We start from the raw sequence: 288,358 nt of genomic DNA on the forward strand, positions 1-288,358 counted from the left end.
GCCCGCCGATCGTGGCTGTCCACCGACCCAAAAATCCTGCCCAAGGGTCCAGTTTTGAAGTGTTTTGCAAAAGAAACAAATGTGAGGTGAGAAAAAACTTTCACACTGCCTGGAAGTGTGGTGGACTCAGGGTCAATTGAGGCATTCAAGAGGGCATTAGATGATTACTTAAATAGAAACAATGTGCAGGATTACGGGGAAATGGCAGGAGATTGGCATTAAGTTAAAGTGCTCAGAGAACCAGTGCAGACACGATGGGCTAAATGGCCGGCTTCTACACCGAAACAACTCCGATTCAACAGGAACGACAGCGCAACCAGCCCCGGTCTAGGCGCCTGCGCAAACTCGGAGTCTGATTGTGACGTACGACCGTGGTCCCGCCCTCCCTGCTGAACATTCTATCGTGCGTGGTGATTATGAGGTCACTCCGTTTTATTCCTCCATTGCCCTCCATAGTCTCCGTACGTCCGATTGTGACGTGTCACTTTGCGTGACGCACCTTTCGCGTTGCGCGGGGAGGGGGGGGAGAGCGGGAGCGGTGGTGGGCAGCGGGCGGTCTGGACTATGGAGAGGAAGCGGAGAGCGGCGGCGGCGGCGGAAGGCCGACAGCGAGATAGCGGCGACAGCTGACTCACTGGCAGCTACAGGTGTGCACGGTACACAGCCGCCTGGCTGGCCACGCCATTGCTACACCGAGCAGCTGACTTTGCCTCAGCGGCCGGCAGCGCTGCGGTTGCTGATGTCGTCGCAGTGGGTGTCGATGGGGAGTCACCTCCGGGGGGTCCTGGACGTGGCCCTGCGGGTCCCCTGTATCTTCGTCATCGACGCCATCTTGAACTCTTACTTTGACGGCGTCGAGACCCTGTCCACGGTGGCTCGACAGGTATCGCAGCGGTTATTGGGTGAGTGATTGCGGGGTCAGGCACGGCGGCCCGGGTCGCTGTAGGGGAGGAGCGGGGTCTGGGATTGGAGAATCGCTGCGGACTCTTTCAGCACAGATGGATCCTCTTACATCAGTCTGGGGGCGGTCCTGTCGGACTAGTTAAACACCTAATCGGGTGAAGCGTGCACAAGCCACTCTGGATTAGTCACTGGGAAGGGTTGACGAGTTCCTGTATAGTCAGTTTGCAGCTCTCATCTACGGAGGAGAGAGGATGAAGGCTAGTCCTTATTTCATGATATTAGAACTTTTTAGCTACAGAAAAATAACCCAAGTTCCAATGGTTGAAGCTGCTGGGAAGGGCTATGCAGGAGAATTCAGGGTTTAATGGAGGAGAGATGTTCCTTCAGATTTGATAGTACTTTGAGAAGAGGTTCGTGTTGGATTATTTGGAACTCCTATCTTTTTAGGTGATCTAGATTGTAGGTTTGAAAGCTGTTGTCAAGGAAGCTATGGTGAGTTTCTGCAGTGTATCTTGTAGGATGTCGCCGTTGAGCATTGGTGGTGAAGGGAGTGAGTGTTTACATTGGTTGAATAGGTGCTGATCAAGCAGGCTGCTTTGTCCTGGATGGTGTCAGACTTCTGGAGTGTTTTGAGTGTTAGAGCTGCACTCATCCAGGCAAGTAGAAAGTATTCCACCACCATATAAAGGGTACCCTTTAAAAATAAGGGAACTCCTATTTAAGGTAGTGATGAGAGGATTTTTTTTCTGAGGGCTGTGAATCTTTGAAACTCTTCCCCACAGAGTGGTGGAGGCAGGGTCAATGCATATTTTTAAGGCAGAGATAGATAATTTTTGACTCCCTTATGCTCAATATTTCAGGGGTAGGCGGAATGTGAAGTTGAGGCCACGATCAGATCAGCCATGATCTTATTGAATGGCAGAGCAGGCTTGAGGGCCTAATGGCCTACTTCTGCTCCTAATTTGTATGTTTATATGTACTCCTGAGGTGTCTTGTAGATGGTAGACATGTTTTCGGAACTCAAGAGGTGAGTCACTCACTCGTGGATATCCAACTTCTTTCCTGCTCTTATAGCCACAGTATTAATATGGCTGGTCCAGTACAGCTTCTGGTATATGGGACCCACCCATATTATGGGGATTTGACAGCAATGTTGTTGAGTGTCAAGTGCTGGTAGTTAGACTGTCTCTTGGAGATGGCCATTATCCAGCAATTGTAGACGTCAATGTTACTTGCCACTTAGCCCAGGCTTGAATGTTGTCCCAGTCTTGCTGCATGCAGTATGGACTATATCATTGTTTGAGCAGTTGCAAATGAATGCTCTACAACTGTCAGTGAGCATCCTCACTTTGGAAAGAGGGAACGTCATTAAAGCAGCTGAAGATGGTTGGATCTAGAATACTGCTCCTGCAGTGATATCCTGGAGTTGAGAATATTGTTCTCTAACAACCACAATTATCTTCCTATAGTGCAGAAAATTGATGGGTGACATGAGATTACAAAGGTGAAGGGGTGTAAAGGAGTGACAGACTGTGTATATAGAGAATTGAAACATTTTAGAAAGATGTAAAAAGTAAACTAGTAAAAGGAAGGCTGACTAGAATGACAAAAGCAACCTTCTGAGGTTGAAGGAGTAGTGAGGCTTCTAAATGACTAGCTTGTTTCGGTATTTCCAAAAGTGAGAGAGCACACTTGTGGTAATGATCATAATCCAGATAGATTTAGCGTAGTAATGGAAAAGGACAGCAGTGAAATAGGACTTAAAGGTTCTAAATGAGGAATGGCAAACTTTACTAAGTTGAGAAGCAATATAGCAAAAGTGGACTGGAAACAACTACTTGGAGGTAAATTGGTGCCAGAGCAATGGGAGATATTCAAGAAGGAGATTCAAGGGGATCCAGGTACGCATATTCCCACAAAGAAAGAGTGGGATGGCCAAATCTAGAGCCCCCAGATGACAAGGTGCATAGGTGGTAAGATAAGCCTAAAAGGGGAAGCTGTCAGAGACCGAGCTTTAATATTGCACAAAACCTAGAAGAGTACGGAAATATAGAGGTGAAGTTAAAAGGGAAATTAGGAAAAACAAAAAGAGGACATAGAAAAGTACTGGCAAGTAAAACCGAGGAAAATCCAAAGATGTTTTATAAGTACATAAAGAGTAAGAGGATAACTAAGGAAAGAGTAGGATCCATTAGAAACCAAAAGGAGGATATGGGTAAGGCCCTGAATGAATACTTTGCGGTTGTCTTCACAAAAGAGGGGGCCGATGATGATGTCGTAGTTAAGACTGTGAAATATTGATGGGATAAACATTGAGAGGAAGGTTTGATGTCTTTGAATGTAGATAAGTGGCCAGACCCAAATGAAATATATCCTGGATTGTTAAAAGAAAAAGGGGAGGAAATTGCAGAGGCCCTGATTATATTTCAATCCTTTCCGGTTACAGGAGTGGTGCCAGAGGATTGGAGGACTGCCAACGTTTTACCATTTAATAAAAAGGAAGGAAGGGATAATTAGGCCTGTTAGCTTAACTTCAGTTGCCGGAAGGAAGGAATAATTCAGATAATTAGGCCTGTTGGCTTAACTTCAGTTACCGGCAAATTATTGGAATCAATTCTGAGGGACAGTTTAAATCTTCGTTTGGAAAGATTAGATTAATCAAAGAAAGTCAGCATGGTTTGTTAAGGGAAGGTTGTGTCTGACGAACCTGAATTTTTTGAGGAGGTGGCAGGTAGGATTGAAGGCACTGTGATGGATGTAATCTACATGGATTTCAGCAAGGCTTTTGAAAAGGTCCCACATGGCAAGCTGGTCAAAAAAGTAAATACTTTGGAATCCAAAGGAGACTGACAAATTAGATCCACATTTAGCTTAGTGGCAGAAAGTAAACGGCTGATGTGGGTATTTGCAACTGACACATAGGTGATGAACCACCTCGTGTGTGAATTTTCTTGATTTCTATAAAGATATAGTGAAAGCGATGGTTGAAGCATACAAGAAGAGGAGTTGGAGCAAAATGATATAACTATATATACAGTAGTAGCACTGGAAAAGGTGGTGGGATACAGAGTGGAAAAGACACCTTTGTGCATCTGGGAATGCTGAGGGAAGTCTGAAAGGAAATAGAAGAGGTTCTGACCACAATCTTTTTCTCATGTTCTTGGGTTTGGAAGCTGTGCCAGAGGACTGAATAATCTTTATTCATTGTGAGAAGGGGGAAAATTAAGTAGACCAATTAAACTAACATAAAGGTAGATAAACCTGATAATATTTAAGGTGTAAAGTTGAATTAAATTCCAATATGCACGTTTATAATGAAAAATGCGTATATAAAAATGCCATGCTGTACTTACACCCTGTGGCACATGATAGCGCTGCAGTAACTATGTAGGAACAGGTGTGAACCTTTGAACCTGCACTGGCATTTAACAAGATCTTGGCTGATCTGCAACCTGTGCTGATCTAGCATCAATTGCCATTTGTGGAAGAGCCCCAACTCCTTTCTGTGGAGACGTATTTTCTAACTTCACCCCTGAAAGGTCTGGCTCAAATAATTAGTCCTAGACTTGCCATCTAGTGGATGTAGTGTGTCTCTATCTACCCCACCTGTACCGCTTAATATCTTGGAAACATTGAGCAAATCGCCCCTTAACCTCCTAAATTCCAGTGAGTACAATCGTAGTTTATGTAATCTCTCTTTGCAATTTAACCCTTGAATTTCCAGTATCATTCTGGTAAATCTGTATTGCACTCCCTCCAAGACCAGTGATGAGTACTTAATTGGAGTACCCATTGTTCCAGGTGGGATCTAACCAGGGTCTACTGTTGCTACATGTCTTCTACCCCCTTGCATTCTGGTCCTCTGGATATAATAGCCAGCATTCCGTTAGCTTTTTTGATTATTTTTGCATCTATTCATCACAATTTAATGATCTTATGTGTCTGGAGCCTTGAGTCTTTTTGAACCTCTACTTGTTGACCAACTCTTGAGGAACAAATTAAGGGACGTTTTGGCATCTGGGGGAGAGGCAGTGCTGGTGCACTTGTGAAAGCGGGATGGGTTGTGAAGCTGTGAGCGGGCTGCCAGGAGGAGAGCGCAGTGCACACGCACAGGTGGGTATTACACGAGCGAAATTTGAAGGTCGCAAATATGGGATAGATGGCGTCCTGGATGCATGCAACCTGGCATAAGTATGCCAAATGTGGGACAGTCCCAGAAAATCCAGGACAGTAGGCCACCCTGCCTTCACTGTTTCTAGCCTTTCACCATTTTTAAAGTACCCTGTTTTATCCCTTTTAGGTCCAAAGTGGATAGCATCGCATTTGATGACATGGGATCCATTTGCCACAATTGTGCTCATTCAATTAATATATCAATATCTCTAATGTTATGCTCTCATTTACATTGCTAACAATGCTGCCTATTTTTATGTCAAAGTTGGATATGTAACTTTCTATCCCATCATCTTAAGTCACCATCAATAGGGTGAGTAGTTGAGGCTCCAATGCAGATCCTTGTGGAATACCATAAGTCACTGTCTGCCATTTAGAATACCTGCCCTACTCTGTCTCCTGCTACTCATCCAATTTCCTAACCAGGTCAGTAATTTGCCTTCCATTTCATGAGCTTCAAATTTTCCTAACCATCCCTTTTTAAGGACTTGTCAGTTGCCTTCTGGAAGTTCATATAGATAACATCCATAGACGTTCCCTTATCCACTATTTTAGTCACCTCTTCAAAAATTTCAATCAGATTTGTCAGGCATAACTTACCCTTTACGGACTCCTTCAGCTGAGAATTTTCAAGATGTTCAGTTACCTTCTGTATAATTATACACTTAATAGTTTTCCTCTGTCACCTTTCTTAAATAGCGCAGTCATGTGCAGCTTTCCAACCTAAAAGAATGGTTCCTGAATTGAGAGAATCTTAGATTATAGTTAGGATATCTATTTCCTTTAAAAGCTTGGGTGGAGCCTGTGTGGTCCAAGGTATTTGTCACACTTTAGTGTCATTTTTTTCTTCTTCCCTGTTATTTTGCTTATATATTGCTGAAAAGGGAGACATGTTTCCAAAGCTTTCATCAGGACAAACACAGAAGTGCCAAATGTCAAACAATCACAACAATTTATCCTACAGGAGAAAAAGGATGCTGATTGGTTGGCAAGATTCTGGTCAAGGTGTTGCCATGGAGAAAGCAATGGGGAGCTTTCGGGTAATTCTGAAAAGGTGCAAGGCTTTTAAACATAATTCTTTCGTTTGCAGAGAATGGGTCTCTGCATATGAATGATGTGGCTTCAAGCAAGCGTAAATGAGTCGTATTGTGAGTTTGACTGATTACCTTATGTTTGTCGTTTGTGTAGCTATTAGCAAACTAAGAATTGTTCCGCAAGTGCTGTCCAACCGGGGAATCACATCCTAGAGTAGATGCTTTGTTTTGGATTTTGCAAGCGTGGACTGGTTGAGTACAGTCTGTACCCTGTTTATTACAAACAACTTGATGTAGTCTCCTTGGACTTCAGCAAAGCTTTTGATAAGGTCACGCATGGGAGACTGATAACTAAGGTAAAAGCCCAAGGGATCCAAGGCAATTTGGCAAATTGGATCCAGAATTGGCTGAGTGGCAGGAAGCAGAGGGTGATTGTCAAGGGGTGTTTTTGTGACTGGATGCCATTGTCCAGTGGGGTTCCACAGGGATCGGTGTTGGGTCCCTTGATGCTTGTGGTATATAGAAACGATTTAGACTTGAATGTAGGAGGGCTGATCAGTAAGTTCGTGGATGACATGAAAACTGATGGGGTGGTAAATAGTGAGGAGGATAGCCTTAGATTACAGGAGGATATAGACAGGCTGGTCAGATGGGAAGATCAGTGGCAAATGGAATTTAATCCGGATAAGTGTGAGGTGATGCACTTGGGCAGGACAAACAAGACACAGGAATACACGATGAATGGTAGGACCCTGGAAAGTGCCGAGGATCAGAGGGACTTTGGTGTGCATGTCCACCGGGCTTGACGATGAAGATAGGCTTGGAATAGATAGTAGTGGTGAAACCGTTAAGTGGATTTCTCAACCAGAATGTTGAGGAAAGAGTGTGTGTTAGACTGCTCCAGCTTAAAAGTGCATTTGAGTGTAGGACATTAAGGTGTGTAAGGAAATCCTTGCTGCTGCAGATTCAAAGATCATGAATTTTTTTCAGTTCATTCATGGGATGTGAGCATTGCTAGCTAGGGCAGCATTCGTTGCCCATCCCTCTTTGCCCTTCAGAAGATGATGAGCTGCAGCCTTGAACCACTGCGGTCCGTGTGGTGTAGGTACACCCACAGTGCTGTTAGGGAGGGTGGTTCAGGATTTTGACCCAGTGACAGTGAAAGCACGCTGATATATTTAAGTCAGGATGGTGAGTGGCTTGTAGGGGAACTTTCAGTTGGTGGTGTTCCCATATGTCTGCTGCCCTTGTCCCTCTAAATGATAGCTGTTGTGGTTTTGGAAGATGCTGTTTAAGGAGCCTTGGTGAGTTGCTGCAGTGCATCTTGTAGATGGTACACAATGTTGCTACTGTGCGCGGTGGTGAAGGGAGTGAATGTTTGTTGATGGAATGCCAATCGAGCAGCTGCTTTGCCCTGGATGGTGTCAAGCTTCTTGAGTTTGTTGGAGCTGCATTCATCCAGGCAAGTGGAGAATATTCCATCACACTCCTGACTTATGTCTTGTAGATTTGGGGGGTGGGGGTGGGGGTGGGGCAGGTTTTGGGAGTTAGGAGGTGAGTTACCTGTTGCAGGACTCCTAGCCTCTGATCTGCTCTTGTAGCCTTGGTGTTTATTTGGCTGGTCTAGTTCAGTTTCAGGTCAATGGTAACCCCCAGGATGTTGATAGTGGGGGATTTGGTGATGATAAGGCCATTGAATGTAAAAGGTTGATGGTTAGGTTCTTTCTTGTTGCAGATGGTCATTGCCTGGCACTTGTGTGGTGCAAATGTTACTTATCACTTGTCAGCCCAAGCCTGGATATAGTCCAGGTCTTGTTGCTTTTGGACATGGGCTGCTTCAGTTTCTGAGGAGTCGCGAATGGCGCTGAACATTTTGCAATTATCAGTGAACATCCCCACTTCTGACCTTATGATGGAAGGAAGGTCATTGATGAAACAGCTGAAGATAGTTGAGCTTAGGACACTACCCTGAGGATCTCTTGCAGTGATGTCCTGGAACTGAGATGATTGACCTCCAACAACCTCAACCATTTCTCTTTGTGCTAGGTATGATTTCAGCCAATGGAGAGTTTTCCCCCTGATTCCCATTGACTCAAATTTTGTTAAGGCTCCTTGATGCTACAGTTGGTCACATGCTCCCTTGCTATCAAGGTCAGTCAATCTCACCTAACCTCTGGAGTTCAGCTCTTTTGTCCACGTTTGAACCAAGGCTGTAATGAGGTCAGGAGCTGAATGTTCCTGGCAGAATCCAAACTGAGCATCAGTGAGCAGGTTATTGCTAAGCAAGTGCCACTTGATAGCACTGTTGATGATACCTTACATCATTTTACTGATGATCGAGAGTAGACTGATGGGCTGGTAATTGGCCATGTTGGATTTGTCCTGCTTTTTGTGTACAGGACCTACCTAGGCAATTTTCCACATAGCCGGGTAGATGCCAATGTTGTAGTTGTACTGGAACAGCTTGGCTAGGAAGAGGCAAGTTCTGGAGCACAAGTCTTCAGTACTATTGTCGGAATATTGTCAGTGTCCAGTGCATTCAGCCATTTCTTGATATCACGTGGAGTGAATTGAATTGGCTGAAGACTGGCATTTGTGATGCTGAGGACCTCAGGGAGGGGCCAAGATGGATCATTCACTTGGCTTGCCAGGCTAAGGATTGTTGTAAATGCTTCAACCTTATCTTCTGCACTGAGCTCCCCCATCAAACATATATACATACATACAAATTAGGAGCAGGAGAGGCCTTTCGGACTCTCGAGCCTGATGGTCATTAAATAAGATCATGGTTGATCTGCTTCACTCCACGTTCTGCTTACACCTGATAACTTTTGACTCCCTTGTTAGTCAAGAATATATCTACCTCCACCTTAAAAATATTGATTACGAGGTGTCAGGTGTGGCTCAGTTCATAGCACCCTCACCTTTGAATCAGAAGGTTGTGGGTTCATGTCCCACTCCCGGAAACCAAGAACTGTGAATGTACTCGAAAGAGTTACAATCTGTGACTGTTGATAACTTGAAAGAGTTAAAAATATTGATTGGCCCTGACCCCACCGCTCTCTGGAGAAGCAAATTCCAAAGATTCGCATCCCTCTGAGAGAATTTTCTTCTCATCTTCGTCTTAAATACACCTCAAATGTACTCCTGATAATCAATTCAATCAATATAGGTGGAAAACAGACGAGAGTAATGAGTTTGTATTACCTGTGCCATTTTTATCCCTTTTTTTAATCTGGGCAACACAATGGCCTGTTTGCAATCAACTGGCATTGCCTCTTGCCTTGTTTCCTTCCTCTTTCTCCCCCCCTCCCCACACCCTAATTCAGAAGCTCCCACATAACAGTCATCATTTACTCTCAAGTTTCCCTCAGTGCTTTGGAATAAATACCATCTGTTCCTGGTAGCTTGTTTTTCTTAAGTTTTTTGAGCCCATCATTGAGGATGGGAGTATTTGTGGAGCCTCCTCCAGCGAGTTATTTAATTGTCCAACATTGTTCATGACTGGATGTGGCAGGACTGCAGAGCTTCGATTTGATCCATTGTTTCTGGAATCCTTAGCTCTGTCTATCATTTGCTGCTTATGATGTCTGATACGCAAGTAGTCCTGTGATGTTGCTTCACCAGGTTGATACCACATTTTTTGGAATGCCTGGTGCTGCTCCTTGCATGCCATTCTGCACTCTTCACTGAGCCAGGGTTGATTCCCTGGCTAGGTGGTAATGGTAAGAGTGGGGGATATGCTGGGTCATGAGGTTGTGGTTGAGTACAATTCTGCTGCTGCTGATGACCACAGTGCCTTATGGATGCCCAGTCTTGAGTTGCTAAACATGTTTGAAATCCATCCCATTTAGCATGGTGGTAATGCCACACAACACAATGGGGGGTATCCTCATTGTGAAGATGGGACTTCATCTCCACAAGGGCAGTGCGGTGGTAACTTCTACTGATACTGTCATGGAGAGATGCATCTGTGGGAGTCAGGTTCGTGAGGATGAGGTCAAGTATGTTTTTTCCTTCTTGGTTCCCTCACCACCTGCCGCAGACCCAGTTTAGCAGCTATATCCTTTAGGACTCGCCCAGCTCGATCTTTGGTGGTGCTACTAAGCCACTCTTGGTGATGGACATTGAAATCCCCACCAAGCATACAATCTGCGTCCTCACCACCCTCAGTGCTTCCTCCAAGTGGTGCTGAACATGGAAGAGTGCTGATTCATCAGCTGAGGAGAGTGTAGTATGTGATAATCAGTAGAAGATTTCCTTGTTTATGTTTGACCTGATGCCATGAGACATGATGGGGTCTGGAGTCGATGTCGAGGACTCCCTCCAGACTGTATACTACTATGTTGCCACCTCTGCTGGGTCTGTCCTGCCAGTGGGACAGCACTTGGTGATGGTGATGTTTGGGGCATAATCTTGAAGGTATGATTCCATGAGTATGGCTGTGTCAGGCTGTTGCTTGACAGATGAATGTATCATCTACATATCAGAAACATGCACAGGGTTGGAAGTTAGGGCAAGTTGCATCAAAATCGTGTTCCTTGGTAAACCGAAAATGAATTTGTGTCGGTGCAATGCCAGGTACGTAGGCCATACGTCCTGCTGCTTGGCTTGATAGAATCAAGCAACATGTTCCTTTGGCTGTTCGTGATAGGCAGAGTATAAACCATACTCAACCAGCCTGCGCTTGCAAAACCCAAAGCAAATCTGCTGTTAGTGATTCCCTGATTGGACAGCACTTGCTGAACAATCCTGAGTTGCCAGTAGCTATACTAATGACCAATTTAGGACAGTCAGTTGAGCCCCTAATGTGGCACATTTGCGCTTGCTAGATGCGCCTTTTATGAATTACTTGGAAGCATGGGGAGCCTGAAGTTTCCCCATGGTTATGCCTTGGCCAATCTGAATTGACTTCCAAACCAAACAGTATCCTTTTACTCCTGTAGTATAAATTGCTCTGATTGAAATTTGGCTTTCTTGTATTTGTCCTAATGAGCACAAGAAGAAAAGCTTTGGTGACTTGTGTCCCTTCCCAGCAATATTCAAATTCTGTGCTACCAAGTGACTATTTGCTTATGTTAATTTGGGTGAGACCTGGCCCTTTGTCAATATTAGTTTTTGTGATATTGGGCATGCTGACCTCTTCCTCTACTGTAAATACTGACAAGTAATTATTCAACAAGTCCACCATTTCCTTATTTTCATTGACAGTATCACTGTCATCAGTTTTTAAGGAGCTCATGTGGCTCCTGATCGTCCTCTTTTTTTCCTAATCTAATTGTAATTGTTTTTGTGTTGATTTTGATATCTTTGCAAGCTTCTTTTCACACTTGCTTTTTGTAGCTCTTACCATCTGTGTTGTCACCCTCTGCTGTTTTTGTATCCTCATCTGCCAGGATCTGTGCTATTTTGTTCACATTTTTTGTGCTTTTCCAAGTTTTATGTTGTTTCTTTTTTAGTTGTAAATTTCTTTGCAAGTTGAGCTCTTGCCTCTTAGAGGGGTGTATATGGGTTCTGTCACAAATGCTCTTTTGAACACCTGATTTTCTGTAGTTTTATCCATTAATGGATTTGCACAGTTTTCTGTGGATAGTTTCTCATGTCCCATTGAAGTCAGCCTTACCTAAGTCTAGAACTTAAATAAAAACTGAAACTGCTGAAAAAACTTAGGTTTAGCAGCATCTGTGGAGAAAGAAACAGAGCTAACGTTGAGTCCAGTATGACTCTTGTTCGGAACTTTAGCTGTTCTGTGTTTTTCCAAGTTGAATTTACAACTGTAATTCATTCAATTTGTTCTCTATATTCTGTATTTTTTTTATAAAGAAATGCCTAACATCCTGACCGGCATTCTGGTTTAATGTTTTACTCTCTCATTTCTTATTTCCCTCTCCAGGTTTTCTCTTTGCCTGTAATGCTTAAAATAGTTTCTGACTGTTGCTCTACTTTTTGTTTGATGTTTGACCCAATACTTAACTGTTTTTTCCATCATTGTCTGCCACTGCCAAACAACCCCCCCCCCCCCCCCCCCCCCCCCCCCCACCCAGTTATCCAGTTACTGCTTTAAAGCTCTTGTGAGCATTCTGTCAATCTTTTCTGCTGGGACCCTAGTACCAGCCCTTCAGGGGATTGGAGACTGTCCTAAACAATATAGTTCCTTCATGTCCCATAAAACGAGTCCCCTCTTCCCCCCTCCCCAATCTGTTTATCCCTACGCTAGTTTTCACATGGCTTGGGTAATAGATTATGACTCCTCAGTTCAGCTCATAATTCCTGGTACTCTCCAAACAGGACTTTTTGCCCTCTCTATGCTGTTGGTCCCATCATGGGTCAAAACAACTGGCTTTCCCCCTCCCTTTCCAGTTGGTTCATACGAGTTAGGATCAGGAATAGGCCACTCGGCCCCTCAAGCCTGCTCCGCCTTTCAGTAAGATCGTGGCTGATATGATTTTAACCACATATTCCTGCCTACCCCTGATAACCTTTCACCCCCTTGCTTATCAAGAATCTTGTGATGTCTCTCACCCAGGCATCAGGAAGGCAGCATACCATATAGGACCTTTGATTCTGCATAGAAAGGATGCTACCTATTCCTCTTATTATTGGATCCGATTCAGTAAAAAGAGAGTAAATAATAAAATTTAAGAAATTAAATGTGCATCTTCCATTATAAATGTGACCAGGGGAACTTATAATGGAAAAAGTTGACAGGAATGCAAGAAAACATGAGACTTTTAATGTTACTTACTAATTGATCATTACAAACTGGGTATGAAGTCGTAAATTTAGCTGTCAAGTTTTGGGAGTTTTTGATCTTTTTCCACAATTGTCAAGAGATGCATTCCTTTGGCAGTGTTAAAGGATCAGATGAAACTTGTATATCAAACAATTACTTAAAGTACAGACAAAATGATTTTGCTATTAATGAAAGATGCACTTTATGAACCAAGATTTAAAATTGTCTAGTATTTATAATTTTGAAGAGTTTTCTACTTGTGTGGATACTTAATATCAAAACGGTTCACTGTATTCCTATAGAACCTTAAATTTGAACATGTGGGGAAAGCACAGTAACAAGGACCACTAAAGCTCATGGGTCAAAATTTTGTGAAAATTTACTCCATTCTTGCCAATTACTAAGTACAGTTTTGGGTTCCCTACTTCAAAAGGTCATTGCATTGTAGAGACGCAAAGGTGATTCAAGGAACTGAAGCTCTTTTAAGTTATGAAGGGAACATCTCAGATCTGAATTTTTTTTGCCATTAAAATGCTGAGGAATAGATAATGTAGATGAGTATCCAAGCTTTTTTTGCAACATTTCTTCAATACTGCACACATTTAGAGGTAAGTAGATTCTTGATTTTGAAACTAAGGATATAGTGAGGAGAGAAAGTATGTGGGATCATATCTTTGCAGTTTGAGGAACAAGAAGTTCAAAAGAACGCTGACAATAGTACTGAAATGGACAAGAAACATTGTTATAGAGAGGTTGAACACTGCAGGCCAGTGAGATTGCATAAACAGTGATCAGCTGTGTTTCCTTCCTAGGAAGGGTTAGAGTTTCAATAACAATGGTTTGCATTTATACATAACCTTTAATGTAGTAAACTGTTCTAAGGTGCTTTCATTAGACATGGGGCTGGATTTGGGTGTTGGATGGTCTTCATTTGTTGAGGGAGAATGTACGACACAACCTGAGCTTCTTGGAGGCAGCTTTAGCAGTCTCTCAAAAAGTGAGAGAGGAGCAAAGCTGCAGGGAAATCACAGAGATATGCAAGAACTGTAAAGTGGCGATCTTGTTGAACCACTAGTCTGCTTTCAATGTTCTTAGTCTTTGTAATGATTTTGATTCAACTGAGTGTCTTGAGTGGGAAGATGAGTCAACCACATTGGAATCTCAGAAGAGTCATAAGGACTCAAAACGTTAACTCTGTTTTTGTTCACTCCACAGATGCCGTAAGACCTGCTGAGTTTTTCCAGCATTTTCTGTTTCTGTTTCAGATTTCCAGCATCCACAGTATTTTGCTTTTGCATTGGAATCAGATTGGTAAAACACAGGTTTCCTTCCCTAAAGGATATTCATGAAACTGCTGAATTTTTACAATAAATCATCTTTGTTAACAACATCTTTGTATTTCACATTTTTAAAATGTGAATTAATAGTCTTAAACTGCCATGGTGAGATCTCTGGATTATTAGTCCGGACGGTTGATTGCTAGTCCTGTAATATTACTTCTGTACTCCTATATCCTGAATATGAGGTGTCAAATAGGTGTCCTATTTCACAAGAGATCCTATATTTTTATTTTTAGTTTGAGGGTTTTCATAGCCTGTTAGGATTGTGCCCACTTTAAATGAATCACCGCATGGTTTGGAGCAGCCATTCTGGAGGGAATGTGCATCTGGGCCAGTACTCCGCATCTGACTCATGTCTCTAAATAGTTTTCCCTGTCCATCTCCAATTACATTTGAGGAAAATAGCATGGCGATACAAGCTATGAAAGTGGATATTATCTTACTGTGTTGAATAAGTGGGAGGTTAGAGACGATTGGGATTGATCACTGAGCTATACATTTACATAGTGGCCCATTGCTCTTACAGTTGCCCTATCAGGGAATCTGAAAGTCTGGCTTATGTCCTGAACAGGTGACCAAGGGTTTGGCTGGCATGTTGTCAGGCTGTCTCTGTCTTTGAAACCTATATGTTAATAGCAAGCATCACGGTTACGTTTTTAATTGCGAAGGACACCTTATTGATTTTACTTTTGCTAAGAGGACTTAAAGAGAGAGGTGTAGCTAAAAGAAAGAAAGGATTGCATTTATATGCCTGGCAGTAATAGTTCTTTAGCGTGTATTTCTATTTTATCAGGCAGCTGATGGGGCAGGGTTATTGGAGGGCTCTTGCATCAAATGTTCATAGCCTGGTACAAACTAGTTGTATTGATCCCAATATCTCTTTGAATTTTGACACACTTATTGTTTGGAATGGGGAATGTAAGTTTAATACTGTCGTCATAAACAATTTGTGCTGGGCATGAAGCACTCTTCCATCTACAAGAAGTGATGGACACGCAGCTAACAATCCATTTAAGTGGGGTGTTTTCATGTGGTGGAGTTTTGTCAATGGCTGTGAAGGCCTGTCATGCTTGCAAGAGTCCTTGAGCGCTGCATTGGTCGTTGGGCTCCGGCTACCACCTCCTACACAAGGCCCTTGAGTATGTGACCGTCTGCCATCCTGTGGCTGTGCCCGATCCACCAAAGCCGCCTCTGATTAGTCCCAGCACACTTAGGAACTCTGCCTTTAAGAGGACTGCCACGTTTTTGATTTTGTCCTGCCAGGATATACCCATAATGTGCCACAGGCAGCGAAGATAGAAATGATTGAACTTCTTTTCCTGGCAGCTGTAAAAATCACCCATGTTTCACAGTCATATCCATCATTTCTCATAGATGGAAGGATGCCAAGGATGCTGGACATGAGGAAAAATATCTGGTTTCAATTCAGGCATACTCCAGTCATGAGTGGGCAGAGATAAAGGTGTGATTTATTATCATTTGTTCATTATCACATTTTTATAGAAGAAAATCTTGTTTGTTGAAAGCTATTTGGAATTTTGAGAAGATGATTGCAAAAGATTTATTTATTTTCTCATTGTAAAAATATACTCTACAAGATAATGCATGTATGATACGTTTCAGAGGAAGTTTCTGTCTTGGTGAGACAGACAGTGATTTGGTTACCTGTGCTTTTCTTCATCTCTAGAAGTCCAGAACAGCGTTATATAATTATTTTTGCATCTTTAGTGGATATAATTTTAGGGTGAAATAATCAGTTGTCATCTGGATGTCAGGAGTTGCCCATCGAAGGAAACCCCTTCACTCATTTTATCCCTTTCTTTCGACCAAATTTGCTTTGAGATGAGGAGAAATTACTTCACCCAGAGTTGTGAATGATTGGAATTCTCTTGGTGGTTGTGAATGCTTCATCATGGAATACATTTAAGGCTGGGATAGACAGATTTTTGGTCTCTCGGGGATTGAGCGGTATGACGAGCAGGCAGGAAAGTGGACTTGAAGCCCTAGATCAGCCATGATTGTATTGAATGGCAGAGCAGACTCAACAGACCATATGACCTACTCCTATTTCTTGTGCTCTTCTCCAGTGAACCCAAACCCCAGGAGCCCTCTGTAGTGCTGCTGTGCACTACCTCAAACTGCTACAACTTGCCTACCATTGTACCATGTATCCTATGCTTCAAGAAAGGTAAAATTTGAATACTTCGTTCAAGTGACATATAATAATCAAAACCATCAGTTTACAATTTTCAGGAAAAATTGACAATTGCAACTCAGATCCTCAAATTCTAGAATACAAGAAATTTCAAAAGCAAAATGCTGTGAATGATGCAAATCTGAAATAAAAACAGAAAATTCTGGAAATATTCAAGCCAAGCAGCATCCATGGAGAGAGAAACCAAGATTGCGTTTCAGGCTGATAAGTTTTTGTTAGAACCGGAGAAAGTTATAGGTTTTAAGTAAGTTTGGGGACATGGAAAGAGGTGGGGAGAAAGAAAAGTAAGGCCTATGATTGGTTGGAAAGCAGGAGGGATTAAATTTCAGTATGATGGTGTGTGCAAGGCAAAAGGAGAGGATAATGGGATAAGTTTTTTAAAAAACTAGACCGGTCTAGAGAAGTGTAAATGGGAAAGACTGAATCATTACCATCAGTTGCTGGTTTTTCAATTTTTACCTTTCTTGAAGTGTAAAATACGTGTAACAATGGTTGGCAAAATGTAGCAGTTTGGACGTAGTACATGGCTGGCCAAAAAAAATGGTGGGCTGAAGTTATGATCTCAAATTGTTAAACTCAGCATTGTGTCCCAAAGCTGTCGAGGGTTTAAACAAAAGATGTAGCGCTGTCCCTTGAGCATTGGGATTGCAGTGGAGAATTGAAATGAATGGAGCTGTTGCACGAAGCGGTGGCCTAACCTGCATTTGATCTCCCCAATATTGAGGAAACGACATTGTGAGCTGCTTCTCTTCCCTCTTTGCTCCCAGCTCCCCACCTCTGCTGAATATTGTTTTCCCTCAAGCTACTCTTGCCCGGCTTAAATTCTGTTTGGTAATCTTCCCTCCCATCACCAACTGCTACTGGCTGCATTTCTTCTTCCTTGATAGTTGGCTATTCCATTGTTCAATATCTTTACCACTGTGATCTGAATGCCTCTTCCTCAACACCTTCCTTCCCCTCCCTCCTCTATCAGCCCTGTTTTCATATTGGTTACAGAATTGAAAGTGGTTCTGAATGCCCATGTGTAACATCACAGGAAGTTGACCATTTATAAAGTAAAAGTGCTGGTTATATCTTAGTGGTGTTGTCATAGTGTTAACTGCCTGTCTTGATAACATTTGGAGCAAAGCTGTTGACAAGTATTGTGTTTTACTTTAAGTTGGCATGCAGCTCCACTGTAAAGACACTGGGTGGCAGTGCTCCAATGTGTAAGCAATTTCTACTGGATTACAATATGTGGCTGAGCAACATTGTGACCCCCTCCTGGATTTTAGATCATCCTGTGAAAGTGAAGTAGTTTTAGAATATCTTTAATCTTGTAAGTAAAATAATTCAGGGTAATTCATTATTCCAAGTAAAAATTGAACTGTAGGCAGCAATTCTCAAAATTGCACTTTTTGCCTGGAATCAATTCCTTGCTTATCACCATTGTCACTTGCTAATTTTTCATTGCTTTGTCCCTTTTAGCTAGAAAGTGATCTCCTTATACAAAACCCCTCGCATATTTCATTGAACAAGCAAAAAGCACTTGTTCTGCAGAGTAACACCAGATATTCATGTCTTAGTGCACCAATAGTTTGTCAATGCATGTTGATATTATGATATTAAACATGGGTGACATTGAAGTCCTTCCCTCCTCCCTACAAGTCCCCGTATATGGTGAGGTGGACTTTGCAGGGTCGACTGAGCTAGATCTGGCTTTGTCATGTCTAATTCCCAAAGCATCTATGCTTTTCAATTCTTTGACCAAGCTGTCAGTCCTCTCTTCTAACTGGCCTGTCTTGCCTTGGTTTCTGTTCCTGTGTTTCCTGGCACATTCAAAATTGTAATTAAAAGACAAATAAAAGAAATGAATTGAACCTTCCCAGTAACGCAAAGGCTATACAACATAGTATTATCTTCCTTACCTTGAGCTTCAGATGAAAACTAGCTCAAATAATTATCAGAAACTAGTTACTGAGGAATTCAACGTGAAGCTACATTACATATTACATTGCTTTTCACTATTAATACACTCCCTAATTGTTCTAAAAAATGCAGCAGCATAACCTCTTTTTAGTGAAGGTTTTATATCATTAGATATACTAAAATGCTTGTTGACTAAGATTACTAATTGAATCATGTAACTCATATTGTTTGGAATCAAGTTTGTAACACTGGACAAACATCCATTTGTCTCCTTTGGTGGGTGTATCCATTCACATACCATCAACTCCTTCCAAACTTGAGAAACACACATTTTCCCAGTCTTTCACATCATAGGACTGAGTTATGAGGAAAAAAAAAACAATGAAATGGCTTTTCCCTTCTTGCAGAATAATTAATACAACTCTGAGCCCTCCAGCCTTCATTGAGTTTTTGTTTTAATATAGTTAAAGAATGCATGACTTGAGTAGAACAGACTTATTTAAGTTCTCCTCTTGTCCCCCTCCTTCATTCTCCCCACTCCCATTCTTCTAGTGTACTTACAATTTCCTCCATTCTGCTGTATGAATACTTGCAGCTAAAGTCAGGCATCATCTGATACACAGAACAGGAAAAGTTATTGTCAAGTGTATTTCCAGGATGTAATGCACCTGAGAACTCTGTTGACATAACTGCAAGGTGTTCCCTCTTGTGCTTTGACATCTTTCCAGGCCAACCTTTAAAACATGAGCCAGAAGAAAAAATATAAATACATTAAGTATCTGGTTTATTTAGAGGTTACTGTATGAGACATTTTGAAACCTAGAGTCAGGTGCTAACTTGAAGTCCTTATTTTTTACAGCTGCAGACATTTATATAGCACATTTAACATAAAATGTTCCAAGGTAGTTCGCAGTTAAACAAAATTTGACACTGAGCTACATAAGGAGGTATTAGGACAGTTGACCAAAACCATGGTCAAAGTGGTAGGTTTTAAGAAGCATCTTAGAGTAGAGAGAAGGAAAGGGGTTTAAGGAGAGAATTCCAGGGTTTTATTATTGGTAGCCATGGTTTCAGCTGCCTATGGTGGGGTGATTTTAAAATCAGTGCTCAAAAGGCCAAGATTGGAGGAGCACAGATCTCGGAAGGCTGTAGAGCTGGAGGAGATTACAGACATAGTGAGGGGTGAGTCCATGGAGGGATATGAAAACAAGTGAGAATCTTAATATCAGACTGCCCAGAATTTAGTTGGAGGAAATTCCTGCTCATTCGGTACTGGATGTCAGACAAGGAACAAATCTGAGTGTGGAGGTCTCAAAAAAGTTAGTGGTGAGGTACAATTTTTTACTCGGCGTTGAATTTGTCATCTTAATGAAACAGCACTGGAAATAGTGGCATAGTGGTTATGTCCACCAGAGGCCCAGGCTAATGGCCTGAGATACGAGTTAAAATCCCACCACAGCAAGTAATAAACCCGGAATATAAAAGGTAGCCTCAGTAATGGTGACCATGACAACTATCATTGATTGTTGTAAAAACCCATCTGGTTCACTAATCTCCTTTTGGAGAAAGAACTCTACCATCCTTAACTGTCTGGCCTACGTGTGATTACAGACCCACAGCAGTATGGTTGACTCTTAGCTGACCTCTGCAATGGCCTAGCAAGTCACTCAGTTCAAGGACAATTAAGGATGGGCAACAAATGCTGGCTTTCCCAGCAATGCCCACATGCCACAAGAATTTTAAAGCACAACAAACACTGTAGGATGCCATGTAGCATCATGAAAGCTACTTGCAAGTGAAACTAGAGCATAGTGCAATGTCAGTCATTTTGCTTCATTAAGATATCTGGCTTGGTTGTGGCCGCTTTCTTGTCAGTTACAAAATGGTTGCCTTGGCAGTGTTGGGACTGATTCCTCTCAATTCATCTACTTGATGAATCCACTTACTTGGTCCTCTTCCTTATTTCTATCAATAATTCCTGATGCTTTTCCAGTCAGCAGCAGGAGTTTAGAATATGCACAGTGGGCATCAATTTCTCGATTTTACTGTGGATTAAAGAAAAACATAATTTGCCAGCAATAAGTTTATCTCTTCCCAATCTATGATGGGATCACAATCTCAGTGGGATTTTTTGTGAGTGCTGCCTCCTTAAGTCAAACCCAGTGTGTTGAGCCTTTGAGCAGGGAGTTCCTACACAACCTGGGTAATTCACCTGGTAGATAATGGACACATAATCCCATTGTCATTGTTTCAAGTCCCACATTGACTAATGAAGTTTTACTTAAATATTTTATTCAAAATTCAGGCTATATGTAGTCTGTACTTATACTACATGCAGGGGAGGTGGTGGTGGTGTAGTGGTATTGTCACTGGACTGGTAATCCAGGGTAATGCTCTGGGGACCCAGGTTCAAATCCTACCACGGCAGATGATAGAATTTGACTTCAATAAAAGTTTGGAATTAAAAGTCTAATGATGAACATGAAACCACTGTCAACTGTTATAAAAACCCATCTGGTTCACCTGGTGGTTGACTCTTAACTGCCCTCTTAACAAGGCCAATTAGGGTTACCTAGCCAGCAACACCCACTGTTTTACCCAAATAGTATCCTTAAACAGGGTATTGCAATCAGTTCTCCAAATTAGGAATTGGGAAACTCGTTTACTGAAATGTCCTGATTATATAACTTCACCTTTTGCTGAATCATCATGTTTTATAAAGGGAACAGTTGATAAATGACAAGTTGTACACTTAGTACAAGAACTTGCAATTGGTTAAGGACTGCATAGGGCTAAAAAAGAGTAACTTGAACTTTATTGTTAGTCTGTGTCAAGCCAACTTGTTCATCTTAATGGATGCAACCGACACTGCATATGTGCAGGAAGTGTTGTGGCTCAAATAAACAGCCTATTCCCATTTGCAGCAGCATTCTTCTTCACAGAAGCAATAATTTGCCTGTTGGTCAGCAATCTAGAAGTCAGGACTTCAGAGCATAAGTGAGAATGGATTCACACCTCATATTTGTTGGTAGTTGTGATTTAAAAAAAACATTTACTCAGATTCACTGCTTCAGATTTGGTTGTCAGTTCCTTATGTGATCCTTGACTCTGTCAGTTGCTCCATCTGGTGGGATGAATTTAGTGCCAAAAGCAATTGCCGGTGGATTCTGGTTTTACACATGAGCTTCAACTGAGCTCCACGATTGTTTACTTACAAGGGGATGATTCAGTCAAAGTGCAGCCATTCCTCCAAGAAGCTCCAGTCCATGCATTTCCTATTGCTTTAGGTAAAGTAACCCACAAAAACATCAGGTTTTTGCAATTTAGCAATTTTTTTCTTCCTCCCTGTCATACTAGTGTAACCCATGATGGTAATATGTTGCTTGACCTCTTTTTCTCCTGAGCATTTTTCATTGAAAGCCAGCATCTTACTTGAGTGCTTCTATAAACAGTTTCATCTGCATTAAAAAAGTATCTTCAAGCTTGCAATGAAATCAAATTTCAGCTGTCCATATTCATAGAAATATTGCTACCATGGACCTACAAATGAATTAGGAGGATTCGGCCATTTGGCCCCTCAAGCCTGCTCCAGTATTTGATAAGATCATAGCTGATCTGATTGTAACCTCAACTCTACTTTCTTGTGTACCCCCTATATCCTTTGACTTCCTTGTCAATCAAAAATCTGTCTAAGTCAGACTTAAAAATATTCATGACCCTGTCTCCACTGTCCTCTGGGAAAGAGAATTACACAGAGCAATGACCCTCTCTTTACCTCCATCTTAAATGGGAGACCCCTTTTTAAATTTTGTCCCTTACTTCGTCTCTCCAAGAAGGAGATCGATCCTCTCACTGAAGAAGCATGACACCATTCAGGACAAAGCAGCCTGCTTGATTGGCACCCCATCAACAAACATTCACACTGTCCACCACTGACGCACAGCAGCAGTGTGTACCATCTACAAGATGCACTGCAGGAATTCACCAAGGCTCCTTGGACAACACCTTCCGAACCCATGACCACTACCATCTAGAAGAACAAGGGCAGCAGACACATGGGAACGCCACCACCTGGAAGTTCCCCTCCAAGCCACTCACCATCCTGACTTGGAAATATATTGCAATTCCTTCACTGTCGCTGGGTCAGAATCCTGGAACTACCTCCCTAACAGCACAGTGGGTGTACCCACATCACATGGACTGCAGTGGCAGCTCACCACCACCTTCTCGAGGGCAGTTAGGGATGGGTATTAAATGCTAGCGTAGCCAGCGATGCCCCCACATCCCATAAATGAATTTTAAAAAAGCATCCACTCAAGCCTCCTTTGGACCTTATATGTTGCAATAACTTGACCTCTCATTCTTCTAGACTGCAATAGATGCAGTTCTGTCCAACATTTCCTCATAAGATAACCCCTTCATCCCAGGAATCAGTTGTGTGAACCTTCTGAATTGCTTCTAATGCTATTATATTGTTTCTCAAGTAAGACCAAAACTGTACATGGTACTTCAGTTGTGGTCTCACCAATGCCCTATACAACTGTAATTAAAGATCCCTACTTTTATATTCCATTTCCCTTGCAATTAACGACACCACTCCATTTGTCTTCCTAATCACTTGCTGGACCTGCATACTAACTTTTTGTGATTCATTTACCAGGCAGCTAGATCCCTCTGTACCGCCAAGCTTTGCGTTCTTCCTGCCAAAATTGACCAGTTCACGTTTTTCTACATTATACTCAAACTGCCAATTTTTTGCCCACTCACTTAATCTGTCTAAATCCCCTTGTCATTCACAAATTTAGCAACCATACATTTGGTCCCATCATCCAAGTCATTTATATAGATTGTAAATATTTGAAGTCCCAACACTGATTCTAGTGGCACTCCACTAGTTACAGCTTGCCAACCTGAAAATGACCTGCTTATCCCTACTCTCTGTTTCCTGTTAGCTGACCAATCCCCTATCTATGCTACTGCATTACCCCCCCTACACCATGTGCTCTTGTGTAGTAACTGTTGATGTGGCACCTTTAGGGCTTGATTGCAAGGCCATTCGTCTGTTTCCAGGCAACATAGTTGACTGCAAATTCTTTGCTGATTTCATTCATCTTTTCTAGCAAACACAATTGTGAGACCCAGGAAGATTAGGTGCTCTGACCTGTTTGAATACAAATTAGTCATCAGATTTTCTTGGTCAGGATCAATTTGGTTGAGAATTCAAATTATCCAATAATTGAATGTAATAAAAGGCCTGGAGTTACCTTGATTGCAGCTTAATCTGGGTGGAATTAAGTGAGTAACACAAAAACTGGCATAATTTTAAGCACAAGTGAGTTGTGCCTGCCACCAATTCACACCAGAGTATCAGTGAACTTTTATGCTGGCTCAAAAATCCCTTCATCCAAAGCAGTTTCCCACTGTCAAAATTGGCTGTGCCCCCAGCTGGGAATGGTGAGTTTCCGCCAATTGTGCCTGTTCTGGGGAGTGATTGGGTCATCAACTTATACACAGATTCTTGGATGTGCAGGCATCCATGTTCATGCGAATCCACAGTATATCACTTTCCCAGCAGTCAATTGAAGCCAATTTAAAAAGCAAGATCAAGAACATCAAATCACTAACTGATCTGCCCTGCTCTCCTACAAATTCATTAGTTTAAAAAGGTTTTGAGTTAATTTACTGCCATTCCGCTCCCTTTTGCTAGAGGATGCTCTGTTATAGTCACATTTATTACATTGCTTGATTGTGCTGATTCATGAAAAATTAAAGCCTAAGCACTGAGGGTGGCAAGGGTGGAGCATGCACTCTGGGTGGGGGACTTCAATGTCCATCACCAAGAGTGACTCGGTAGCACCACTACAGACTGAGCTGGCCGAGTCCTAAAGGATAAAGCTGCTAGACTTGGTTTGCGGCAAGTGGTGAGGGAACCAACAAGAGGGAAAAACATACTTGACCTCATCCTCACCAATCTGCCTGCCACAGATGCATCTTCCCGTGACAGTATGAGGTGCTGTGGACCATCAGCAGCAGCAGAACCATACTCGAACACAATCTGTAACCTCATGGCCTGGCAAATCCCCCACTCTACCAATACCATCAAGCCTGGTTCAATGAAGAGTGCAGGAGCGCATGTCAGGAGCAGCACCAGGCATACCTAAAAATGAAGTGTCAACCTGGTGAAGCTACAACACAGGATTACTTGCATGCTAAACAGCATAAGCTCTGCAGTGTGAATGGTGATGGACAATTAAACAATTTACCGCAGGAGGAGGCTCCACAAATATCTCCATCCTCAATGATGGGGGAGCCCAGCACATCAGTGTAAAAGATAAGGCTGAAGCATTTGCTACAATCTTTAGCCAGAAGTGCCAAGTGGATGATCCAACTCTGCCTCCTCCGGAGGTCCCCAATGTCACAGATGCCAGTCTTCAGCCAATTCAATTCACTCCACGTGATATCAAGAAACAGCTGAAAGCACTGGATAGTGCAAAGGCTATGGGCCCATAGAATATTCCGGCAATAGTAACTGAAGGATTGTGCTCCAGAACTTGTCGTGTCCCTAGCCAAACTGTTCCAGTACAGCTACAACACTGGCATCTACCCGGCTTTGTGAAAATTGCCCAGGTATGTCCTGTACACAAAAAGCAGGACAAACCCAGCATGGCCAATTATAGGCCCATCGGTCTACTCTTGGTCGTTAGTAAAGTATTGGAAGGGGTCATCAACAGTACGGTCAAGTGGCACTTGCTTAGCAATGACCTGCTCGCTGATGCCCAGTTTGGGTTCTGCCAGGGCCACTCAGCTCCTGACCTCATTACAGCCTTGGTTCAAGCATAGACAAAAGAGCTGAACTCCAGAGGTGAAGTGAGAGTGACTTGCCCTTGACACCAAGGCCGCATTTGTCCGAGTGTGGCATCAAGGAGCCCTAACAAAACTGGAGTCAATGGGAATTGGGGAAAACTCCACTGGTTGGAGTAATACCTATCACAAAGGAAGATGGTTGTGGTTGTTGGAGGTCAGTCATCTTGGCTCCAGGACATCACTGCAGGAGTTCGTCAGGTTAGTGTCCTCGGCCCAACCATCTTCAGCTGCTTCATCAGTGACCTTCCATCATAAGGTCAGAAGTGGGGATGTTCGCTGATGATTGTGCAATGTTCAGCACCATTCACGACTCTTCAGATGCTGAAGCAGTCCATGTCCAGATGCAGCAAGACCTGGACAATATCCATGCTTGGGCTGATAAGTGGCAAATAACATTTGTGTGACACAAGTGCCAAGCAATGACTATCTCCAACAAGAGAGAACCTAACCATCACCCCTTGATGTTCAATGGCATTACCACCACTGGATCCCCCCCAGGATCAACATCCTGGGAGTTACCATTGTCCAGAAACTGAACTGGACTAGCCATATAAATACTGTGGCAACAAGAGCAGGTCAGAGACTAGAAATCCTGCTACGAGTAACTTACCTCCTGACTCCCCAAAGCCTGTCCACCATCTACAAGGCACAAGTCAGGAGTGTGATGGAATACTCCCCACTTGCCTGGATGAGTGCAGCTCCCACAATACTCAAGAAGCTTGACACCATCCAGGACAAAGCAACCCGCTTGATTGGCACCACATCCACAAACATTCACTCCCTGCACCACTGACGCACAGGAGCAGCAGTGTGTACCATCTACAAATGCACTTCAGGAATTCACCAAGGCTCCTTAGACAGCACCTTCCAAACCTATGACCACTACTATCTAGAAGGACAAGGGCAGCAGACAGGTGGGAACACCACCACCTGGAAGTTCCCCTCCAAGTCACTCACCACTCTGACTTGGAAATATATCATCGTTCCTTCACTGTTGCTGGGTCAAAATCCTGGAACTCCCTCCCTATAACAGAACTGTGGGTGTACTTACACCACATGGACTGCAGTGGTTCAAGAAGGCAGCTTACCACCACCTTCTCAAGGGCAACTAGGGATGGGCAATAAATGCTGGCCCAGCCAGAGAAGCCCACATCCCGTGAATGAATTAAGAAAAAAATAGTTTCCTGAACTTGTTCCTTCTCCCTCTTAATATAGGAATTACGGCAGGCCCCAGCCCTCTGGCACTTTTTTCTAATGAATTTTTATGAAAATATAATAGTGCCCCTGCTATCTCTTTAATTTTTTTAATAAGCATTCTCTCTGTTTATCAATTTTCTCCCATTTTCTATCTCAAGTGTCTTTATCTTTATTGATCTATTTTAATGTCATGTCCATCAGGTTAGTCTTGCTGGTAAATATTGAAGCAAAGTAATTAATATTTCTGTGATTTTTGCTGTGGGTTTACCTTGTGTATCCCTTGGCCAAATCCCTATCCTGATTTTTATTTAATTGTGCCTGTAGAATACTTTATTTCTTTTTATATTCCTTGATACCTTAATTTTGTAGTTTTGTTGTCTCCCTAGTTTATTTTTTACTTAATCTTTTCTCATTCCCTTTTGCCATCCTTCTCTTTGTCAATGTGTGTGCCGTTTTCATTAGTTTCAGTTTTGTCTTTGTCCATGCTGTGTCATTACTGGCTAGTTTGTTCTTGCTTTCTAGTGGGATAAAATTCTTCAAGACAACTTACCACTGTTTTAGTAGGAAGCAGTACATCTGTTACATACCTTATTGGAAAAAGGACTTATCATAAACTTAAGACCGAAGGCGGTCAGTCATCCAGCTGTTGTGCCTGTGCTGGTTCTTTGAAAGAGCAGCTGTGCTCGGTCTCACACCTCCGCATTTTTTCCATAACCACCTAAGTTGCCTTTCATAATTTAGAAATATTTCCGTGTGCAAGGCCAGAACTAGGGGTCATAAATATGAGTCACCAATAAATCCAATGAAGAATTCAGAAAAAACTTCTTTACCCAGTGTGTGATTAGAATGTGGAACTCATTACTACAAGTAGTTAAAATGAATTGTATGGATGCATTAAAGGGAAATCTAAATAAGCATATGAGGGAGTGTGGAATAGAAGGAACAGTTGATAGGGGTTAGATGAATTGTAGAAGCATGAACACCAGCATAAACCTGTTGGGTTGAATGGCCAGCTTCTGTACTGTTAATTCTTGTAAGAATAATTTCAAGTGTAAAGGTTTGTAGAATTGTAAGTAATATATTTTGAAATTAAATTTAATATTTTTTCCAATCTTTTTCAGGTCTGTTATTGTCATGTGTCATCCTTGTCTTATCCCAAAGGGCACTCTTCAGACTGTACGTGTTTGGCTGTGTTATTCTACTTGCTGCAACTTCTGTCCTAGTAAACTACTACACCACACTCCACATAGATTTCTACAATGCATACTACTCTGCTGTGTTTGGGATGCAGCTTTTACCACGCAATGGCCCAACATTGTGGTTGGCCCTTATTGCAGTTCAGCTCACAATTGGCATTGGATATGCAACATTACTGAGCATTCCATCAGTTTTTTCTGCATTGACCATGGTAAACTTCTTACTGCCTATACTAGGCCTGGCCTTGGAGTTACCAGAAGATATTCAGAATCTGTTAGTTGCCTTTTCAGGTGTGTATATAACAGCACAGACTGTATTTTATGTAACTCTGAATTTAAAATGGTTTTATTATACAATAAGATATGTTTATTTGCTGGTACGGCATATGTATCGTATATATGGATTACAAGTTATTGTGGAGGACACATGGAAGAGGATTCGTTTTCCTGATGTATTAAGGGTTTTTTGGTTGACTCGGCTAATGGCACAAGCCATTATTTTAGTTTATGTTGTTAAAGTAACACAAAGTGATTCAGAGAACAAAAGCTACTTTATTTCTTGGAGTGACAGCTGGGAAGTGCTCTGCAGTCTCATTATAAGTGGGTGTGACTCAACATTGACTGTCCTGGGCATGAGTGCAGTCATCTCATCATTAGCACACTACTTGGGACTTGGAATCTTAGCCTTCATTGGGTCTACTGAAGAGGAAGATAAACGCTTGGGGTTTGTGGCCCCAGTTTTATTTTTCATTTTGGCGCTGCAGACAGGTTTGAGTGGACTGGAACCTGAAGAAAGACTAGTTCGCCTCAGTCGCAACATGTGCCTTCTGTTGACTGCAATCCTGCATTTCATTCATGGAATGACGGACCCTGTGCTGATGTCACTTAGTGCCTCCCATGTTTCTTCGCTCAGAAGACACTTGCCTGTTCTCATGGTTTCCATTAGCCTTTTCATTCTTCCAATTATACTCAGCTGCACCTTGTGGCAGGTCCACACGCTGAACACTTGGCTGTTTGCTGTGACAGCATTCTGTGTTGAATTGTGCTTAAAAGTAATTGTTTCCCTTACTGTGTACACTCTGTTTATAATTGATGGATACTACAATGTGTTATGGGAAAAACTAGATGATTACATTTACTATGTTCGCTCAACTGGCAATGTTATTGAGTTCATTTTTGGAGTGATAATGTTCGGAAATGGAGCTTATACAATGATGTTTGAATCGGGTAGTAAAATTCGTGCCTGTATGATGTGCTTACATGCTTACTTTAACATTTATTTGCAAGCTAAAAATGGATGGAAAACATTTATAAACCGGAGGACTGCAGTTAAGAAAATTAACTCTCTGCCAGAAGTAAGAGGCAACAGGTTGCATGATATTGGTGATGTATGTGCAATTTGTTACCAGGAGTTCACCACTTCAGCACGCATTACACCTTGTAATCATTATTTCCATGCCCTTTGCCTGCGCAAGTGGCTGTACATTCAGGATACATGTCCTATGTGCCATCAGGGAGTGTACATTGAGGATAACCAGAATGAAAGTTCAGTATTTGTCAATAACAATGGAAATGTTCCACAGCATCAACCAGTAGTGGAAAATTTGGTGGTGGCAGCTGCTGCTGTTGATGCTGACAGTGATCTCAATGAAGACAATGACAGCATTGAGTATGATGAAGAAGAGTGGACAACTCAAAACGGCAATGCAGGAGTGGAGGATGAGTACCTCGATGATGATACAGATGCAAGTGATGAGTGAGGCTCATCGAGTGACTGTAGAGATAAGTTGCAACTTTTAAAACAAAGACTGCCAATCAAACATCAGGGAAGGAAGTGATTTTTTTTCTTTGCTTAGGTGATTGTTCAGAAGTTATGTCAGACCAGTGATAAGAAGGGGTTAGGAAATAAACTACATTCCACTTATCACTGGAGTGCAGAATAGACAAAGCACAACAGCTGTGAAAAGACACTGGTTATGGACAAGCAATGGTTTTCAGCCAACTTATTTATTATGACCTGCTGTTGTACTGTTTACCTCTTTAAAAAATGCTGGCCTCTTGTTCAACCCTAAAATTTGTGTATACTGTACATGAAATAAAAGTTTGACTTATATAAAATTCTTTAATAAAGTTGCTGGGTGTGTTTAACATAATTGAAGTTACATGTGATGTAATTAATACCAGCCTCTTCAGGAACCTACTTAAAGAAAGGATCTTGCCATGAGTACTGGTTTTATTTTTTCCTACTTTTTCCAAAGTGAGTGATCCATCATGAGTTACAGCTCCACAAATAGCTGGTACCTCATGCAGGTGGACTTACTTCTGCGTGGACTTAGAGGGCAAGTATTAGTGAGCTATTGAAGAAACTTTATACCAAAAGACATTGGATAAAGCTCAAGAGCAGGAACCCTTGGATTCTGTTTTTAACCTAGTGATGCTGAGATCAATTATAGCAAGCATTACTATCCCAACTGGAATCAACCGAACAGTACAGGCTAGGATTAAATTTATGATTTTATTGCTCCAAAAGGTAGTATGAGACTATCTGTACAGATTATTGGAAATTTCCTCCCCCTTTACTATCTATCTGATCTAAGCCTTTCAGCATACCTTTTATTTCATTTTCTAGCATGTACTCATTGATTTTTCCTTTGAAAGCATCAAAGCTGTTTGCCTCAACTATTTCCTGTGGTGAGTTCCACATTTTAATCTCTCTTCATTATTTGCCTCAAAAACTACAACTCTGCAGCCTCAATTCTTCTCTACATTGCTTCAGTGATCGTCCAGCATTCACTTCCGTATATCAAAATTGGTGTGATGTAGCATTTCAGGATTCTCAGCTTTGTTTTAATGGCTAATTTTGAGTTAATCATCTTTTTCAGTTTTTGAAATGCACCTTTTGGCCATTCCAATCCTTCGCCTTATTTTTTAGTCGCACTTTCTGTCTGATGTTAACAATACTTCCTAGGTAACAAAATTTGTCTACTTGTGTGACCTATTCATTCTTCACTGTGATCTTATATTCTGATATGACTTTACCTTTGGACAATGCCAGACATTTTGTTTTCTTAGTTTAGGCTTAGCCCTTCTCACTTTCACTCACTATCCAAAATCTTTTTTAGTCTCTCTTCAGAGTCTTATTTCCTTATAGGATTTATGAATGGTCCCTAGTTTTGGATTCTCCCACAAATGGAAATATCCTATATCTACCTTGTCCAACCCCTTCATAACTTTAAAGACCTTTATTGGGTTTCAGTAACAGTCCCAACCAGTTCAATCTTTCTGAAGGTGTAATCTCTCAGTGCCAGTTCCATCCTTGTGAATCTTTTCCTGTATCTCTATTTATGGTGATGGGCTTTCCACTATCATCCATTATCAGCCCACTGACTCCCATCTAAATTCCTGTAGACTTCACTACTGTGTCGCCATTGCAGCTGCTCTTATGTCTCTACTTACCACACCAGGGTTTCTGAAATGTCCTCCTTTATCCTCAGCTGAGTCCCTGTCACATGGTCACCAGGATCCTTGACCAGCTCCATGCTATTTCCCATGTTCCAGCTCTTTCTCCTCTCCACTGTGACACGATTCCCTGTTGTTCACATCTTCCACTTCAGAGACCATCAGAATAATTGTGGAAAATGTAAAAACTCTCACTAGTGTTGAATCACATTGCCAGAACACAGATTTTAACTCTGCACATTATCCTTCGTTTGGCCTGGCTTACTTTAGCCTACATTGTTTATTCATGTCTTTGGTGAGTTTTTAATATTATATCCATGTTGTCCTGACTTCAGCTTTTGGACATATCTCACCCATTATCCATCTATAAGCCTTAATAGTGAATGTCAGCAAGCTATTGAATTGCAGAGACATCAGAGTTGAACCAATTTTGTCCTTACCCAACATCCACTTGTACAATTTCTAGCAATTTGCTGCATGGCAAAAAGGAACAAGAACCCTCTTTTTTCTCTTCCCAATCCAATAAATAATATTGGAATCTATTGTTGCATCTCTAACACCATCGTGGTTTTGATCAGTGAACCAGTCAGAGACTGAGTTCTAAAGAAGAGTAGTATGGACTCAAAGTTAACCCTTTTCTCTCTCCACAGATGCTGCCAGACCTGCTGAGTTTTTCCAGCACTTTTGTTTTTAATCAGAGATTGGGTCATCTTTGGCTTATATTGCTCTGCTAATCACGGGATTAATTTGGAAAAACCATCATGGGAAACTATCCTAATATTTTTATTCCAGGACCACATTTTTGAAGCTGTTTATTGAAAAGTTGAAGTTGCCCCATAGTTATTTAATTACCTAGACTGCCATTTAAAGAAATACATAATATTAATTAAGGTACCTGAAAAATGTAGTACAATATTTGTGCAGAAAACACAACCTGCAAATTTGTGAGTGTCTGGTTCAATTGGCATCACACTTGCTTGAGTTGAAAGGCTGTTTTAAAGTCCCATACCAGGACATGGGTTTGTACTTCAATGTGGCACTGAGGTGGTGGTGCTCCATTGTCAGATGTAATTCTTCAAATAAGACAAATCAAGGCATTCTGTTCCTGTGGTTCAAATGGATGTTGAGGAATCCATAATTCAATAAGAGCAGCAGGGAATTATTCTGGTGTTTTTATCACCAAAACCTGGTCATTCAGCTAACTAGGATTAGGACTAAACTATTTGTTTAGCCCCTTGAACCTGTTCCACCATTCCGTGAGACCATGGCTGATCTGTGACCTAACTCAATATACCTTAGTTTCTTTCCATATCCCTTAATACTTTAGGTGGGCAAAAATCTTAGCAATCTCAGATTTAGAAGAAACAATTGTTGACATTTGCTGAAGAGTTCCAAACTTCTTCTACGTTTGTGTGAAAGATCTAGCTCTATTTTTTAGGCTATGTCTCCTAGTCCTGAACTCCCCAACCAGCATAAATAATTTCTCTCTAACTGCCTCATCAGTTCTTCTTAATATCTTGTAAACTTGGTTCAAATCACCCTTAACTTCTGAATTCCAGAGAATACAACCCTAGTTTGTGTAATCTTTCCTTGTAATTTAACCCTTTGAGCTAATGGATAACTCTACTCAATTTATGCTACACTCCCTTCCAAGCCAATATATGCTTCTTAAGGCCTAGTGCCCAGAATGACTCCCACTAGTCCAGGTGTAATCTAATTAGTGTTATGTATAGTTATCATAACTTCTACCCTGTGTGTCCTAGATATAAAGTCCAGCATTCCATTAAGCCAAAGATTAAAGCAAAATACTGTGGATGCTGGAAATCTGAAATAAAAACAGAAAATGCTGGAAAAACTCAGCAGGTCTGACAGCATCTATGGAGAGAGAAACAGCTTTTTTCAGAGCTAAAGAAAAGCCATTAAGCCATCTTGATTATGTTTTGTACCTATCCATGGCATTTAAATGATCTTTGTGCATGGACCCAGCAGTCTGTTTGGGCCTCCACTGTTTGTAGCATTTCACCATGAATTAAGTAGCATGGAGGGCAGCTGGAGCAAGTAGAGCTTCAACAGCTGAACCCAAGTGAGTGAGGGAATTCTAACCGTTTTAAGGCTTGATCTCTTCCTAACATCTAGTCAGGTTTTGCATTTAGCATTTAATGTTAACTAGTTTCTTTTGACCTGAGTCAGTGATAAGCAAGCTGCCTGATAGTGGCAGCTGTACAATGAGTTAATTAGGTGGCTAGTCAGAACTAGTTCCCTAGTCAGTATAGCCTGGATCAGGTCTTTGAAATTCTAGCTAGTATAAAGGAGGTTTCTCCTAACACACAGAATACAGCTCTGATAGAGTACAGATTTGACAGCTTTGACTGAACTTGGGAATTTGGTGAGTGAGGGAAGAGATGTTCTGGTCTTCTACAGAACAAGGATTGGTCTGAAAGGGGGAGCAGGACACAGTGTGACCTGAGAGCTGAAGTCGAGAGGCATTAATTAGGTTAGCAGCTAAGTGATTGGTGAGATTTAAGGTTTATTTTTCTCTCGACTGGGGCAGTATTTCAAAACTGAAGAGATATAAATACTGTATTAGATTCATAGATTAACTAGTTATACTACTTAACATACCTACAAATAATCATTGAATGGTATTTCTAAACTCTAAACCCTAATTTGTTTTAACAAAATACAATAAAAATGGCAGGGTGATGTTTTGCAGCTACAGCATGTGGGAGCTGGTGGACACCACTGTGATCTGCAGTAAGTTCTGCAGAAGTTCAAGGAACTTTGTCTGAGTTGATGAGCTGGAGTCTGAGCTTTGGAAACTGATGCATCAGGGAGGGAGAAAGTTACCTGGATACTTTGTTCCAGGAGGCAGTCATGCCTCTTAGGTTAAGTACTTCAGATTTGGTCTGTGGCCAGGGACAAGAGGATGTAAATACGAGTGAGGCAGGTATGGAGATCCAGGAAGTAACACTGGAGTAGCTTCATCCCTTGCATTTGTCCATACAGACTGCAAGATTCTTGTACCTGTTGGACAAGAGCAGGGACTCCAGGAGCATGAGCAAACTAACTACAGAACTGTGGTACAGGTGGCATTCAAGTTGGAGTAGAAAGGAATGTAGTAGGGGACAGTATAGTTAGGGGATAAATATTGTTTTCTGCAGCTGTGTTAGAGCCCTGAAGGCTGCATTGCCCGCCCCGTACCAGAGTTAAGGACATCTCGGAGCTGGAGAAGAACATTGAGTGGGAAAGGAAGGATCCAGTTGTGGTCTACATGAGTACCAATGGCATAGGTAAGACTAAGGAAGAGGTTTTGCTAAGGGAGTATGAGCAGCTAAGGGCTCAATTTAAAGCAGAACTATAAAGATAATCTCTGGATATTACCTGAGTCATGAGCAAACTGGCATAGGGAAATAAGATCAGAGAGTTAAATGTGTCGCTCAAAGGTTAGTGTGGAAGAATTGGGTATGAATTCATGGGGCACTAGCAGCAGTACTGGGAAAAGAGGGAACTACTGTTGGGACAGGCTTCATCTGAACCACGTTCAAATCTATCCTGGAAAATTGTCTAACTAGGGTTGTAGAGAAGCTTTAAATGAAATAGAGGAGAGGGGAGGGTTCTCATGAGGGGCGATTTAGAAAGTTAATGAGAAAAGACAAAGTAACAGTGTGGAGTAATGATAACCAGAGTGTGACAGGAAGGGGCAGTATGTTCAAACATTAGAATTCACCAGAAAATAGGGTCAGAGTAGGAGAAAAATGATGAAAAGGCAAAATAAAGGGTTCTTTATCTGAATGCATGCAGCATTCATAACAAGATAGATGAATTGATGGATTTGATATGATAGCCACTACTGAGACATGGTTGCAAAGAGACCAAGGCTGGGGACTGAATATTCAAGGATATTTGACATTTCATAAGGAAAGGAAAAGGAGGTGAGGTAGCTCTGTTAATAAAGGATGAGATCAGTGTGTGAAATTATCTTGGCTCAGAAAATCAACATGCAGAATCAGGTTGGATGGAGAAATAGCAAGGGAAAGAAATCACTGGTGGGAGTAGTTTATAAGCCCTATAACAGTAGCCATACAGTAGGACAGAGTATAGATCAAGGAGTATGGGGGATTGTGAGACATATACTTCAAAATACTCACTCTTATGTCCCTCACTTATGATTTTAATCTTCATACAGATTGGACAGATCAAATATCAAAAGTAGCCTTGAGGATGAGTTCATAGTGGGTATGTGAAGCAGTTTCTTAGAAAAATACATTCTAGAACCAACCAGAGAGTTATTTTAGACCTGGCAAAGCACAGTGGGACAGAATTAATGATCTCACAGTAAGGAATCCTCTTGGGAAGAAAGATTATAACATGATTGAATTTCACATACAGTTTGAGGGTGATAAACATGGTGCTAAAACAGGGAACAGAACAGGGATCTTAAACTTAAATAAAGGCAATTACAAAGGTATGAAGTCAGAGTTAACCAAAATGGACTGGGAAAATAAGTTAAAATATAAGATGGTAAATAAGCATTGCAGGCATGTAAGGAGATATTTCATAACTCAACAAAGATATATTCCATTGAGAAAGAAAGACTTGAGAAGGATGCACAATGATGCATAAGGAACTTAAGGATGGAATTGAAGGAAAAGGCATACAATTCTACCAATGATGGCTAAAAATAATAGAGCGAGAAATTAGAATGAGAGTAAACTTGTGTTCGGAACTGCAGGTAATTTAAGTAAGTTATATTTGTATTTATGGATGTTAGGAATGAGTTTTAGCTATAAGTTTAAGTTTAATATGTGTTTCTGTATCGGTATGTTAAGAAAGGAGGAACTTGAGTTTCATTTTCATTTTAAAAGCTGCCTGTAAGTCTGAGGGCTTTGTCGTGTACCTGCATTGTTAATGAGGTTTTATGACTCTTGAAGTAGAAAATTGGGTTGTTGCATAGCAACTGGGGCCCACAGAGACAGGGAGAAACAGAACAGAAGTTTTTTTTTTTAACTCAGTTGAAACCAGGAGAAGTGCAGGAACTGCAGAGAGCTGATTTCCCAAAAGAGCTGAAAGGTCCCAAAGCCAAGGAGTAGGAGAGGGCCCCAAGAAGACCTTCTAGTGAAAGGAACAGAACAGGGATTTGGAAAAAGTCTTGCTAAGTAAAGTTAAGAGTGAGGAGCAGAAGAAGGCTCCAAGTTTAAAGGGAGAAAGCTGCGGGATGCAGACTTAAAGCAAAATAGGCTTGTGAGAAGCCAGAAGATCCGAGGAGACAGCCAAAGGTTGGTGAGTCCTTACTATGAGAATGTGAAGCAGTGGTGTTCTATTGGCATGGCTGAGTATCTGAGAGAGAGCGCATGGAAGGCAAAGCTTCAATGCACATGGTGATCCAAGGGAGAGGAACATCAGGTGGAGAGTTTGAAACCCTGGAGGTGGGCCCTTGTGGAAGGCATCTGAGAGAAAGTGTCATTTGGGAGAAGATTCCAAAACGGGTTCTTCGAGAATGGAGATTGGAAACCCTCATGTGAAAGACAGATTTCAGTGAGACCGGTTGGCTCACGGTATAACAAGTGCCTGGGGGGGAGTTGATGAAGGATCCATAGCATCTGTTTGGGTGGTATCTGTCACTTGGCTTCAAAGTGTGATGTGCCTGACCACAGGTTGTCTATTGGTTTACATGGACTGTGTATCTACTGTGAACATGAGAGTGTGAGATAGCTTTTGTAACTTGTGTCATCCTTGTGAATCTGTGTATATCTGTAAAGGTATAGTTTGTGAAGAAGTGATGTAATATAGTTCTCTTCTTGTTAAATAAATGTTTTATTCTTTTGTTAAAAGTTCATCAGCTGACTCCTGTGACTCTGTTCTGTGGCCACCCTCCACGTTTCTAAACAATAAATAAAAGCTAGGATCTATAAAGCCAGGTTCCACTCTGGGATCTGGCTTGTCCAGTAATAGCATCAGCTGGCATCATAACAATAGCAAGAAATATTTTAAAAAGTAAGCGCTTCTACAAGTATATACAAGGAAGAGAGTAGCTAATGTAAACATTGGGCTCTTAGAGGATGAGATTGGGGAATTAATAATGAGAAATAAGAAAATGACAGAGGCTTTAAACAAGTATTTTGTATCTGTCTTCATGATAGAAGACACAAAAAGCATCCCAAGAATAGAAAATCAAGGAGCAAAAGGGAGGGAGGAACTTAAATCCCTATCACTAGAGAAAAAATACAAGGAAAACTAATGGAACTAAAGGCTGACAAGCCTCCTCGACCTGATGGCCTGCATTCTAGGGTCTTAAAAGATGTGGCTGAATCTTCCAAAACCTGGTAGAAAGAACAAGGAAAGACAATGCAAAATAAATTCTAAAGGGAGATCAGAGCAGAGGCACCTGGGTGTATATGTGCATAAGTCATTGAAGGTGAATAGGTTGAGAGAGCAGTTAATAAAGCATGCAATATCCTGGGCTTTATTAATAGTGGCATGGAGTACAAGAGCAAGGAGGTTATGTTGAACTTGTATAAGACACTTGTTCAGCCTCAGCTGGCGTGTTACATCCAGCTCTGGGCACTGTAATGCATTGGAGAGAGACAGAAAAGATTCACAGGAATGGTTCCAAGGATGAGGAAGTAATTATGAATATAGATTGGAGAAGTTAGGACTGTTTTCCTTGGAGAAAAGAAGACTGAGAGGAGATTTGATAGAGGCATTCAAAATCGTGAGGGGTCTGGATGGAGTAGATAGGGAGAAATTGTTTCCACTCACGAAAGGATTGAGAATGAGAGGGCACAGATTTAAAGTAATTGATAAAAGAAGCAAAAGTGACATGAGAAGAAACTTTTTCCTGCAGTGAGTGGTCAAGGTCTGGAATGCACTGCCTGGGAGTATGGTGGAGGCAGTTTCAATTAAGCATTCAAATGAGAATTAGACTGTTATCTGAAAAGTAAGAATGTGCAGGGTTACGAGCAGAAGGCGGGGAAATGGCACAAAGTGAATTGCTCATTTAAAGAGCCAGTGCAGACATGATAGGCCGAATGGCCTTCTGCACTGCAACAATTCTGTGAAAATTCCCTAGGTTCTGAAAAGGTCCCAGCAGATTGGAAAACCACAAATGTAATACCTCTATTTAATAAAGGAGGGAGACAGAAAGCAGGAAATTATAGACCACTTAGCCTAACATCTGTCATTGGGAAAATGCTAGAATCCATTATTAAGTAGTAATAGGGCATTTAGTAAATCATTTCTTCAATCAAGCAGAGTCAACGTGGTTTTATGAAAGGAAAACCGTGTTTGAAGAAATTCGCTACTTGAAGGTGTAACAAGCAGAGTGGATAAAGGAGAAACAATAAGTGTGTATTTGGATTTCCAAAAGGCCACAAAAAAGTAACAACATAAGAAGAGCTCATGGCGTTGGGGTATTAGCATAGATAGAGGATTGGCTAACCAACAGGAAAGAGTAGGGATATATGGATCATTTTCGGGTTGGCAAAGTATAACTAGTGGAATGCCACAAGGATCAGTCCTTAACTATTTACCATCTATATTAATGACTTGTATGAAGGGACTAAGTGTATTATAGTCAAATTTGCTGAGGACAAAGATAGGTAGGAAAGCATGTCGTGAGGAGGACAGAGTCTGCAAAGGGATATGCATAGATTAAGTGAGTGGGAAAACATTTGGCACACGGAGTATGGTGTGGGAAAATGTGAGGTTGTCCACCTTGGCAGGAAGAATAGAAAAGCAGAATCTGATTTAAATGGAGATACTACAGAATGCTGCAGTACAGAGGGATCTGAATCTCCTTGTACATGAATCACAATAAGTTAGCAGGCAGGCTCTTTTTAATTCATTCACGGAATGTGGGCTTCGCTGGCTGGGCCAGCATTTATTGCCCATACCTAGTTGCCCTTGAGAAGGCGGTGGTGAGCTGCCTTCTTGAACTGCTGCAATGTGGTGTAGGTACACCCACAGTGCTGTTAGGAAGCGAGTTCCAGGATTTTGACCCAGCGACAGTGAAGGAACGACGATATATTTCCAAGTCAGGATGGTGAGGGATTTGGAGGGGAACTTCCAGGTGGTGGTGTTCTCATCTATCTGCTGCCCTTGTCCTTCTAGGTGGTAGTGGTCATGAGTTTGGAAGGCGCTGTCGAAGAAGCCTTGGTGAATTCCTTCAGTGCATCTTGTAGATGGTACACACTGCTGCTACTGTGCATTGGTGGTGGAGGGAGTGAATGCTTGTGGATGTGGTACCAATCAAACGGACTGCTTTGTCCTGGACGGTGTCCAGCTTCTTGAGTGTTGTGGGAGCTGCACTCATCCAGGCAAGTGGGGAGTATTCCATCACACTCCTGACTTGTGCCTTGTAGATGGTGGACAAGGTTTGGGGAATCAGGAGGTGAGTCACACGACCCCTAGCCTCAGACCTGTTCTTGTAGCCACAGGATTTTTCTATTGCTAGTCCAGTTCAGCTTCTGGTCAGTGGTAACCCCTGGGATGTTGATAGTGAGGGATTCAGTGATGGTAATGCCATTGAATATCAAGGGGCAATGGTTGGGTTCTCTCTTGTCGGAGATGGTCATTGCCTGACACTTGTGTGGCGTGAATGTTACTTGCCACTTGTTATGGATATTGTTCAGCAAGTAATTAGGAAGGCAACTGGAAAGTTGGGCTTTATTGCAAAGTGGGGTGGAGTATAAAAGTAGGGAAGTCTTGCATCAACTGTACAGTTTGGTGCAACCAAACCAAGAGTACTGCATACAGTTTTCAACTCCTTATTTAAGGAAGGAATTACTTGCATTGGAGAAAATTCAGAGAAGTTTCACTAGGTTGATTCCAGGGATGAACAGGTTGTGTTATGAGGAAAGATTAATCAATTCGGGACTATACTCATTGGAGTTTAGAAGAATGAGAAGCCACCTTATTGAAAATAAGATTCTGAGGGGGCTTGACAGGGTAGATGCTGAAGGGATGTTTCCCTACTGGGGGAATCTAGAACGAGGGGGCGCAGTTTCAAAATAAGAGGTCTCCCATTTAAGCCAAGCGATGAGGAGGAATTTCTTCTCTCAGGGGGTGGTTAATCTTTGGAATTTTCTACCCCAGAGATCTGTAGAGGCTGGATCATTGAATATATTCAAGGCTGAGTTAGATGGATTTTTGATCTACAAGGGAGTCATAGGTTTTCGGGGTCAGGCAGGAAAGTGGAGTTGAAGCCACAATCTGATTACACATTATCTTATTGCATGATGAGCAGGTTTGAGGGGCCAAATCGCCTACTCCTGTTCCTATTTCTTGCGCTCTTATGTAGAAAGTCCTCTGATCTATCATTTTTTGGTCCAAGGTGAATGACCTCAAACTTGCCTTCAACATTTTGCTTTTCATGTAGTGAAATGTCCCAAGGAGCTTCACAGGAGTTATAAAAGAAAATTTGACACTGAGCCACATAGAATTAGGGAAGCTTAATCAAAGAGGTTGGCTTTAAGGAACACAAAAAATCACAGCAGTAGACCATACAACCCAGCGGTCCTACTCCACCATTCAATATGACCATGCCTGATCTTGGGCTTCAACTCCACTTTCCTGTCCACTCCACATATCGCTTGATTCTCTGAGACCAAAAATCTGTCTATCCCAGCCTTAAATGTATTCAACAAATTAGCATTCACAATCTTCTGGGGTAGAGAATTCCAAAGATTCACAACCCTTTGAGTGAAGTAATTTCTCCTCATTTCAGTCCTAAATGATCAGCCCCTTATCCTGTGACTGTGCCCCCATGTTTTAGATTCCATGGCCATCACAAACAATCTCTCGGTGTCTACCCTATCAAGCCCTTTCAGAATCTTGTATATTTCAATGAGATCACCTCTTATTCTTCTAAGCTCCAGAGAATATAGACCCAATTTACTCAGCCTCTCATCATAGGACAATCCCATCATCCCAGGAACCAATTTAGTGAACCTTTGCTGTACCACCTCCAATACATTATATCTTGCCTTAAATATGGAGACCGAAACTGCATACACATTTATATGCAATACAGTATTCCATATGTGGTCTCACCAAAGTCCTGTACAGCTTTAGCAAGACTTCTTTATTCCTGTACTCTAATCCCCTTGCAATAAATGCCAACATGCCATTTGCTTTCTTAATTGCTTGCTGTACCTGCATGCCAAATTTCTGTATTCCTTGTATGAGTACACCCAAGTCTCTTCGAACATCAACATTTACAAGTTTCACACCATTTAAAAAATGCTCTGCTTTTCTATTCTTACAACCAAGTTCAATAACGTCACACTTCCCCACATTATACTCCTTTTGCCTTCTTGTTGCCTGCTCACTTGTCTATATCTCTTTGCAGCCTCTCTGTGTCCTCCCCACAGCTTACCATTCCACCTAGCTTTGTATCATCAGCAATCTACATACATTACTCTTTGTCTTATCTAAATCAATAATTGGATTGTAAATAGCTGAGGCCCCAGCACTGATCATTGTGGTACTCCATTAGTCACGGCCTGCCAGCTTAAAAATGATGTTTAAACCCACCCTCTACTTCCTGTCCGTTAACCAATCCTCTACCCATGCCAATATATTACCTCAACTCCATGAGCCCTTATCTTGCCATTTAACCTTTTGTGTGGCACCTTATTGAATGCCTTTTGGAAATCCAGGTATACTACATGTACCGGTTTTCCTTTATCTAACTTTCTAGTTACGTCCTCAAAAAACAGATTTCCCTTCTGTGAAACCATGGTGGCTTGTTCTATTCATTGTATAATTTTCTAACTGCATTGTTAAGGCTTCCTTAATAATAAATTCCAGCATTTTCCCAATGACTGATGTTAAGCTAACTGGCCTGTAGTTCCCTGCTTCCTCTCCCTCTCCTTTCTTGAAAAGCGGTGTTACATTTGCCAACTTCCAATTTGATGGGACTGTTCCCGAATCTAAGGAATTTTGGAAAATCATAGTGCAGCCACTATTTCTGTAGCTTTCTCCTTTGGAACCCATGTGTACACCATCAGCTCTGGGGATTTGTCGGATTTTAGTCCTTTAAGTTTCTCCAATACTTTTTCTCTGCTGATATTAATTAATTACCTTATTTTTCTCACTTTTTAGTTCCTAGGTTACCCTCTATTTCTGGTATGTAACTTGTGTCTTCTATTGTGAAATTAAACATGAAATATTTGTTCATACAAGGAGCATCCTAAAGGAAAAAAAAAGAGGCAGAGAGCCTTAGGGTGAGAATTCCAAATCTTAGTGTCTTGACAGCAAAGGCACAACCAACAATGACGCAGCAATTAAAATTAAAAATGTTCAAGAGGATTGCAGACATTTTGGAAGGTAGTGGGGTAGAGATTAGAGAGATATAGAGGGGCAAGTTATAGGAGGGATTTGAAAATAAGTATTTTAAAATCGAAGCATGACTTAACTAGGAGCCAGCTTAGGTCAGTGATCACAGAGGTGATGGGTGAACGGAACTTGGTACAAGTCAGGAGGCAGGCAGCAGAGTTTTGGATAACCAAGTTGAAGGGTCATTGGACTCGAAACGTCAACTCTTTTCTTCTCCACTGATGCTGCCAGACCTGCTGAGTTTTTCCAGGTAATTCTGTTTTTGTTTTTGTTTTGGATTTCCAGCATCCGCAGTAGTTTTTTGTTTTTATCTAGAGAGGGGAGAATGTAGGAGGCCAGCATTGGAATAGTCAAGTCTAGAGGTAACAAAGGCATGAATGAGGGTTTCAGCAGCAGATGAGCTGAGGCAGGGATGAAGTCATGCATTCTTCCAGATGTGGAATCACAGAATCACAGAATCGTTACAGTGCAGAAGGAGGCTATTCGGCCCAGCGGGTCTGCACCGGCTCTCCAAATGAGCATTATGACTTAGTGCCATTCTCCTGTCTTTTCTGTGAACCCTTGCACATTGTTTCTATTCAAATAATCATCCAGTGCCCTCTTGAATGCCTCAATTGAACCTGCCTCCACCACACTTCCAGGCAGTGCATCCCAAACTCGAACCACCCGCTGCGTCAAAAAAATTTTCCCATAGGTATCTGAGTGATGAGATGGATATGTGTTTGGAAGCTCATTTTGGAATCAAATATGACATCATGGTTGTGAATAAACTAGTTTAGCCTCAGACAGTTGCCAGGGAGGGGGTAGTAGCAGTTGCTAAGCAGCGAAGTTTGTGGCAGGGACCAAAGTCAATGGCTTTGGTCTTCCCGATATTTAGTTGAAAGAAATTTTTGTTCATCCGGTACGGGATGTTGGACAAGCAGTCTTGACAATTTAGAGACAGCAAGAGTCAAGAGAGGGAGTGATGAGTTAGAGCTGGGTGTTGTCAACGTACATGAGGAAACTGACAGTATTTTTGGATGATGTCATCCAGAGTAACATGTAGATGAGAAATAGGAGGGGGCCAAGGATAGATCCTTGAGGGACACCAGAGGTAATGGCGCAGGAGTAGGAAGAGCATTGCAGGTGATTCTTTGGCTATTTTTAGAGAGAGAAAAATGGAATCTCCAATGCCTTTATTGAATCAAATAGCCACAGTTTTGCCCATTCATTTCATTTATTAATAACTAATTTTATGATTCCGTCTACACTGCTTATAATACCACCTATCTTTGTGTCAACAGCAAATAGACATATTGCTCTCTATTTCATCATCTAAATCATAATAAATACGACAAATAGTTGAAGCCCCAACTCATCCTTGTGGGATACCACTAGACACATGCTGTCAATTGAAGTAACTGCCCATTACATTTACCTCTATCTCCTGTCACTCAGCCAGTCACTCAGCCAATCTCCTAATCTGCTCAATAATTAGTCTACAATTCCATGAGCTTCAAATTTTGCTAACAAAATCTCATAATAAACTATCAAATCCCTTCTGGAAGTCCATATGAATAACATCCGTTCATACACTCTATCCACTACTATAGTAATTTCATGTACACTTTACAAATCCATGCTGGCTTTCTTTGATCAGCTGAAAAATTTCAAGTTCACTCTGTCCCTAATTATAGAGTTTAGTAATTTCTTGACTACGTGGGCTAACTGGTCTATAATTCCACAGTTTCGCTCTCACCTTTCTTAAATACCAGAGTGACATGCATAATTTTCCAATCTGATGCAACAGCTCCTGAGCCAGAGAACTTTCAAAGTTTATAGTTAGGGTATCTACAATATTTTCATCTTTTTTATTCATTCTACAGGATGTGGGCATCGCTGGCCAGGCTAGCATTTATTGCCCATCCCTAACTGCCCTGGAAAAGATGGTAGTGAGCTACCTTCTTGAACAACTGCAGTCCCTGTGGTGTAGGTACACCCATGGTGCTTTTAGGGAGGGAGTTCTAGGACTTTGACCTAGTGACAGAGAAGGAATGGCGATATATTTCCAAGTTAGGATGGTGAGTGGCTTGGATGCGAACTTCCAGGTGGTGGTGTTCCCATGTGTCTGCTGCCCTTGTCCTTCGAGATAGTAGTGGTTGTGGGTTTGGAAGGTACTGCTTCGGGAGCCTTGGTGAGTTCCTGCAGTGCATCTTATAGATGCTACACACTGCTGCCACTGTGTGTCGGTGGCGGGGGGAGTGAATGTTTATGGATGGGGTGCCAATCAAGCAGGCTGCTTTGTCCTGGATGGTGTCAAGTTGGAACTGCACTTATCCAGGCAAGCGGAGGGTATTCCATCACGCTCCCGACTTGTGCCTTGTAGATGGCGGACAGGCTTTGGGGAGTCAGAAGGTGAGTTATTTGCTGCAGGATTCCTAGCCTCTGACCTGCTTTTGCAGCCACAGTATTTATATGGCTAGTCCAGTTCAGTTTCTGGTCAATGGTAACCTCCAGGATGTTGATAGTGGGGGGATTCAGCAATGGCAATACCACTGAATATCAGGAGGCGATGGGAAGATTCTCTCTTGTTGGCGATGCTCATTGACTGACACTTGTGTGGCATGAATGTTACTTGCCACTTGTCAGCCCAACCCTGGATATTGTCCAGGTCTTGCTGCATTTGGACATGGACTGTTTCAGTACCTGAGGAGTTGTAAATGGTGCTGAACATTGTCCAACCATCAGCAAACATCCCCAGCTCTAACTTTATGATGGAAGGTCATTGATGAAGCAGCTGAAGCTGGTTGAGTCAAGGACATAACCCTGGGGATCTCCTGCGGTGGTGTCCTGGGACTGAGATGATTGACCTCCAACATCCGCAACCATCTTCCTTTGCGCTAGGTATGACTCCAACCAGCAGAGAATTTTTCCCCTGTTTCCCATTGATTCCAGTTTTGCTAGGGCTCCTTGATGCCACACTCTGTCAAATACTGCCTTGAAGTCAAGGGCAAGTCACTCTCACCTCACCTCTGCAGTTCAGCTCTTTTGTCCATGCTTGAACCAGGGTTGTAATGAGGCCAGGAGCTGAGTGGCCCTGGCGGAACCCAGACTGGGCGTCAGCGAGCAGGTTATTGCTAAGCAAGTGCCGCTTAATAACACTGTTGATGACCCCTTCCATCACTTTACTGATGATGGAGAGTGGACTGATGGGGTGGTAATTGGCTGGGTTGGATTAGTCCTGCTTTTTGTGTACAGGACTTACCTGGGCAATTTTCCACATAGCTGGGTAGATGCTTGTGTTGTGGCTGTACTGGAACAGCTTGGCTCGGGGCACGGCAAGTTCTGGAGCACAAGTCTTCAGTACCATTGCCAGAATACTGGCAGGGCCCACAGCCTTTGCAGTATCCAGTGCCTTCAGCTGTTTCTTGATATCACGTGAATGAATCGCATTGCCTGAAGACATCTGTGATGCTGGGGACCTCTGGAGGAGGCCGAGATGGGTCATTCACTCGACACTCCTGGCTGAAGATTGTTGTGAATGCTTCAGCCTTATCTTTTACACTGATCTGCTGGGCTCCCCCATCATTGAGGATGGGGATATTTGTGAGTTGTTAAATTGTCCACCGCCATTCACGACTGGATGTGGCAGGACTGCAGAGCTTAGATCTGATTATTGGTTGTGGAATCGCTTAGCTCTGTCTATCACTTGCTGCTTATACTGTTCGGCACACAAGTAGTTCTGTGTTGTATTTCACCAGGTTGACACCTCATTTTTAGGTGCCTGGTGCTGCTCCTGGCGTGCCCTCCTGCACTCTTGGCGGTAATGGTAGAGTGGGGGATATGCCGGGCCATGAGGTTACAGATTGTGATTGAGTACAATTCTACTGATGGTCCACAGCGCCTCGTGGTTGCCCAATCTAGAGTTGCTAGATCTGTTCGAAATCTACCCCGCTTAGCAGGGTGATAGTACTACATAACACGATGGAGGGTATCCTCAGTGTGAAGGTGGGACTTCGTCTCCACGACAACTGTGCGGTGGTCTCTCCTAACGATACTGTCATGGACAGATGCATCTTTTTTTTAATTTGTTTATTGGGATGTGGACATCACTGGCTAGGCCAACATTTATTGCCCATCCCTAATTGCCCTTGTTCAGAGGTCAGTTAAGAGTCAACCACATTGCTGTGGGTCTGGAGTCACATGTAGGCCAGATAAGGACAGCAGATTTCCTTCCCTAAAGAACATTAATGAACCAGATGGGTTTTTACAACAATCGACAATGGTTTCATGGTCATCATCAGACTTTTAATTCCAGATTTTTATTGAATTCAAATTTCACCATCTGCCATGGTGGGATTTGAACCCAGGTCCCCAGAGCATTACTGTGGGTCTCTGGAATACCAGTCCAGTGACTATGCCACTGCCTTCCCCCATCTGTAGCAGGCACGTTGGTGAGGATGAGGTCAAGTATGTTTTTCCCTCTTGTTAGTTCACTCACCACCTTCTGCAGGCCTGTCTAGCAGCTATATCCTTTAGGACCCAGCCAGCTTGGTCTATGGTGGGGCTACTGAGCCACTCTTCATGTTGGACCCCAGCCAGCGTACATTCTGCACCTTTGCCACCCTCAGAGCTTCCTCCAAGTGTTGTTCAACCTGGAGGAGCATTGATTCATCAGCTGAGTGAGGTGGGGGATGGGGGGGGAGGAGAGGCAGTGAGTGGTAATCAGCGAGAGGTTTCCTTGCCCATGTTTGGATGGAGTCAATGTTGAGGACTCCCAGGGCAACTCCCTCCTGACTGTATACCACTGTGCTGCCTCTACTAGGTCTGTCCTGCCTGTGGGAGAGGACATAAGGATGGTGATGTTGGTGTCTGGGACATTATCTGTAAGGTATGATTTTGTGAGTATGACTATGTCAGGTTGTTGCTTGACTAGCCTGTGGGACAGTTCTCCCAATTTTGGCACAAGCCCCCAGATGTTAGTAAGGAGGACTTTGCAGAGTTTGGCATTGTCATTTCAGGTGCCTAGGTCAATGCTGGGTAGTCCATCCAGTTTCATTCCTTTGTAGCCGTTTGATACAACTGAGTGGCTTGCTAGGGCATTTAATAGTCAACCACATGTCGAGTCACATGTAGGCCAGACCAGGTGAGGATGGCATATTTCCTCCATTAGACTTTTAATTCCAGATTTTTTTTTTTTTTATTATTGAATTCAAATTCCACCATCTGCTGTGGTCTCCAGGGCATTACCAGTCCAGTGACAATACCACGACACCACTGCCTACTTCTTTTAAAATCTTGGATTAAAAACCATGTGGACTTGATAATTTGTCACTGGTGCCATTATTTTCTAAATTACTGTTGTTTTGCTTATGGTAATTTTGGTTCCAGATTCACTATTAGTTTCCTTGGGATGTTCATCATGCTATCCTTTTCATCCACTATAAATATGACACAAAGCATGTCCACTATTTCCTTACTTTTATTGACAATATCATGATCAGTTTTCAAGAGACCCACATAGATTTTTTCCCCTAATATAATTGTAAAAATTTGAGTTCATAGGATAAATTAGTTGCTGTTATTTGTCTAATAAATGACTTCATTGGACTTATTAATGGCTGGATTTTGTTGCAGCTAGCATTGCTCACCATGATTAAAGTTTTAAAATCGCTCAGCAATTGCTGGTGACTGCATGTAGGCACAGAAATCCAGAAGTTGCTGTCCAAATTGCCCTGCTCCTCCAGAAACAGGTATCACACCAGTGAAATACATGGAGTGATATGAAGTTGCTGTATGTGTGAGATATATACCTACTAAACTCATTAAAAGTTAGGTCTTGTTTATCTGATTGTAAGTACCCTTTTAATAGTGTGATAAATCTTAAATACTGTTAAACTTTCTAGCACTGAAAATTAACTTTAACAAATGTGGCATCTTATTCCTTCAGATTTTTATTTAAACTTTTTTAAATCTCCAAAAATTATTTTTCACTTTTGTCTATTTTATCTTTCACTCCTAAAACAATCTGTCCTTCCCTCTTGATTTTGCTTTCTGTACCTGATTGACATTGAATTAGATATTCCAATTGTTACTTCCTGGATTAGACTGCATTGCTCATTAACATCTTCAATCTGATTAGGTAAGGAATTTCTTACTCTGTTCACACAGATCCCAGATCACCAGTAGAGGGTGCTGCATCTTTTCACACTGATTTTATAGTAAGTTCCAGTGCAAAATCTTTTGGCAATTGTAATAAATGGCTGACACTGTTTGTTCACTGCTGAAAATAATATCCAGTCCACTGTATATGTAGCCCATTGGGACATTTGTGAGAAATGTAACAGAACTTTAAACTACATAGTGCTTTTTTATAATGTCAAAAAATATTTTTTTCAAAATATGATTGTAGTTTTCATTGTACATGCAATTTGAGATTTTGAACTCAAAATACTTTTGTTAGGCATGTAAGTGTATATTTTATTTTCAAACAAATATTCTGAACACAAAAGAATGCATCAGTGTGAGGCACAAGAGTTTTATTTTCAAATATATGATTATCATATCAATCTAGTAATAATTTCCCGTACATCAAGATTCCAGAAGTAATTTTGTCCCAATTTTGGGTCATTAACATGGATTTTGTACATGATAACTACATTGCTCCACATCTTGTTCAACCATTTATATTTTTGTCTCAGTGGGCACTAGAACAAAACTGTAAAATAGTATCTTCATCTATATATTCACAATCTTAAATCACAATGGTCTACTCATCATGAGGTTTCACAATACATCTTAAGATCATAATACATATATGTATGTGCTAAAAGTGATCAGATAAAATTGCATAATGCTGTGCAATTTCTTGTTTGTTCTGGACTATACCACCCATCCTGCTCCAAACCAAACAAGCCGACCATAATTTGTCTTTGACCGTTTTATTAATTGCATAAAAAGAGCTAAATATCTAATTAATACTGATCTCTGTGGCAGAGATGTATTATAACAAAGTTGTAAGCAATCAGCAAACATAACAATAATATGCCGATTTGTATCCCAAGGTACTATATAGTTTTAAAAATCCCACTTATGGTATTTTAGTGAATATTATGTCAGTTTAATTATACTTTTGGACATGTTCAGGTAGGTACAGAAGGGAAGCTGCCATCCATGCATCAAAAGGGACAGTCAATTTTTCCCTCATCTAAATTTCTACTTTGGAAAAGGATCCCCCCATGTTACCAAAGTGAGAAAATTTCACTCACTTTGAAGAGAAAATGTATGGCAATGGTGGGGGTAAACTCATATTGACTCTATAGTAGCTCATGCATTGAGTTCAACATCCAATATGAACAACAGAATAAACTAAGTAGTACCACCGCTGGAAATGGGTGTCACTGCCAGCTGCCTGTTAAGTTGTTTAGATTTAAAACAAATTATCAGAATGATATCCTTGTTGATCAACTATTAGGAAAGAACATCTTCACAGTATTATTGTACATGGTGTTGCTCAGTTCACGTGTGTCCTCTTCTCGCACTGCTGCCATTATCTCCAATACTTGACTATTAAAGAAAAATTAATTAGAAGGGGCTAATGTGATTGGTAATCAGAGACTGTTAACATTGGAAAACTAGATATTCTAACCCTACTCAGATTTTATGTTCTTCTATTAGTTTTCCTAACATAATAACGGCATTCTATATGAAACATTGCCAAGTTCTTGCAGCAGTAAGTTTCAGAAAAGCCAATTATGGTGACAGCTGATAGCTATCATAAATCTGAATATTCATGTATATTGAAATTAAGAAATTCAATTCCTGGCTTTAACTAACACAAGCTTCCTCTGCATTATTTTTGTCTCTGTTACTGCAGGCATCTGTTTCTAGTTTTGTTCCCCCATAGGGGGAGCCAGCATGGATTTCTTATGGGAATATCATGTTTAACTAACTTGCTGGAGTTTTTGGAAGAGGTAGCAGAGAGGGTTGTTGAGGGTAATGCTTTTGATGCGATGTACATGGAGTTCCAAAAGGTATTCAATACAGTGCCACACAAAAGACTTGTGAGAAAAGTTATAGCTCATGGAATAAAAGGGGACAGCAGCATTGTGGATACAAAATTGGCTGAGTAATAGGAAACAGCGAGTAATGGTTAATAGGTATTTTTCGGGCTGGAGATAGGTTTGCAGTAGCATTCTCTAGGGATCGGTATTGGGGCTCTTGCTTTTCCTGTTGTATTTTAATGGTCTTGGTGCGCAGGGGATAATTTCAAAGTTTGCAGATGATACAAAACCTGGAAACATTGTAAACTGTGAGGAGGACACTACAGAACTTCAAAAGGACATAGACAAGTTGGTGGGGTACGCAGACAGGTGGCAGATGAAGTTCAATGTGGAGAAACGTGAGGTCATTCACTTTGGTGGGAAGAACATGGAGACATAATATAAAATAAGCAGGACAACTCTGAAGGGTGTGCAGGAGCAGAGGGACCTGGGTGTATATGTGCATAAGTCATTAAAGGTGGCAGGACAGATGGAGAGAGCAGTTTATAAAGTATACAGTGCCCTAGGCATTCTTACAGATAATGTCCCAGACACCACCATCACCATTCCTGGGTATGTTCTGTCCCACCAGCAGCACAGACCCAACAGAGGTGGCGGCACAGTGGTATACAGTCGGGAGGGAGTTGCACTGGGAGTCCTCAACATCGACTCCAGACCCCATGAAGTCTCAAAGCATCAGGTCAAACATGAGCAAGGAAACCTCCTGCTGATTACCACGTACCGCCCTCCCTCAGCTGATAAATCAGTATTCCTCCATGTTGAACACCACTTGGAGGAAGCACTGAGGGTGGCAAGGGTGCAGAATGTACCCTGGGTGGAGGACTTCAATGTCCACCACCAAGAGTGGCTCGGTAGCACCACTGCTGACCGAGCTGGCCGAGTCCTAAAGGACATAGCTGCTAGACTGGGTCTGCGGCAAGTGGTGAGGGAACCAACAAGAGGGAAAAACATACTTGACCTCATCCTCACCAACCTGTCTGCCGCAGATGCATCTGTCCATGACAGGATCGGTAGGAGTGACAACCGCACAGTTGTTGTGGAGATGAGGTCCCGGCTTCACATTGAGGATACCCTCCATCGTGTTGTGTGGCACTGCCACCATGCTAAATGGGATAGATTTTGAACAGATCTAGCAACTCAAGACTAGGCATCCATGAGGCGCTGTGGGCCACCAGCAGAAGCAGAACTGCACTCAAACATAATCTGTAACCCCATGGTCCGGCATATCCCCCACTCTACCATTACCATCAAGCCAGGGGATCAACCCTGGTTCAATGAAGAGTGCAGGAGGGCATGTCAGGAGCAGCACCAGGCATACCTAAAAATGAGGCGTCAACCTGCTGAAACTATAACACAGGACTACTTGCATGCCAAACAGCACAAGCAGCAAGTGATAGACAGGACCATGAGATCCCACAACCAACAGATCAGATCTAAGCTCTGCAGTATTGCCACATCCTGTCGTGAATGGTGGTGGACAATTAAACAACTCACTGGAGGGGGAGGCTCCACAAATATCATCATCCTCAATGATGGAGGAGCCCAGCACATCATTGCAAAAGATACAGCTGAAGAATTTGCAACAATCTTCAGCCAGAAGTGCCGAGTGGATGATCCAACTCGGCCTCCTTCCGAGGACCCCAGATTCACAGATGCCAGTCTTCAGCCAATTCGATTCACTCCATGTGATATCAAGAAACGGCCGAAGGCACTTAGTACTGCGAAGGCTATGGGCCATGACAATATTCCGTCAATAGTACTGAAGACTTGTGCTCCAGAACTTGCTGCACCCCTAGTCAAGCTGTTCCAGTACAGCTACAACACTGGCATCTACCCGGCTATGTGGAAAATTGCCCAGCTATGTCCGGTACACAAAAAGCAGGACAAATCTAACCCGGCCAATTACCGCCCCATCAGTCTACTCTCCATCATGAGTAAAGTAATGGAAGGAGTCATCAACAGTGCTATCGAGTGGCACTTGCTTAGCAATAACCTGCTCACTGACACCCAGTCTGGGAACCGCCAGGGCCACTCAGCTCCTGATCTCATTACAGCCTTGATTCAAACATGGACAAAAGAGCTGAACTCCCGAGGTGAGGTGAGAGTGACTGCCCTTGACATCAAGGCACCATTTCACCGAGTGTGGCATCAAGGAGCCCTAACAAAACTGGAGTCAATGGGAATCAGGGGGAAAACTCTCCGCTGGTTGGAGTCATACCGAGCACAAAGGAAGATGGTAGTGCTTGCTGGAGGTCAGTCTTCTCAGCTCCAGGACATCACTGCTGGAGTTCCTCAGGGTAGTGTCCTAGGCCCAACCATCTTCAGCTGCTTCATCAATGACCTTCCTTCCATCATAAGGTCAGAAGTGGGGATGTTCGCTGATGATTGCACACTGTTCAGCACCATTTGCGACTCCTCAGATACTGAGCAGTCTATGTCCAAATGCACCAAGACCTGAACAATATCCAGGCTTGGGCTGACAAGTGGCAAGTAACATTCGAACCACACGTGTCAGGTAATGACCATCTTCAACAAGAGCGAATCCAACCATCGTCCTTTGATGTTCAATTGCATTGCCATCACTGAGTTCCCCACTATCAACATCCTAGGGGTTGCCATTGACCAGAAACTGAACTGGACTAGCCATATAAATACTGTGGCTACAAGAACAGGTCAGAAGCTAGGAATAGTGCGACGAGTAACCCACCATCTGACTCCCCAAAGCCTGTCCACCATCTACAAGGCACATATCAGGAGTGTGATGGAATACTTCCCACTTGCCTGGATGAGTGCAGCTCCCACAACACTCAAGAAGCTTGACACCATCCAGGACAAAGCAGCCCGCTTGATTGGCACCACAGCCACAAACATTCACTCCCTCCACCACCGATGCACAGTAGCAGCAGTGTGTACCATCTACAAGATGCACTTCAGGAATTCACCAAGGCTCCTATGACAACACCTTCCAAACCCATGACCACTACCATCTAGAAGGACAAGGGCAGCACTGACCATCCTGACTTGGAAATATATTGCCACCCCTTCATTGTTGCTGGGTCAAAATCCTGGAACTCCTTTCCTAACTGCACTGTGGGTGTACTCACACCACATGGACTGAGCGATTCAGGAAGACAATTCACCGTCTTCTCAAGGGCAGCTAGGGATGCGCAACAGATGCTGGCCCAGCCAGTGAAGCCTATGTCTCATGAATGAATAAAAAAAAGAGCACAAGAGCAAGGAGGTTATGCTGAACTTGTATAAGACACTAGTTAGACCTCAGCTGGAGTATTGTGTACAGTTCTGGGCACCACACTTTCAGAAGGATGTGAACGCATTGCAGAGAGTGCAGAAGAAATCCAAAAATGGTTCCAGGGATGAGAAACTTCAGTTGTGAAGATAGATTGGAGATGTTGAGACTGTTCTCCTTGGAGAGGAGAAGGGTAAGAGGAGATTTGATAGAGGTGTTCAAAAATCATGAGGGGACTGGACAGAGTAGATAGGGAGAAGCTGTTCCTGATCATAAAAGGATCAAGAATGAGAGGGCATTGATTTAAAGTGATTTGCAAAAGAAACAAATGTGACGTGAGAAAGATCTTTTTCACACAGCGAGTGGCTCTGCTCTGGAATGCACTGCCTGGAAGTGCGGTGGAGGCAGATTCAATCAAGGCATTCAAGAGGGCATTTGATGATTATTTAAATAGACACAATGTGCGGGGTTACGGGGAAAAGGCAGGAAAATGGCAATGAGTCATAATGCTTATTCTGAAAGCCGGTGCAGACACGATGGGTCAAATGGCCTCTTTCTGTACTGTAACAATTCTGTGATTCTGAGAGTATCTACTCTAGCCTTCAAACTGCACTTGGTTAGATGTCCAGAGACAGAAGAATAATGTCCCCTCTAAGCTGTGCGTGGCTGCGCAGCAACCCAGAACACACTATTAATGGAACAGGCATACAATCAATGTCTCCTTTAAGATGTGCACAAGTACTGCCATGTGGCAAGCTTAAAGGGATCATGCAACGAAGTCATGCACAGCAAAGACAAATTAGAGGAAACACTACGTAAGATGCAAGTCCTGAAAACACTGGTACTCACAGTTATATTCATAATAATCAAACTGCTTGAGGTTTTAAAATGATTGAATTTATCTAAATGAATATTGCTCAATATTCCTTTTTCGACCTTAGCACAGAGTTAATTGAGCCTGGATAAAATGCTTTTCTGCATTTTGTAATGTTGTTGTTCAGTTCACTATTGTGGCTGTCATTTTTAAAGATATGTTTAACAAGAGTAAGCAGTAGGACTAAGCCCACAGTGTTAGTGTCACAATGTGTTCAGTGTTGATTGAAGTTTTAAATATAGAAGAGCATCATGGTTATGATCGTGTTGTCAAAATACCAAGAGTATAATGATATAATCAATGACACAAAGACACTCCACTGACATCCATCTAAACTGTTTCAATATGGTGTCTTAATCTCCAAAAAAGCACAACTTTATTTTTTTAATTAATTTTTGGAATGTGGGCATTTCTGGTTGGGCTGGCATTCATTATCCATCCCTAAATACCCTTGAGAAGATGGTGCTGAGTCACCTTCTTGAACAGCTGCAGTTCCGCTGGTAAAGGTGCTCCCACAATGCTGTTAGGTAGGGAGTTTAAGGATTTTGACCTAGCAACAATGAAAGGACAATAATATATGTTCAAGTCAGGATGGTACAGATGATGTGAAAATGTTTCCATGCATCTGTTGCCCTCGTCCTTCTAGATAGTGGAGGTCATGGGTTACTATAGTACACTGATGGAGGGATTGGATATTTAAGCTGGTGGGCTGTCTTGGTGTGGGAGACCTTGAATGACAGAGCATAGAACATTGGATAAGATAGAAAACTGGGTTCAGAGTATTGTGAGGTGGAATCCCTGAGATTGGGAACAGCGAAAAGCTGTTTGAGGGCTGTGGCCGAGAAGCACATTGACAGGGATTTAGGGGCTGATTAGTAATAATAAGTATGGGGAAAGGCTCAGGTAGGAGTGGCAAGATATATCACGATGGAGAGGGGAGAGCTATCTATAGTCCTCATTTTTTATAGCAGGTGTGCTCACAAAAACACGATTTGCTTATTATTTGCGATGGCCAGCGTATTGGCTTAGATCTTTATAATCAACAAGTCAAATTTGAATTTCAGAAATTAATTACCATCAGCTCTGGGATTTGAGTTCAGATCTTCACCTCTTCTCTTTCTTACTGAGGTGACTCTCTGAAGTAACAGTCAGGAAATGACCACTTGCAGCCAGTCTCTCCACTTCTCTCCTGCTCCCAGTCAGAATTTGCAATTGGTGATCAGAAGAGGATTTGTGAGCTTCTTTATTGTGAATTGTGGAACATATTCCTGGCTATATACAGGCTATGTGAGGTGAAAGCTTGTAGCTTTATTCACCTATGGAGAGTGGTCAGTTTGGCCACTTCAGCAGGTACTGTAAATACAGCTTGAGTTTAAGCAGACTATCACTTGTTTAATGCTTGGGGCTGCCTGAAAGGACTTAATGACAGATAATCTCATTCAAACAGCTGCTTAAACTGCCTGAAATAGCTGAACCAGTAAACACAGTTTAAGTGATGCTTTTGTATTTGACATCTGGTCTAAGGACAAATGGTTAAGCCCCATTTGCCTGATAGAGACGCCGATCCAGGATAAATGGGGACAGTGTAGGTGGTGGGTACATGGTAAGAAGCGAGATGAATAAGGAGAGAAAAATAAGGCCCTTGGGACAGGAGAGTGGGAGCAGCAAGAGATGATAGCCAGGGAAACGTGAAAAAAATAGGTGCCCAGGATAGATGGATAGGGCACTATACAACCAGGAGGAGAAAGACAAGGAAATACCTGGTTAAGTGCTGGGACCACTTGGTGGGGGCTGGAGCTGAGCCAGGTGAGGCAAGAGGCCAAGTACATATCAGGCAGTGTCACCTTCACTGGAAGTGAGAAGGAGCTGAGAAGACTCAAAGGTAGGTTTATATTGGTATAGTTTAGATGAAAGGGGCAATTATGGTAAAAAGGACATAAAAAGAAGTAATAAGGGTGTCTAAAGATCTGTGCATGTTCTTTATAGATAGACAGATTCCCTACATAAATCATGAAAAGCGGCATGCACAGTGCACAGCCAAAAAGTATTTATTTTGATCATTTGTCCAATGTGAAGCTGTGCACCTGATTCCCTGGATCAGAGAATGATACCTTAAGTATTAGAAATCATCATTTTAAGCTACAGAGGCTATAAAGTAAACTTCAGAAACAGCCTTGTTATTTGTAGATTTAGTAACTTATGCCAGTGCATTGCATTCTACCTTGGATGAAGCACAGAGAAGGAAGCTAGATATATCCCCTATCTATATCCCCTATCTAAGTAACAAAGTGATGCTACTGAATGCCAAAATACGGTCTGGCTAATGGAGCATGATGAATAACTTTCTTGTTCGAGTGTATGTGGTGCCTTGGAAATATGTCCCTATTTGTACCTCATTTACAATAATCATTTTCAGAGATAGTCTGGACAAAATACATAGGCACAAAACACGTTGAACATTTGAATCAGCTATGTGGGAACTTTCCTTGGTACTCACATAATATGGCACGGCTCATTCCTATCCTTGAGGCAGTATCCTTCTTCCCACTTCTTCTTTGTTGGAAAGGTTGTTGTCACAAATTTAGCACCTGCATGTGTGTTCTTTACTCCACACCATGGTGCATCTTTTCAAATATAAATAAATAATTGCATGAAAGGTTTTGAAGAGCTACAACAAAACAGACATCTGCTCTGAAGAAGATCCTCTCAGTAAATTTCTAAACCAGACACTTAATTAAAAGAAAAGTTTTAGTGGAAAAATCTTTTTATTTATTGGGTCTGGTTTAAAACCTACTGTAAGCTTTCTCTGCTAGCAATAAAGATAATATATGAAGTGAGTTTGCCTTTAATTCAGCCAGAAGGATGCAGCAGCAGGTGCCTTTTCACGGTTGGAGTTCAGGCTGTTTGTTGGGGCTGTTCTGAAAGAGCTCTGCACTCCATCCAATCCTTAATATACATGACCTAAGAATACTCATAAGAAATAAGAGGAGTAAGCCATACAGCCCATTGACCATGCTCTGCAACTCAAAAAGATCATGGCTAATCTTCTACCTCCACTTTCCCACCTCATCCCCATAACTCTTAATTCCTCTAGTGTCCAAAAATTTATTGATCCCAGTCTCGAATATATTCAAGAGCTGAACATCCATAGCTATTTGGGGTAAAGAATTCCAACCCTCTGAGTGAAGAAATTTCCCCTCTCAGTCCTAAATGGCTTCTCCTTTATCCTGAGATTGTAGCTGTACAACATGGACAGCAGCGGTTTAAGAAGACCGCTCACCACCACCACCTCAAAAGCAGTTAGGGACCGGCAATAAATGCTAGCCTAACCAGTGACGCCCACATCCGGTGAACAGAATAAAAACTATGATCCTCCAATTCTAGACTCCCAGCCTGGGGAAGCAGTCTCTCAGAACCTACCCTGTCAAGCCCTTTTAAGATTTTTACAGATTTCATTGAGATCACCTCTCATTCCTCTAGACTTCAGAGAGTATAGGTTCATTCTACTCAAGCTCTCCTCATAGGCAATTCTCTCATCCCAGGAATCATCCTACTGAACTTTTGTTAAACCCCCTCTTAGGCAAATATATCCTTCCTTAAGTAAGCAGACCAAAACTGTAAAAATACGCCAGGTGTACCCTCACTAAAGCCCAATATAATAGCAACAAGACTTGCTTTTAAGTTCCAACCACCTTGCAATAAAGATCAACATACTGATATCCCGTCTTAATAAGCCCAAAACATTCACCAAACATTTAAAACCCAATCTTTGCCAATAGTTCAGACAATGAGGGAACATGAGCTGTACAATTTAGAAAGCACCCCGAGTCTCTCGCTAATCTGCTTAGTTATCCAATTTCACTCAAGAAACAACAACTGAGCACAAGTGGACTCTGTAATTCTCAATGAGAGAAGAAAAATATAGTCATGGTCTTCAACACTGATCATTTCTAATGATCCTTGCTATAAAGTGCAAGGTAGATAAGAGCAGAGTGTGGTTCAGATGTTGTGACCACCTTATCCCTGTGCCTTCTTTGGAAGGTTCCAGGTTTGATCCCCAACCTTTACTGAGTTATTTCAGCGGTGACAATTCTAGGAAGCTGCAAATAACCTCAATAAGCCAGACAACAAAGAAGTGTCCTAGAGGGGTGGGGAGTGTGGGTGGAAGACTGTAGAAATCACTGGGCTTCTGTTCACACATGTTATCCAACAGTCCCCGTTGGAAGTACAGGTATCTTGGAAGAGGACAGGATTGTAATGCTCCTGTGGTTGAACTGTATGCTGATGCTTATTTTCTCAGCTAACACTTGGGTGAAGTGAAGTTCTAAAGGCTTTATGGCATAGAGCTTCACCCCATTCAAGAATCAAAACATGAGAAGACCGAGAGAAAACAGGCAAGAAAAATGCAAGTGTTATGGTATCGTCCAAGTGACCAAACTGTATGAACACAGGAAATGTACTTTGCAACTATCACCACAGTAAGGATACAGTAACTTTAGTTTAAAACAAAGTAAGCAGCACATGTCAGTCTTCTGCATATCCAGCAGTTAAATGCCATAAAGTAAATGAATATTAGCCACTGTGTTGTGTGACAACTCTGCTGTAGCTATGACTGTAAATAAAAACCATTTATGAACATGATCAGCTTGCCATCAAAATTTTACCTATTTCATTATAAAGTATCAAATACTTTTTACTCAGTTTTATAGACAGACTGCATGCAGTCAAAGCCTGAAGCAAATTACAGGATTATAATATATAAAGTCTAATTTAAAAAGAATGCATGGTCCAGAAGGACCTAGCCTGTTCGCCACTGCAGTCATATAAAATAGCAGACTAGACACTGTCTCACAGAAGAGTGTGTCACCGCAGTGTATCTACATAATCCGCTACATAGTGCTGCTCTGAGCATCTGGAGCCATTTTTATTCATTCAGTCTAGTGGAAGCAGTCAACTTGGATCACGGCAGGTAAACAAATATGTCAGCTAATTTTTGCACTCAGCTCTCTAAATAGAAATTCAGCATTCTACTGCTGGTCTATCCTTTATCCAAACTTTACATCTTGGGTAACTCTAGAAATATAACTTACCAGTCTCTATCATCAGCCTTTCACTCGGGATAGATTTCATGGCTTCAAGATTGGATTCCGTTTTTAAGGAGCTGAAAGAATCAAATTTGCACTTAATACATGTAGTATTAAGAACTGCAAGTCTATTATTCATTTAAGAATATGATAGATTTTAATTTTAACTGGGATAATGTTTCAAATTATTTAATGAATGCTATACATCAATACAATTAACAGTGATGGTCCTTAAACTCCTCCCCTAGCCTTCCTCTATTTTTAGAAATAGCGCATGCTCTCTATCAAATCAACTCAATCAATATTCTGCTTGAATTTTCCCAGTCACTCATTCAGTCAATTATTCACAATAAATATACCTACCAACTTGAGCTACAAAAGGAATTGTCATTTAAGGAACAGAAGCAGTCATGACAATGTATATCTTAGTATTTCAATTGCTTCTCCCATTAAAGAAGTTTTTTTAATTAAAAAGTAAAACTGGAAGAAAATTTGAGCTCCACACAAAGTAAAAGGTTTGTCTTTGTTAATCTGTGATCGACTCAATTTATTCATTAAGTGAAAGATCCTGATTATCTTTGTATTTAAAATTTCTGATCTTTTCACAAGAGAATAAGTTCTGATTATAACAGTCTATTCAGCTGTAAATTACTGTTCCCATCTACATTTATTATACTCGCTGCTGCCAGCAAAATTTAGAATCACCAACTCAGACTTTATTTATTAAATTATATATCTTTTAATGCTTTGCATTTACTGTAATGAAAACTGTATCCAAGTATTAAAGCTGCAAATATTGAACATCTTAAATCTTAAAGGTGTTAACTTAGGACTTTCAGAAATACTGACATCATCATTCTGTCTTAAATCTACCAGTCTGGAGGATGATGAGTTGAAAAATTCACTTTAATTTTGAAACATCAGCTAAGATGGATTAGGTAGGGGGTGAGAAAGTTTTTTCTTTAATCTTCAGAGCCAGAGGAGAAATGGATATAGGTCTGGGATGGCTGCGATGAGAAAAATTGTTGAAAAATGATTCCATTAAACCCTTCAGAACTTGTGATGAACCATTTGAAACAATATAATAAGGCTACTGGCATAATAGCAGATTTTGCAAGACAAAGAGATAATTTCTCTCAGCACAATTCTCATCCTGCCACAAGTAAACAACTTGGTGAAAAAATAGCCAATCAAATGCCTATTACCATTGAAATTTTGTTTGATTTTTCTGCAGAAATGCTGCTACTCCAATCCTCAAACTTTAATCATGCAACAATATTTCCTGTTAAGGATCTACTTGCTTGAAATATTAGTAATTATAAACTGACAAGAGTATTTAGTCATCCTGTAGTTTCTCAGTATTGGTCCCATGACAATGGCAGTTAGTCCAGTTTCTAATTACTGACCTGTTCCAATGTTAATTACCCTCATTCAGAACAATCAGTTAAAAAAAAACCCAAGGGACAAAAGACAGCAAACACACAATAAGGGGTACTTCTAGTAGTTTAATAAAAAATTTAAAACGTAGCAGATCACTTTGATATTACTCATGTAACTCAGTGGATATATTGCTTCAGTCCAATTAAACTGAAAAAAACTAAAGCCATTGTCTTTGGTCCTCGCCATAAACTCCATTCCCTAGCAACCAACACCATCCCTCTCCCTTGTTACAGTCCGAGGCAGAACCAGATCATTCACAACATTGTGTCCTATTGATCCTAGGGTAAGCTTCCAACCACACATTTGTTCCAACACCATGACCGCCTATTTCCGCCCCCATAACATCGCCTGATTCCAACCCTGCTCATCTGCTGCTAAAACGTTCATCCATGCCTTTGTTAACTCCAGACTTGACTATTCCAATGCTCCCACCTTGCAGCCTATCTAAAATTAAGTTAATCCAAAGCTCAGATGTCTGTAGCCTAACTCACACCAAAGCCTGTTTACCCATCAGCCCTGCACTCGCTGACATATACTGGCTTCTGATCTCATCTTCAATTCCTCCATCGTGCTCTAATACCCCTAGTCATCACTGTAACTTCCTCCAGCCCTACAAGCTCTGTGCTCCTCCAATTCTGACCTCTTGTACATCTCAGATTTTAATCGCTCCACTATTGGTAGTCACGTCTTCAGCTGCCTAGGTCCAAAGCTTTGGAATTCCCTCCCTAAATCTCTCAGGCTCTTTTTCCTCCTTTAAGATGCTCCTTAAAACCTACCTCTTTAACCAAGCTTTTGGTCACCTGTCCTAATATCCCCTTACATGGTTTGGTGTCGAATTTTGTTAGGCAACACTCCCGTGAAAAGCCTTGAGACAGGTAACTATGTTAAAGGTGCTATATAAATGTAAGTTGCTGTTATTGATAGCACTCATTATTATAAAGCAGCCTATGAGGAAAATGTGATAAAGTGTTATAGGATGTAAATGCAACATAGGAAACATTAAAAATGTGTAAAACATTAAAAATCTTGCATATAATGCAATCAGATCTCCTGTGATGTTGCTTATGGCATGTCAAAGGATGCAATGTTATAGGACATGGTGGAGCAATAATTTTGTCTGGTGGACACAGCCTGCAACTACAGTGCCACCAGAATCTATTTATAAAGGATTTTTATTTACCCTATGCCAATTTGCTTGTGTGTCAGGTAATAATTCAGAGATTATTACCTTTGAGGTTCTGCTTTTTAGTTTAGTTCCTAGTTACTCATGCTCCCTATGCAGAACCTCTTTCTTAATCCTACCTATGTCATTGGTAACCACCTGGTCCACAACTGGATCCTCCCCCTCCCACTGCAAGTTCCTCTCCAGCCCCGAGCAAATATTCTGAACCCTGGCACTGGGCAGTCAACAGAGCCTTCTGGACTCTCACGCTTGGCTGCAGAGAACTGTCTATCGCCCTGGCTATACTGTCGCCTACTACCACAACATTCAGTAGTAGGGAAAATACTGGAGTCTATTATAAAGGATGGATAACTGGAAAATAAATGATAAGATCGGGCAGAGTCAACATGGATTCATGAAAAGGAAATCATGTTTGACAAATCTGTTACAGGTTTTTGAGGAGGCAACTAGAAGAATAGATAAAGAGAGAATCAGTGGATGTGGTTTATTTGGATTTCAATAAGGCTCCACACAAGACATTAGTAAGCAAAGTGGGATTGGAGGTAATATACTGACGTGGATTGAAGATTGGTTATCAGACACAAAACAGAGTAGGAGTAAACAGGTCATTCTCAGGATGGCAGGCTGTTACTAGTTGTGTACAACAAGGATCAGTGCTTGGGCCCCAGATATTCGCAATCTATATCTATGATTAGGATATGGGGACCAAATGTAATATTTCCAAGTTTGTTGGTGACACAAACCTTAGTAGGAGTGTGGGTTGTGAGGAGGATGCAAAGAGGCTTTAAGGGGATTTAGACAGGCTAAGTGAGAGGGCAAGAACATTGCAAATGGAAATACAATGTAGAAAAATGTGAAGTTATCCACTTTGGTAGGAAAAACAGAAATGTAGAGTATTTCTTAAATGGTGAGAGATTGGGAAGAGTTGTTGTCCAAAGGGACCTGGGATGTCCTTGTTCACAAGTCATTGAAAACGAACATGCAGGTGCAGCAAGCAATTAGAAAGGCAAATGGTATGTTGGTCTTTATTGTAAGAGGATTTGAGTACAGGAGTAAAGAAGTGTTGCTGCAGTTGTACAGAGCCTTGGTGAGACTGCATCTGGAGAAGTGTGTGTAATTTTGGTCTCCTCACCCTAGGAAGGATATATTTGCCTGATAGGGAGTGCACCGAAGGTTCACCAGACTGATTTCTGGGATGGCTGGATTGTCCAGGATTGTGTGAGAACAAAAGCGAGGTCAGTAAGGTGGATGAGCAGGCTAGCCATGGCACCATGGTACAGGAAGCTGTTCAAGCAAGCGGAGCAAACAGGAATGTACTGGTAGTAGGGGACAGTATTGTGAGGGGGATTGACACTGTTCTCTGCAGCAAAGAGCAAGAGTCCAGAAGGCTGTGTTGCCTGCCCGGTGCTAGGGTTCAGGACATCTGCCCAGGGCCGGATAGGAGCTTGCAGTGGGAGGGGGAGGATCCAGTCATCACAGTTCAGGTAGGTACCAATGACATAGGCAGGACAAGGAAGATTGTTCTGCATAGTCAGTAGGAGTCAGTGGAGCTTGGTCCAAATTAAGGAGCAGAACCTCAAAGGTAATAACCTCTGGATTATTACCTGAGCCACATGCAAGTTGGCATAAGGCAAATAAGATTAGAGAGATGAATGCGTTGCTCAAAGACGGGTGTGGGAGAAGTGGGTTCCAATTCATGGGGCACTGGCATCAGTGCTGGGGAAAGTGGGGACTGTACTGTTGGAACAATCTACACCTGTACCTCATTGGGATGAGTGTTCTTATGAATCGCATAACTAGGGAAGTAGAAAGGGCTTCAAACTAAACAAGGGGTTGGGGGGTGAGGGATTAAGCTCGGGTAGATGTGGCAAATCAAAGGGTAGATTCGAGGCAGGAGACCACAACAGTAATATGGGAAATGAGAGTCAGAATAACAGGAAGGGACAGAGAGATAAAACCTAATAATACACCAATAGTCAAGACTACATGTTACAAAGATAACAAAAAGACAAAACTAAAGGCTCTGTATCCCAACGTGTGTAGCATTCATAACAAAGTAAATGAATCGAAAGCGCACATTGAAGTAAATAAATATGATCTGATAGCCATTATGGAGACGTGACTGCAGGATGACAAGGATTGCGTCCTAAATATTGAGGGGTATATTCAAGAAGAATATGAAGCTAGGTAAAGGTGGAGGGGTAGCACTGTTGACCAAGGATGGCGCTGGTGCAATAGTTACATATGACCTTGGTTCAGGGGATAGAATCGATCTGGGTGGAGGTGAGGAATAGTAGGGAAAATATGTCACTAGTGGGAGTGGTCTACAGGCCCCCTAACAGTAAGCACAATGTAGAATAAAGAATACAAGAAGAAATATTGGGTGCTTGTGATAAAGGGATGGCAATAATCATGAGTAATTTTAATCTACATACAAACTGGAAAAAGCAGTAAAAGCCTGGATGAGGAGTTCATGGAATGTTTGAGAGTTTTTTTTAGAGCAGCATGTTCTGGAACCAACCAGAGCAGGTTATATTAGACTTGGTTTTGTGAATTGTGACAGGATTAATTAATGACCTCAGGGTAAAGGCACCCCTCGGTAGTAGTGGGCACAATATGATTGAATTTTACATCCAGTTTGAAAGGGAGAAGAGTACGTCTAGGACTAGTATTTTAAACTCAAATAAAGGCAACTACATGGGCCTGAAAGCTGAGCTAGCTGAAGTGAACTGGGATACTAGGCTAGGTGATAGATCAATAGAGAAGCAGTGAAAGAGATTTAAGGAGATAGTTCAGAATACTCAGAATAAATATATTCCTACTATAAAGAAAAATTCTAAGGGGAGGACCCACCATCCGTGGCTAACTAAAGAAGTTAAGGAAAGCATCAAACTTAAGGAACAAGCATACAACTGCACAAAGATGAGTGGTGGGTCAGATGTTTGATCAGAATATAAAGAACGCAGAGAATGACAAAAAGGTTAATCAGGAGAAAGAAATTAACGTATGAGAGGAAGCTAGCTAGAAAGGTAAAACGAATAGCAAGACTTTCCACAGGTATTTAAAAAGGATAAGAGTAAGTAAAGCGAGTGTTGGTCCTCTAGATCTAGTGTGACAATGGGGAGTTAATAGTAGATAATAAGGAAATGGTGGATGAAATGAACAAATATTTTGTTTGTCTTCACTATTGAGGATACAAAAAACATTCCAGTAATAGCTGTAAATCAGGAGGTGGAAGGGAGAGGGGAACTTGGTGAAATTACAATCACTAGGAAAGTGGTACTGAGCAAACTGATGGAGCCGGGACTGACAAGTCTCCAGTTCCTGACAAACTTCATCCTAGGGTCTTAAAAGAGGTGGCTAATGAGGTAGTAGATGCATTAGTGTTCATTTTCCAAAATTCACTAGATTCTGGAAAGGTTCCATCAGACTGGAAAGTAGCAAATACAACCCCTCTATTCAAGAAGGGAGGGAGGCAGAAAACAGGAAATGATAGGCCAGTTAGCTTGATATCTGTCATGGGGAACGTGTTAGAATAGATCATTAAGCAGATTATAGCTGGGCACTTAGAGAAACTCAACATAATTAGGAAGAATCAGCATGGTTTCGTGAAAGGGAAATTATGTTTAACCAATTTATTGGAACTCTTTGAAGGAGTAATATGTACAGTGGATAAAGGGGAGCCTGTATACGTGCTGTACTTGGATTTCCAGAAGGCATTTGATAAGGTGCCACATCAAAGGCTATTGTGGGAAATAAAATAAAATGTAGGGGGTAATGTATTAGCATGGATAGAAGATTGGCTGGCTGACAGAAAACAGAGTATGCATAAATGGTTCTTTTTCTGATTGGCAGGATGTGATGAGTGCAGTCCTGCAGGAATCTGTTCTGGGACATCAAATTTTACAATTTATATCAATGATTTAGATGAGGGGTGTGAAGGCAGGGTAGCTAAATCTGCAGATGACACAAAGATAAGTAGGAAAGTATGTTGTGAAGAGGACATGAGGTAGCACACGGATGTAGATAGGTTGAGTGGGTGGACAAAAATCTGGCAGAGTATAATGTGGGAAAACGTGAAGTTGTGACATGACAGGAATGGAGTAAGACATAGCCGAAGACAGCTCCAATGATTTCTGTAATTTATCCCTCTAAAAATTACTGACATTGAGTTAAATGGTTCAGCTTTTCTGACGCTCAACATACATTCGAAATGTCTCAACAGAGGTAAACACAATCAGAATGAAACCGGGCCTGGTGCTTTATCGACTGTGGTGTCCGTCACTACAGTTGGTAACAACATGGCGGTTTCCTGTGTTGAATTTAATTCTGCCAGCACACTTGCTGACTTAGAGCATTATTTTCGCTGAATTTGCTGGACCCTGTTCGGAACGGAGTTCCTCTGTTGCTACTCTAAAAGCCTCCATCACCTCCTTCAATCAAAGGCTGCAGGATATTGAACAATCAGCTACTGACTCGAGTGACAGAACTGCGGCTCTGGAGGCCTGCTGCACCCAGCTGGAAGCCCAAAATACTAAATTGCAGACAAAGGTGGATGACTTGGAGAACTGTAGCCAAAAACAAAATTTAAGGATTCTCTTGGTGCCCGAGGGTGCGGAACAGGGAAACCATGCAACTTTTACTGAGGCAATTCTTTTGGAGGTTTTCGGCAAGGAGAGTTTCGATTCACTGCCGGTAGTGGATCGAGCCAATTGCTCTCCAGCGTTGCGGCCGCAGAATGGCGAACCCCCAAGGCTGTTAATACTAAGACTTCATCGCTATGGAGTGAAGGAGCAAATTATGCGTCTGTCTAGAGAAAAGGATCAACTATACTTTTGTGGAAGCAAGATATTCACCTGCCCTGACCTCAGCGTGGATCTAGCCCGGCATCGTGGAGAATACAAATCTGTTAAAGTCCAACTTTGTGAAACTGGACTTAAATATGGCGTTCTCCACCCTGCTCGCCTGTGTGACTTTCAACTGAATGAATAAGATTTTCAACACGCTGCAAGAAGCTTCAGCCTTTTTCAAGGACACAACTATACCTTCTCTTAATAAGTCATATCGTGACTTCATCCAAGACAAAACAGTTCTCAATGCTTAATTAGGTAACTATGCATGATGGTTCTGTTACATGATAAGTTTGTTGGTTATACCAATCTCTTTGTATCTAATGTCCAAACTGCATTAATCGTGGGAAATTTTACATAAACCCTATGGGTGTTTATTTTTTACCTTTTTCCATATGTGTAACTGAATTCTTTGAGAGTTGAACCTCTCTTTATATTCTCCCTTTTGTTGAGTACTGTATTACAAAACTGTTACTTCTGGACAGATTCTGTACCTCGTTTAGCATATGCTGAGGTTTACAATACTTTTGTTAGGGATATTTGATTGTATATTGCTTTAGTGTGGGCTGTCTTTTCAAGACACACTAGTAAGATAGGTATGAATAGTGCACTAGCTGTGAGGGGTAGCATTCACCTCATTTGGGGAGGTGATGCAAGCTTTTCTTCATTTGTTCTCCCCTCTCTTTCCTTTTCTTGTCTTTTCCAAATATACATACATGCTTTCCTCGTGGTCAGTTTTTAGCATTCTTCAGGTGGATGAGCTCTGGTTCAAAAATATTTAATCCTTTATTTGTAATGGTTACCATAAGGGGACCATATACTTTATTACGCTTTTATTATCATAATATCCACTAATATTAAGGCCTCACAGGGTGGTTGTCTGATCCATTTTATCACCTGGAATGTGAAAGGTCCAAATCGCCCAGTTAAAAAAAGTAAAGTTCTCTCATTTGAAGGTGGGCATTGCCTTCCTGCAGGAAGCTCAATCACATACATCTGACCATTTCAAATGTGGAAGAATTGGGTTGGGCAGATGTTTCATCCTAATTTTCATAGTAAAGCAATAGGTGCAGCAATTCTAATCCATAAAGGCATTCCCTTTGTTCAATCACTGGTTATAGCTGACCCTAATGGCCGCTATGTTATAGTACAAGGCAGGCTTTTTAACTGTCCTCTGATCTTAGCGAATGTGTATGCACCCAACTGCATAATCATTTAATTTCAAACTTATTTTCCATACCTAATTCAGACTAATATCACTTATATCACTTATTTCTTCGAAGAGACAAACTGTGTTCTTAACCCAAATTTAGAATGCTCGTCCACAAAATATGTTCCAACATCAAAATCAGCCTAAACCATCAGGTCTTTTCTGGATACACACGGATTGGTAGATTCATGGTGTTTTCTATACCCATCAGAAAAACAATACTCCTTTTTCTCTCCTGTTCACCACACCTACTCTCGTATTGACTATTTTCTTTGACAAGAGCCTGCTCCTGTTTATTCAATCTTGCGTACACAATCGTTTTGTGATCTCTGATCATGTCCTCTTAGTTTTATCAATACAATTCCATGGCCAACCTGTTCCTTTTCTTGATTCTCTTCTTCTAGCGGACCCTGATTTTTACTATATTCATTTCCTTGCAAATAGATACCTTTAAAGAACTTAATACTACTCCAGATATTTCCTTTGTTACTGTCTGGGAGAGTATGAAGGCTTACCTACATAGACAAACGATTTCATATACTGTTCAACTTAACAAACACAATACCTCAAAATTGTCCCAATTGATTGACCAAATTCTCTTAGTGGACCAGCAGTATGCTATTGCACCTATTCCAGTATTGTAGAAACAGCATCTGGCTCTACAGACTGAATTTGATTTTCTTTCTACGAAACACTGTCTTGAACCTGTCCTTCCATCTGTTATCTCTCCTGACCAGACAGGTTTTATATAGGCCAGGCAATCCCTTCTCTAATTTAAGGTATCTTCTCAATATTATTTATACGTATTCAACTACTCTCCCTGAGATTCTTATAACTATGGATGCAGAAAAGGCTTTTGATAGAGTGGAATGGGACTACCTCTTCCTCACTCTTCAAAAATTTGGATTTGGACCCATTTTTATAAAATGGATAAAACAATTGTATTTCTCACTGGTTACTTCAGTACATGCAAATAATATCCACTCTAAACTCTTTGACCTCCATCGAGGTACCAGGCAGGGCTGTCCCCTTTCCCCCCTACCTTTTGCTATTCCTATTGAGCCCCTGCAATTTCACTGCAGACCTGTGGAGATGTACAGCATGTTATATGGGGTGGAGTTGAGCAGAAACTCTCCCTATATGCTGATGACCTGCTTCTTTACGTCTCTGATCCGGTCTCATCTCTCCCACATATTTTCTCTACTCGAGTGATTTAGTCATACTTCAGGTTTTAAAATTAATTTACAAAAGAGAGAAATTTTTCCTATTAACTCAATTGCAAAGAGTTACCTTCTTTCTCTCTCCTCTCTCCACCCCCCCCCCCCACCTCCCCCACCTCTCAAGGTCTCAGTAAACGGTTTTAAATATTTAGGAATTTTAGTTACTTGATCTTTTTAAGCTCAACTTTGACTCTTTGTTGGAAAGTTTGAGAACTTAGCACATTGGTCTAGCTTACCCCCTTCTTTAATTGTTTGTACAAATTCAGTAAAGATTAATATTTTGCCAAAATTTCTATACTTATTTCAGTGCATTCTATTGTTTATCCCCAAGCATTTTTTTGTTGCAACAGACCAATTAATTTCTTCCTTTATTTGGAACAAGAAAACACCTAGAATTCATAAAGCTTTTTCACAAAGACCCAAGCATTTAGGTGTTTCAACTCGGCCAAATTGTCAGTTTTATTATTGGTCTACTAATATCCGTAATATTTCTTCTTGGCTTCATTCAGACTCAGCTAGTTTAGTGTGGGTACAATTGGAGGCAGCCTTCTGTCATTCCACATCTCTGCCTGCTGTGTTGTGCTCCTCCATTCCTTTCTCAACCAGTCGCTTTTCTTCAAACCCTATCGTTAGACAGTCACAAGATTTGAACCCAGTTCAGAACACACTTTGGGCTACAATCTCTCTCTTTATGCAGCTCTATTGATGCAAATCATTTATTTCAGCCTTCATGAGGAGATTCTGCCTTTCAAGTCTGGCACGTGAGAGGTGTCAAAACCCTTGCCAACTTATACATTGATATTTTCGCCTCTTTTGACTGTCTCTCTCAGAAATATGATCTGCCGCGCACACACTTTCGCTACTTATAAATCGGAGGTTTTCGTGCAAAAAGAAATTGCTGAGTTTCCTTTATTGCCCCCAGATCACCGATGGATATTATGTTAGAACCAAATCCTTTAGTTAGGGGGTTCATTTCCAAATTGTATTCTCTAATTTTTTTCACTACACTGCCCTTCTTTCTATCTTAAAAACTCTTTGGCAGCGAGGTTTTGACTCAGATTTATCAGAAGATAACTGGAAGTCTATTCTCTCTTGTGTACATTCCTCATCTGTATGTGCAAGACATGGGTTGCTACAATTTAAAATATTCCATCTATCCAAAGTGAAATTATCTAAGATTTATTCAAATTTTGATCCAACCTATGATAAATGTCATATTGCCCCAGCTCCTCTAATTCATATGTACTGGCCGTGTCTTAAATTAGCTTTGTTTTGGACAAAATTTTTTTTTTTTTTTTTTACATCACTCATATTTTTAGTAGCAACATTGAACCTTCTCCTATTACAGCCAAATGGCATCCTTCTTACAAAAATTCAGACTGATGCACTTGCCTTTTCATCATTATTGGCTAGACGTATTATTCTATTAAATTGTAAACAGTCTGCCCCACCTTCTTTTACTAATTGGATACGTGATCTTATGCAGAATCTTAAACTTGAGAAAATAAAGTACACTATAAGAGGCTCCACTGATGGATTTTATGTTGCTTGGCGACCTTTCTTAGATTATTTTGAGGAACTAAGCTCTCTACTTTCATATAACTAACCCTAATTAGACTGTATGTATTATATCATGTGAAGCTATATCTGACCTATTATTGTAGCTGACTTTCTTATTTATTTTTTCGGGGTCTGGGGAAGGTTTTTTTTTTCTCCTTCCTCCTGCTTCTCTTTCTCCTTCCCTATTCTTTCTCTTCCAAATGTAAGTGTGTTAAATTATTGCTGTACTGTTAGCTTTTTTTTGATTATGATTGTTAAAACTTAATAACCAGAAATTTGAAAAAATATGAAGTTATTCACTTTGGCAGGAAGGATAAAAAAAAGCAAAGTATTACTTGAACAGAGAATGGCTGCAGAATTCCAAGGTGCAGAGGGATCTAGGTGCTCTTGTGCATGAGTTACAAAAAGTTAGTATGCAGGTACAGTAAGTAATTAAGGCGGCAAATGGAATGCTATCCTTTATTACGAGAAGAATTGAACATTAGAGTAAGGATGTTATGCATCTCGGATAGTGTGCGCAGCTTTGGTCTCCTTATTTAAGGAAGGTTGTAAATGCATTGGAGGCGTTTCAGAGGAGGATTACTAGATTTTTATCTGGAATGAGCAGGATGTCTTATGAGGAAAGTTTAGACAAACTGGGCTTGTTTCCACTGGAGTTTAGAAGAGGGATGAGTTCAGTGAAGTATATAAATAAAATCCTGAATGGTATTGACAAGGTGGACATGGAAAGGATGTTTCCTCTTGTGGGTGCGTCCAGAACAAGGGCGGGGAGGTGCATTGTTTTAAAATTAGGGCTTGCCCTTTTAGGACAGAGATGAGGAGAAATCTTTTTCTCTCAGAGGATTGTGTGACTTTGGAACTCTCTGCCTCAGAAGTCGGTGGAGGTGGGGTCATTGAATATTTTTAAGGTGGAAGTAGATTGATTCCCTTGCCTAACAAGTATCTAAGATTATCAGGGGTAGATGGGAATTTCAAAATTTGAAACACAAACAGATGAACCATGATCTTATTGAATGGTGGAGCAGGCTCGAGGGGCAGAATGGTCTACTTCTGCTCCTATTTCATATGCTCACATATCCCATGAGGAGTGATTGAGGAGTTTGAGGAGACTGTGTCTATATTCTCTAGAGTTTAGAAGAATGAGAGGCGTACAAAACTCTTACAGGGCTCAACAGGGTAGATGTAGGAAGGATGTTTCCCCTTGCTGGTGGGTCTAGAACCAGGGGACAGTGTCTCAGAATAAGAGGTAGGCCGTTTAGGATCGAGAAGGAATTTCTTCATTCAGACCGTGGTGAATCTTTGGAATTCTCTACCCCAGAGGGCTGTAGAAACTTGGTCATTGAGTATGTTCAAGACAGAGATGGATAGATTCCTGGTTAATAAAGATATCAAGGGATATGGGGATAGTGCGGGGAAATGGCGTTGAGGTAGATCAGACATAATCTAATTGAATGGCAGAACAGACTTAAGAGGCTGAATGGCCTACTCCTATTTCTTATGTTCCACTGATTACATCGGCAGTATTAATGTTAAATGTGGACATAAACAGTATCAAAAATTATAAGAGGATGTGAAGTTTGTAAACAACAAATGCATGCATAAATTAAATTTTAATGCCAAAGATGTATATGTATTAAAAATATACATTAGCAGATGAATTACATTTAAAAGTAAAATAACCCATTTTTATCAGAGACCAGGATTTATTTCCTATTTCTTGCTATGAGTTTAAATATATATACTTTAATGTGTTACATTATAATTAGATCCTGGATTTGAAGGATACACAGGCAGCCCTCACAGTGAGGAGCTTGGCACAGCAGCAGATTGCAGAAGAGGCTGAGCACGAACTTGGGAAAGCAAATGAGGAGGCAGCAGCTGTTTGGAGACACGAGGAGCAAGTATAGGCTGACTAGGAAGTGGGGATAGAGGAGAAGAGATGGCAGTTTGTCAGAGAACGGGGAGAAAACGAATTTTGAACCTGGGTCGGGGGAGCTCTTCTGTTGCACGCCTCGAAATTCTGAACCACAACAAGCAATTGTGTTACATGCCCCAGGATTAATCTGCATTATAATTTTGCTATTGCTGAAATAATGAGTCAAGTGCTTTTCACTCCTCAGTGCAGTCCCAATAGACCAGGCTTGTCTAACCTTTTCACGTGGGTAGGCAATATTTCAAATTTTTCTCACTCAAAGGGCTGATGATCAAATTTTGGAAATATAAACTTTGGCAGAGCTATAAACATTAGTTTCAAAATAAAACTGAGCTATGAAAAGAAACAACTTGCTGAGCGAAAAAAAGAGAATATTAGGCTGAGAACATGCGTGTCCGACTTACTCTCAGTCTCAGAGGTGCTCACTCACTCATCCTCACCCACTGTGAGAGTGGATGATGGTGTGTGGGGGTGGGGGTGAATGAGAACCCTGATACTGAGAGTGAACCAGGCTTATGGACACCCTCGCGCTCTCCCTCTCACACACCTCACCCGCGCTCTCGCTCTCACCCTCCCCCACCCCTCACACATTCCCTCTCTCTCACCCTCCCTGACTCCCGCCCTCCTCCTCCCCTCCCGCCCGCACCCGCGCCCTCCCCCTCCCCTCCCCTCCCCGAGCACCCTGGCTCTCACTCTCCCCTTCTCTCGGCCCCCTCTCCCCCACCGCCCCCTCCCCGAGCCCCCTCTCCCCCACCCGCCCCCTCCCCGGGCCCCCTCTCCCCCACCCGCCCCCTCCCCGGGCCCCCTCTCCCCCACCCGCCCCCTCCCCGGGCCCCCTCTCCCCCACCCGCCCCCTCCCCGGGCCCCCTCTCCCCCACCCGCCCCCTCCCCGGGCCCCCTCTCCCCCACCCGCCCCCTCCCCGGGCCCCCTCTCCCCCACCCGCCCCCTCCCCGGGCCCCCTCTCCCCCACCCGCCCCCTCCCCGGGCCCCCTCTCCCCCACCCGCCCCCTCCCCGGGCCCCCTCTCCCCCACCCGCCCCCTCCCCGGGCCCCCTCTCCCCCACCCGCCCCCTCCCCGGGCCCCCTCTCCCCACCCGCCCCCTCCCCGGGCCCCCTCTCCCCCACCCGCCCCCTCCCCGGGCCCCCTCTCCCCCACCCGCCCCCTCCCCGGGCCCCCTCTCCCCCACCCGCCCCCTCCCCGGGCCCCCTCTCCCCCACCCGCCCCCTCCCCGGGCCCCCTCTCCCCCACCCGCCCCCTCCCCGGGCCCCCTCTCCCCCACCCGCCCCCTCCCCGGGCCCCCTCTCCCCCACCCGCCCCCTCCCCGGGCCCCCTCTCCCCCACCCGCCCCCTCCCCGGGCCCCCTCTCCCCCACCCGCCCCCTCCCCGGGCCCCCTCTCCCCCACCCGCCCCCTCCCCGGGCCCCCTCTCCCCCACCCGCCCCCTCCCCGGGCCCCCCTCTCCCCCACCCGCCCCCTCCCCGGGCCCCCTCTCCCCCACCCGCCCCCTCCCCGGGCCCCCTCTCCCCCACCCGCCCCCTCCCCGGGCCCCCTCTCCCCCACCCGCCCCCTCCCCGGGCCCCCTCTCCCCCACCCGCCCCCTCCCCGGGCCCCCTCTCCCCCACCCGCCCCCTCCCCGGGCCCCCTCTCCCCCACCCGCCCCCTCCCCGGGCCCCCTCTCCCCCACCCGCCCCCTCCCCGGGCCCCCTCTCCCCCACCCGCCCCCTCCCCGGGCCCCCTCTCCCCCACCCGCCCCCTCCCCGGGCCCCCTCTCCCCCACCCGCCCCCTCCCCGGGCCCCCTCTCCCCCACCCGCCCCCTCCCCGGGCCCCCTCTCCCCCACCCGCCCCCTCCCCGGGCCCCCTCTCCCCCACCCGCCCCCTCCCCGGGCCCCCTCTCCCCCACCCGCCCCCTCCCCGGGCCCCCTCTCCCCCACCCGCCCCCTCCCCGGGCCCCCTCTCCCCCACCCGCCCCCTCCCCGGGCCCCCTCTCCCCCACCCGCCCCCTCCCCGAGCCCCCTCTCCCCCACCCCGAGCCCCCTCTCCCCCACCCGCCCCCTCCCCGAGCCCCCTCTCCCCCACCCGCCCCCTCCCCGAGCCCCCTCTCCCCCACCCGCCCCGAGCCCCCTCTCCCTCACCCGCCCCCGCCCCGAGCCCCCTCTACCTCACCCGCCCCCTCCCCGAGCCCCCTCTCCCTCACCCGCCCCCTCCCCGAGCCCCCTCTCTCTCACCCTCACCCTCCCCTCACACACACTTTTTCTCACTCTCTCCGTGCCCCCCTCACGCACCCACTCTCTCTCCGTGCCCCCCTCACGCACCCACTCTCTCTCCGTTGCCCCCCCTCACGCACCCACTCTCTCCGTGCCCCCCCTCACGCACCCACTCTCTCTCCATTCCCCCCCCCACGCACCCACTCTCTCTCCGTTCCCCCCCCCCACGCACCCACTCTCTCTCCGTCCCCCCACGCACGCACCCACTCTCTCTCCGTCCCGTCCCCCACGCACCCACTCTCTCTCCGTTTCTCCCCCCCCTCACGCACCCACTCTCTCTCCGTCCCCACCTCCCCTCACTCATTCCTCTCACCATCCCCCTTCCCCAAGGCTCCTTAGTCAGCACCTTCCAAACTCACAGCCACTTCCATCTAGAAGGACAAGGGCAGCCGATAAATGGGAAAACTACCACCTGGAAGTTCCCCTCCAAGTCACTGACCATCCTGACTTGGAAATATATTGTCATTCCTTCACTGTCGCTGGGTCAAAATCCTGGAACTCCCTCTCTAACAGCACTGTGGGTGTACCTACACCACATGGACGAGCGGTTCGAGAAGGCAGCTTACCACCACCTTCTGAACGGCAACTAGGGATGGGCAATAAATGCTGGCCCAGCCAGCGAAGCCCACATCCCGTGAATGAATAAAAAAAAAACACACCTACTCTCTCACCAACCCACCTCCATTCTCTCCCTCTCTCTTCGCCCTCTCTGCCAGCCCCCACACTGTCTTATTCCCCTCTTCTCACTCTCTTTTACCACCCCCCACACTCACTCTCTCATACCGTCTGCAGTCACTCACTTTCTCCGATGCCATCGGGCCCCACTCTCGCTGCCTCATGTTGTGTTTCGGCCCACCTGAGCCCCGCTCCGGACTCATAGGCCCCGCTCCGGATGCATGAGCCCCGCAGGCCATGCCTTGGACAAGCCTGCAATAGACTGTCTTGGGTGAAATTAGCATCTACCAATATGAGTTAACAACTAGGATTCATGGCTATCAAATCAAAAAAAAAGAAACCAAATACTTTTTGAAGCCCCTTCTACATCTAAACAAAGTCAAAAGTATTGATCTTGAAAGCACCCATTCCACTATCCCACTGGTTAGCCCACTGTTCAAAATGGTGAGTAGAGCACATTATATCCCTTAAACACAACCATTTGGGAAGAGGATTGCTTAAATACTTTCAGAAATACATCACAGTATCTTTACAGTGCAGGAGGCGGCCATACAGCTTATCGAGTCTGCACTGGCTCTCTGAAAGACCATTCTACCTAGTCCCACTCCCCTGCCTTATTCCCGTAACCTTGCACATACTCTTTTTTCAGGTAGCAATCCAATTCCCTTTTGAATTCCTCAATCAAACCTGCCTCCATCACCCTTTCATGAACTTTGTTCCAGACTCCAATCACCCTTTGGGTGAAAAAAATTTCCCCACATCACATTTACTCCTTATGCCAATTATTTTGAATCTGTGCCCTCTAGCTCTTGACGTTCTCTTGAGTGGGAACAGTTTTTCACTATTTACCCTGTCCATACCCCTCAGGATCTTGAATACCTCCATCAAGTCTTCTCTCAGCCCTCTTTTCTCCAAGGAAAACAGTCACAACCGCTCCTCATCTATCCTCATAGCTACAGTTCTTCATCCTGGGAATCATTCTTGTGAATCTTCTCTGTACTCTCTCCAATGCCTTCACATCCTTCTTCAAGTATGACGTGCAGAACTGGATGCAGTACTCCAGATGAGGCCTAACTAGTGTCTTACACAAGTTCAACATGACCTCCTTACTCTTGTACTTATTGCCCTACTGATAAAGCCTAAGATACTATATGCTTTATAAACTGCTCTCTCAACATCTTCAATGACCTATGTATGTATACACCAAGATCCCTCTGTCCCTGCACCTCCTTTAGAGGCTGTCCCTTTATTTTATACTGTCTCACCAAAGCTTTCCTGCCAACATGAATCACTTCAATTTCTCTGCATTGAATTTCATCTGCCACTTGTCTGTACATGTCTATGTCCTTTTGAAGTTCAAGACTATCCCCTTCACAGTTGACAACCTTTCCAATCTTCGTTTCATCTGCAAATTTTGAAATCATGCCCTGCACACCACAGTTTAGGTCATTAATATGTATCAGTGTCATGGAGAGATATTAATGCCTATATTATTGAAAATTATTTTTAAATTGGACTTGTAGTAGGGTGTGTGTGTGTGTGTGTGGGGATTAAAGCCAGCTAGTCTGGGTGCTTTGATGTATAGTAGTTTGAGATGTTAATTAGATAAATGTAAGTTAAAAGGTAAAGTGCAATTTGCATTTTTAAATAAATCATTCAAAAGAATGGGTAAACTCTTGCACAGAGCTGGGAGATGCCAAGCAATGTGTTTATATTACTAATAAAATTTGTGGAGTGAAAGGATTCTTGTTAGGAGAGGTAACATTTAAAAAACCTAGTAATACAATGGAAAATTTACATTCAAAGGGGAAGCTAGGTATATATAAAAAGGAGTTTGCATGTGTCATTCAGGGGCATGCAAGATCTAGTCAGCCTGTAAGCCAACAACAGTGGCTGCAAATTGAAAGGAGCCTAATTTTGAATTTGTAAGGTCAAATGTGCTTTGCCTGGTGTCTGTTTAAAGTCTATGGGCAGAATTTTACGGCCCCGTTTCAGCAGGGACGGGGCCATAAAATACAGCGAGCCATTATAAACCCCAATGCCTTCAGTGGGAACGTAAAATCCCACTGCCATAAAATTCTGCCCTATGGGTTATTGTTGCCTTGGTGAAGATTTACCTGGGAGTGATTAATTTGGGAATTTGTTTAAAAGTTATTATAGCAGTAATTTATAGACATGTGTATGTGTTTAAATTTGTTGTTAAATTAATATATGTTTAATTTAGTTTTATATAAAAAACCTCTTGAGGCTTGGTGGTTTTTATGCCTGAATTAAAAGCTGCATCTCAAACATACCAATTGAAAATATAGGTTATGACAGTTGTTCAAGTTTCCCTGGGATTTAAACAACTCAGTCTTTACCAACTGCTGTGTCATAACATCAGGAAGAGCAAGGGTTCCAACAATGACCCCTGAGGAACTCCACTACAAACCTTCAACCAATCTGAAAAACAACCGTTTATCACTACTCTGTTTCCTGTCACTCAGCCAATTTCTTATTCAAGTGCTTACTTTCCCTTTTATTCCATGACCTAGAATTTTGCTCACAAGTCTGTTGTGAGGCGCTGTATCAAATAACTTTTGCGAATCCATATGCACCACATCAACAGAGTTTCCTTTATCAACCTTCTCTGTTACCTCCTCAAAAAATTCCAGCAAGTTAGTTAAACATGATTTTCCCTTGATAAGTCCATGCTGGCTTTCCTTAATTATCCTGCACTTGTCTAAGTGGCTACTGATTTTATCCCATACTATAGTTTCCAGAAGTTTCCCCACCACTGAGGTCAAACTGTCTGGCCTGCATCTGCCAGCTTTATCCTTGCACCCCTTTTTGAACAAGGGTGTAACATCAGTCCTATGGCACCTCCCTGTGTCTAAGGAAGACTGGAAGATTATCACTAGTGCCTCTGCAATTTCCACACTCATTCTCCTCAGTGCCCTTGGATGAATCTCACCAAGTCCTGGTACCTTATCTATCTTAAGTAAAGATAGCCTTTCCACCACCTCCCTCCTCTCAATTTTAAGTTCTTCTAGTAGTCCAGTTATCTCCTCGCTCACTTCGACCTGGGTAGCAAGTTCTTCCTTTGTAAAGGCAGATGTAAAATACTCATTCAACACTTCTGCTATTTCTTCAGCCTCCACATGCAAGTCCCCTTTTTGTCTCGAATCAGCCCTACTCTTTGTTTTACCACCCTTTTATTATCTACATGCTTATAGAAGACCTTGGGATTCCCTTTTATGTTAGCTGCTAGTCTCTTTTCATGCTCTCTCCTTGCTTGTCTTATGAGTTTCTTCACTTCCTCGCTGGTCCTTCTACATTCAGCCTGATTCGCCATTGTATTTTCTACCTGACATCCGTCATACACGCACTTCCTGCTTTTCATCTTTACCTCTACCTCTCTCGTCATCCAGGCGCACTGGATTTATTTGTCCTACCTTTCCCCTTCAAGGGAATATACCTTGACATTGCCTGCAATACTTTTTCTTTGAAGGTGACCCATTGTTCAGCCACTGTCTTTTCTGCCAACATTTGATTCCAACTCACACTCCCTGCTCTGGGTTTATCTCTGTCCTTTTCCATGATTAACCTAAACTTTATGATATAATTGTCACTGTCCTCTAGAGGTTCTCCCACTGATATTTGACCCTCTTGGGCCAAATCATTCCCCAGAACCAGGTCCAAAAGTGCATGTCCTCTCATTGGACCGGAAACATACTGCTGCAGAAAATTATCTTGAACACATTCCAAGAACTCTTGCCCCTCTTGTCCTTTCGTACTATTCCTATCCCAGTCTATATTTGAATAATTGAAGTCTCCCATTATGATTACTCTATAACTCTTGTACCTCTCCAGAATTTATTTGCAAATGTGTTTCTCCACATCCCTTTCATTGGTTGGTGGTCTATATACGACACCAATGTTATTGCACCTTTCCCATTTCTTACCTTAGATTCTGACCTTGACCCCTCTGGAACATCCTCTCTCTCTAGTAATGCCATCTTTAGCCAATATTGTCTCTCCTCCCCCCACCCTTTTCTTCCTTTCCTGTCTCTCCAGAGCACCTTGTACCCAGGAGTATTTTAACACCCAGTCCTGGCCATCTTTGAGCCAGGTCTCTGTTATCGCAAGAATATCATAATTCCATTTGTCCACTTGTGCCTGCAGTTCACCAATCTTATTAATCACACTCTGTGCATTCACATACATGCACATTAGCCCTGATTTAGGCTTTATGTTCCCACTTATTCTGACCCCCATCTAATGGCTTACTGTTGCCTGCTTTAATTCTATCAAACTCTCCAAGTATTCTATCTACCTTGATGCAACTCTCTCTGATATATCCTCGTTATCAGCTGATACCTCACTACTTCCCACTGCCAGTTTTTTTCTCTGCACTCGGAACTTCCCCCAGGTTCCCACCCCCCTGCCAATCTAACTTAAACCCGCCCCAACAGCACTAGCAAACCTCCTCGTGAGGACACGTCCCTGTCCTGTTAAGGTGAAACCTGTCCTCCTTGTACAGATCCCACCTGCCCCAGAACTGATCCCAATGCCTCAGAAATCTAAAGCCCTCCCTCCTTCTCGATTTCTCCAGCCATGTATTGAACTGCTCAATCTTCCTATTCTTATGTACACTAGCATGTGGCACTGGGAGTAATCCCGAGATTACTGCTCTTGAGGTCCTGCTTTTTAATTCCCTTCCGAACTCCTTAAAATCTGTTTTCAGAACCTCATCCCTTTTCCTACCTATGTCATTGGTCCCAATGTGGACCACGACCTCTGTTCACCCTTCCTCCAAAAGAATGTCCTACAGCCACGGCCGCATGGAAGAGATACTTAAAGATGTATTTTAGATCTAAAGTGGGCAGCCTTAGACTTTCTGCATTACATATTCTGTCCACTCGCCTGTTCTGTCTATGTCCCTCCATAAACCCCTTCTTCGATTCTAGCTTAGGGTCACCTGCAAAACTGGATATACAACTCACTGGGCAGAATTTTGCCCTTGGCGGGCGGGCGGGCCCCACTGGCTCAGTGGCGGGTGGGCAGCTGATCGCCACCGCTGAAACAGGCCCCACCGCCATTTTAAGTGGGCGGGCCAATTAAGGCCCACCCAGCAGGTTGCCTGACAGGAAGCGCTATGTGCTTCCCATGCTTTGGGGGGGGGGGGGGGGGGGGGGTTGGGGGAGGGATTCCCCAACTTTCAGAGTGCGCTCTTTTGCGTGAAAGAGCGCACATCTCCCTGAGACTAAGTGCTGTCTCAGGGTGATCACTGACTGTTTTAAATATCACGAATAGAATAATAAAAAATGTCACACAAGATGGGACATGTTAATAAATATGACTAAAACTTTATGAAACTTTTTAAAAACACACATGAAACCTCACCCTGGCAGTGGATGAGGTTTCATGTTTTTTCAGAAGCCCGCTGGGGCTCCTGGCCTGCCCGCCAACCTTAAGGTTAGACAGGCAGGGCCTTTAATTGCCTTAATGATCCTGTCAATGGCCTCAATTGGCCATTGACAGGTCTGTGGGCGGACAGCTAATTGCACTGTCTGCCCGCCTTCCTGAATATTTAAATGTGGCAGGATGACATCATCCCGCATAATTTTCACGTCGGCGAGCAGGCCCCGCCCCCAACTCGCTGACGGAAAAATTCAGGCCACTATTTCTTTAAGTCACAAATATATATCATGAAAAGTTGGTGCCCCAGTACAGATCCCGGGGAAACAACACTTGACACATCCACCAATCAAAGAATAAATACTTTTTTCTTCCCCTCCTGCTACCTAACCAATTATCTCAGAAAGAATCCTATTCAGTTGTCTGAAAAGGGCAGTTCTGAAGCATGTCAGTGGTTCTTGGCAGTCTTCGCCAAGACCATTGGTAATATACCCCCTTCACTCCCCAACTCTCATTTAGAACAGCATTTAAAAATTTGAAAGGAATAGCGTTCACTTCCATCATCCTGCTGTTAACCAGGCAACGCAGTACAGAGTCTACTTCCTCCCATCAAGTGGTTCATTAAATTCTTGTAACATATTCCACTGATTGTTCCAACCTTCATGTAGATAGTCTGTTGGGTCAAATGCCACTTCAATATAATGTTCCTTCCAGGCATCACAGATCTGTTGGAGAGTTCATCATTTGTGCTATCTGACCATGATTGGTGGATCACATACGTAATTGCACAACTCCATGCATACAACAACCGATCTTGCCTCATCTTTCTAATAATCCTCATGATGTTTTTTCTTTATTCATTCATGGGATGTGGGCATTGCTGGCTATCCCTAATTGCCCTTGAGAAAGCGGTGGTGAGCTGCCTTCTTAAACTGCTGCAGTCCCTGTGGTGTAGGTAAACCCACAGTGCTATTATGGAGGGAGTTCCAGGATTTTGACCCAGCGACAGTGAAGGAACGGCAATGGTTCCAAGTCAGGATGGTGAGTGGCTTGGAGGGGAACTTGCAGATGTGGTGTTTCCATGTGATTGCTGCCCTTGTCTTTCTAAGTGGTAGTAGTTGTGGGTTTGGCAGGTGCTGTCTAAGGAGCCTTGGTGAGTTCCTGCAGTGCATCTTGTAGATGGTATACACTGTTGCCACTGTGCATCGGAGCTAGTGGGAGTGAATGTTTGTGGATGGGGTGCCAATCTAGCAGCTGCTTTGTCCTGAATGGTGTCAAGCTTCTTGAGTGTTGTTGGAGCTGCACTCATCCAGGCAAGTGGAGATTATTCCATTACACTCCTGATTTGTGGCTTGTAGATTGTGGACAGGCTTTGGGGAGTCAGGAGGTGAGTTACTTGCTGCAGGATTCCTAGCCTCTAACCTGCTCTTGTTGCTACAGTATTTATATGGATGATCCAGCTCAGTTTCTGATCAATGATAACCCCCAGGATGTTGAAAGTGTCAAGGGGCGATGATTAGATTCTCTCTTGTTGGAGATGGTCATTACCTGACACTTGTGGGGCGCGAATGTTACGTGCCACTTGTCAGCCCAAGCCTGGTCTTGCTGCATTTGGACATGAACTGCTTCATTATCTGAAGCAGTGAACATTGTGCAATCATCAGCAAACATTTCCACTTGTGACCTTATGATGGAAGGAAGGTAATTGATGAAGCAGCTGAAGGTGGTTGGGCCGAGGACACTACCCTGAGGGACTCCTGCACTGATGTCCTGGAACTGAGATAATTGACCTCCAACAACCACAACCATCTTCCTTTGTGCTAGGTATGACTCCAACCAGCGGAGGGTTCCCCCCACCCTCACCCCCGATCCCCGTTGACAAATGATGTGTTGTACCTTCTGGAACTATATCACCATTTCTTCACTATCGCTGGATCAAAATCCTGGAGCTCCCTTCCCTGCAGCATTGTGGGTGTACCTGCACCAGCTGGATTGTAGCGGTCCAAGAAAGGGGCTCACCACCACCTGCTCAAGGACAATTAGGGATGGGCAGCAAATGCTGGCCTTGCCAGTGACGTCCATATCCCATGAAAAGGAAAAAAATATATAAATCACCCTTCGAACAGCTCTTGGTTGCTCCAAAGAAATGTCAAATACCTCTATGAAGATTTTCTGTTGCTGCCTAATAGTTTCCCTTCCCCTTGTATCTAACAGGACCCTGCTTAGTGGATAAGTGACTAGCAAGCCCTAGCTTCATTCAGTTTCTGACATCAGCTTCAAGGTAATCATTGCTTTATGTATTTTAAAGGCTGCAAATTCACAGTAACCACAACTGAAACAAACTGTACATTGAAACTTACCAGCCATTGATACCAATATAGAGGCCCAATTCTACAAGTGCAGCAGCTTCCTCTTTTGTACCATCGAAAGAGTGCACCTAAAGAAAATGATTAGGAAACTTACAAATCACTCTTTAATAATTCTTGTTTTTAAAATCCACTAACTATTAAGTGCTGGCTTTTATGAGGCAATAAATTATAAGTAGGATAGAAATATGATGAAGTAATTTTGTGTTCTTGTTACTCTAAACCTTCCATTTCAGCATCAGCTAACACAGCTAGATAGCATCTACTGACCACATTAGCAGAGGCTCAAATCAAGTTTCAGTTTTAACAACTTAAGCCTTCTGCAAGGTCACATATATTGGTCAGGTGATCTACATGTCATTTGGAAAGGTTTAAAGAATAAGAAAACAATATTCAATCTGTAGAGACAGACTGAGGATCGAAAAAGAAAGAAAGTTGGCAACACAAGTTGAGGAAAATAGAAAGATGATGTGAGATATATAAAAGGCGCCAGTTAGGTCAGCTGGCAATAGTGTGGTGCAGAATCAATCCCATTCTTGGGGCTTGCCTCCTCCCCAAAGTGCTACCATGGCATTAGCTACATGAAGAATGACAGAAAATGCATAAATGCTTGACAGACAAGTTAAGTCACAAGGATCAGAATTTTGAATATAAGATATTAAGTAACAAGATTAGATAACAGGTCAAATAAAGCTTTGTTGCTGTGTGCTCCCTAATCCACAATTTTATATCCATTAAAAACGAATGAGGAGCTAAAACTGTGGGCTGCCAGAAGTGGAAAATACCAGACACGACCTGTATCAAATTTAGGGGAAGAAAAGTACTTCACACCCATTGAAATAAGGAAAAATCTGTGTTAGAAGATTCTACGTTTTAGACCACTATGGATTGGAATACAACATTTAGGTAAACACAATAGTGCAGTAACGAGGGATTGCTTATGGATAGAGGTGCCAAATTTCCAATGAGATGTTAACAGAGACCCTGTGTGCCAACACTCCTCTCTCAAGCAACACTAACAAAAACAGATTATCTAGGCATTCATTTGTAGGACCCTGCAGTCCTACAAACTATTTGCTCACATAGCAACATTGCAATAATTATTTTACTGCAAAAGTAATCCATTGGTCGTAAAGCACTTTGAAACATCCCGAGGAGACAATAGACACTATATAAATGCAAGTTTTTTCTTTCTTACGTGATCCAATACTTAACATGCCTTAGCGGAATAATATTTGATTTGAAAGTAATGGTGGCTGAGTTCCAAAGTCTAGTGGATAAGTTTTCACTTTCACTACATACGTGGTAATTTACCAGAATGTATCACTTGTAAGACCACCAGATTATCATTCCATTGACTTCTATGACAGATCGTTGGCCCACTCAATCACATTACCTTCCATACAGTGAAGACCAAAATTTACCCCATGTGTGATACTTGTGTATCCATATATTTATCAGTCACATGGGCCTTACAATTTCACCACTTAATTAAAATCGATAAACAGAATCACAGAATTTTAATGGCACAGGAGGCCATTCAGCCCATCGTGTCTGCACCAGCTCTCCAAATGAGCATTATGACCTAGTGCCATTGCCCTGCCTTCTCCCCAGGTGAATTTGAAAAATATCCTGGGGCCCGTATTGATCCCTGGGCCAATCAGAAAAAAGAAAACTGGGATTGTAAACTGCAAAAATTGGATAGATAATTTGATGTTATTAGGATTAAAACCTACCCAGCAATTAGAAATATTAAAATCATTAATGTTACCAAGATTCTATTACCACTTACTACTTAATGAGATGTCTCAAAATACTCTTAGGTCATATAATACGATGAAGAAAGCTGTTAAATGCATGCCACATCTTCCTGCTGAAATTACAGATGGCCTTCCACGCACAAGGGATAGAAATGGTCGTTTAGGGCTTCCAAAGCTCAAAACCCAGATACCACCTGCAATTATTAAAAAGTTGAAGGCCATGAAGGAATGATGAGACCCTATCATTTACTTTTAGTTGTATAAATCTGGATGAGAAGATTGAACATTTTAAGAACGTGAAAGTACTACATGGGATCCTGAGAATTACAAAGGAGTCATACAATTGTCCAGATGAGGAGAATGTTCTAAATCTGGTCGAAGATTCAACAAACAAAACACCAATAATATCTACTGGAGTGAAGAAATGTGAGAATTCATATGCTAAATGGAGGAATGTCAAATTTCATGTCTGCATTGACCTTTCAACGAGTGGATGTATCCTTTTTGATGAGCCACCATCCAATAAATGGTTACAGTTTAATATTAGGAACAATTCTCATTTATAAAAGCACTACAACTAATAGGTTCTCAATTAATTATTCATTGCCTATTGGGAGAAATGGACAGAAATAAAAACTGCAGGAGATGTGGTTTTGAAAATGAAACACTTCTCCCTCATCTTGGGAAGCTGTTTGTTCATCAAGGAATCAAGGATCTGGTTTGGAGACTTTCTACACAATTCCTGAATTTAGTGTAAGATCATATCACAAAGAAGAGCATACGGTGATAATCAATTTCCTGATTCTCTATAATGAGCGAGGTCAATTTGACGTAAGCATTACAGTTGGACTTACCACTCCGCCAACACATCTGTCCATATGTCTCTTCATTATATCTACAAATCAAGCAGTTGAAAAGGTTACATATTTTGTTACAGATCATGTCTAATGTCTTTTGCTCAACCCTAAACATGCATCAGAAACAATTCATTGTTTATACAATTCTTTAAAAAATAAACATACATTTTTTTAAAAAAAGTGTAGTAGAGGAAATTAAAACCAAGGTGAAGAAATTAAGTGGGTTTCATTCCCAAACTCTCTGAACTTAGCCAAGTTTTCACAGGGAAATGTAACACTTCTCCAACCCAAGTAAATTAATACGAAGAGAAAACATGTGCAGATCCTACTTTCCCCGTATTGGTGCCAATGCTCCATGAATCAAAACCCATTTGTCCCACACCAATCTTTGAGCCATGCATTCAACTCATTAGTCTTATTTCCCCATGCCAATTCACTTGCGGCTCAGGTAGTAGTCCATGGATTATTACCTTTGTGGTTCTGCTTTTTAATTTAGCCTCCAGCTGCTTATAATCCCCAACCAGAACCTCTTTCCTAGTCTTATCCACGTTGTTGGTACCCACCGGAACCATGACAACTGGATCTTGCTCCTCCCAATGCCTAGTTCTTCTCCAGGGGCAGAATTTTCTGCCTACCGGGCGGGCAGGCCCAACCCAATCTCCGGGGGGCGGGGAGCCGATCCCCGTCGGAGAAGTGGGCCCCGCCGCCATTTTACATGGGCAGGCCAATTAAGGCCCACCCGGCATGACGTCCGGCGGGAAGCGCTATGCGCTTCCTGTGCGGGCGGGGGGGGGGGGGGATTCCCCAAAAGCGAGAGTGCACTCTTTCGCGCACGTGCACAAAAGCGCACACATCTCCCTGAGGCTAAGTGCTGCCTCAGGGAGATCGCTTCCACTTTGAAAAATAGAAGAAAAAAAATTCCCTAACATGTCCCCCTCACATGGCAATGTCACATGAGATGGGACATGTTCATAATTTACATAATAACTTTATTAAACTGTTTAAAACCCTACATGAAACCTCATCCCGCCTCAATTGGCCATTGACAGGTCAGCGGGCCCGCAGCTGATTTTGCTGCAGGCCCGCCTTCCTGAAAATTTAAATGGGCCGGGATGACGTCGGGGGTTCCGCCCGACGTCATCCCGCGTCATTTTATGCATCGGCAAGCGGGCCCCGCCCCCTGCTTGCTGACAGCAAAATTCTGCCCCAGCCCTGAGCAGATGTCCTGAACTCTGGCACCAGGCAGGCAACATAGCCTTCTGGACTCATGTTCCAGCTGGAGTACTGTTTTTGGCTGCAGTAGAGAGCTTCAGTTGGAGTCTGGTGACTGAGGGAGTTTAAGGATTAAATTCTACCTAAAGTCTAGTCTTTCTTTAATTTAGCAATTAACTAAAAATTGCTGTTAGGGCTGGAAGGTGGTGAGTTTTAGTCCAGCCTTAAAATAGGGCTCATACAGGCTTTGCTTGCAGCTGCAACTAGTTAATTAGACAACTGGCTTAATCAGGTTTTCAGAGGCTAGGTTCAGAGAGTATAAAAGTAGGTTATCTAGTAAGTACCGACTTTGTCTGCACTGAGTGATGTTTTGGCTGCAGTAGAGCGCTTCAGCTGGAGTCCGATAACTGAGGGAGGTGGTGCTCCTTTCTTTTTCTACCTTTGCTCAGAAAGAAGAGCAGTGGCCTTGGTAAGTAGGAATTGGTGAGTAAATGAGAAAAGTATGATATTTTTAGAGTTCCTATACTTGGATTTAACTGCGAAGCACCAGGAATAAGGGAAATTTAGGGCCAATATAATATAAATAATCCAAAATAGAATAAAGTTAACTTAAGGGGAGTAGAGTTAAGACATGGCAGGGCTGCTTAGTCAAGTGGAATGCGTGTCCTCTAATATGTGCAAAGTCATGGATGCTACCAGTGTCCTAGATGACCACATATGCAGGAAGTGCTGTCAGCTGCAAAAACTTGAGCTCTGAGTTTCAGAGTTCAAGCGGCAGCCGGAGTCACTGTGGCACATCTGCGAGGCTGAGAGCTATGTGAATAGGTGTTCAGAGAGGTAGTCACACTGCAGCTTTAGGACCTGGAGACAGGGAACGGGTGACCACCAGGCAGTCCAAGAGAACTAGGCAGGTAGTGTAGGAGTCTGCTGAGGTCCCACTCACAAATTGGTTTTCCATTTTGTGAGCGAGTGAGGGTGCTGGTTCCTCAGAGGATAGCAACCAGAGCCAAGTTTGTAGCACCACAAGTGGCTTGGCTGTATAGGAGGGGATGAAGAGAAAAAGAGAGCAATAGTGATGGGGATTCATCAGTTAGGGGAACAGACAGGTGTTTCTGTGGCTGTAGATGTGACTCCAGGATGGTCTGTTGCCTCCCTGGTGCCAGGGTCAAGGATGTCAGAGTGACTGCAAGACATTCTTCTAGGGGAGGGTGATCAGCCAGAGGTTGAGGCCCACATTGGTACCAATAACTTAGGTAGGAAGGGGTGTGGTCCTGCAATCAGAATTTAGGGAGCTAGGTAGAAAATTAGCAAGCAGGGCCTGTAATGTAGTAACCTTGGAATTGCTTCTGGTGCCACGTGCCAATGAGTACAGGAATAGGAGGATAAGGCAGATGAATGTGTGGCTGGAAAGATGGTGCAGGAGGGTTTTAGATTCCTAGGACACTGGAGGAGATGGCAACTGTACAAGCCAGATGGGTTGCACCTGAACAGAGCTGGGACTGAGTTCCATGTGGGGCATTTTGCTAGTGCTGTTGGGAGGGCTTTAAACTAACTTGGCAGAGGTGTGGGAACTAAGAAAATATTACAGGAATACCAAGGGGCACCAAATACTGGGAGGGACAGATAGCACTAGTACAGAGAATAGTAAGTTAATAGGTAAATTCGGGGTAAGGGAGAAAGTAGCGATCTAAATCAGGGTTACTGTGCATGTATGTGAATGCACGGAGTGTAGTAAATAAGGTGGGCAGTTAAAGGTGCAGATTGCAATGTGGAAATATGATGTTGTGGCGATAACAGACCTGGCTCAAGGAAGGGCAGAACTGGCTGAAATATTCCTGGGTACAAGGTGTACATTAGAGATGGGAAAGGAAGGAAAGGAGAAGAGGTGGCAGTACTGGTTAAGGAGTGCATTGCAGTGCTGGAGAAAATGTCCCAGGGACAAAATCGATTTGGCTAGAGCTAAGGAACAAAAAGGGTGCAATTACATTGGTCTGTGTAGACTATAGACCGCCAAATAGTGAGAAGGACATAGAAGAACAAATCTGCAGGGAAATTAGAGATGCAGACATTATAAAATAGTTATAATGGGGGACTTTAATTACCTGATTGTAGACTAGGACAGTGTCAAGGGCGGAGAGGGGCAAAAATTCCTAGATTGTGTTCAGGAGAATTTTCTACAGCAGTATGTGTCCAATCCAACAAGAAAAGACGCAATGTTGGACCTGGTTCTTGGAAATGAGGCGGGCCAAGTAGATCAAGTGTCAGTGGGGGAACATTTTAAGAGACAGTGATCATTGTATTGTGTGTTTTTAGATGATAGAAAAGGACAACAGGCAATCCAGAGTAAAAATAATTAATTGGACAAGAGTTGACTTTGATGGGGCAAGAACAGAGCTGGGCCAAATAGAATGGAATGAAAGATTGTTCAACTACAGATTGGAATGAAAGATTGTTCAGCTACAGATTGGAATGAAAGATTGTTCAGCTACAGTTTTTCCTGCCAATAGGCTACCTTCAAAAAAAATTGGTTCAGGCACAATCAAGTTATACTCCATCGAAAGGGAAAGGTAGGACAAGCAAATCCAGAGCTCCCTGGATGAAAAAGATTGAAAGTAAGATAAAGAAGAAAAAGTGCACTTATGACAGGTGTCGGGTAGAAAATACAATTGAGAACCAAGAGGAATACAGAAGGTTCAGAGGGGAGGTGAAAAAGCATATTAGAGAAGCGAAGAGGGATTATGAGAAAAGACTGACAGTCAACATAAAGGGGAACCCCAAAGTCTTCTACGGGCATATAAATAGTAAAATGGTGGTAAAAGGAAGATTAGGAACCTAAAAGGGAATTTGCACATGGACAAAGGGGTCATGGCTGAGGTATTAAATGAATACTTTGCATCTGTCTTTACTAAGGAGGTAGATGCTACCCAGGCCGTGGTGACAGGCGAGGAAGGGTTCAAATTGATAAGGAGGAAGTGTTGAATAGACTGTCGGTACTTAAAGTTGACAAGGCACCAGGACTGGATGAGATGCATTCAAGGATATTGAAGGAAGAGTAGAAATTACAGGGACACTGGCCATAATCTTTCAGTCTTTCCTATACTCCGGGGTGGTGCCAGAGGACTGAAGAATTGCAAACATTACGCCCCCTTGTTCAAAAAAGTTTGTAAGGATAAGCCCAGCAATTACAGAACAATCAGTTTAACTTCAAGACTATAGAAACAATTACTCTGGATAGTATTAGTAGTCACATGGAAAAATATGGGTTGATAAGGAAGATCCAGCATGGAATTCTAAAAGGGAAATCGTGTTTAACTAACTTGGAGTTTTTTTGAAGAGGTAACAGAAAAGGTTGATGAGGGTTGATGTGGTGTACGTGGACTTTGAAAAGGCATTTGATACAGTGCCACACAACCGATTTGTGAGAAGTTATTGCTCATGGAATAAAAGGGACAGTAGCAACGTGGATACAAAATTGTCTGAAAAGTAGGAATCAGAGTAATGGTCAATGGATATTTTTCAGGCTGGAGGAAGGTTTGTAGTGGAGTTTCCCAGGGGTCAGTATTGGGACCCTTGCTTTTCCTGATATATATTAATGATCTGGATCTTGGTGTGCAGGGGACAATTTCAAAGTTTGTTGATGATACAAAGCTTCTGAGTGTTGTGAACTGTGAGGAGGATGGTGTGGAACTTCAAGAGGACATAGACAAGTTGGTGGGGTGGGAAGGTAGGTGGCAGATGAAGTGTGAGGTGGTGCATTTTGGTAGGAAGAACATGGACAGACAATATACAATAAGGGGTGAAATTTTGAAGGGGGTGCAGGAGCAGAAAGACTTGGGTGTGTATGCACATAGATCACTGAAGGCGGCAGGACAGGTGGAGAGAACAGTTAAAGCATATGGTACCCTGGGCTTTATTAATAGGGGCATAGAGAACAAGAGCAGGAAGGTTATGCTGAATTTATATAAGACACTCATTAGACCTCAGCTGGAATATTGTGTATAGTTCTGGGCACCATATTATAGGAAGGATGTGAACACATTGGAGAGAATGCAGAAGAGGTTTACAAGAATGTTTCAAGGGATGAGAAACTTCAGCTATGAGGATAGATTGGAGAGGTTGGGGCTGTTCTCCTTGCAGAGAAGGCCAAGAGGAGATTTGATAGAGGTGCTCAAAATCATGAGGGGGCTGGACAGAGTAAATAGGGAGCTATTCCCACTTGTAAAAGGATCAAGAACGAGAGGGCACAGATTAAGTGATTTGCAAAAGAAGCAAGTGTAACGTGAACTTTTTCACACAAGTGGCTGTGTTCTGGAATGCACTGCCTGGAAGTGTGGTGGAAGCAGATTCAATCGAGGCATTCAAGAGGGCATTAGATGATTTTAAATAGAAACAATGTGCAAGAGTACAGGGAGAAGGCAGGGCAATGGCATGAGGTCATAATGCTCATTTGGAGAGCTGGTGCAGACATGATGGACCGAATGGTCTCCTTCTGTGCTGTTAAGATTCTATACCATGACATTTTTATTTACACCCCCCCACTCTGCCTGAATGGTGCCATGGTCAGTTCGCCAATTCACCTTACAGTCCTGCTTTCATTTATACAAGCACCTCGAACCTGTTAGACAATTGCAAGGGCTGAGGCTCCTCCACTTCTACCTTCTCGATTCCCCATACCTGCCCTACTCGCTGTCACACCCTCCTGTCCCTGGCCAAAGACCGAATCAGAAGACCTAGCCGAAGATGTGTGACTACCTTCTGGAATAAAACGTCCAGGTTTCTTCCCCTCCCCGATGCATCAGTGTCTGAAGCGCGGCCTCCAACTCATCAATTCTGAACCAGAGATCCTCAAACCACAGACACTTAATTGCGGATGTAGTTGTTGTGGATTACACCGGCATTCATCAGCTCCCACAAACTACAGCTGCAACACATCCATCCTTTTTCTATTTTCATTAAGATTTTTTAATCATTACATTTTAATTAATGCCTCCAGTCCTGCTTGTGCTTATATTATTTCAATTATTATACATACTCTGACTATAATTCTCTACAGTAGATAAGAGAAAATGCTCACCAACCAATCACTTACCTTCTTTCCTGTTCTGTTCTTTGGAATGCTTTGATCCCACAGACTCTCTCCACACCCCCCCCACCCCCACCGCCGGCCTCCCCCTCCCCCCAACTCTTCAAACACTTGCTGTCTCTAGGTTACCCTCTATTTCTGGTATGCAACTTGTGTCTTCTACAGCTACTGGAGGATAAAAAAAGGTAGAAAAAGGAGTGCCTCTTTCCATCCCCCCCCAAACACTGAATTCCCATGTGAATCAAATTCCCAACTTCACACTCAGTCTACATCTCACTCCAGCATAATCTTCTCCCCATGTGTTCCCTTACTCTGTGCAGTTTCAAAACCTGTCGGCTTTTATAGAGCCACTGATGACTCACTAGCAAGCTCAGCTTCCTGTTAACACCTGTTCAAGGCAACCACTTACAGCTGATTGACGGATAGCTGCTAGGCTATTAACTAACTTGAAATCTAAAAGTTCTAAATCAAAGCTTGGCTCTTAATCTAAATTTAAACTTAAGAACTTACCAGAACTTACCATGTGAACCAAATGCCCAACTTCACACTTGGTCTACATCTCACTCTGGTGTAGAACCCTTACAAACTTCAGTTGGTGAGCTTCTTGCAGCAAAATTCCTAGCCTTTGACCTGTTCTTGTAGCCACATGATTTATTTGACTGATCCAGTTAAATGTATGGTCAATGGGAACCTCCAGGTGTTGATGGTGGGTGGATTCAGTGATGGTAATGCCTATGCCTATGTGAAATCTCACAATCCTCCTTGCATTCACAATACTTCCAAGTTTTGTACCATCCGCCAATTTTGAAAGTGTGCCCTGCATGCCCAAGTATAGGTCATTAATATAGATAAAGAAAAGCAGTGGTCCTAGTACTGACCCCTGGGGAACACCATTGTATACTTCCTCTAGTCCAAAAAACAACCATTCACCATTACCCTGTTTCCTGGCATTCGGCCAACTTTGTATCCATGCTGCCATTTGTCCGACAGGCAACAACTTTGCTGACAAGCTGTTGTGTAGCACTTTAACCAATTGCCTTTTCGATATCAATTTATACCACAGCAAATGCATTACTCTCTTCAACAATCTGTCAATTTATTGGAAAACTCAATCGAATTAGTTAAACATGATTTGTCTTTAACAGATTGTCATGAACATTGAAGTTTACCAGACAATTGTTTTGAAATGTACCTTTAACTCAAAGTAAAAACAGAGAATTCCGGATAAAGACCTCAGCTTTGAGACATGCCCATGCGATCTATCTGCCACAGGGAAAGAAACTCAAACAGAAACCCGTTGGTGAGAGAGCAGTTTTAACCTCTTTTCACAGTATCACAGAAAAAGGACAGCTGCTGTTTGAGACACGGAGACAAAAGAGCTACTGCTGTGGGAAAACAGGAGAAACTGTTATTGTGTAAACAACCAAGCAGGATACTGGTGAGTTTGCTTTCACCAAGAAAGGGAATAGAACAGATAGGCTCTTGGAAGATTTGAGGAATAGAGTCACTAAGATGTGCCTTGCTGGTGGTAATCGTATCCAAGGAAATTCAGGCTGAGTGGAATGATTGTCAAAGGACACGAAGTTTCAACCTGGCATGGTGGGGAGAAGTGAACCTCCACTGATGAGCTGGGAGTGACTGCAACTGTTCCTACAGTGCTACATATTGGCCAGAAGCACAGCATTGCAATAGTGTTTCATATGATATTTTGGTTGTAGCTAGTAATGTGAAACTTACCTTTTTCTTTAGTTTGGTGTTAGTTTCCTGTTAATTAATGTTTGATTTATGTTGATTTTATTTTGTTACAGTAAAAATCTTAAGTGAAATCATGTCCACCAGTTTATTCCCATTTGCTTGAGAAATTTATCTTTTTTTTTAAAAAAAGTTCTGTCTGTTACCCTAGTGGGGATCATCATTGATCAAATTAGAACCTTTGTAGTACTTTAGGACCAGTTTTAGACAATATGAATCATTTAACAATTGAAGAACCTGATTTGGTATTTTGAAAGAAACTCTGCCATCTTATTTCAATCATACCTAAAAATTCTGGATGTGAATTTCTGCAGTGTAGAAACATGGGCAATTTAGTTTCTTCTGCCAAGTCAAACTGCTTTTCAAAGTATCTGAAAGAAAAAGTATATTCTCATTATTTCTAAATTTTACCAATTAAGGAAAGAAAAAAACACAAACAGCTACCAATTAATGTCTTAATGTCAACTTACCTATGCTAGTCAATAATGACTGTCAAGTTCAATGTGTTACAATGTATCCTAGAGTTTTTAGGAAGTTATTTTGAGACAAAGAAGATGCTGCCTAATGAAAAAGATGGAGAGGGAATGGAAACTGAAAGCCAAGCCCAATATCTTTGATCACATAGGCTTAATATGAAGCAAATGTTTTGCACCATGGACAGTTAACAGCTACTCATTTATCCATTCATAATGATTGCTTCTACTGCTCAGCAGCAAACACTGTATAAAAGAAATTCTGCCTAAAATGAAGGGAATATATTTTCACATCTTCAGTTACAACACTGCAATTTTGCCTTATTATCCTCTTAACCAACCTGCTTAGCGTATCATGGAGCTATGATTGATCTAAAATTTAGCATGGTAACTTAATTTGTTAGTAATTTATTTAACTCGGTAAAGAAGATGTAATTAGTTTACCAAGTGATGATGGTTTCTTCTGAATTTTATTCAGTAATCATTTATATCTACACTTTTATCTGCAGCTTTTATTCCTGATTTTACAGATATGGTAAAAGAAATGTCTTGATTTTTATCCCTTGAAATTAATCCCATAAACCCAGTGCCAACCTACTTTTGTTCTTGTGTTTCATCAAAAATCATGTGCTACTTCACCTGGACAAGATCTACACAAGGTTAAACCAACCTTTATTTTAGACCAAAGGCCCTTATTTTATCAAAGCTTCAATGCAAGTTCTTGACAAATGAAGCTGAGGTTGTTGCATCATCCAGCAGAAGACACTGTCAAAGTGACATTTCAAATGCAAAGGAAAGGTAAAATAAAAGAACTGAGACCACTTACATCATGATAACCTCTCCGAAAGAAATCTGTTTACAGTTGGGTGTGCAGGATACAATTTCAAAACTTGCAGGTGATACAAAACTTGGAAGTATTGTGAACTGAGGAGGATAGCTTCAAGAGAACATAGGCTGATGGAATGGACAGACATGCAGCAAGCAAAATTTAATGCTGAGAAATGTGAAAAGATTAATTTTGGTAGGAAGAAAGAGGAATGGCAATATAAAATAAAGGATACAATTTTAGAGGTGGTGTAGAAGCAAAGGGACCAGAAGCTTTACATGCACAAATCACTCAAATTGGCAGTAATAAAAACAGGAAAATGCTCTGAAGAGTCGGCATATAGACTCAAACAGTAATGTGGTTTCTCTCTCCTAAGATGCTGCCAGGCCTGCTGAGATTTTCCAGCATTTTCTGTTTTTATTTCAGATTTCCAGCATCCGCAGTATTTTGCTTTTATCTTAGTACTGAAATGGGCAGGACAGGATGAGGAAAATGGTTAAAAAGGCATACAGAATCCTGGAATTTATAAACAGATGTATAAAGCCAAAAGCAAGGAAATTATAGTGAACCTTTATAAACACTGGTTTGGCCTCAACTGGAGTATTGTGTCCAATTCTGGACACAGTATTTTAGGAGTGATGTGAAGGCACTGGAGAGGAAGCAGAGAAGGTTTACAAGAATGGTTTCATGAATGAGAGACTTTAATTACATGGCCAGGCAAAGCTGGGACTGTTCACCTTAAAGGCTGAGAGATTTGATAGAGATGCTCAATCGTTAGGGGATTAGATAGGGAGAAACTGTTTTCATTGGCTAAAGGCTGGAGAACCAGAGGACACCGATTTTAGGTGAAGGCAAAAGAACCAGTGGTTTTACGAGGAAAACGTTTTTTACCCAGCAAGTAGTTAAAATCTAGAATGCACTGTCTGAGATTCATTGTGAATTTCAAAAGAGTTGGATAATTATCTGAAGAGAAGAAATTTGCAGGGCTACAGGGTAAAGGCATAAGAGTGAGGCTACCTGAGTTGCTCTTGCAGATTTCCAGCACAGATGCGACAGGCTGAATGGCAGCCTCTTATGCTGTAACCATTTTGATTCTATGATTACTTTCATTACACTAGAGGTCAATAGGCTAATTGCACATCAGCAGAAATAATCTGCATGCAAGAAGGATTTAAAGGTTGACATAACAAAAATCATTTAAAGATTTACACAAGATTATTATCTCAGTGCAGAGACTTCTAATTACTATCTAGTTACTGTTTGGGCATTACTATCTGTATAGAAACATCTGAGAGAGTAGTTAACTATTGTGTAGAAAGGAATTGAGAAGGGTGAAAACCAGATGTCTGTGGCTTAAGTAAACTGCTAGGAAAAAAATTACTTACTTCAGTTGAATCTCTTTAGGACAGAATTCCAATCTGTCAAAATCTGAAAGTAAAAATAACAAGGGCCAGTAACTAACATTAATATTTAATATTATCAATCATTAGCCCTGTATCGAGTCTGGTTACAGAAACTAATCAGTCTGTTTCCATTAAGAAACAATGCAAAAACAATCCTGTAACATAACAGGCATTATTTTTTTTTAAACTTACCCAAGCCACATTCCCCGATGGCCACTACTTTCCCTTTGTTCTCCATTGCCAGTGTTTTAAGATCAGACAGGTACTGCTCTGGATTATTCTGCTCAAATTCACTACAGCGTGTGGGGTGACAACCAATTGTACTGTAGAAAGTATCTGTGAAACAATGGCATTAAACAGAAATCAGCAACAAATTTTGCATTGAACCATTCACCATGACCATGAGAGAACCCTAAGCTTTATTCCCTGGCAATGAGGAGGTTAAGAGGTGATCTCATTAAGGGGTTTAAAATAATAGAGAATTAACAAGGCAAATAGAACCTTTAATGCAGTAAAATGTCCCAAGGTGCATGACAGGAGTGTTATCACAAAATTTGACAACATATGGAACTATCAGGACAGATGATCAAAAACTTTGTCAAGGAGGTAGGTTTAAGCAGCATTTAAAGGAGGAGAAAGAGATAGGAAGGCAAAGCATCTTAGGGTGGGAACTGCAGAGCCTAGGATCCAGACAACTGGAGGCACAACCACCAATGGTAGTTAATATCAGGGATGTAGAGAAATCCAGAATTGGATAATCAGAGATCTGAGGGTTATAGGAGGTCACAGAGATAGCAAGGGGTGAAGACACAGAGAGATTTGAAAACAAGATGAAAATTTCAAAATCGAAGCATTGCCAGACTGGGAGCCAATGTAGGGGTGATAGACGAACTGGAATTAGCCAAAGCAAGGATACAGATGGTAAAAGCTTTGGATGAGCTTAAGTTTTCGGGATGCAAGGTGGGGGCCAGCTAGAGAGCATTGGAATAGTTGAGTCTAGAGGTAACAAAGGCATGGATGAGGCTTTCTACAACAGATAAGCTGAGGCTGGGGGAAGAGGGGGCAACATTATAAAGGTGAAAGTAGGTGATCTTGGTAAGGGAATAGATGTCTAGTTGGTAGCTCAGCCCACCTACCAACATGACTTGGAAATATATCACCATTCCTTCACTGTTGCTGGGTCAAAATCCTGGAACACCCTTCCTAACAGCACATGGACTGCAGCAGTTGAAGGTGGCAGTTCACTACCACCTTCTCAAGGGCAACTAAGGATGGGCAATAAATGCTGGCCCAGCCAGCGAAGCCCACATCCCGTGAATAAACAAAAAAAAGAAATAGAACAGCAAGGTTATGAGTATTCTGGTTCAGCTTTAGAGTGGCCAGGAAGAGGAATGTAGCTGGTGGTTAGGGAATGAGTTTGTGGCAGGGAATGCAGACAACAGCTTTGAGCTTCACCATCCTCACTGACTTGGATGAAGTTTCTTCTCATCCAGGACTAGATGTCAGTCAGGCAGTGCAACAAATCGGAGACATTGGAGGGGTTGAGAGAGGTGCCATCACATTACACCTGCCAAGTTTTTGCATAATGTTACAAAGGGGCACATGAAACTAAGAAATAGGAGGTGGTCGTCAAGGATGGATCAACGGTGATTGCAGACGTAATGGTGCAGGTGTAGGGGAGGCGATGGCATAGTGGTATTGTTGCTGGACTAGTGATCCAGAGACCCAGTGTAATGCTCTGGTGGCCCAGGTTCAAATCCTGCCATGGGTGGAATTTGGATGGATGGTGGAATTTGAATTCAATAAAAATCTGGAATTAAAAGTTTAATGATAACCAGGAAACCATTGTCAATCGTTGTAAAAATGCTTAGGGAAAGAAATCGGTCGTCCTTACCTGGTCTGGCCTACACGCGATTCCAGACCCAGAGCAATATAGTTGACTCTTAAGTGCACTCTGAAATGGCCTAGCAAACCACTACAAAGTCACAAAAAAGGAATGAAACCGGATGACCACCTGGCATTGACCTTGGCACCGGAAACGACAAATATAAACTTGGTCCTGTTGACACTGCAAAATCCTCCTTACTAACATCTGGGGGCTAGTGCCAAAATTGGGAGCTGTCTCTCAGACTTGTCAAGCAACAGCATGACATAGTCACCCTCATGGAATCATACCTTACAGAATGTCCCCAGACACCATTACCATCATCCCTGGGTATGTCCCATCCCACGGGCAGCACAGACCCGGTAGAGATGGTATACAGTTGTGAGGGAGTTGCCCTGGAAGTCCTCAACATCAACTTCAGACCCCATGAAGACTCATAGCATCAGGTCCCAAAATGGGCAAGGAAACCTCCTGCTGATTACCATGTACTGCCCTCCCTCAGCTGATGAACTAGTGCTCCTCCATATTGAACACTACTTGGAGGAAGCACTGAGGGTGGCAATGGCGCAGAATGTACTATGGTGGGGGACTTCAATGTCCACCACCAAGGGTGGCTCGGTGGCGCCACTACTGACCAAGCGGGCTAAGTCCTAAAGGACAGAGCTGCTAGACTGGGTCTGTGGCAGGTGGTGAGGGAAAAACATACTTGACCTCATCCTCACCAACCTGCCTGCCGCAGATGCATCTATCCATGACAGTATCAGTAGAAGTGACCACCGCACAGTCGTTGTGGAGACGAAATCCCGCCTTTACATTAAGGATAGCCTCCATCGTGTTGTGTTGCACTACCACGGTGCTAAATGGGATAGGTTTTGATCAGATCTAGCAACTCAAGACTGGGCATCCATGAGGCACTGTGGGCCATGAGCATGATTGAATAAAAAAAGTGAAGGAAGAGAAGCCACTGATGGCACTTCTTTGGCTATGACTAAATAGACAAGTAGGAAACTAGGCAAGTGCCGTCTCACCCAGCTGGACAACAGAAAAGGATTCACAAAGATGGTTTGCCTTTGTCATACAGGATGCCAATTGTGATTCTAATAATACCTTTTGATAGCACCAATTGGTACTTTGGAAGATGCAGAAGATCAGTTGGAGTAGTTCAAACATGGAGTTGTGGGGAAAATGGGCACGGATTTGAGAGGCAACAATGCATTCAAGGGCTTGAGAGGAAAGGGAGGGTGGAGTCAGAAGGATCAAAGATGGGTTTTTGAAGTCTGGGATGTTGGAACCAAATTTAATAGGGGGACCTAAGGAGAGCAAACGGTTAACAAGATCATCTAACATGGGACCAAGATGGAAGCTGGTAGTCAGCAATTTGGTGAGAACAGGTCTGAGGGATCAGGAGATGGGTCCCATCTACAAGATGAGCTCGGAGAGGGCCTGAAGGGAGATAGAAATGGGAGAAAGATGGGAGTTCAAGGTTAGGGTGTATCTACACCACATGGACTGCAGCAGTTCAAGACTACTCACCACCACCTTCTCAAGGGGCAATTAAGGTGGGCAATAAATGCTGGCACTTCCAGTGATGCTCAAATTCCATGAACAAATAAAAAAATGGTACTCTCAGCTTCCTGGAACTTTGTATATTTGTATCTTTAATGAGAGTTGTGTTATTATAAAAAACGTTTAAAATTCAAGGTAATTTTGATTTTTCATCCCATTTGTATCTTTCCCTTTTAAACAAAGTCATAGTATTTTTAGCCAGTTCTCAGTCTGGAGTTATACTCCAGTTAACAACCTGAAACCAGTACCTACTAACTATGCTGCATGTAGCTATATTATAACAGTGATTACCACTTCAAAAATAACTTTAGTGTCTGTAAAGCTTTTTGGGGCGTGCTGGTGTCTTGAAAGGCGCACACAAACATAAAACTTTCTGATGAATCTAAGATGCTTATTTACTGCATGTAAAAATTTCACTATTAATGAATGCCCATTTTCTTAAACTAAAAGCATTCACATCAATTTTTTCAAGTACAGGTACTTTTGAAATTTAACTTCACAACAGTCGGATGATATACCACAACCAATGAAATCTAAAGGAGGTGGTGTGAACCATTTTAGAGTGCATCTTGCACAATTTTTAGTGCACTCAGATTTCAGGTCAGGATATGGCAAAAAAGTCATTAAAAAAGGCAAAACATAGAAATGCTGGAAATCTGAAAAGGAAGTGAAAATACTGGGGACGCTCAGTAGGTCAGGTGTATTTATGGAGAGAAACACTTTTCAAATTGGTGACCTTTCATCAGAACTGGAAAATGTTAAAGATGTAATAGTGAAGCATAAAGCGAGGAAAAATGGGCTTTCATCTTCTCACCTCCTGCCATCCAGGGCCCCAAAATCCCATTCAGGTCAAAGTGATTTAACTGCACTGTTTTCAGTTTAGTATACAGTATCTGTTGCATATGCTATATCTGTTGCGTTACAGTGGGGAAACCAAATGCAGATCAGGCAATTGCTTTGCTCCATTCCTTCATTCTGTCTACAACTGTGATCCTAAGGTTCTGGTGGCTTTCCATTTTAACTCTCCGTCCCAGTCCCACTCTGATCTCCCTGTTCCCGGCCTTCTACACTGTTCCAAATGAAGCTCAACAGAAGCGTAAGAAACAGTACCATATCTTTTGATTAGGGACTTTACAGCCTATTAGACTCAACATTGAGTTCAACAATTTCAGATCGCAACCATTGCCTCCATTTTTTAAGACAACAGGTGCTAGTAACGATTCTGCTGTTGTCCTTACAACTCCTCTAGAACCAACTTTTGTTTCTTTACTTGTCCTGTTACAAATCTCTTTTGTCATGTACCACCTTTTGTCAGATAATCACTCCTGCCTTCCACCCTATCACAGACCTTCTCTTTTGTTCTATCCCCAACCTCTCCCCTACCTCTGTAGTTGCTTTTAAGACATGCTACATCTCTAACATATTCCAGTTCTGAGGAACGCTGTTGAGTATTTCCAGCATTTTCTGTTTTTAGCACACAAGTCATATTGCTACCTTTCATATCCATGCACAATTGAAACTATTTCATATTTATGGCAAAACAACAGTAAAACTGAATCCTTAATCGAAGTGCATATTTAAATACATTAATTTTTCAAATTCAATACTGAAATTTGCCATTTTAACTATTACTTAATGGTCACCACAGCCACAGCATTGTATTGTAATGGTAATTTGCTACTGGACACATCATTTTGCAAATAAATAATATCACTAGCATAATGGTGAGCTTACCAACGAACAGCAGTGGCAGCATTCTGCATATTTCCAGTAATACATTGGCACTTTACATACATCTTTACTATTAGCAAGAAAAATATTTGCATTTAAATAGCATCTCATCTCTCTGCAATGCGTTGAGCTAACAATTATGAAATACTTTGAATTGTTGCGACTATTAGATAGGTAAACATTTCACAGAATGGCTGCAGCACAGGAGGCGGCCCATTAGGCCCATTGTGTCTGCGCTGGCTCTCCGAAGGAGCAAGATCCTTCGGGACAAGTTCCCATTAATAGCAATGAGATGAATGAGCAGTTCATCTGGTTTTTGCTGGCGTTGGTGGAATGAGGAGTATTGGTCAGGAGAACAGGAGAACTCCCTCCTTCAACTAATCGCAGGGGTTTAATCTGAATCACCAGAACAGGCAGTTTCAAGTTTCACCCAAGAACAACATCTCTGATAATGCAACACTCCTTTAATACTGCACTGCAATGTCAGCCTGGATTACATGCTCAAGCCATGGAGCGGGCTCAAACCCAAAGTCTCCTGATGCAATTAGAGAGGAAAGGCTACCAACTGGGCCAAGTTGGTACACATCACTTATCTGCACAAATCAGCTAGGAACATGAGGTGTACACTAGAATTGTGCATCCCAAATGAGCTATTGGTATGGAGAAAAATATGGTAGCAATGGCACTGCAGTTTTGGGTTCTAAGAGAAAACTCAAACGTAATAGTATATTAAAGCTGCCAAAGGACCCAACCCATTTCAGTAGAATGGATTTCACATAAAAAATCATTGGGAACAAATAAATAACCAAATAGGATTCAACTCTTTTACCACAAATTATTTTCATGTTTTGCTGAACTACTATCAAGCTCAGTGGCAGACAAAATTTAATAATATCAGTAATTACATTTAAGTTTGAAACATTCATGTTATGCAGAAATTCTGGTCTATTATATTTTTCCATTTTGTAAATGCAAAGTGAATTGGAGGAGAGTATAGATATACGGAACACATCTTAATTCGCAGTACAAAACCCATAAATAAATTAATGGTTACACTTTTTCTTTTGCAGTAACACTATTGTTCCTTGTAATAGTTTAAATCTAAAGGATACATTAAATCAGCAACAAAATTTACATTGAATTCTGCAACAAGATTAATGCATCCCTGGAGCATTCTTAAAGAAAACATTGGAGCAAAACAAGTTTCTTAACTTACCATTTGTCTTTGCCAGTTCCAACGCATCTTTACTATCTTGCAAACTGCCTCCTGTAATCATGAACTGAACAAAAGAGAAAAAAATCATTAGGCAAGGCAAATATTAAAATGTTAAATGCACACCTTTATAAAATAATTTTCCCCATTTATACTTGTCTGGAGGAAAATGTATATTTTAAACATGCAAATGACTTACAGAATATAAAAAGAACATCACAAAGATGGGGAACAACTATTGTGAAATAGAAGAATAATTTTCAATACAATTCTTATGAATTCTGTGCTCACTGTATTCCGTGGCAGACAATTACTCAAATCTAATCCCCTGCTGAATCTCAAACATAATAATGCATGCAGCATACTAAAAATGCCAAATATTCTAAATTACAATTCAGGCTCAACACACTACTACACCACCAAGCACAACCAGTGAAAAGGTTATTTACACAAGATATAGGTAAAAAAACAGGTTTTTAGCAAATGCTAATACTTAGCCCACATTTTCGTGGTAAACATAATAGAGGACAAGATTTTTGATACTCAAAATGCAATTTGTGCCCAAGCTGTTGCAATTCACTTCTGACAGGTCACTCTGTACCTTTTAGAAATTGAGACTTTTGCCATATTTTGACCAGGTATCCAAAATTCAGTGCATTCCTACAGGATTTGGTTTAATTTCACTGAGTGATCTGGTAACTCAACCTCAATCCATTTCAACATTCAAACAGTATGCAAATAGAATTTAAAACCAATATTTTGAAAACTTTTTTCTCCTTGCCATAAAACATAATTTTGTTTACCTTCTGTACTCCAGTTTTGACAGCTCTCTGTACTACATCCAAAAAATCATCTGTAAGAGTGCACAAACAGATTCTATGTACTATAACTGCTCATTCAAGAAAAGTGGTCAGGTGCTTTGACTGTCCAAAGTCCTGGTAATTAAATATTGTTTTTAATACAGAAGGTAATTAAGTTAGCAATGTGGTAATAAGTAAAGACCTTATTATTTCTCGAAAAACTGGAGGTCCATGTTGCTGGCTAGCTGGATTCGTGGCCACATATTGAGCAGCATTTGCAAAATTAAGTATGCAGCTTTATTTTTTGAAAGGGGATGTGTTGTACTTCTAGAATTTGGTCCAGTTTGCTTTTTTCTCTCTTTTTACTCTTTAGATACTTGGTTGAATTAATTTTGCTTTATACACTTTTCCTTTTTTATCGCCTCCTGTCAGGTTCTGGAAGAATTTTAAGTCTACCTTCTTTCTACTTTTTCTCATTTTTCAGGCAATGAGATGACAACTATGGAAGAACTTATCTTGTCTCAAGAATGTTTCAAGGTGCTTCACATGCAATAAATTAATATGAAACATAGTTACTGTTAAGTAGACAAATAGGCAAAGATAAAGTATGAAAATAAAATTAAACTTCATTTAAAAGGATTAACTAGATAGAAGAAATGTAGACACAGCAAAGCATAGAAACCAAGAAGTGAAAGAGGAGAGAAAACAAGAATTTTAAGCAAGGATAAAACCAATACTTGCTGGAAATATACAGCAGGTCCACCAGCATCTGAAAAACGAAAGCATGTTTTATGGCAGACCCATTGTCTATTCTGATAATGAAAACGCCATTTCCAAAACACTAGCCTTACTCTTCAGAAATGCAAACAAAGTGCTGGAAAAACTCAGATCTGGCAGCATCGGCAGAGAGAGAATCAGAGTTAATGCTAAGTCCAATATGACTCTTCAGAAGAGTCTTCAGTCATATAGGGCTCAAGACATTAACTCTCGTTTCCATCTCCACAGCTACTGCTAGACCTGCTGGGTATTTCCAGCACCTTTTATTTTATTTCAGATGTCCAGCATCCACAGTATTTTGCTCCAATCTCTTCAGATGCTGATTAACTTGCTGTACATTTCTAGTACTTTCTGGTTTTAGTTCAGATGTCCAGCGAACCTGCTTTTTTTCCCTCTGTTTACCTATCCAAACTTTAGCCAAAACAGAGGTGACTTTTTTTAATGCACTCACAGGATGCGAGTGTTACTGGCAAGTCCCACATTTATTGCCCATCCCTAATTACCCTTGAGAAGGCGGTGGTGAACCACCTTCTTGGTAACTGAGAGGCTTGCTAGGCCATTTCAGAGGGCAGTTAAAAGTTAAGAATTGCTGGAATCACAGATAGACCAGACTGGGTAAGGATGACAGATTTGCTTCTCCAAAGGACACTCATGAACAGATGGGGTTATCAAATAATCCGGTAGTTACATAGTTAACATTACTGATAACGAAACTTTTACTCCAGGTTTAATTAATTGAATTTAAATTTTCCAGCTGCCGCAGTGGGATTTGAACTTGTATGTCCAGATCATTAGTGCAGCCTCTGGATTGCTAGTCCAGTAATATACTCACTGTGTTACCTTTTCCACGATCAGTCAGGGGATAATTGAAATGCAAAGAAATCTCCCTCCAGAACACTTTACCCGTATAGTAAACAAAATTCAACGACTCGTTTAAGGATGAATCTTTGACTCTTGTGGATGAGCACTCTAACAGCATAAGGTGCATTTGTTCAACAGGTATACTTGGTTAAATTAGTGTTAGAGAGTTGGGCAATTCCATCCCCAAACATGGGTTTACCTGAATATCCAGATTATCTGGAAGAATTTTGTAGAAACAATCCAACTGATCGTGCAGCTAGCTAAACAGGTAGCATTTAAAAGAGGCTACTTTGTATTTGTCTTTATACGAACATACAAAATGGAGGAGTAGGCCACTCGGCCCCTCGAGCCTGCTTTGCCATTCAATAAGATCATGGCTGATCTGAATGTAACCTCAACCCCACATTCCTGCCTACCCCTGATAACCTTTCACCCCCTTGTTAATCAAGAATCTATCTAGCTCTGCCTTAAAAATATTCAAAATTTCCACCGCCTCTTGAGGAAGAGAGTTCCAAAAACTCTCAACCCTCAGAAAAAAAATTCTCCATCTGTTTTTATGCTGAATGAAACTCATTTTCAGCATTTTTCCCTGATTTGTTTCAACTGTCTGTTTTAATGCAGAACATTTGAATGAGGTTATTATCTCCTTGTGAAAAAAACAAGCTATTGCTAAGAATCATCATGTTACTTTGAGTCAGGATTTTGCAAGAATGAATTACTAAAGATAAACCTACAGTAGGAGTTAGGATACTGTTACTACCACTAGGGGTCACTCCACAAGCATTAGTGGGAGCAAACAGCAAAACTTCTTCAACTTTTCCTTTATTCTCAATGAAACAAAAGCTCACATCCCAAAAGGAAGATGCGAGAAGTCTACAAAATGGCTGAAAATTCTTATCTCTGCTCATTTGAAGTGGTAATTCCTGGAGCTAGGCCAATGGTACTAAATACATTTAATCCTAAAAGGTTCCACCATCTTACACCTTTCAGCAAGCCAATAAACTAATATGAAATTGGAGCTCATTATCTGACCACTGCTATTAATGCCCATTAAGGGGACGGAAAGGTTAGCTAACTGTTTATATATAAAATTTCATGGTTCAATCAAAATACCATTTTAAATACTTCTAGACACAAACATAAAAACAGAATTTCACAAAAGGTTTATAGATAGTCTTCTTTAAATGTAACACGAATATGCTATAGTTACATGACAACTTACCTTGATGTTTCTGAGCACCACGATAAATCCCACGAAACATAGGATCTGTCAAATTTATACCAATATCTGTTTAAAAAGTATGAAAGAAATTGAATAGATTAATGGAAAATGAAGACAATTGAACAAAATATAGACAGGTGAAAGGATACACACTGAAAGGCAAAGAGAAAATCTGAGAAAATCAAAGTAAATTATTTTACATTCAAAATAAAATAAAATCTATGATGATTTTTTAAAAGTGTTCAGAAGTATTTATGTTTGTACTGTGAATGACTTTATGAGATTCCCTCACATATTTAGAACTACAGGGTATAGCATATGAACAAATTTTCATGAATTGGCTACATATCATATGCACTAAAAATGCACATTCCTTGCATTTGTCAAGACCAAGATTTTCTGAAGTCTGCAATGGGTGCTGTTCATTTGTTAGAAGTTCCTTTTTCATACTGTAATCTATCCCTGCATTTCATCAAATACCTCGACACATACTCTTAAACTGATAATATGTCAATCTGCTACAATATTTCCGTCAATGTCCCTTTTTGGCCAGCCAATAGGAAGCACAAGGTCTCAATCTGAGGTGTTAGCTGTGGCACAGTTGTTAGCATTCACACTGCTTAGTCAGATGGTTGTAAATTCAAGTCCGACTCCAGAGGCTTGAGCGCAAAAATCTAGATTCACACTCCTGCGCAGTACTATCAAAGATGTTATCTTTTGCATTTGATATTAAACCAAGGGCCCTCTACCTTCTCAGGGAGGTGTTAAGATCTCATGGCACTATTCAAAGATAAATTCTCCCAGGTATCCTGGTCAATGTTTATTCCTCAATCAATATCACTAAAACAGATTATCTAGTCATTATCACATTATTATTTGTGGGACCTTGCTGTGCTTAAATTAACTGTCATGTTAACTACATTTCAAAGGTACTTCTTGGGCGATAAAGCGTTTTAGAATATTCGAGGTCATCAAATGTGCTAAATAAATGCAAGTGCTTCTTTTTTCTTTTTCCCCTTCCCCAAACAGAAGTGCCTCCATTTTATAGGTTAAATTTTAACAACATGATGCAGAGATCATATGAGTACACTTGATTCACATTGCACATGATTCTCCATTCATTTAAACCAACTGATGGAAAACCGGGCCAGCTGCAAATCAGACAAGCACAAAATCTTCACTATGTACTAATTTTCAATGCTCTTCCTTACAATCACATCATTTTAGAGAGATTACAATAGTACATTTATGTACTGAAATTAGGCAAGACAGAATTTACATCTTAATCTTCACCCTGCAACCTGCACCCTCAAAATTGCTGCAAAAGACAGATAAAATATTGTATGCAAAAACTCAAAGCAGGAGTAATGATCTAAAGTGATAAATATTTCAGCACTTTAATACTTAAAAAAAAATAAGTTCCCTCTTCCTTAAAGACACTGACTCATGGAGTGAGCAAAACACCAGAGGTGCTTTGTTAACTCAGCCTTTGTTTACTTGTGAACATAAACTGTTCAGCTGGAGCCAGATTCCAAAGTTTGATACTGTTATCATCTTCTTACAGCAGTCACTGGCTAACAATTAAGAACAGGAATGGGGGCTCATCTCTCTGCTTCCCTGTCCAACCATCAACCATAGTACCTGTAGTACGATCCCAAGTAAGTCAGCTAATTCAGCCGAGACCAGGGGTAGAAATTTCCCAACCTCGTCCCTGGTCAAACGGTGGGACCAATAGTGGGTAGCAAACCTGAATGGTGAAGGAGTGGGCTTAGCTGAGGCTCTTTAACTAAGCCATAGTATTAGCATCGCAACTCTGGGTGCCAGTCAGAGAGAGCAGACATGATAGACTGGAGCTGTCAAGGAAGAATTTCTAATTAAAGAGACCATGACAAGGGTGCAATGCTCACCAGTACATGGGATCTTTGAGGCTGCAATAACCACAGGAATGGAGAGGAGACCTAGGAAAGTTGCTCCCCAGGTCTCTCACTCATACCTGATGTGCTGCAGTGGGATCTGAGTGACTACAGTGAGGTGAGCTCCCCCAAGGACAGGAGGAAGACAACAACCCCTCCAATTATGCAGGCATGGATGGAAGTGGTCGAGGAGATGTGGCCCTTCCAGCTGGGGACAATGCACCAAGAGAATCCAGGACCTCAGGAGAACATGTAAGGTGACTCCTCAGGACAACATACCTTACAGCTCCACTCACTCTTCTCTTTCTAGCACCTCACATCTACTGGAGGGGGATGGTTTGGCCCTTCTGTGATAGGCACCCTATTGGTCACTGGCAATGCTGTGCCAGTGTTGGTGAGAAGCCTGAGGTAGGGCAGGCAGAAGAGGGGAGGCAGGGGCAGTGGGTGGGTGAGGCAGGGGCAGTGGGTGGGTGAGGCAGGGGCAGTGGGTGGGTGAGGCAGGGGCAGTGGGTGGGTGAGGCAGGGGCAGTGGGTGGGTGAGGCAGGGGCAGTGGGTGGGTGAGGCAGGGGCAGTGGGTGGGTGAGGCAGGGGCAGTGGGTGGGTGAGGCAGGGGCAGTGGGTGGGTGAGGCAGGGGCAGTGGGTGGGTGAGGCAGGGGCAGTGGGTGGGTGAGGCAGGGGCAGTGGGTGGGTGAGGCAGGGGCAGTGGGTGGGTGAGGCAGGGGCAGTGGGTGGGTGAGGCAGGGGCAGTGGGTGGGTGAGGCAGGGGCAGTGGGTGGGTGAGGCAGGGGCAGTGGGTGGGTGAGGCAGGGGCAGTGGGTGGGTGAGGCAGGGGCAGTGGGTGGGTGAGGCAGGGGCAGTGGGTGGGTGAGGCAGGGGCAGTGGGTGGGTGAGTGAGTGGGGGGGTTAGGGGATGAGTGAGTGGGGGGGTTAGGGGGGTAGAGGTGGGGTGGGGTGGGGTAGGGTGGGGGGGAGAGTAGAGGTGAGGCAGGGCCGGTGGGTGAGGAGAGTAGAGGTGAGGCAGGGCCGGTGGGTGAGGAGGAGGTAAGACAGGGCCAGAGGGTGGGTGAGGTGGAGGGGCAGGGCCGGTGGGTGAGGGGGAAGAGACAAGCCCAGTGGGTGGGGGGGGGGGCCAGGGCAGGGCAGGGCCAGTGGGGGGGAGGGCAGACAGGGCCAGTGGGTGTGAGGTGGGACCGGGGGGGGGGGGAGGTGGGACAGGACGGGACGGGACGGGACGGCGGGGGGGGGGGGGCAGAGCAGAGAGAGACATGACCAGGGAAGGTGGGGGCAGAGCAGAGACAGGACCGGGGAGGGGGAGGGGAGGGGGAGACAGGACCGGGGAGGGGGAGGGGAGGGGGAGGGGAGGGGGAGACAGGACCGGGGAGGGGGAGGGGGAGGGGGAGACAGGACCGGGGAGGGGGAGACAGGACCGGGGAGGGGGAGGGGGAGGGGGAGACAGGACCGGGGAGGGGGAGGGGAGGGGAGGGGAGGGGGAGACAGGACCGGGGAGGGGGAGGGGAGGGGGAGACAGGACCGGGGAGGGGGAGGGGAGGGGGAGGGGAGGGGGAGACAGGACCGGGGAGGGGGAGGGGAGGGGGAGGGGAGGGGGAGACAGGACCGGGGAGGGGGAGGGGAGGGGGAGACAGGACCGGGGAGGGGGAGGGGAGGGGGAGACAGGACCGGGGAGGGGGAGGGGAGGGGGAGACAGGACCGGGGAGGGGGAGGGGAGGGGGAGACAGGACCGGGGAGGGGGAGACAGGACCGGGGAGAGGGAGGGGAGGGGAGGGGGAGACAGGGCCGGTGGGTGGGTGGAGGGGAGGGGGAGACAGGGCCGGTGGGTGGGGGCAGGACAGTCAGGGGGTCCGGGGGGGGGGGGGGGGGGGGAGGAGACAGAGCCAGTGGGTGTGACGTCAGGCAGGGCTGGGGGGTGGGGTGTGAGGTGGGGCAGGGCCAGCGGCCTGAGGAGCTGGAAGCCGGTTGAGCCCCGGCCTCCGCGACGGATTTTATTCGCACTGAGGAGCCCGATAAGTCTCCGTTTCTTTCTCTCCGGTAAAGACTCACCGATGAAAGTGAAGGTCCCCATCCTCCTCACGGAGGGGAAACGGGCCGCCATCCGCTCCCGGAACTGCTTCACCCCAGCTCTAACCTCTGACCCCCAGAGGCGGGCAGTTTGAACCTGGAGTCAGAGGTCAGCAGGGTCGCCTGGGCAGAGACGTCATTCGTTTAATGAAACAATTGGGTCCCTCCCGCTAAATTGTAAACTATCTGCTAAAAATATTGATTTATCTCACAGTTATTCAGGTTTGTAATCTGATTACAGATTCACTGATAGGTTCTCAGTATATTCCTTAGGGGTGCGCTGCATTCACCTAAATTTAGCTCTGGAGGAAATGCTCACACTGACCTCAAACTAAATATTATTAAGGCTCAAACTGACTCGGAAGCGGAGTCACTTGTAAGTACTATCTTCTCGAGAGAATCTCATTTTCCCTCTGGTGTTGGTTATGACCCTAAGATTTATGGGTCCCTCTCAGGTCCAAACCGTTCCATGACTGCAGTTGGCAAGAAAAACTCCCATGTTTCTCCCTTCGACAAAGACCTACTTCCCTTACCCCCTGTCCTCCACTCTTCCCAACTTCATCTCCAAAACAAAATAAGAGAGACTGTTCAATTATTTCATATCAAAGATCCTCTTCAGCTGCCTCTCCTCCCTCCCTGGACTCCTTTTGGCCCATGACATTGTGTCAACCTCATACCACTGTAACTTGTCCTGTACTTCCCTAATTGGTCCTTACCCAGTTACCACCTCCACCAACAACACTTCCCCCCACCACCGCCGCCCCCCCCCCCCCCCCGGTCCAAATGACATCTCCTGTACTCAAACTTACCCCTCAACACCTGTCACGACCTACTGTGGCCCTGATACCGTTAATGACTTCCTCCATATAACTTTATCCCTGTTCTTCAAACCTGTTGTCATAGACCCATTTCAAAAATATTCCTATTGATCTATCTTCTTCAAGTACCACCTTATTTCTAATTTGCCTTCCTCTCTAACGTCCTTGAATATGCATCACCAACTCTTATATTACTCCCTCTTCAAATCCCTTCACTCTGGTTTCTGCAGAATGCCCTAGTCAAATTCACCAACAATGTCCTTTTACTCATGGGGTGCATTATGACCACAGCCAGTGCTGTGCAAACCAAATCCCAGAGGGGGAGGCTCTGAAGAAGGGTCATACGGATTCAAAACGTTAACTTTGCTAGACCTGCTGAGTTTTTCCTGCATTTTCTGTTTTTGTTTCAGATTTCCAGAGTCTGCAGTATTTTGTTTTTATCCCAGAGGGAAACTTGGCTTACGGGCCACAACCTTTTTTTTGTATTCTAATAACGAGAAGACGACGTACCAATCTCAGCAGTAAGAGGACCAGTAACACTTTTGGGTTTTTAAAAATTAAAAGTTTTATGAAGAAAAAGAAAATTTAAGCACACAATTAAGGTTAGTCTTACAAAAGATTCCCCCAAAACACTCTACTTGGTCAAACCCACAAGTAAACACTTTCCAGGCAACACTCCCTTATAGATATTTAAATATGGAATGAAGTAATTTCACACTAGGCAGACTGCTGTAGCTTTAATAAAGGTGTGCCACATGGCCTGTACCCTCTTCCACTTTGCTCTAGCTATCTCCAGCTTAATACCTCAGTAACTCTAATATAACTTTGTCCTCTTTCATCTCAGTCTCATTGTTTTCACACCCCTTTGAAACTCAGACCCTTCCAAATATAAGAACTTTCATGTTTCCATCTTGTCTTTACTTTTGGGTGAATAAAAATATAATATCCCCACTACTATTTACCAATGACTCCTGCAAGATGCAAACAATTTCCTTTTCACCTCTGACTCTCCTTTGAAATTCAACAACCTCTCAACTTATCTAAAAATGCAAATGTTAGATCTAACCTCTTGTACCTCAAACTTAACACCTTTAAGCTTTTCATGTTTCCAAATACCTGGACAGCCTGACTCCTGTCAACCTCTTGCCCACCTTAATTAAACCACACGCACACACATCCTTCTTTACAAAATAACACAATATTCCACAAAATATTTTTTAAAATACTATCCATTCTCCCAGGTGCTATCTCCGTTCTCATCCTTGATCACCCCTCCATAATAAACACAGTTGACTGCTCAAACTTCTTGCATCATCTCTCTTTTATGATCAAATTTTGTGCCATTTTTCTGATTTGGATTCATTCTTAGCTGTCTCAACAAAGGTTTATTAAAGAGGGTTGGCGATTGGAAATACCAAGCCTTCATTACACGTCAAAATCACCCTACACCACAGACAATGAAGAAGAATACTTGCTGCTCCACACTTACTACTCAAACCTGAAGGTCAGGGAATAGTACATATCATCAAAAATAAGTGAGCGGAAAAGAAGTCCAATGAAATCCAACACTTTGCTTACCACCATGACACGAGCACTTCTTCCAGGCCACCAAGTCCATCTACAGATCAAAAATAAACAGTTCCTCCCCACTCTGAGCTGAAGATGGCAATACTCTTCTCAAAGACGATGCAGCTATCTGAGACTGTTGGAAAGGGCACTACAAGAACCTTAACTCTCAATTGGAAGGCAAAAGAATCAGACAAACCAATCCCTGAACAGCTTGAGAGATCAAATTTGGTTTTGGTGCCAACGCTTGCTGAGATTCAAAGACTACCCAACAGATGAAGAATAACAAGGCATGAGGCCTGGACAATATTCCTGCAGGGATTTATAAAGCTGGTGGTCATGAACTCTCGCTCAAACTCTCACACCTTTTTACAAAAATCAGGGAAGAGATACTAACACCCAATTTCCACAACGTCGCCATAGATGCATTTCCCATTTGTCTACTGTGGGGAAGATTCTCACACGAATCCTTCTGAAGAGCCTTCTACTGTCAGTGAAAATATACTTCAGGAGACCAAATGTCCAGGCATAGGCGTGGATTTTGATGCCGCAAATTGGGCAAGCCTCCGTGTGAATGTAAAATACGGAGTGATGAGGCATCGGCAATATGACGTCATCACGCCAGCCTCAGAAATTACGGAAGGTGCTGACGAGCAGGCGCTGAAATCGGAAGCCCGCCCACCATTTTGAAATAACCAATTAACAAGCTATTGATAAAAGTCAAACACTGCGAATGCTGGAAATCTGAAATAAAAGCAAAAAATGCTGGAAAATCTCAGCAGGTCTGACAGCATCAATGGAGAGAAAAAGAGAGTTAACGTTTCAAGTCCGTATGACTCTTCTTCAATCTAAAGAAGAGTCAAACGGACTCAAATCGTTAACTCTATTTCTCTCTCCGCAGATGCTGCCAGACCTGCTGAGTTTTTCTGCACTTTTTGTCTTAACAAGCAATTGAGCTTGTTAAAGAGCCACGTGTATGCAATCTTTCATTGCCCGTTGCATTTTTCAGGCATCAGATGGGAAAGGGTTTGGGAGCGCTTTATGGCAGGTGTAATGAGGTGGCACAAGGGTAGAAGAAAAGGCCTGCCTTGAGGACCATGGCAGCTGACCTATGTGGCAGCGTCTTATGATTTTTGAGTTAATTTTTTGAGTCTTCAATAAAGAAATAAAGACAGATTCAGAGAGAAAGGGGCCTTTAAATTTGCAAGCATGACCTACTTCCGGTTAATGGCATAACCCCTCTGCCACATGACATCCCAGCCTAGACTCCCGGTTGGGCGTGGAGCACCCTTCACACCTCAAATTGGCCACCTTCCCAACAGGCAACCGCTAACTGGCGGGAGCGAGTGGACCAGTCACTTTCTGTTCCACGTCTCTCACCATGCCAAAAAATATAAAATCCAGCCATTATCTTTGTAACTGGACTAATCCAAGAAAAGTGGAATAATGCAAAGAGCTCCACATGGCTTTATTGATCTGTCAAAGGCCTTTGAATCCATCAACCTGAAGCCCTTTGGAAAGTCCTCCAGAGATTTGGATGTCCAGCAAAATTTGTTACTGTTCTGCAACTCTTGCATGATGATATGACAGTGACTGTCCCTTTACAACGGATTGGAGACGGAGCCCTTTCATATACAGTCAGGTGTCGAGCAAGGCTGTGTGATTGTGCCAACTCTCTTCACTATCGATCTCAGCCTGGTCATGGAATTCAGTTGTGACCAACTTCCACAAATGGTCACAACTGAGTTTCGACTCAACGGGAAGCTTTTCAACCTTAACATGCTGACGGCCAGCCAAGACTAAGGTCACCCTCCAGCATATCCAAGACTTACAATTTGCCAATGGCTGCGCAGTTCTGGCCCATGCTGCAAGTGACATTCAGAGCACCCTCAACCCCTTCAACTCCACATGCAAAAGGGCTGGTCTGTCACTCAACATCAGCAAGACCAAAATCCTCTACCAGTCCTCCCTCTACATCTCCAGCTATTGTTATTGATGGGGAAACTTGAGAAATCATTGAACATTTCCCATATCTCAGCAACTACCTTGCTTAAAAGGTCATCACTGAAGTGGAGATCCAGCACAGAACCAGTTGTGCCAGCGCAGCCTTTCAAAAATTGTGCAACTGGGTCTTTGACGACAGAGGTCTCCATAAGAGGACAAAAGCTTTGGGCTCGAATGCTGTTGTTGTCATCATCTGTCTATATGGCAGTGAGACTTGGGTCACCTACCAAGGACACTTCCAGGTGCTGGAGAACTACCACCAGCAGTGCCTCTGCCAGATACTCAAAGTCAAGTGGGAATACAGGTGAACAATCCCCAGCATCCCCACCAAAGTCAATTCCTCACAGCCGTGATTATATAAAATCAGCTCCGCTAGACTGGTTACTGATCTGCATGTCATAAAATCAGCTTCTGAAGCAGATCCTCTTTTCACAACTCAAGGAAGGTAGAGGGTACTTTTTAAGGACACTCTGAATTCCTCATTGAAATGGGGACCAATTGACATTGATGCATGAGAGGAACTTGTCACTAATTGTGCCATGTGGCAACACCTCATTCAACAAGCCGCAACACAGTCAGAAACTGATTGCATGAACTCTGCTGCGGAGAAGTGACAAAAGCGAATGGAGAGAAAACAGAACCCTGGCTCAAGAACTCCCTTCCTCAGGGAAACTCTTGTCCTCTCTGCCCAAGGACCCATAGCTCCAGAATTGGCCTGCTGAGTCACCTGAGAACACAAATCAGGAAGCCTGGCAGACATCTTCCTCGTTTCAAGGCACTGACGATATGACAATGATGATCAAAGGGCAATAGACACCAGGATGAAGCATTAAAGAAGAGAAACAAGTTGCAGAGAGGATTGGAGGGGCAAATAGCACTATAGTAAAAAATAGTTCAGAAATAGGATAGATCAGACAGGAGGCAATTGGGAAGCAATCTGTGATGGATTTGAAGTGCTTGTGCAAGAACGCACCAAGCATGGTAAACATGGTTGGTGAGCTGCAGGCATAAGATGCAACTTGGAACTATCATATGGTGGCAATGAAGGAGGCCTGGCTGAAAGAATGGGAGCATTGGGAACATAACATCCTAGGTACAAGGTTGTCGGGAAAGATATGAAAGGAAAAAATGAGAAGCAAGAGTGTGGGTGGGGTGGCATTATTGATCAATATGATCAAAGAAATATTATAGCACTGGAGATGGATATTGTGGTTGAAGGGCTAAAGACAGCATCTGAAACAAAAATAATAGCTGGAAAAACTCAGCAGGCCCGACAGCATCAGCAGAGAGGGATACAGTTAGCGTTTCGAGTCCGTATGACTCTTCATCAGAACTGAGGAAAAATAGAAATGAGGTGAAATATAAGCTGGTTGAGGGCCAGTGATAGGTGGAGGCAAAGAGAGATTGCCAAATATGTCATAGACAAAAGGGGTGGTGATGGTGGTGATATTAGCTAAGAAATGTGCTAATGGTGACATTAAGGGTAGAAAGCAGGATGAGCAAGTGACAGAGAGCCCTTGTGGGGGTGGGGTGGGGGGAAGGGATCGAAATAGGCTAAAAGGTGGAGATGAAACAATGGATGGAAATCCATTTAAAAAGAATGGAAATGGGTGGGAAAAGAAAAATATATTTTAAAAATATCAATAATTAGAAAAAGGGGGATCGGAAAGGGGGTGGGGATGGAGGAGAGAGTTCATGATCTGAAGTTGTTGAACTCAATGTTAAGTCCAGAGGCTGTAAAGTGCCTAGTCGGAAGATGAGGTGCTGTTCCTCCAGTTTGCGTTGAGCTTCACTGGAACATTGCAGCAGGCTAAGGACGGACATGTGGGCATGAGAGCAGGGTGGTGCATTGAAATGGCAAGCGACAAGGAGGTCTGGGTCATGCTTGCAGACAGACCGAAGGTGTTTCGCAAAGCGGTCACCCAGTCTGTGTTTGGTCTCTCCAACGTAGAGGAGACCGCTTTGGGAGCAGCGAATGCAGTAGATTAAATTGAGGGAAGTGCAAGTGAAGTGCTGCTTCACTTGAAAGGAGTGTGTTTGGGCCCTTGGATGGTGAGAAGGGGGGAAGTAAAGGGGCAGGTGTTGCACCTTCTGCGGTTGCATGGGAAGGTGCCGCTGGAGGGGGTTGAGGTGTAGGGGGTGATGGAGGAGTGGACCAGGGTGTCCTGGAGGGAACGATCCCTGCAGAATGCTGTCAGGCGGGGTGAAGGGAAGATGTGTTTGGTGGTGGCATCATGCTGGAGTTGGCGGAAATGGCGGAGGATGATCCTTTGAATGCGGAGGCTGGTAGGGTGATAAGTGAAGACAAGGGGGACCCTATCATGATTCTGGGAGGGAGAGGAAGGTGTGAGGGCAGATGCGCAGTAGATGGGCCGGACACGGTTGAGGGTCCTGTCAACCACCGTGGGTGGAAAACCTCGGTTGAGGAAGAAGGAAGACATGTCAGAGGAACTATTTTGGAAAGTGGCATCATCAGAACAGTTGCGACGGAGGCGAAGGAACTGAGGGAATGGGATGGAGTCCTTACAGGAAGCGGGGTGTGAGGAGCTGTAGTCGAGGTAGCTGTGGGAGTCAGTAGGCTTGTAATGAATATTGGTGGACAGTCTATCACTAGAAATTGAGACAGAGAGGTCAAGGAAGGGAAGGGAAGTGTCAGAGATGGACCATGTGAAAATGATGGAGGGGTGGAAATTGGAAGCAAAATTAATAAAATTTTCCAGGTCCAGATGAGAGCATGAAGCAGCACCGAAGCAGTCATGTACCGGAGAAAGAGTTGTGGGAGGGGGCCTGAGTAGGACTGGAACAAGGAGTGTTCCAAATACCCCATAAAGAGACAGGCATAAATGGGGCCCATGCAGGTACCTGTAGCCACACCTTTTCTTAGGAGGAAGTGAGACAAGTTTAAGGAGAAATTGTTCAGTGAGAGAACAAGTTCAGCCAGACGGAAGAGAGTAGTGGTGGATGGGGATTGTTCGGGCCTCTGTTCGAGGAAGAAGCGGAGAGCCCTCAGACCATCCCAGTGGGGGATGGAGGTGTAGAGGGATTGGACATCCATGGTGAAGAGGAGGCGGTTGAGGCCAGGGAACTGGAAATTGTTGATATGACGTAGGGCATCAGAGGAATCGCGGATGTAGGTGGGAAGAGACTGGTCAAGAGGAGAGAGAATGGAGTCAAGATAGCAAGAAATGAGTTCCGTGGGGCAGCATCTGTTTGGTTAGAATTAAGGAGCACTGGAGGAGCTATTCACTGGTGGCCTATTGCCTGCACCCAGTAAAGTTTTGGGAAGGAGATAAAAGAAAACTTTCAGGCAAATTGCAGAAAGATGTTAACCACTGAGTCGTGATAATGGGGGATTTCAATTCTCCTAATATAGACTGGGATAGTATGGTGCAAAGAGCAAAGTGGGGAAAGAATTCCAGAAATGTGTACGAGAGAACTTTCTTGATTTGTGTGTTCCAGTCCAACGAGGGAGGAAGCATGCTGGATCTACTTCTATGGAATGAAGTGGGGCAAGTGGAGTATGTCTCAGTGCGAATGAGAGGGTACCATCAATTATAAAAATATTTAACTGAAGGAGGAGTGCTGACTTCAATTCGTTGCAAATGGATGTGGTTCATGTGGATTGGAATCAAAAATTGGGAGCCAAAGCAGTAATTAAACAATGGTAAGTGTTCAAAGAAAGGATGGTTCAGATACAGAGGAGAAAGATTCCCATGAGGGAGAAAGGGCATCCAAAGCTAGAGATATAAGTGTTATATTGAGGCAGAAAAAGGATGCTTATGACAATTGTAAGGTTCACAACACAGTAGAGAACCAAGTTGAATGTAGAAGCTACAGATGAGATATAGGGCGGAATTTTCAGAGCCCGGAATTGGCGGCGGGTGTGATAGGTAACGTGCAGAAAATATGACAAGACCCACTTCACGATGGTGTGAAGGCAGGTTGCGATCTTCTGATCAGCCTGCCGACGGCAGGCCAAGTTCCCACCGTCGGTCAGCAGGGGGTTAACTGTAGTACATTATCATATAATTAAAAGACCATCCCAACAGGCTCTTGGAACCCTGATGTATCATCCGTCCACGTTGGCAGGAAAGCACATTGACGTGTTTCACAACAGCACACAGGCCACTTGCACTTGACGGCCTTCACTTTGGGGCAACTGAGTTGAGTGAGCAGCAACATTCTTCATGGCTTGCCTGTTGTTTACAGGCCTCTGGGGAGTCGGGGAAACTGATACCTGGCCCCATAGGCAACTGCTGAGGGGTGGAGAATGTCTGGGGGCAAATGCTGGCCAGCTTTGGAGGCGACTGCTGAGGGTGGGGGGGTGTCTGGGGGCAAGTGCGCCAACCTCGGAGGCGACTGCTGAGTGGGGGTGGGGGAGGGAGGCCAAGTGCTGCCCTGCTGCTGCATCCCACGCACAGGTGGGGGGCAGGGTAATCGAGGGAAGTGGCCACGCATTAGGGACACCTGTATAAACTGACCATGCCTCTGCAACTAAGACAGATCAGGCGCAGTCATATGATTGGGGTCAGGCTCCTAGCCTGCCCGCCCATGCAAGCATCATGGAGGCATCAAAGGGCCAACAAGCGGTCCACACCTTACCCCCCACTCCCAGCTCCCACCAACCCCACCCCACCCCCCCACCGGCACAGACTTCGAGTCCGCCACCACTTTATTGGACCATGGAGCAGTTGGACTGCACACATTGTACAATCTCCTCGCCAACACTGGCCATGTAGCAGTCACTGCTGGAGACGTTCACAACCCCTTCCAATCTCAGCATCCTGGTTTGGACCAGTGTCCCTCATGTCGCAGGTTGACAGGGCAGTCATGCAGCGCACTCATCTCTGGCCATCCGAGGAGTGACCAGCACTCTTTGGGAAGCATTAAGGGGCAGTCACACAGGGCCAGGAAAGGTGCTAAGTGCAGCCATGATAACCACGTCTCTTTTTCTTTCATGCTGCAGGAGGAACATGTCAGGATCATGGATCCTGGTGACCTAGCTGTTTGCCTGATGGTCTCAAGAGACCGTAGAAGATGAAGGAAAGAGTGACTGAGGCACCTGGCTGTGCAAAGGGAGGAGCAGCAACCTAATGAAGAAGGGGCAGCAGGGATTCCTGCACACACTGCCCAGGAACGACAGCGAGCCGTGGCTGATCAGCGCCTAGTGACACCCCAGGGTCTATAGTCACCGCCTGCCATTCCTGCAGATGACAGAACCAGTGTCGCCGATGACTGCGCTTGACTAGGAACCTGGTGGCTCATATCTGCCACTTACTGCAGGACTTGGTGCCAAGGGGACATGGAGGGCATCCACTGCCAGTGGCTGTTTAAGTGATCGCGACACTCAATTTCTACGCCAGTGGCTCCTTTCAGGGCTCCACAGGTGACCTCTGTGGGATTTCACAATCCGCCACCCACAAATGCATCCATGAGGTCACAGATGCCATCTTCTCCATGGCACACAACTTTGTACATTTCGCCCAGGACTGGGACAGCCAGGATACATGGGCCATTGGATTCGTCCTGATCTCGGGATTTCCACAGGTGCAGGGTACAATTGACTGCACATGTGGTGCTCATGTCTCCATCGCTATACTCGGTGGACTTCATCAACCCCAAGGGTGTCCACTCACTGAATGTGCAACTGGTATGCGACCACCAGAAATGCATCCTGCAGGTGTGCACACGGTTTCCAGGGTGTGAACATGATGCCTACACCCTGAAACACTTGCAGATCCCTGCAGTCTTCCATGGTTCACAGATTCTGCAGGGATGGCTCCTTGGGGACAAGGGCTACGTGCAGGCCCTGGCACCCATGTGGCGACCTCAGACTGCAGCAGAGCGATGTTATAATGAGGCTCATGCAGCAACTCGCAACTTGGTGGAGCAGACCATCAGGATGCTGAAGATGCGGTTCCGGTGCCTGGACCGGTCTGGTGGAGCCCTGCAATACAGTCCGCAGAGGGTGTCACCCATCATTGTCGTCTACTGTGCCCTTTGCAACCTGGTGCTGCAACGGGGTGAGGAGCTGGCTGTGGAGGAGATGGAGGAGCTGCATGTCTCCTCTGATGAGGAGGACATCGACGGGGATGAGGGTGAGGGGGTCCTCAGTGGTGATGATAATGAGGATGAGGCTCTCACATTGGCTAGACGAGGCAGGCACACTCGTGAGACCCTCATAGCTGCCAGATTTGTGGAGAATGATGACAACATGCAGTGAGGACCCTCCATAGGTCTTCACATAGCCTCTGAGAATGTCTGACTCCTGTCTGGCCGAGGGCAGTTCGCTTGTGCTCCATGATCAGGGCCACCTCAGAGATGTAGCCATAAAACTTCAGACGCATCTGATGCTGTGTCTGCCTTCAGCACATCAGCCCTTCAGGAACTGGTGCACAGGATCACTGGTCACAGATCCTGATGTGATGGGGGCTAGCCCTGCCTCAGAGGTGCTGACAGCACACAGAGTATGAGAGAACTCTGAGGCACCTGCCCACTACATTCTGGCAGCAATGACCAGCACTGCCGAGGTGCAGGCATCAGTAATGTTTCCAGGGAGCGTGAAGCTGGACCATCACTTTGGTCTGAAGGCTGCACAGAGCACAGGGAAGAGGCCCAAGACTGAGACACCTGCCTTTTATCTTGTGCAGAAATGTTTCACATCTGAGTGACAGGAACATTGCTCATCAGAACAAGGAGCCATATGCAGGGAGACATTCTTGGCAGTTTATTGACAATAGTGAACATTATGTACAAGTGATTAACACCCATGCCCATGCTGTGCAACTAATTCTCCTTAACCTTCCTAATCCTGCCGCTACGTCTTGGTGTTCCCTGGACATCCACAGCGGAGGTGGAGGCAGCCTGCTGACTGTGACGCCCTGTCTGTGATGACTTTGACGGGTGTCCACTGGAGGGCCGAGACTTGGAGGGGCCCCAGCCTGCTTTCGGGGTCCTGCTATGTGGCAGTGCACCCTCCATGGCTTGTGGAGCTGGACCTGTGGAGGTCACAGGAAGAGGGGAGTCAATTGGGCTGGTCACTCCCAGAGTCACCTGGGTGGATGGCCCCGGAGCATGCACCTGCTGATCCCCCTCCCTATGGGTGCCTGAGGGCCCCTGGCTGACTCTGTGAGCGGTAGGGGTAGCTGGAATGAGATCGAGTTGCCCGGCATCCCTCTCGCGTACACACTGTTGGAGGCCAACTATGACATCAGCGATGGAGTTAAGCCTGTGCAACAGTGTAGGAGTGACGTCCTGGACCAGGGTCTCCATGGCGGCCGCCATCCTGCCAGTGCTGACCTCGGTGCATTGCAATGCCGGCGCTAGCACCTCAGCCTGAAGACAGACAGACTCCTCCATCGTGTCTTCCAATCTGAGGAGTACAGCGGACATCACTTCCTGTTTTTCCCTAGCTTGCCTATGCAGCTCCAACAACTGCGCCATGACCGAGTCCAGGGGCTGATCATCTGACTCAGACTCAGCAACGTTCTGGTCTCCAGCGGTCCACTGAGTGCCGGGAACCTGGGAAGTCCCTGCCTCCACCTGCTGTGGATCAGACAGTGCAATGTGCTCACCAGATTGTGATCCCAAAGCTACTCTAAAGCTATGTCCCACTGAGGTGTGTGTCTCTGCGCTGGTGGAGGGTGTGGGTAAGTGCTGTGACAGGACTTCAGGGAGGCTGCTTTCAGATTCCTCTTCAGAGGTCTCTTCGGAGCTTGCTTGGAGGCTCTGTGACGTGGAATCTGTTGGCTGTTTCCCAGATGTGCCTGCAAAAGCAAGGGGAGATAATTAGTGCATGGTAGTGGCCTGTGAAAGAGGACACATCACTCACAGCATGGTTATCTGATGGATGTTGCACTGCTGGACCCTCACTTTGTAAAGCAGCGCCGACCTCACCGTCAGCGCTGGATGGGCCGCGGTCATCGCTGGTCAGCTGGATGGCCATGTTTTCAAATTCTGTCAGAACTTTGAATTCTGGCATCCCTCCGCCTGTCTGCAACCTTTCCCTCCTGTTGTGAGCCAGTTTGTCCTGCATGGATAGAGATGGGAGAGTGCATCAGGATGCCTGCCGGGCCAGATGATAAGTGTGACTGGCCTGTGTGGGTGATGAGTGGTCCTATGGATGGGATGAGGACAATGACGGTGTATGTGAAAGAGTGAATGGCGATGTCCCTTGTACTGGCAGTGAATGAGGGCCCAGTGGGTATGTGATGGGTTTGGAGAGTGAGAGTTGGGAGTGATGAGAAGAGTGACTTACCCTGGCGGAACGGAGGAGATCATTCATCCTTTTGTGGCACTGTGTGCCTGTTCTCCTCTGCAGGGCGTTTGCGCTGACCACCACTGCCACCGCCTCCCAAGCTGGGTTGGTGACATTGCTGCCCATCCTGCGGCCAGAACAGGGGTGGAGCACATCCCGCCGGGCCTCCACGGCATCCAGCAGTCGCTTGTGGGACCCATCGTTGAAGTGGGGGGCTGCAGTCTTTTTTTCTTTGCTGGCCATGTCTCCCGGGCATGGGTGGTGAGCTGGTGGCGATGTGCGCTTTGCTGGCGGCTGCCTTTTAAAGATGGAGGCTGTGATGCAATGGCGGGGTGATGGCGAATGGGCAAATGAAAACCCGCCCACCATGGAAACGGTGTGTTTCATGGGAGTAAGTATATAATGAGGCGGACTTTGGAAGATATGGCGTGAAAACCCGCCATTTTCATCGGCGGGTAGGACTCCATTCTATCCGCCTGCTACCACACCTAGTGCTGGGAAAATTCAAAAATTCAGCCCATAAAAAAGGGAATAAGAAGGGCAAAGACTGTGTGAACATAGATTCAGCAGGTCTGGTAGCATCTGTGGAGAGAGAAACAGAGTTGACGTTTCAATATTAGATGGCCTGATTATTGTGATTTATTTTAATGATTTGGACATAAATGTAGGGAGAATGATCAAGAAGTTTGCAGATCACACAAAAATTGGCCACATGATAGATAGCAAGGAAGGAAGCTGTAGACTACAACAAGCTATCAATGGACTAGTCAGGTAGGCAGAAAAGTGGCAAATGGAATTCAACCCTGAGAACTGTGAGGTGAGGCATTTGGGGAGGTCAAAAAAGGCAAGGAATACACAACATGGGAGGATACTGAGAGGCAGTGCGGGACCTTGGAATGGATGTCCACAGATCCCTGAAGATAGCAGGAAAGGTTGATAAGGTGTTTCAGAAGGCATATGGAATCCTTTCATTTATTAGCCCAAGCATAAAATATAAGAGCAGGGAGGTTATGCTGGAGCTATATAAAACATTAATTGGGCCTCAACTTGAGTATTGTGCGCAGTTCTGGTCATCTCATTACAGAAAGGATGTAATTGCATTAGAAAGGGTACAGGGGAGATTTATGAGGATGTTTCCAGGATTGAAAAATTGCAGCTATGAGGCAAGACTGGATAGGCTGGTGTTGTTCTCCTTGGAGCAGAGGGGGCTGATGTACAAAATTGTGAGGGTCCTGGATAAAGTGGATGGGAAGGGGCTTTATCAGAGAGATCTGTGACCGGGGGGCATTGATTTAAAATGATTGGTGGAAAGATTAGAGGGGAGGGGAGGAAAAGATTTTTCACTCAGGTGGCTGTGGGGGTCTGAAACTCACTGCCTGAAAGGCTAGTAGAGGCAGAAACCCTCAATTCATTAAAAAAAATGTCTGGATATGCACCTCAAGCGCTTTAACCTGCAGGGCTTCCTACGGACCAAGTGCTGGAAAATGGGATTAGGCTGGGTGGCTTGTTTTTCAGCCGGTGCAGACATTATGGACCAAGTGGCCTCTCTGTGCTGTAAACTTTATGATTCTATGATTCGAAATCAATGACCTCTGAGTTCTGATGAAAAGCCATTGACATGGAACATTAACTCTGTTTTTCTCTCCACAGATGCTGCCAGACCTATCTATTTCCAGCATTTTCTGTTATTATTTCAAACTTCCAGCATCCTCAGTACTTTGCTGTTGTATGAGAAGAGATAAATGGCTAGCCTAAAAATGAACACCAACAGTAAAAAGGTAGTCATAAAAGGGCCTGGACAATTAGTGACAAAAAAAGAGGTTATCTTGTGGAGGCCACGGGCTTGGCTAAAGTACAATTGAGTACTTTGCATCTGTCTTCTCTGGAGAAGAGGATGCTGCCAACAAAATAGTAAAGGAGGCAGCAGTAGCAATATTTTATAGGTTAAAAACAAAAAGGATGTACTTAAAAGATTAGGAGTCCTCAAAAAGTAGAAATATCACCCAGTCCAGATGGAATTTATCCTAGATTATTAACCGAAATAAGGGTGGAAATTGTGGAGACTCTGGCTATAATCTAAGTGCAGGCCAATCAGCCTAACATCAATGGTGGGGAAATTTTTAGAGACAGTAAGTCAGGACAAATTAATTGGCATTCAGAAAATTATGGGCTATTAAATGAAAAACAGAAAATAATGGAAAGAGTTGATGGGGATAAGGTGATTGATATTGTGTACATGGACAAAGTGCCACATAATAGACTTGGTAGCAAAATTAAGGCCATGGGTTCAAACGAGTAGTGATAGCATGAATACAAAGTTAGTTATGGAACAGAAATTATGGAGTAATGGTGAGCCATAATTTTTCAGACTGGAGCGAAATATACAACCACTGCTCATTTTGATATATCTTAATGACCTGGACTTGGTTATACAGAGCATAATTTTAAAGTTTGCATATAATAAAAAATTCTGAAATGTAGAGAACAATGAGGATACTAATAATAGACTTCAGGAGGACATTGACTCATAAAATGGGCAGACACACGGCAGATGAAATTTAACACAGAGAAGTGTGAAGTGATACATTTTGGCAAAAAGAAAGGTGAGACAGCATGAACTAAATGGGACAATTTTGAAGGAGGTGGAGGAACAGAGAGATGGGGGGGATGATTGGCGTACATATGCACAACTCTTTGAAGATGGCAGGACAAATTCAGAAGGCTCTAAAAAGGTAAATGGGATCCTTAGGTATATTAAATAGGAAAAATGTACCAAAAACCATAAGACCATAAGAAGCAGGAGCAGAAGTAGGCCATTCAGCCCATCGAGTCCGTTCCGCCATTCAATGAGATCATGGCTGATCTGTTAATCCTCAATTCCACTTTTCTGCCTTTTCCCCATAACCCCTGATTCCCTTACTGATTAAAAATCTGTCTATCTTGGCCTTGATTATACTTAACGACCCAGCCTCTACAGCCCTCTGCGGTAAAGAATTCCACAGATTCACTACCCTTTGAGAGAAGAAATTTCTCCTCATCTCTGTCTTAAATGGGTGACCCCTTTCTCTGAGATTATGTCCTCTGGTTCTGGACTCTCCCACAAGGGGAAACAACCTCTCAGCATCTACCCTGTCATGCCACCTAAGAATCTTATACGTTTCAATAAGATCACCTCTCATTCTTCTAAACTCCAATGAGTACAGGCCCAACCTACTCAACCTCTCCTCATAAGAAAGCCCCTCCATACCAGGGATCAGTCTAGTGAACCTTTTTTGGACTGCATCCAATGCAAGTATATCTTTCCTTAGATAAGGGGACCAAAACTGTTCACAGAATTCTAAGTGTTGTCTAACTAATGCCTTGTATAGTTTTAGCAAGACTTCCCTATTTTTATGCTCCATTCCCTTTGAAATAAAGGACAACATTCCATTTGCCATTCCTATTACCTGCTGAACTTGTTGCTAGCTTTTTTGGAATTCATGCATGACCCTTTGAAATAAAGGACAACATTTCATTTGCCTTCCCTACTATCTGCTGAACTTGTATGCTAGCTTTTTTGGGATTCATGCACGAGGACCCCAAAATCCCTCTGTGCTGTAGCTTTCTGTAGTCTTTTTCCATGTAAATAATATTCAGCTCCTCTATTCTTCCTGCCAAAATGCATAACCTCACATTTTCCCACATTATATTCCGTCTGCCAAGTCTTTGCTCAGTCACTTAACCTGTCTATATCCCTCTGTAGACTCCTTGTGTCATCCTCACCACTTGCCTTCCCACCTATTTTTGTGTCATCTCAAACTTGGCAATAGTACATTCATTTCCCTCATCCAAGTTATTAATATATATTGTAAATAATTGTGGCCCCAGCACGAAATCACGGATCCCTATGACGATCCACTTGTTACAGGTTGCCATCCTGAAAATGCCCCCCTATCCCTACTCTTGTCTTCTATTAGTTAGCCAATTCTCTATCCATGCTGATATACTACCCCAACACCATGGCTCTTATTTTATTAGACAGCCTTATGTGCGGTGCATTATCGAATGCCTTTTGGAAATCCAAATAAATTACATCTACTGGTTCCTCTTTATCTATCCTGCTTGTTACCTCCTCAAAGAATTCTAATAAATTTGTCAGGCATGATTTCCCCTTCATGAAGCCATGCTGACTCTGCTTGATTATATTATGTATTTCTAAATGCTCTGCTACTACATCTTTTAAAATAGACTCTAACATTTTTCCAATGACAGATGTTAAGCTAACTGGCATATAGTTAAGTGCTACATTGGCAGTTTTCCAATCCTCTGGGACTTTTCCAGAATCTAATGTTCTGAAAACAAGGAAGCTTTGCTGCATCAAAACACTGATTATGTCTCAGCTGGAGCAATGTGTTAGATTCTTGGCACCATACTTTAAGAACATTTAGACCTTGGAGAAGGAGAAGAGAAATTTACTAAATTTGTACTAGGGGTTGTACTATAAGGGTCTGGCACATATAGGTTTAATGTGGGACTGAGTACAGTACTGGACACACAGTGATGTAAGAGAGCCCATCACCTGCACCTAGCATCAGTCTAGTGTTGTATAGTCTGTACCAGCAAGCTTGGAGACAGCTCCTACCTCGTATCTTTTACTGTATATTTGTAAATAGTTCAAAGAGTAAATAAAGTCTTACAGTTAACCTACGTATGACTACAAAGACATCTTCAGACCTACACCATGGTGGCAGCTTGTGGAAAAGCCCAAGACCTCACAGAAAATGCAGAGAAAAACTAAAATGATGGAAGACTGAGAAAAAATTCATCAAAGCAGTCTGACCTGAAAAAAAGCTCCAGAGCAAAGGTGCAGAGAAAAAATGGCCAGGAAAGAGCTCCAAAGAAAGACTTGGAAGTCGGAGACATAAATTTAAAGTTCTTCATCGCAGCAGAAGATTCCATTGAATCTTCTTTGGAAATTCAGCTTCTAATGCCAGAGTGCACAGCAGAGGGTGATCAAAATCTTTTAAAACTCCAGACTACAGCAAGTCCTTGAAATCTTTACATAATTCAACCTCAGAAGTGCAGTTTGAAAAAACCCGTAGCTAAAACCTGATCCCCTAGGTACACACTCTGACTTCATGCACGCAAAGGAAGACCTAACCCTGGAAAAGACAATCTGGGTAGTTAGGCAGTCAGAACACAGTAAGCAGCATAGAACATGTGGGGTCCAAGCTCGGTCCGGAATGGAAAAAATAATTCAATAATCCTAGAGAATCGAGACTTCTAAATTTAGCTGAGAGAAAGCAAAAGCCAGGATTTGACAAATCCACAGCTTAAAGTAAAACACTGAGCAAGAGGCCTCTGTAGGTAGTCGATCCAGGCAGCCATTGTTGAAAATTTCTTTTCTCAAGCTGATCGGGATCGCCATTGTAGCAGAACCTGCCTAAACCGGCAAGCACAGGAAATCCCTTTGTCTACAAGTGAACAGCGATGCCATCTGAAACTCAGAAAGCTCTTAAAGCAGAATCTAAAACTTTAAAATATTAAACCATTGATTAGAATTCCACACTTCCAAATCAATTTGGACTAATCCAAGGCCCAGATTAATCACATAATGGGAGACTTTGGAGGAAAAGATTCCTAAGATACAGCATTGCTTCAGATTTAGACAAAGTCAGAAGCAGAGCAGGTTAACACACTGCTTTACTCAGTAGGTCCAATTGCAGATGACATTATTGCAAGATAGGGAACCAATGAATTATCTGTTAAATTTGAAGAAGCACTAAAATCTTTCAGTGTTTATTTGAATCGAAGAAGAAATAAAATACTCGAAAGAGATAAATTTAACAAGCGAGTCCAGCAGCCAGGAGAACCTGTTGATTCATTAATCAGTGCTATGTATCAGATAGCAGAAGGTTGCGAATATGGAGACTTAAATTCTGAACTCAGAGACAGAATAGTGGTAGGAGTACCAGACGGCACACACTCTGACTTCATTCACACAAAGGAACCCTGGAAAAAGCAATCTGGGTAGTTAGGCAGTTAGAACTCAGTAAGGAGCACAGGAACCATTATAAGGGGAGAAAATATACAAGTGGTGCAGAGGCCAACCCACAGTTCAGCTAGTTAAGCAACAAAGACACAGGGACACTCCAGTCCAGGGAAAACAATAACCAATCTGGCCAGCAGAGCAACCATGCCAATGCTGTGGAGCAAAGCGCCCCCACAGGTGAGATCAATGTCCTGCAATTTCAGCCCAATGCTTTCAGTGCAACAGGACGGCACAAACTGTGCAAGGCAAAAACTCTGAAAAGCACAGAAGGCCCAAAGATTATCCACAAGGCTAAGACTGCAAGTCCCAAAGACACACAGCCATGCTTCTTGGGTGAGGTCAAAGATCTTGGTTTCTCATTTGGAATGCAGACATTTTCATCAATGGCTATTTAACAAATTTTAAATTAGACATAGGAGCCAACCTAAGAGTTCTGTTGGACAAAGAACCCTGGCTGTTGACCCAGCGGCTGACACCCCAATACGGGTTGGGAGGCTTAAAGCTGCCAGTGAAGGCTCCCTGCCGGCGACACTGAGATATAAGAATAAAACAATCCTCTTGGGCGATCCACAACTAGGACTGTTCATAACTAAGCTGCAAAGCCTGTGTTGAACTTAACCTGTTACAGAAGATTGATGAGGTCAGCCAACAAAAGCCTGGCTCCAAGTACAAAAGTGAGTTCCCGAAACTCTTCACGGGACTAGGGCAACTGAAAAACACATTTAGGATCACACTGAGAGGATGCTAAACCCGTGTACCTATTCACACCACCTAAGATACCCACCCACTCATGAAACAGCAGCTGGATGACATAAAGATGTGAGTTATCTCCCCAGTCACCCAACTAACTGCATAGTGTTCTGGGATGGTCTCAGTCCGAAAACCAACAGGTCCCTCCATAATGGTGTCGACCTGACACAGATCAATAAAGCCATAGCCAGAGGAGTACATCCCATGTCCTCGGTGGACAAATGTCTGACTAAACTCTCAAACAGCATGGTATTTTCAAAACTGGAAGCAAACAGCAACTTTTGGAAACTCCCTACTGAGGAAGAGTCTAGACTGCTGACAACATTTACTACTGCTTTAGGCAGATTCTGCTTTAACCGGCTGCCATTTGGAATCATGTCGGCAGCAGAAATATTTCAATGTATGATGTCAGCCATTTTTCAGGGCCTACAGGGGGTTATTTGCCACATGGATGATGTATTGGTTCATGGTACAACAGTGGAGGAACATGACTAGAGACTCACAGCAGTCTTAGAGTGCCTGCAGGAAGGAGGGCTGATGCTGAATGACAAATATGAGTTTTCCAAAACATCAATTCAATTCCTGGGCCACATCGTCAGCAATAAAGGCATCATAGCAGACCCACAAAAAAGCAAAGCTATCAATGAGTTCCCAACCCCATCCTCAATTCCAGGCCTCCAGTGAGTCTTGGGGGCGGTGAACCAGCTGGCTAAGTTTCTACCGAATTTGGCACACATCACAGAACCCTTGAGGCACCTACTTAAGAAAGTCGAAGCACGGTGCTGGGACCCACAACAAGAGTGATGCTGCTCTCCACGGGTGTTTTGCCCACTATGACCCAGCCCTGCCTAACACCATAGTAGAGAATGCTTTGTTCACAGTCCTGCGAGCGGCCCTGTTCCAGAAACAACTAGATGGAAGTCACTGACCTATGTATTACATGTCCAGAGGGTTTTTGAACACGGAGACAAGGTACGCGGTCATAGGAAAGGAAGTCCTCACAGTCACGTGGGCATGTGAGAGGTTTTCAGACTATATCAGCAGCCTCAAAGTTGCAATCAAAATGGAACACAAGCCACTAGTCTCCTTATTGGATGAGAAGGAGCTAGTAAAGATGCCTCGCAGAATCCAGAAGTTTTGCTGCATCTTATGAGGTTCCCCCATGAGATGGTATATGGCCAAGGTAAAAACCAGACAGCAGCAGACACACTCTCAAGGGCCTACTGTGGGCCTCCCAACAAAGCAGGATGTCAATCTCATCAAATAACTGAAAGCGTAATCCCAATTGACAAGGAGACACCTGCCAGCAACCACAATTAAACTCCAACAGATCCTTCAGGGACAAGTGCGCGATGAGCAGTGTGCCTGCATCTGCAGACACTGCCAATAAGGATGGCCTCAAATGGAGGGACCATGAAAACCTGGTTCGAAAAATAAAAAGCTCTTTACGACTATAGATGACCTCTTGGTCTACATTGAGTGGCTGGTCATCCCAGTCTCCCTGTGGCCAGAGATCCTTCAAAAACTATACCAGGGCCACCTGGGCATTACCAAGCACAGAGCAGGAGCCCAATCTGCTGTCTAATGGCCAGGCATTTCCAAGGCGATTGAGCATACCATTGCAAATCACCAGGTGTTTGCGTTGCACAGGCAGGACAAAAGAGATCCCTCATCCCCACACAATTCCCTACCAGGCCATGGGATAGGCTGGGCATTGGCCTGTTCATCTTCAACAGCAAATTGTTCTTTATAGTGGTGGACTACTTCTCCAGATGGATTGAGGTGAAGCAACTATGGACCACCATTGGGATAGTAACTAAGGCACTACAAGAGATATTCGCAATCAATGGCATCCTGGATGGAATCATGTCCAATAAGGGCCCACGATTTTCAAATGAGTACTTTGTGCACTTCACCACCACATCTAGCTTCTAACACCGTACCAGCTCCCCGAGATACCCATAGTCAAATGGGGAGGCTGAAAGAGGGGTCTGCACTAAAAGCCCTCCTAAAAAATGAATGAGGACTTCCCAATAACACTGCTCACAAAAAGGTCCGCCCCTTTACAATGTGGCCTGTCCTCATCCGAACTCCTGATGGGCAGGAAACTCAGCACACAACTTCCAACCCCACTGACAAAACTCATCCCAGGATTGGTAACCAAGGATCAGGGGACTGCCACTATCAGCATCTTCTTTAGCCCTTATCATGGCCATTAAGACTTCCTTCGTCTTTTTGTCCATGACATCTTTGTCAATCTCTCCTTAGCCCTGGCCTTCTATCCAGCTTCACGTACTCCACCCCTTAAACAGTATAAATTTCATCACATCTCTACTTCTATTTAGCTCTGAAGAAGGGTCATACAGACTCGAAACATTAACTCTATTTCTCTCTCCACAGATGCTATCAGATCTGCTGAGTTTTTCCAGCATTTTCTGTTTTTATTTCAGATTTCCAGCTTTCGCAGTATTTTGCTTTTATCGTGAAGCAGAAGGCTGTGTCATATTGGGGAGTGCTTATCTATGTCGAGACAGACACAAATTAAATCTTGGAGATGGGCTCCGAGAAGGGAAGAGTCCACAGGAGGCCACTGTAGGATTGGGTTGCAGATTTTCCTAAATATCACTGAACTTCGTGGACTGGGTCAGTCTGCAGGAGTCTGATAGAGACAGAGAGAGAGAGCAGGAGAGAGAGAGAGTGGGAGGGAGAGAGAGAGAGAGAGAGCAGAGATATACAGGCAACAAGTCTCTATTGTTTTCTATGCTAATTAACTATCCTCTAGAACCTTCCAACTCCATTAAATCTTGGAATTAAATGGACAGTTTAAAGGAGAACCATTTGCAAAACCTGACATTCCAAATACCCCCTGAGATTTGGACACTAACAATCTATCCACCATCAGCACAGCTGTTCTGATCATCGTTTATTAGGTGTAAATATCTTGCATCTCCTTTCTTGTAAAACAACCTGTGCCTCCCCTTTTACCTTTAACAACAATCTTGTTGTCGGTCAGAAATCAAAATATGGGTGGGAGATCACACTCGGATTTAAGAAACCAACATCGAGAGAATTTAAATGAAGCTGGAGGATTCACTTAGCTTTGGCTGGAGGGAGAGATCTCCAGGATAATCCACACTGTGAAAGTCAGTTCAGGGATTAGAAATTATCCAGCTGGAAAAGGAAAAAAAAGCTAAGAATCATTTTGGACTGGCTCCTGGAGAATGAAATGTCTGCTTAAGGGACAGAATAGAGTATGACCATACAGGGAGATTTTCGGGTGTTTTAAATGTTAAATGGGGGATCTTTTCTGCAGTTTAGAATATAAGTTACCTACTAAAATAGTGTTTAGTCAATGTTGCTTTTACTTTGTGTATTACAGTAAAGGTCTTAAAACTTGAAATCTTCTTGCGTGATCCTTTCGGCCATTCACGGGGAGTTCGAATTTCTTTTTAAAAGTTATCAGTCTTCATGAGGATTCAGCATTGATTCCAGTGGTTGGAGTGCCAATTAAGCACATTGGTCTGTTCTGAATGGTATTCAGCGTTTCGAGTTTTGCTGCAACTTTACCCACCCAGACAAGTAGCGAGTATTCAGTCACACTCCTGACTTCAACCTTTTACATCATGATCAGAAGCTGAACAATTCACCACAGCATACCTGGGGTGAGATTTTCATGGTCTCTGTTAGGGGAAAATTAATAATGCTAAAAGAGAACACTAAGAATTTACTGAAAAACCCTAAAATCTCCAGGCAGACATGGCTGCTAAACATATTAAGAGTTGAAGATTATCAGATGAACTTTACACAGCCATGAGAGTCAGACTGGAAGACACAAATTAGATTAGGTGTACTCCTCTCTCAGATAGGGACGGGGAAAATGGTTTAGCTTAGATATGGGAGGACATACAATGGGCAGAGAGGTCTTTGATGAAACACAAGCAGCCTTGAATTGTGAGAACCAAGGTCTTTGCGTACATGTTTTAATTTTGATTGGATAATATAATTATGTACACACCCTTTAGAACAATTGGTTAGCAGAATCGCATGTTTATGTACTCAATAGGATAGTTTTAACATGGTACCTGTGTGTCGGTTACCGATTGGATATATTCAAATGTACTCAAATGTATTGTGATAAGAAAAGGTATACAAGTTAGGAGACTTTGTAATTACGGCAGAGTACCTCTGGACTGACTTAGAGGGCTCTCCCTGCATATGCCGGTAACAAGCTTGAATAAACCGTCTTGTTTGAGAATTCAAACAACGGACGTCCTGAGTTGTTTGTCCTGACCTGAGTCCCGGTCTGAGCCATAGTTAAGAGGGCAGTTGCCCCGCGCAAAAGCCAGATCAACCCAGGGTCTTGGAGAAGGAGGTTGAATCCCGCCTACAGTCCCGATTGAGACCAAACAGAGCCTAGACCAGAGAAAAATGGCAGCCGAGCAGCGCACATAGAAGCCCCACCTCCGTTTCCATGAAATGGATAAAATGGTAGAATACATTATACAGTATTGAAAGTGTAGCCTAGTATGATAACAATGTCTAATTGTTCAAACTTTTCCCCATTGTTTTTATGTACTCAGTCTAGACATCTATTGAGATAACAGTTCTGACATCAGTTTGTTTACTTGGGGAGAGTTATGGGCTATTCAACAGCTTCCAACTGTTATAATAGTGCTTGTGAGTTCTGTTCATAAAGTGGATCATGGGTGAGGGGGGGTGAGGAAAGTGAGGGTGAAGGGATGATGGAAGGATTTAAAGTGGTCAGAAGGTTCAACTGTATATAGACAAGTTGCTGATTGCATAGGAATAACTGGGCTGAGGTTTTTTGGGAACAGAGGTGAGCCTTTTAATCTGCCTACTCTGGGTTTAGCCCACTTTCAGCTCCACCACTGGAGGTGACAGGGCTCTTTCCAAGCCACTTATATCCTGGACCCCCTGAGAATTCCACCTCCTGGTAGTCTCAACATGGAGGCGGGAAAGGGATGCAGGATTAGTCCTGTCTCCTGATTCCCACCTCTGACATGAAAATCTGACCCCCAATGTCTGTCCTGTTTTTTGTAGTCACAATGATGGTATGGTAGGTTTTGTAAAACCTCTGGCTTTTGGTGACCCTCAGGATGTTGGCGGGCAAGGACTAAGCAAGGGTGTTTGCTTAGTTTTTGAAAATTGAGGAATAGTGAATGGGTATTTTCATGTTTGAAATGGTCATTTTCAGGCACATATGTGGTACAGTTCATACCTGTCATGTGCCTGTGTAGGTTTGCATAGGTTGCTACATTATTAGAGGAATTGTGAGCAGTCCTGCTTTTAACCTTATGATGTAATTGATAAAGCAGCTGAAGGTGGTTGGGCTGAAATATGGATCCGAGGACCTCCTACAGTGATGTCCTTTCTGGCAAGGCCTCTGGCAACCACATCCATCTTCCTTTGTGTCAGTTTTGATTCCAGCCCTGGAAGCTTTTCATTTTGATCCTCATTGACCTCAACTTTGCTACAGTTCCTTGTTGTCATATTCAGTTGAATGCTGACTTGATATTAAGGGCAGCAACCTCCCCTTTGGCATTCAACTCTTAGATGAAGAACTAGACCACAGTTGTGATGAGGCTTGTAGCCAAGTGGCTCTGTCAGAACCAGAATTATCCATTTCTCTGGAAGGAGGAGAAGTCAATCACATCACCTACAAGGTTCTCCAGCTCTCATAACATTAATGCATGATTTCTATGTCTAGCACCAACTTTTCTTCTACAGTGTCTGACTGTGATTGCACAATTAGTACCAAATTATGGTCTATTTTGTCTTTGGAACTTGGGTCCACTGAGACCTGTGTTCAGTCAGTTTCACATGAGAGCTTTAACAGCTGAAAGAAGATGATGTTTTAATCCTATGTGGACTGAATTTGAGTTACCACATTAGAAGAGACTCTAAAGCAAGCCTGTTGATGCTTAGCTCTGGACTAGAAGACAGGAGTTGCCACTTGCACATCTGTGCATATTAATGTGCTGTAATTCCAGCATTCAATGTGAGAAGTAAACTAGGCAAGTCTGAGATCTTACGCAATCCATCAAAGACAAGAACAACTAATAATGAAAATAAACTGAAATAGGATTTTACATCTGAAAGTAGGCAATAAATTAATTTCAGATTAACCTTTGAACATTCTGTAATTAATATTCACACCATTAATCTCACAGTTAGATTTAACAAAGCTCAACTAGGACATGATGTAATTATGTGGACAAAATTACATAAAGCATTTAACATGCAGCTCACTAATACCAGTCAAGAAAAGCAAGCCATTAATATTCATTGGTAATAAGGCAATGAACTATGAACAATCTTGATGAGAGCCATTCTGCATGCACTTGTAATAATGTATTTTTAAAGGTAAACATTAAAAACATCGAGGGTGTTTACCACTGAGCCACAGGCATTGTGTCATTTGCATTACAGCAAAGAAATTTACTGCTTGGGCAACTTAAGCTGTCTAGTTGTAAATTAGATAAAATATGCTAGTTTACCACTTTATGGACTATTATTGAGCCACAACATTTGGTAGCAAGTGTGACACAGGACATGGACTATGAAGTGTGAGTAATAGCAATCTAAGCCCAACACCACAGGAATTTTAGCCATTACAGAGGCATGGCTACAAGATGACAAAGACTGAGACCTGGATATTCATTTAGGAAGGAGAGGAAGCTAGGACAATATGGAGGGTTGGCTTGATTAATTAAGTATGACATTGGTACAATAGAGAGAGATGACCTTATTTCTGGAGATCAAGATTTGGAATAAATTGGGGTAGAGATGAGAAATAGTAAAGGTAATAAGTCACATGTGGGGGTAGATTATAGGCCCCCTAACAGTAGCATACTATAGGATGGGGTACACGGAAGAAATAATGAGTGCTTGTGAGAAAGGTATGGCGATAATCATGTGTGATTTTAATCCACAAAGAGATTGGACAAATCAGATTGGCAAAGGTAGCCTGGAAGCTGAGTTCATAGATTGTTTTTGGTAAAGTTTCTTAGAGAAGCACTTTCTAGAGCCAACCAGACAGCAGGCAATACTAGATTTGGTAATGAGCAATGATTAATTAATGACCCCATAGTGAAGTCATCCCTAGGTAGCAGTAATCATAATATGATTGAATTTCACATCCAGTTTTGAGGGAGAGAAGGGTAGTAAGACAAGAGTTTTAAACTTAAATAAGGGCAATTATGAGGGCATAAAGACACAGCTGGTTGAAGTGAACCGGGAAATTAGGTTAAGGGATATGTCAGTAGAGATGCAGTCGCAGACATTTAAGGTAATATTTCAGAATACTCAGAAAAGATGCGTTCCAGTGAGAAAGGGAAGGATGCACCATCCATCGCTAATTAAGGAATTTAAAGGTAATATCAAATTGAAAGAAAAAGCACATCATTCCGCAAAGGTGAGTGGCAGATCAGAAGACTGAACAGAATATAAAGAACAGCAAAGAATGACAAAAAGATTAACAAGGAAGGAGAATTTAGAACATAAAAACAGATAGGAAGAGTTTCTACAGATATTTAAAAAGAAAAACAGTAAAATGAGCATTGATCCTCTAGAGAGAAAGTCTGGGGAATTAATAGTGGAAAATAAGGAAATGGCGATGAATAGAACAGATATTTTGCATCTGCCTTCACTGTAGAGGATACAAATAATATCCCAGAAAAAAGTGTGAATCAGGAGGTGAAAGAGAGGGAATAACTTAAAACAATCACAATTACCAGGAAATGTGTACTGAGAAAATTATTACAACTAAAAGCTGACAAGTCCCCAGGTCCTGATGGATTTCATCCTAGGGTCTTAAAAGCAGTGTTTGTTGAAATAGTAGATGCATTGGGAGTTTTAATTTCCAAAATTCCCTAGATTCTCGAAAGGTCCTATCAGATTGGAAAATAACAAAGGCGAGTCCTCTATTCAAGGAGGGAGAGAGACAGAAAGGAGGAAACTACAGGCCAGCTTAACATCTGTCATAGGGAAAATGCTGAAATCTGTTATTAAGGAGGTTATAGTGAGGTACTTAGAAAAGCTCAATGCAATCAGACAGAGTCAACATGGTTTTGTGAAAGAGAAATTATGTTTGAATAATTTATTGGAGTTCTTTGAGGAAGTAACAAGCAACATGGATAAAGGGGAACCAGTGTATATGCCATACTTATATTTCCAGAAGGCATTTGACAAGCTGCCACATCAAAGGTTACTACTCAAAATAAGAGCTCATGGTATAGGAGCTAACATATTAACATGGACAGAGGATTGGTTAGCTAACAAGATACAGAGAGTAGGCATTACTTGGTCATTTTCGGGTTGGCAAGATGTGATGAATGAATGCTACAGGGATCAGTGCTGGGGACTCAACTATTTACAATTTACATCAATGATACCTGGATGAAGGGACCAAATATATGGTTGCTAAATTTGTTGATGACACAAAGATGGATAGGAAAGTAAGTTGTGAAGAGGACACAAGGAGACTACAAAGAGATATAGATAGGTTAAGTGAGTGGGCAAAAAATTTGGCAGATGGAGTATCATGTGGAAAAATGTGAACTTGTCCACTTTGGCAGGAAGAATAAAAAAGCAGTATATTATTTAAATAAAGAGAGATCATGGAACTCTGAGGTACTGAGGGATCTGGGTGCCCTGGTACAAGAATCACAAAAAGTTAGTATGCAGGTAGAGAGAGAGAATCTAACCATCACTCCTTGACTTTCAATGGCATTAACATCACTGAATCCCTCACTATCAACATCCTGGGGGTTACCATTGACCAGAAACTGAACTGACCTAGCCATATAAATATTGTGCCTACAAGAGCAGGTCAAAGGCTAGGAATCCTGTGGCAAATAACTCACCTTCTGACTCCCCAAAGCCTGTCCGCCATTTACAAGGCACAGGTCAGGAGTATGATGGAATACTTTCCACTGTCTGGATGAGTGCAGCTCCAGCAATACTCAAGAAGCTTGATGCCATCCAGGATAAAGCAACCCACTTCATTAGCACCATATTCACAAACATTCACTCCCTCCACTACCGACACACAGTGGCAGCAGTGTGTACCATCTACAAGATGCATTGCAGGAACTCACCAAGGCTCCTTAGTTAGCACCTTCCAAACCCACAACCACTACCATCTAGAAGGACAAGGGCAGCAGACAAGAGAGAACACCACCACCTGGAAGTACCCCTCCAAGCCACTCACCATCCTGACTTGGAAATATATTGCCGTTCCTTCACTGTTGCTGAGTCAAAATCCTGAACTCCCACCCTAACAGCACTGTTGGTGTATCTACACCACATGGACTGCAGTGGTTCAACAAGGCAGCTCACCACCATCTTCCCAAAGGCAATTAGGGATGGGCAATAAATGTTGGCTTAGCCAGCGATGCCCACATCCCATAAATGAATTTTTAAAAAAGCAAGTGATTAGGAAGGCAAATGGAATGTTGTAGTTTATTGCAAGGGGAATGGAACAGAGAAGTAGGGATGTTTTGCTATAGTTACACAGGGTGTTGGTGAGACCACATTTGGAGTACTGTGTACAGTATTGGTCTCCTTATTTAAGGAAGGAAATAAACGTGTTAGATGCGGTTCAGAGATGGTTCACTTGACTGATACCTGGGAGTTATCTTATGAGCAAAGGTTGGACAGGATGGGGTTGTAGCCATTGGCATTTAGAAGGAGGAGGGGTGATCTTATTGAAATATGAGATCCTGAAAGAACTTGACAGGGTGGATGCTGAAAGGATGTTTCCCCTTGTGGGAGAGACTAAAACTTGGGGACACAGTTTAAAAATAGGGGTCTCCCATTTAAGACGGAAATGAGGAGACATTTTTTTCATTCAGAGTCTCTTGAGTCTTTGGAACTCTCTTCCCTGGAGAGTGGTGGAGGCAGGGTCATTGAATAGTTTCAAGGTAGAGGTAGATAGATTCTCGAATAACAAGGGAGTCAAAAGTTACTGGGGTAGGGGGGAAGGGATGGGGAGTAGGTTAGAATGTGGAGTTGAGACTACAATCAGATCAGCTATGATCTTGTTGAATGGTGGATCAGGCTCGTGGGGCCAAATTGCCTACTCCTGCTCCTAATTTGTATGTTTGTAGTGAATAACATGTTTCATATATGCCTAAATCACTGAAAAAAATAAAATAAAACTATCATTTTTTAAGCTATTAAAATGTTTGAGCTAAGATTCCAAATCTAAAAATATAAACCATCCTCTACAGCTCAGGGAGCCTGAGCAAAATTTGAGTCAATGGGTATCAAGGGTTCTCCTGCTGGTTGGAGTCATACCTAACGCAAAGGAAGATGGTTGTAGTTGTTGGAGGTCAATCATCTCAGTTCCAGGACATCACTGCAGGAGTTCCTCAGGGTAATGCCCTAGGTCCAACCATCTTCAGCTGCTTCATCAATGACCTTCCTACCATCATAAGGTCAGAAGTGGGGATGTTCGCTGATGATTGCACAATGTTTGGCACCATTCGCAACTTTTCAGACACTGAAGCAGTCCATGTCCAAATGCAGTAAGGCCTGGACAATATCCAGGCTTCGGCTGTCAAGTGGCAAGTAATATTTGCACCATACAAATGCCAGGTAATAACCACCTCCAACAAGAGAGAATCTAACAATTGCCCCTTGACATTTCACAGCATTACCATCGCTGGATCCCCCACTATCAACATCCTGGGGGTTATCATTGACCAGAAACTATACTGGACTAGCCATATAATACAGTGGCTACAAGTGCAGGTCAGAGGCTAGGAATCCTGCAGCGAGTAACTCACCTCTGGACTCCCCAAAGCCTGTCCACCATCTACAAGTGTCAAGAAAACAAGAAATTGTAATATTTTTCTTCTGGTCATAATGCTGGCATATTTTCTTATGTACTGGGAGTCAGGGTGTATTTGGATTAAGAGCTAGAGTGATGCCAAGGATCTAAAGTCAACAGTAAGTAGTGGTTTTGATTTGTTAATGAACCAAGAGGAACTTCAATCAGAGTTTTACATAAAGCAATAACAGGAATAGTTTGAACTGAGTTGTTTTAGTTCAAAGGGGAATATCTGCAGTTTGTAAAAGAGTGTAAGGAAGCGAAGGTAATGGTAGGGTAAGTTTGTTTTTTTCAAGTCGAAGAGCTAAAGTAAAGAATAGTCTAATCAAGTCTGGGAAGAAAGCATTTCTAAAGAGACTGTTGAGACAATAGAGAGATCAAAGGGAGAGATTTAAGGAAATGCTGATGCCTGGTTGGTGGGGTGGGGGTAGCTGGTCAGATCTCCCAGAAGACAGCAGGGTAGCTGGTCAGATCTCCCAGAAGACAGTATGAAAAAGACCAGACTGAAAGAAGCAGTGGCTGTCAGCCTCAGAGGACATCCCAAGGAAAAAGCACTTTGTGGTAAAAATTATGGGAATTCTATAGATTTTAAAATCTATAAGGATAGTTGCTGAACAGAACAGGGGAGGGTTAGCTCTGAGGGTAGTAAAGCTAAGATTTCTGGAACTGTTTTAAAGTACTGCTTACTGTGTGAAGCCATTCTTCTATTTCAATGCAATTGTGTTTTATTTTTTCCTTTATTCTTTTAATAAATGTTTATGTTACTTTAAAATCATTACAAGTAGTCGAGAAAATCATTTCCTCATTTCAGAACCACTCCTCATACTACACAAATTGCAAAAACTGTTTTGGCAGCTGTTTCAAGTTTCCCTCTGGGAATTGGGCAGCTCGGCATTGATCATCAGCCATGTCATAACAAAACTGGGGGCTCGCCTGGGATATTAAAAGACGAATTCCTTGTTTGGCTTGGAGTTGGTGAATTTAGGGACAACGGGGGTGCGGAGTATACTGAATCAGGAGTAGTATTATGAGATTTTAAAGTGGGAGACTGCAGTATGACTTTGGCAGTTGTTAAGACTTGTCTGGGAGTTGAAGTTATTGGTGTTCACCTATTGTGATGGTACCGAAGCCAGGTGGTACACAAAGATTATCGATGGATTATGGATTATCGAAAAGTGAATGTAGTGTTGAAAGTGGATTCATACCCTGTTCCATGTTTGGAAGACTGCTTGGAGCAAATGGGACAACCAAAGTTCATTACAAAGATTGACTTGCTGAAAGGATATTAGCAAATACCTCTATCGGAAAGGGCGAAAGAGTTTTCAGCTTTTGTAATACCAGATGGGCTCTATCAGTTCAAAGCCATGCCATCTGGTGCGAAAAATGCACCAGGAACCTTTCAGAGAAACAAATAAGGTTATTGCTGGGCTGAGTCTCTGTGCTGTGTACATTGATGATTTCGTGATGTTCAGTCAAACATGGGAGGAGAACTTAACAGCACCTGGGAGAACTATTCGATCATCTTCAAAAGCTAAGTTGGTGGTGAACTTGGCTAAGAGTGAATTTGTGAAAGCACGGGTCAAATATTTAGGCCATACTGTTGGACATGGTAAGATGGCCCCATGATATGTAAAACTAAAGGCGATTGATGAGTTCCCAGTGCCTTCAATGAAAAGAGAAGTTTTAAGAACTCTGGGCATGAATGGTTTTTACAGGAAGTTCATGCCAAATTTTAACAGTTTGGTTGCTCCATTAACTGAACAAGAAGTTCAACTGGACATCAGAGTGCCAAAATGCATTAAAAAATCTGAAAACTGTGTTGACAACAGTGCTAGTTTTAGCAACACCGAATTATGCCAAGCAGTTTAAATTGGCTATTGATGCAAGTTATGTGGGTATTAGTGCTGTATTGTTGCAGGAAGATGATGCAGATATTGAAAAGCCTGTGGGATATTCCTCAAAGAAGTTAAATAATCATCAACAAAAATACTCCACTGTTGAGAAAGAAACACTGAGTTTGGTGCTGGCTTTGCAATATTTTGAAATTTATGTTGCCAACAATTCATGAGAAATAATTGTTTACACTGATCATAACCTGGTTTTTTGGAAAGGTTTCAAAATCGGAATGCAAGACTGTTTAGATGGAATCTATCGTTACAACCATTTAACTTGCACATTATACATGTGGCTGGACGAGAAAACCTAATTGTGGATGCATCATCAAGGATTTAAGGTGTAAAGAAGATTGGACATGTGAAACCTGGGAAAAAGGGCTTAAATGGACTCTACTTTTACTGATACCTTGGGTATATTATCATGCTAATGCATGCATCTTATAATGTAATAGTATAGTGTATAGAGATAAGTAGTAATTAATAGGAAAGAGGTTAAGAAAATGAAACCATTTTTTTGAATTATGATGGTTCATTTTCTAAGAAAAGTGGGGGAGGTGTCAAGAAAACAAGAAGTTATAGTATTTTTCTTCTGGTCTTAAATCTGGCATATTCTAAAGGGAAGGCAAACCGACAGAGATCGTGGTACATATTGGTACCAACGGCATAGGTAGAAAGAGGGATGAGGTCCTGCAAGCAGAAGTTAGCGAGCTAGGAAGCAAATTAAAAAACAGGACCTCAAAGGTTGTAATCTCTGAATTACTTCCTGTGCCACGTGCTAGTGAGTAGAGAAATAGGAGGTTAGTCCAGATGAATGTGTGGCTGAAGAGATGGTGCAGGAGGGAGGGTTTTAGATTTCTGGGACATTGGGGTGGTGGGACCTGTACACGGCAGACGTGTTGCACCTGAACCGGAAAGGGGCCAATGTCCTTGCGGGGAGCTATGCTAGTGCCATTGGGGAGGGTTTAAACTAACTTGGCAGCAGAATGGGATCCTGAGAAGAGGTTCAGCAGGGGGAGATGCACAACCAAAATTAGAAGAGAGAGCAAGTGAATCTGGAAGGCATAGAAATTATAAGCCAGTTAAGGCACAGGGAATTTGGCAAGGTTGGATGGTATTTATTTTAATGCAAGGAGTCTGACGAATAAGGCAGATGAGTTGAGGGCACAAATTAACACATGTAAGTATGATGTCATTGCTGTCACAGAGACCTGGTTGAGAGAGGGGCAGAATTGGCAGCTCAACATTCAAGGATATAGGGTCTTCAGATGAGACAGGGAAGGAGGTAAAAGGGTATTGCAATATTGATCAAGGAATCAATTACAGCAATAAGGAAGGATGACATCTTAGAAGGCTCCTCAAATGAAGCTATATGGGTAGAACCTAAAAACAAAAAAAGGAGCATCCACATTGTTGGGAGTGTACTATAGGCCCCCAAACAGACAGAGAGAAATAGAAGAGCAGATATGTAGGCAAATTCCAGAGAAGTGTAAAAATAATAGGGTAGTAACAGTGAGGGATTTCAACTTGCCCAACATTAACTGGGTTAGTCATAATGTGATAGCTTTAGAGGGAGCAGAATTCTTAAAATGCATCCAGGAGAGCTTTTTAAGCCAGTACATAGAAGGTCCGACAAGAGAGTCCTGGACTTAATTTTAGGGAATGAAGCCAGACAAGTGGTAGAGGTGCCAGTGGGGGAACATTTTACGGTTACTGATCATAACTCTGTTAAATTCAAGGTTGTTATGAAAAAGGACAAAGACGGGCCAGAAATCAGAGCTCTAAATTGGGGGAAGGCTAATTTTAATAGGATCAGATATGATTTGGCCAGAGTGGACTGGGAGCAGTTACTTTTAGGTAAACCTGCATCAGAGCAGTGGGACTCATTCAAGAAGGAAAAAGGGAGAGTACAGGGCCAACATATTCCAGTGAAGACAAAGGGTGGGACCAACAAATCCAGGGAACCCTGGATGTTGAGGGATATACAGGATTGGGTAAAGAGAAAAAGGGAGGCTTATGGCAGATACCGAGGGCTCAAAACAGCGGAAGCCCTAGAGGAGGATAGAATGTGTAGGGGGGAACTTAAAAAGGAAATTAGGAGAGAAAAAAGGGGGCATGAAAAAACATTGACAGGTAAAATAAAGGAAAATCCAAAGTTATTTTACAAGTACATTAAGAGTAAGAGGATAACTAGAGAAAGAGTAGGGCCCATTAAGGACCATAGTGGTAATTTGTGTGTGGAGCCGGAAGACATAGGTAGGGTTCTAAATGAATACTTTGTGTCAGTGTTCACAAGTGAGAGGATGATGTGGGTATGGAAATCAGGCAGAAAGACTGTGATATAATTGAAGAAATTAGCATAGAAAGGGAGGGGGTTCTAAGTGGTCTGACAGGCTTAAAAGTAGATAAATCTCCAAGAAAGGTCTGGATGAAATGTATCCCAGGCTGTTCAGTGAGGCATGGGAGGAGGTAGCAGGGGCGCTGGCAATAATTTTCAATACCTCTCTGGCCACAGGAGAGGTGCCAGAGGACTGGAGGACAGCCAGTGTGGTACCGTTATTCAAGAAGGGACGAAGGGATAAACCAGGGAACTACAGGCCAGTGAGTCTAACCTCAGTGGTGGGGAAACTATTGGAAGCAATTCTGCGAGACAGAATTAACCTACACTTGGAGAGGCAGGGATTAATCAAGGACAGTCAGCATGGTTTTGTTAAGGGGAGATCATGTCTGACCAATTTGATTGAATTTTTCGAAGAGGTGATCAGGAGTGCAGACAAGGGCAATGCATTTGACGTAGTCTACTTGGACTTCAGCAAGGCTTTGGATAACGTTCTGCATGGGAGACTGATAACGAAGGTAAGAGCTCATGGGATCCAAGGCAAATTGGCAAATTGGATCCAGAATTGGCTGAGTGGCAGGAAGCAGAGGGTGATGGTCAAGGGGTGTTTTTGTGACTGGATGCCTGTGTCCAGTGGGGTTCCACAGGGATCAGTGTTGGGTCCCTTGCTGTTTGTGGTATATAAACGATTTAGACTTGAATGTAGGAGGGCTGATCAGTAAGTTCGCGGATGACATGAAAATTGGTGGGGTGGTAAATAGTGAGGAGGTTAGCCTTAGATTACAGGAGGATATAGACAGGCTGGTCAGATGGGCTGATCAGTGGCAAATGGAATTTAATCCGAATAAGTGTGAGGTGATGCACTTGGGCAGGACAAACAAGGCACGGGAATACACGATGAATGTTAGGACCCTGGGAAGTACCGAATATCAGAGGGACCTTGGTGTGCATGCTCACCGGTCCCTTAAGGTAGCGGGACAGGTTGATTAGGTGGTTAAGAAGTCATATGGGACACTTGCCTTTATTAGCCGAGGCATAGAATATAAGATCAGGAAGGTTATGCTAGAACGGTATAAAATGCTGGTTAGGCCACAGCTAGAGTATTGCATGCTGTTCTGGAATCCACATTATTGGAGGGATGTGATTGCAGTAGAGAGAGTGCAGAGGAGATTTCCCAGGATGTTGCCTGGGCTGGAGATTTTTAGTTATGAGGAGAGATTGGATAGACTGGGGTTATTTTCCCTGAAGCAGAGGAGATTGAGAGGGACATGATTGAGGTATATAAAATCATGAGGGGCATGAATGGGGTAGACAGGAAGGAACTTTTCCTCTTGGTGAAGGGATCAATAACCAGGGGACATCGCTTTAAGGTAGGGGGCAGGAGGTTTAGAGGGGATGTGAGGGACAACTTTTTCACCCAGAGGGTGGTGGGAATCTGGAACTCACTGCCTGAAAGGGTGGTAGAGGCAGAAACCCTCATAACATTTAAGAAGTATTTGGATGTGCACTTGCGATGCCATGGCATACAAGGCTATGGGCCTAGTGCTGGAAAATGGGATTAGAATAGTTAGGTACTTGTTTGACCAGCGCAGACTCGATCGGCCAAAGGGCCTTTTTCTGTGCTGTAGACCTCTATGACTCTATATTTCCTTATGTACTGGAAGTCAGGGTGTAATTCAATTAAGAGCTAGAGTGACTGCTGGGGTCTAAAGTCAACAGTAAGAAGTGGTTTTGCTATGTTAATGAACCAAGAGGAACTTCAATCAGAGTTTTAAATAAAGCAATAACAGTAATAGTTTGAACTGAGTTGTTTTCGTTCAAAGGGGTATATATGCAGGTTATAAAAGGTATATTAGAGAAGCGAAGAGGGATTATGAGAAAAGACTGGCAGCCAACATTAAAGGGGGATCCCAAAGTCTTCGATAGGCATATAAATAGTAAAAGGGTGGTAAAAGGAGAAGTAGTGCCGATTAGGGACTTAAAAGGGAAATTAAACCTGGACGAAGGGGCCAAGCCTGAGATATTAATGTATACTTTGCATCCGTCTTTACCAAAGAGGTAGATGCTACCCAGGCCATGATGAGGAAACTCTGTCATTAGAAGGGTTCAAAATTGATAAGGAGGAAGTATTGAATAGACTGTTGGTATTTAAAGTTGACAAGGCACCGGGACCGGATGAGATACATCCAAGGATATTGAAGGAAGTGAGAGTAGAAATTGCAGGGGCACTGGCCATAATCTTCCCTAGACTCAGGGGACTGGGTAATTGCAAACATTACGCCCTTGTTCATAAAAGGTTGTAAGGATAAGCCCAGCAATTACAGCCCAGTCAGTTTAACTTCAGTGGTGGGAAAGATTCTAGAAACAATTATTCGGGATAGAATCAGTAGTCACATGGAAAAATATGGGTTTCTAAGAAAGAGCCAGCACGGATTTCAAAAGGGTAAATTGTGTTTAACTAACTCGCTGGAGTTTTTTGAAGAGGCAACAGAAAAGGTTGATGAGGGTAATGCTGTTTATGTGGTGTACATGAGCTTTCAAAAGGCATTTGATACAGTGCCACACAACAGACTTGTGAGAAAAGTTATTGCTCATGGAACAAAAGGGATGGTAGCAACGTGGATACAAAATTGGCTGAAAAGTAGGAATCAGAGAGTAATGGTCAATGGATATTTTTTGGGCTGGAGGAAGGTTTGTAGTGGAGTTCCCCAGGGGTCGGTTTTGGGACCCTTGCTTTTCCTGATATATACTAATGATCTGTGTCTTGGTGTGCAGGGGACAATTTCAAAGTTGGCGGATGATACAAAGCTTCGTAGTGTTGTGAACTGTGAGGAGGAGAGTGTGGAACTTCAAGAGGACATAGACAAGTTGGTTGGGTGGTAGGTGAAGTTCAATGCGGAGAAGTGTGAGGTGATGCATTTTGGTAGGAAGAACATGGACAGACAATATAAAATAATGGGTGAAATTTTGAAGGAGGTGCAGGAGCAGAAAAAGACGCGGGTGTATATGTGTATAGGTCATTGAAGGTGACTTGACAGGTGGAGAGAGCAGTTAATATATAGTATGTTGGGCATGTTACAAGCACAGGGAGGTTATGGTGAATTTATATAAGACACCTGTTAGACTTCACCTGGAGTATTGTGTACAGTTCTGGGTGCCACACGATAGGAAGGATGTGAACGCATTGGAGAGAATGCATAAGAAGTTTACAAGAGTGGTTCCAGGGATGAGAAACTTCAGCTATGAGGATATTTGATAGAGATGTTCAAAATCATGAGGCGGCTGGCAGAGTAGATAGGGAGAAGCTGTTTCTGCTCATAAAAGGATCAAGAACGAGAAGGCATTGATTTAAAGTGATTTGCAAAAGAAGCAAATGTGATGTGAGAAAAAGCTTTTTCACATAAAGAGTGGTTCAGGCCTGGGATGCACAGCCTGGAGGTGTGGTGGAGGCAGGTTCAATCGCAGGGTAGCTGGTCAGATCTCACAGAAGACAGTGTGAACAAAGCCAAACTGAAAGAAGCAGTGACTGTCAGCCTCAGAGGACACATCAAGGAAAAAGCACCGTGTGGCAAAAATTATGGGAATTTTATAGATTTTAAAATCTATAAGGATAGTTGCTGAACAAACAGGGAAAGGGTATCTCTGAGGGTTGTTAAGCTAAGATTTCTGGAACTGTTTTAAAGTGCTGCTTACTGTGTGAAGCCATTCTTGTGTTTAAATGTAATTGTGTTTTTTTTTTCCTTTATTCTTTTAATAAATGTTTACATTACTATAAAATCATCACAAGTGGTTGGGGAAATCATTTCCTGATTTCAGAACTGCTCCTCATACTACACAAATTGCAAAAACTGTTTTGGAAGCTGTTTCAATTTCCCCCTGGGATTTGGGCAGCTCAGCATTTATCATCATAGACACAAGGCACAGGTCAGGATCATGATGGAATACTCTCTACTTGCCTGGATGAGTGCAGCTCCAACAATGCTCAAGAAGCTTCACACTATCCAGGAAAAAGCAGCCTATTTGATTGGCAAAGCACCTACAAACATTCACTTTCTCCACCGCTGATGCACAGTGGCACTAGTGTGTGCCATATACAAGATGCACTGCAGGAACTCACCAAGGCTCCTTAAACAGCACTTTCCAAATCCACAACTGCTACCATCTAGAAGGACAAGATACAGGGGAACACCACCACCTGGCAGTTCCCCCCCAAGCCACTCACCATCCTGACTTGGAAATATATCGCCGTTCCTTCACTGTCGCTGGGTCAAAATCCTGAACTCCCTCTCTAACAGCGCTGTGGGTATACCTATACCACATGGGTTGCAGTGGTTAAATAAGGCAGCTCACCATGTTCTCATGGTCAATAATTGCTGGCCTAGCCAGCGACGCCCATATCCCATGAATGAATAAAAAACTGTGTATTTTGTGTGAAGTGGTTTCACTTTGTACCAATGCTCCAGTTATAGTATATGTAACCTCAATTGACATCTTCACAGAGTTAAGTAGAGTGGGATGCTTGGTACAGGAGAGAGTCTCATTGTACTTTGTTTCAGTGTCAATTTGGGCCTTAATATCCAAGTTACATGTGAAAATTCAATCTGTGTCAGATTGATAATAAACTCGTAAGGGCCAATTTTCCTCAAAGAGGCCTAGCTTCAAAATTCACAATCGACATCTCTTCCAGTGGAATCTCTAGGCTCTCTTCAGCAAATGGGGCAGTTCTTGAATATCCTCCAGTCTCCTTTCAACAGTAATAGCCTCCACCTAAATCAGCTACTCCCTTTCTGTATAGCAGTCTTTTAAGAGCTGCTGCAGTACATAGAAACATAGAAACTAGGAGCAGGAATAGGCCCTTTGGCCCTTCGAGCCTGCTTTGCCATTCATTATGATCATGGCTGATCATCCAACTCAAGAGCCTGCTCCCGCTTTCTCCCCATATCCTTTGACCCCTTTCGCCCCAAGAGCTATATCTAACTCCTTCTTGAAAACATACAATGTTTGGCCTCAACTACTTTCTATGGTAACGAATTCCACAGGCTCTCCACTTTCTGGGTGAAGAAATTCCTCCTCATCTCAGTCCTAAATGGTCTACCCCGTATCCTCAGAATGTGACCCTTGGCTCTGGACTCCCCCACCATTGGGAACATCCTTCCTGCATATACCCTGACTAGTCCTGTTAGAATTTTATAGGTTTCTATGAGATCCCCCTCATTCTTCTGAACTCCAGCGAATATAATCCTAACCGACTCAATCTCTCCTCATATGTCAGTCCCACCATCCCAGGAACCAGTTGGGTAAACCTTCGTTGCACTCCCTCTATAGCAATTACATCCTTCCTCAGATAGGGAGACCAAAACTGCACACAATATTCCAGGTGTGGTCTCACCAAGGCCCTGTACAATTGCAGCAAGACATCCCAGTTACTGTACTTGAACCCGCTGGCTATGAAGGCCAACATACCATTTGCTTTCTTTACCGCCTGCTGCACCTGAATGCTTACCTTCAGCGACTGGTGTACAAGGACACCCAGGTCTTGTTGCACATTCCCCTCTCTCAATTTATAGCCATTCAGATAATAATCTGCCTTCCTGTTTTTGCCACCAAAGTGGATAACCCCACACTTATCCACATTATACTGCATCTGCCATGCATTTGCCCACTCACTCAGCTTGTCCAAATCACACAAAAGCATCTCTGCATCCTCCTCACAGCTCACCCTCCCACCCAGCTTTGTGTCATCTACAGATTTACTACCTTTTCCAGGTGAATTAGCACTGCTTGTACCTCTAAAAGCTATGAGGGAGCTTACTCAAGTTGTGGAAATAATTCAACACTGCTGAATCCACAGGGTCAGGCTTCAACTCAACCAGCATGGGTACAGTAAGAAATGCTGAGAGTGCAGACTCTTACCTCTCGACATCAGATTGCCCAGGAGCATCCCATAGAAGTATCAATAGATTTTTTGGAATAATCAAGAATTAAGGGAATTAATTGAGGATAAGATGAAAAAGTGGAATTAATATAGACATTCAGCTATGATTTTACCGAATGACAGAACAGGCTCAAGGGGCCATATGGACTACTCCCGCTCCAGTTTCTTGTGGTGTTATGTTCTAAACTGTAGATTACTGAAGGTGAGGTAGTTGGCAGTTGGCACAAAGGAAGGAGTGACTTGATAGTAAGAAATAGCTGCAGTTATTGTGTAAGAAATCATTAGAAGCTTTTATAGAATCATAGAAGCTTGCAGCACAGAAGGAGACCATTCAGCCCATCATGTCTATGCCAACTGAAAAAAGATAACTAATCTAATCCCACTTTCCAGCTCATGGTCTGTAGCCCTGTAGATTATGGCACTTTAAGTGCATATCAATGACCTTTTAAATCTGATGAGGGTTTCTACCTCTACCAACCATTCCGCCAGAGTTCCAGCCTCCACCACATGCTGGGTGAAAAGAATTTTCAACTCCACTCTGATCCTTCTGACAATTACTTTAAAACTATGCCCTCTGGTTATTTTTGTTGAATTTTCACAGAATCATAGAATCACACAGTGCAGAAGAGGCCCTTCGGCCCATTGAGTCTGCACCGACACGTGAGAAACACCTGACCTACCTACCCAATCCCATTTACCAGCACTTGGCCCATAGCCTTGAATGTTATGACGTGCCAAGTGCTCATCCAGGCACTTTTTAAAGGATGTGAGGCAACTCGTCTCCACCACCCTCCCAGGCAGCGCATTCCAGACCATCACCACCCTCTGGGTAAAAAAGTTTTTCCTCACATCCCCCCTAAACCTCCTGCCCCTCACCTTGAACTTATGTCCCCTCATGACTGACCATTCAACTAAGGGGAACAGCTGCTCCCTATCCACCCTGTCCATGCCCCTCATAATCTTGTACACCTCGATCAGGTCGCCCTTCAGTCTTCTCTGCTCCAATGAAAACAACCCAAGTCTATCCAACCTCTCCTCATAACTTAAATGTTTCATCCCAGGCAACATCCTGGTGAATCTCCTCTGCACCCCCTCTAGTGCAATCACATCCTTCCTATAATGTGGCAACCAGAACTGCACACAGTACTCCAGCTGTGGCCTCACCAACTCCAACATGATCTCCCTACTTTTGTAATCTATGCCTCGATTGATAAAGGCAAGTGTCCCATATGCCTTTTTCACCACCCCACTAACATGCCCCTCTGCCTTCAGAGATCTATGGACACACACGCCAAGGCCCCTTTGTTCCTCAGAACTTCGTGGTTTCATGCTGTTCATTGAATACTTCCTTGTCAAATTACTCCTTCCAAAGTGTATCACCTCACACTTGTCAGGGTTAAATTCCATCTGCCACTTATCTGCCCATTTGACTATCCTGTCTATATCTTCCTGTAGCCCAAGACACTTAACCCCACTGTTAACCACCTGACCAATTTTTGTGTCATCTGCAAACTTACTAATCCTACTCCCACATAGTCATCTATGTCGTTTATATAAATGACAAATAAAAGGGGACCCAGCACAGATCCCTATTGTACGCCACTGGACTCTGGATTCCAATCACTAAAGCATCCTTCTGTCATCACCCTCGGTCTTCTATAACTAAGCCAATTTTGAATCCACCTTCTCAAATTACTCTGAATCCCATGTGCATTTCTTTATAAGTCTCCCATGTGGGACCTTGTCAAAGGCTTTGCTGAAATCCATATAAACTACATCAACTGCACTACTCTCATCTACACACCTGGTCACCTCCTTAAAAAATTCAATCAAATTTGTTAGGCGTGACCTCCTTCTGACAAAGCCACACTGACTATCCCTGATCAAACCTTGCCTCTCCAAGTGGAGATAGATTCTCTCCTTCAGAATTTTCTTCAATAGTTTCCCTACCACTGATGTGAGACTCACTGGCCTGTAGTTCCCTGACTTATCTATTATTTTGTTGTGGAAAGTAGAATTTTGAAGTAGAAGTAGAATTTTGACCAAATCAAATAACAGTACAGTACAGAAGGAGACCATTCAGCCCAATGGGCAGGTTCTTCGAAAGAGCTGTCCAATTAGACCCATTTCCCTGCCCTTTACATTGCTCTACAGCTTTTTCCCCCTCAGTGAATTTCATATTTGTAGATGTTTGCAATTTAATGGGCTTGTGTAACCTCAGCCTCCTCTAGTTATAATAATAAAGGTATGATTTCTGAGTGGGCAATACCACTGACTAGCAGATTTTGAGGAGGAGAATTTTGGTATCACTTTTGGAGGGATTGGCAGCCTTAGGCCATGACTCCCCCTTTTAGCTTTATTTGCCCAACACTGCCTGAAAACAGGTGGTATAAAGAAGGAAAGTCCAGTCAGACTATAATACCTCATGTAAGGAAAGGATTAAGCAAACTGACTTGACGTGTCCTAATGTAACTATGCTATTGATTTTACTTTATTTTGTAGTAGTGTTAGTTTTTAGCCTTTGTTAAGTAGGGAAATGTGATTCGATTTTAAAATAGTGACCATTAAACATTTGAACTTAGCCTGACCTGACAGTTCTGGCTTTCAGTGTGAAGTAATCACCTACTTAATAATGGAACTTCATTAAAGGCGTGCAATTGCATGCTAGTTCCAAAATGTCTGGAAGCTGTAATTGTTGATAATGGGTGCAAGGACATAAGTTAGATTGCCAAAGAGAAACTTCTATGTAAATGTGATTTTTTAATTAAAGTTTCTGTAGAATGGGGCAATTAGCTGGTGTTATATGGTACAAAATCATAGGCATTCTAATAATTAAAGGTTCCACTGGTGGAATAGCAATTGTGTGTAACTGGAGCAACATTATTGATAAGAGAATGAAATAAGGAGTTAAACTGATCTTGTTTGCCCAACAGAAAAAGTGCTCACGTGTAAGGAAACTGACTTATTAACTGAGGTTTATTGATAAGGCCAATTAGATTCTTCTTACATAGAATCATATTTTAATTTTTGATATAATCATGCAACACCAAAACATGTATATTGTCATGTAGTCAGGCTGAGAGAAATGCATAAAAAGTGGTATCCTGTAATGAGTGTTTTGATTTGCAGGGATTTGAATGGCCTAAGATGCTCCCATCTCTCTAGAAAGCAATTCATGCTGGAATATGGCTCCACAGCTGTCCTTTGGTGTTTTGTTGAAGGAGATATTCTCAATGCATGAACCTAGACTGAATCAGGTGAAATAAATGAAAGATTGACATTGGGCAGTGAGGCTTCCTGCCTCCTCACCAGTCTGGATTTCACTGCCCCATGTCTGTGATCAATGGTGGTAGCCCAGTTCACATTCACCACATGCAAAAAGAGGACCTTCCTGTGTTCCTGGATAATTTACCTCATGCTCCCTGGGAAGGGCTGGTGAACCAAGGCAGTAGGCTTGGAATAACAGTGGAAATTACCCACATTGAGGGAAATGGAGGAAGGTGGCTTGATGGAGACCTCTTCCTCTTTCAGTTGTTTACTCACTGAAGGCCTTAGCCAAGGACCCAAAGACACCCTATGGCCCCTTTTACGTAACTTCAGCCTCTTTGGGCACCAGAGTGCCAGTCCTGTTGCATTTTGTTGGTAGTTGAACCCCTTACTTCTATGGTTCACAATAATACAGTCCGAGTAAGCAGGAGACACATACCACAGTAGTACATGGAGCTAATAAATAAATAAATTTATTGATTTACAAAGTAGTTTCTTGGTTTCTGAATCTTTCAAAGTCTCTGCAGAACTACTGAAAACCATGTTCCACTATGTGCCATATGTTACCTACATCATAAGTACATGTCATACATAAGACCTCATGATGTATCTCAGCTCACCACTGCCTTCTCAAGGGCAATTAGGCATAGGCAATAAAACCATTAAAGCCAATATAAAAGCTGTGTTTAGGTTTTGTAGGACCTATCTCATCATAAAACCATTTCAACATTATACCCTGTAAGTTGAAATATTTTACATAGCAATATAGGAATATAGCAAAATGAAATAACTTAAAATCAAGTTGAAAATGTAAAAGAAATATGCTTACTTTCTACTCACCTCCTGCTCACTGCCTCTCCTGTTTGCTGAACTTTCCTCTCGCCACACATCCAGTTCCCTCACTCTATCGATCACTGTGGACCCTTCCTCTCGCCGACCCTCTGGCTTGTAAACTCTGCCGCTCCCTGACCCTCTCAGTCACTGCGACCCTTCTTCTCGCTGAACCTCATGCTCCTTTCTTCCCTCCCCGAACCCTCGCTGTGAGGGCTCTGGAGATGAGTGGCGAGAGGCAGGAAGAGTAGCTTCGACTTGTAGAAGGCAAGCTGCATGCTGGAGAGGTGGCAGAAACTACGAACTAGAGGGTTAGTGGCAGGAGGGAAGGCCAGAGAGCAACAGCGGCTGTGACCGGGTCTCCACGGCAAGAGGGAGGTGGGGGAGGCTCGGAGGCCAAAACTGGAGGCTCTGCGGTGAGGGGGAGGGGAGGGGGGAAAGGAGGGGAGGGGGGAGAGGAGGGGATGGGGGGGAGAGGCCTGGAGGCAATTTCAAAATGGCACCACTTGGTGATGCAAACTCAAGCCAGGTCCGACGCGAAACTACTTTAAAACGAAGCTCGCAATGCTAAAGCGAATAGGGGCCATGTTGCTCGATGTTAAAGTGAAGTGACTTAAATGGAGCAGCTTAAAGCGGGGACTTACTATGAAGAGTCATTTACTCCAGAGCTACTTCCCTGAAACAAGACTTCCTGACTTTCTCCTTCCTTGAAGATCAGACTTTATTAATCACTATCTTTATTAGCTAATGGATAACTCTACCTGTATTATCTAGGCCGTTGGTAACAACACAACGCTGTCCTTATTATCTCAAGGGTTTGTTGGTGGGCTTCCACTTGCTGGGGGTGAACTCCATGAACATGTAATGACCTGCGAGCCAGGAACACAGGCAGAAATCTGGCCTCTACAACGTTGGGTCCAGAAAAATTCAGTTCTCGGTATAAAAATGGCACAAATACAGCAGCATCATATGATAGCTCTGATCCTGTGTTCCCCAAGATCCACACATGAGCATCTTCTGGCAGATTAACTTCATAGTATTGAGGAATAGAAACTTTGACTGAATTTTCTCTTCCCTAACCTAGGGAGCCCGAGGCAAATTATCGTAGCAGCAGCATCACACTTTGGTGAGACCAGACATCTCAACGCAGAACTGGGATGGAACATGGAGGCCTCACAATTTTCATGCTTTACTTCCACTGTCAGTGGTGCATTCAACAACAAAGGCAATGAGGGGGCTTTGACTCATCCTATTAAATTCTGATTAGTAGCATAGGAATAATGTAGAATGGCAGTAATTACTCTGTTGGTTATTGTACAATGCATCTGGCAGAATACATATGCTAATGTTACTTCCAGCAACAGTTGTAACTATTAAAGATAAGGTGCATCATACATGACATTATCATATTTATTGATAAACTTTACTTTTTTATTAGAAAGAAATAGAGTCATAGAGTCATAAAGGTCTACAGCACAGAAAAAGGTCCTTCGGCCCATCGAGTCCACGCCAGTAAAACAAGGACCTAACTATTCTAATCCCATTTTCCAGCACTAGGCCCATAGCCTTGTATGCCATGGGATCGCAAGTGCACATCCAAATACTTCTTAAATGTTATGAGGGTTCCTGCCTCTACCACCCTTTCAGGCAGTGAGTTCCAGATTCCCACCACCCTCTGGGTGAAAAACTTCTTCCTCACATCCCCTCTAAACCTCCTCCTCCTTACCTTAAATCTACGTCCACTGGTAATTGATCCATCCACCAAGGGGAAAAGTTCCTTCCTGTCTATCCTATCTATGCCCCTCATAATTTTATATACCTCAATCATGTCCCCCTCAATTTCCTCTGCTTCAGGGAAAATAACCCCAGTCTATCCATTCTTTCCTCATAACTAAAACTCTCCAGTCCAGGCAACATCCTGGTAAATCGTCTCTGCACTTTCTCTAGTACAATCACATCCTTCCTAAAATGCGGATTCCAGAACTGCATGCAATACTCTAGCTGTGGCCTAACCAGTATTTTACACAGTTCCAGCATAACCTCCCTGCTCTTATATTCTATGCCTCGGCTAATAAAGGCATGTTTCCCGTAAGACTTCTTAACCACCATATCTACCTGTCCCGCTACCTTAAGGGACCGGTGGACATGCACACCAAAGTCCCTCTGATCCTTGGTACTCCCTAGAGTCCTACCATTAATCGTATATTCCCGTCCCTGTTTGTCCTGCCCAAGTGCAGCACTTCACACTTATCTGGTTTAAATTCCATTTGCCACTGATCAGCCCATCTGACCAGCCCATCTATATCCTCCTGTAATCTAAGGCTATCCTCCTCACTATTTACCATCCGACCAATTTTTGTGTCATCCGCGAACTTACTGATCAACCCTCCTACATACAAGTCTAAATCGTTTATGTATACCACAAACATCAAGGGACCCAACACCGATACCTGTGGAACCCCGCTGGATACAGGCATCCAGTCACAAAAACACCCCTCGACCATCACCCTCTGCTTCCTGCTACTCAGCCAATTCTGGATCCAATTTGCCAAATTGCCTTGGATCCCATGGGCTCTTACTTTCATTATCATTCTCCCATGCGGTACATTATCAAAAGCCTTGCTGAAGTCCAAGTAGACTACATCAAATGCATTGCCCTCATCTACACATCTGGTCACCTCTTCAAAAAATTCAATCAAATTGGTCAGACATGACCTACCCTTAACAAAACCATGTTGACTGTCCTTGATTAATCCCTGCCTCTCTAAGTGTAGATTAATTCTGTTTCTCAGAATTGCTTCCAATAGTTTCCCCACCACTGAGGTTAGACTCACTGGCCTGTAGTTCCCTGGTTTATCCCTTCCTCCCTTCTTGATTAATGGTACCACATTGCCAGTCCTCCAGTCCTCTGGCACCTTTCCTGTGACCAAAGAGGTATTGAAAATTATTGCCAGCGCCCCTGCCATCTCCTCCCTTGCCTCACTCAACAGCCTGGGATACATTTCATCCAGGCCTGGAGATTTATCTACTTCTAAGCCTGTCAGACCACTTAGAACCTCCTCCCTTTCTATGCTAATTTCTTTAATTATATCACAGTCCTTCTGCCTGATTTCCATACCCATGTCATCCCTCTCACTTGTGAACAATGACACCAAGTATTCATTTAGAACCCTACCTGTGTCTTCCGGCTCCACACACAAATTACCACTATGGTCCTTAATGGGCCCTACTCTTTCCCAAGTTATCCTCTTACTCTTAATGTACTTGTAAAATAACTTTGGATTTTCCTTTATTTCACCAGCCAATGCTTTTTCATGCCCCCTTTTTGCTCTCCTAATTTCCGTTTTAAGTTCCCCCCCTACACATTCTATCCTCCTCCAGGGCTTCCGCTGTTTTGAGCCCTCAATATCTGCCATTAGCCTCCCTTTTTCTCTTTATCCAAACCTGTATTTCCCTCGATATCTGGGGTTCCCTGGATTTGTTGATCCCACCCTTTTTATTGGAATATGTTGGCCCTGTACTCTCCCTTTTTCCTTCTTGAATGAGTCCTACTGCTCTGACGCAGATTTACCCAAAAGTAACTGCTCCCAGTCCACTCTGGCCAAATCCATAAGACCATAAGACCATAAGACATAGGAGCATAAATTAGGCCATTCGGCCCATCGAGTCTGCTCCGCCATTCAATCATGGCTGATAAGTTTCTCAACCCCATTCTCCCGCCTTCTCCCCGTAACCTTTGATCCGCTTACCAATCAAGAACCTATCTATCTTGGTCTTAAATACACTCAATGACCTGGCCTCCACAGCCTCCTGTGGCAATGAATTCCATAGATTCACCACTCTCTGGCTAAAGAAGTTTCTCCTCATCTCTGTTCTAAAAGGTCTCCCCTTTACTCTGAGGTTGTGCCCTCGGGTCCTAGTCTCTCCTACTAATGGAAACATCTTCCCCACGTCCACTCTATCCAGGCCTTTCAGTATTCTGTAAGTTTCAATCTGATCCCCCCTCATCCTTCTAAACTCCATCGAGTATAGACCCAGAGTCCTCAAATGTTCCTCATATGTTAAGCCTTTCATTCCTGGGATCATTCTCGTGAACGTCCTCTGGACCCTCTCCAGGGCCAGAACATCCTTCCTGAGATACGGGGCCCAAAATTGCTCACAATATTCTAAATGTGGTCTGACCAGAGCCTTATAAAGCCTCAGCAGCACATCCCTGCTTTTATATTCTAGTCCTCTCGAAATAAATGCCAACATTGCATTTGCCTTCCTAACTACCGACTCAACCTGCAAGTTAACCTTAAGAGAATCCTGGACTAGGACTCCCAAGTCCCTTTGCACTCCAGATTCCTGAATTCTCTCCCCATTTAGAAAATAGTCTATGCCTCTATTCTTCCTACCAAAGTGCATGACCTCACACTTCCCCACGTTGTATTCCATCTGCCACTTCTTTGCCCATTCTCCTAACCTGTCCAAATCCTTCTGCAGCCTCCCCGCCTCCTCAATACTACCTGTCCCTCCACCTACCTTTGTATCATCTGCAAACTTAGCCAGGATGCCCTCAGTTCCTTCATCTAAATCATTAATGTATAAAGTGAAAAGTTGTGGTCCCAACACTGACCCCTGCGGAACTCCACTAGTCACCGGCTGCCATCCTGAGAAGGACCCCCTTATCCCCACTCTCTGCCTCCTGCCAGACAGCCAATATTCTATCCATGCTAGTACCTTGTCTCTAACACCATGGGCTCTTATCTTACTGAGCAGCCTCCTGTGCGGCACCTTGCCAAAGGCCTTCTGGAAGTCCAGGTAGATAACATCCATTGGCTCTCCTTTGTCTAACCTACTCGTTACCTCCTCAAAGAATTCTAACTGATTTGTCAGGCATGACCTCCCCTTGATGAAACCATGCTGACTTTGCCCTATTTTACCATGCACTTCCAAGTATTCTGAAATCTCATCCTTAATAATGGACTCTAAAATCTTACCAATGACCGAGGTCAGGCTAATCGGCCTGTAAATTCCCTTCTTTTGCCTCACACCTGTTGGACAAGGTCAAGATCTGAGGCTCCTCTGTTCCTGAACACAGGATCCCTCTACCTGCCTCACTTGCAGTCACACCCTGCTGACCCTGACCACTGACCGAACTTGAGGTACTTAATCTACCAGGTGTGACCGCCTCCAGAAACAAAGCATCCAGGTAACTCTCCCCCTCCCGGATGTGCCGCAGCATCCGGAGCTCAGACTCCGGCTCATCAATTCTGAGCCAGAGTTCCTCCAGCAACCAACACTTGCTGCAGATGTGGTCACTGCGGCTCGCAATGGGATCTGCCAGCTCCCACATCAAACAGCTACAGCACATCACCTGCCCAGCCATCTCGACTTAGATAATTAATTTATTAATTAGTTTTGCAGTGTTTCTTTTTCAAATTTGGTGCAGATTTCCTACCAACCAATCAGGTCACAGCTTTCCTGTCATGTCACTTTTTCAGTTTTGGCTTCAGTTACTCTGTGCCCCAAGGTCACCGCTCCAGTGCTCCTCCCTCCAAGTCTGCTCCCTGGAGACAAGGCTGCGAATCCCCGAGGTAAGCTTTTTTTTTTCAAAAATATACTTTATTTATAAAATATCTTCAATCACATTCCAAACCATTTCAAAAACACCATTACAAGGGTACAATCCGGTTCAACTTTTACAAAATGTATCACCAGGTGCATCAGTACAAACAATGTTACAATCATTTACAGCCTTTCATTTTGAGCTGTACAGCCCGAGGGGCTCTAAACAGTTCCCAGTCCCTCGGTGCGCTGTGGCAGAAAGGTCTTAGACAGCGACCCTTCCCCATTGCGCCTTTGCGGCAGCTGCCCCAAGCTTTAGTGCGTCCCTCAGCACGTAGTCCTGGACTTTGGATTGTGCCAGTCCGCAACACTCGGTCGGGGACAAATCTTTGTGCTGGAAGACCAACAAGTTTCGGGCAGACCAAAGCGCGTCTTTCACCGAGTTGATGATCCTCCAGCTGCACTTGATGTTTGTCTCGGTGTGTGTCCCTGGGAACAGCCCGTAGAGCACAGTGTCCTGTGTCACAGAACTGCTCGGGATGAACCTCGACAGCAACCACTGCATCTCTCTCCAGACCTTCTTTGCAAAGGCACAATCCACAAGGAGGTGAACAACGGTCTCTTCCCCACCACAGCCACCTCGAGGGCAACGTGCAGAGGGGGTGAGACTCCTGGCGTGTAGGAAGGATCTGACGGGGAGGGCCTTTCTCACCACCAGCCAAGCCACGTTTTGGTGCTTGTTGGAAAGTTCTGGCGATGAGGCATTCTGCCAAATGACTTTGACAGTCTGCTCGGGGAACCATCCCACAGGATCCACCCTCTCCTTTTCCCTCAGGGCCTCTAGGACGTTACGTGCTGACCACTGCCTGATGGACTTGTGGTCAAAGGTGTTTTTCTGCATAAATTTTTCCACGAGGGACAGGTGGTACGGCACGGTCCAACCACTTGGAGCGTTCCGCGGCAGCGTGGCCAGACCCATCCTTCGCAACACCGGGGACAGGTAGAACCTCAGCACATAGTGACACTTGGTGTTTGCGTACTGAGGGTCTACGCACCGCTTGATGCAGTCACACACAAAGGTGGCCATCAGTATGAGGGTGATGTTGGGCACGTTTTTTCCCCCTTTATCTAGAGGCAAGCTAGATTTATACTCACCGCTCCGGTGCCCTCTGTTGGATGCTCTTCCTCCTGTTGAGTGCAAGAGTCCTTCTCCTCGATTCCTTCCTGAGTCGCGGTGGCTGCGGTGGCTGCGGTGACTTCTCCCAGAATTTTTTTTTTTTTTTTGCAAAAATATACTTTATTCGTAAAATATCTTCAATCACATTCCAAACCATTTCAAAAACACCATTACAAGTGTACAATCCAGGTTAAACTTTTACAAAATGTATCACCAGGTGCATCAGTACAAACAATATTACAATCATTTACAGCCTTTCATTTTGAGCTGTACAGCCCGAGGGGCTCTAAACAGTTCCCAGTCTCTCGGTGCGCTGTGGCAGAAAGGTCTTAGACAGCGACCCTTCCCCATTGCGCCTTTGCGGCAGCTGCCCCAAGCTTTAGTGCGTCCCTCAGCACGTAGTCCTGGACTTTGGATTGTGCCAGTCCGCACCAATCGGTCGGGGACAACTCTTTGTGCTGGAAGACCAACAAGTTTCGGGCAGACCAAAGCGCGTCTTTCACCGAGTTGATGATCCTCCAGCTGCACTTGATGTTTGTCTCGGTGTGTGTCCCTGGGAACAGCCCGTAGAGCACAGAGTCCTGTGTCACAGAACTGCTCGGGATGAACCTCGACAGCAACCACTGCATCTCTCTCCAGACTTTCTTTGCAAAGGCACAATCCACAAGGAGGTGAACAACGGTCTCTTCCCCACCACAGCCACCTCGAGGGCAACGTGCAGAGGGGGTGAGACTCCTGGCGTGTAGGAAGGATCTGACGGGGAGGGCCTTTCTCACCACCAGCCAAGCTACGTCTTGGTGCTTGTTGGAAAGTTCTGGCGATGAGGCATTCTGCCAAATGACTTTGACAGTCTGCTCGGGGAACCATCCCACAGGGTCCACCCTCTCCTTTTCCCTCAGGGCCTCTAGGACGTTACGTGCTGACCACTGCCTGATGGTCTTGTGGTCAAAGGTGTTTTTCTGCATAAATTTTTCCACGAGGGACAGGTGGTACGGCACGGTCCAACTACTTGGAGCGTTCCGCGGCAGCGTGGCCAGACCCATCCTTCGCAACACCGAGGACAGGTAGAACCTCAGCACGTAGTGACACTTGGTGTTTGCGTACTGAGGGTCTACGCACCACTTGATGCAGCCACACACAAAGGTGGCCATCAGTATGAGGGCGATGTTGGGCACGTTTTTTCCCCCTTTATCTAGAGGCAAGCTAGATTTATACTCACCGCTCCGGTGCCCTCTGTTGGATGCTCTTCCTCCTGTTGAGTGCAAGAGTCCTTCTCCTCGATTCGCTCCTGAGTCGCAGTGGCTGCAGTGACTTTTCCCAGAATGATTCAGTCACTTCTCACCAGCGCCCTCTGTTGGATCATATTTGATCCTATTAAAATCGGCCTTCACCCAATTTAGAGCTGTGATTTCTGGCCCATCCTTGTCCTTTTTCATAACAATCTTGAATCTAATGGAGTTATGATCACTGTCTGCAAAATGTTCCCCTGCTGATACCTCTACCACTTGTCCAGCTTCATTCCCTAAAATTAAGTCCAGGACCGCCCCCTCTCTTGTAGGACCTTCTACGTAGTGACTTAAAAAGCTCTCCTGGATGCATTTTAAGAATTCTGCTCCCTCTAAGCCTATCACACTATGACTAACCCAGTTAATGTTGGGGAAGTTGAAATATCCCACTATTACTACCCTATTATTTTTTACACTTCTCTGAAATTTGCCTACATATCTGCTCTTCTATTTCTCGCTGACTGTTTGGGGGCCTATAGTTCACCCCCAGCAATGTGACTGCTCCTTTTTTGTTTTTCAATTCTATCCATATGGCTTCATTTGAGGAGCCTTCTAAGATGTCATCCCTCCTTATTGCTGTAATTGATTCCTTGATCAATATTGCAATAACCCCTCCTCTTTTACCTCCTTCCCTGTCTCGCCTGAAGACACTATATCCTGGAATATTGAGCTGCCAATCCTGCCCCTCTCTCAACCATGTCTCTGTGACAGCAATGATATCATACTTCCATGTGTTAATTTGTGCCCTCAACTCATCTGCCTTATTCATCAGACTCCTTGTGTTAAAAGGTCATCCAACCTTGCCAAACTCCCTTGTGCCTTAACTGGCCTATAATTTCTATGCCTTCCAGACTCACTTGCTCTCTCTTCTAATTTTGGCTGTGCATCTCCCCCCTGCTGAACCTCCTCTCAGGATCCCATCCCCCTCCCAGGTTAGTTTAAACCCTCCCAACAGCACTAGTAAACCTCCCCGCAAGGATGTTGGTCCCATTCTGGTTCACGTGCAACCTGTCCACCTTGTACAGGTCCCAACACCCCCAAAAACGGTCCCAGTGTCCCAGAAATCTAAAGCCCTCCCTTCTGCGCCATCTCTCCATCCACGTATTGATCCGGACTAACCTCCTATTCCTATACTCATTAGTGCATGGCACCGGAAGTAATCCAGAGATTACTACCTTTGATGTCCTGTTTTTTAATCTGTTTCCTAGCTCCCTAAATTCTGCTTGCAGGACCTCATCCCTCTTTCTACCTATGTCATTGGAACCAATATGTACCACTATCTCTGTCTGTTTGCCCTCCCCCTTTAGAATGCCCTGCAGCCGTTCAGTGACATCCTTGACCCTGGCACCAGGGAGGCAACATACCATCCTGGAGTCATGTCTACGGCCACAGAAATGCCTGTCTGTTGCTCTTACTATCGAGTCTCCTACCACTATTGCTCTTCCCCTTTTTTTCCTCCACCCTCTGTGCAGCTGAGCCACTCAGTGCCAAGAGCGTGGCTGCACTCTCCTGAGGAACTGTCACTCTCACTGTTTTCCAACACAGAGAAACGGTTCTCGAGCGAGATGCACCCTGGGGATTTCCTGACTACCTGCCTGACACCTTTCTTCTGCCTGATGGTCACCCATTGCCTCTTTGTCTGCACTTCTGTAAGCTGTGGGGTGACCATGTCTAAAAATGTGCTACCCACAAAACTCTCAGCCTCACGGATGCACCTCAGTGTCTTCAGCTGCCGCTCAAGCACCGAAATTCGGAGCTCAAGTAGCTGCAGCTGGTGGCACTTCCTGCATGTTGGAATGCATCATTTTGAAGAATTTTCTGTAACAGAATACAAAACCCTGAAGAGAGCTGGTCACTTCAGTGAGTGTCTTTTTCACTTACGTAATGGTTCTTTAACACCTGAACAACAGAAGTCCCATGGAGCAGTGAAGTCGTGTCACAGTTCTACGGATATACTGCAATGCTTGATTGTTTGGAACAAGCTGAAGTACAATTATTTCTGTTCCTGCCACACAGTGGCATCAGAGAGCCTTTGGAAACTTTTGACATCTTCAGGTACCTTTATCATACACCAAACAAAATTCTTTCATTGGAAGCTGGGAACTAAGCAAATGGATTATTTTCTTACTACACACCTTCAAGGTCTCCCAAGGTAGACCTTTGTTTGGTTTAAAAAATGTGTGAAGCACATATAACTATTTTGTGTGCATATGTAAGGTATTTTCTGCTAAAATTAGTGCAAAATGTTAAAATGGTAGCGTCATAGCCATCACACCTGTGGCTAGCCAGCGATTTGTTTTGAGCAATGCTGATAGAACATATTTCAGGTCCGCAGGAGATCCCAAACAGCTTCACAGTCAGTGAAAATTTTGAAGTGTAGTCAATGTTGTTTTGTAAGCAAGTGCATCAGCCAATTTGTACACAGTGAAATTCACATGATGCCACGGCATCTTTTACATTCACCCAAACAGTGCTTCCATCGAAAATGCAAAGGCTATGGGCCCTGACAATATTCCGGCAATAGTACTGAAAACTTGCGCTACAGAAGTTGCCGCTCCCCTAGCCAAGCTGTTCCAGTACAGCTACACCACTGGCATCTACCCGACTATGTGGAAAATTGCCCAGGTATGTCCTGTACATTAGAAGCAAGACAAATCCAACTTGGCTAATTGCCACCCCATCAGTCTACTCTCAATCATCAGTAAAGTAATGGAAGGGGTCATCAATAGTGCTATCAAGTGGCACCTGCTTAGCAATAACCTGCTCAACAATGGTCAGTTTTGCTTCTGCCAGGGCCACTCAGCATCTGACCTCATTACAGCCTTGGTTCAAACATGGACAAAACAGCTGAACTCCAGAGGTGAGGTGAGAATGACTGCCCTTGACATCAAAGCAGAATTTGACCGAGTGTGGCATCAAGGAGCCCTAGCAAAGTTGGAGTCAATGGAAATCAGGGGTAAAACTCTCTGCTGCTTGGAGTCATACCTAGCACAAAGGAGAGTGGTTGTGGTTGTTGGAGGTCAGGCATGTCAGTGCCAGGACATCACTGCAGGAGTTCTTCAGGGCCTAGGTTCTTAGGCCCAACCATCTTCAGCTGCTTCAATGAATTTCATTCCGTCATAAGGTCAGAAGTGGGAATTTTTGCTGATGATTGTACAATGTTCAGCACCATTTGCGATGACTCAGATCCTGAAGCAGTCCATGTTCAAATGCAGCAAGACCTGGACAATATCCGGGCTTGGACTGATAAGTGGCAAGTAACATTCATGCCACAAGGTGCCAGGCAATGACCATCTCCAACAAGAGAGAATCCAACCATCACCCCTTGATGTTCAATGGCATTACTATCACTGAATCCCCCACTATCAACACCCTGGGGGTCGCCATTGACAAGAAACTGAACTGGACTAGCCATTTAAATACTGTGGCTACAAGAGTAGATCAGAGACTAGGAATCCTGCAGTGAGTAACTCACCTCCTGACTCCTCAAAGCCTGTCCACTATCTAAAAGGCACAAGTCAGGAGTGTGATGGAATACTCCCCAATTGCCTGGATGAGTGCAGCTCCCACAAAACTCAAGAAGCTTGACACTGTCCAGGACAAAGCAGCCCGCTTGATTGGCAACACATCCACAAACATTCACTCCCTCCACCACTGATGTACAGTAGCAGCAGTGTGTACCATCTACAAGATGCACTTCAGGAATTCAAGGCTCCTTCGACAGCACCTTTGAAACCCAAGGCCACTACCATCTAGAAGGACAAGGGCAGCAGATAGATGGGAATACCACCACCTGGAACTTCCCCTCCAAGTCACTCACCATCCTGACTTGGAAATATATCGCTGTTTCTTTACTGTCGCTGGGTCAAAATCCTGTAATCCCCTCCCTAACACCACTATGGGTGTATCTACACCACATGGACTGTAACAGTTCAAGAAGGCAGCTCACCACCTCCTTCTTAAGGGCAACTAGGGATGGGCAATAAATGCTGTCCTAGCCAGGTAAGCCCACATCCCGTGAATGAATAATAATAAAAAAAGAAAGGGTCTGCCTACAGTAATGCAGTGCTCCCTCAAATACACCAATTTCAACTCTTTTCCAATCTCAGTTACACCTTGTTGTGTTTTCTCCTCTTAAGCATCACTAGCCACTCCCATTAGTGGACTGTGTGCACCTTACAATCTGAAGTGTACCTTCTTTGACCAAAATCTATGTAACAATAGCATGACCCAGTGATTTTAACTGACATCCCTCACTCTGTACACGAGCTACAGCAGTTTATCATGTACAGTCATGAGGTACTCCTCTCTCAGAAAGGCAGACAGATACAAACACTTACCAAGGTGAGATGCAGCTCTTGGACCAACAAGTAGTTTTATTTACATAGTATAGATGAGTGAACAGTAAACAGTGTCACACAGTGAAACATTGCATTTCCCTGCCTTCCATGAATGTATAAAAACAATAAGTTTGCCATATAGTACAAACTAGGCACTGAAGTCAACCAGTGAAGACTGGCACTGATTATGAAAACAAATAGACTTAAAGAAAGAAAAAAATACATTTATATAGTGCCTTTCATGACCCAATGTGCTGTACAGCCAAAGAAGGGGTATGATAGCATCGTGGTTTTACTACCAGACAACTATGGAGATATGAGTTTGAGTCACATCATGCTATCTGGGGAATTTTGATTCACTTAATTAAATAAAGCTGGAATGAAAAACACTAGTATCAGTAAGGGTGACCATGAAACTGCTATATGAAGAGTGGGAAGAGTGTAGATAAATGCAGGCTCAATAGCCAACTGATAGGAGAGCAAGACGTGTTCCCTGGATAAATAAAGACCAGAGACTGTAACTGTGGGGGAGTGATAGGAGATAAAGCAAGGCCCAAGAGTGGGCCTCTGAGTGAACAAGAAGGATGTGGAGCTGCAGCTTAATAATTAGCAAACAAAATCGAGGAGTGATGACAGCAGATAGGTATTGGTTTGGTAAGTATCAGTTTCATTTTTGCTCTTTAAGATAGGGAGTTATGTCAAACTCAGAGCTAAGAATCTGTAGCTTACTATTACTTACAAAATTAAGAAACTAGATAAACTTTTTTAATGTAAGTCTTTCATTTATTTATGTTAAGTTCAGTTAGTCTAATAAATAGTGACATGACAGGACACTTCAATCCTGTGGAATGCACATCCTGTTCCATGTGGGAACTCCAGGACGCATCTTGTGTCCTGGACAGTTACTTGCACAGGAAGTGTCAGAAAATGGGAAAGATCAAGCTCTGGGTTCTGGAGCTTAAGCAGCAATGGAGCCACTGCAGTGTGTCCATGAGGCTAAGAGCTATGCAAATAACACATTTCTGGATGTAGAAACACTGCACCTTGAGGTTGTGCAGCCAGAGAGGGAATAGATGATAGCACATCAGTCAAGGAGGACCAGGGTGGATAGTATCAGAGCTCCTTGAGTTCATCTTACTCTCTAACCAGTATTCAGTTCTGAATACTCATGAGAGCAATGGTTCATCTGGGGAGTGTAGCCAGAGTCAAGTCCATGGTACCATAGTCAACTCAGCTGTCCAGAGGGGCAGGAGGAACATTGGGAAAGCTCTAGTGATAGGGGATTCTAAAGTTTAGGGGAACAGACACACTTTTTAAAAAATTCTTTTGTGGGATGTGGGCATCGCTGGCAAGGCCAACATTTGCTGCCCATCCCTAATTGCCCTTGAGAAGGTGGTAGTGAGCTGCCTTTTGAACTGCTGCAGTCCATGTGATGTAGGTACACCTACAGTACTGTTAGGAAGGGAGTTCCAGGATTTAGATCCAGTGACAGTGAGGGAGCAGTGATATAGTTCCAAGTCAGGGTGGTGTGTTGCTTGGAGGGGAACTTGCAGGTGGTGGTATTCCCCATGTGTCTGTTGCACTCTTGCCTTTCTAGATGGTATGAAGTCAGGGGTTTGGAAGATGCTGTCAAAGGAGCATTTGTGAGTTGCTGCAGTGCATCTTGTATATAGTACACACTGCTGCCACTGTGTGTCGGTGGTGGAGGGAGTGAATGTTGAAGGTGGTGGATAGGGTGCTGATCAAGTGGACTGCTTTGTCATAGATGGTGTCGAGCTTTTTGAGTGTTATTGGAGCCACACTCATCCAGGCAAGTACTCCTCGATACAAAGAGAGTACTCCATTATAATCCTGACTTGTGCCTTGTAGATGGTGGACAGGCTTTGGGGAGTCAGGAGGTGAGTTACTCGCCTCAGAATTCCCAACCACTGACCTGCTCTTGTAGCCACAGTATTTATATGGCTAGTTCAGTTCAGTTTCTGACAAATGGTAACCCCCAGGATGTTGATAGTGGCAGCTGCAGGTGTGAATCGAAGATGGTATGTTGCCTCCCTGGTGTCAGGTTCCAGGATGTCACTGAGCAGCTGCAAAGGATTCTGAGGAGGGGAAAAAGTGAACAGCCAGAGGTTATAGTTGATATCGGTGCATAGCTAGAAAGAGGGGGAAGGTCCTGCAGACAGATTTTAGGCAACTAGAAAGGAGAATAGCAAGCAAGACCTCAAAGGTAGTAATCTGCAGATTACTCCCAGTGCCACGTGCTATTAAGTATAGAATTTGGAGGTTAGACCAAATGAATGTCTGACCGGAGAGATGATACAGGAGGGAGAGCTTCAACTTGTTGCACCTAAACAGAGTCAAGCCCTTGCAGGGCAGTTTGCTAGTGCTGTTGGGAGGGTTTAGATTAACTTGGGAGGGGAATGTGAACCAGTATGCACCATTAGAAAGGAGAAACATGGTAAATAAAGGAGTGGGAATGAAAGATAGCACTACAGTAAGAAATAGTAGGGAATTAGGTGGGGTCAAATTAAGAGGGAATGGAATAAAGTCTAAATTAGGTTTACTGTGCATGTCTATTTATGCACAAAACATGGTAAATAAGCTTGGTGAGCTAAGATGCAGATAGCCACATGGGGGTTTGATGTTGTGGCAAAAACAGAGGCCTGGCTCAAAAAAGGGCAGGACTATGGACTAAATATTCCTTGATACAAGGTGTTCCTTGATACAAGGTGTGCCTTGACAGATGTGGAAGGAAAGAAAGGAGGAGGGGTCGGCAATATTGATTAAGAAGAATATTACAGTGCTGGAGAGAAAGGATGAACAGCCAAGGACAGAATCTAGTTGGTGAGAGTTAAGAGTCAGCAGAGGTGCCATCACACTACTGGATGTATTCTCTAGGCCACCACTAGTGGGAAAGATATAGAGGAATCAATTTGCAGGGAAATTACAGAGAGGTGCAAAGACTATAGATCAATGATAATGGTGGACTTAAATTATCCTAATATAGACTAGGAAGTAATTGTGTAAACGGCAGAGAGGGAGAAGAGATTTTGAGGTGTGTTCTGGTAAATTTTCTCAACTGGTAATGGCCCCACAAGGAAGAGGCATTGCTGGGTCTGATTCTGGGGAATGAAGTGGGACAAGCGCAGCCAGTGTCAGTTGGGGAACATTAATACATCAGTGATCATAGTATCATAAGGTTTAGGTTAGTTATAGGGAAGGACAAGGAACAATCCAAATTAAAAATACTTTATTGAGGGAGGGCCAATTTCAGTGGGGTGAGAACAGATCTGGCATAGGTAAATGGGCAGGAATAATTAATAGAGAAGTGGGCTGCTTTTAAAGGGGAAATAGTATGGTTACAGTTGAGGTAAATTCCCACCAGAGGGAAAGGTAGGGCAAGCAAAGCCAGAGGTCCGTGGATGACGAAACAGGCAGAGAGCAGGATGAAACAGAAAAAGGCTACATAAGACTGATGTCATAAGTGAGAACAAGGCTAAATATAGAAGGGGGAAGTGAGAAAGGAACTTATAGAGACAAAGTGAAAGTATGAAAAGAGGCTCGCAGCTAACATTAAAGGGAATCCAAAAATCTTCTATGGGCATATAAATTGTAAATGGCTAGTAAGAGGAGGGATAGACTGATTAGGTAGGTTTGTTTGGCCTTTTGACATTTTATTTGTAACAACACAGAACTGAAAACAAATGGCATGTGTATATTTATTAAGGAAAGTCTTATGGCCGAGGTACTAAATGAGTACTTTGCCTCTGTCTTTACCAAGGAAGAAGATGCTATTGAAGATATAGTGAAAGAGGATGTGGTTGAGATACCAGGTGCACTAAAAATTGATCAAGATAAGGTATACTGCAACCTCTCCAATTTGGAGTGCTTGAGAGCAAGACATTTCTGAATTTCAGAATTTTCGGGATTATAGAATAACATTAGATGCCTAACCACAAATGTGTGAACTGATATAAATAAGTATCTCTGACATAAAACAGTGACAAACCAAAATAAAGTGCTAATAAAAATAGTTTTATTGATCCAAATACTATAAAACACAAACTTTACTCTGGATCTGCTCAAAAGCATTGCTGCAAATGGACCAAGGGCAGGAAATGGTGGATGATGGGGGCACACAGTGACTGTAGTGCGGGAAAATGCAGCGTCGCAGTGTCACATAGGACCAGAATTAGCACTGAAGAAGAGTCATATGGACTCAATGTTAACTCTGTTTCGCTCTCCACAGATGCTGCCACACCGGCTAAGTTTTTCCAGCACTTTCTGTTTTTATTCCAAAATTAGCACTACAGCCCCAGACTGGGCAAAGTCGGGTAATGTTTATTAAACATTCAACATAATAAACTGAGAACAATTTCCTTTCCCAGAAACATTACCAGTGTGAAAGACTTTGATTTTTAACTTTAATTTCTGCCAAATTAGCTGACCTTTTTCCCTCTGTCATCTATCTTGTCTCTCTCCTTTCTCCTCTAGCCTTCCCACAGTTACTCTTACCTTCAGTAGAGGTTGTTGGAGGCAGATTCAATCCTGGCTTTCAAAAGGGCATTGGATAAGCACCTCAATAGAGACATTTTGCAGGGCTATGGGGAAATGGCAGAGGAGTTGCTCTTTCAGAGAGCCACAGACACAGGCATGACTGGCCGAACAGCCTCCTCTGTGCTGTGGTCATTTTATGATTCCAAGTCCTTTCAAAGTGTGGCCACTCCTGTTATGTAGGAAACATGACAGCAAGCTCTGACAAATAGGCATGAGATGTTGGCCATATGACCTGTTTTTGTGATATTGAGGGAGAAATATTGGCCACTACTGGGATAACTCCCCTTCCCTTCTTTGATATGATGCCATGGAGTTTTTTACATCCACCTGAGAGGGCAAACGAGACTTTAGTTCCGCATGTTGCCCAAAAACAGCAGTTCCAACAATGCAGTGCTCAGATGTCAGATAGATTTTTGTACCTAAGTCTCTGCAGTAAGACTTGCACCAACAACTTTCTTATTCAGAGGCAAGAGTGCTGCCAGCTGAGCCACAGAAGCTACTTGCAGCTCTTAGGTATAAATTCATCCACAATCTGTTGTCTCTGTCCTCATCCCATGCTCAAAAGGCTTTAGAAACTATTGTTAACTGAAGTCACAGCTTTGAGCTTATTGGTGACGAGGTGACTTGTGGAAACCCCTGCAGAATCCTGAAACAAAAGCAGCAGAAAGCTACTGCTCTCATATTTTGATTGTAACAAACATCCAGTCATCAATAATTAATGAAAGCAACCCCAGACAATAGCTAGATTGTTTATGATTCAATACATCAGGTTGATTACATAATTAGCATTTCATATAACCATGGTTTGGGCTGTAGAAAATTCTCACTTCATTGAGTCCTTTCCAAAACAACAAGCCTGTTCTGAATTGATGTTTTCCTGCTGATGAGCTGCTGTGTGATCTTGAGTGTTAACCTCTTACATCCTGTTTCAAATCATATAAAATAAACTAAGAAATTCAAATCCAAAAAGATGCATTTTAGCCACACACCCATTAACCCTAAACATTTGTTTCCTATTTGATAGTGATCTTTCTATCCATGCTGCTACATTTCCTCTCATACCACAGGCTTGAATTTTTAAACAAGCCTCCTACAAGACACTTTATTGTGAAGATTCCAATAATTCATGTGTATGATATCTACTTCATGTTCTTTAAATTTCCAACCCGTCACTTCCTCAAAATATACTCTGTTAAATTTGTCAAACACAACTTGCCTTTAACAAATCAATGGTGGCAATATTTGATTAACTCATGCATCTTCAAATGCTCCCTTTTGTGGCCTTTTCTCTTAATTTTTTGATGGGATATCAGCCTCACTGGCAAGGTCCTCAATTGTCCTAAAGAAGATGCTGCTGATCACCAACTTTCCATCTTGGTCCCCATGTTAGCCAATATTGTAAATGGTTCTCTCTCTTCAAGTGTTGTCTCTCTCTTTAAATCTGCCGCCCCCATCCCTCTCCTCAAAGAGCCAACCCTTGACCCCACTATACTTGCAAACCAGCATTCTATCTCCAACCTCCCTTGACTGTGTTGTCGCTTCCCAGATCCATTTTCATCTTTCCCTGAACTAGATGTTTGAATCCCTGCAATCAGGTTTCTGCCCCTACTACATTACTGAAGCAGCTCTTTTAAAATCACAAATGACTTCCTATGCGACTGTGACAAAGGTAAACATTTCCTCCCCTCCCTCCTCGACCTGCCTGCAGACTTTGACACGGTTGCCCGCACCATCCCCTTCCAGCGCAACTTCACTGTTGTCCACTGGGGTGAGACTGCACTCATGTGGCTCTATTCTTATCTATCTAATCATAGCCAGGGAAACTCTTGCAATAGTTTCTGTTCCTGCTCCTGCACTGTTACCTCTGATGTTCCCCAAGGATCTATCCCTCCAATTTCTCATCTATATATTGCCCCTTGGCAACATCATGTGAAGGCACAGCGTGGTTTTCACATGTACACAGATGACACCCAGCTCTACCTTACCACCACCTCTCTCAATTCCTCCACTGTTGCTAATTATCAGACTATGTATCTGACATCCAGTACCAGATGAGCAAATATTTTCTCCAATTACCCATTTGGAAGACTGAAGTCATTGGTTTTGATGCCTGCTCCAAATTTCATTACCTAACTAACAACTCCATCTCTCTAGCTGGTAACAGTTTAAGTTTAAGTCTGTTCACAACCTTGATGCCACATTTGATCCCCCGCTGAGCTTCCTACCTCTATTCATGCCTATTTCCACCTCCGTAACATCACCCGACTTCACCCATGTCTTAGCTCATCTGCTGCTGCTACCCTCCAGCTGGTCTCCCATATTCTACCCTCTGTAAACTTGAGGTCATCCAAAACTCTGCTGCCTGTGTCTTAACTCACATCAAGTGCCCTTCGCCTCTCACGCCTGTGCCCTTTGACCTACATTGGCACCCGGTTAAACAACATCTTGATTTTGAAATTCTCATCCTTGTTTTCAAATCCATCCATGGCCTTATCGTTCCCTATCTCTTCAATCTCTTCCAAACATCTGAGATATCTGCGCTCCTCATCTTTGGCCTCTCGTGAATCCCAATTTTAATTACTACACCTTTGGTGGCCTTGCCTTCAGTTGCCTTTGCCATGAGCTCTGGAATACCCTCCTACACCCCTCTGCTTTTCTACTTCACTTTCCTCCTTTAAGACACTCCTTAAAACCTATCTCTTTGGCCAAGCTTTTAGTCATTTGACCTAATATCTCCTTTGGAAGTACAGGAAACTAGGAAAAGGTGGAGTGGTGATTCTGTTAATTAATGATGTTATTAGTACAATAAAGAGAGAGATAAGTTCAGGAAACCAGGATGTAGAAACGGTTTGGGTAGAGATGAGAAATCATAAAGGCAAGAAATCACTTGTGGGAGTGGTATACAGGCCTCCGACAAGTAACCACATGTTAGGGAAGAATATAAAGGAATATAAAATAATGGGGACTCATAAGAAAGGTATGGCAATAATCATGGGGGATTTTAATCTACGTATAGATTGGGAAAAGCAGATGGGAAAAGGTAGCTTAGATGAGGAGATTATAGAGTGTTTCAGGGATAGTTTCTCAGAACAGCACCTTTTGGAGCCAACCAGAGAGCAGGCTATCCTAGACCTGATATTGTGCAACAAAACAGGATTAATTAATGACCTCATAGTGAAGGCACCCCCAGGTAGCAGCAATCATAATATGATTGAATTTTACATTCACTTTGAGGGAGAGAAGAGTGGGTCCAAGATTAATATTTTAAACTTAAATAGGGGCAATTATGAGGGCATGAAAGCAGAATTAGCTAAAGTGAACTGGCAAATGAGGTTAAGGAATAGGTCAATAGAGATGCAGTGGCAGACATTTAAAAGGATATTTCAGAATATTCAAATAGGTAGATTCCAACAAGAAAGAAAAATTCCAAGGGGTGGATCCACCATCCGTGGTTAATTAAAATGTTAAAGATAGTATCAAACTTAAAAAGCATATAATTGTACAAGGATGGGTGGCAGGTCAGAAGACTGGACAGAATATAAAGAACAGCAAAGAAAGATTAAAAGATTAATAAGGAGGGAAAAATTAGGATATGCGAGAAAGCTAGCTAGAAATATAAAAAGAGATAATAGGAATTTCTATAGATATTTAAATAAGAAAAGAGTTAACAAAGTGAGCGTTGGTCCAAGAGAAAGTGAGTCTGGGGAATTAATAATGGAAAATAAAGAGATGGCAGATGAAGTGAACAGGTATTTTGCATCAGTCTTCACTATAGAGGAGGCTAGTAACATCACAGAAATAGCTGTAAATCAGGAATTGGAAGGGAGGGAGGAACTCGGGAAAATTGCAATCACCAGGGAAGTGGGACTTAGCAAATTGTTGGTGCTGCGAGCTCACAAATCTCCGGGAGGTCCTGATGGACTTCATCCTAGGTTCTTAACAGAAGTGGCTGGTGAGATAGTTGATGCATTGGTTTGAATTTTCCAAAATTTCCTAGATTTGGCAAAGATTCCATTAGATTGGAAAATAGCAGATGTAACTCCTTTATTCAAAAAGGGAGAGGGACAGAAATCAGGAAACTACAGGCCAGTTAGCTTAGCATCTGCCACGGAAAATGTTAGAAGCTATTAATAGAGATATTATAGCAGGGCACTTAGAAAAATTCAAGGTAATCAGGCAGAGTCAACATAGTTTTGTGAAAAGGGAATCATGTTTAACCAATTTATTGGTCACATGTGCAGTGGATGTATTGTACTTAGATTTACAGAAGGCATTTGATGAGGTGCCATATCAAAGGTTATAGCAGAAAATAAAAGCTCATGGTGTAAGGGGTAACATATTGGCATGGATAGATGATTGGCTAGTTGACAGGAAACAGAGAGTAGGCAAAAATGGGTCTTTTTCTGGTTGACAAGAGGTCATGAGTGGTGTGCCACAAGGATCAGTGCTGGGCCCTCAACTTTTTACAATTTATATAAATTACTTGGATGAACGGACAGAAGGTGCTGTGTTCACTCAGAAGGGGTAGTGGTATTGTCACTGCACTAGTAATCCAGAGACCCAGGGTAATGCTCTGGGGAGCCAGGTTTGAATCTCGATATGGCAGATGGTGGAATTTGAATTCAATAAAAAAATTCTGGAATTAAAAGTCTAATGCTGATTGTTGTAAAAACCCATCTGGTTCACTAGTGTCCTTACCTGGTCTGGCTTACATGTGACTCCTGACCCACAGCAATGTGCTTGACTCTTAAATTCCCTCTGAAATGGCCTAGCAAGCCACTCAGTTGTATTAAACTGCTACAAAGTCACAAAAAAGGAATGGACAGACAGACCGCCCGGGATCGAACTAGGCACCGGAAATGACAACGGCAATCTCAGCCCTGTTGACCCTACAAAGTCCTCCTTACTAACACCTGGGGGCTAGTGCCATAATTTGGAGAGCTGTCTCACAGACTAGTCGAGCGACAGCCTGACATATTCATCCTCATGGAATCATATCTTACAGATAATGTCCCAGACACAACCATCACCATCCCTGGGTATGTCCTGTCCCAACAGCAAGACAGGCCCAGCAGAGGTGGCAGCAAAGTGGAAAACAGTTGGGAGAGAGTTGCCCTGGGAGTCCTCAACTCTGGACCTCATGAAGTCTCATGGCATCAGGTCAAACATGGGCAAGGAAACCTCCTGCTAATTACCACATATCACCCACTCTCAGGTGATGAATCAGTGCTCTTCCATGTTGAACACCACTTCGAGGAAGCACTGAGGGTGGCAAAGGCTCAGAATGTACACTGGGTGGGGGACTTCAATGTCCATCACCAAGAGTGGCGCGGTAGCACCACTACTGACTGAGCTGGTCGAGTCCTAAAGAACATAGCTGCTAGACTGGGTCTACAACAGATGGTGAGGGAACCAACAAGAGGGAAAAACATACTTGACCTCATCCTCACCAACCGGCCTACCGCAGATGCATCTGTCCATCTGTATCAGTAGGAGTGACCACCGCACAGTCATTTTGGAAACGAAGTCCTGCCTTCACATTGAGGATAACCCTCCATCATGTTGTGTGGCACTACCACCGTGCTAAATGGGATAGATTTCGAACCGATCTAGCAACTCAAGACTGGGCATCCATGAGGTGCTGTGGGCCATCAGCAGCAGCAGAATTGTAATCAATCACAATCTGTAACCTCATGGCCTGGCATATCTCCCACTCTACCATTACCACCAAGCCAGGGGATCAACCCTGGTTCAATGAAGAGTGCAGGAGGGCCTGCCAGGAGCAGCACCAGGCATAACTGAAAATGAGGTGTTAACCTGGTTGAAGCTATGACACTGGACTACTTGCATGCCAAACAGCACAAACAGCAAGTGATAGGCAGAGCTAAGCGATCTCAAAAACAACGGATCAGATCTAAGCTCTGCAGTCCTGCTACATCCAGTGGTGGACAATTAAACAACTCACTGGAGGAGGAGGCTCCGCAAATATCCCCATCCTCAATGATATGGGACCCCAGCACATCAGTGCAAAAGATAATGCTGAAACATTTGCAATAATCTTCACCCAGAAGTGCCGAGTGGACGATCCATCTCGGCCTCCTCCGGAGGCCCCCAGCATCACAGATGCCAGTCTTCAGCCAAATCGATTCACTCCACGTGATGTCAAGAAACAGCTGAAGGCACTGGATAGTGCAAAGGCTATGTGCCCTGACAATATTCCGGCAATAGTACTGAAGACTTGAGCTCCAGAACTAGCCGTGCATCTACCCGGCTACGTGGAAAATTGCCCAGGTATGTCCTGTACACAAAAGGGAGGACAAATCTAGCCCGGTCAATTACCACCCCATCAGTCTACTCTCGATCATCAGTAAAGTAATGGAAGGGGTCATCAACAGTGCTATCAAGTGGCACTTGCTTGGCAATAACCTGCTCACTGATGCCCAGTTTGGGTTCTGCCAGGGCCACTCAGCTCCTGACCTCATTACAGTCTTGGTTCAAACATGGACAAAAGAGCTGAACCCCTGAGGTGAGGTGAGAGTGACTGCCCTTGACTTCAAGGCAGCATTTGACAGAGCGTGGCATCAAGGAGCCCCAGCAAATCTGGAGTCAATGGGAATCAGGGGGTAAACTCTCCACTGGTTGGAGTCATACCTAGCACAAAGTAAGATGATTGTGGATGTTGGAGGTCAATCATCTCAGTTCCTCAGGGTAGTGTCCTCTGCCCAACCATCTTCAGCTGCTTCATCAATGACCTTCCTTCATAGAGTCAGAAGTGGGGATGTTTGCTGATGATTGCACAATGTTCAGCACCATTCACGACTCCTCAGGTACTGAAGCAGTCCATGTCCAAATATAGCAGGACCTGGACAATATCCAGGCTTAGGCTGACAAGTGGCAAGCAACATTTGCGCCACGCAAGTGTTAGGCAATGACCATCTCCAACAAGAGAGGATCCAACCATCGGCCTATGATGTTCAATGGCATTACTATCACTGAATCCCCCACTATCAACATCCTGGGGGTTACCATTGACCAGGAACTGAACTAGCCATATAAATACTGTGGCTACAAGAGCAGATCAGAGGCTAGAAGTCATGTAACGAGTAACTCACCTGCTGACTCCCCAAAGCCTGTCCACCATCTAAAAGGCACAAGTTAGGAATGTGATGGAATACTCCCCAATTGCCTGGATGAGTGCAGCTCCCACAACACTCAAGAAGCTTGACACTGTCCAGGATAAAGCAGCCCACTTGATTGGCACCACATCCACAAACATTTACTCCCTCCACCACCGACGCACAGTAACAGCAATGTGTACCATCTACAAGGTGCACTGCTCCTTAGACAGCACCTTCCAAACCCACGACCACTATCATCTAGAAGGACAAGGGGAGCAGATGGATGTGAACACCACTACCTGCAAGTTCCCTTCCAAGATACCCACCATCCTGACTTGCAAGTATCTCGCCATTCCTTCACTGTCGCTGGGTCAAAATCCTGGAATTCCCTCCCTAACAGCACTGTGGGTGTACCTATACCACGTGGACTGCAGCAGTTCAAGAAGGCAGCTCACCACCACCTTCTCAAGCGCAACTAGGGATGGGCAATAAATGCTGGTTTAGGCAGCGAAGCCCACATCCTGTGAATGAATTTTTAAAAAAGGTATAGTTGCTAAATTTGCTGATGACACAAAGACAGATAGGAAAGTACATTGTGAAGAAGACATAAGGAGCCTAAAAAAGGACATAGATAGTTTAAGTGAGTGGGAAAATGAAGTATAATGTGGACAAATATGAAATTGTCCATTTTGGCAGGAAGGGTAATAAGGAAGCATATTATCTAATCGGTGAGAGATTGCAGAGCTCTGAGATTCAGAGGAATCTGGGTGACCAAGTGCATGAATCACAAAAGACTAATATGCAGATACAGCAGGCAATTAGGAAAGCTAATAGAATGCTATCGTTTATTGCGAGGGGAATTGAATATAAAAGTAGGGAAGTTATGCTTCTGTTATACAGGACACTAGTGAGACAGGAAATCTGGAGCACAATGTACAATATTGGTCTCCTTATTTAAGGAAATATATAAATGTGTTAGAAGCAGTTCAGTGAAGGTTTACTAGACTAATACATGGAATGGACGGGTTGTCTTATGAGGAAAGGTTGGACAGGCTAGGCTTGTATCCACTGGAGTTTAGAAGATTAAGAGGCGACTTGATTGAAACACTTAAGATCCTGAGGGGCCTTGACAGGGCAATGTGGAGAGGATGTTTCATCTTGTGGGAGAATCTAGAACCAGGAATCACTGTTTAAAAATAAGGGGTCGCCCATTTAAGATCGAGATGAGGAGAAATTTTTTATTTCAGAGGGTAGTGTGTCTTTGGAATTCTCTTCCTCAAAAGGCAGTGGAAGCAGAGTCTTTGAATATTTTTTAAGCAGAGTTAGATAGATTCTTGAAAAGGGTTGAAAGATTATTGGGGGTAGGTGGAAACGTGGAGTTGAGGTTACAACCAGATCAGCCATGATCTTATTGAATGGCAAAACAGCCTCAAAGGGCCGAGTGGCCTACTCCTGCTCCTAATTGTGGTTTGTGTCATACTTTGTTTTATGATGCTCCTCTGAAGTGCCTATAGGGAGGTTTTGTTATGTTAAATAGGCCTGTGTCTTAACTCACAGCAAGTCCCAATGCTTTATCATGCCTGCGCTCACTGACCTTGATCAGCCCACAGTCAAACAATGTCTCGAGTTATTGTGGTGGAGGTCGTGGCGAGCAACTTTCTATTGGGAATGAGCAACAAGTGCTGGTCTTATCAGCGACACTCCATCACATTCCATGAATGAATAAGTAGAAATATACTAGTAGGGGAAAGGTTAATCACAGCAGCAGAGACCCTGTGGCTGACTTCATAGACACAGGATCTACTTGTTTTGCATTGCAATGCTTTGCTTAATATGTGTAAATTTTAGCCTTAATTTTTAAAATATGATAATATGTTCCTTAAGCCACAATATCTTAAAGTAATTAATCAGTACCTAAATACTGTTTTGTAGTTGTTTGTATAGAAATGGTTTAAACAAATAACAGGAAAATATGGGATGTAATTTTACGGCACCTCCTGACAGTGGGATCTTCCAGTCCCACCAAAGTCAATGGAGTTTTGTATGGCTCGCAACAATTTCCAGAGCCTTCCCCGCAGCGACGTGGCCATAAAATTCCATCCACGGTTCCTTTAAAGTTAAGATTTAAAGATTATTTTGTCTTTTTTAACATCAAATGACCTTAAAACAGATGGTTTTTCGGTAAAATGAATGAAAAAGGAAGTAGAATCTGTGGTTATGAATGATAAAATGGTTGAGATTAGTAAAACACGTGGGATTGTATCTTATCAAAATCCCTCATGATTTTGAACACCTCTTAATTTTCTGCAGAGTCTGGACTGCATGGAAGTGTCAGGAGTCATGAAATGTTATATTACTTTTATAAATTAATTTAAGTGTGTTCATGGCAGGGGAGGGGGAAATGGAAAGAAATAAGTCACATGGAGGCTTTGAATGCACTGACCATCTGGCAATCCACTGCCCATTCTCTAATTGAACATAATTTGTCATTTTTATTTGGTCTTAGTATTGTTTTGCTATGAAACATTGCACTACAGAATGAGAGAGGCAGACATGAAAGTTGACAGGCTCCAACAAATGAAAACAAACCAGAATAATAGTGACTAGATCCATATTGAACAACAATTGACTGCAAATAGAATGTGTTGTGCTATAGGGTAACTGGTGCTTACTGCTACAAATTGCAAGGTTACTAGGGGGTTAATTCTGCAAAAGTGATGCACCTTCCTTCACGATGACATTCTGACTTGAACTAATAATGTTTATGTAAAACCTGGGAGACAAAGGGAAGCTGCTGCTGGAGCAGAATGCTGAGTCTCATGAACTGTGTCAAAAATGAAGAAAGATTACAGTCTATGACATCATCCTCTACGCAGAAGAAAGAATTTGTTTGGTCGTGCCCCCAAGACAGGGTTAATCACTATGTCCAGTGCACTGTATAAGAGTTGCCTCATGGCAGAATATAATTATATATATGTTGTGTTATACATGATATTACTATGTTCAATGTTGCATGCTCTGCATGAAATCTGTCATAAATGATGGTTAAATTGATATTTACAATAAGGAAATATATATATATACATAAACAACAACAAACTACATTTATATAGCACCTTTAATTAAGCAAAACGTTCCAAGGTGCTTCGCAGGTGCATTATCATACAATATTTGAAACTAAGCCATATAAGGATTAGGACATTTGTGCAAAGAGGTAAATTTTAAGGAGCAGCTTAAAGGAGGAGAGAGTGGTAGAAAGTTATTAGTACAGAGTTCAGCTCAATGGAGTACAGCTTTGTCAGAGCACTAAACTTGGGATTTTGTTGAGTGAGGCAATTCTAAGCGTTTTAAGGGTTGATCACTTTCTAAAATCAATTCAAGTTTTGAGTACAGCATTTAATTTAACTTTAACCTCTACTTCTGGTTTCTTTCACAGTGTTAGTCAGTGATAAACGATCTGTCTGCTGGTGGCAACTGCCCAGTTAATTAGGTGACTAGTTAGAACTGGTTATCTGGTCAGCTGGGGCTGAGTTGCTAGTATAAAAACAGAAGGCTTTTGCTACCACATAAGTAAGTAGCACAAAGGGTAGCTTGACAGAGTACAGTTTTGGTCAGTAAGGGATGTTTGAAGAGACAGGTGACTACACTGGAGTGAGATGGAGACCAAGTGAGAAGTGAATTAGACTTATGTGGGAATTTGGTGCATGGGGGAAAGAGATATGGTATACATAAGAATTATACTGAGTTGGGAACAAGAGCAGCTGAGCAGAAATGGACCTGGGTACAAACCTCATCTTTGGAGCTGAGTCTGAAAAAAAAAAATCAAACAGTGACATCACAGGAAAACTGTAAGTTCATTGGTTGGTAAGAAACAGCTGTTAAGGAGTGTCTTTAAATAGCTGCAAATTAGAAAAGTATATTATTTTTAAAGAAGTACTTACTTGGATTTGAGTAAGAAACACTAGGAATAAGGGAAAGTCAGGGCCAGTGATGTAAAGTAAGTAAACCAAAGTAAAATAAAGTTGACATAAGTGAAGTAAGATTAAGACATGGCAGGGCAGCTTGATCGTGTGCAATGTGTGCCCAGAAATATGTAGGAAGTTGTGGACACTACTGGTGACCTAGATGATCACATGTGCAGGAAGTGCTGCCAGATGCAGAAACTTGAGCTCTGGGTTTCAGAGCTCGAGCAGCAGCTGGAGCCACTGTGGTGCATTCTTGAGGCTGAGTGCTACATGGATAGCATGTTCAGAGAGGTGATCACACCACAGGTTAGGAGCATGGAGGCAGAAAAGGAATGGGTGACTGCCACAGTCCAAGAGAACCAGGCAGATAGCAGGAGCCCCCTGGGGTCTTGCTTGCTAATGGCTTTCTGTTTTGGAAATTGGTGAGGGTGCTGGTTCCTCAGAGGAGTGCAGTCAGCCAAGTTTGTGGTGCTGTGTGAGTGGCTCAGCTGTACAGGAGGGGAGGAAGAAAGGAAGAGCAATAGTGATAGTGAATTCATTAGTTAGAGGAACAGACAGGCAGTGCTGTGGATGTGACTCCAGGGTGGTATGTTACCTCCCTGGTGCCAGGGCTAAGGATGTCACTGAGTGGCTGCAGGGCATTCTTCTAGAGGAGATTGAACAGCCAGATGTTGTGGCTCACGTTGGTACCAGTGACTTGGGCAGGAAGGGGGATGTGGTCCTGCAGACAGAATTTAGTGAGCAAAGTAGAAAGTTGGCAAGAATGACCTCAAAAATAGTAATCTCTGGATTACTCCCAGTGCCATGTGCAAGTGAATACAGAAATGGGAGGATAAGGCAGATGAATACATGGTTGGAAAGAAAGGGAGGGCTTTAGATTCCTGGGACACTGGCTCTGGCTCTGGGGGAGATGGCACCTGTGCAAGCTGGATGGGTTTGCACCTGAACAGAGCCAGGACTAAGTCCTTTGCATTGCCTTTTGCTAGCGCTGTTGGGGGCCTTTAAACTAACTCAACAGGGGTATGGGAACCAGGAGATAATAAAGAGTAGCACCACAGTGCACAAAATACTGGGAGAAACAGATAGTACTAGAATAGAGAATAGTAAGTTTAATAGGCGGAGTCAGAGTAAGGGAGAAAGTAATGAAGTTTAAATCAGGGTTATCCTAAGATTGGTGAGTTACAAGTGCAGATTGCCATTCAGAATTATAATGTGGTGATAACGGAGATTTGGCTAAAGAAGGACAGGACTGAGTATTAAATATTCCTGGGCACAGGGTGTTCAGGAAAGATAGGGCAGGAAGAAAAGGAGGAGGGGTGGCTGCATTAGTTAAGGAGAGCATTGCAGTGCTGGAGAAAGGATGTCCCAGGAGGTTCAATGACAGAATCAATTTGGCTAGAGCTAAGGAATAAAAGGGGTTCAATTACATTGCTCAGTATAGTCCATAGGCCAACAGAACTAGTTCTGTTGAAGGGTCATGAGGACTCAAAACGTCAACTGTGCTCTTCTCCGCTGATGCTGCCAGACCTGCTGAGTTTTTCCAGGTATTTCTGTTTATATTTTTGTTAAGAAAAGAGGCGCTGCTGGACCTGGGCCAGAATTTTTCGCTGAGCAGGTGGGCATGCGCCTGACCTGCTCAAGCGTAAAATAGCATTTGACGACATTGGGTGAGCGTCCTGACATCATCGCGCACTCGCGCGGTATTTCGGTTGGCAGGCACGCACTAAACTCAAAAGTGTGCTCACCAATAATTAAGAGGGCTATTAGGCCCATTAACGGCGCAATTAACTGGGACTTTTCGCTGCCCATCCAGTGTTACGGTTGGCATGTGGGCAAATCGGCCAGGTGGTCTTTGTGTTTTTCAGGAAACCTCATCCAAGGCCAGGATGAGGTTTCCGTTATTAAATTAAAAAAAAAAAATCTATGCATGGAATTTTTATATTGTTTATGCTCAGGTGACTGCTTGTGTCGTGTGGACATTTTTTTCTGGATTTAAAAATCTTTATTTGATACTTTTGAATTCTTCAGCTCCCTGAGGCAGCTTTCTGCCTTCAGGGAGCTTTCTTTGAGGGCTTCCCCCGCACCCATGCTGACTTCAGGGCTCGCCTTGCCCCACCCCCAACCCAGGCAGCGCTGATCATAACACATGCTTCACAACGGCTGGCCGTTAATTGACTCCAATGGGCCAAGAACGGAGCTGGGCCGGATAGACTGGAACCAAAGGTTTGCCAACAAAACTGTAGCTGAAAAATGGGCTACCCCCCAAAGAAGAAATATTTCTTCTGTCTAGGTATATTCCCTCAAAAGGGACAGGTAGGACAAACAAATCCAGAGCTCCCTGGATGAAAAAGGAGATAGAAATTAAGATAAAGAAGAAAAAGTGCACTTATGACAGGTGTCAGGTAGAAAATAAAATTGAGAACCAAGATGAATACAGAAGATTTAGAGGAGAGGTGAAGAAGGAAACAAGAGAAGCAAAAAGGGATTAGAGAAAAGACTGGCAGCCAACATAAACCCCTAAGTCTTCTATAGGCACATTAATAGTAAAAAGGAGGAGTAGGGCTGATTAGGGACCAAAAAGGGGATTGGCACATGGAGGCAGGGAGCATGGCTGAGGTGTTAAACGAATACTTTGCATCTGTCTTTACCAAGGAAGCAGGTGCTACCCAGGCCATGGTGACAGAGGAGGAAACTCTGTCACTAGGAGGGTTCAAAATTGATAAGGAGGAGATATTGGATAAGCTGGTGCTTAAAGTTGATAAGGCACTGGGACCGGATGGGATGCGTCCAATGATATTGAAGGAAGTGAGAGTAGAAATTGCAGGGACACTGGCCATAATTTTTCAGTCTTCCCTAGATTCAGGGGAGGTGCCAGAGGACTGGAGAATTGCAAACATTATGGCCTTGTTCAAAAAAGGTTGTAAGGATAAACCCAGCAATTACAGACCAGTCAGTTTAACTTTGGTGGGAAAGCTTCTAGAAACAATAGTTACATGGAAAAATATGGGCTGATTAGTAAGAGCCGGTAAGTATTTCTAAAAGGGAAATTGTGTTTAGCTAACTTGCTTGAGGTTTTTGAAGAGGTAACAGAGGGTTGATGAGGGGAGTGCTGTTGATGTGGTGTACATGGACTTCCAAAAAGCTTTAGATACAGTGCCACACAACAGACTTATGAGAAGTTTTAGCTCATGGAATAAAAGGGATAGTAGAAACATGGATACAAAATTGGCTGAGCAATATGAAATGGCAAGTAATGGTTAATGGATATTTTACAGGCTGGAGGAAGTGGAGTTCCCCTTGCTTTTTCTCATATATATTAATGATCTAGACCTTGATGTGCAGGTAACAGCTTCAAAGTTTGCGGATGATATGAAACTTGGAAGCATTGTAAACTTTGAGGACAGTGTAGAACTTCAAAAGGATAGACAAGTTGGTGGAGTGGGTAGATAGGTGGCTGATGAAGTTCAATGCAGGGTAGTGAGATGATTCATTTTGATAGGAAGAACATGCAGAGACAATATAAAATAAGGGGTACAACTCTGAAGGGGGTGCAGGAGCAGAGGGACTTGGGTGTATATGTGCATAAGTCATTAAAGGCAGCAGGAAAGGTGGAGGGAGCAGTTAATAAAGCACACAGTATCGTTGGCTTTATTAATTGGGCATAGAGTACAAGAGTAAGGAGGCTATGCTGAACTTGTATAAGACAATAGTTAGATCTCAGATGGAGTTTTGTGTACAGCTCTGGGTGCCACATTTTAGAAAGGATGTGAACACATTGGAGAGTGCAGAAGAGGTTTACAAAATGGTTATGGGGATGAGAAACTTCAGTTATGAAGGTAGATTGGAGAAGTTGGGACTGTCCTCCTTGGAGAGGAGAAAGCTAAGAGGAGATTTGATAGAGGTGCTCAAAATCATGAGGGGGCTGGCAGGGTAGACGGAGAAATTGTTCCCTCTCGTAAAAGGATCGAGAGTGAGAGGGCACAGATTTAAAGTGATTTGCAAAAGAAACAATTGCGATGTGAGCTAAAACTTTTTTCAAACAGCGTGTGGTTTGGGTTTGGAATACACTGCCTGGAATTGTGGTGGAGACAGGTTCTATTGAGGCATTCATGAGGGCATTGGATGATTATTTAAATAGAAACAATGTGCAGGGTTACAGGAACGCTGAGTCATAATGCTCATTTGGAGGGCTGGTGTAGATGCAATGGGACAAATGGCCTCCTTCTGCACCGTAATAATTTTGTGATTCTGTGACTGAGCACCTTCCAAACCCATGACCCACTACCATCTAGAAGGACAAGGGCAGCAGATAGATGGGAACACTGACACCTGGAATTTCCCCCCAAATCACTCACCATCCTGACTTGGAAATATATCGCTGTTCCTTCACTGTCGCTAGGTAAAACTCCTGGAACTCCCTGCCTAACAGCACTGTGGGTGTACCTACACCACATGGACTACAGTGGTTCAAGAAGGCAGCTCACCACCACCTTCTCAAGCGCAACTAGGGATGGGCAATAAATGCTAGCCCAGCCAGCGAAGCCCACTCATCCCGCGAATGAATAAAACAAAATGGTGAGTGTGGGGAATGGTCCGGTTCTGAAGACAACAAGTAGTCTGTCATAGAGAACAAGGGACATTGTGAGCTGAGGTCTTGAGGCATTAATTAGGTGAGCAGGTAGTTGATTGGTTGGTGAGTTTTACATTTTTATTTTTATGAACAGGAATGGTGGTTTAAATTAGGACCGGGGAGACCTCTGATTCACAAGGTCCTGGGATCAAGTCCCCTCCAGGGCTTGGGCTCGAAAATCAAAGCTTACAGTGCAGCATTCTCTCATTACTGTCAGACTGTCAGAGGTGCTGACTTTCATATGAAACGTTAAACTGAGGCCCTATTGCCTGCTTGGGTAAATGTAAAAGATCCCATAGCAATAAATTAAAGAAAAGCAGGGGAGTTATCCCTGTTTCCCTGGCCAGTATTTATCCCTCAATCAACATTACAAACCATTGATCATTATCGCTTTGTTATTTGTGGGAGTTTGCTGTATGGCTGTCATGGTTCCTACATTACAACAGTGACAACACTTCAAAAGTATTTCATTAGCTGTAAAGCCATTTGAAATGTCTGGTGGTCATGAAAAGTGCTATATAAATGTAAGTCTTTTTTTTAGATATAAATACTGTATTAAATTTATAGCTTAACTAGTTAAACTACTTAATATAACAACGAATAACCGTTGAGCGATATTTCAAAACATGAAACCTAATTAGTTAACAAAATGCAATAGAGATGGCAGGGCAGGTGACATGCTGAAGCTGTAGCATGTGGGAGCTTGTGGACACCAGTGTGAACCAGAGAAACTGTATCTGCAGTAAGTGCCTGCGGCTTGAGGAACTTCAGCTCAGAGTTGGTGAGCTAGAGTCCGAGGTTTAGATGCTGTGACGCTTCAAGGAGGGAGAAAATTACCTGGTCACTTTGCCCCAGGAGGCAGTCACAACCCTTAGGTTAAGTACTTCAGATTTGGTCCATGATCAGGACCAGGGGGGGTGTGACTAAGGGTGAGGCAGGTATGGGGAATCAGAAGGTAGCAACTGGAGGTGCCTCAGCCCTTGCGCTTGTCCAACAGTTTCGAGGTTCTTGCAGCCTGTGTGCATGAAAACAGGGACTGCAAATGAGGTAAATCAAATGAGCAAACTGACCACAGCACAATGGCAGAGGGGGGCATTCAAGCGGGGGGAGGGGTCTAAAAAGGTATAGGGTACAGTATAGTTAGGGGAATAGATACTGTTCTCTACAGCTGAGAGATTAAGTCCCAAAGGCTGTGTTGCCTGCCCGGTACCAGTTTTAAGGACATCTCTTTGGTGCTGGAGAGAAACTTGGAGTGAGAGAAACAGGACCCAGTTGTTGTGGTCAACTTGAGTACCAACAAAATAAGTAGGACTGAGAGAGGTTCTGTTATGGGAGTATCAGCAGCTAGGGGCTAAATTAAAAAGCAGAACCACAAAGGTAATCTCTGAATTGCTACCTGATACACAAGCAAATTGGTATTGGATAAATAAGGTCAGAGAGCATGTGGCTCAAAGATTGCTGTGGGAGAAATTCATGGGGCACTGGCACCAGCACTGGGGTAAAATGGAGCTGTTGTTTTGGGACAGGCTTCATTTGAACCATGTTGGGACCAGTGTCCTGGTGAATTGAATAACTAGGGCTGTAGAGAGGGCTTTAAACTAAATAGTTGGGGTGGGGGGGTGGTCCATGTGAGGGGAGATTTGGAAAGCTAACAAGAAAGAACAAGACAGTAGGGCAGGGTAGTGATGTGGGTAATGATAAGAGTGTGTCAGGAAGGGACAGAGTGTACAAACATAAGTGCACCAGAAAATTGGGAAAATAGTAAAAAGATAGAATTAAAGACTATTTATCTGAATGCATGAAGCATTCGTAACAAGATGGATGAATTGATAGGATGGGTATGATATGCTTAGCTATTATAGAGATGTGGTTGCAAAGTGACCAAGGCTGGGAACTGAATATTCAAGGGTATTTGACATTTCAGAAGGATAAGAAAGGAAAAGGAAGTGAGGTTGCTTTGTTAATCAAGGATGAGATCAGTATGGTTGTGAGAAATGACCTTGACTCAGAAGATCAAGATGTAGAATCAGTTTGGGTGAACATAAGACATTAAAAATGAGCGGCTAGCTTTTTTTTCTCTTTTTATGGCTGGCGCAGGCATGATGGGCTGAATGGCCTCTTTCTGCACCAAAACATTTCTATGGTACTACATAGAAAGGGAAAGAAATCATTGAGTGTAATTTATAGGCTGCCTGACAGTGGCTTCAGCGTAGGACAGAGTATTAATCAAGAAATAATGGGGGCTTGTAAGAAAGATACTGCAATAATAGTGGGTGTTTTTAGTCTTCATATGAATTGGAAAAATCAAATTGGCAAAGGGGATCTTGAATATGATTTCATAGACTGTATTTGGGACACTTGTAGAACCAAGCAGGGAACAGACTATTTTAGACCAATGTGTAATGAGACTGAATTAATTAATGATCACATGGTAAAGGATCCTGCAGGGAAAAGTGATCATAACACGATAGAATTTCACATTCAGTTTGAGGGTGAGAAACTTGGGTATGAAACTAATATCTTAAACTCGCCATGAAATCCAATAGGGACTTCAGAAGAAAGTTCTTCACCAAAACAGTGGTAAGAATGTGGAACTCAGTACCCCAGGGAGGGGTTGAAGTGAATTTTTTTTTTTTGCAATGTTTTTAAGATGGCAGCAGTTTGAGAGAGGGCGCCGCATGAACAGGGAGATGGAGCCTCCGAAACAGTGATTGGTCTGAGGAGTGAACTGGTTCACCCTGGCTATTTCAGATGACCTCAGAGTATCCAGTGCATTGGTCACTTCTCCCATCACCCCACGACCCCACCCCCTGGCTTCTACGGATTGGTTCTTTGGTCAGCGCTGGACTTGCAACCGTGTGGCCTGGGAGATGAGCATCGCTACACTGGAAATATTGTCACTTAATAGGGGGTTTTTGGGCTGGCATCTCAGCATAAGCATGGGCTGAACCATCAAAAGCGGACAGACTCTTCAGCCTGAAGCTTTCCAGAGCAGAGGAATATCAAGATTACAAGGTTGGCCAAGTGTATGACAACAGACTATGTCTATCCCTGTTCAGAAAGCTTTCCAAACCTCTGCATTTTGCCTGGTCACCATTCCTAATACACTACCAATGCCTGATACAGGAGACATTTAGAGGACAAAGCCACATTCATACCCATTGGTTGTATCTGTGCTGGGAGAGAGCATGAAGACCTAAGACTCTTTCTCCATTTTCTCCTCTTCTATTCTATTCTATTTTTCAGCTGTGATGTTGGTACTGCTCTGTAGTGACATGGGTTGTGGTGTTGCTGATATAGTTCTCTTTTTATTTTGATTATGCATAAGCAATTGTACCCCCAGTGAATTTCTGTTAGCACAATATAAGTGTATTAATTACATTGATTGTAATATGGATGCGTCAAGGGGAAAATTGGTAAACATGTGAGGGAGAAGAGAATAGATGGTTAAGATGGTAGATTCTGATAAGAAAATTTGAGATGAGGCTAGAGTGGAGCATAAACACCCAAATGGCCTGTTTCTGTGCTCTATATCACATGTAATTCTATGTAAACAAAGGTAAGGTAATTAGCCATAGTCCACAAGGGATCATAGACATCTTTCTCCGTTAGGGAGAGACAATTGGTTATATAGTCTGACGGGTTCCACTCTGCATCAAACGTGAAGCAAGGTGAGGAGGCAGGCCTCCATGAACTACCATAGCCAATATGGGGACTGAAGCTGTGCTGTTGGTATCATTCTGCATCACACTCTAGCTAACTGACCCCCACAGCTATATAAATGAAGGCAATTAAAGGTTTGAAGACAGACTTGGCTAAAGTAGACTGGGAAAATAGTTTTAAAGGTAAAACAGTAAATAAGCAATGGCAGACATTTAAGGAGATATTGCATAATGTACAACAAATATATATTTCATTGAGAGACTCTACAAGAAGGACCTTCCAAACCTATGACCTCTACCACCAAGAAGGACAAGGAAACAAGATGCATGGGACCACCACCATCTGCAAGTTCCCCTCTAAGCCACACACAATCCTGGCTTGGAACTATACTGTTGTTTCTTCACTGTTGATGGTTCAAAATCCTGGAACTCCCTTCCTAACAGCATTGTGGGTGTACCTATACCACAGGGATTACAGCAGTTCAAGAAGGTGGCTCGCCACCACCTTCTCAAGGGCAATTAGGGATGGGTAATAAATGCTGACCTAGCCAACGATGCTAAGATCCCATGAAAGAATAAAAAGAATGAACTATCCCATGGCTAACAAAGGAATTTAAGAATAGTATCAAATTGAAAGAAAAAGCATATAATGCTGCTGATTAGTGGAAGGTCAGAAGATTGGGAAAGACACTAGCAAAGGATAACTAAAAAACAGGGAGCAATTAGAATGAGAAACTAGCAAGAAATATAAAAGCAGAATTCAACAAGTACATAAAAAGGAAGAGAGTAGCTAAAGGAAACCTTGCTCCCTTAGAAGATGAGGCTGACGAGTAAGGAAACCAGGAAATGGCAGACTTTCAACAAGTATTTTGAATCTATCTTCATGATAGAAGACACAAAGTATCCAAAGGATAGAAGAAAATCAAAGCAAAAAAGTAGGGGGAGAAACTTAAAACGATCACTGGAGTCACTTTTTCATAGACAAAAAGTATTAGGATAACTAACTGGACTGAAGAATGACAAGCCTCTTTCACCTGATGGCCGGCACCCTACCATCTTAAAAGAAATGGCTGCACAGATAGTGGAGGCATTAGTTGTAACCTTCCAAAATTCCCTAGATTCTGGAAACAATCCAGAATCTGCCCAGCAGATTGGAAAACTGCAAATGTAATACCCTTTTATTCATGAAATGGGGGGGGACTGAAAGCAGGAAACTATAGGCCAGTTAGCTGAACATCTGTCATTGGGAAAATGCTGGAATCCATTGTTCAGGGAGTAGTAAATCAAAATGATTCAAGCAGAGTAAACATGGTTTTATGAAAGAGAAATTATTGGCAGAATGTTCTGTTCAGTGTGCAGGGGCGGGCCCCGCACACCGATGCGTAAAATGATGCGCAGTGACGTTGGGCATGTGTCCTGATGTCACCGCGCGTCATTCTGATCTTCCGTTCGGCGGGCGAGCACTGGATCGGCTGCATGCCTGCCAAACCGTCAAAGGCCTGTAAAGGCCATTAATGAATTAATTAAAGCAATTGTCAGGGCTGCCCATCCAACATTAAGGTTGGCGGGCAGGCGAAGAGCTCAGGCGGCCTTTGCTTTTCTCATGAAACCTCATCCACGGGCGAGATGAGGTTTCATGAAGGGTTTATAAATTGAGTAAAAATTTTAATGAAAATTCATAAATATATCCCAGCTCATTTGACACTGTCACACGAGGGGACATGTCTGAATAATTTTATTTTTTTATTTTTACCATCTTTGATACTAAACTTAATCTCCCTGAGGCACAGAGCTGCCTCAGGAGGATTTCTGCGCTCTTTCACCTGCATGCTTGAAGGAGTGCAGGCCCCGGCTTTCCCTCCTTCTCCCACCCGCACAGGTAGTACTGAGCGCTACTGGGCATGCGTCAAGCTGGGTGGGCCTTAATTGGCCCGCCCACATAAAATGGTGGGGCGCAGCTGATCGCGGGTAGCGATCAGCTCTGTATTCGCTCCTGACTAGCCCGCCCGATGGGGAGAAAATTCTCCCCCATGTTTCACAAGTTTACTAGAATTCTTAGAGGATGTAGCAAGTATGGTTTATAAAGGGGGACCAGTAGGTGTAATGTATTTGGATTTCCAAAAGGTTTTTTATTTATTCATGGGATGTAGATGTCACTGGCTAGGCCAGCATTTATCTCCCATCCCTAATTGCCCTTGAGAAGTTGGTGGTGAGCTGCTGCATTGACTGCTGCAGACCATAGGTTTACCAATAGTGCTGTTAGGGAGGAGGTTCCAGACGACAGCGAAGGAACAGTGATATATTTCCAAATCAGGATGGTGAGCAGTTTGGAGGGGAGCTTCTAGGTGATGGTATTCCCATGCATCTGCTGCCTGTTATGATATGGCAGGTGGCAATTGCGAGGCTGACCAAATCCCAAAGGGAAACTTGGCCAAGCTATCACAATGATTTGTAATTGATATTTTATTACGAGAAGCTATGTGCACTGAAGTCTGAAGTAAAGATTCCACTACCACTTTTGGAGATTTTAAATATTAAATTAAAACATTTATTAACAAAAAATGTAAACAAGATTACAGTTACACAGTTAATTTTAGTCTTACGCTATTTTTCAAAAGATTTCTACTTGGCTAGACTCCCAAAAGAACACCCTTTTTCCAGGCAACAGTCCAAATAGATTCTTAATCTATAAAACATCCAGTAACATTACCATAATGCACCCACTGTTGCTACAAGGGAGGTATTTCACAAGTTTCTCTCTCCCTCTCACTTGACAATGGAAATCCAAGGCTAAAACAAAACCTTGCTTTCTGGAACAAGCAAGCACTTCTATGGGGTGGCTAGAGGCTACTTTTCATAGGTATGTCTTTGCACAGTCTACCCCTCAAGATCTCACATGGCCATTCACAAGCCTGCTTTACAGTACCCCACAGTAATAGCAGGAAAAAATGATATTTTCTTTACGTGCCCTTATCCTTCAAGATGGTGGTGGATGTGAGTTTGAAAGGTGCTGTCTAAGGAGGCTTGGTGAGTTCCTGCAGTGAATCTTGTAAATGGTATACACTGCTACTACTGTGCGTCAGTGGTAGGGGGAGTGAATGTTTGTGGATGTGATGCCAATCAAGCGGCTGCTTTATCCTGGATGGTGTCAAGCTTCTTGAGTGTTGTGGAGCTGCACTCATCCAGGCAAGTGGGAGTATTCCATCACACTCCTGACTTGTGCCTTGTAGATAGTGGACAGGCTTCTGGGAGTCAGGAGGTAAGTTACTCGCCACAGGATTCCTAACCTCTGACCTGCTCTTGTAGCCACATTATTTATATGGCTGGTTCAGTTCAGTTTCTGGTCAATAGTAACTCCCAGGATGTTGATAGTGGGGGATTCAGTGATGCTAATGCTATTGAATGTCAAGGGTGATGGGTAGATGCTCTCTTGTTGGAGATGGTCATTACCTGACATTTGTGTGGCACAAATGTTACCTGTCACTTGTCAGCCCAAGCCTGGATATTGTCCAGGTCTTGCTGCATTCAGATGTGGACTGTTCTAGCATCTGAGGAGTCGTGAATGATGCTGAACATTGTACAATCATCAGCAAACATCCCCACTTCTGACCTTATGATGGAAGGAAGGTCATTGATGAAGCAGCTGAAGATGGTTGGGCCGAGGACACTACCCTGAGGATCTCCTGCAGCATTCATGACTGGAAGTAGCTTGCTGCTTATGCTGTTTGGTGCGCACGTAGTCCTGTGTTGTAGCTTCACCAGATTGACACTTCATTTTTAGGTATGCCTGGCGCTGCTCCTGTACTCTTCATTAAACATGGTTGATCCTCTGGCTTGGTGGTAATAATAGAGTAGGGATATACTGGGCCATGAGGTTACAGATTGTGCTTGAGTACAATTCTGCTGTGCTGATGGCCCACAGCACCTCATAAATACCCAGTCTTGAGTTGCTAGATCTGTTTGAAATCTATCCCATTTAGTACGATGGAAGTGCTACAGAACACGATGTAGGATGACCTCAATGTGAAGACAGGACTCCGTCTCCGCAAGGACTGTGCGGTGGTCACTCCTACCGATACTGTCAGGGACATATGCATCTGCAACAGGAACGTTTGAGAACATGAGGTCAAGTATGTTTTTCCCTCTGGTTGGTTCCCTCACCACTTGCCGTAGACCCAGTCTAGTAGCTATGCCCTTTAGGACTTGGCCAGCTCGGTCAGTAGTGGTGCTACTGAGCCACTCTTGGTGATGGACATTGAAGTCACCCACCCAGACTAGATTCTGTGCCCTTGCCACCCTCAGTGCATCCTCCAAGTGGTGTTCATCATGGAGGAGCACTGATTCATCAGCTGAGCGGAGGGTGGTCCCTGGTAATCAGCAGGAGGTTTCCTTGCTCATGTTTGACCTGATGCTATGAGACTTCATGGAGTCTGGAGTCGATTGTTGAGAACTCCCAGACCAACTCCCTCCCAACTGTTTACTACTGTGCCACCATCTCTACCCTGTCAGTCCTGCCTTTGGGCTAGGACATACCCAGGGATGGTGATGGTGGTGTCTGGGACATTATCTGTAAGGTATGATTCCATGAGGATGACTATGTCAGGCTGTTACTTGACTAGTCTGTGGGACAGCTCTCCCAATTTTGGCACAAGCCCCCAGGTGTTACTAAGGAGGACTTTGCAAGGTCAACAGGGCTGACTTTGTCATTGTCATTTCTGGTGCTGGGAGGTCTGTTTGATTTCATAACTCTTAGACTAGGTATTCAATAAGGTACCACAAATGGTTACTACATAAGATAAAACTCATGGTGTTGAGGGTAATATATTAACATGGACAGAGGATTGGCTAACAGGAAAGAGGGTGGAATTTTCCATTCCGGGACTAAGTCCAGTGGCGGGGGTGGGAACTGTAGCCATGGGTGAGCCATGGACCTGTAGCCATTGGTGAGCTTTTGCTGTGGCTACGCGAGAGGAGGACTGGGCACCTCAACCTCCTTCTAGATGTCACTTCTCAAAGTCCGGCAGGGGCCCTCGGATACCCAAAGAGAGGAGGAGCCGCCATTGGACACACCTGGGACCTCCAGTCAGGACTCTCTAAGGGTGTCCGGCCTTTTGAAATCCCCCTTGGCTGTGACCTTCAGCTTCAGCCTCTGAGACTGCAGAGGGAGCAGTTGCCCCACAGCAGGACTGCCGACTTAAGTCAGGGTCTTCCGGGCCTCGGATCTGGAGAGGATGGCCACCAACATCATCCAAGGCAACAGGGCAGACTGCTCAGCAGGCTGCCCCCACCCCTGTTGCAGATGTCAGGGGAGCACCTAGAAGAAGCGGTAGGGAACACAAGATTAAGAAGTTATGTTTTCACATGTGGTTGCACAGGTGCACTAGGATTGTAAACCTTATGACACTTTTGTAAATATGGTCCCACTTGCACTTTAATGAGGTCTGATGTGGATTTAATTGCATTGTGGTCCTTAAGCCTGTGCGTTGCCCTGCCCCTCCCCACCACAACATCTTCCAAGGCACACTCCAGGCTGTCCTCCAGAATCATGTATGTGCAGGGAGGCAAAGTTCTTTGCCAGGGCCCTTGCAAGCCATGTGCAAGAAGTCTCCCACACAGGCAGGCTGTTTCCCTTTGCATGCCCATCTGTACTAATGCCCTAAAATTGTAAGTACTACATACTGGGTTGTCCAGTTTGGATGACCTACATCTTCATCCATCCCTGATGACCCAACTCCCATCAGCATCTTGAAACCTCACCATGAGGCTCTGCATAGTTTCGAGCAGCCATGGTTTTCGCTATCTCCCAGGTGCAGTTGAATCCATTTACCCCTCCCCATGTCACCCCCCCACCCTCCCCCCCCCCCCCCCACCCCACCCCCCAACCCTGGGGTGCAACATTTGACCTCCTCACATGCTGGTGAATGTTGCCATCCTCCTATCCTCCCGAAGAGTCCATCCCCATCACAGTAGATCTGCGCCCCCTCATTTTGCTGAAACTCCCCCCGAATCTACTTCTCCTTCTGTATCCCCTCCAACAACCCTCGATACCCTTTCACCCGACAAACCCTCATCCTCCCACCCTATTGGCTCCACTGCCCCCTTTAACCCCTACCATCCCTTCCTATCACTAATTCCCTCAGTATGCCCCTCAGGACTCATCAATTGACGCTACAGATGCTCTGTCTGAACCCCTTTTCCCCCCCTGAATGCCCATTCAGACTTGCACCCCTCCCCCAATGACCCTTTCATTCCTGCATAACCACCACCCCCCCCATTCCCCTTCACACCTGAACACCTCCTTCCAGCCCACGCTCCAGCACAGCCCGTCCCACCCTCCCACTCTATACCAGCTCACCTATTCCACCATTTCTCTTTCCCCCACCACCCCCAACCTCCCCCGCTCACCTCTAGGCCTTTTCAATCCTCTCTTACCCTTCTAATCCCCCTCTGCTCCCACCACCCCCCTCCTGCCCCATCCCCCTGGCACAGCCCTTCGCTGCCCAGCAGTACTTCCTGCAGCTTGAAGATCCACACCCTGGAAGAAGCTGTGCTGAATTGATCCACATGGTTGACGCTCTACCCACCCACTGCTGCATGTGGTGTTCCAGGGTCCATGGTCTCTGGAGGCCTCCATCCCGATCTCCACAAGCTGCACCAGACCTTCTTCAGGTAAGTGCCGCATTTGCACTCTATGTTGGTCCCGATGTGTTCTGGACCAGCGTGAAAACCCACTAGCAGCGTAGATGATTGGGCAGGGGCAATGGAGCCAGGCCGGGCCTTCATCTGCATCCCATTAACGGGATGCAAAACCGTTTCGCGCCTGCCTCTGGCGGGAATGGCGACCTGTCACGACGGGCAGGAGCGCATGATCCCACTGGCGTTTTATGCTGGCGTGAAACCAATTTTTGGCTCCCACCGCATTGCTCCCCCCAGCATGCCATTAAACCTGCCTTAGGGGATACTAGAAAATTCCGCCTCAAGAGTCGCGATACATGGGACATTTTCAGTTCGGTAAACTATAACTAATGGGATGCCAAATGAATCAGTGCTGGGGCTTCAACTATTTATGACTTGAATGAAGGCACCAACTGTGTACTAGCTAAATTTGCTGATGATACAAAGACAGGTAGGAATGCAAATTGTGAGGAAGACACACAGTCTGCAAAGGAATGTAGGTTGGTTAAGTGAGTGGGTGAAATTTTGGCAGATGGAGTATAATGTGGGAAAATTTGAGATTGCCCACTTTGGTGGGAAGAATAGAAAAGCAGGATAATATTTAAATGGAGAAAGGCTGCAGAAAGCAAAAGTTCAAAGGGATTTTGCTCTCCTTGTACATGAGTCACAAGATGTTAGGATGCAAGTACAAGAAACTAATTAGGAAGTGAAATGGAATGTTGGGTTTTATTGCAAGAGGGATGGAGTATAAAAATTCGGAAGTCTTGCTACACCTGTACCTTCCATCGTTGAGACCAAGCCTAGAGTATTGCGTACATTTTTGGTCTCCTTATTTAAGAAGAAATATACTTGCATTGGAGGCAGTTCGGACAAGGTTCACTAGGTTGATTTCTGGGATGAAGAGGTAGGCTTATTTGGAAAGATTCAGCAGATTGGGCGTATACTCATTGGAGTTTAGAAGAATGAGAGGTGATCTTTTTGAAATAAAAAGATTCTGAGGGGGATTTACAGGGTAGATGCTGATAGGATGTTTCCATGTGTGAGGAACCTAGAATGGGGGCACAGTTTCAGAATAAGGAAGTTAAAATGGGGATGAGGAGAAATTTATTCTCTTGAGTTGTTAATCTTTGGGATCTTATCCCAGAGAGTAGTGGACGCTGGGTCATTGAATATATTCAAGGCCGAGACTCACAAATGTGTAGTTGTGATATTGTAGATTTTGTAAAAAAGCTAATCTTCCTTTTTAAATGGACACCAGAAACTTTAAATATGGCTGCCAAAAGTCAGTTGACCTTTTCCCCTATAATGTGGTTGAGCTTCCAGAAAGCTCCAAATGGATTGTAGGTAGACATATCCAGACCTGTGAAGACATTTGAAAATTCAATTCGCATTTCTACAAGGGGTAAACAGAAATTCATTGCGGTTTCCTTGGAGGTATGAATAGCTTTTTCTTATCTCAAACCTGGGAGAATATGAACTATTGAAGTTAATGGCTGAGACCTTTAAAAGGTTAATTTCCTCAGTTAAAAAGACAATGGATGGGACTTTGCCTCCCCCAGACTAATCCAATGCCTAATATAGAAGCATGATTCAACACTTTGGGATAGCAACCATTTTAAGTTTTGGAACTGTATAAAGTCTGGCTGTGAACAGCCATTTTGTGTGCAGAACCATCTTGAACATCATGAGAGAGACCCCTTGAAAGAGAGGCTGATTCTCAACAGGGAGAGAATGAGCAAGGTAGCCAGAAACCGCTATCAAACTGCTATACTAAATCAGGCTATCAAGAGCAACCACCTGCAGTACTGCAAAAGTGAAAACAGAAGCCTTCACTCACTCACTCCCAGGACCTGTTGTGCTTGTTAAATCCACCTGCAATTCTTCAACTGCAGAAGCCATCACAGCTGCTAAACCGAACCTCAAGTTTCAACTCCTTCCTTTTGGAAAGAATTCAAGCAACAGACCTGCAATGATATCTCATAAAGACTGATTTGAAATCTCATCATTACGTATCTCCTTTTTTCTTTATCTGCATTTTAATCTTTGTATCTGTATTTTAGTTAATAACTTTATCACTCTTTACTTATAAGTAACTTTCAGCAGTAGTTTTTATGTTTAAATTGAACCCCTCATAAATTAAAAGGGGACTAACGTGTACGTGCGCACATACACACAAGTTCTTAGCACACAGACCGCTTTAAGGAAACACTTTTTTTATGTGGTCATGACACTGAGTTAGACAGATTTTTGGTCTACAAATGAGTCAAGGTCCTGGGACACAGGTAGGAAAGTGGAGTTGAGGCCACGATCAGATCTGTCATGAGTAGCAGGGCAGACTCGAAGGGCTGAATGGCCTACTCCTGCTCCGATTTCTTCAGCTCTTATGTTATTAAAATACGAGAGTTTCGGGGAGGGAATCCCAGAGCTTTTGGCCTAGTCAGCTGAAGGTTCATGGCCACCAATGATGGTGCAATTAAATAGGTGAATGTACAAGAGGTCAAAATTGGAGGAAGGCAGAGATCTTGGAGGTTTGGTATAGTCACCCTGATTCAATAGGCCTGAATCCAGATTATATTTAAAGGCACTGTGCATGAATGTCTACCATTCTGAATAAGGAAATTCACATCCAGGCATAGAGAATGATATCCTGTTATATTCCTTCTGTAATATCTGAGTTCATTGTTCACCCTGCAGCCTAGAATTCCAAATATTTTCTACATTCAATCAAATTTCAGTTTATAATTAAGAAACTACAGTACTTTCAGCTCTTCAGTCTTGCGTCAGTAGCCTTTGCTCGCAACACTAGCCCTATACCTCAGCGCAACCATGATTAAATTCTTCTCCCACAGCAGCAATTGGAAGGCTCATCGTGACTCAGGAGAAAGATGGCTGAGCAATATTTTTGATGTAATGAGAAACATTTTTGTCTTCCACTGATACAGAATATATCTGCAGTGGAAATAAGACCAAATGCAACTGAGATTTATCTCTGTGCAAAAACAACTTTAAGTTCAAAAATAAAAATTGAATTTCTTATAGAAACACAGAACTTTACAACTTCCACTAAAAGTATTTGTCCTAAGCTTCCCTTTTGCAATTTGGTAAAGTATGATTTTTTTTTTTGTCCTCCAACACTAATTCACTGACCAATGGAATTAGTTGTTTCCCATTTACCTTATCAAAATTCCTAATAATTTTGATCACCTCTTTATATGGTGTAGTGTCTGTGCTCTATGAAAGTGTCATGAGCCAAGAGACGCTGGGTGGTATTTTTCTGCTCCTGCCAGCGGCGGGCATCGTGGTGAGCAGGACAGGTAAATTTGAAGTGTGGCCAAAAGCCAGTTTCCCACCTGCGTAAAAATAGTTGGATGTGTTACACTCCTGAGTTTCACGGTGGATTCGTCAGCCCACCGTGCCACGTCGGGCACTGCCTTTGCATGCATTTCAATATCATGAATACACATTAAAAATCCAGCTCGCCGGAATCCCCTCTTCCCCATGGGGAATGGTGCACAGAGACACAAGACTGGGGGGAGGGGACAGTTAGTCAGGGCCAGAAAGCATAGTGTCCTGTGCAATAAGTGATCGGAGCCAAATGCAGAGACTGTCCTGGGCAATTGCGCAACAATTTAGAGGGCTGTGCTTGGCAAGCCTGTCCTGGGCCAGTACAGGGACGGGGAGGGCCTGTCCACCCTGCGTTAGTCATGCCCAGCATGGTGTTCAGAGTATGGCCTGTCCCTCTCACACGTCGGTCCTGGGGGTTGTTGGATTGGTACTGGACCTCAGAGGGCGAAGTCACAGTCAGGGGATGCATCTGCAGCCTGCTCAATGGTTTCATGGGGGTGGGTGGGTCATTGTGTACAGGGCCTCAAGATGGGGAGGGGTCAGGTCGACGTGGGGCATTGGGAAATCAACATCAAACGGTTCAGTGGGAGGACTAAGATTTAACAACATCACAATTGGATCCAGGATTAGAGAGGGAGGAAGGAGAATGATCAGAGGGAGGGTAACCTGTGCATTATGCTCTTCTAGCATAATGGGAGTCACAGGGGAGGGTTGAAAGCTGGTTACATAATAATACCTGAGCACCGCCATTTCGCAAGCCAATCCAATGGTACAGTAGAAAAATAAGGTAAGAAAAATATTGTCGGGAGGGGTCTGTAGGCTAGTGGGAGGAGTTGACTACTGCACCTTTGGGCCAATTGAAGAGGAACCTTACTAATTTCTGCCTAACCAAATAGAGAGAACTGCACAGCTGAGGCATATTAGGAAATGCCAATTGAAGGGTTTTGGCACATTAACTCATGGTGCGCATTTTTCCAACAGTCCATTCTACCTTGGGACCATATTGTGATTGTGTTCAAATGACCATTTGTCTCTATCATAGGAAAATGCAGATCTCAGAAGGATCCAACTGTAAACTGGACAATGGCAAAGTGCATATGCCTAATGCCCCAAAGACCTCCACATCTTGGAGCTGAAAGCTCCAGGCTTTACACGCCTCCCTGATTACAGTCATTACATTAGTGCAAGGTTTGGCTCTAGTCTAATCCAAAGGAGTCAGTCTGACAGAGCCCTAACTGAGACCACTAGTGCCTGGCTGCACTCATCCAGATCCAAACACCTTTATGAAAGTGCTGTCATGCCTGGGGCCTTTGGTGGAGGATGGGTGTGATGCACTTCCATTGATGCTTCAGGCTGTGCAACAGCTGCAAGAGATTATCTGGGAATGGAATGCCTGGAATGAGGGAAATCCAAGGGCTTCACAGTGACTCCCTAGCTTGAGAATGGAAGGCTTATGTTCAATCATGTATTTGTTCAATGTTTCCGCAGAGATGGGTGTGGAGAATGGATGCAGCAAGCAACACCGCCTTTTTCCTGGCAATTGAGGCAACTGAGGAGAAGAAGGACCTGTCACTGTCAGGCAGGAGAAAGGGAAGTACCTCGCCCTGTGAACATCTAACCTAGTTCTGTATTTACATAACTTCAGATTATGACCATTGGTCGTCCCTAAACTATCTAATTGAAACAATCTATCTCCACAAACACAATCACCTTCATCATCTTTAATCTTTGATTAAATCTATAAGTCTATGTTTTTGTAGTGTGTAGAGTCTAAGCCCTGACTGATCTTGGTAACTAAGATGATTTAAACTGTATATTAGTCTTGTGGTCTTCCTCTGCATCATATCCAAGGCTATAATATCGTTTGCCATGTGAAGAAACTTAAACTGGATGCAGTATTCTAAATGAGGCTTCACCAACAAGGACAGAATATTATGCACTGCCTTACAGGGCAAAATCTTCCACCTCAGCTGAGGATATCGGGCTACACCCAGACATAGCGGTAGGCAATGAAAGATTAAGTATTGAAGGTGGCACAGGCATACAACAATTGTAGATAGTTTTGCCACTTGTAAATATATGTTTACTTGCACAGTTTGGGAGTGTCCTGGATTCCATCTTGCTGCTAGTTGCTTCAATGGCTGTGGGCATTTAAAGATGTGGAATTTGGGTACCCATCAGCGTCCGATAATGAACATATGTAGATTCACTTCTCTCACATTATCAACATAGTGATTATTCAATAATCCCACATGTGCATGATTAAGCAGTGGCCATGATTTGTGAGTGTACAACCTGGCCACGTATCATGCAAGCCATTACTTACAGCTCATCATGTTCCGACCTCTGAAAATGCGTTCATCTAAGTCATTGCATCTCCTGCTGCTGTTGCCCTGATGTCACCTGGCTGAACTTATTCTCTCATTGAACAGTTTCTCCTTTAACTTGCCTTACTTCTTCCAAATAAAAAATGTGGCTATGTCTTTTTGTGGGGTATGTGGAACATTTCTTGTTCCAGTCCTAATCAGGTCCCCTCCCCCAACTCTTTTTCTGGTACATCGATGACTGATTTGGTGCCGCTTCATGCTCTTGTCTGGAACTGGAAAAATTAATCAATTTGGCTTCCAGTTTCCACCGCTCTCACCTTCACATGGACAATCTCCAACACTTCCCTTCCTTGACTTCCCTGTCTCCATTTCTGGGGATAGGCTGTCTGCCAATAATCATTACAAGCCCAGCGACTCCCACAGCTACCTCGACAACACTTTCTCACATCCTGTTTCCGGTAAGGACTCCATTGCATTTTCCCAGTTTCTCCACCTCCGTCACAACTGTTCCGATGATGCTATCTTCCACAATGGCACTTCTGACCTTCCTATATCTTCCTTTACCCTCAGCTGAGGATTCTTCCTACTATGGTTGACAGGCCCTCAACTGTGTCTGACCCATCTCCTGCACTTCTGCCCTCACCTCTTCCCCTCCCTCGCAGAACCATGAGAGGGCTTCCCTTGTCCTCACTTTTCACCCCACCTGCCTCTGTATTTAAAGGACCATCCTCCACTATTTCCACCAACTCCAGCATGATGCTACCACCAAACACATCTTCCACTTCCCTCCCCTGTCAGCATTCTGAAGGGACAGTTCCCTCCGTGGTCCGCTCCTCTATCACCACCAACACCTTATCCCCTTCCCATGGCACCTTCCTATGCAATCGCAGGAAATGTAACACCTCCCCCTTTACCTCCTCCGCCCTCATCATCCAAGTCCCCAAACACTTCTTCCAGGTGAAGCAGTGAATCACTCATACTTCTTTCAATTCAGTCTACTGTATTCACTGCTCACAATGCAGTCTCCTCTACACTAGGGAAACCAAATACAGACTCTGTGACTGTGTTATGGAACACTTTCGCTCAGTCTGCAAACATGACCCTGGCCTTCTGCTGCTTCAATTCACCATCTTGCTCTCATGCTTACATTTTTGTCCTCGACCTGCTACAATGTTACAGTGAAGCCCAACGCAAGCTGAAGATATAGTACCTCATCTTCTGATTAGGCACTTTACAGCCTTCTGAACTCAACACTAAGTTCAGCAACTTCAAATCATGAACTCTGTCCTCCATTTTGAATTTTTTTCCCCAAGTGTCAATCTGTATCTTGATCTCATGTTTTTGGTTTCAGGCAGCGCTGACCCTTTTTCTGCTATTAACACATTCTGCTATTTTGCTTTCAGACAGTGCTGACCTTTATTCTGCTATTAACACCTACTCTAGACCAAAGTTTTAGTCTTTAATGCTATCATTATCATTCCCTTTGTCCTGTGTTCCATGACATCTTTGTCATTTAATCTCCCTCGCCCTCTAACCTATTCCTGTCCTTGTATTTTGCTCTACCTGTCTCTTCACCCTTTCTCAACAGCATAAAACCCATCACTTTTCCACTTCTCTCCAGTTCCTAAGAAGAGCCATATTAGACTCAAAACATTTACTCTGTTTCTCTCTCCACAGATGCTGTTAGACCTGTTGAGTTTTTCCAGCACTTTTGCTTTTATTTCAGATTTCCAGTATCTGTAGTATTTTGCATTTATTTATTGAAGGACTGGGATTGTAGTAAATATGGAGAGAGAGATTAGATGGGCCTGTGTACTGGACTGTACCGAGGACTGTGAAGCTATCCATGTGAAGCATCAGAAGCTCTAGCAGGGCTCTGCAAAGTCTACGCAGGAAACAGGTTTACCTTGGCTGGAGTATCCACAATGACAGATCACAGTCTTGCACTAATGTTAAGACCATCTAGGGCTGAGAATTGTGGGGGTCTCTGTGATTGGAGGGTCTGAAGTGGTTGCGCCTCAGCAAGACCTAGTGCAGGTGAGGCACTCTCAGTGAATAGACTACAAAGTAACCCTGAATCTTCCTGGCATGACAACGATATCAAGGGATATGGGTTTACTTTGGGCAAGTGGCGATCGGGGGTAGGAACACCATCTTCCCTGATCAGCCTGCATGGAGGAGCAATCTTGAGGGGGCAAATGGTGTTCTAATGCAGCTCCTCTATCTGGTTATGCCTGAAAGAGCTCTCTGCCAGATTGGCCCCCATTTGGAAGCAGGCGTCAAGGTAACATGAGTGCATCCCTACTGAGTATAGACCTGAGATTGCTTCCAAGTTGCCATGCACATGGACTTTGTGAGGGCATGGGTAAAATCACAATGCTACTTACAGGTGCCTGAGGTCGCAGGAGAATGGAGCATTGCACAGGTTCCAGCGAGCGCATTTAGCACCATGGCTCTGCAGTTTGGCGCATGCAAAGGATCAAACCTGCATCAGGGCAGACAGTAATTAGTGCAATTTAATACAGCTATCATAAAACAAGGTACATTAGAGAAAAATAATGTCTGTAACCAATAAGGTACTGGGGCCTTCCAGCCAGCAGAGGATAGAAAACCAGAAAGTTCAACAAATATGTCAGCAGCTTAGGCTGCCTGGAATTTGGTAGCTATCAGATAGGCACGGGCCTGTCTGCCACATCATAACCCTGCTATGGCCTTTGCATGTGACTCATCGGCAGTCTAGCCCTCATCAGCTCCATCCCCTTCACTGTCCCCATGTCTTCCTCAGCCAAGACATCACCCCTCTGTTGCGCGAGGTTGTGCAGGATGCTGCAGACAACGATGACCAGGGACTCCCTCTGTGGTGAGTATTGGAGAGCCCTACCTAGGCAGTCCAAACATTTGAACCTCATCTTTAGGAGACCTATTGTCTGCACAATCACAGACCTGGTGGAGGTCCGTGCATCATTGTAGCTCTCCTCAGCAGCACTCAGTGGATAGCGAACTGATGTCATCAGCCAGGTCTTCCGGGGGTATCCCATGTCCCCAAGGAGCCAGCCCTGTAATTGCTGAAGTCCTTCAAAAACTGTGGCACCTGGAAGATGGTCAGTATGTAGGCACCATGAGAGGCCCCTGGGAACCAAGCACAAGCTTGCAGGATTTGCCTTCTGTGGTCACGTATCAGCTGCATGTTCAAAGAGTGAAATCCTTTTCTATTGATTATGTGACTGGCTGTTGCCAGGGAGCTCTCAAGGCCACATGTGTGCAGTCAATTGTGCCCTGCACTTGCGGGAAACCTGAGATTGCTGCAAAACCCAATGATCTTGCAGCCTGGCTTTCAGGATCCAGGGGGAATTGGACAAATCGTTGCGCTCTCCTGAACAAGACATCTGTGACCTCCCGTATGCACTTGTGCTGAGAGGTCCCCAGTGGAGTCCTGGAAGGAGCCACTGGCAAATAAATTCAAGGCAGTGGTGACTTTCAGTGCCACTGGCATGGGATTCCCTCCAAGTACTTGCAGTCACAGCTCATCGTGGAGAAGCTGCCAGATGCGAGCAACCACATGCTGGGACATCGGAATGTACTTCCAGCATTGCCTTTCGCTTATTTGTAGATAGGTGCACTGCCTGCAAAACACCCGTGGTCAGGCCAAAGCTTGGAATTGCTGTCAACCCTGTTCACTAGCATCTTGACTTTGTTGAGACCCCGCTGCCTCTTGTTGCTCAGGCTGTTCGTCCTGCGGCCAGCTGTGCCAACCGGCAACGAGCTCCCCTTCTCCTCATCTGGATGAGAGCCAGTGCCAAGGTAGGGTTGCCTGGAGCTTGCATCATTGACACCTCAGTGGATCTGTGAATTCATTGAAGTAATAAATTTAGTGAACATATCCTTTACAGATTTCACTCCATCTCAAAGCCAGCAAATCAGTGCTAAGCCTTCTGCCTGGTCTCCATCTAGGTGAAGGTGAAGGATATCCTGGAGGACCAGAGATGAGCATTCCTCCTGTTGATACACGATTGAGCATGGAAACATTGCTCTGTGACTGGGATGATGAGAGCCATGTGCTAGAAGCGTCCGTCTGGCACTCCTCCGCTTGCCTCCATTACCCTCGAGACTCTATAGAGAGACCATTGCCATGCCATCATAGAGAGATTAACCACATGAGCCTTGTCAGACATGACCATTCACCCGCGAGGACACGAGTTGGCCACTGTCCACCAGCCAGGCCCCTTGGAGACATCCCACCTCCCTCACTCCGTTCATCCCTGCCTCTGATGGCAGCAAATGGCACAGGATGAATGGCAATTCCACACCTCGCTGGAATCTGGATGTTATGAGACCCATGAGTCAGGAACAATCCTGCTGCTGTGTGGGCTTCACCATAGGGAGGAGAACACAACTGAGCATGGTTGACATCCAGTTGCCTCATAATTATTAGAGTGCCCCTTTAGTTGGCCACTTGAACTCCACCCAACTGAAAAGACCCTCCTCGCACTATGAGGATCACCCTTACTGACTACCCAGAAGGAAAAAACAGTTTGGATCAGTACTTTTATTTCCCAGTTTTTACTGGTGTTCCATTTTAAGGTATACAAGACCAATTCGGACCAGTATTGTTATTTCCCAGTTCTTAATATTTTTTCCTTCTGGGTAATTGCATTGTCAAGGTCAGATTTGAAAAATAGTGTGCATCACCTTTCAAACTCGCTCCACCACATTCCACCCTCCCATTATCACCCACCAACGTCCCCCCCATCACCCTTGACCCACCCAATATCACCATTCCTCTTCCACCTGTCACCCTTGAACCTCCGCACTTTACCCTGGACCTTATCATGATCCGCTTCCACATGCCTTCCCTTCCCTCACAGTAGACACCCGCTATTGTCCTCATGCCTACCCTGACCCCTCACATTATCTGAGCCACCTGTGTACATTGCCACCCCCCCGCCCCGCCCAACTAATGAAACCTTCACCTACCAGACTTTCACCCTGGATCTGCCATCCTACCACATCCCACTACCCCCCTCCTCTGACTCTGACTGTTCCCTCCTCTGATCAGTACCCTCAGTTCAACCCCCAGGACTCCGCCGAGAGCACCGACACCACACTCTAGGACACTTTCTTTGCCCTTTCCTCAAACAGTCTCTCCCCCACTTACCTGGACACTCTCTCTCCACTCACACCCCTGAATAGTCTCTCTCCCCCCGCCCCTCACTTCCCCTTCCCCTTCCCCTGGACAGTGTCCCACACCCTTCTTCACTTAGCCTGCTTCCCGTGTCCAAGCTTCGCTCCACCCTTACCCACTTAGTCTGCCTCTCCGGTCCAGCCTTCACTCCATTGTACCCCCAACCCCGCCCCCCCCACTTTGACTGCCTTCTGTTTCCGGCCTTGGTGCAGCTTGTGCTACCGGCACTCGATATGAGTGAAGTTATGTGCGGCCCCCAAGAAGGTGAAAACAGCAACTATTGACCTCAAAGTCCTCGAAGAAGTCAAGCTCAACAGGTGCACACCACTTAAATACATTCCTAAAAGTGAGCGTTCTAATTTCCCGCTGGCGGGGAACTTAATTTGATGGGGGAATTTAATTCTAGCGAGGTGGCCTTTTAATGAGCATGCACGACATGTTAATGCATGCAAAAGGGTTTCCCACCAAATTAAGTTCCCCTGCCCGCCGTGTTTCCCACTGCTGGTGAGACCTGAAGATCCCGCCCATGGTTAATTCTCCTATAAATACACCCTTACTCAAATTATCACTCTACCACATTGACTGGGAACTTTTTGAGATTTCTCAGTAGAATGTTCAAATTTTTTTTCCACCAGCTTTTAGTGTTTTTTCCTTGACAAGTGCACATATGCTCAGCATTTACCTGTCCACATGCTTAACATGACTTTTCCAGGTTAAAAATTGTTTGTTAGTCATGAGTCCAATTGCCCATCATATCTATATCTACCTAGTTACAAAAAGTACTTTGACATTTAAAATACTGTTCTTTACATCATATATCATGTGCAGAGTTTGACTCATGAACAAGTTTTGTTCTTGAATATTTGTTAGAAGTTATTTTATTATTCAATCTGTTTAAGACTAGTCATTTCATCGCATCATAGCTCTCAGGGATATTCTGTCCGGCTATATTTTTGTCCCCAAAACAGGAACAACATTGAAAATGCACAATGTTATATTTTTTATTTATGTTATGCTCTCTGAAAAGATTGTAGCCTTGTCATTTTTTGGTAATGGACTGTAACAGTACTTTTTGTCGTGCTATGATTTACCATGTCCAAAGGATTGGTTACTGCAGCAGAATGCAAAGTTGGCTGGTAAAAACAGAAGACTCCAGGGGAAATGAACTGCTGTGGCGACCATCCATCAGGCTGAATCAGAATCACATTTCATTTCCAACATGGCATATGGCCAAGCTGCAGTCAAAGGCTGATCAGCACTTTTTCTCCTCAGAAAACTTGAAGAATATGCTGTCTCTAAATTAGATAAATTGACTTCCTAGACTGTGTACCATTAAGATAATGCACATACCATTTAATTACTTGATTATACTATACTATGGAACAGAAAAATAGTTCTCTGCATTTTTTAGTACACTTGAGGAGCAGTAGGTTTTAATCAAACATGTTGATTGAGAAGCAATTTTTACAAAAAAGCAAAACATACATCACAAATCTCTGTTACAGTTACTCTTTATGAGGTGATTTTACTACATGCCTTCTGCAGGGTGCACAGCAAATTGGGGCAGGAGCAATTTCCACCAGTTTTCAAAAATCAGGCTCCTTGCTTCTTACTATTTGTGCAGATGAGAGATCATCAGGAACCTTTAATATCCTTACCCTAGTAAGGGGTTTCCAGGAGCAGATATATCATTCTCTATGAACATTTCTTTCTGTGCCATTACCAGGGTGGCATAGCAGAAGAGTGAGGCTGCATTTAAGGAAAATTCACAAAATATAACAGGCAACACAGGAGCTATGAGGACCTTTGTGAAATTATGTGCTACAAAAAGATAATGGACCTGTGCCAGCTAGCTCAAGAGGGACCTGCTGCCGCAATCATCTGTCCATGCTGCTCTGTCTGTGACTATAAAGGTTTTGAACACACTTAGACTTTATGACATGGGTAATTTCAGGCAGTCATGAGGATTCATGTAATATGAGCCAGAGTTCAATGCTAACATAAACAGAGAAAATGCTGGAAATAGTCAGCAGGTCAAGCAGCATCTGTGGAGAGAAAGACAATGTTAACACGTCTGTGACCTTTCATCAGAAGTTCTTTGTCTTCTTTGCTCAGGGGAGCACATAAACGTTCCAATGGGTCTGTCGGTACAGACACAAAATAGCAGGCTTCCCTCAAGCACAGGGGCCTATCGACTGCACCCACATTACCATAAGGGCACCAAGTAATCGGCCTTACATCTTTATTAACAGGAAATCTTTCCACTCCTTGAATGTCTGGTTGGTAACTTTTGTATGATTCTAAGGTTCTATGTGTGTGACCACACCAAGGTGTTCCTGCATGTATGTGCACATTATCCTGGAAGCTGCCATGAATCATTTATACTGGGGAATTTGGAGGTGCCTCAGCTTTTTCAGAATTCAACACAGGTCTGTGGTTGGCTTCTGGGGGACAAGTGGTACCCTTAAGGAGGTAGCTGATGATCCCCTTTAGGTGTACAAAGCACAAAAAGCAGTACAATAACAGCCTGTGCTGATCCGCAACACCACTGAGTAGGTTATTGGCATTTTGAAGATGTGTTTTAGATGCTTTGACTGTTCTGGAGGATCAATATAGTATCGCCCTGCAAGGATCTCCAGAATAGTCATCGTGTGCTGCATGTTGCACAATATGGCAGGGACCTACAACCAGAGGGTACGGAGCTGGTGTTATAGTTAGGTAATCTGAGGAGAAGGATGATGAGAAAGATGAGGAGAAAGAGGAGGAGGCATTCATCCAGGGTAATAAAGATGACATTAGGATAAAGAGGACAGCAATGGGAGACCACCTGAAAGGCTAGCCCATGCACCACTAGCCGATTGCTTACAGGAGGGGGTAATCGCCAGGAGTTTCATAATACAGAGCAGATTCTCCAAGGTGCTTGATACTTCAAACAGTCCACAGAATTAACCTTTTACTTCTTCAGACAAATGCCCATCCCCAACAAAAGAGAAAACCAACAGCACATGCTGAAAGTTAGTGTCATTTATACTGTTGTGTTGTTGGTTTGGAGTAATTTCAATAAACTCTCAAAGACTGGTGGCTCCAGAACACTCTAACTTTATTGTAACATATTTACAGTTATGAGAACATGCTACACTCGTTTCCGACCATGCTTACTCTCCTCAAGTTGCAGATCACATGAGTGTGCCTCTTCCTTCCATAACATCACAGACTGTTACAGTTGACCTTTAATGGGACTTAGTCTACCATACTCTGTTATGCTACATCATTAACATGGCTGAAAGCATGACCACTATAACCCTTGGCCTCAACATAGTGCACAAATACACCTTAAGGAGTCCTTCACAACCTGGACCACACACATATGTGTGAGAGGTTGTCAAAGAGTCGGAGAAAACACCACCTTGTGCCTAGTCAAACTATGCCCACTATGCCAAGAGTGCCAGTGGGAAGAATGACCTAAAACCCACAACCATCAAATTTGATTGTATGTGCCAATAATTGTGCAGCATGATGCCACATGTACGTTCACCACTCCTTCAATGACCTTCCACATTATTCATCCACCACCAGCGTCCAGTGTCAGGAGCGTTTGATATCTGCAATATCCAGTGCTTCAAACACTTAGGCTCATTGTGAATCCACGACCTCCACCACATAGAAGACAAAGGTTTCAAATGTAGTGGAGAAACCACAGAAGCATGCTTCCCTGGAGCATACATAGCATCTTGACAAGCGGGAAATCCACTTAAACCACCGTGTAACAATCACATGTGGATGACGGCCTTCAACACAGCACTCATGCTTGAGCTGCACCTGAAAAACTGGATTTAATCTTTGGGCGGAATTTTCCGTGCCCGCTGGTGGTGGGCGTGATAGATGGCGTGAGCAGACAATATGGTGCGATCGGTTTCACAACTGCGGGAAGGCATTGTCCGCTCAGCCCTCCAATGGCGGGCCACGTTTCCACCATCTGTCACAGGGAACCTCATTGTAATACATCAGCAGATCATTCCCAGGCCGCCCGCCAGGCTCTTGCACCCCCACTGGATTGTCCGTCCACATCAGCGGGAAAACACACCGACATGCTTCACAACAGCACAGAGGTGACGTGCACTTGGCAGCCTGCACTTTGGGTGAGCTGGAGGTCAGTGCACAGCAACGTTCTGCAGAGCTCACAAGGGTTGCCTGCTGCTTTGCAGGCTTCAGGGGCGCTGATGGGTCTGGGGTTAAGTGCATCCTTGCCTCTGAGGTGACTTGTGAGGGGGAGCAGGGGGCAGGTGTAGCCCTGCCTCTGAGGCGATTTGTGCATGTGAAGGGGAGCGGGGAGCAAGTGGAGCCCTGCCTCTGAGATTACTTCTGAGGGTGGGGGGGAGTGGGGGTCGGGGGGGTAAGTGCAGCCTTGCCGTTGAGGTGACTGGTGGCGGGGGTCTTGGTGGTTAAGGGCACCCCTGTCTCTAAGCTGACTGGTGGCAGGGGGTTTGGGGAGCAAGGGCAGCCCTGTCATTGAATATAGGGCACAAGCATTCGGGGTTGGGGGGGGCGGGTAGGGTGGGCGAGGGAAGTAGCCACACATTGGGGAAACCTGTATAAAGTGACCATTCCTCTGCAACTGAGACAGCTCAGGCTTAGCCACATTGGTGTGATTAGGTTCGGGCCCCTAGCTTATCTGCCCGCTCAAAGAATGCAGAGGCATCAAAGTGCCACCAAGTTCTCCAGAGTTCTCCACCCACTGTACCCCCCTTTCCCAGCACAGATTGCAATTTCATGAGCACTTTAGCGGACTGCACAGCAGTTGGACTGCACACGTTGTACAATCTCCTCGTTAAATCTGGCTGTGTACCATCCACGTGGTGGCCAGCACTCTCCGGTAAGTGTTAAGGGACTGTCACATTTAACCAGGACAGGTTCTTAGTACATCTGTACTAACCACGTATCTCTCTCTTTCACCCTGCAGGAGGAGTACATCAGGATGATGGAGCCTGGTGAACTAGTTGTATGCCTGATGGCTATAGAGCAGGAAGAAGATGGAGGAGAGAGCGACTCAGGCTCCTGGCTGCACAGAGGCAGGAGCAGCAACCTCAGGAAGAAGGGTGGCTGGGGGTCCCGCACACGCCGCCCAAGAGCCACAGTGAGCCATCGCAGGCCTAGCGATACGCAGGGCCTATAGACACCACCTTTCATCCTTGCAGATGACCAAGAACAAGTGCCGCTGAAGACTGCGAGTGTCTAGGGAACTGGTTGGTTACATCTGCCAGCTACTGCAGGATTTGGCGCCATTGGGGATATGAAGGGCATCCACTGCCAGTGGCGGTAAAAGCGACCGCAGCACTCAATTCCTACGCCAGTGGCTCCTTTCAGGACTCCACAGGTCACCTCTGTGGGATCTCTCAAGCCTCCACCTACAAGTGCATCCATGAGGTCACAGATGCCATCTTTGTGAGGGCACACAACTTTGTGCTTTTTGCCCGGGGCCAGGACAGCCAGGATGCAAGACAACATAAGAACATAAGAAATAGGAACAGGAGCAGCCCATTTAGCCCCTCAAGCCTGCCCTGCCATTCAATAAGATTATGGCTGAACTGCCCCAGGCCACAACTCCTCTTTCGTGCCAGCTCCTTATAGCCCTCAACTCCTCGAGCGACTGGATTTGCCCAGATCTCAGATTTCCCACAGGTGCAGGGTGCAATTGACTGCACTCATGTGGTGCTCAGATCTCCATCATCAACCACAAGGGCTTCCATTCGCTGAATGGGCAGCTGGTATGCAACCACCAGAAACATATCCGGTGGTTGTGCGCACGGTTTCCAGGGAGCTTGCACAACTCCTACATTCTCAGTCAGTCACAGATCCCTGACACCTTCCAGGGTCCACAGAAGCTGCAGGGCTGGCTCCTCGGGGGCAAGGGCTACCCGCAGAGGCCGTGGCTAGTGACACCTGTGCGGCGGCCTCAGACTGCAGCAGAGTGAAGCCCTGTAATACAGTTCACAGAGGGTGTCACGCATCGTTGTTGTCTGCTGCACCTTTTACAACCTGGCGCTGCAACGGGGTGAGGAGCTGGCTGAGGAGAAGATGGAGGGGCTGCACATCTCCTCTGATGAGGAGGATGTCGACAGGGATGAGAGGAGGTCCTCGGAGGCGACGATGATGGGAATGAGGCCCTTGCACTGGCTAGAGGAAGCAGGCATGCTTGTAAGGCCCTCATAGCTGCTAGATTTGCGGAGGATGATGATGATGTGCAGTGAGGCGACCCCATAGTTCCTCACATTGCATTTGTGAAAGTTTGACTCCAGTCTGGCTTATGGCAGCGTGAATACCCTCTGTGAGAATGCTTCTGTCATGGAGATGCCCTAATAGTTGCTTGATTGCAGGAGGATGATGATGACATGCAGCGAGGACACTCCATAAATCTTCACATAGCCTCTTATAACATCTGGCTCCTGTCTGAGGGCAGTTCGCTTGCCCTCCGTGGTCAGGATCACATCATGGAGACGCAGCGATGAAATTTTAGAAGCATCAGATGCTTTGTCCGCCTTCAGCACCTGAGCCCTTCAGGAGCTGGAGCACAACATCAGTGGTCACAGGTGCTGAAGAGATGGGGGCCACCCCCTCCTTAAAGGTGCTGAGAGCAGTCTGAGAGAATGAGGGAACTCTGTGATGCCTGCCCACTACATTCTGGCAGCAATGACAAGCACCACCGAGGTGCAGGAATCAGTAATGTGAGGCTGGACCATCATTTTGGTCTGAAGGCTGCACAGAGCACAGGGAAGAGATCCTGGACTGAGACACCAGCCTTTATCTTGTGGAGAAAGGTTTCACATCTGAGTGACAAGAACACTGCTCATCAGAACAAGGAGCCACAGGCAAGGAGACGTTCTTGGGAGTTTATTGACAATAGTGAATATTATGTACAAGTGATTAACATCCGTGCCCAGGCTGTGCAACTAATTCCCCTTAACCTTCCTAACCCAGGCGCTACATCTTGTTGCTCCATTGACATCCACAGTGCAGGTGGGGGCAGCTTGCTGACTGTGACGCCCTGTCTGTGATGACTTTGGTGTGTCCTCTGAGGGCCTGAAACTTGGAGGGCCCTGGCCTGCTTTCAGGGTCCTGCAGTGTGGCAATGGCACCCTCCCTGGCCTGTGAAGCTAGAGCTGCTGCGGTCACAGAAAGAGGGGAGCCGGATGGGCTGGTCACTCTCAGATGGATGGGCCCAGAGTGTGCAGCTGCAGATCCTCCTCCCTATGGGTGCCCAAGGGCCCCTGACTGACTCCTTGAGGAGCAAGTGTAGCTGGAGTGAGATCGAGCTGCCCAACACCCCTCTCGTGTACACACTGTTGGAGGCCAACTATGGCATCAGCCTGCACAGCAGTGCAGTAGTGACATCCTGGACGAAGGTCTCCATGGCGGCCGCCATCCTACCAGTGTTGACCTCAGTGCGTTGGCATGCTGGCGCTATCATCTCAGAGTGAAGCTGGATGGACTCCTCCATTGTGCCTTGCAATCTGAGGAGTGCAGCGGACATCCCTTCCTGATGTTCCCGAGCTTGCCTTTGCAGCTCCAGTAACTGTGACATGACCAAGTCCAGAGGCTCGTCATCTGACTCGGACTCAGCAAATTTCTGGCCTCCAGCGGTTCTTCGAGTGCCAGACTCCTGGGAAGTCCCTGCCACTGCCAGCAGCGGATCAGACAGTGTGTTGTGCTCACCAGATTGTGATTCCGGGGCTACTCTAAAGCTAGGTCCCACCGAGGGGTGTGTCTCTGCATTGGTGGAGGGTGTGGGTGAGCGCTGTGACTGGAGTTCAGGGAGGGCATCTCCAGATTCTTCTTCAGAGTTTTCTTCAGAGCTTGCTTGGAGGCCCTGGGTCATGGACTCTGTCAGCTGTTTCCCAGATGTGCCTGCGAAAGCAAGGGGAGATAATTAGTGCATAACAGTGCCCTGTGAAAGAGGACACATCACTCATGGCATGGTTATCTGGTGGATGTTGCACTGCTGGATCCTCACTTGGTAGAGTAGCGCCGACCTCGCTGTCAGCACAGGACCGGTCCAGATCCTCACCAGCCAGCTGGATGATTCTGTTTTCAAAGTCCGTGAGGACCTTGATTTCGGGCATTCCGTCACCAGCCTGCAACCTCTCTGTCTTGTTGTGTGCCACGTTGTCCTGCATAGATAGAGATGGAGAAAGTGTAAGCAGGATGCCTGTCGGGCCAGCTGATAAATGTGCCTGGCCTGTGTGGGCAGTGAGTGGTCCCATGGTGGGATGAGCACAATGTCGGTGTGTATGTGAGAGAGTGAATGGTGATGTCCTTTGAACTGGCAGCGAGTGAGGGCCATGTGGATGTGTGCTGGGTTTGTGAGTGTGTGAGTTGAGAGTGATGAAAAGAGTGACTTACCCTGGCAGAACGGAGGCGATCATTCATCCTCTTGCGGCACTGGGTGGCTGTCCTCTTCTGAAGGGCGTTGTCACTGACCACCACTGGCACCACCTCCCAAGCCGGATTGGTCACGTTGCTGCCCATCCTGCAGCCAGAGTGGAGGTACAGGGCATCCCGGCAGGCCTCCACGGCATCCAACAGTCTCTCGAGGAACACATCATTGAACCAAGAAGGGCTGCAGTCTTCTTGCCTTTCAGGGCCATGTCTCCCGGGCTGCAGTGGTGGGCAGGAAGCAATGAGTGCTGTGCTTGCAGCTGGCCTTTAAACATGGTGCCAGGTGTGATACAATAGCGGGGTGATGGTGGGCGGGCAAAGGAGGGGCCCGCCCACCATGGAAACAGCGTGTTTCCCTGGTGTGTATAAATAATGAGGTGGGCTTGGGACGATACAGCTTGAAAACCCACCATCACCGTTGGTGGGCAGCACGCTGTTTTACCCACTCGCTAACGCACTTAGTGCAAATTTGGGAAAATTCTGCCCTTTGATTCTGATCATTGATTCTCCCTTAAAGGCAATCATTGATGGACAAGAAATGCTGCAGGGAGCATCTCAACCTGCAGCCCTTGCTGTATGGCTACATTATCTGAAGGTCTGAAGAAGGAAACAGTCCTCCACTGCCAGAGATACATTGGTACACATTTGTTCCTGATGACATCGGTGAGACATGGATCTCAGCATGCAAAATCCAATGCCACTGCTAAGAATGAACTCCATTGGTGATCAAGGCGACATGACACACTGTGCTACCGAATGCTCCTATGGAGTGCCCCCATCTTGCCTCAGGGGAGGGTCAGGCAGGCTGCTCAATTTGTATGCTATATGGCATTAAGGAGCATGGTGGCCAGTCTCGTCATGTAGGGACCTATATCAGATTGTGGTCTCTTCATTTCTGCAGGGACAGCCATTGTTACTGGGGCAGGTACTGCAGACAAGGGCTCTAGCAGAGGGGTTAGGGATTTGGAACGTGGGCTGGTCAGAGGTGATGTTGCCTCCTCGGACATCTCTTCCTCCTCCCAATGCCTGAGGGATGAGGCGGCCTGGTGGTGGAGGGGGAATTGAACGAGTACAGCCTGCACCTGTGTGAAATACAAAAGGAGGTAATGAGATTTAGCCCTTTATTTTATGAGAACATGCTCAGATACATGTCATTGCCTTTAGCCATAATTGCAGTGCCATTATCATGCAACCCAAGCTTCACATTCCCTTTCATACCAACATCCCCTTCTGTTCAGCAAACTAACAAGATCACCTTCAATATTACCACCATGTTCCAAAATGCCTCTATTACCGACTTTAGCACCTGCTACAGATGAATCTCCATCCCTGACACCAAGCTGGGAATGCACCCTCACAGCCTCCATTGCTGCCTTCTCAACATTTAGTCTCGCCAACCCAGCCCCAGTCCGAGCTATCCCCCAGGCATTGTGGGCCCTCTTGTCCTGCAAATGCAGCATACAGAGTAATGTTAGACTATTATATCGTGCCACCAGGGACAAATCTCTTGAATCTGGCCGTCATCACAGTGGACATTCACATTTCTACCCATTACCGTGCACATTTACAGCAGCTGCTTGGACATACAAGCCTCCGCATGATAGAAGAGGAATGTGCCAAGTCTACCAGATGTGAGCCATCACTTGAACCTGTGTTTTTCTGACAAATAACTCACCTTACCAAAATGCAGCAGGTAGTGGAACCTCTCCCAACACTGAATCCAGGACCTGGCAAGGACTCCCACTGTACTCACGGTGGACGTTATCTCGTGCCATGGCCTCTTAGTAACGCTGGGTAGGTTGCACCGGCCACTTAGGTATAACGTCTGCTGGTCTAAGCAGTCCTCCTTGACCAGGAACTGGAGGTCCTGGTCACTGAAGTGGGGCGCCACCCCTCGTGCAGCTTTTCAACTTTCCCTTCTTTTTGACATTCTGGTATGAGAGTTTTACAAAAGCACAGGCACAGGAGGCTTCCAGCTTCAATTGATCTCACACAGAACATTTGTTTGCTTACATACAAAAACCATGGTCTCTAGCTCAGCAATGGCAGATGTTGGCGGGTGGGGAATGATGCTGCATGAATGCATGCTGGCCTGGCATCTGGTTCCTGTCGCTTACAGGTGGCATGTTGTGCTTCTAAACATAAACTAACCTGCTGACTTGCTCCGTCTGAGTCACATTGTTAGGACATGACAGTGTGCAGCTGTGAGGATCCTGGTCAATGCTCAATTGCATGGCACACCCTGGGAGATGGGTGGAGAGAGGTGTTGGCCAGGGGCTGCAGCCGAACTGCTGACACAGGCAAAAGCAACTTTTGACCTGAAGTAACCTGATTCCAGTCACTGGCCTGAGCTGGCAGGACCCGGTTTGATGTAGCTGAGTTTCTTGAAGAACAAAGGGAATGAGATAAGACACAAGTCCTTATTTAGGAAAGGAGTAATGAGGTAATGCTACCTAAGTCCTTGGGACAAAGCCAATGAGAAGATGCCACAGACAAGGCAAGCAGGCCTAAACCAACGGGAGAGAGACAGCACAGCTTGGAGAGATAAGATTTCGGAATAAGAATGGAGAATTTCGGGTGTGGAGCCAGCGAGAACTCCGGAGACCAACCATCGTAGAAGCGGAAGAACCTACTACAGCAACGTAGAGATGCAAGAGAGAGAGAACGGAACGCCTGGCCAGCGTCAGCTCTCCTTTTCGGGTATTAGCTTTTATATTCTGTGACCACTCAGGGAGTGTCAGAGAAACCTAGTGGGTGTGCGTTTAGATCCTAGTTTTGGGTATAAAACTGTATAACCTGCTGTAAACTGCATGTCTATGTTTAACCAGACGTATAAGCTATATGTAGATGATCTAACGATGTGAATAAAGCGAACTTAGAGTTAAGAGAGAATTGACTCTTCTCCTCTTTGTACTAAGCCGATAACCGTTGCCAGTGACCTCCGGCAACAGAGGTTAGGTGGAAGGGCAAAGGCTCCTGGAAATATGGTGTGTATCAGTCATCCCCTGCGGCATTATATTGATCTGAGTCAATACAGAATATCATAAGCAGCTGATGTTGCAAAGATGCCGCCTTCTCCATAGCTGTGTCTTGTGAAACTTTTGCAGCCTTAACTTTGTACAGTGTTCCCCTTCATTACAAGGTGAATAGGCAGCAGTAATATCTACATTTCCTATGGAAGGCCATTAATGGACCATCTCTTCCAGTGTCAGCAACCAGTTGGACAACTATTAAATTAGCGTTCTCCTGACTCCACTGATCAATGTCTCCTCGCAGGACCAACAACGCTCTAATTAACTTCCTGGCTCACAGCAGGAATTCCTTACAGGTTCTTCTTTTATACTGTGCTTGAGAAGTGTTCCCCACACTGGTCCCACCTCCACATAGCTACTGCTTCCGGCGTCAATGGGCCACTGCCTCCCCAGAACAAAAACCTGATCATTTGGGTTAGTTTTACATTTTCTGACTCAGCACACCCATCTGGGAAGTGAAAATCTGGACCTGAGTCTTCCAAAGTCCCAGAAAGGTGTTATTGGTATCGGGTTGTAAACAGTTGTGCTGTAAACTATTTACTTTTAAGATGAAAGGGAGTTGGGGGTCAAGAATAGCTAATTAGCATTTCTACCAGAATGCAAGGTTTGTGTTTCCCATTGTCATGGGGAAGGAAGCCATTTCTGAGATCAGGCTACAGGCTTCCCGACAAATCAATTAATATCGCAAACATGCAGCAGAGGTTCAGTGTGGTCAGCAGAGAGAAGAGACTGCTTGCCTTGTGAGCTATCACAACTGGAGCAGGAAGGAGGTGGCCTTTAGTCAAAGAGACACATCCTGCAGACATCAAAGGATTCTGGGAGATCTGTCTTTGAATGACCAGTGGGAAGAAGAATCATTGGAATTGGCTCCACTGCTGGTGGCTATTATGATATGGAAGGTGGTATTTGCCAGGCTGACCAAATCCCAAAGGGAAATTTGTTCAAGCTATCATAATGATTTTGCAATTTGTATTTATTACGAGAAGGTTTTATGCACTGAAGTCAGAAATAAAGAGTCCATTGCCACCTCTGGAGATTTTAAAATTAAATTAAAACATTCATTTACAAAAGTAAAGAAAACTTAGACACACAAGACTACAGTTACACAGTTAAACTTAGTCTTATAACAGTTTCCAAAAGATTTCTACATAAGTAGACTCCCAACTACAACCCCTTTCAAGCAACAATCTTAATCCATACAACATCCAGCAATATTACCACAAGCACCCACTGTTGCTATAAGGAACTAGTTTCACAGCTTCTCATTCGAGAATGGGATTCCAAGACTTTTACTAAAGCCTTGTGCTCTGGAACAAGCACACACTTCTCTGAGGTGGCTAAAGGTTGCATTTTCACAGGCCTGTTTCACATAGTCCACCTTTCACAATCTCACATGCCCACTCCCCATACAGCTTTCCATCTTTCTTTAAATATATTTTTTCCATTTTGATCTGTAAATCCCATTGTTTCACCCTTGCTTTGTTGTCATTATGGCCAGCACTTTTGGGGAAAATAAACTTATTAACTTTGCCTTGTCTATTTTGCCAGTTGTAAAACATCTTACCGTATCCCTTTGAAAATCAAACAACCTCTCAACTTATCTACAAATGCAAATTCCATTCACACTGCATTTACTGGGACTTCATCTTAGCTCACCCATTTCTATTTCAAAATGCCTGTTTTCACACTTAACCCCTTTGACAATTCAAGCCTTGCAGTCTGACCACCTTTAGTTTAATTAAATAAGTCACACACACACAGCCTCCACAAGCCTGCTTTAAAGTATCCCACAGTAATGTTAGGAAAACATATTTCCTTTACATGTTGGATTTAAAGAATTCTCCAAAAAATGAGGAAAGCAATAGGAGATAGTCACTCAAAGTTACTACTTGGTGAAATGGGGATATGGGGACTCATTGGAAGCTGGGAGCAACAGTGGACTGTTTGCTGTAAGGACTGTAATTCCATGGAGAGTGCGATGTGTTTCAAGTGCTAAAGGAAATGTCCCTCTCTGTAGTTTAAAGTATAAGTTTCCGAGGAAAAGAACATGTTTATTTAAGAGTGCTTTTAGACATTTGTTACAGTAAAAGTTTTAAAACGTGAAATCTTACTGTGACATTCTTTCAGTTAGTAACTGGAAGTTCAAATTTCTTTTTAAAAGTTATCAGTCTCTACGGAGGCCATAACAAATTTTTCAGGAGACCTGGTGAACTTATCATTTTTAGCATTATAATGAGGCAGAAATAAGTTAGGGCCATCCAGTTTTACCAAGTTTATGGCTTTTTCAAGTTCCAGGGTGCAATAGATGATACCAAAGTTGATTTGAGTTCCTACAATCAAGCTTCTCAACTTGACCAGCAGAAAGGGTCCCTGAATTATGCAAATGATCCAGAGTGATTTTGAAAGTAAATAGAGAAGAGTGTCATAATGACCATTATTCAAAGACTGCTGCACAGGACATCAGAGCACCACTGATAATTGAAATCTGCTTCTCAGTTTAAAATTATTTCTTCTCCCCCACCTTCAAATAAAGGATTAATTCATTAAATCCATAGAGGTTGGAAGTTTCCAATGACAGGTTTGCTGCTTGCAGAAGCAGGTTTCTGGCTTCATTCCAGTTGAGATGCAGTTGAACCCTGCTAGCGAAGATCTGGTAGGTAAAAGGTTAGCCCCAATTCTCTGCCTTCTGGTGGATTTTAGGCATGATCCTTCCTTCAATGGGCTGTATCTATTCCCTCTGCCTCTCCTTGTCTCCCAGACTGACTGAGGCTGCTCTCAAAATGAGTGTTAATAAATGTTACTTATCCCAACAGATTTTTGTCAGGTGACCATAGTATCTCTTTCCATTGTCTGCACAAATGGTCCAGGATGACTTGATCATTGACATACAATAGTGTTTGAGTTTCATCCATTTGCATTTCCTTGTGATAGTATGGATCTCTCCTCACACCCATTCTGCGGAATTCCATTCTGCAGCCAAGAAGTCTGCAGGGCTATTGTGAATTTGCTTCTGCAGGTATTTGCACAATAGCAGATATTAAATCCATAGGAAAGATCTGTTGCATTTTAATGCCTTCTTAATGGAATGTCACAAAAAATTGTTTGCATTTTATATCCTGTCCAGATAAGCAGGCTAACTTCCAGCCTTGTATAGTTCCATGTCTATTGGCAGACAAGAAAGGGAGGTCATTTGACCTCTCAACTCCATCTTGTTTAAAAGCATTCGAACAAGTGATTGACATAGGGTAAACAGCCAGCCCCTAGAAATAATGTAGATTAATGGGTGCTCAGAGGCATGGGGCAATGCTCGTCAAGCAGCTGCCTTCTTTAGATGGAGGGGAAGAGTTTCCTAACACTTCCTAACACTTAGGCTACTGAGCCACAAGCTACAGAGATCAGCACACTCTATGCCATCCATTCGTTTGTCCTCCAGGGTCAGTAAACCGCTCTCACCTGCCATAGATCGTATGCTTTTCCGATATATTTAGCGTTTGCATCTAAACTGTTGCTTCTTAATAAACTCATTAAAATCACTTACGAGTTCTCGACCACGTATTGTGGGTAACCTGTGACTCTTGAACCTTAAAGCTTACATGCCTTCACCCTGATTAAGTCTGTGGTGGGAAGGCCCATGGAAGGCCCACTTAAGGGCCTCATTCCCCCACCACTGGTATTAACCCAGTGGCAGGCAGGGGGATTACCCTGCAGGGAGCATGACAAGCAAACACGTGGGGATGCTTGCAGGCTCCTGGAGGAGAGTCCCTCATTTAAAGGCACTCAGTCCCTGCTTGAGGGATCCAGTATTGGGAAGGGGGTTGCTGAGAAGCACCCTCCTGCCCTTGCTGTCTACCGTCCTCCTGCATGACCACCCCCCTACCGCCATCACCCACATGTGGCCTTGAATCCAGCAATGAACCTAGGACTCAGGTGGGTGTTATACAAGCAGCAGTCACAGCCTCCTCAGTGATGTTTTTGTAACTGAGTTGGGTGTCCTATCATGTGATTTTGTTCCTCGGAGAGAGCTGTTGCTGCCTATATATCTGGAGTTTGTGCTTGGTGCCTATTACTGGTACGGTGTCTTATGGAGTAAGGTTAAATACCTGGCTTGCAGTGCTGTCCTGAGTGAAGTAAGTTGCCTCAGCTACCACCATTTCAAAAAGGCCTGGATCCCTGTCCTCATGACCAGATCCTCAAAGGGGTGAGCTCTTTGATGTAATGGACTCCCCTACCAGTGCCCAATCTGTTGTGTGCATTCTTTATGTTCCTCCTGCAACAAGGTCAGGTGATGTTTAAGTATTGAGGACTGTCTCCCAGGTGAATTCAGACAGCTGAAGTAAGAGATCTGGTGTTAAAGTAGAGAAAAGGGTTCTAGATTCTGCTGTTATAGGAAATGGTGGCACATTCTGTAAAATTCCCATTTAACCAGTGTGCAGTGTGAAGCTGCTAGTTGTAGTACCCTTAATTTTAAAAAGAGTGCTGGGGTACAGGGCGGCCAAGTAAGAAAATGGAGTGTGACTGATGTAATCACTTGCTTGGCCTGCTCAACTTATTGAACTTCTTGTGGCATTGGTTTACAGTTCGCCTTCCTGTAAATTCTATTTGGGCGTCAGAATTTTTCTAAGTGTGATGATCTAGAAAATCAATGATCTGTGATGCCAGCGGTTGGCAAGGACAGTGGGCAAGCACCTCATTTGCATTGGACCAGAGCATTCCCTTGCTGCCCAAAATTCTGGTGATGCTAACCATTGGGGCAACAGATACCCAAGTATCTCACTTCTCCCAAGAGCCCATGTTACCCCATGGGTAAGGGCCCAATTCAATTTTTTCTTTAAAAATAACTTGTTCTTTGCTTCTGGACTTCTCCAGTGGGACCCACTTAAGCTCTTCTGGTGTTCAGAGCAGCATGCATCAACTTTCTCAATGCATCAAATTACCAGTGTAATAATGGCTCCCTTGTGAGCTGGTAAGTTGGGAGTTCCGTTCATAGGGAGCCCTCTCCCCTGGTTTTGGCCCTTTGACATGATTGGCAGTTTACTAGAGAGATCAGGAACTCCCAGAGTTGGCAGGGACCCAGGCAAAACTACTTCTTGCCTTTTTCTAGCAGGTTCTACCAACCTCTTGACTGAGTTACAGTGGAAATCTGGTGGGACCCCTGAGGAAATCCCTATTAATGGAGCTTCAGATTGATTGCCACAAATTTGACAGAATGAATTCTAATCTTGTCATGGCCATGTCCATCACCAGTGAATGATGGCTGAAGTCAGGAAAAGGTTCTATGGTAGCAAGTGGAAAATTGTGAAGATTTGGCTTTCGATAGACAGGGTTACAAAGCTAAAGGAACTTACCTTCTTCTTCAGTTCTCTGTCCAAAGGTAGGTTCAACCCACAGCGCCATGACCTCCACAAGAGGTAGGGCAAGGAGGCAGACCCTGAATCTAACCCAGCCAGAACAGGGATCGAATCCTATGCTGTTGGCACCAATCTGATCCACACCAGCCAGCCAGCCAACTGAGCCAACCGGCCCACCCAAGGAGTCTGAGTTGCTGTGGCAACATACACTTTTACATGCATGTTGTAGCGTGGAAGTATGAATAGTGATGGCAGTGGCTCCAATTTCTTTTCATCACGTGGCTCTTACCACCTCCCATTGGCATACGTCAAAAGGGTTTAAAAGTTGATATTCATCATGTTTGGCACATGAACACATCTTATGAACACATCTTCCTTGGCCATGAAGTTCTGGGGGAGAATTTTCCCCATGTCGGGCGGGCTGAGCGGGCATGGGTGGGCGCGGACACGGTCGCCGCCCGCGATCGGGTCCATGCCACCATTTTACATGGGCGGGCCAATTAAGGCCTGCCCAGCATAATGCGTGACTCCTGAGGACAGCGGGAGTGGGCGGGCGGTGGCGGGAGTGCACTGACCGCCGGGTCCAATGGCGACCTGACAGCCTGTTTACATGAAGTGCTGGCAGCCTTTGCAAGGCTGCTCACGATGGCAGGTAGAAGGGCTCATCAGAGGGCTTGTGATGAGCAGGCATGTCCGTAGGGTAGGCCAGCAGAGCAGGCCAGGCCAGAGGGTAGGGCAGCAGGGCAGGCCAGACTGGGGGTTAGACAGCGGGGCAGTATGCCCCTCGTTTTTTGGATAAGTGCCTAGCTGCCCTCCTGGAGGAGGTGGCAGAACAGCAGGAAGTCCTGCTTCTGAGGGATGGGAGGTGGAGGCCCCCCCATTTGACCAAACGTGCCTGGGAGGAGGTGGCCAAGACCGTGAGCTAACATGATGTGCTGCGATGCGTGTGGGTCCAATGCCACAAGTGATTCAACGACCTCCTACGCTCGGGAAGGGTGAGTACCATGTTGGTAGAGGTCACTTAATGCAGCCGTCAGACTTTCCCCTCAATGCGACCCCCCCCCCCCACCACAACACCCACCCCACCCCCCGACCGCCCACAACAACTCTGAGTGCAGTTACAGCATTGAATCCTTCACGGCATGTTTCCCTCACTGGGTGGTCCAGCAGATATTACCCATGCCTAGTTCACCCTGAGAGGGTAGTGCTGAGATGGGTTCTGCACCTGCAGTATGTGTTAGACTGACACCCAGAGTTACTGTTTTGGGGGCAACCTCAAGGATCTGCCCCTAGGCGCAGTGCTGGAACTGCGAAACATGTTGAAGTCAGGCTGCTGACATGCTGGGGGGGGAGATTCCAGGTGGCGGGGCACCAATCCATCTGCTGCCCTTGGCATTCCACTTGCTTGTGCCTCCTTGCTTTGCAAGGTCAGACCGTGCGGTGCCAAATGTGATGGAGGCAGCTTGTGGGCAAGGGGGGGTCAGCCCTGGCTTCCTTGTGTGAGTGTGGGGCATCTGCAGGGTGATGAGCCACTGGAGCCCTGCAATGTCCCACTCTGGTTGGGGTGGCAGGGATGCGATGGGAATCCAGGTACAAGGTGAACTAATAAATGCTCCTCTCTCTTTTTCAGGAGAAGACTGCACACAATGACACCCAGCAGATATGGACTAGCGGAGGCCAGGCCCAGTTGGCCATCGTGACTCCATTCGAGCAGCAGGCCATGGATCTGGAGAGGCGCCATGCATCCAGGTCCACCGGTGGCAGTGAGGCTGGGGTGCCATGGGGAGGTATGTTTGCTGAGCACTCAGGTCACCATGTGTGTCCCAGCAGCCATGGAGCTGCTGAATGTTCAGTGAGTGAAGCTTTCAACATGGGTTGACCATTGATTATGGAAGGATGAGCACATACTGATCCGGGGGACAGGCATGCACATTGACATTGTCTCCACTTTAACTAATCAAATGTCCTTGTTTTTCCTTTCAGCATCACCGGATCAGGGCCGGGAGGAGGAGGCAGAGGGGCCACCTCTCACCCCTGAGGGCCCTGAACATTTTGACTGACCAGCGTCACACCATCTCTGCCAGGCAGGCACCAGCACAGATACTAGCACCTCGGTGGGAATTAAATCACCGGCTAGTGTCCTGGGGCACAGTGGTGAGGGCACTTCACACTTGCTTGAGGTGTGAGCGGAGACAGAGAGTGCCCAGGGCGCCGGAAGTCGGAGGACTGCAGGGGAACAGGCACATGCTCGGTGGCTGATGATGTGCCTCTGGACACGTCCGTGAATCAGCAAATGCTGGAAGTACAGCAGGGTCTGTGGGAGGATCTGATGGAGATACATGAGGCAATGCGTGGCATGGTGCCAGTGCTGGAGGAGTCCACACGGAGCATCACCGATGCAATGAGCCTCGTGGCTGAGCGCCATGCTTCCTCCATGGAGAGAGTGGTGGCTCTCATGGAGAGGGTCCTCCAGGAGACCAATCAGGGCCTCCTGGGGTTGCGCTCGCATCCGCAAGCCCTCACAGCGACATTGACCTCAGCTGGTCAGTGCCAGTGCGGGAAATGGTTTGGACACCAAGTATCCCAGCTCGGTGCCCATCCATCTACAGTGAGCAGGGAGGTCTGAAGCGACCTCACGTCAGCGCAGCAGCTGCCTGTCGTCTCTGCGGGCTCCTCTCAGGGCGCTCCGGATGAGGGCAGCAGCTCCTCCGCCCCTCTGCCAGTGACCGTGGCATCCAATGAGGCTGTGGCGACTGGGGAGATGCCAAATGTGGAACTGGCTGCTCCCTCCCAGGCGGAGCCATCGAAGGCTCCACGGGCCAGAGGATGGCCACCAAGGTCATCGAGGCCAACAGGACAACACAGAGAGCAGGCTGTCTCAGATACCAGTGCCAACGAGGGGGGAGCACCTAGACGTAGCACCCATAAGCATAAATTTAAGGCACATTAGGCACATCATGGGTTTCTCACTGGTGCTTTTATGTTGCCCCACTATTAGTTCATGACCACTTGGTGTGATGTGCAACACCCTTTTTTTTGTTTCTGAACTTAATTTTGTTATATCATTAAATTTTGAGATGTGAACATAGCTCAAGGTGATTCCTTACTTCTGCAGGTGGACGGAACCCATGATGTTATGAGTGACTTGTTTGACATTGAGTTTTATTGACAAGGCCCTTAGCTAATGTTCCTGCCCAGGCACAATTTGCACTCAGGTATCGAGTATGGAGCCTGCAGCCCTGGCTTGTTCTGGAGGTCCATCTGTGGTGGACTAGCTGATGGTTCGTTGGGTTGCAGCCTCCCAGGTGTCCCTGCCTCCCTGGAGGATGTCTGGGTCAGCATCTACCCCCTCAGCGTTCTCCTGAGCATGCTCATCCTCGGACTCACTGCTGGACTCATCGTGTGCAGCCAGAGCAACTGCGTCTCCATCTTCTTCCTCCACTGCGTCGCCCCTTTCCAGCGCCAGATTGTGGAGAGTGCAGCATGCAACCACTATCAGCAACACACGATCTGGGGTTGTATTGGAGTGCACCCCCTGAGCGGTCCAGGCATTGGAAGCATAACTTGAGAAGACCAATGGTTCTCTCTACCACAGCCCTTGTGGAGGCATGGCTCCTATTGTACCGCTGCTCAGCTTCTGTTCTTGGATGGCGGAGAGGCGTCATGAGCCACTTTTGAGGAGATAGCCCTTGTCACCCAGCAGACACCCATCTAGCCGAGCTGGAGCACTGAAGAGCTTCGTCCCCTGGGAGTGTCTGAGGATGTAGGCGTCGTGGGAGCTGCCTGGGTACCTTGCACAGACTTGTAGAATCAGCATCATGTAGTCACACACTATCTGCACATTCATGGAGTGGAAGCTCTTCCTGTTGAAGAGGGCACCGGGCTCACCCGCTGGCGCCTTGATGGCCACATGTGTGCGGTCTATTGCACCCTGGACACGGGGGAAGCCAGCCATGGCCGCGAAGCCTCTAGCTCGCTCTGTATGGCTGGCCTTGTCCCAGCGGTAGTGAATGAAAGTCAATGCATGTCTGAACAGAGCGTTTGTCACCTACTTGACACAAACTTGGACAGCTGACTGGGAGACTCTGCAAAGATCACCCACCGACCGCTGGAAAAAGCCAGAGGCATAGAAGTTGAGGGCAGCCGTGACCTTCAGCGCCACCGGCATGGGGTGTCCACCCACACAGTTAGCGCAGATCTCAGGGCCAATCATCTGACAGATGGAGGTCACTGTCTCCCTTGAGAGATGGAGCCTCCTTCGGCACTGCACCTCAGACATATTGAGGTAGCTGCTTCGCCACCTGTAAACGCTGGTAGCAAAATAGTGGCATCTTCTTCGGCCTTGCACTTCCTGTTGGCCCTGCGCCCCTTATGCCTGCACCTCTCCTCCCAAAGGTGGCTCCCTTGGAGGCTGAATATGGACTCCTGGCCTCCTCCCACTTCTGGCCCTCCCTTCCTCCTCAGAGCAGGTGCCTCCAGTGGATAGCACAACTCCCATTCCCAGGCTAAGGGAATGAAACCTGCAGGCCCCAAAAATAATCTTTACTGTAGAGTCCTGACCTGAAGACTGTTACTCCTGTCCAAGCAGCTGTGAAGAGTTTTGAAGTATTCCTGCTCACACAGGCAAGTGTCAGTATCTTTCACAATTAAATATCTAACAGATACCATTCGTGACCCCACACACCGCTCTTATCCCGTCCGTGGATGAGGTTTATACAAATGTCTCCTACCCGCCTGCCCGTTGCGCCCATGCGACGTCCTGAAGATCGCACGGGCCCTGAAAAATCACTGTCAATTGCTGCCTCAAAGGCCTTAACTAGCTGATTAATTAATGGCGGGCGTGCATCAGAGAACATCGCGCGCCCACCCAGCTAAATATCACGATGGTGCGTTGTCATGTCGGGACGCTCGCCCGACATCACTGCGCTTCATTTTACACGTCGGCATGTGGGGCCCACTCCCGCACGCTGAAGAGAAAATTCTGGCCCTGGAGTGGGACTTAAACCCAGAGCTTCTGGATCAGAATCAAGGACACTACCCACTACACCACAAGACCTCCTATAGAAACTTATGTTTGATAATAATTGTGTAGACTACATTGATCTCCAACACGTTTTTTCTTTAAAAACATCAATATAATTCAATTTATATTATAAATCCATCAATAAAATGGGCTGGACTTCCATCTTCAATTACATTGCTTTAGTGGCAGGGAAAGGAAATGAGTGGGAAAACCAGTTCACCAGCTCCCTGCTGAACACTGCCTCTTCTCGGGCTTTTTGTAGGAAGTAGAAGTTGAACAAACCTTTCCAAACATGGTTAGACATTCAAAAGAGGTGACAATAGCAAAGTGACAATATATATCATATTTGTCATTGCCATCATGCAACGGCCTACCCATGTAAAATGGCAGCGCCCCCCCGACCAGGGGCGATGATCGAAGTCCTGCCCACCCATGCTCGCTCCTGCACTTCCCCCACGATGGGGGGAAAATGCTGCCCCCTATCTATTCTGGCCAGACACCTCATTATTTTGAATACCTCTATCAAATTTCCTCTCAATCTTCCCTTCTCCAAGGAGAACAGCCTCAGCTTCTCTAATCTTTCCACATAACCCAAGTTCCTTATCCCTGAATGCATTCTCATAAATCTTTTCTGCACCCTCCCTAATGCCTTCACACCCTTCCTAAAGTGTGGTCACCAGAATTGAACACAATACTCCAGATGAGGCTGAATCAGTGTTTTATAATGTTTTTGCTTTTGTACTCTATGACTGGAGTTTTACTGGCATACTGTGGGTCCTGTTGCTCGGACCAAATGTAGATCCCAAGTGCACGCAGGCAAACACCGGGACTGTGATGACATTTTACTGATAGTGGCCAATTAAGGGGCTACTGCTGGAACTGACGTCCCATTAAGGATGGCAGCCGACCTCTCCAAGCTGCAGGCCCATTCTAGAGCCAGCAGCTTTGGCAGCGCCACCAAAAGTGGTGGTTGTTGCTGAGGGAGAAGGAGAAGGTGCCATGTTGAGGCAGCCTCAAAGGGCAGGAGCGAACTCTTTTTAACATATCGGGGCAGGCAGGCAGGCCCCAGTAATCAGAGGGTGAGTCCTTCAGCAGCAGCATCAGACACAAGGGGGTGGCCATTACTGCCAGGCAGTAAGCCGGGTGCGGGGGGGCCCTCTGTGAGAGATGGAGTCCTGGGGAAGGAAGGATCCCATGGAAAGCTTCTCGAAGTACCTGGCAGTCTCCCAACATGGCATGGAACCATTCCAATGTCAGTTAAATGCCATTGGGAAGATAAAATGGCCATTAATAAGCATTAAATACCTTAATTGGCTGCCTGATTCCTGTGGCAGGCAGCCGAGCCACTACCTTTTCCATCTTCCATAATATCCCGTGGTGGCAGAAAGACATTGGGCTTCCATCCTGATGCCGCCTGCCAGCATTCTACACCCCTGCCGCCTGTCAGCCCACCTCCAGAGGGCTGGTAAAATCCCAGCCTGTGCCTCCATTCATAAAGCCTTGGATCCTATATGCCTTTTTAATCACTTTCTCAACCTGTCCTGCCACCTTAAATGATCTGTGCACATATACTCTCAGGTCTTTCTATTCCTGCGCCCCTTTGAGATTTGTATCCTTTGTTTTATATTGCCTCTTCTCATTCTTCCTATCAAAATGTATCAATTCACATTGCTCCACATTAAATTTCATCTGCCACATGTCTACCCTAGGTCCTTTTGAATTTTATCACTATTTTCCTCACTGTTCACAATACTTCCAAGTTTTGTGTCATCGGCAAATTTTGGAATTGTGTCCTACACACCTAAGTCTGGATCATTAACATAAATCAAGAAAAGCAGTAGTCCTAATACTGACCCCTGGGGAATCCCATTATATACCTTCTTCAGCCCATAAAACAATAGTTTACCACCACTCTGTTTACCTCACTTGAAAGTCCCATATTAATCCCTCTAAATAGCGTTAGTGGGGGATTCCTTGTACATTCAGCTGCGCATGTTTAAGAGAGGGTGTTATGACAGGATCTGTGAGGTCCAAAATGGCAGGTTGGGCACTAAATCAGCTTTAGACACTAAGCGATGTCACAATCTGCTACTCTGTATGTTTCTGGTGCGCGAGCATCCTTCCAAGTATGGAACGCTGCGTGAGCCATGCTGGAGGTGGCTGGAAGCCGATGAACCACCATTTTTATGACTGTTAGGAACATAGGAACAGGAGAAGGCCATTCACATCATTCCAGAATCTATAGGATTTTGGAAAATGATCACCAATGCATCCACTATCTCTATAACAACCTCTTTCAACATTCTGGGATGCAGAATATCAGGTTCCAGGGATTTACTGACTTTCAGTCCCATTAATTTCTCCAATACAACCTTCTTATTTATACTAATTTCCTTCAACTCCTCATTCTTCCGAGTCCCTTGGATCTCTAAATCTGGGAGATTCCCTGTATCTTCCTCAGTGAAAGCAGACACAAAGTAATCATTTAGCTTCTCTGCCATTTCTCTATTCCCCGTTATGAATCCTCCTGACTCTGCCTGTAATGGACCTACATTTGTCTTAGCCAAACGCTTTTCTTTTTATGTACCTATAGAAGCTCTAATGGGCTGTTTTTATGTTTTTTGCTAGATTGCATTCATATTCTATTCTCTCTTTCTTTACCAGTTTCTTGGTCTTCCTTTGCTGTATTCTAAAAACCTCCCAATCTTCAGGTTTACTACTACTTCTGGCAACTTTATAAGCCTTTTCTTTTAATCTTATACAATCCTTAACTTCCTTTCTCAGCCACGGTTGACTGACTTTTTTGGGTTTTTGCACCTTGAAGGAATGTATAGGTGCTGTAAGCTATGTAATAGTTCTTTGAAGACTATCCATTGCCTATGTACAGTCATACCTTTTAATGTATTTTCCCAATCCACCTCAGCCAATTTGTCCCTCATGCCTTCATAATTTCCTTTGTTCAACTTTAACGCCCTTGCTTCAGAGTGAACTACCTCACTTTCAAACATAATGTAAAATTCTATCATATTGTGGTCACTCATCCCTAAAGGTTCTTATACAACAAGATTATTAATTAGCCCTTTTTCATTATGCAATACTAGATCTAAAATAGCCCGTCCTCTAGTCAGCTCTTCAACATCTAGAAAACCTAACACACTCCAAAAACTCATCTTCCACAGCATTAGTGCTCAATTGGTTTAGCCGGTCTATATGCAGATTGAAGTCACCCATGATTACTGTATTGCCCATGCTACATGCTTCTCTCATCTCCTTTTTAATGCCATGCCCGCAATACTACTACTGTTTGGTGGCCTATAAACAACTTCAACCAATGTCTGCTGCCCTTTGCTGTTTCTTAGCTCCACCCAAACAGATTCCACACATTGTTCTTCTGATCTGAGATCCTCCCTTAATAATACACTGACCCCATCCCTTATTATCAACGCAACTCCATCTCCTTTCCCTTCTTGTCTGTCCTTCCTAAACATCAAATAACCTTGAATATTCAGTTCCAAGTCTTGGTCACCATACAGCCATGTTTCTGTAATGACAATTAGATCAAACCCATTTACATCTATTTGTGCCTTTAGATCAACTACCTTATTGTGAATGCTGCGCACATTCAGGTAAAGTGCCCTTAACTTTGTCTTTTTGACATTATCCTGCATTCAAAGCATACTCAATGTTCTGCTTTGTTTCTCCTGCCTCTAGTCTCACTACTACTTCCTGTTACCAACTTTACTTTCTTCCAATTTGGGCCACCCCTCAGGCTCCCACCCCCCATCAAGTTGTTTAAACCCACCCCAACAGCACTAGCAAATCTCCTTGTGAGTATATCAGTCCCAGTCCTGTTAAGATGTAACCCATGCAGCTTGTACAGGTCCCGCCTGCCCCAGAACCAGTCCCAATGCCTCAAAAATCTGATGTCCTCCCTCCTACACCAGTTCTCCAGCCACGTATTTAATCGATCAATCCTCCTATTCCTACGCTCACTAACACGTGACACTGGGAGTAATCCTGAGATTACTGCTCTTGAGGTCCTGCTTTTTAATTTCCTTCCTAACTCTCTGAAATCTGCTTTCAGGACCTCATCCCTCTTCTTACCTGTGGACCACAACTTCTGGCTGATCCCCCTCCTCCCAAAGGGTGTCCTGTAGCCGTTCCGTGGCATCTTTGACCCTGGCACCAGGGAGGCAAAGCACCATCCTGGAGTCATGTTTACTGCCGCAGAAATGCCTGCCTGATCCCCTGACGATGAAATCCCCTATCACTTTTGCCCTTCCATTCTTCTTCCTCCCCCCATGTACAGCTGGGCCACAGGCCTGGCTGTGGCTGCACTGCCCTGAGGAATCATCGCCCTCATCAGCATCCAAAATGGAAAACCAATTAGCAAGCAGGATAGACTCAGGGGACTCCTGCAGTACCTGCGTAGTTCTCTTAGACTGCCTGGTGTCACCCATTCCCTCTCTGGCTGTATGCTTCTGACCTGTGGTGTGACCACCTCTCTAAACGTGCTATGTAGTCCTCTGCTTCGCGGATGCACAACAGTGACTCCAACTGCCACTGAAGTTCCGAAACCCGGAGCTCAAGCTTGAGCAGCTGGTGACACTTCCTACAGATGCGTTTGTCAGGGACACATGGTGCGTCCACGACTTCACACATACTGCAGGATGTACACCGCACTTGGCCGAGTTGACCTGCCATCCCGTAACTCTAGAAACTATTTATTACATAGAGTAAGTGGAATGAGTAGAATAAATTACTAGTAACTTAACTTTACTACACTTACACTAATTTTATTATATTTTGGTTTACTTTATTATTTAATTTCACTTTGATTTGATTTAACTTTACTTCCCTATTGCTAGTGTTCCTTACTGAAATCGAAATAGCTACTTCTTTATAAATGATGTGTTTTTCTAGTTTTAAGCGATTTAAACATAGTCCCTAACAGCAGCTTCTCACCAACCTGTGATGCCACTCCTGGATTTTTTTTCAAACTCAGCCCACTGTCCGAGTAGAGGTGTCCCTCGCAGGTCTGGCTGTCTCTGCTCCCGGACTCTTGGCTCTCATTATGCCAACATCAGCAGCACTAAGGAGTCCAATTTTACGGCTTTAATGCCCTAAATGCAATTTTGTGTAATTCTACCTAGTACTATTTTAGGGAAAGCTAAGATCATTCAAAGAGTATAGGTACGTCTCAACAAGTTTACATGTCTGTTTTTTTTCCTGACAAACAACCTGTGATTGACCAAGTATGAACCAGTCAACACAGGTTCTTTAAATGATCCATCGAATGTGTGACCAATCAACACCCCATAAACCATGAGGCTCCTCTGTTGACGAAGTGCAGCTCTGTTTCCCCCTTTCAACTTATTGGTTGTCATGTGGTTCTTCACTTTAACCCCTCCATCATTAGTTAGCAGTGGCTTCAACAGCTCCAGCAGCCACAGGTGCTGCTCACAGACTGGCATCAAGAGCAGGAAGCGTAGAGAGGGAAATGGTAATCAAACTGATGAGTCCAACATAATTCAAGTACATTGATTGTTTAATTGAGCTACATTTCCAAATTACCACTTAAATTACTGTGATGTAGTTTTAATTTGAACAGGCCATCTGTTTTTTTATTTTTAATGGTACTGTGGGGAAGCAGCAGTGTTTATAGTTGCTCTAATACTTCTTTATTCAGCTGCAGTAAAACAGAATACTATGAATAAAACCTCCATATATTTGAATTTTGATCTTCTCTGCATAGCCTCTAGGTTTGATGATTCGCTCTAACAAATTGTTAATATTTATTACTGGTATCATATAGTACTTTTGTTCCTGAGCCTTTTGCAATATCATTAATTTTCAGACTTCTGCTTTTACTCCAGTGTTTGTTGTTTCCCTCACCCAAACTCTAGGTCATAAGGCTATAATGGATAATAAATGCTTGCCTACCTAGTGATGCCCACATCCAACGAGTGAATGAAAAAAAACTCCCCATCCCAAATGCCCAATGACCAAACATTGTGATCAAATGTCACCTGATAAACCATGATCAAACCTCCTGGCAGCCAGTCAACCAAAGTGACAATCTAACAATCTCACAAACTTTGATACTGTGCTCATCACATTCTCTTCTGCTTGTACTCAAGCACCTAGCAAAGTTGGGTACCTGTTTTATACAGGTGAGGAGAGGAAACAATTTAAATGAAACAAAGATGGGGCATCTAATGGCACTTGGATGCCCACAGGTTATTTGGATGACATTTGAAAGCTCACAGGCTAGGAATAATGGTAGAAGATTTCCTTTGTGCGCTATGTGATGAACCTATTCTTCATAAATGAAGTTTAGTACATGGAGGAAACCTTTCCCACAAGAGTACTTGGCTGGAAATCATACCTTTTTTAAAATTACTCTGCACAAATTCTTTTGAGCACATTAGATTTCTCTTATGAACCACCCTCCCAAGCATCATATATCAAAGATATTAACATCATATCTCTAAACACTTCCTCTGAACTCAGGTTCATAATTTTAAAATTTTATATTTCCTAAGGTAGTACTTTTAAAATGTAGGAAATTTTTGTTCTTTTAAGTAGACACATTTTCATATGGTATTTTTCCAGATGTAAACAACTGCCAATCAAAATTATGGATAGGGCAATATTTCTCCAGGTTTGTTCATTAAAAAAATATAGATGGTGAGGAATGATAAAAAAAAGGCCATTCAGGGTACACCTATAATAATGGTGGTTTCCCACACTGCCTGTTAAAGGATATAGATATGGAAAATCTGGATTTTGCTCTTCAATGCGATCCATGGCAATAATGCAACTGTTGCATTAATAATGCAATAATGCAACAATTTGCAACTGCCTGACTAATCCGCCACAGAGTCCATCAAGGTTTCCAGTAGCATCCTTATTTCAATATTCTTAGCAAGCTCCAACAAGAATTCCCACCTGCACTTGTAAGCTTGCCACTTTGAGGGAAGGCAGGGGGAGTGGGTAGTTAATGGGAGCCAGGAAATGGCCTTTGCAACAGGGCCAGGTAGCTATGAAGTTATTGTTTCCTTTGGCAACAAGGAATTGGTAAAATCTACTGATGACGATTGCCAATCCACTGTGCCTCAGTCCATTGAAGATGCCACTTGTAGCACAAGACCATAAGACGTAGGAGCAGAAGTGGGCCATTCGGCCCATCGAGTCTGCTCCGCCATTCAATGAGATCATGGCTGATCCGATAATCCTCAACACCACTTTCCTGCCTTTCCCCCATAATCCTTGATTCCCTTACTAATAAAAAATCTGTCTATCTCAGCCTTGAATATACTTAATGACCCAGCCTCTGCAGCCCGCTGTGGTAAAGAATTCTACAGATTAACACCCCTCTAAGAGGAGTAATTCCTCCTCATCTCTGTCTTAAATAGGTGTCCCCTTACTCTGAGATTATGCCCTCTGGTCCTAGACTCTCTCACAAGGGAAAACAACCTCTCAGCATCTACCCTGTCAAACCCCCTAAGAATCTTATGGAAAGAATTTTCAGGTCGGCGAGTGAGGGCAGGGCCTCAGGGAGATTTCTGCGCTCTTTCGTGCGCATGGGAGCGCTCAGCGCGTCACACTGGGCAGGCCTTAATTGGCCCACCCATGTAAAATGGCGGTGCGGACCCGATCGGGGATGCCGATTGGGTTCATGCTCGCTACCGACTGCCCCCGCACAACCGCCCCCAACAGGGGAAAATTCTGCCCTTTCTGTTTCAATAAGGTCGCCTCTCATTCTTCTAAACTCCAATGAGTACAGGCCCAACCTACTCAACCTCTTCTCATAAGAAAATCCCTCCAAACCGAAATCAACCTAGTGAACCTTCTCTGGACTGCCTCCAATGCCAGTATATCTTTCCTTAGATAAGGGGACCAAAACTGTTCACAATATTCTAGGTGTGGTCTAACTCATACCTTGTATAGTTTTAGCAAAACTTTCCTATTTTTATACTCCATTCTCTTTAATAAAGGCCAACATTCCATTTGCCTTTCTAATTATCTGTTGAACTTGTATGCTAGCTTTTTGGGATTCATGCACAAGGACCCCCAAATCCCTCTGTGCTGCAGCTTTCTACAGTCTTTCTCCATTTAAGTAATATTCAGCTTCTCTATTCTTCCTGCCAAAGTGCATAACTGCACATTTTCCCACATTATATTCCATCTGCCAAGTTTTTTCCCACTCACTTAACCTGTCTATATCCCTCTGTAGGCTCCTTGTGTCACATCCTCAACATTTGCCTTCCCACCTATTTTTGTGTCATCCGCAAACTTGGCAATAGTACATTCACTTCCCTCATCTAAGTCATTAATATATATTGTAAATATTTGTGGCCCCAGCACTGCTCCCTGTGACACGCCATTAGTTACAGGTTGCTGTCCTGAATATGCCCCCTCATCCCAACTCTGTCTTCTAGCCAATCCTCTTCCATGTTAATATACCCCCAACACCATGGCCAGAATTTTCTCGTCAGCGTGTGGGAGTGAGCCCCACACGCTGACATGTAAAACAACATGCAGTGACATCGGGTGAGTGTCCCGACTTCACCGCGTGCCATCGCGATATTTCAGTGGGCAATCGCGCGATGATCTCCAATGCACACCCACCATTAATTGATGAGCCACTTAAAGCCCTCGAGGCAGCAATTGTCAGGAATTTTTCAGGGCCCATGCAATCTTCAGGTCGTCACACGGGCACAACGGGCAGGTGGGCAGGCCAGATTTGTGTAAACCACGGGTGAGATAAGAGCAATGAGTGGGGTCACGAGTGTTATTTGTCAGACATTTAATGCTTAAATTTACTAATACTTACCTGTGTGAGCAGGAATACGTTAAAACTCTTCACAGCTGCTTGGACAGAAGTAACAGCCTTCAGGTCAGGACTCTGAATCAACAAAATTTCTGGGCCTGCTGGTTTCAGGAAGCCTTCCCTTAGCCTGGGAATGGGAGTTGTGCTATCCACTGGAGGCATCGCCTCTGAGGACGAAGGGAGGGCCAGAAGGGGAAGGAGGCCAGGAGTCCACATTCATCCTCCAGGGGAGCCACCTTTGGGAGGACAGGCACAGGCACAAGGGGCACAGGGCCAACAGGAAATCCATGCCGGAAGGGGCCACAGAAGATGCCAATATCCTGCTGCCAGGGTTTACAGGCGGCAAAGCAGCTACCTCAATATGTCTGAGGTGCAGTGCCAAAGGAGATTCCGTCTCTCAAGGGAGACAGTCACCTCCATCTGTCAGATGATAGGCCCTGAGATTTGCGCCAACTGTGTGGGTGGGCATCCCATGCCAGTGACGTTGAAGGTCACGGCTGCCCTCAACTTCTATGCCTCCGGCTCTTTCCAGGGGTTGGTGGGTGATCTTTGCAAAGTCTCCCAGTCAGCTGTCCACACTTGTGTCAAGCACGTGACAGACACTCTGTTCAGGCATGCACTAACTTTCATCCACTATCACTGGGACAAGGCCAGCCAGACAGAGCGAGCCAGAGGCTTTGTGGCGATTGCTGGCTTCCCCCGCGTCCAGGGTTCAATCGACTGCACACATGTGGCCATCAAGGCACCAGCAGGTGAGCCCGGTTCCTTCACCAACAGGAAGGGCTTCCACTCCATGAACGTGCAGATAGTGTGTGATCACAGGATGCAGATTCTACAAGTCTGTGCAAGGTACCCAGGCAGCTCCCATGACGCTTATATCCTCAGACACTCTCAGGTGCTGAGTCACTTCAGTGCTCCAGCCTGGCTGGATGGATGGCTGCTGGGTGACAAGGGCTATCCCCTCAAAAGTGGCTCATGACGCCTCTCCGCCATCCAAGAACAGAGACTGAGCAGCGGTACAATAGGAGCCACACCTCCACAAGGGCTGCGGTAGAGAGAACTATCTTCTCAAGATGTACTTCCGATGCCTGGATCGTCAGGGGGCATACTGCAATACCCCCCAGATCGTGTGTCACTGATAGTGGTTGCATGCTGTGCTTTCTACAATCTGGCGCTGGAAAGGGGCGACGCAGTGGAGGAAGAAGATGTAGGCACAGTGGCTGAGGCTGGACACGATGAGTCCAGCAGTGAGTCCGAGGATGAGCACGCTCAGGAGAACGCTGAGGGGGTAGATGCTGACCCGGGCATCCTCCAGGGAGGCAGGGACACCCGGGAGGCTTTAATCCAATGAACCTTCAGCTAGCCCAGCACAGACGGACCTCCAAAACAAGCCAGGGCTGCAGGCTCCTTACTCGATACCTGAGAGCAAAATCTGCCTGGATAAGAACATTAGCTAAGGGCCTTGTCAATAAAGCTCAATGTCAAACAAGTCACTCATAACATCATGGGTTCCATCCACCTGCAGAAGTAAGGAATCACCCTGAGCCATGCTCACATATCAAAATTTAATGATGTAACAAAATGAAGCACAAAAAAATAATTACAAAGGTGTTACGCATCACACCGAGTGGACATGAATTAATCGCGGGGCAACCAAAAAACACCAGTGAGAAGCCCGTGGTGTGCCTAAGGTGCCTTAAGTTTACATTTCCGGGTGCTACGTCTAGGTTCTCCCCCTTCGCTGGCATTGGCATCTGAGACAGCCTGCTCACTCTGCTGTCCTGTTGGCCTCTATGACCTTGGCGGGCGTCCTCTGGCCCGTGGAGCCTTCAATGGCCCTGCCTGGGAGGCAGCGGCCAGTTCCAGGCTGGCATCTCCCAAGAGGAGCCCGCAGAGACAACAGGCAGCTGCTGCACCGACATGAGGTCGCTTCGGACCTTCCTGCTCACCGTAGATTGTTGAGCACCGAGCTGAGATACTTGGTGCCCAAACCATCTCCCATACTGGCACTGACCAGCTGAGGTCAATGCCATTGTGAAGGCTTGCAGGTCTGAGCGCAACCCCAGGAGGCCCTGATTGTTCTCCTGGAGGAGCCTCTCCACAAGAGTCACCACTCTCTCCATGGAGGACACATGGCGCTCAGCCACGAGGCTCATTGCATCAGTAATGCTCCATGTGGACTCCTCCAGCACAGGCACCATGCCACGCATTGCCTCATGTATCTCCACCAGATCCTCCCACAGACCCTGCTGCACTTTCAGCTTCTGCTGCCTCAGGGGTGACTCCAGAGGCTCATCATCAGCCACCAACTGAGCATCTGCCTGGTCCCCAGCAGTCCTCCGACTTCCGGCGCCGTGGGCACTCTCTGTCTCCACCTGCACCTCAAGCGAGAGTGAAGTGCCCTCACCGCTGTGCCCTGGGACACTAGCCGATGATCTGATCCCCATCGAGGTGCTAGTATCTGCGCTGGTGCCTGCCTGGCAGAGATGGTGTGATGCTGGTGAGTCCAATTGTTCAGGGCCCTCAGGGGTGAGAGGTGGCCCCTCTGCCTCCCCCTCCCGGCCCTGCTCCAGTGATGCTGAAAGGAAGAACAAGGACATTTGATTAGTTAAAGTGGAGACAATGTCAATGCCTGTCCCCCGGATCAGTATGTGCTCATCTTTCCATAATCAATGGTCAACCCATGTTGAAAGCTTCACTCACTGAACATTCAGCAGCTCCATGGCTGCTGGGACACACTGGTGACCTCAGTGCTTGGCAAACATACCTCCCCATGGCACCCCAGCCTTACTGCCGCCGGTGGACCTGGGTGCATGGCGCCTCTCCAGATCCATGGCCTGCTGCTCAAATGGGGTCACGATGGCCAACTGGGCCTGGCTTCTGCCAGTCCATATCCGTTCGGCGACATTGTGTGCAGTCTTCTGAAAAAGAGAGAGGAGCATTGATTAGCCCATCCTGTACCTGCATTCCCATCGCATCCCTGCCACCCCAACCAGAGTGGGACATTGCAGGGCTCCAGTGATTCATCACCCCGCAGCTATTGCACACTCACACCAAGAAGCCAGGGCTAACTCCCGCCCCCCCCTTGCCCACATGCTGCCTCCGTCACATTTGGCACCACACGGTCTAACCTTGCAAAGCAAGGAGGCACAAGCACGTAGAACGCCAAGGGCAGCAGATAGATTGGTGCCCCGCCACTTGGAAGCTCCCCCCCCAGCATGTCAGCAGCCTGACTTTGACATGTTTCGCAGTTCCAGCACTGCGCCTCGGGGCAGATCCTTGAGGTTGCCCCCAAAACAGTAACTCTGGGTGTCAGTGTCACACATGCTGTGGGTGCAGAACCCATCTCAGCACAACCGTCTCAGGGTGAACTAGGCATGGACAATATCTGCTGGACCACCCAGCGAGGGAAACATGCCGTGAAGGATTCAATGCTGTAACTGCACTCAGAGTTGGGGAGGGGGCTTGGGGGGAAAGCCTACCTGCTGTGTTAAGTGACCTCTGCCAACATGGTGCTCACCCTTCCCGAGTGCAAGGGGTCATTGAATCACTTGCGGCACTGGAACCACGTGTGTCGCACCACGTCATGGGAGCTGACTATCTCTGCCACCTCCTCCCAGACACGTTTGGTCAGGTGGGGGGGCCTCCTCCTCCCATCCCTCAGAATAAGGACCTCCCGCTGTGCTGCCCCCTCCCTCAGGAGGGCAGCTATGCGCGCATCAGAAAACCGAGGGGCACACTGCCCCGCTGCCCTACCCTCCTGTCTGGCCTGCTCTCCAGCAGTGCTCTGGGGAGACCATCTGCCGGCCATGATGAGCAGCCTTTGCAAGGCTGCCAGGACTCTATTTGAACAGGCCGCCGGGTCACCATTGGACCGCTGGTCATTGCACTCACGCTGCCACCGCCCACTCTCGCTATCCTCGGGAGTCGGCACTTCACACTGGGTGGGCCTTAATTGTCCCACCCAAAAGAATGGCGGCATGGAGCCGATCATGGATTGCAATCGGCTCTGCGACAGCTCATGCCCGCTCCCGAACGGCCCGCCCAACAGGGAGGAAATTCTCCCCCATGGACCCTTATCTTATTAAGTAGCCTTATGTGTGGTACCTTATCAAACACCTTTTGGAAATCCAAATATATTACATCTACTGGTTCCCCTTTATCTATCCTGCTTGTTAGCTCCTCAAAGAATTCTAATAAATTTGTCAGGCATGATTTCCCTTCATGAAGCCATGCTGACTCTGCTTGATTATATTATGTATTTCTAAATGCTCTGCTATTACATCCTTTATAATAGGCTCTAACATTTTCCCAATAACGGATGTTAAGCTAACTGGCCTATAGTTACCTGTTTTTTGTCTCCCTCCCTTTTTGAATAAGAGTGTTACATTGGCAGTTTTCCAAACCTCTGGGACTTTTCCAGAATCTAAGGATTCTTGGAAGATTACTACCAGTGCATCCACTATCTCTGCAACTATTTCCTTTAGGAGGAACCCATCAGGTCCAGGTGACTTATCGGCTTTTAGCCCCATTAGTTTCCCTAGTACGTTTTCTCTAGTGATAGTTATTGTATTTATTTCCTTCCCCCTTTTGCCCCTTGATTATTTAGTATATTTGGATTGCTATTAGTGTCTTCTGCTGTGATGACTCATGAAAAGTATTTATTCAATTTGTCTGTCATTTCCTCGTTCCCCATTGTTATTTCCCCAGCCTCATTCTCTAAGGGACGTATATTGACTTTGGCCTCTCTCTTCCTTTTTATATATTTAAGGAAGTTTTTACTGTCCACTTTTATATTACTTGCTAGTTTACCCTCAAAGTTTATTTTCTCCCTCTTTATTATTTTTTTGGTTATCTTCTGTTGGTTTTTTAAACTCTTCCAATCCTCTGGCTTACCATTAATCTTTGCCACATTGTATGCTTTTTCTTTCACTTTGTTAACCATGGTTGGTTTATCCCCTCCCTGCAATCCTTCTTCCTCACTGGGATATATCTTTGTTGTGAGTCATGAACTATTTTCTTAAATGTCTGCCATTGTTCGTCAACCATCTTTTCTGCTAAACTCTTTTCCCAATCCACTCCAGCCAACTCTGCCCTCATTCAAAACAAAAATAAAAATACCTGGAAAAACTCAGCAGGTCTGACAGCATCTGCGGAGAGGAACACAGTTAACGTTTCGAGTCCATATGACTCTTCAACAGAACTAAGTAAAAATAGAAAAGAGGTGAAATATAAGCCGGTTTAAGGGGGTGGGGGTGGGACAGGTAGAGCTGGATAGAGGGCCAGTGATAGGTGGAGATAGCCAAAAGATGTCATAGACAAAAGGACAAAGAGGTGTTGAAGGTGGTGATATTATATAAGGAATGTGCTAATTAAGGGTAGAAAGCAGGACAAGCAAGGTACAGATAGCCCTAGTTGGAGTGGGGTAGGGTGAAGGGAAGGGATCGAAATAGGCTAAAAGGTAGAGATAAAACAATGGATGGAAATACATTTAAAAATAATGGAAATAGGTGGGAAAAGAAAAATCTATATAAATTATATATAGGTGGGAAAGAAAAATCTATATAAATTATTGGAAAATTACTCTTATTTAACTTTAGCATATTTGTTTCCGACCTAAGTTTCTCACTCTCAAACTGAATGCAAATTGCACCATGTTATGGTCACTGTTCCCTAGGGGATCTTTTACTCTGAGATAATTTATTAAACCTGCCTCATTACACATTGCCAGATCCAAAATAGCCTGATCCCTGGTTGGATCCACAACATATTGCTCTAGAAAACTGTCCCAAATACACTCGTGGCTACCTCTGCCAATTTGATTTTCCCAATCTACATGAAGATTAAAGTCACCCATGATTAATATACTGCCTTTTTTACATGCCCTGATTTATTCTCTGTCCTACAGCACAGCTACTGTTAGGGGGCCTACAGGCTACTCCCACCAGTGTCTTCTTCCCCTTGTTATTTCTTACCTCCACACATATGGATTCCACATCTTCTGATCCAAGATCATTTCTTGCTATCGTACTTATTCCAGCTCGTACTAACAAAGCTACCCCACCACCCTTTCTTTTTGCCCACCTCCAGTATTCTCCCTCCACCTGGATCCCTCCCTCTGGCCTCTTACCTGCTCTTGATCTGTTCATTGAGAACTGTCGGCGTGACATCGGCCGTCTCAATTTCTCTGCTCCTTTCACCCACTCTAACCTGTCTCCTTCTGACCTTGTCGCATTCCGTTCTCTCAGGTCCAACCCTGATTTTATTATCAAACTTGCTGACAAGGGTGGTGCTGTTGTTGTCTGGCATACTGACCTCTACCTCACAGAGGCTGAATGCCAACTTGCAGACACTTCCTCCTACCTCCCCCTGGACCATGACCCCATCACTAAACATCAAGCCATAGTTTCCAGGGCTGTCACTGACCTCATCTCCTCTGGTGACCTTCCCTCCACAGCTTCCAATCTCATAGTCTCCCAACCTCAGACAGGCTGCTTCTACCTCCTCCCCAAAATCCACAAACAGGACTGTCCCGGTAGACCAATTGTGTCAGCTTGTTGCTGCCCTACGGAACTCATTTCTTCCTATCTTGACTCCGTTCTCTCTCCTCTTGTCTGGTCTCTTCCCATCTACATTTGCGATTCCTCTGATGCACTACATCATATCAACAATTTCCAGTTCCCTGGCCCCAACTACCTCCTCTTCACCACAGATGTCCAATACCTCTACACCTCCATCCCTCACCGGGATGGTCTGAGGTTCTCTCCGCTTCTTCCTCGATCAGAGGCCCAAACAATCCCCATTCACCACTCTCCTCTCCTCCGTCTGGCTGAACTAGTTCTCTCACTGAACAATTTCTCCTTAAACTCGTCTCACTTCCTCCAAATAAAAGGTGTGGCTATGGGTACCCACATGGGCCCCAGCTATGCCTGTCTCTTTATGGGGTATGTGGAAAATTCCTTGTTCCAGTCCTACTCAGGCCTCCTCCCACAACTTTCTCTGGTACATCGATGACTGTTTCGCTGCTGCTTCATGCTCTTGTATGGACCTGGAAAAATTTATTAATTTTGCTTCCAATTTCCACCCCTCCATCACTTTCACATGGTCCATCACTGACACTTCCCTTCCCTTCCTTGACCTCTCTGTCTCAATTTCTGGTGATCGACTGTCCACCAATATCCATTACAAGCCTACTGACTCCCACAGCTACTTCGAGTACAGCTCCTCACACCCTGCTTCCTGTAAGGACTCCATTCCATTCTCTCAGTTCCTTCGCCTCTGCCTCATCTGTTCTGATGATGCCACTTTCTATAACAGTGCTCCTGACATGTCTTCCTTCTTCCTTAACTGAGGTTTCGCACCCATGTTTGTTGACGGGGCCCTCAATCGTGTCCAGCCCATCTCCCGCACCTCTGCCCTCACACCTTCCTCTCCCTCCCAGAACCATGATAGGGTCCCCCTTGTCCTCACTTTTCACTGCACCAGCCTCCGCATTCAAAGGATCATCCTCTGCCATTTCCACCAACTCCAGCATGATGCCACCATCAAACACATCTTCCCTTCACCCCCCCCGTCGGCATTCCATAGGGACCGTTCCCTCCGGGTCACCCTGGTCCACTCCTCCATTGCCCCCAACACCTCAACCCCCTCCCATGGCACCTTCCCATGCAATCACAGAAGGTGCAACACCTGCCCCTTTACTTCCCCCCTCCTCACCGTCCAAGGGCCCAAACACTCCTTTCAAGTAAAGTAGTGTTTCACTTGCACTTCCCTCAATTTAGTCTACTGCATTCGCTGCTCCCAATGCGGTCTCCTCTACATTTGAGAAACCAAACGCAGACTGGGTGAGCACTTTGCGGAACACCTTTGGTCTGTCTGCAAGCATGACCCAGACCTTCCTGTCGCTTGCCATTTCAACACACCACCCTGCTTTTGTGCCCACATGTCCGTCCTTGGCCTGCTGCAATGTTCCAGTGAAGCTCAATGCAAACTGGAGGAACAACACCTCATCTTCCGACTAGGCACTTTACAGCCTTCCGGATTTAACATTGAGTTCAACAACTTCAGATCATGAACTCTCTCCTCCATCTTCACACCTTTTTGATCCCCTTTTTAAAAATATTTATTTTTTAGTTTTTATACAAATATTTTTTCCCACCTATTTTTATTACTATTATTTATAAAATTTATTTCCATTCATTGTTTTATCCCCACCTTTTAGCCTATTTCGATCTTTTCTCCCACACCGTCCCCTCCCCCCACCCCACCCCCACTAGGGCCATCTGTCACTTGCTCATCCTGCTTTCTACTCTTAATGTCACCATTAGCACCTCCTTTAGCCAGTATCACCACTATCAACACCAATTCGACCTTTTGTTTGTGACATCTTTTGCAATCTCTCCTTTGCTTCCACATATCACTGGGCTTCTATCCAGCTTCACCTCTCCCACCCCCCTTAAACAGTGTATATTTCACCACATTTTTACTTCTCTTTAGTTCTGAAAAAGAGTCATACGGACTCAAAACGTTAATTCTGACTTTCTCTCCGCAGATGCTGTCAGGTCTGCTGAGTTTTTCCAGCAACTTTTGTTTTTGTTTCAGATTTCCAGCATCCGCAATATTTTACTTTTATCCTTTCCTTCCTGTCTGTCCTTTCAAAAACTCACATACCCCTGAATATTTAGTTTCCAGCTTTGATCTCCTTGTAACCATTTCTCTGTAATGGCTATAAGACCATACCATTAACCTCATTTATTTTGTTCTGAATACTACATGCATTCAAGTAAAGAACCATTAATTTTGCCTTTCTACCATTTTTTTCCCCCTTTGACCCTATTTGCTGCTATTTTTTATGTTTGTACACTCTGATTATCATTACCTAAATAGCTGCCCTGCAAAGCTGCCATATCCTTTTGCTTTGTAAGCCTTGATATCCCTTCTCTAGAACCATCCCCCACTCTATTTAGTTTAAAGCCCTCTTTACAGCCCTAGTTATTCGATTCGCCAGGACACTGGTCCAGCATGGTTGAAGTGAAGCCCGTCCCATTGGAACAGCTCCCTTCTGCCCCAGTACTGGTGCCAATGCCCCATGAATTGAAACCCATTCCTCCCACACCAATCTTTGAGCTGCGCATTTAACTCCTTGACTTTATTTGCCCTATACCAGTTTGCCCGTGGCTCAGGAAGTAATCCTGAGATTATTACCTTGGGGGTTCTGCTTTTTAACTTAGCTCCTAACTGTTCAAATTCTTTCAGTAGAACCTCCTTTCTAGTCCTATCAACGTCATTGGTACCAACGTGGACGACGACAACTGGGTCCCTCCCATCGCACTCCAAGTTCCTCTCCAGTCCTGAGGAGATGTCCTTAACCCTGGCACAGGGCAGGCAACACAGCTTTCGGGACTCACGCTGATGGCTGCAGAGAATAGTATCTATCCCCCTAATTATACTGTCCCCTACCACTGCTCCCCCCACTTGAATAGCTCCCTGTACCACGGTACCGTGGTCAGTTAGCTCATCCTCCATGCTGCCCTGCTCTCGACCATAAGCTTAGATAAATGAGAACCAGTGGGTGTGGTGTATTTGGATGTTCAGAAGGCTTTTGATAAGATCCCACATAGGAGGTTAGTAAATAAAATTAGAGTGCATGGGATTGGGAGAAATATACTAGTATGGGTTGAGAATTGGTTAGCAGAAGAAAGCAAAAGTAGGAATAAACAGATCATTCTCAGAATGGCAGGCTGTTATTCATGGGGTACCACGTTTCAGTGCTGTTCACAATCTATATAGTTTCTGGGAGGGAGGAAACATGATAGGGTCCCCCTTGTCCTCACTTATCACCCCACCAGCCTCCGCATTCAAAGGATCATCCTCCGCTATTTCCGCCAACTCCAGCATGATGCCACCACCAAACACATCTTCCCTTCACCCCCCCTGGCGGCATTCTGTAGGGATCGTTCCCTCCGTGACACCCTGGTCCACTCCTCCATCACCCCCTACTCCTCCTCCCACAGCACCTCCCCATGCAAACGCAGAAGATGCAACACCTGCCCCATCACTTCTTCTCTCCTCACCGTCCAAGGGCCCAAACACTCCTTTCAAGTGAAGCAGCATTTCACTTGCACTTCTCCAAACATAGTCTACTGCATCCGTTGCTCCCAATGCAGTTTCCTCTACATTGGAGAGACCAAACGCAGACTGGGTGACCGCTTTGCAGAACACTTTTGGTCTGTCCGCAAGAATGACCCAGACCTCCCTGTCGCTTGCCATTTCAACACTCCACCCTGCTCTCTTGCCCACACGTCTGTCCTTGGCTTGCTGCATTGTTCCAGTGAAGCTCAACACAAACTGGAGGAACAGCACCTCATCTTCCGACTAGGCACTTTACAGCCTTTCGGACTGAATATTGAGTTCAACAATTTTAGATCTTGAACTCTCTCCTCCATCTCCACCCCCTTCCTGTTTCTTCTCCCTCCTTTTTGTTTTTTCCAATAATTCATATAGATTTTTCTTTTCCCACCTATTTCCACTAATTTTAAATGTATTTCCACCATTGTTTATTTCTACCTTTTAGTATTCCCCCACCCCCACTAGAGCTATCTGTACCTTATCTGTCCTGTCTTATACTCTTAATTAGCACATTTCTTTAGATAATATCACCACCTTCAACACCTCTTTGTTCTTTTGTCTGTTACAGCTTTTGGTTATCTCCACCTATCACTGGCTGCTTGTCCCAACAAACCACCCCCCCCCCCTTAAACCAGCTTATATTTCACCCCTTTCCTAATTTTACTTTGTTCTGTTGAAGGGTCATGAGGACTCGAAATGTCAACTGTACTCTTCTCCGCCGATGCTGCCAAACCTGCTGAGTTTTTCCAGGAATTTCTTTTTCTGTTTTTGTTTTGGATTTCCAGCATCTGCAGTTTTTTGTTTTTATCCTATTTCAATGCCTCTCCACAATTGTCCAGCTGGATGGGATTGCACTTACCTGGTCCCATTCTTATCTATTCAGTCATAGATGGAACATCACCTACAAAGACTTCTCATCCCATTCCTGCACCATTACCTGTGGAGTCCTCCAAGGATCTAACCTCAAACCTCTTCTATTTTTCATCAACATGCTGCCACTTGTCAACAATATCTGAAAACTCATCAGGATCCATATATACATTGACGACACCCAGCTCTCCCTTAGCACCATCTCTCTTGACTTTCCACTGTCTCTTACCTGTCACACTGCTTGTCCAAAATTCAGTACCACATGAGCTGAAATTTTGTCCAACTAAATATTGGGAAGATGAAACCATTCCTGTCACAAACTGCTCCCCAGCTACTGACTTCATCCTGTTGCCTGGCAATTGTCCAAAGCTGAATCAGACTTTTGGCAAACTTGTTGTCATATCTGACCCCCAACATGAGCTTCCAACCACATATCCATTCAATCGCCAAGGCAACCTTCATAACATTGTCCAATTTTGCCCTTTAATAATGTCATAGGCTGGAGCTTTGGAGTTGTTACTGCCCCGTTAACACTTTGGCTAGTTAAAAAATAGTCCTATAGAATTCCTGCCCACTGCCAATCATTTGCCTTGTGAGAGGCTGCAGGAAAACCTGACATTAGGATATAGGACCAGGAGTAGATTTTTCAGCCCCTCGAGACTGTTCTGCCATTCTGCTAGATCGTGGGTGTTGTGTACTTCAGCTCCATTTATCTGCCTTTGTCAGTTGATATTCTTACCTAATAAAAATCTGTTGATCTCAGTCTTGAAAATTTCACTTAATCCAGCATCTACAGTCTTTTGGGAAGGGGGAGTGGTGTGTTCTCCCATTTCCTTGCCTATTCCATCAGTCTCCTAGCCAAAATTAAGGCAGGAAACTCATAGAACCTCTGGAAGTTTTGAGCCTTTGAGGTGAGTTCTTCAATATTTTGGGGGAATCTCTGATACATAATTGTGGCAGGAAAATCATGCATATGACATTTCCAGAAGACCGCAAAACTTAAAGATCCACTTGGTAAGAAGTAAAAGTTTTGAAACTTACCTTTTGCAGTCCTCGTTGGCTTGCTATTAGGCCCCCCCCCAAGCCCTGGCAATTGTCTGAAAGTGATCCCCAGTACAAGATCAACACCAGCTTGTGTGTGCCCCTGCATCTGGATGCCATATGGCCTCTGCAATAGGACTCTGAGTTGTGATGGTCAAGGTTTCCCCTTTCTGTCTTATTTGCATGTCATTAAAGGGCCTGCACCTACTGCAGGAGAGATGGTGGCGTAGTGGCCTAGACTGACCTAGGCCCAGGCTTTACTCTGAGGACATGGGTTCAAATCCCACCATAGCAGCCAGTGGAGTTTAAATTAAACTAATAAAGTCTGGAATTGAAAACTAGTCTCAGTGATGGTGACCATGAAACTATCATTGATTGTTGTTAAAAACCCACCTGGGTTCACTAATGTCCTTTAGGGCTATTTATACAATAGAATAATTGACTGCTGAAATAGCTACTCATCAAAAAAAATTACAAAGAAATTTTTTTTTAAAGCTTTAAAATTTGTCATAGTTATAAAATGAAGCCCAAGTTCTGTAGGCCAAAGAAAAGAACAATGCTGAAGTACAACTACCAGAAATACTAAGGTTGGAAACAATTTTATTTTCAATTTTAATCAAAAGAAGGTTCACAAATAATTTAGTGTGCACTAAAGTTGAAAATTGAAGATTCCCATTAAAAATGCAAACTTTACTATTATTACCTCAATTGAATATTCTTCACACAATGTGTGGAAAATGATAAAGCGCCCAAACTGAACTCCATTTTCTAATATGTACGCATTAATAGTTTACACTGCTGCTGACATTTATTTGGTCCAATATTGTATTCACTGTTCCTTTAAGATGATTATTACAGGCCACTGCAGTAAACACATTAACTATATTGCATTTACAAGCTTGTGCTTAAAAAATATGCAATTATAAACAGTTCAAATATATTCTCTGGAAACGTATGACATGCAAGCCAAATTCTTCTAAATAAACATACCCTAGAGGGCACCATAGATCAGCAAAACCAATATCTGTACACTAGAATAGATACCCAGCAGAAGATGCTGGAACGATTAACATGATAATGTACTACTACAGCCCATGGTGTCTAGAATTATCCATTTACTATAGGATCACCATTCCCCCAACTCATCAAAAACCATTGAAACCACACTTCTAGTTCATTGCAACCACAAATGCCAAATACAAATATGGCTAGTAAAAATTCCACTAACTGCTCATCAAAAGGAGGGGTAAGAAAGAATACAATCAGAAATGGAAATAAAATGACAGAACGTTGTCATTTACTACTGAAGGAAATGGGAATTGATTCATGGAAACCACAATATACCAGGACAGAAAATGGGAGTGAGAAGGAAAAAGAAAGATACTTGCTTTTATGTAGTGCCTTTCAAAAGCTCAGTAAGTCTCAAAATGTTTTTGTAGCCAATGAAGTACCTTTGAAGTGTAGCCACTGTTGTAATGTAGGAAGCACAACAGCCAATTTGCACATAGCAAGCTTTCACAAAGAGCAATGTGATAATGAGTAGATAATCTGTTTTAGTGATGTTGATTAAGAGATAAATATTTCCCAGTGCACAGCAGCCAGCATAGATTTGCAAAGGATAGATCATGTCTGATTAACCTGATTCAATTTTTTGAAGAGGTGACTACAGTAGTGGACAGGGGGATGTCTATGTATGTTATTTACATGGTCTTTCGGAAAGTTGTTGATTCCTCATAAGAATCTGTGCTCTAAAGTTGAAGTTCATGGAAATGAAGGGAAATTATTGAACAGACTAGAAATTGGCTGTGTAGTAAGAGACAAATGAGAGACCATTCACTTTGGACCTAAAAAGGATAGAACAGGGTATTTTCTAAACGGTGAAAAGCTAGAAACAGTGGAGATTCTGAGAAACTTGCTAGTCCATGTGTACATATCATTAAAATGCCATGAACATGCATAGAAAATAATCGAAAAAGATAATGGAATATTGGCCTTTATATCTAGAGGACTAGAGTACAAGGGGTAGAACGCTTGCATTGACTATACATGCCTGTGCTCTGCCTGGACCACATCTGGAGTTCAGTGAGCAGTTCTAGACACCACCCCTTTGGAAGGATTTTTTTAAAACTGCTATCAGTCACTACTACCGACAGGATATAGTCTTGTCTTCAAATAAACAACCCACGTTATTGTTTTACCAATCCATGTTGTATGATTGGTGCGTTTACATCGAAGAGAAGAATATAACAGTTATATAAAAGCAAAATACTGCGGATGCTGGAAATCTGAAACAAAAACAGAAAATGGTGGAAAAACTCAGCAGGTCTAACAGCATCTGTGGAGAGGAAAAAACAGAGTTAACGTTTCGAATCCTTCTGAAGAAGAGTCATACGGACTCGAAACGTTAACTCTGGTTTTTTTCTCTCCACAGATGCTGTTAGACCTGCCAAATTTTTCCAGCATTTTCTGTTTTTGTTTCAATATAACAGCTATGTTGACTTCCCTCGAGGATCCTTTACTATGAGACCATTTATTAATCCTTTCCCATCACACATTACCAGCTCTAAAATAACCTGTTCTTCGGTTGAGTCTACTGCACTGAACTGAAGCATAAGTTGCCAGTTTAACAGCTATTTAGATGTTACCATTTCAATTATTTTTTGTATTCTTCTAGCGTAGTATTTTAGCTGTGTTCTAAGCACTCTGGTCAACAAAATGCCAGTGACTATGTTTGCAATGTTGTCCCATGGAACTAAATGCTGTGAAATTTATATTTTAATATTATATGCTAGATCCCATGAAATGTAGTATTTTGCAAGATGCCATTACACTAGAGTGTTCAAGTAGCCAGAAATCCATAGCTGTAGCTGCATGATTCTGCTGCAAATATTTATTGATCTACAAAATATAAGATGCTTGAATTCTGCCTTGAATTCTGTTTGGTACTACATGCTTCCATCAAGTCACACAGCTTGACATTTTAAGTACTGCAATTGGAGCATATGTAGATTTCCTTTAGATGTAATGCACATAAAATTAAATTTTGATGCGTTGGCAGAGAATATATGTTGCATTTTTTATATGGAAACCAAAACCACAGGAAATCACAGTTTAAAAACTAAATAAGGGAGTTTGATAAGATGGAAAGTGAGCTCTGCTTCCTTGCTTGTCTTTTCTCCCCCAGTCAGATATATCAACTCTGGTGCAGTTGGTAGCTGCCTTACATCTGAGTCAGCAGGTTGTGGGTTCAAGTCCCACTGAAGAAATTTAAGCACAAAAATTTAGGCTAACACTTTAATGTAGTGTTGAGGAGGTGCTGTTTTTCAGATGAAACATTAAACCTAAGCTCTATCTGCCCTCTTGGGTGGACGTAAACGATCCCATGGCACTATTTTGATGAAGAGCAGTCTAGGAACAGGAGTAGGCCATTTAACCCCTCAAGTCTGTCCTGCCATGCAATGAGATCATGGCTGACCTGAGACCTAACTCCATGTACCTGGCTTTGCTCCATATCCCTTAATACTTTTAGTGAACAAAAAAACTATGAATCTCAGATTTAGAATTAATAATTGATCTAGCATTAATTGTTATTTGTGGAATAGGATTCCAAACTTCGAGCACCCTATGTGTGTAGAAGTATTTTACTTCTGAAAGGAGAAATTAATTTTTTGGTTATGTATCCTAGACCAAAACTCCACAGCCAGTTGAAATAGTTTCCTTCTATTTACCCTATCTGTTCCCCATAATATTTTGAAAACTTTGAGCAAATAACCCCTTTACCCTCTAACTTACAGGGCAGCAACCTTAATTTGTCTAATCTCTCCTCTTAATTTAACAGTTGGAGCCCAGGTATCATTTTGGTAAACCTACATTTCACTTCCTCAAGGGCCAATGTGGAAAATTGCCCAGGTATGTCCTGTACACAAAAGAAAGGACAAATCCAAACTGGCCAATTACTGGCCCATCAATCTACTCTCGATCATCAGTAAAGTAATAGAAGGGGTCATCAACAGTGCTATAAAGTGGCACTTGCTTAGCAGTAACCTGATCGCTGATTCCCAGTTAGGGTCTTGCCAGGGCCACTCAGCTCCTGACCTCATTACAGCCTTGGTTCAAACATGGACAAAAGAGCTGAACTCCCGAGGCGAGATGAGAGTGACTGCCCTTGACATCAAGGCCGCATTAGACTGAGTGTGGCATCAAGGAGCTCTGGCTAAACTGGGATCAATAGGAATCAGGGGGAAAACTGTCCGCTGGTTGGAGTCATACCTAGCACAAAGGAAGGTGGCTGTGGTTGTTGGAGGTCAGTCATCTCAGCTCCAGGACATCACTGCAGGAGTTCCTCAGGGCAGTGTCCTTGGCCCAACCATCTTCAGCTGCTTTATCAATGACCTTCCTTCCATTATAAGGTCAGAAGTGAGGATGTTCGCTGATGATTGCACAATGTTCAGCACTATTCGTGACTCCTCAGATACTGAAGCAGTTCATGTCCAAATGCAGCAAGACCTGGATAATATCGAAGCTCAGGCTGACAAGTGGCAAGTCACATTTGCGCTACACAAGTGCCAGGCAGTGACCATCTCCAACAAGAGAGAATCTAACCATCGTCCCTTGGCGTTCACTGGCAGTACCATCAATGAATCCACCACTATCAACATCCTGGGGTTACCATTGACAAGGAGCTGAACTGGGCGAACCATATAAATACAGCGGCTACAAGAGCATATCAGGGGCTAGGAATCCTGCGATGAATAACTCCCCACTTGCCTGGATGAGTGCAGCTCCCACAACACTCAAGAAGCTGGACTCCATCCAGGACAAAGCAGCCCGCTTGATTGCATCACATCCACAAACATTCACTCCCTCCACCACCGAAGCACAGTAGCAGCAGTGTGTACCATCTATAAAATGCACTGCAGGAATTCACCAAGGCTCCTTAGACAGCACCTTCCAAACCCACGACCACTACCATCTAGAAAGACAAGGGCAGCAGATAGATGGGAACACCACCACCTGGAAGTTCCCCTCCAAGTCACTCCCCATCCTGACTTGGAAATATATCGCTGTTCCTTCACTGTCACTGTGTCAAAATCCTGGAACTCCCTTCTGAACAGCACTGTGGGTGTACCTACACCACATGGACTGCAGCAGTTCAAGAAGGCAGCTCACTACCACCTTCTCAAGGGGAACTAGGGATAGGCAATAAATTCTGGCCCAGCCAGCGAAGCCCACATACCGTAAATGAATTTTTAAAGAGGTACACCCTCTTAAAGTTACATATGTATCATATCACAACATCCCCTTTCTTGTAAATTAAAGGTTTACCTTTAAAGAATCAAACTATTTACATAACACCAAAAGAAAATAACATTGCACCTGAATAAACTGTTAAACAAAGCAATAAATTTGCAAGTCTCTGAAACATATTGGCAGTTTGTTTATTCATCCAGACTTAGTTATGGTGATCTTTGCTGGAGACTTTTGTATGTTCTCAGATGGCTGGTTAGGGATGCTTTGTTGGTGCTGCATTCTATTTTATTCTCAATATTTTCAGTGTATTTTGTCACACTGTCATGCCATTTGGTGTTCATACTTGATACCATCTTGATTATGGGCTTATGCTGACGATTTCTGCTGGAGTCTATGTACCACCAGTTGGGTGTTGTATTTGAACTTTCTATCCGATTATTGCTGAGAAAAAGAGACATGATGTCGAAGCTTTTCCTCTTGCCCTCATCAGGACAGATTTGCAAGAAAACCAATTGTAAAGGGAACAATTTATGTTCATGAGAGTGCTGATTGTTTGGCACGTGGACTTTGTTTGTTCTTGTGCATGGCTTCAATTTTGATGTGCCTTCATCCCACAGCAAATGGGAAGAGATATTTGCTGAGTTCAAACTTCTCAACTTTCAGCTATCCTGCCACAAACCAGCATCTACTAAAGGTCCTGAATCCTTGAAAGCACAACAAGCTGATTTAGTGTGCGGATATTGTAGGATACTGATGACTTGGCTGATTTTCACATGCAACACGAATGTCCAGTAGCATTGCGAGGCCTCAAGGCCAATCCAGACATACGTATCTGTAAACCCAACAAAAGGACTGGAATGGTCACCCTCAACAAGTGTGATTATATTAACAAAATGCACATCATTGTTAATGACGAGTCCAAATTTATATCTATTGGACCTGTCGTTAAGCATGACCGGACAGCCCGGCTCGAAAGCAAGTTACGAAAATGCTTGCTGGACTTGTGCCAGAGTAAAAAGCTGCCGGGTGGTAGATATGATAGGATTCACCCTCACTGCTCACTGTGTCCACATGTATATGGGCTGCCCGAGACACACAAAAATAATGTCTCTTTACGCTCTATCTTACCTATGACCGGTTCTGCACAGCATGAATTGGCCAGGTGATTGAGCGAGTTGCTACAACCAGTTCTGATTAAGTTTGCCACATGCACAGTGAAGGAGTCATTCACCTTTGCGAACTTGCATATCGATAGCAATGCAATATCCATGTGCTTGTTCAACATAACTGGACTATTCACCATCGTACCACTCAAGGAAGCCATAGACATTTGCACCATGTCACTATATCATTGCAATCTAGACCCGCCACCATTGCATGAATCAGTATTTATTGAAATTATGAACTCAGCAACTCGTGCAATTGAGTTCAGCGTCAATGACACTATGTATGCGCAAATATATGGTGTTGCCATGGGATCCTCTCAAGGCCCAGCAATCGCAAACATCTTTGTTGGCTTCCATGAGGAATGTGTCTTTGATGGAATGACTCCTAACCTCCTGCCCCTCGCACATTTCTGATACGTGGATGATACGTTTGCTATTTTTGAATCCGCAGCTGCATCTAAGAATTTCCTTACATGCCTTAATGGGATCCATCCAGCGCTCAAATTCACCTTTGAAATGGAGCAGTCAATGGGCTAGTTGAGAAATCTGCCAATGGCTTCTCTACCACTGTCTACTCCAGGTCTATCTTCACTGGTCAATATGTGCGTTGGGATTCTTACAGTTCCACGTGCTATAAGATTGGCCTTATCAGCAAACTCATAAATAGGGCTGAGCTATTTGGTCACCATGCAAGCTTGATGCTGAAATAGGGCATATCATAGCCATCCTGTGGGATAATGGCTACCCTAATCAGATCATTGATCACTCTGTATTGCGCAAACTCATGAATGGGCCTGAGGCCATCACTTTGAGTCCTGAAAAATGTCCAGTCTACCTCAGGTTACCCTGGAAGGGTAAGGTATCACAAAAATTTGAGCAACATATGAAGCTAGCTGTCTCACGCTAGTACTATGCATGGATGCTGCTGTCAAGCCAAAAGGACGTTCTACCTATCATACAAATGAATAATGTGGTATATGAATTTCAGTGCCGGTGTGATGCCAGGTACATAGGCCATGTGTCCCAACAACTGGCGGATCGCATCAAATAGCACATCCCTTTAGCTGTTTGCAACAGGCAATGTACTGTCCATAACCAACCAGAACTGCAAAATATAGTGCCCAACATTAGATGTGATTCCACAATTGGACAGGACTTGCTAAATAATCCTGATTGTGCTAAGAATTACACTGATAACCAATATAAGATTGTCAGCCAGGCTCACAGTGTGGCTCAATTACACATGCTAGGAGCAACACACATTCATACATAGGGCCCTGCCCTTTGCAGACAGAAGGAGTATGTCCACAAATTGTACTTTTTCCAACAGAACAAAAGCTTGAGGGACAGCCATTCCCTGGTTTATTCCCCATGGCAATGCCATGTTCACCGTGCTAAATGTCATCTCACTTGGGATGTCAATGTTCTGGTCATCCTCGCTATCTGACTGTATAGCTTGGCTAGACCTGTTGTGGATCTTGTCTTGACGTGCTCTTGGTTGATTGGAATGCTGTACCTGTCTGGCCTCTGTTTGTGGCTTCTCATGGAGCAGGATATTGAGTTCGGCGAGCGGTGGGGGGAGGGCGGGGCCCACTTACCGACACATAAAATGACGCGGGATGACGTTAGGCAGAACTCCCGACGTCACCCCGCATCATTTTCATTTTCAGGTCGGCGGGGGCGCAGCTGAATCAGCTGTGTGCCCGCCGACCTGTCAATGGCCAATTGAGGCCATTTAAAAACTAATTGAAGTAGCTAAAGGACCTGTCCGTCCAACCTTAAGGCTGGGGGGCAGACCAGGAGCCCTGGTGGGCTTCAGAAAAAGCATGAAACCTGATCCACGGGCGGGTGAGGTTTCATGTAGGTTTTTTAAAATTTCATAAAAGTTTAATTAAAAGTGATGGACATGTCCCAACTGTCACACGAGGGGACATGTCAGGGAAATTTTATTTGTCTATATTTCACATTTTTGAATTTGGCGCCTATCTCCCCGAGGCAGCACTTAGCCTCAGGGAGATGAGTGCGCTCTTTCGCGCGCATGCACGAAAGAGCGCACCCTCGGCTTAGGAAATCTTCCCCCCCCCCGCCCACACACGTAAAATGGCGGCGCGTCCCCGATTGGGGGTATCGATCGGAGGTGCGACCACACACGCCCATTGCTGAACTTCCCCCACAACGGGGAGAAAATTCTTCCCATGATGTTGAACCACTTGTTTTGGTCTTTGCTTTCTGCATTGGCACTACCAGTGTCCTCTGGTGCCACATGCCTTGCATACAGTGTTAAACACTGGTGAGGCCACACCACCCATATTGCTTTCTAGCCTTGCTTGCATTGGCTATTGTGCCAATAGTGGATGAATTACGCAGAGCCTGTAGACTATATCTACCCAGTAGTATGGTTTGATAGTTGCATCCACTTTGTAGTAGTGCTTCCACAGTCTAACATTTGGGTTGATTCAAGAGGTCTTTTTGGAATGCTTCTATCATGGTAGAGGCTATCATGAGCTCATTTATTCTGTTGGCTAGCTCTGTTGCCATGAAGTCAGAATCACGTTCCTTGTCTTTGCATTTACTTAAGAATTAATCAATGATCTCTGCCGGTTGTTGCTTAAAAGACACGAATTCCAGACGGTATATTCTGAAATTGATTCAGTTGTAATTGATCTTCGAGTATTGACCATATTTTATGTGGATTGTTCCGATGGTCATCAGACAGACCTGACATGTTCAGTCTGTGGAGGCCTTCACTGCCTATAGCAATTTCAATCTTGTTGGTTTGCCTATTCTGTTCAGAAATATTGAGATCCAGAAAACGCAGCTCAACACATTGTCGGAACAAAGTAAACTCAGATAGGAGGTCCACTGCCTCCTTATTGAGTGTTGGAATTTTTGTGGTCATTTTGTAGCTTTGCAGGGTTTTTAATGCTATCTCAAACTGTTGACAGCTATTCAGGCTGTTTTGAAAACTCTTCTAAAGTTAATTTGGTTCTGATTTTCAGTACCTTTAATGGCCACTGCCTTAGCTTGTCATGGATTATTGCCTGACTGCAATGGTGGCATTGTTGAGCTTTCTGATTTTTCCCGTGTTTATTGAAGCTCTGCCCATGAAACAGTGATTTTGAGTAGGAACTGCAGGTTTCAAAAGTAATATTAAACAGTGAAAAAAGCTTTTTTTTTAACAAGCTTCTTCTCACTGTTAGGAGCTGTTACTGGAATACAAAAGTAGGGATGTTTTACTACATTTGTACAAGGCGTGATGAGACCACATGTGGAGTATTGTGTACAGTTTTGGTCTCCTTATTTAAGAAGGGATATAAATGTGGTAGCAGCAGGTTAGAGAAGGTTAACTCAGCTGATACCTGGGATGGGGGAGTTATCTTATGAGGAAAGGTTGGACAGGCTGGGCATGTATCCATTGGAGTTTAAAAGAACAAGAGGTGATCTTATTGAGATATGTAAGACCCTGAGAGGACTTGACAGGGTGGATGCTGAAAGGATGTTTCCCCTTGTGGGAGAGACTAGAACTAGAGGACACAATTTAAAAATAAGAGGTCTCCCATTTAAGATGGAAATGAGGTGAAACTTTTTCTCTCAGAAGCTTGTGAGACTTTGGAACTCTCTTCCCCAGAAAACGGTAAAGCCAGAGTCATTCAATATTTCTAAGGCAGAGGTATATAGATTCTTGACTAACATGGGGGTCATAGGTTATCAGGGGTAGGCTGGGATGTGGAAATGAGGCAGCAATCAGATCTGCCAGGATCTTACTGAACAGAGGATCAAATGGGCTACTCCAGCTCCTAATTCATATGTTCCTATGTACTGGATGGATTATTTCTCCTAACCCAATCTGCAGTATTTAGCTTCCCCTGACCTCTTGTAGGGGCAGTAAGCAGCAGAGTCTCTCCTGCCTGTGAGTTTTACTTAAAAGTAGGCTTTGCAGAGTCAGATATTTAAATTCTCTTCCTGCTTCAACTTCGCAGCAGGTAGACTTACACTGATTAAGCTCTTCCAAATGCAAATAATCTTACAGAGACCTGGAGCGAAGTATGATCTCAGAATGAAGGTACCATCCTTAGGGTTTCCACGGAGTTGCAGAATCACTCCCACATGGTGAGTTCTTTCTAGATGTTTCACTTCCATACCAGTTATTGTTCTGCTGGATGTGGAAGAGTTGGGACTTATATTCTGCTCAGTCAAATCTTCAAAACTATGCTGCCACCATGTTACATTCTTCTCTTCAATGTAAATGTACTAATCATACAACACAGATTGGTAAAACGATAATGTGGGTTCTTTATTTGAAAATAAGATTGTAAACAAGTAGAGTTAACTGAGTATTATGACACAACCAATGGTAAAGTCTGAGTTGTTCAAATCCCAGAGGGAAACTTGAAACAACTGTCATAACTCGTTTTTTGCAATTTGTATGTTTCGAGATGCAGGCTTTGAATTCAGTAGTAATAAGGCCACCGAGTCTCAAGAGGTTTTATAAAACTAAATTAAACATTTATTAATACAAGAAAGATTGTAATCGCATACATTCATCTACAAAATTACTACCACAATAACTATAAAAATTCCCTAATTAACCTGACTCTCAGTTACGCCCCCATTAAGGCAACAGTAAATCTCATAGAGTTAAATAGACACCTGGCAAAGCACACTCTGGAAAGTCGCATTCAAAGTGAGTCTTTCAGCTTTGGGCCCTTGCAGACAGCAGCTTGAAGCTTACAGGCTGGAGGCTTCTCACACTTGTTGAATCTTAAAATGTCTCTACCTTACACACAATCTCCTTTCTCCTTTATACATATCTTTTACTTTGAATGTAAATTTTTGATTCTGTCACTAGGCTTTTAACTTTACCTCTTTTAAGAATAACATCCTTTCATCCTACCAATTTTATTAGTAAGCTGAAAAAAATAAACACATTGCTTGGCATCTTCTAGATAGATGTAAAATTTGACTCACAGTCTTGAATGGTTTCTTTTAACAAATGCAAATTTACACTTTACCTTCTACCCTCCTTACGTTTACCTAATTAACATCTCAGAACTAATGTACAGCAAAGCACCCAGACTAGCTGGCTTCAATCCAATTAAGACATACATAGACACACACAGAGCAGGATCTTTCAGTCGGCGTGCGGGGGCGAGCCCGACACGCCAACACATAAAATGATGCGCGATGACATCGGGCATGCGTCCCAACATCATCGTGCTGTGTCACAATGTTTCATTCGGCAGGCACGCGCCGGAGTCAGCTGCGCACCTACCGATATTTAAACGGCCTTTTAAGGCCATTAAGGAAGTGATTCATTTAATTGTTAATGCTGCCCTTCCAACCTTAAGATCAGCTCCGCAACCACCCCTGCCCGCTCCCGCCAAACCCGCTGCCGCCTGAAAAATTCAAGCCACAGACACAGGCCCCGCTAGAACTCAATTTTAAAATAATTTCCAATAACATTAATATCTCTTCATGACACTGAAAGACTATGTCTTGTACATTTGACTCCTACTGAGACTGAAGTGCAGACTGAGTACAAATCATGGAACTAATGCATCACATCCTAGTGAGGTGGTAGTGATTGACTGCAGTTTAAGATACACCCTCTTAAAGCTACATATACATCATATCACTACAATAACATGGCAGAATTTCACATCCAGTCTGAGGGTGAGAAACTTGGGAATGCAATCAGTGTCTTAAACTGAAATAAAGACAATTACAAAAGTATGAAAACAGAGTTGGCTGAAATAGACTGGGAATGTAGGTTCAAAGGTAAAATGGTGGAAAAGCAGTGGCAGACAGTTAAGGAGATATTTCATAACTCTCAACAAAGTCATATTCCATTAAGAAAATAAGGCTACAGGAGGATGCACCATCGTGGTTAACTTAGAAAGTTGGAATGGTATCAAATTGAAAGAAAAGGTATAAAATGTTATAGAGATTAGTGGTAGGCCAGAACATTGGGAATTTTTTTGAAACAGCAAAAAATGATTCATAAAATATTTTCTCCCTTTTTTCTGAGTAAATTAACAAGAATTATAAAAGCAAAGAGTAAGAGCTTCTACAAGTATTTAAAAGGAAGAAAGTAGCCAAAGTCAACATGGGTCACTTAGAGGATGAGACTGGGAATTAATAATTAAAGGAAGTAGCAGAGACTTGAACAAGTATTTTTAAAATATATTTTCATGGTAGAAGACACTAACAACATCACAATAATAGTAGAAAAGCAATGGCCAAAAAGAAAGGACGAACGTAAAACAATCATCATCACTAGAGAAGAAGTATTAGGCAAACTTATGGGGCTAAAGGCTGACAAGTTCCCTAGAGCCAGGTTCCTTATTACTACTGTCTATTACGGTACATTGCAGAATTTAAATCAATATTTTAACAAAATGGACCTCCAAAAGACATTTGATATAATGACGCACAACAGACTTTTGAGCAAAATTATAGCTCATGGAATACAAGGGGCAGTAGCAACATAGATATGAAATTGGCTGAGTGACAAGAAACAGAGTGGTGGTTAATGGATGTTTTTCAGGTTGGAGGAAGGTTTGTAGTGGAGTTCCCCAGGGGTCAGTGTTGCTCTTCCTGATAATGACCTAGACCTTAGTGTATAGGACACAATTTCCAAATTTGCAGATGATACAAAACTTGGAAGCATTGTGAACTGTGAGGAGGATATTGTAGAGCTTCAAAAGGACATAGGCAAGTTGGTGGAATGAGCAGGCAAGTGGCAGATTAGAGAGGGAAATTAGGTTCAATGTAGAGAAATGTGAAGTGATTCATTTGGTAGAAACAACATGGAAAGACAATACAAAATAAAGGGTACAACTCGAAAGGGGTGCAAGAGCAGAGGGAATTGGGTGTATATGTGCATAAGTCATTGAAGGTAGCAAGACAGGTTGAGAGTGCGGTTAATAAAGCATACAATACCCTAATCTTTCTTAATAGTAGCTAGAGTACAAGAGCAAGGAGGTTATGTTGAGCTTGTTTAAGACATTAGTTCAGCCTTCAGCTGAAATATTGTGTCCAGTTCTGGTCACCGCACTTTTAGGAAGGATGTGAAGGCATTGGACAGAGTACAGAAAAGAATCATGACACTGGTTCCTGGGATGAGGAACTTCAGGTATGAAGATAGATTGAAAATGTTGTGACTGTTTTCCTTGGAGAAGGGAAGGCTGAGAGGGATTTGATAGAGGTATTCAAAGTCATGATGGGGCTGGACAAAGTAGATAGGGAGAAACTGTTCCCACTCACGAAAGGATCAAGAGGGTACAGATTTAAAGTAATTGGCAAAAGAAGCAAAAGCGACATGCGGAAAATCTTTTTCACGCAGCGAGTGATTAGAGTCTGGAATGCACTGCCTGAGACTGTGATGGAAGCAGATTCAATTGAGGCATTCAAAAGAAGGTTAGACTGTTATCTGAAAAGGGAGAATGCGCAGGGTTTCGGAGAGAAGGCGTGGGAATGGCACTAGGTGAATTGCTCATTTGGAGATTTGGTGCAGACATGAAGGGCTGAATGGCCTCTTACTCCCCTGTAATGATTCTGTAGTTCTGTGAACAAGAAGTACCTGGAGGGGTGCTGTTGCATTGTAACTCGATTTTCAACTGCACAACTGAAATAAAGGACCCAATTATTCTAATGCATTTAATTTCAGTCTTTGCTGCAACACAGGCATGTATTATTGTATGTTTACTTGAAATTAGGCATTTTCTGTGTATGAAATCATGGTGTTCTACAGAAAAAATTATTTTAAGTTATTCTTTTCCCTTCTGTGTTCCTGTCATTGATTTATTTCAGTCTATGTATGAAATCTTGAATGGGAGATCTGAAACAGTCTCCTTCAAAATCTGGACTGGTGTCAAGCAAGGCTGTGTGATAGCCCCCAGATTATTTACAATCTATTCGACACTGGCTATCCACCTCATCAAAGATCAATGCCCTCTGGTGTGAGTGCCAAATATCGCCTAGATGGAATACTCTTGAACCTTAGTCGCCTCCGTGCCAAAACTGAAGTTACCACCATAAACATACATCACCTACTGTTTGTAGATGACTGCAGTGTCGTTGTTCACTCTGCACCAGATTTTCAAGCCACACTCAATTGCTTCAATTTTGCATACAAGAGACTCAGCCAATCTCTAACGTTGCCAAAACAAAACTCATATATCAGCCTAGACCTGGTCAGCCAAATATTCCACCTCTCATGTATGTTGAAGGAGAAACTCTGGAACCTGTTGAGCACTTCCAGGACCATGGTAGTCACCTCTCTCATAAGGCCACCATTGATGATGAGATCCAACACTGGATCAGCTGCACCAGCTCAGCATTCTACAAACTAGAGCAGCGAGTGTTTGACAACAAAGACTTCCACAAGCCTAGAAAAGTCCAAATGTACAGAGCAGTTATCATCACCACACTTCTGTATTGTAGTGAAATCTTGACTGTGTATCAGTAGCATATAAGAGCACTAGAGAAATTCCATCAGCAATGCCTCCTGTTGATTACCACAAACCATCCCCCCTCAGCTGATAAATTAATGCTCCTTCATGTTGAACGCCACTTGGAGGAAGCACTGAGGGTGCCAAGGGTGCAGAATGTCCTCTGGGTGGGGGGACTTCAACATCCATCACCAAGAGTGGCTCGGTAGCACCACTACTAACAAAGCTGGCCGAGTCCTAAATGACATAGCTGCTAGACTGGGTCTGTGACAGGTGGTGAGGGAACCAACAAGAGAGAAAAACATACTTGACCTCATCCTCACCAACCAGCCTCCCACAGGTGCATCTGCCCATGACAGTATCAGTAGGAGTGACCACTGCACAGTCGTTGTGGAGATGAAGTTCCGCCTTCACATTGAGGATAACCCTCCATCGTGTTGTGTGGCACTACCACCATGCTAAATGGGATAGATTTTGAACAGATCTAGCAGCTGGGCATCCATAAGACGCTGTGGGCCATCAGCAGCAGCAGAATTTTACTTGAACACAATCAGTAAGCTCATGGCCTGGCATATCCCCCACACTACCATTACCATCAAGCCAGGGGATCAACCTTAGTTCAATGAAGAGTGCAGGAGGGCATGCCAGGAGCAGCACCAGGCATACCTAAAAATGAGGTGTCAACCTGGTGAAGCTATAACACAGGACTACTTGCGTGCCAAACAGCATAAGCAGCAAGTGATAGACAGAGCTAAGCGATCTCACAACCAATGGATCAGGTCTAAGCTCTGCAGTCCTGCCACATCCAGTTGTGAATGGTGATGGACAACTAAAAAACTCACTGGAGGAGGAGGCTCCACAAATATCCCCATCCTCAATGATGGAGGAGCCTAGCACAGCAGTGCAAAAGGTAAGGCTGAAGCATTTGCAACAATCTTCAGCCAGAAGTGCCGAGCGGATGATCCATCTCGGCCTCCTCCGGAGGTCCCCAGCATCACAGATGCCAGTCTTCAGCCAATTCAATTCACTCCACGTGATATCAAGAAATGGCTGAAGGCACCGGATACTGCAAAGGCTATGGGTCCTGACAATATTCTGGCAATAGTACTGAGGACTTGTGCTCCAGAGCTTGCCGCGCCCCCAGCCAAGCTGTTCCAGTACAACTACAACACTCGCATCTACCTGGCTATGTGGAAAATTGCCCAGTTATGTCCTGTACACAAAAAGCAGAACAATTCCAACCTGGACAATTACCACCCCATCAATCTACTCCCCATCATCAGTAAAGTAATAGAAGGGGTCATCAACAGTGCTATCAAGCGGCACTTGCTTAGTAATAAACTGCTCACTGATGCACAGTTTGGGTTCTGCCAGGGCCACCCCTGACCTCATTACAGCCTTGGTTCAAACATGAACAAAAGAGCTTAACTCCAATGATGAGGCGAGAGTGACTGCCCTTGACATCAAGGCAGCAATTGACAGGGTGTGGCATCAAGGAGCCTTAGCAAAACTGGAGTCAATGTGAATCATGGGGAAAAATCTCCACTGGCTGGAGTCATACCTAGCACAAAGGAAGATGGCTGTGGTTGTTGAAGGTCAGTCATCTCAGCTCCAGGACATCACTGCAGGAGTTCCTCAGGGTAGTGTCCTAGGCCCAACCACCTTTAGCTGCTTCATCAATGACCTTCCATCCATCATAAGGTCAGAAGTGGGGATGTTCGCTGATGATTGCACAACGTTCAGCACCATTCACGACTCTTCAGATACTGAAGCGGTCCATGTCTAAATGCAACAAGACCTGGACAATATCCTGACAAGTGCCAAGTAACATTTGCGCCACACAAAGGTCAGGCAATGATTATCTCCAACAAGTGAGAATCCAGCCATCACCCCTTGACGCTCAATGGCATTACCATCACTGAATCCCCCACTATCAACATCTTGACCAGAAACTGAACTGGACTAACCATATAAATACTGTGGCTACAGGACCAGGTCAGGGGCTAGGAATCCTGTGATGAGTAACTCACCTCCTGACTCCCCAAAGCCTGTCCACTATCTACAAGGCAGAAGTCAGGAGTGTGATGGAATAATCTCCATTTGCCTGGATGAGTGCAGCTCCCACAACACTCATGAAGCTTGACACCATCCCGGACAAAGCAGCCCGCTTGATTGGCACCACATGCACAAACATTCACACCCTGCACCACTGACGCACAGTGGCAGCAGCATGTACCATCTACAAGATGCATTGCAGGAATTCACCAAGGCTCCTTAGGCAGCATCTTCCAAACCCACGACCACTGACACCTAGAAGGACAGGGCAGCAGATAGATGGGAACACCACCACCTGAAGGTTCCCCTCCAAGTCACTCACATCCTGACTTGGAAATATATTGCCGTTCCTTCATTGTCGCTGGGTCAAAATCCTGGAACTCCCTTCCTAACAACACTGTGGGTGTGCCTACACTACATGGACTGCAGCGATTCAGGAAGGCAGCTCACCACCACCTTCTCAAGACAACTGGGGTTGGGCAATAAATGCTGGCCCAGCCAGCGAAGCCCACATCCCGTGAATGAATTTTTAAAAAATCCTCCAGATTCAATCGGAGGGCCACCGTACAAACACAAGTGTCCTTGAAGCCAGGTCCACAAGAATTCTGGGGAACTCCTGCAAAATCAACAACGGTGGACTGGACATTGTGTCAGGATGGCAGAAAAGCTCCTCCCCCTCCAGATCTTGTTTTCTCAACGTGCAAATGGCCAACTTTCCAGTGGAGTATGAAGGAAATGTTTGAAAGACACTATGAAGCTCTCCTTGAAGTGCGGCAGCATTGACATTAAGGGCTGGAGGAACTTGCTACCCATTTTCAAAATGGCAACAACTTGTCCATCAAGCTGCACCATGCTTTGAGCCCAAACACTTTAATGATGAGGCAGAACATTCTGTTCCATGTGGCCAAAGAGCTGCAGGTTGAGAATTGGGCTGTTCAGTCACATGAAGACCCATGGCAGAAACTTACAACCTCGAGGGACAGCTGATGATGACGATGTATGAAATCACTTTTTTAATGAAACTCCTGATTAAAAATTTAAGTACAATAAACAGCACTCCAGGAAAAATCCTTCTGAGCAGTTACTGTACATAGGTCTGAGTTACTCTTCCTGCATAATATGCATCAATCCTTCCCTGGTGTCACATATTATGGAGGGAACAAATCATTTTGCAAGAGTTGGCACTGGCTCCTTACTGTGATTATGACTTCTACTCACATAAAGTGGAACATCTGTCATATTTTATGTGCAACCTTTAGATATCCATTTTCTAAAATAAGAAAGTAGTGCTTTTAAATCTTAAGTGTAGATAAAAACAATCCATAAGTAAATTGTTCGCATTATCTAGATATATACAAATTTCAGACTCTCCCTGATCAATAAACTAGTGGCATAAAAACCACTCCCACAAGTGACTTCTTAACTTTACTATTTCTCATCTCTACCCAAACTGCTTCTACATCTTGATCTCCAAAGCTAAGGTCATCTCTCTCTGTTGTAACAATGTCAACCTCAATTAACAGAGCTAACCATATATCTTTTCCTAGCTTCCTGTCCTTCGTAACAGTAGCTACATGGTAGGGAAGAGAACATAGGAAGAAATAATGAGAGCTTATCAGAAAGGTACAGCGATAATCATGGGGGATTTTAATCGATATATAGACTGGAAAAATCAGATGGGAAAAGGTAGCCTAGATAAGGAGTTCATAGAGTGTTTTAGGGATAGTGGGTGAAATCGTCCGTGCTCGCTGGTGTTGGGCATGTTCAGTGGCGTGAGCGGACAATATGGCGAGAAGGCCAAAAATCAGTTTCACAATATCGTGAAACCAGTTTGTGATTGTCCACTCCAGCCGTGTTTCCCGCCATCGGACATCGGGAACCTCATTGTAATACATCAGCGTATCATTATGAGGCCAGCCTGTCGGATCCCCCCCACAACCCCCTCACCGCCTGCTGGATCATCCGCCCATGTTGGCAGGAAAACACACCAGCATAGAACATGTCTTGACAAGTGTGACATACAGAAGTCGGGACTTACCCACCAGGGCCTTGTTCACATCACTGACATTTGAGGTGCAAAAGATGCTGGATCCCGGCAGCAACGATACACAGGAGGAACATCCATGGCATGCTGGGTGGATTCTCTTGGACATGGCTCTGCCGCGAAGCAGCTCACGGAAGTTGGATAGTCTCCACTGATGCTCACAACAGATGATGGTCGAAGCGGTGGGAGAGGAAGGTCTAGGATTGTCTGCGGAAGGAAAAGATGTTGGGGGGGGGTGAGGTTGGGAGTGGGGGGAGAGAGTACGGGGGCAGGAGGGAATAATGGGGGAGAAGACGGCAACTGGAGAGGCAGGTATAAGGGTAGGAGAGTGGAGAGGGGAGGGAGTCCAGGAGGAGGAAGGAATGCGGAGAGGGGAGGGAGTAAGGATGGAAAAAGAAGGAAGAGTGGAGGATGGAGTCGGGAAGGGGGGAAGGAGTAAAGCTGGAGGAAGATGTGAGGGTGTCTGAGGGAGCCAGGAAAGGGGAAGAAGTAAGGCTGGAAGAAGAGGTAAGGCTGGAGGAAGGAGTCAGGAGGGGAGAGGGACTAAGGGTGGCAGAAGAAGTAAGGGTGGAGGAAGGAGTCAGGAAGGGGGAGGGAATAAGCAGGGGGCGGAGTTCAGGGGCAGGGAGGACTAAGTCGGGGGGGAGGGGTTCTGGATGGAAGGGGTGCATGGGGGAAAGGGGTGTGAAGGAGGGAAAGGGTCTGGAGGGGGGAAGTGGTCCAGAGAGGGGGATGTGTAGGTGAACATGCAAGGGAGGGGTCTGATAGGTCCATGTCTGCCTCCTGGGGAGTAAAATGAGGGTGGGCATGGTTTGAAGCAATGGTGAGAATGACGGAGGGCAGAGTGAGGCAGTAGGGTGGGAGGGTGAGGGTTCGACGGTAGCGATAGAAGAAACTGAAAGGGTGGTTGGTGGGTACATGGAGGCAGACATGGACCCTGGGGGTGGGAAGGAGGAGGTTGGGGAGGTGAATGTGGATGGGGATGGAATTTTCGGGAAGAAAGGGAACATGCACTTTCACCTGGACATCCCGAAGGAAAAGGGTTGTGGCTGGTAGGTCATGGAGGGGAGGCGGAAGGTGATGCCGGGGGTGTCAACTGTGACGGGGGAAAGGAAATGAGTGACTTGGGGAGGGAAAAGGACTGGGGAGCTGACAAAAAAACTGAATCCATGCCGTCCAAATTGAAAGTGAAACGACAGCCTTGGTGGGTGAGATCAGTTCCTGCATATGACTGTGATCATTGGGTGGGCAGAGATGCAGGTCAGCTCAGATGGACAACTAAAAGCAAACCCCAGCAGGCAGCATTCAAAATACCTAGGACTTTGTGAGTGTAACACGCGAAAGATCCACGTGCGTGTGAGAGTGCTTGCATGAGGCTCCAAAAGGCCCTGCCACTCACACTTTGCCCCCCAGAATCACTCATGGGCCAGCTGCTCCCTCTGCGGTGACAGAGGATGAGGTTGAGGAACTCACAGGCAAAGGGGACTCAGAGGGAGAGGACAGCCTCTGTCATTCCTCAGTGCATGTCCCAGAGGTGCCCAGCTGCCGCTCCTCCTCCTTTCGTGTACCCGAGGGCCCAGGCCTGGCTTGTTGAGGGGAAGGAGCACCTGAAGGGATGTTGAGGTACCCCATTTCCCTCTCGCATTGCCACTGCAGGAAGATTACCCATGGTTACCATGACAGAGTGCAGGTCTGCACATATCTCTGTGTTCTGCTGGACACCTCCATGACACTTGCCATCCTCCCCATGGAGACCTCCATTAATGCACATGTGAGCACCACTACATCAGAGAGTAGGTGGACGCACTCCTCTGACTTGCGTGCCACTCGGTTGAGGGCTTTCAACAGCTCTGCATGATGTTCCTCCACCTTCTGCTGACTCTCCAGGTGGAGTTGGAAGGCTGAATCCAGAGGTTCATAATCTAACTCAGGCCTCACAGATGCCTCCTCCCTAGCAGTCCTCCGAGTGCCGAAAAGCTCGGCTGAACCCGCCTCATTCTGCTGTGAATATATGTCCATGTGGTAACCACCAGGTTATGAACACGAGCCTGCTCTAGATCTAGGTCCCACCGAGGTGTATGCCTATGCACTGGTGGAGGGTGTGGGTAAGCACTGTGATGGGTCTTCCAGGCTGCTTATTTCCAGCTCTTTAATAGAGGAGGAGTCCTCTTGGCTGCAGATCAGGACCAGGATGGAGCTGAGGGATTGGCTGGCTGAGGGTGTTGGTCCCTTGCCATAGCTTCCTGTGAACCAAAGTAGAAATAATTAGCACATGGCAGCAAAGTCAAAAGCAGGAGAGAGAGCACTCACAGTTGTGTTCAGGGAGGGATGATGGCCGAATGACCTCCTTCTGTGCTGTAGATGGCTATGAGTCTATGATAGCAGCCACAATAATATGGTTGAATTTTACATTCAATTTGAAGGAGAGAAGGGCGAGTCCAGGACTAGTATCTTAAACTTAAATTGGGACAATTATGAAGGCATGAATGCAGAACTAGCTAAAGTGAACTGGCAAATGTGCTTAAAGGATAGGTCAATAGAGATGCAGTGGCAGGCATTTAAAGGTGTAACGAGTGGTGGGCCACAGGGTTCAATGCTTTGGCTTCGACTTTTTACAATTTAAATCAATGACTTGGATGAAGGGACTGAAGATGTGGTTGCTAAATTTGCTGATGAAAGAAAGAAAGTAAGTTGTGAAGAGGACATATGGGGGTTACAAAGGGATATAGGTAGACTAAATGAGTGGGCAAAGATCTGGCAAATCAAGTACAATGTGGGAAAATGTGAAACTGGCCATTTTGGCAGGAAGAATATAAAAGAAGCATATTAGTTAAGTGGTAAGAGATTGCAGAGCTCTGAGATGCAGAGGGATCTGGATGTCCTAGTGCATGAATCGCAAAAGCCTAGTATGCAGGTACAGCAAGTAATTAGGAAAGCTAATAGAATGCTATTTTTTATTGTGAGGGGAATTGATTACAAAAGTAGGGATGTTATGCTTAAGTTGTACAGGATACTGGTGAGACCACATCTGGAGTATTGTGTACACTTATTTAAGGAAAGATGTAAATGCGTTAGATGCAGTTCAGAGAAATTTTACTAGACTAATACCAGGAATGGGCTGGTTGTTTTATGAGGAAAGGTTGGATAGGCTAAACTTGTATCTACTGAAGCTTAGAAGAGTAAGAGGTGACTCGATTAAAACTTATAAGATCCTGAGGGATCTTGACATGGATGTGGAGAGGGTGTTTCCTATTGTGGGAGAATCTACAATTAGGGTTCACTGTTTAAAAATAAGGGGTTGCCTATTTAAGACAGAGATGAGGAGAATTTTTTTCTCTCAGAGGGTTGTGAGTTTTTGGAACTTTGTTCCTCAAAAGGCGCTGGGCAGACGTAGATAGATTCTTGATAAGCAAGGGGGTGAAAGATTATCAGGTGTAGGTGGGAATGTGGATCAGCCATGATCTTATTGAATGGTGGAGCAGGCTCGGTGAGCTGAGTAGCCTATTCCTGCTCCTAAGTCGTATCTTTCTATGCATGCTTGTAGCTTCTAAATGTCAAGCACCCTTGAATATTCATGTCCCAGTCTTTGTCACCTTACAGCCATGTCTCTGTAATGGCTATCAGATCGTACATATTTATTTTTATTTGCACTGTCAATTCATCTGTTTTATTATGAATGGTACGTGCATTTAGATACAGAACCATTAGTTCTGTCTTTATACAATTTTTGTAACTCTTATCCTTATCTGCTGGTGCACTCTTAGGTATGTATGCTTTGTCCCTTACTGCCACTACATTCCTATTAACTCCCCCTGTAAAATGGCTTCCTGTACCATGGTGACATGGTCAGCTTGCACATCCATCCTGCAGCAACTGCTTTCAATCTCAAACCTGTTGGACAATTGCAAACATTAAAGCACATCCACTTCTATCTCTTGGGTCCCCTTACCTGCATCATTAACAGTCACACCCTCCTGTCCCTTACCATTGATCAACCAGAAGATCCTATCCTATGGGATGTGACTACCTCTTGAAACAAAGTGTCCAGGTAACTTTCCTCCTCCCTCATGCAACACAGTGTCTATAGCTTGGCCTCCAGCTCAATGACCTTGAGCTGAAGCTCCTCAAGCCTCAGGTGCTTACTGCAGACATGTTTGCCCTGGATCACACTGGTGTCCAAGAGTTCTCATATTCTGCAGTTGCAACACATCACCTCCCCTGCCATCTTTATTATGTGTTAATGAATTTATTATTTTCTTAATTAATTTATAATTAATAAATGCTACTACTCCCAATGAGTTTTGCTGCTGCTAGTAAAGTTTATGCTAAAGAAGGGTCATACAGACTCGAAACATTAACTCTGTTTATCTCTCCACAGATGCTGTCAGATCTGCTGAGTTTTTTCAGCAGTTTCTGCTTTTATTTCAGATTTCCAGTATCTGCAGTATTTTGCTTTTTATTATAATAATAGGGATGTTTTGCTACAGTGTTACAGGGTGTTAGTGAGACCATATCTGGAGTACTCTGTACAATTTTGGTCTCATTTAGGAAAGGATATAAATGCATTAGATGCAGTTCAGAGAAGGTTCACTCGACCAATGTCTGGGATGGGGGTGTTATCTTATGAGGAAAGGTTGGACAAGCTGGGCCTGTATCCATTGGAGTTCAGAAGAATGAAAAGTGGTCTTAATGAAACATATAAGATCCTGAGAGGACTTGACAGGGTGGATGCTGAAAGGGTGTTTCCCTTTTAGTGAGAGACTAGAACTAGAGGACACAGGTTAAAAATAAGGGGTCTCCCATTTAAGACGGAAATTAGAAGAATTTTCTCTCTCAGAGGGTTGTGATCTATGGACTCTCTTTCCCCAGAGACCAGTGGAGGCAGGATTAGTGCGTATTTTTAAGGCAGAGGTAGATTGATTCTTGACTAACAAAGGAGTCAAAGTTTATCAGGGGTAGGTGAAATGTGGAGTTGAGGCCACAATCAGATCAGCCATAATCATATTGAATGATGGACAAGGTCAAGGAATGGCCGACAAGGTCAAGTATGGCCGACTGCTGCTTCTAATTCTTATATTCACATGTTCGTATGTTCAACAGGAATAAAAACAACTTATGTAAATGAATGCTGAGGTCTGTATTACTGGGGAGCAAAACACTGATGATTATACTGCTCTGGAAGAACATTTTCCTCCTGCTTCAATTTATTTCCTTCCTGCTATTAACTGATTCATTCTGCATATGGTTCCATGGGCATCGGCCTTATCCATGTGGTCATTCTTCATGTGAGACCCCAACAAAAAATGTTGGCGGTTCCGACCATGGAGATTAATACATCTGAGCTCCTGTGTCCTCACCTGAAGTTTATCCAAGTCCACTTATTGACAGGAGTCAATGGGCAATGATCTGGAGCAGGAAAATGGGCTGAATTTTCATTTTGCTGGAGCAAGAACAGTTAGGTCAATTTTACGCCCCAGCTGTGATCCAGACTGAAATTAGTTAACTAGAGGAACATACTTGAGGCCTGCCTGGTTTGTATTGTTAAATTTCACACATTTGACAACTAAATCACAGGGACACAAGCAATAAAAAAAATTTGAAACTCCTTAACTATCTTAGTCAATTCTAAACTTAACCCTCTGACAGATAACATATTTTCTCAGATGGTGGGTGTAGAGTAATGTTAGATTAATGGTTATCTTAATGAGACCATAATGTTATTAATGATGTAAGTCTGTGTCTTGTGTCCTGAAAACAGTGTGCATACCCTGAGGTCTTTGTAAATAGTTCCTAATAAATAGTTTCAAGAAAAACTATACACCGAATATCTCAAGTCTATCATAGAATAAGCAAAACCACATCAAGGAATGGTAAGACAAGAAGATATGGTAACAGTAAAACCTCACCAGAGCTCAGTGGTGGGGTGGGGGATGGGCACAGTGGGGGTTTGGGATTTTTCTGAGTCACAGCTGGAACATGAATGAACTTTTCTGGATGGCATCAACATTGTGGCATTTATACTTTCCACACTTTCCTAAGCATGCTCTGGGAGTTAACTAATTTAATGCATATAACGCACAGACGCAGAGTTTTAAAAAAATTTTTAAGACCATAAGACGTAGGAACAGAAGTAGGTCATTCAGCCCATCGAGTCTGCTTCGTCATTCAATGAGATCATGGCTGATCTGATAATCCTCAACTCCACTTTCTTGCCTTTTCCCTATGACCCTTGATTCCCTTACTGATTAAAAATCTGTCTATCTCAGCCTTGAATATACTTAACCCAACTTCCACAGCCCTCTGCGGTAAAGAATTCCACAGATTCATGACCCTCAGAGAAGAAATTCCTCCTCATGTCTGTCTTAAATGGGTGACTCCTTACTCTGGGATTATTCCTTCTAGTTCTAGCCTCGCCCACAAGGGGAAACAACCTCTCAGCATCTACCCTATCAAGCCACCTAAGAATCTTATATGTTTCAATAAGGTCGCCTCTCATTCTTCTAAACTCCAATGAATACAGTCCCAACCTACCCAACCTCCCTTCAAAAAAAAAATCTCTCCATACCCAGGATCAACCTAATGAACCTTCTCTGGACTGCCTCCAATGCCAGTATATCTTTCCTTAGATAAGGGGTCCAAAATTGGTCACAGTATTCTAGGTGTGGTCTACCTGGTGCCTTGTGTCGTTTCAGCAAGACTTCCCTATTTTTATACTCCATTCTCTTTGAAATAAAGGCCAACATTCCATTTGCCTTCCCCACTACCTGCTGAACTTATATGTTAGCTTTTTGGGATTCATGCATGAGGACTCCCATATCCCTCTGTGCTATAGCTTTCTGCAGTCTTACTCCATGTAAATAATATTCAGCTCCTCTGTTCTTCCTGCCAAAATGCATAACCTCACTTTTTCACATTATATTCCATCTGCCAAGTTTTTGCCCACTCACTTAACCTGTCTATATCCCTCTGTAGACTCTTTGTGTCATCCTCACCACTTGCCTTCCCACCTGTTTTTGTGACATTTGCAAACTTGATGATAGTACATGCACTTCCCTCATCTAAGTCATTAATATATATTGTAAATAATTGTGGCACCAGCACTGATCCCTGTGGCATTCCACCAGTTACAAGTTGCCATCCTGAAAATGCCCCCCTCATCCCTACTCTCTGTCTTCTATTAGTTAGCCAATTCTCTATCCATGCTAATATACTACCACCAACACCATGGGCTCTTATCTTATTAAGTAGCCTTATGTGTGGTACCTTATCAAACGCCTTTTGGAATTTAAATATATTACATCTACTTGGTCCCCTTCATCTATCCTGCTTGTTACTTCCTCAAAGAATTTTAACAAATTTGCCAGGCATGATTTCCCCTTTATGAAGCCATGCTGACTCTGCTTGATTATGTTATAAATTTCTAAATCCTCTGCTACTACATCCTTTATAATAGACTCTAACATTTTCCCAATGACAGATGTTAAGCTAACTGGCCTATAGTTACCTGTTTTTTGTCTCCCTCCCTTTTTGAATAAGGGCATTACGTTGGCAGTTTTCCAATCTCCTGGGGCTTTTCCAGGATCTAAGGATTCTTGGAAGATTGCTACCAGTGCATCCAGTATTTGTGTAGTTACTTCCTTTAATATCCTAGGATGCAACCTATCAGGTCTTTCTAAGAGTTTGTTAAATAGAAAGTGTAGATGATGTGAAAATGTTCTCATGCTTGCAATTAAGCACACATTGGACAGAATCTCAACGTTCATGGGTCGTAAAATGGGAAATTCAGATCAGCTGCTATATATATGCTCCACGCAATTACTCTTTCCATTGAAATCAACGGTTAGGAGAAGCAGGTGGGGTGTATAAAGTACAGCCAATCTAATATTGGCAGTGCTAAACCCTGCCTTCTATGTTGAAAGTCTTGTTCATTGTTTTAAGTATGAATTGACAAAAGTTGGTGTTAATGCATTGATACAACACAAAACTGTCCAATAACAACAAAAAATTCAGTTTGCTTGACACGTTAGGGGGGGGAGAGGAGGAGGAAAAATTAGAGGTGAGGGTCAGAGAGGTCAGAGGCCACAGCAGGAGGACCACAAATATTTGTTGCTGCCCAGGCAATGTGATAGCCATATTCATACTGCTACCTAAATTTGGCCGAGCAAGCTATACATCCACAGGGAAAGACAGGCACAGACCTTCCAGTCTCTGGATCGTCAAAGACCGGATGTACCCCGGAAAATGCACTACAGGACCCCTCAGCAGTCCAACACACTGACTCCATGGGAATTTCCAGGAAGTTTGAACTTCTGATGGGCAATTCCCTTGCCTCCTGGGAGCCTCTGAAAAGGTCTCCAACTCTAAGGGCAGAATTTTGCCGTCGGCGAGCAGTGGGCGGGGCCCCCGACGTCATCCTGCCCCATTTAAATTTTCAGGAAGGCAGGGGCGCAGCAAAATCAGCTGCGGGCCCACCGATCTGTCAATGGCCACTTGAGGCCATTGACAGGATCATTTAACCAATTGAAGGACCTGCCCGTCCAACCTTAAGGTTGGTGGACAGGCCAGGAGCCCCGGCAGCAAATAGAGAAAACATGAAACCTCATGCAGCGGCGGGATGAGGTTTCATGCAGGGTTTTAAAAAGTTTAATAAAGTTATAGCGTAAATTATGAACATGTCCCATCTCATGTGACATTGTCACATGAGTGGCACATGTTAAGGAAATTTTTTTTTTCTATTTTTAATCTTTTTCAAAGTGAAAGTGATCTCCCTGAGGCAGCACTTAGCCTCAGGGAGATGTGCGCTCTTTCGTGTGGATGTGCGAAAGAGCGCACTCTCGCCTTTGGGGAATCCCCCTCACCCGCACAGGAAGCGCATAGCGCTTCCCGCCGGACGTCACGCTGGACAGGCCTTGATTGGCCCACCCACGTAAAATGGCGGCGGGGCCCGTTTCTCTGGCGGGGATCGGTTCCCCGCCCGCCGGAGATTGGATCAGGCCCGCCCGCCCGACAGGCAGAAAATTCTTCCCTTAAATTAGAGTCAGAGACTTCAGACAATTCCAATTTACTTACCTGGATAGTTACCCAGGAAATGTTAGACAGGAAAAAAATCTAGTCTAACTCCTGGATAACTACAGAACTGACCCCCCTCCAATCATTCATACTGACTGACCCAAAACCCCCCTCGACCCCTTGACTACCCCCTTAACCCCCCCGACTCCTCCCTGACCTGACGCGATTTCAACACCCAACTACCCCCACTGAGCCCCCATCTCCCCTCCCTGGTCTCTGATTCCCACCAACCTGACCCCACCACCTGACTCACCCCCAACACCCTCCGACCTAGTCTGACTACCTGAATATCGCCTGACCCAACCCGGCTACCCTGGACCCAATGCAACTAGCCCCCGACCTGACAACCCCACCTGACCCAACTTGACTACCCACCAATCCAACTACCCACTCAGCCACCTGCCACCCTACCCACCTACAACCCTACCCACCTGCCACTCTACCCAGCTGCCACCCTACCCCTTTACCCACTTACCTCACCCACCTACCTATTTATCACCCCTAACCTCTGACACACTTAGATTCTCTCGTTAGCTTTGCAAAGAGAATTTGGGACATTTAAACTTTTGACTTATCAGAATATGACAGCCTGTGCTGTAAAAAGGGGGCGTGTCTTGTCTTCCCTTGACAATCCAGCACAATGAAGAAGCAGTGCCGTTTCAGGTGCACTCTGTATTTCTGGAGAAGTTGGGGTCAGAAGTCGCGGCCAGAAATATAGAGCTCTGGCGTGGTGAAGAAAAGTAGGAGCAGAGTGGCAATCTGACGATGATTCACTTTTTATTCATGCATGGGAAGTGGGCATCAAAAGGTGATCGTATCTAAACCCTGGAGTGCCATATCTTTCATAATTCACTGTCAGCTTCTCCAGCAGCTCTTATTTTCATTCTTTCATGGGGCATGGGTGTTGCTGGCTAGGGCGGAATTTTATAACCATCCCTAATTGCCCTTGAGAAGGTGGTAGTGAGCTGCCTTCTTGAACCGCTCCAATCCATGTGATTTAGGTACACCCACATTACTGTTAGGGAGGATGTTCCAGGGTTTTGACCCAGCAACAGTGAAGGAATGACGATATATTTCCAAGTCAGGATGGTGTGTGGCTTAGAGGGGAACTTCCAGGTGGTAGTGTTCCCATGTGCCTGCGGTCCTTGTCCTTCTAGGTGGTAGAAGTCACTGGTTTGGAAGGTGTTGTCGAAGGAACCTTGGTGAATTGCTGTAGTGCCTCTTGTAGATGGTACACACTGCTGCCACTGTGTATCAGTGGTGAAGTGCCAGGCAATGATTATGTCCATCTCCCCTTGACATTTGGTGTCATTACCATCGCTGAATCCCTCACTGTCAACATCCTAGGAGTTACCACTGACCAGAAACTAAACTGGACTAGCCATATAAATACTGTGGCTACAAAAGTAAGTCAGAGGCTGGGAATTCTGAAGAAAGTAACTCACCTCCTGACTCCCCAAAGCCTGTCCACCATCTACAAGGCACAAGTCAGGAGTGTGATGGAATACTCTCCACTTGCCTAGATGAGTGCAGCTCCCACAACACTCAAGAAGCTTGACACCATCCAGGACAAAGCAGCCCACTTGACTGGCATCCCATCCACCACTTTCATCTAACACCTCCACCACCTGCAAGTTCCCCTCCAAGCCACACACCATCCTGACTTGGAACTATATCACTGTTCCTTCACTGTCACTGGGTCAAAATTCCAGAGCTCCCTTCCTACAGCACATGGACTACAGCGATTTCAGAAGGCAGCTCACTGCCACTTTCTCAAGGGCAATTAGGGATGGGCAATAAAAATGCTGGCCTAGCCAGCGATGCCCACATCCTATGAAAGAATTTTAAAAACTGCAGCAGGAGAAGCTGACAGTGAATTATGAAAGATATGGCACTCCAGGGTTTAGATGTCATCACCTGCATTCATGTGGCCATTAAATAATTTATAAGGCATCCTATAGCCATTATCAACAAAAAAAGATAGTTCTCAGTAAATGCCCAAAAATAGTGTATGACCACATCAGAACAACAATAATAACTGCAATTTATATCTATATTGTGCCTTTAATGGAATGAAACATTCCAAGGCACTTCAGAGGTACCTTTTAAAATGAAGTATGACACTGAGTCACATTAGGAGGTATTAGGTCAGATGACCAAAAGCTTAGTCTAAGAGGTAGCTTTTATGGAGAGTAGGTAGGGAGGTGGAGAGGTATAGGGAGGGTAACACACCACAATCCTTACATATTCCACCTTGAACAATTGGCTCCTCAGAGATATGGTTACCCACTCAAAATGTGGTTCACGTTTTCAGTAACCTTCTGCAATAACCAGGAAATGTGCCAGAGATTCAGCATCTTGAAACCATGTTGGGTCAATTTTAACCCTACCTGTCTGGCAGAAACATCAGAATTTTGGGGGCAGATTATAATTCAGCTTGGGTTTTTCAGCAAGTTGATTTCCTGCCTGATAGAGGCAGCAGGAGGCAGTGATGATTTTAACTGCTGGGTCTTTTTAAATGTCACCGATCCACTTCAAACCCAGAAGAGCAACAAAACTAGCTGCCATCGGGCAGTGAATAGCTGGTGTCCAAGTAAATAGCTTCTTGACTCAGCCCCAGTTGGAATTACATTGGTGTCCTATTGTCATAATAAGATCCCAATTTGCATAAATTTATGAGGATCCTCCCTGCTTTAGTTGGGGACATGATCTAATTTGCAAAGCCCTGCAGGATAAGTTTGCAAACAGTCAGAATGTGAGCAGATAAGTAACATGCTCGTATTTAAGTGCCCACCTACTCAGTTTTCCTTCTGGTGGTTCAGCTAAAATAGACCCCTACATCTTACCATGGTTGTCCTGCAATTTGCCACAGAGTTGGCAGATTGGTGGTGGTTTGTAGCAGTAACAAAAAATGGCACAGAAGATGCATTAGGAACATAAAGCAGAAACAAGAAGGTTTTACCAGGATTTGTTTTTTTCCCCCTGAGATCTACCTCTCTGTGTAATTTTATGTTTTTTTTATTTGTAAAGTACTAAAGTTTTCATTATTAAAGGTGTGTTCTTTATTTCAATAATTTTGAATATTTAGAGTGATTAACATGATTTGTTGCTGTGTTTTCACTACATAGGTCAGTCTGTCATGTTCTTTTCAATCCAGTACTCCTAAATGATATCCTGCTGTGCAGAATAAATGTAGAGGTTTTATAAAAGGTCACATGGAGATTTTGCTCGTTATTCTGCCAGCCACCCATCTCCATATGTCACAGTCCTCGCTGATTCTCTGTGTGTACCAAGAATAGCTTGTCCTATCCAGCTATGGGGGTTGCTTCCTTTGTGGGGGGTGGTGGTCGTGGGAGTGGAGGTCTTCTCCTATCTGCTCAGTAGCGGTTCAGGAGGGTAGGACTGACATGACACACCTGGACATGCCGAATAGCATGGTGAGGAACTGGTTCCCAGAGAAATCATCATAAGCAGGTGGGTGAAAGAATGGGGTTGAAACCACTACCCTTCAGAACAAGAACACAAACATTTTTGAGCAACAAGTATCTTTCGAAGCCTAATGCCTCTGCTTTATACTTGTACAGCCATTTCCAAGTGTAAGATAACAGAGTAAAAGAGAAGACAGAAGGGTAATTCATCTATTCCAAATAGGGGAGAACCTGAAGGGGCAAATTCTATTAAAAAAAGAGTTAAGTTACAAAATATGCTGAATGTACCCTCAGTATATAAAGCATTTAACCCATACAGTCTATCAAAAATACAAGGGCTGCAGATAAATTTTACAACAAATCTTTTGATCAGCACTTTGACAGTTAAATATTTGTTGCAATAATGCAGCATATGTATGAGAAAATTGTTAAGCAGTTACACAATCAAAACTTCAGTCTAATTACCTGACCTCTGTGACTTATGTAACTGTCTCCAGCTCACTCACTGGCACACATATCTTTCACAAAAACATTAGGTTTTGAGAACAGAAACGACAGTCCACTCACTGACTCATTGACACACTGCAGCCATTGTGAGTGCCAGTATTGGAGCAATATTATGCAACATGGCAATTAATACATAAATGATTTGATGAAATATTCCTGTTAGAATTAGAAAAAGTAATGTTTCAGTTGAAGTGCTTATTTGTTTGAATACGTCCAACATCTTGCAATAAAGTCTTACCTGAATTATAAAACTATTTGAAATGTCCTGGTCTTCTATTAAACTCAATTTTTAATAACTTCTTTTCTTGAAGCTCAGACCCTTTGCTTATTTCTATGCTTCGATTGTTCTCAGGCATTTCAAGTCAAGTTAATTTGTTCCTTTGACATTTCATCACACCTTTGATAGCTCTTAGAATGCTTCCTTTTGCACAATCTTAGAGTGCCTTGTGCCCAATTTTGTGATAAAGTAGAATATTTTAGGAACAGCAAAGAGTCATCTCATCTTCTTGCTTTCAGACCATGAGATAGAACTTGTTGACTGGGCATAAAACTAATTGTGGATCAACTGTCCATTATAGAAACTGCCTAATGGTCACTTGCATTGAAGTTGGGGCCTCTATCATTTTCTGGGGACTCTGCCAGTCTCTTACTTTAACTACCTGCAGGTGATCAGTGGAATCTTAGAAATTCATGGCCACTACTTCAGCTTCATCCTTTGAATTACAGATAAATGATGATGACATTCCCTATCTTCGGAGTAAAATCCTTTCTGCTATTTTCACTGAGGGCACTTGGCCCATAAATATATATATTTACCAATTTGGCATTAACATAAAAGGTTGAGGCCGGACTTTTCTATCCTGGTTGGCGTTGGGCGTAAAGGCAGGCATGAGCGGACACTGTGGCGAGAAGGCCAAAAATTGGTTTCACGCCATCGTGAAACCAGTTTACAATCGTCCACTCCACCTGTAAATGGCAGGCCGCATTTCCCGCCGCCTCACATAGAGAATGTCATTTAATTATAAGGCCTGCTCGCCGGAATTATCCCCCCATACTGGATCATCCAGGCAATAATGCCGGAGTGTTTCACAACAGCACTTAAAAGGTGTGCACCTAGTGAGCTGAACTTTGAGGGGAACTCAGAGGTGAGTGCACATTAACATTGCGCAGAGCTTGTTAGGGTCATCTATTCGACTTCCAGGAAGAGGCGCCAGGCATTCAGGCAAGAGCACAGGCAAATCACTTTTCCTGGCCGGCTGACAGTGCGGTTCTGGGGAAAGGGCTGCAGTGCGGTTGGGGTGAGTTTGTGGGGAGCAAGGCAGCCTGGTCTGATGGTAGTGCACAAGCAAAAGCGTGGGGGGGGAGGTGGTGGTGTTAAGGGAAACGACCATGCATTAGGGGCACCTCTTATAAAGTGACCATTCCTTTGCAACTGAGATGGTTCAGGCAGAGCCACATTGATATGCTTGGAGCCAGGCCTTTAGGTTATCTGCCCACTCAAGCAAGAGGCAGGAAAGTGCCACCAAGTGCTCCAGAGCTTTTCACCCCTTGGGCACAGACTGCAAACTAATCGGCTTTTTAATGGACTGCAGAGCAATTGGATGACTGGGCATGTTGTACAATCTCCTTGTGGAAATTGGCCATGAAGCAGTCACTGGTGGAGGCGCTCACAGCCCCTTGCAATGTCTTCTTTCAGATTTGAACCAGCCTTCCCCATGGTTCAAGCTAACAGTGCAGCCTTGCAGTGCGGGTTAGGAGAATGCCTGTGCCTGAACTGAGAGCACAGCATGCAGTCCAATGGGCAAAGCTGCCGCTAATCGGTCAGGTGGAGTGAGGCGGAGGCGGTTGGGTTTCAGGCAGCCATGCAGCGCACTAAACCCTGGCCACCCAACTGGTGGCCAGTACTCTCCAGGATGCATTAAGGGGCCTTCAGATTTAACCAAGAGAGGTTCTTAGTGCACCCATGCTAAGTCACACATCTCTCTCTTTCATCCTGCAGGAGGAGTACATGAGGATCATGGAGCCTGGTGAACTAGCTGTATGCCTTATGGCTTACAGGGAGTGGTGACGAAGAAGAGCGTGATGGATTGCCTGGCTGGGCAGAGGGAGGAGCAGCACTCTCAAGAAGAAGGGATGACCAGGGTCCTGCGCATGCCGCTGAAAAGCCACAGTGAGCCGTCGCTGGTCGGCGCTTTGCTAGACCCAGGGTCTGCAGACGCCGCTTGTCATTCCTGCAGATAACTGAGAACCAGTGTCACCGAAGACTGCACATGTCTAAGGAACTGGTCAGTCACATCTGCCACTTGCTGCAGGATTTGGCACCATGGGACATAGAGGGCATCCACTGCCAATGGCCATGAAAGTGACCACGGCACAGGATATTTACACCAGTGGCTCCTTTCAGGGCTCCACAGATGACTCTGTGGGATCTCACAAGCCTCCACTCACAAATGCATCCAGGGGGTCATGGGCGCCATATTTGTGAAGGCACATAACTTTGTGCATTTCGCCCTGAATCAGGAAAGCCAGGAAGCAAGACCACTGGGATTTGCACAGATCTCAAGTTTCCCACAGGTGCAGGGTGCCATCGTCAGCGCTCACATGGTGCTCAGATCTCCGTGGCAACAAGCGGTCAACTATGACAACTGTAAGGGGTTCCATTCGCTGAATGTGCAGCTGGTGTGCGACCACCACAAACGCATCCTGCAGGCCTGCGTGTGGTTTCCAGGGAGTGTCTATTCTCAGTAGGTCTCAGATCCCTGACGTCTTTCAGGGTTCACAGAAGCTGCAGGTTTTGCTCCTTGGGGACAAAGGCTAATCACAGAGGAGGTGACTAATGACACCCGTGCGGCAGCCTCAGGCTGCAGCAGGTCGGAAGTACAATGAGGCTCATGCTGCAACTCGCACTTTGGTGGAGCAAACCATTGGGATGTTGAAAATCAGGTTCCAGTGCCTGTACCAGTCTGTTGGAGCTCTGAAACACAGCCCACAGAGGGTGTCAAGCATCATCATCGTCGTCTGCTGTGCCCTTCACAACCTGGCGCTGCAATGGGGGGAGGATCTGGCTGAGGAGGAGATGGAGGAGCTGCATGTCTCCTCTGATGAGGAGGACACTGATGAGGATGAGGGTGATGAGGTCTTTGAAGGCAAGGATGATAGCAATGAGGCCATCGCACTAGCCAGATGAGGCAGCTGCATTCGGGAGGCCCTCATAACTGTTAGATTCATGAAGGATGATGGTGAATGCAGTGAGGAAACTCCATAGATCCTCACCTTGCATCTGTGGAGGTTTGACTCCTGTCTGACTGATGGCAGCGCACATACCCTCTGTGACAAGGCTCCTGTTATTGAGATGCAGTGAATGCCCATAGTCCCTACATTCCAGGAGGATGATGACGACATGCAGTGAGGGCACTCCATAGATCCTCATATAACTCATCGAACATCTGACTCCTGTCAGCTCGCTTGTGCTCTGTGAACAGGTTCATATCATGGAGATACAGTGAGGAAAACTTAACTTCTCCTGATCCTAGGGCATCCTTCATCAGCAGATCCCTTCAGGACCACACTGTCACTGGACACAGATGCTGATGAGAGGGGGCCAGCCACACCTCAAAGGTTATGGGAGCACACAGAGAGAATGACGGAACTCTGTGTCGCCGGCCCAGGACATTCGGGCAACAATGTGTGTCCAGTGACTGTGAAGACGCACCATCAGTGTGCTGGGAAGGTTGCACAGAGCACAGGGAAGTGGCCCTGGGCTGAGACACCTGCCTTTATCTTGTGCAGGGAAGAAGGTTTCACATCTGAGTGACACGAACACTGCTCATCAGAACAAGGAACCATAGAGAGAGAGACATTCTTGGGACTTAGTTTAAAATAGTGAACATTATGTACAAGTGATTAACACCCGTGCCCAGGCTGTGCAACTATGTCTTCTTTACCTTCCTAACCCTGCCGCTACGTCTTGGTGCTCCCCCAACATCCACAGCGGAGGTGGAGGCAGCCTGCTGACTGCTACGCCCTGTCTGTGATGACCTTTATGGGCGTCCTCTGGAGGGCCGAGACCTGGAGGGCTGCGGCCTGCTTTCAGGGTCCTGCTGTGTGGCAGTGACACCCCCCTCGGCCTGTGGAGTTGGTCACAGAAAGAGGGGATTTAGATGGGCTAGAAACTCCTGGAGTCAACTGGGTGGATGGCCC

The 288,358-nt window shown here is 44.2% G+C and overlaps 2 protein-coding genes across 5 annotated transcripts; one reads left to right on the plus strand and one right to left on the minus strand.

Annotated features, from left to right (window-relative positions):
• Positions 1–520: 520 nt before the first annotated feature.
• Positions 521–29,681, plus strand: rnf139 (ring finger protein 139). The gene is made up of 2 exons (XM_078540600.1): positions 521–902; positions 27,489–29,681. The coding sequence occupies exons 1-2, from the start codon at positions 740–742 to the stop codon at positions 29,321–29,323; spliced, it is 1,998 nt and encodes a 665-aa protein (XP_078396726.1). The 5' UTR covers positions 521–739; the 3' UTR covers positions 29,324–29,681.
• tatdn1 (TatD DNase domain containing 1) lies at positions 18,747–111,246 on the minus strand. Of its 4 annotated transcripts, none has more exons than XM_078540602.1 (13): positions 111,103–111,246; positions 107,130–107,195; positions 104,273–104,322; positions 103,473–103,536; positions 97,267–97,410; positions 97,057–97,099; positions 94,658–94,743; positions 86,323–86,363; positions 83,703–83,779; positions 59,613–59,683; positions 57,020–57,146; positions 31,020–31,171; positions 18,747–19,040 (listed from the first exon to the last, which is right to left on the minus strand). In XM_078540602.1, the coding sequence occupies exons 1-12, from the start codon at positions 111,152–111,154 to the stop codon at positions 31,069–31,071; spliced, it is 924 nt and encodes a 307-aa protein (XP_078396728.1). In that variant the 5' UTR covers positions 111,155–111,246; the 3' UTR covers positions 18,747–19,040; positions 31,020–31,068. The 4 variants fall into 4 exon arrangements, with proteins under 4 accessions (XP_078396728.1, XP_078396729.1, XP_078396727.1 ...); XM_078540603.1 differs by lacking the exons at positions 18,747–19,040; positions 31,020–31,171 and adding exons at positions 48,861–49,904; positions 105,011–105,038 and having other exon boundaries at positions 111,103–111,178; XM_078540601.1 differs by lacking the exons at positions 18,747–19,040; positions 31,020–31,171 and adding an exon at positions 48,861–49,904 and having other exon boundaries at positions 111,103–111,239.
• Positions 111,247–288,358: the final 177,112 nt, after the last annotated feature.

This window comes from Cetorhinus maximus, chromosome 4, assembly GCF_964194155.1.
Source record: "Cetorhinus maximus chromosome 4, sCetMax3.hap1.1, whole genome shotgun sequence".
NCBI lineage: Eukaryota > Metazoa > Chordata > Chondrichthyes > Lamniformes > Cetorhinidae > Cetorhinus > Cetorhinus maximus.

Excerpts from the sequence above, each read along its gene's own strand:
- rnf139 (XM_078540600.1), top strand. The coding sequence starts at position 740 with ATGTCGTCGCAGTGGGTGTCGATGGGGAGTCACCTCCGGGGGGTCCTG. Across the intron at positions 903-27,488 it reads GGTATCGCAGCGGTTATTGG|GTCTGTTATTGTCATGTGTC; the intron begins GTGAGTGATTGC and ends AATCTTTTTCAG.
- tatdn1 (XM_078540602.1), bottom strand. The coding sequence starts at position 111,154 with ATGGCGGCCCGTTTCCCCTCCGTGAGGAGGATGGGGACCTTCACTTTC. Across the intron at positions 57,147-59,612 it reads AAGGCTGATGATAGAGACTG|ATGCACCATGGTGTGGAGTA; the intron begins GTAAGTTATATT and ends ATATTTGAAAAG. Across the intron at positions 31,172-57,019 it reads AATGAGCCGTGCCATATTAT|TGGAAGATGTGAACAACAGG; the intron begins GTGAGTACCAAG and ends TGGTCTCTGAAG.